At 40.4% G+C, this 288,358-nt stretch overlaps 1 long non-coding RNA gene and 1 other non-coding gene across 4 annotated transcripts; one reads left to right on the plus strand and one right to left on the minus strand.

The window, feature by feature from the left end:
- The first annotated feature begins 26,373 nt into the window (after positions 1–26,373).
- LOC125114701 (uncharacterized) lies at positions 26,374–211,863 on the plus strand. Of its 3 annotated transcripts, XR_007131890.1 has the most exons (9): positions 26,374–30,966; positions 37,568–37,656; positions 38,638–38,697; positions 41,244–41,422; positions 43,283–43,366; positions 46,322–46,461; positions 48,299–48,535; positions 107,162–107,271; positions 110,373–111,594. It is a non-coding gene; the product is annotated as an uncharacterized LOC125114701 (long non-coding RNA). The 3 variants fall into 3 exon arrangements; XR_007131899.1 differs by lacking the exons at positions 46,322–46,461; positions 110,373–111,594 and adding an exon at positions 211,325–211,863 and having other exon boundaries at positions 26,377–30,966; XR_007131886.1 differs by lacking the exon at positions 46,322–46,461 and having other exon boundaries at positions 26,378–30,966.
- LOC125113957 (U6 spliceosomal RNA) lies at positions 206,231–206,338 on the minus strand. Its single transcript, XR_007131648.1, has one exon. It is a non-coding gene; the product is annotated as a U6 spliceosomal RNA (small nuclear RNA).
- Positions 211,864–288,358: the final 76,495 nt, after the last annotated feature.

The following is a 288,358-nucleotide window of genomic DNA, read 5'->3' on the forward strand; positions in this document are numbered from 1 at the left end:
TGGGAAAAAGAAATTCTATTCAGCAAGTATTGCTGGGAAACCTGGACAGCTGCATGCAAAGCAATGAAATTAGAACACACCCTCACACCATGCACAAAAATAAACTCCAAATGGCTGAAAGACTTAAATATAAGACAAGACACCATCAAACTCCTAGAAGAGAACATAGGCAAAACACTCTCTGACATCAACCTCATGAATATTTTCTCAGGTCAGTCTCCCAAAGCAACAGAAATAAGAGCAAAAATAAACCAATGGGACCTAATCAAATTGAAAAGCTTTTGCACAGCAAAGGAAACCAGGAAGAAAACAAAAAGACAACTTACAGAATGGGTGAAAATAGTTTCAAACGATGCAACGGACAAGGGCTTAATCTTTAGAATATATAAGCAACTTATATATTCTTATACAACTCAACAGCAAAAAAGCCAATCAACCAAATACATTTTAAACAAGATTTAAGATGCACTTGCAAGGTCAAGGGTTTTCTTAGGCGAAAGATGTCTGTGATGTTTACTTGGTTTTGCTCAATTTTTTTTTTTAAATATTTTCAGTTCCTGTTTCTTAGCTTTTATTTTGAAGGCTGTAGACTTAAACGGGTGAGTCTTAGGTTAAGTAGTATGTATGTGTGTGTGTTTTTAAATCAAAGTTGTGAAATAAAAGAAGCTTCTATGATTAAAAAGATAGTAAATCTCTGACCACTAGGGTTTTCATGTCAGTTAAGGGGTCTCTGCTCACCCAGAGCTCTGCGGCTATCAAGGCAGAGTGTGTGTGGTTTTATCATGTTGAACCTCATCTTTTTATTTATTTATTTATTTATTATTTATTTAGCCTTTTTTTTTTTTGCCTTTTCTAGGGCCGCACCTGTGGCATATGGAGGTTCCCAGGCTAGGGGTCGAATCAGAGCTGTAGCTACCGGCCTTCACCAGAGCCACAGCAACTTGAGCCTCATCTCTAATTGAGGGGGTTCATATTGGTGACCTATAACCACAGAATAAAGGCTGGAAAATCTTGAGGACTTACTGTATTCCAGGCACTCTGCTAAATTGTTTACCTGGATCATTTCATTTATTTCAGGTTGTCTTTTTTGGTTGTTTTTGTTTGTTTGTTTGTTGCCATATTGGCACCATATGAAAATTCCCAGGCCGGTGACAATGTCAGATCCTTAACCTACTGTATTGCAAAAGAACTCCCTGAATTATTTCACCTATTTCTTACCATGACCTTAGGATATTAATCCTATTATCACTGCTTCTGTTTTAGGCATTCGGAACTGAGGCTGAGAGAGGTTAAGTAACTTTCTAAAGGTCACACAGCTGGTACGTGCTGGAGCTGGGATTTTGATGCCAGTCCCATACTTATAATCACTATGCTTATATCATCTCCCTAAAGAACTTTATCATCACTTTGTGAAATGAGTTTTGCAAGGCCAGCCCTCTGTGAGTCTGCTTCCTCCTGGGCAGACTGCCTCTTCATCTGGGCTGTGAGATGAATGGCTACACCTGGTCATGACTGGCCAACCAGCTAAGCTTATTCCAAGTATAAATAACTAGATAAGAGGGACTGAGGTTAGCTGAGAATAGGAATGTAAGACATGAGCTGGAATGGACAGTACAGATCATAACCATTTTGTTTTATGTAAGAGTAGTTTGCTAGTACACCCGTGTTCATAGCAGCATTATTCATAGTAGCCAAGAGATAGAAGCAACCCAAGTGTCCATGACAGGTGAGTGGATAAACAAAATGTGGTATATACATGCAATGAAATGTTATTCAGCCATAAAAAGGAGGGAAGGAAATTCTGATATGCTGTAACATGGATAAACCTTGAGGACTTAAAGTTACATGAAACAAGCCAGTCACGAAAAGAGGAATACTGCATGACTCCTCTTACCTGCAGTGTCTAAAGAGGTCAGAGTCATAGAAACAAAAAGTAGAATAGTGGTTGCCAAGGGCAGGTGGAGGGGGAAATGGGGAGTTGTTGTTTAATAGGTACAGAGTTGCAGTTTTGCAAGATGAAAAATTTCTGGAATTGGTTGGACAGCAATGTGAATATCCTTTTACTGAATTGTACACTTAAAAATTCTTAAGATGGTAAATTTTATGTTATGTATATTTTATCATAAAAAACAAACATTCCCCAATAATGATCAGTGAACTGAAATTAGATCTTGAAACCAAAATGACATTACTGTCACAGAACTAAAAAAAAGGTTTGCAATGTTTCGTTATGTGAAGAATTGCAGTCATAGATTTTGTTATTTTTCTTGAATGTTAACCTATTACCCTGAGTTTATGGTGCATCTATAGGGGTTAAAGAATATGATAATTGTACCTACAACATAGGAAATATATAATACATTTAAGGTGTTAACATAGTAATTGCACAATAAATCTTATTGCTTTTGCTCTCTTGAAAAATAAAATATTTGGAGAAATGCAAATAAATAATTTGCTAGTTGTTATGAGAAATACATAGTTTTTCAAAATTAATGACACCTGACAGTGAATAACAATCTACCAGACCTCTTTCAGCTCTGAAACTCTGCAAACCTGTGATTATTAATGATTATACCACTGACTGTATGGTGTATTTCAGAGGAACTCTGGCTTTTTCATTACTGTTCACACCGGCAGGATTGGAGCCTCTATGATATTCACATAAATCAGTATCCCATACTGACTTTAGAGCAACTGGAGACAGGGACCCTGAAGGATTTTTCAGGCTAGGTTTTGTCAGTGATTAGCTTTCCATGGAGAAGGCAGCAGAGTGTGGGGGCCTGGGTGTTCCAGTTCTTAGTGGCTTGGGGTGGAGGCATGATGCTCAGCCCAACAACTCTCTGAGCAATTTGCTTTCTTCATCTGTGGAAAGATAGGGTTGGACTTGGTGAACATTGTATCTCTTCTCATCCTGTCTCTGCTCCTGCTGTAGACATATCCTCATATCCAGGGGCTTCGAGGGACTGTCACCCACAAGGTCATCAGTGTGCCTAAGTTCACATGATTAGAAAAGGGTTGGCCTTAGAAATATTTATTTATTTATTTATCTATCTATTTATTTATTTACTTACTTTTTAGGGCTGCTCCCACGGCATATGGAGGTTCCTAGGCTAGGGGTCTAATTGGAGCTATAGCCGCCGGCCTACCCCAGAGCCACAGCAATGTGGGATCTGAGCCGCGTCTGCAACCTACACCACAGCTCATGGCAATGCCAGATCCTTAACCCACTGAGCACAGCCAGGGATCGATTCCTACCACTTCATGTTTCCCAGTTGGATTCGTTTCTGCTGAGCCATGATTGGAACCCTGGCCTTAGAAATTTTTATGTGGATGAAGAGAGCTTGTCAATTATGCTTTAAGACTTGTCTGGATTGGCTAAACGATAATCTGAGGATCAGAACTATCTCTTCGGATAATTTAAAACAAAAATCATGCCATGTCTTCTGTATAGATGAGTCGGCAGAATGAACCTTCCCAGAAAAATAGCCACTTCTCTAAAAATCTAGGTGGAAACGCAGAGTTAGCTGTTCACACCTTGGTAAATTGTAACGTGTAAATGTATAAATGCATCTCCACATTTGTAGATCCTTCCGGAATGTATACCTTAATGGACTTCATTAAGAGCTAACAAATTCAGGCTTCATCGAGTGTAAGATCATTGAAATTTGAGGTATGATTTAAAAGTGACTGAATAATGGATTGGGAGGGAGCTATAAGAAAGTGTCTAGTCAATCAGACCATAAAGGTGGGATGTTTAAGTTTAGTTCTCCAATAGCAAGCTCGCCAGGGGATCTCAGATGCAAGCTGTTGATTCAAGAAATGAATGAGAGAATGGGGAGAGAGTGGCAGGAAGGCAAAGAGTATGTTATCCTGGCTTATGCTGTGGGCAACGGGAACCTGGTGATGCTGTGTTCTGAGAAGCAGGTGAGTGTCTCCAGCATTGTTGTTTGGAAAGCGTATCTCCAGGTTCCCATGTCTCATTGGTTGAAGGTTTCTGAGCCAACTGCAACATAGGCTGAGTGGACTCCCACACTTTCAGAGGAGATCATGAGGCAGGAAAGCAGAAAATTGGCTAGAGAGTCACAACTTTCTGCCAAAAGGTGGCTGAAATCAAAAGTGAGAATGTGATATGGACACCAGCAAATCACCAATCATCTTTTCCACCCTTTGCTCTTGTGGCTTAAGGGGGAAGGCAGTGTGGTGTAGTGATTAAGCCTGTGCATCTGTATCAGAGGGTCTGGGTTTGAATCCTGGATCCACTCTGTTTACCAGGCACATGTTCTGAGCAATATTTAAGCCTTGGTTTCCTTACCTGTGAAATGGGGCTATTGAAATCTTCCTTGAAATATTGTGGGGATGGACTATATTATCCAGATCGAGCAATTACTAGCCAGGTTTGACTTTCCTGGGGCCTCACGATAACAGAATGAGTTAACCAAAAAACTGGTGTAAGCTTTTTAGTTAAAATCCCCAAATGCTCAGACCAATATGTTAGTACTGGAAGGGATTAATGATCTTATGACCTGGAAGTAAGACTTTATCCACTTATCTAGGATGGATTTGATGAGTTCTGTAGAAGACCAAACAAATGACTCTTTTTTTTTTTTTTCTAAATAGATTTTCTTCCTCACCTTCTTTAGGAATCTGCTAGTTTTCACTTTTGATGACAGTTTGGTTTATTCCTTTGAGAAACCATATCCCAAAAAGACATAGGACATGAAGAGTACTGCTGGAGGTCTGGCCATAGGCCCGTTCAGTCTGACCTCCAAAATCATTCTTGCTGTGGAGACATGCCTATAACTTAAGGAGATGCCCCTGGCCTCTTCTGCTAGAGTTTTTGGTTTTGCTTGTTATGCCATAACCATTTTCCTGCTTTGGTGAGGGAGAGTGAATCTGGAGGGGCTGGTTAAGAACAGACAAGGCTAATGTTTCTATGGCCATAGACTTCTTTTCAGTGTGAAAAGCCCAAATTGAATTTTAAGCCAAGTTCAACCATTTTTCCTACACTGGAGTTTTCACAATAGAAATGAGATATGAAGTGTTTCATTAATTAAGGAGCATTTTTCACATTATGCGATTACCTTTGGCTATAGTGGGTGACTGAGGGGCTAGGACCCCAACGGGGGAGGAGAAAAGTTACAGCGCTGCAAAGCCAGGGAAGATGCTGCTCTGCATCTCCTTGGGGAGCTGTTCTGCAGTTTCGTTGATATTCCTTTGTTCTTTGATTTAATATTAGGGGCTCAACAAACAGAATTGCAAAGTAAAAGCCAAAGGACATGGAGAAGACTGAAATTCCTGAGTATATGGAATGAATATTTGGGTATATTTTGTCATTTTTGATCAATGGATATATACATTTTATTTGTTTGTTTGCTTTTTAGGGCTGCATCTGCGGCCTATGGAAATTCCCAGGCTAAGGGTTGAATCGGAGCTGTAGCTGCCAGCCTACACCACAGCCAGAGCAACATGGGATTTGAGCCTCGTCTGTGAACTACACCACAGACAGCAATGCAGGATTCTTAACTCACTGATTGAGGCCAGGGATTGAACCCATGTCCTCATGAACACTATGTCATGTTCTTAACCGGCTGAGCCACAATGGGAACTCCCTGGATATGTATATTTTAGATTATGAAAATAACAGTCGCTTATCACCATGAAATTCCTCTATTGTTGGTAATTGTGACTGAAACTTTAATCCTAACCTCAATACCTTCCCCTTCCACAAAAACAAGTATTTTAATATCACAATTTTTGACAAACCAGGTTTGTCATATCACCTTACGGCAGAACAAACAGCGCTGTTGAAAGCTATGAGAGTCTATTTCCAAACTACTAGGTAAAGCTTCAGTCTGCTCCCTGTTGTTGTTCGTTGTTCACAGTGATCCTGCCTGTGTTTACCACCCATTTATGAACCCTCTCGCCGTCATCGTATGCTAAAATTTAGTGGTGACTGGATCTGTACTCTAGTGTTGCGAGCCATTGTTTTCCATGAAAGGCACGCTCACTGACATGGGTGGGATTTTAGTTTCTGTCCACCATCTCCTTTTAAAGCAACACAGAGAAGAGAAGGCACGAAGTAACTGGGGTAGGGGAAGCTGTGGCCACCATGGTGGGCAATGCTGAGAGGGAAGTTATTTCTGGTGATGGTCTTGAGCTGTAAAGGGGAAGGCAGCATGCAGTGAATGAACCTCAGGGGAGCTCAGCACTGTGGTAGGGGATGGGTAAGAAAGCACAAGAGGTGTGTCTTCTGCGGCCTGTGAATCTGGGTGGGGAAACAAACCCTGCATGTTTGGGGAATGGTTAAGCCCCTATGCAGTGCTCTGTGGAACTGAGTCCACATAAGGGATGAGCCCTAGGATTTGAAAGACAGGAGGCTTGTACTGTAGGCTGCTGGGCTAGAACAGCACCGGGAAGGATGGGTAGAGTACAGACAAGAGGACCAGAGAGCAAATTCCCTGGGAGTTATTCTTAAAGATGGAATATGGTCTGGAATTTTAACCAAATGCATTCATCCTACTGAAGGTGTGCTCCAGGAGGAAGACAAAATCTTGGGCCTGGGGTTGTTTCAAAGAAAAAAACAGAAAACAATCACCCCTCTTGTTCTGCTTTATCTGCTACTGGCATAGTACCAACATGACACACAGAGGATTTTGACTTCTTCAGATGTTTTTGGTTACATTGGCCTTCTACTGATAAGGTGGGAGATTGGAAATACTGCCTTTCTTCTGACAAAAGCATTTTTTCCCATGGCTGGTTCTTCTTGAAATGACACTGATTTCTTGTTTCTCCATGGCTGAAAAACTCCTACTTTCATAGGCTTCTTTGAGAATGATAGCAAGTTTCTTTGAAGGGAAGTTATTTATGGGCTAAGAACTCTATCCTTTTATTTGGATTTTTCTTAGGTAATATTTTTCTTTTGTTACTTATATTTTTAATTGTTTTTCCATTCTACATTTTTGCCCTGCTTGGTGGGATTGATTTTTTACCTTGGATTTTTGACTCCTTCTCTACTTCCATTTTTAGAAAAATTTTCTTAGAATTCCTCCTGTTTGGGCTATAGATTCACTTTTCTACCTTTACCTTGTCAATTCTGAGGTTTCTGGCCCAATGCAAAATGGTACAGTCACTTTGGAAGACAGTTTTGCTGTTCAGAACTAAATATGCTCTTACCATACAACTCAGCAGTTGTGCTCATTGGCATTTATTCCAAAGTTTGAAAACATATGTCCAGGCAAAATTCTGCATATGGTTGTTTAAAGCAGTTTATTCCTAACTGCCTAAACGTAGAAGCAACCAAGATGTCCTTCAGTAGGTGAATGAATAAACTGAGATAATCCAGACAGTAGAATATTATTTCGTGCTAAAAAGCAATGAACTATCAAGCCATGAAAAAACATGGAAGGAACTGACATGCGTATGAGTGAAAGAAGCCAACTTGAAAAAGGCTGTTGTATGATTCCAACTGTATAACGTTCTTGAAAAGGCAAAAATATGGAGACAGTAAAAAGATCAACGGTTGTTGGGGTTGAAGGAAAGGGGAGGGATAAATGGGTGGAGCACAGAGGATTTTTAAGGCACTGAAAATACTCCATATGTTACTATAATTATGGATACATGTTATTACACATTTGTCCAAACTCATAGACTGTACAACACCAGGAGTGAGCCCTAAGGTAAGTTACAGGCTTTGAGTGATAATGATGTGTCAGTGGAAATTTATCAGTTGTAACAAATACACTACTCTGGTGGAGGGTGTTGATAATGGGGGAGGCTATGAATTTATGGGGACAAGGGGTATATGGGAAATCTGTATCTTCCTATCAGTTTTGCTGTGAGCTTACAATTGCTGCTGCTGCTGCAAGGAAAAAAAGTCTTTAAATTAAAAAAAAAAAATCCAAGAATACTACTGACTTGGAGAAGTTGTAAGCTTTGAAAATCATGTTATTATTCATCTCTCTATGCAACACCTTCCTTAGAATTTCTTAACTCAGTTTTTGCGTTCTATAATAGTTCTGGCTAAATGTTTTCTCAGAAAGTTATTTGTCTTATGGAAAAGGATAAAAAGATAAAAAAAAAAACCCTCCATTATAAAAGCAGGGTATTTATTCTGTGCTGCTCAGGAGTAGGAGTACAGGAAGAGAATCATCGAGTGGCCAGTCTATAACTCACACTGTCCCTTCCTCTGTTTATTGTCACAATGCTTGAGAAGGATGTATACAAACATTAGATTTAACATTTGTAGTTAATAAACTAGCTTGTTTTTAGATATATGTAAAACACACAGTATGGTAGGTTTTAGAATATAAATATTAGATATTGTCTAATATCTAATAGACCTGGTAAGACCCAAGAGAGGGTACAGGGTACAAAAGTACATGTGTATCTATCTGCAAATCCATGAGTGTATGTACATATTTCCAGTGGGCTCAGCGGTGGCCCTTGGCTGTGGACCCACAAGGAGAGATGCTGAGGGTGACCATGAGGGGTAGGGGAAAGAAGTGGGAGAGTGGGTCAATCTGCAAGGGGAATGAAGAGCCAAATGGGACAATGACAGACCCTTGGAGCCCCCAGAATGTAGGATGCCCCCCCACCCCGGCCAAAGCACTGGAGAAGAGGCTCTATGACTGAGCTACTCATCAGGTGGCAGGAGAAATGGGCAAGTGACTTAATCTTCCTGTTCTCCATTTCCTTATCTTTGCCATGAATAAGTTTGATTGAATCAGTGAACTTACATATGTTTCTTTTTTAGGAGTGGTGCTTCTTGGTTTTTATTTGTTGGTTTGCAACTTTGAAGTAAAAAATAAAATATCCATAGGAAAAAGATATAAAGAATGAGAAACAAAACATCACCAGCATCCTGGAATTTTCCCATTGTTTCCATCCTGAGTTCTGATTACTACCTTCTCTCACCTCACAGAGGAAATATTCTTCAGACTTTTGTGATCATTTCTTTGCTTTCCTTCCTAAATTTTATTACCTATACGTATATCTCTAAGCCATATAGATTAATATTGCCAGTTTTACAATTTTATGTAAATGGCATCATTGTTTACTAATTTCTATTGCTGTATAGTTTCCCATTGTATGAATTCACCACAAAGTATCAATCAAGTGTACTAAGGATGGACATTTGAGTTGCTTCTGGTTTGGAGCCATTATGGACAGCAGTGCAGTCTGGGGCACATAACTACAAATTTCTCCAGGATGCATATCTAGGAGCAGAGTTGCTGGTCAAAGGGTATGCATGCCTCATATTGGTTTCCAGTGTGGTTGCTGTAGCTTTTTTCCTCCCTAAACAAAACTTGATGTATAAAGCCAGGAAATAAAATAGATGACAGCAGAGCTCTGATTGATGCTGGAGTCAGGGGACACTCCCAGGCATGGCTTTCTCTGTATGGTGCTCTGTTGGTGCTTTATCATGGGTCTAACACACCTTGTTTGCCAACATTCTATTTGCTTCTCTATTTTCTCTTTTGGTTTGAAAGACAGTGGATCCCAGTGATTTTCCATTCCAAGGGCAAGGAGAAATCCTGACCTTCCAACCCCATCCCCCACCCCCCATGGCATCTCTACCCAGTATTATTTTAATTTGGAAACCCAAGATTCTACTTTTAAAGTAGGTTTTTCCTTAGACCCTCTTTAAGAAAATTCCTATTCTACAAAGAGTTAGAAGATTTTTTTAAAATGCACAGGATACTCCTCCTGGGCCTTATCTATCGTAATTATGATCCCGAATTAGCTTGACTTGGGTCTTGGTTGGAAGTAGGAAATTTATATCCAACAGTTATGTAAGAGAATAGCTGAAAGCAATTGGATCAAACTATTCAAGAGGATTAAGCCCAGAGAGGATGAATCAAAATATTGGGTACTGCTAGAGATGCATGGAGGATATTTGTATGGCATTTGATGTACTTGGGATATTGATTGTCTCGTGGTCAGGAAGCCACTGTGGTGGTTTAAGATTTAGAGGTAATTCATGCTGTTAGGTGTTATTATCCCTACCAAAATGGCAAAACATCGAAATGGAGACTTTTCCCAATGCTGTCCTTTGCCAAAAACATACCAGTAAAGAAGGATTGAGGCTGGAACAATCTGGGCAGTCGACAGGCCAATGCATGTAATGCATATCATTAAAAGTAGTTAGCACAAAGAAATGGTTGTTACTGTGCTTCACCCAAGTTGGACTTAGTAACTAATTAAGTATAAGTTCCTTCTCCCCCCGCCCCACCCCATGGCCATATGCAGTTTTCAAATTCTTACAACGAATTCTGTTTTAAAGAAGAAGTTAAATACAGAATGCATTGAGTTTGGTAGAGAAAGTTTAAAGGTCTGCATTTTCCCACCAAAGCTATTTAATATCAGCTGCAGAGTGGGTGTGTGTGTGTGTGGAAAGGTTGTGACCTCCCTTATTTTTACAACCATTGCCATGATTTCATAATACTGGCAGCAGTCACCCCGAGTGAAATAGACTTTATTACAGTAATTATATGCCAGAATGTGGGTATTAAAACAGAAAAACTTTTCTGCTGATAATAAATGTCAAGGGAAAAATGACTTTACCCAACAACTGGCCCTTCATCAGTGTTTTTTTTAATATATTAGTGGCCTCAATGAAGACAGAGATGTGTCCACAGGGTAGAAGTTCAGATTCCATATAGGTTTTTTGCCTTATTTGTAGAAGGGTAAGTCGGGCAGTTGAAAGATAGAGGCATGTTTTAGCAAGTTAGGTTTATTTTTTTCCATGGCATAAAGTCAGACATATCTTCTCTTATGCAGATATTGCCATTGTGTTTGCAGATAGATTAATTATGACCATAACTGAATAAGTCTATTGTTTCTGGATCCCTTCATTGCCTTTCCCTGGTATGTTTTGGTGGTTTTTCGAGACCCGGGGGAAATAATGCGGCATGAGAATTTTATCTTGAACTATGGTAGTTTTCGGATTACTAAAAAGAAAAAGTTCAAATAAAGACCTTAAAAGGTCTAAATAAGTACCAGAAGGTGTAATTTTTTGAAAATAATCATATCTGAACTATAGGTTTGTAGCTGCTAAATTATACTCGGCAAGCATTAATTGTGGGGTTTATCAATACATCTCTGAAATAATAACCATGGTCTAAATGTAGAAAGTCTACTTCAGGAACACATTTAATTCATTATGCCATTGAATTTAGTGAAAGGTGGATTAATCCCAAGAATTTCTAAAATTATAGTACTTTTTATCTTTGATTCCAATGGACTTGGAGGTGGGCAGTCAGACCTTTCTCTAAAATGCCCTATTAGCTGAGATAGAGAAAACAGAATATATGCCGAAAGTCAACAGCAAAGATCAGAGCAAAATATGTGTTCCCAGTCTTCATCATAAAAGAGTCTAAAGGTCATACTTTTCTTGGACTTTTGGCCCATTGCTCAAGCCAGACCATTGCAGGGTGACCTCCACGTTTCTCTGAATATTATTTATTCCTGTGTACAGTTTGTGCTTCACAGATTCCTAGGAGTGATGAAGATGATGTTTATTTGGGGGCCTGCTGCTCTATCTTTCTGCTTGGCTGCAGGGAAGAATCTGGGTTCAGAATCTCCCAGAGTCAGTTGATTGTTGATGGTGACCTGGGGCAGCGTCTCAGAGGAGCCCCATGCCAGCTGGGAAGCATCAATCACTGACTTATAACAACCTTAGGTGCTTGCCACTCCCACTCAGTTTCATTGCTCAAAATCCAGACCAGTCCTCTGAACATGACACTGATTCCTCTTCTGTGTTTTCTCTGTTTTCTGCAGTGGGTTTGTCTTTAACAATGAGCCATTCATGGGCACCAGGGAGCTACCCAAGCCCAGGGAGACGGCTGCATGCCCTACAGGCAGCTGGCCATGCTCCAGTCCAGATATTCTTGGGAATGTGGAATTATTTGAATCAAAGGGAAATAAATCTTTTGCAAATGTTAATACAAATGACTGTGGGAAGGGCTTGGTGCTAAAAGAGAAGCTGAGAATTCTTGGTGCCTACTGAGTTATTTTTTTGGCAGGAAATAATACTAGGTTGTTGCTATGGGAATGATGAAGACAAAGTAATAGTTGTATTTTTAATGGTTGCTCTTACTGTATCATCTTCAACTGCCCTAGGTTAATAAAATTTCTGTTTGAGTCATTTTGACTACTCTTGTGTCATGTTTTGTTGCCTTTTATACAACTAAGTTTGCAAACTTACCTCTCTGAATCCATCCATGGATCCAGCTGTACCATATTTTCTTTGAGCATAAAGAAAGCATTGCTTCTGAAGTTTATACCTTTGATTATATGCTTTGTGTGTCATAGGTTGCAATTGGAAGAGGTGTACCGCGGGGATCTGAAATTCTGTGCGCTTTCCTGATGGGATGGAAACCATGAAGTGTGGGGCAAAGGCCAGCTGACCTGGGCCAAGTTTCCCCTTCGCCACATCTAGCTGTGCCAGTTTGGTGATTAGTAAACATCCCTGAACTAGGTTTCTGCATTTGTAAAATGGGGCTACTTATACCACCACTGAGGTGTTGGGAGCCCTACAGAAAATGTATATAAAGTCTTATTACGGGGATCATGAATACCTGATAGATGTGATGTCAGTTCTTCATTTAATATCCATGGCAGAAATCTTACAACTCAATCCTTTTTCTTAAGCTAAAAGGCATCCTCAGACTCTTTCTCAACATAATGCTCCAGGTAGCTACTATCAATCTGTCAAATTTGGCAGATGAGATTTGTCAAAGCACAATTCTTGGGACTTGATAGACACTCAGGAGGTGGTAGGTCTTAATTATTACTATTCTCCTATCATTACTTTTAATAGGCGGCTGTGGTTATGGCAGCAGGAGACATAGGCAGCCACCTTCTGCTTTGCCCATCATAATTCAGCTTGCATCCAGAACCAGCAGCATTGGATACAGCTGATCACTCACCTAACTTGGGAATACTGGTCTCTGATCTTTACATCGCTCTTGGTTCCTTTCCTCCACCTTCCTTGCTGATTTCTCTTCATTTGCTGAGTGCCTTAAGTCCCTTTTTTTCTTTTTTTACCCACCTTCAGTACAATCCCATTTTATCTCATGGCTTTCAATATCATCCATATGCTAACAACACCAGCATTTGTGTCTCCAGGCTGGATTTCAACTCTGAACACTATTGTATACTGAACTGCATTCTTGAGACACATCTCTAATAGCAAGTGTCTATGATGGGCTGTATCTATTAATTGGATATCTAATAGGCATCTCCAACAAGATAAGGGTTGAACTCCTCGTTCATGACCCCCTCCCATGCAAACCAAACCCACTTCTCCCATAATCTTAATTATTTCAGCAAATGGCAGTTCCTTCCAAGAGTTTCTCAGGAGGAAAAGCTTGAAGTTACACATCCTTCTCTTTTCCTCATACCCCACATCCAATTCACCAAGAAGTCCTGTGGGTTCTACCTCCAAGAATCTTGCGCCTTCTTACCACCTCTCCCTCTACCATCATAGTCTAAGCCACTGTCATCTCTCACCTGAATATCGTCATAGCCAATAATAGGGTATTGTTGTTTTTCAACACATAGACGACATGATTATTTTACATGGAAATCAGACCGTGTTACTCCTCTGTTCCACACCTTCTAATGCTTTCTATCTCACTGTGAGCACAAGCCAAAGCCCCTCCATTGCTCTAAAAGACCCCATACAACTGGCTTCAACCACCTTTCACACATTATCTCTTTCCACTGTCCCCTCACTCACTCTGGTCTAGCCACTCCGGCCTTCTTGCTGTTCCAAGAATATGGCCCTCCTGCTTCAGGCCTTTGTACTTGTTGGCTCCCTGCTTGGGAGGCACTTCCTCCAGATATGCACCAAGTTTGCTTTCTCATTTCTTTCATCTGTGTTTATCAGCAAGGTCATCTTAAATATGAGATATAACAATCACCCTCCCTACTTCTTTGTCTGGCACCTTCTGTCCTACCTCCCCTGCTTCCTTTTTCTTCATGGCACTTATCACCATCTGACAAGTTATGGCTTTCCTTGTTTGTTTATTAGAATATAACATCTAGAAGGGCAGGAACTTTGTTCCCCGCTCTATCTCCAGCACCTAGAAAGTTCTGGGCACATAGTAAGCAATTTTTGCCAAACTATTAAATGAATGAAACAAATGGTTCAAAAGCTTGAGTTTCTCTGAATTATTATTGGCATAGTTCTCTGCAGGACCACACAGAATTTATACAGCTTTCTACATTTGATTAATTTTTAGCAACATTATTATCTCAGTAAATTTACCACTAAGAGCAGAAAATCAATACAGCCACCATAACTATGAGTAAAAATGTCTTTGAGTACTCTTGCTTATTTTGGTAACTAGAAACAGAATACAACATAGGACAATGCTGAATGTTCCTAGTTGATCTCCTTAAGCTGACTGACTTTGAGTCTTTTGTAAAACACAGATATTTAACATAACCTATGTTATCTGGCAGTGTTTGCAATGGGCTGGGCTTAATTGGTGGCTCCTGAATTTCAAGAAGAGAGTGCTAATCTGGTTGGAAAGAAGATGTGGATCTTCAAACCTTATTGGTTATAAGGCCATGTAAAAAACATTAATTGCCCATCTCATAGAATGAAAGAAAAGCGAAGCTTGATGCGGGGTGAAGGACAGAGGAGGAAGGCACCAAAGCTCTCTCTGAGAAGCATAAATATATGGCATTTAGTCTGCTCTATGACTTCAAAGTAGTTATTTCCCTTCTTTGGGGCTCAGTTTCCTCATCAATAAAGTGAGGGACTTAGGATAAATAAGGTTAATTCCAGCCTTTTCTTTGGGTGGTATCATGAAAGGTCTCAGATATAGACCCAGATGTAACTTCCATTTAAACTGGAAATCTCCCTGAGGTCCAGTTTCTTTTTCTGTAAAGTAAAGAAGTTTGGCTCAGTCATACTCTAAGGTTTTTCTCAAGTCTAACATTCTTTGCTTTGATTGTGCATTTAGATTTTTTTTTCTTGCTCTGGTGAAATTAAAGTTTTACTTTTTTCTTTCTTTTTTGGTTCTTTGAGGTCGTGGTCATGCACACAGAAAGTGTGAGGCTGTGTCGTGCATTCATCGATGTAGTGTGCATATTTTGCTGTTGGTGAACACTAACTCTGCCTGCTGGCAGAGTGTGGAGCAGAGATATATCCTTGTGGTTTGTTTTATGCTCTAAACTTGACAGTGAGAGGACCGGAAATGGTCCATGAAGAAAATAGTGATTTAAAAAAAAAATGCTGAAATATGTCTTTAACCTCAATTCTCATCAACTGACATTGGCAATTGCAATATTTCAAAACTATGCATTTCCACTTTACTTACTTCCCATTCCTTTGCCTCATTTTAGGGCATCAAGGCAGATGCTCTTCAGTCAGATAATCTACAAAAAGGGTCTCATCACACCTGTGTCTTAACTTCATGTCTCTGTTTCCACAAGTACAGAGAAATGGAGGAAATAGAAACTGCTACCTCATTTTAGCTCTCTGTTTGAGATTTCCTGATAAAAACCTTCACAAAAGGGATTGAATGTTAATTTTTCTCCATTTTTAAAAGTTTTATTGATGTGTAATTGGTTTATAAGGTTGTGATAATTTCTACTGTACAACAAAGTGATTCAGTTATACATGTACACATATCCATTCTCTTTCAGATTCTTTTCCCACATAGGTTATCACAAAATATTGAGTAGAGTTCCCTGTGCTATATAGTAGGTAATATGTGTGTATTGTGGGGCAGGGGCAGGGCTCTTAAAAGATGGTTATCAAATCTGCAAACCTTTCTAACAAACCTTTATAAATGGAAATTCTTTCTTTGAAAAAATTATTGGAATGGAAAACACAATGGCATAACAGATTAATTATGGGTTCGCATCTGATTTTTGATCATTTTAACATGGTTCTCACTCACAAAGTAGGTTCTTCTAAATTCAGTTTGACAGATGTATATAGAGTATCTGCTGCGGGCCAGCATCCTCTCCCCAGGCCTTTCACAACAATGGCTCTACTTCATTCTCACATCAACTTTTTGAGATAACTATTTATACTTTCCACCTAAGTTTGAAGAAATGAAGGCTTAGAAATGTAGTGCATCTACCCAAAGTCACATAGAGCAAAGTTGGGATTTAAACCCTAATATTCTGCCTTGCAGCTCTTTTGTTTACCCCAGTATGACAGTTGTATGGTACAGTGGTTTATGTGAGGGAAGACATGTGAATTTTAAAAACCCAGTGAATTTCTTCTAATAAGTAATAATTTATTGGAGTTTCCATTGGGGTTCAGGGGTTAGCGAACCCAGTTAATATCCATGAGGACGTGGGTTCCATCCCTGGCCTCACTCAGTCACTTAAGGATCCAGCATTACCATGTAGGTCACAGATACGGCTCAGATCCCGAGTTACTGTGGGTGTGGCATAGGCTGGCAGCTATAGCTATGAATGGACCCCTAGCCTGGGAATCTCCATATGCCATGGGTCACGGGTGCGACCCTATAAAGAAAATAAATAAATAAATAAATAATATTTATTATTGTTATTACTATTTTTTAGAGCCTTGTTCTCAGCATATGGAGATTCCCAGGCTCAGGGTCAAATTAGAGCTACAGCAATGCAGGATCTGAGCCAAATTTGCAAGCTACACCACAGCTCAGGGCAACACCAGATCCTTAATCCACTGAGTGAGGCCAGGGATCAAACCCACAACCCCATAGTTACTAGTCAGATTCATTTCCGCTGTGCTACAATGGGAACTCTCCCCAATCATCATTTTTTAAAAATCATCACCTTGTATACCTTAAGCTTATGCAATATTATGTGCCAATTATATCTCAATAATCCTGGAAACAATTGTTATATTTATTTGACTATACATTGACTCTGCATATGCAGATCCAATTTGGCTTTTATCCAGAGTAAATCATGTGCTGCCACAACTAAAACGGTGAGAAGTCAAAGAAGTGGAAACTTTCTGATGCTTGGAATAGTTTTGTATTTTTCCTTTTTGTGGTGTAGCTTATGGAAATCTAGGATTAATCTGGGTATAAGCATTAATGTAAATGAATTTCCTGGAAAACAGTGTGTGGAGAATTTTAACATCAGTTTCTTCAAGGAACCAAGTGTCCCAGAGGCATTTTACACATGGAGTGAGGCTTTGGTGTTTGATATTGAGAACAAAGGTGCTCCTTTAATTACCTGGTTTTACCTCCCAAGGTGGTCTCACCCCTTCTTGCATTCTCCAAATCCTACCTGTTCTTCCAAACATAGTTGATATCCCACTCTTGTGAGGCCTCTGTCCCCCACTCCCATGAGAGGTGTTATGTCCTTTATTAAATTCACATAGTTCCCACCATTCAGTCCTTGGTTTATTGTTCATGGAGCTTGGATACCTGTTACATTGATGTATGGAACAGGTATCTAGGTATCTTACTGTTCAACTTTGCATAAGCTTATATTTGATTTCCTTCACTAGATTAGATTATATGCTGGTTTGGAGTGACAAAACTAATTCCTTGGATGACTCAAGGCTTTGGATATATCTGATACTCAATCAGTACATGTGTGTTTCTGCTAGATTTGATTAACTTGTCAATGAAAATAGTGGACAAAAGTTAGAAAATCTACCCTGAGGAAATAGATTTACTCTGCCTTCTTAGTAATCGTTTATTTCCTTTAATTTCCTCCCCCGCCCTAAGATATTAGCTGTGAATTAGGTCTCTATTGGTACCAGCGAAGACCACAGTAACATAAGCTCTTTTGTGTGTGTCTGGCTTTAAGATTTTGAGGGAGAAGAAATCTCTTTGGGAAGGAACAAAGAAGAATGTGTTTGGGGAGTCTTAAAGGAAGTGGTCAAGAAAGTCAATATTTCATGGACATATTTATGGTATTTCTATTCATGACGGGGTAGCAGGGCAGTGAGTCTAGTAAGAGATGTACTTATAATCTGTTCTTTGGTAACTGACTTACCTCCATAGTGGTTCTAAAATTATGTCCCCATTTCACTTGAAATTAAATGCCTTAATTGGAATGTGTTCATGGTAGGACTGTTAGGATGCTGGTAATCAAAGAGTAGAGGTGCCCGTGGGATGAAGAGAGACCAACTCCTGATATGAACGGGTGACCAGCCTCACAGGAACCTTGTTTCTGATAATTGTGTTGGGGAAGGGGAGGTCATTTGGGTGTGTAGGACTTGTGCCCTCCTCCCTTAAAGGCCAAGGGCAGTGATAAAGTAATTAGTCATCGCAGAGCTCTGTTGACGTGTCTGCTCAAATCAATACATATTCCCATTTCCACTGACTCATTTAGAGGGAAAAAAGATGACAGCCAAGAAAGAGGGAGGCAGTGAGTGGGACAGGAATTTTGTAATTTATTACAGTGTATCCCCCCACCCAAATTTTATTATGATGATTTTCAAACATAAAGAAAAATTGAAGGAATTACAAATTGAACACCCATATACTCACTTATAATCTATAATTAACATTTTGCTATAACTACTTGATTATCTGTCTCTCCATCTCTCTATCAGTCTGTCTTTGGAGCAGCATTATATGAGTTTTGACAAAGACTTTCACCTGTGTGATCCAAACCCCTATCTAGATATGAACTATAACCTTCATCTCGGAGTTCCCATCGTGGCGCAGTGGTTAACGAATCCGACTAGGAACCATGAGGTTGTGGGTTTGATCCCTGGCCTCGCTCAGTGGGTTAAGGATCCGGTGTTGCCATGAGCTGTGGTGTAGGTCACAGACACAGCTCTGATCCCATGTTGCTGTGGCTGTGGTGTAGGCCGGCAGCTACAGCTCTGATTGGACCCCTAGCCTGGGAACCTCCATATGCCGAGGAAGCAGCCCTAGAAAAGGCAAAAAGACAAACAAACAAACAAAAAACAAAAAGAACCCTTCATCTCAAAAAGTTCCTTCATGTCCCTTCCCAGGTAATCCCTGCTCCCACCTCACTCTTAGAGGCAACCAACTTTCTTTTACTATAGATACATTTTGCCTTTTATAGAACATTGTGTGAGGCTTCTTTCCTTCTAATAATATTTTTGAGATTCATCCGTGATGTTATGTATGTCCATTTATTTTTTTAAGAAAACTAAAATAATCTCTATTCATCTTCAGAGAGGCTCAGGTTAGCAATGTCTTTAGAAAGCAGTAGGAAAAGGGGGAAATAGAGGGTTGTTTTTTTTTTGTTTGTTTGTTTTTTTCTTGTTAAAGGAGAGTTGAAAGGGACCCTAGTGACAGCTACATTGGCCCTTAATTTTCCATGTGAATTGACTGGGGACCAATGACGGCTCAGGGTCACGTAGACAAAGCTGCAACTAGAACCCAGGTCTCCTGACTTGCCATTAGAAATGGTCAGGGAGGCAGCTGAGTGGGGTGGTTGTTTTGAGCTGAAGCCATGTGAGACTCGAGAGTTTCGACAGAGATTTGCTTTAGAGGATGTGAAACTCCACTAACCTCATGTGACAAGAAATCCTTGGAGGCCTTGGTGTAGAGCCAGCAGGGGACGTCTGACGCGGCTTCTGGTTACCAGCTCCAAATCTGAACCCACCGGCTCAGGGTGACTTAGGATGAGCTTTCTGATTTGCAGTAAGATCAGAGGACGAGGGGAAGGTTTTTGACACAGAGGCAAGCTAATGCTAAAGGAACAAAAAAACACCCAAGAGAGGCACCTTCAGCCACATGGCCCTCCCATAGAAAGGGACCTGGAGCTGAAAATAAAACACTAAGGGAGGGAGGGAGGGAGAGATGCCGTGTTACAGACAGAGCCTTTGTCTCCAATTCAGCCCAGGATGACAATGACCTGGCGGTGCCTGCCTGCCAGCTGTTGGCTAGGCTTTGTGAAAGTCCCCAATCTCTGGGCCAATGCTTAGTGGGCAGGTATCCATATCATGAAGCCAACTGGCACTGCTGCCACCTTTGTTGGTAAAATGAGCCCAGTGTCAGGAAACTAAGGCTTCTGATCCACTCTTGCTACCAGCTGGCAGGTGCGAACCCTGCGGGCAGTTGCCTTGGGGAGAAAGGGCTGATGTTGCCATGGTAACTGATCAAAAAAGGACATTTCTTCTTCAAGGTCAGTTTGACCTCTTTTCTGCCTCGGGACCGTTGTGAGGAAGAAGTGATTGCAGCAACTCCCACTTGTGTGTGAATGCGTACCTCGTCTGTTTTGGATGCATTACTTTTCATTGGATTTCATTAGTGTCACTTGCTGGGCAAATCTGAGGGTGGGTGAACCTCTTGGGGGATGTGGTCCTGGCAGAAGATCAGGTCACCAGAGAAGTCCCAGGAGAGACAACCCAGTGCAAACCAAGCAAGACTGAACAAAGAATTCCAAAGGCATTTCTGAAGGGTAGCCCGTCAGGTTGGACGGGTTCTTTGGGCTATTCCGGGATAAGAGATTAGTGCCAACTGTTCACGGCTTGTCACCCTAGATGTCCTTTGGCCAAACTGTCCTGAGCACAGGGGTGAAGGGATCCTTGTCAGCTAGCTGGGTGCCTCATCAGTCTGACACAATGAGTTCACTGTAAAGAAGCAAGCTTTCCTTATCACCGTTGTCCTTCTCTCTGTAACACACTCATGCCTTCACCTTGAGCAAATACGCATTTTCTGGCTTTGATATGAAATCTTAGCTTCTCCTCGATGTTAGTATTTCTGCATCTCACTCTCATAAAAGCCATTCCAACTCAGGTTATTGGGCTGGGTGTCAGGAATTTTCCTATTTCCCATCTCTTGTGTGTGTTTACATAGTAACCTCCACTTTCTGTGCCCGGAGATTTTTGTTAGAAGAAATAATAGCGTTGTAATAATGAGGGGGCTTCCTGAACACCCTGGAAAATTTACTTCTTTCTGCCCACTGGGATGCTATCAAAATAATTCAGATGTGATGGCACCCTGACAGTGGGAAATGTTAATGATTCTTGATAAAACCTGAGCAAATTGCTTGCAAATATAACCATTGATATAAGCCTCAGTGTCCTAATGTGTAAGATGAAAAAAGTAGATTGAATGATCTCTTCAGGACTTTGCCAGCTAGTTTCCAAGGATGTTACATTTCAACACGAAAAAGAAAATCTCTACATAAATTCAACGGTTAACAAACTGACCTTACTCACAAATTTTTGCCCTAGATCCTTATACTCAGCAAATATTTATAATTCATCTACTAAGTCTAGGCACTTAGTAGTAGGATATAGAAACAGATGAAGCATCATTTTCTATGCTGAAAGATCTCATAGTCCAAGGGGGAGGGATAGCAAGAAGAAATTATTCTCAAAATTGGCAGGAGTTGGAAGGCAAAGTTCTGCTTGGGAAAAGTTATCTTTTGGTTTGGAAATGCACCTTAATGGACATATTTAATGTAGTTTATTTTTTATTTTTTGTCTTCTTTTGTCTTTTTCTTGGGCCGCACCCGCAGCATATGGAGGTTCCCAGGCTAGGGATCCAATAGGAGCTGTAGCCGCAGGCCTACACCATAGCCGTAGTAATGCAGGATCCGAGCCACGTCTTCAACCTACACCACAGCTCACAGCAACGCCAGATCCTTAACACACTGAGCACAGCCAGGGATCAAACCTGCAGCCTCAAGGTTCCTAGTCAGATTCCTTAATCACTGAGCCACAATGGGAACTCCAACATATTTAATGCAGAAAAATGAGCTTCTAGCCCTATAACCCCTCTGCCCCCAGCCCCACTTTGTCAGGGCTGGGAAGACTAAGTTGATGTGAGGCACTTGCTTCAGGTGCAAAAATAAGGTGATACCAAAACACTTAGTGATCAAGATAAATACTATTATAATATAATATATAAAAACCAAAATTTTAGGAGTTCCCGTCATGGCTCAGTGGTTCACGAATCCAACTAGGAACTATGAGATTGCAGGTTCAATCCCTGGCTGTGCTCAGTAGGTTAAGGATCTGGCGTTGCTGTGGCTCTGGCATAGGCCGGCATCTATAGCTCCGAATAGAACCCTAGCCTGGGAACCTCCATATGCTGTGGGTGCAGCCCTAGAAAAGACAGAAAGACCAAAAAAAAAAAAAATCAAAAATTTAAAAATCCATGATGAACAAAATATGCAAATTTTAAATAAAGAGAGGATCTGATGCTGCATGTATATAGTCTTGCTTCACTTTCCTCACCCTAATTCTGGTCTTTGTTCTAATAAAACTATTTATAAAATGTTCCGATTTGAATTTTTTTTTTTTTTTTTTTGCTACACCTATGGCATATGGAAGTCCCCAGGCCAGGGACAAAACCCATGCCATAGCAATGACCAATTCAGAGCAATGACAATGCTGGATCCTTTACCTGGTGAACCACCAGGGAACTCCTCCAGTTTGATTTTTTAAAAAACCATTGCATTAAAATATTTAAAGGTTTAGATAAGAGTGTAACAGAGTTTAGGGTTTTGGAGGTTTGTCATCAGAAGGACAAAACATTGAGGGGATGGGATCACTAGAAGATGGTGATGAGTACAATTGAAAAATCCCTCATGGTAGAAAGTGATTGATGAATTTTGATGAAAAAGATGCCTAATAAAGGGTTTGAAGTTATTCCTTACACTGAGATGTAGTCATCTCTGTTCCCTATGCCTCAGTTAAGGCTCTAATATATCCAATAACTCTTGAAATAATGCTGATGTGAGAAAAAGGGAAGGAAGAAGGGTGGTGTCCAACACTGGAGGAAGTGGTCTGATGAGAGGAGGGCAGACGGAGGAACCAGGCAGGATGAAGCAAGGCCCAGCTCAGGGGACGCCTCACTCCCTAAAATTTTTTGAAGAGAAGTTGGAAGGAATCTGGACTTTGCAGTGCATGGGATGCAGTCATGAGCGCTCCACATCCTTTGCCATATTAAGGGGAAGAGAGAAACTCAGATAACAGACCCTGGGGCCACATTTGTAAACCCATAGTCATGTGATTGTACTAGATCTTTGGTTTACCCTTCCAGGTCTTCTCACCCAGGTCCACTCACCTTTCATCTCTCTGCTTTCTTCTGGGATGCTGCTGTCTGTGGATCACATCATATGGCTCTCTTGTCCCCTGGCTTCCAGCTGGATTTGGCCAATGATGAGCACCGGTGGATGTTTGGAAGGAGGAAAGAGAGTGAATTGGCTCCTTTCCTGAGGGTTTGCTGTAGGTCTGCTCCCATCAATATCCCTCTCATTCTTTTTCCAGGCTCTGGGAACCACTCCCTCTTGTTACCTTTTCAGGCTAGAGGTGGTAACAGAGCCCCTCTAATTTTCCCTGGGGATGCACTGTCTTTTGTGGTGTCCTTACACCCTGCTTCTTTGTAAAGAGTATCTGTAATAAACTCTCTTCATTGTAAGGGTACTATTTGTCTTTTGCTGAGGACCCTGACTGATCAGACGTGAGAAGTACTAAAAAGGGTTCTACCGAGTATTATAGGTTAGAGGTGAAAGAAGCAAACAACTGCCCAGTAAGAAGGAAGATGGGTGGGCATTGAGGGCTTCATGGGTGATATTTGCACTAAATCTTATGGAATGAGATATTTCCCTGGGATTAGGGTAAATCTCAGCCTGAAAGAGTCTTGCATCTGCCAGGCAGGTGTCCATGTACACCAATGTTGATGGGCTGCAAGGTCTTTAAAGACAGTGATTATCCAGTGAACTTGAAAAGTACAGGAAAGCTTGAACAATAAAATAGCAATCACCCATACTCCTGCAGTCCCTGTTGATAATCTGGCATGCTTGCTTCCAGATTTTTTGCAGAGTTGAAATCACACTCTGTATATAATTTTGGATCTGGGTCTTCTTTAACATTACATAGTAAGCAATTTTCCCACAACTGAAAGAAGCCACAAATATCTGCTCAGAGGCTGCTCCTTTTAAAGGCAGCAGAATAACCTGAAAAAACTGAATGCTGTTACATCATAGTGATATACTGTGATTTTTAAAAAAAAATAATGCTCCAGAATTCTGCATTTTTATACCTTTAAATTTTTTTCTTGCTAAATTTGTTTGTTTGTTTGTTTTGCCATGGCATATGGAGGTTCCCAGGCTAGGGATCCCATTGGAGCTATAGCCACTGGCCTATTCCAGAGCCACAGCAACGTGGGATCCGAGCCGCATCTGCAACCTACACCACAGCTCATGGCCACGCCGGATCCTCAACCCACTGAGCAAGGCCAGAGATCAAACCCACCACCTCATGGTTCCCAGTCGGATTCGTTAACCACTGAGCCACGATGGGAACTCCTTGCTTGCTAAATTTAAAAAACGCTACTAAATATACCGACTACAGATATATCTGTACTTCAGGATGGCTGAATTACTATAGATTTTAGGTTGGTTGTATTCCTTTTTATACTTTTTTTTTTTCTTTTTATGGCTGTACCTGTGACATATGGAAGTTCCTGGGCTAGGGGTTGAATTGGAGCTGCAGCTGCTGGCCTATGCCACAGCCACAGCAATGCCAGATCTTTAACTTAGCGAGCAAGGCCTGGGATGGAACCCCCGTCCTTATGGATACTAGTTGGGTTCTTAACCCACTGAGCCATGGTGGGAACTCACCATTTTTATACTGTTAAGAAAGATTGAGTTTTCCTTTGGTGAGTGAGGGGGAGAGGAAGTGGTACCTGGAACTCCATTCTGAGGGCAAGCCCAGGACCTTGGCCAGGAAAGGACTCTAAATAGATAAGTATTAGCAGCAGAGATGCCTGAGTTAAATTTTAGGTTGTGTTGTATAATCCTTTTTCAAATTTTCTGAACCTTCAGTGTTAGTCTGATACAATGAGGATTTACACGGACAGTTCTAGGAAAGGGAAGAGGCAAGAACAGTGAATATGTGATGGTCAGAGGGTTGTGAAGGGTGGACGAGAGGGGCAGAGCAGTTTAGGAGGAACCTGGATCAGGGGGTTGGGGAGAGAGGTGACTGCCAGGCCCCCGGGGGAAGCATCCTGTAGCTATTCTTCTGAAATACTGAGTGGGCACTTCTGCAATTCCAAAAATTATATCTGGATCCTAAAGGAAAGAAGGGCCCCAAAGCCTGAAGGATTGAGGTAATATGTCATTACAATAGAAAGTAATAAGGGAAACAAAGGAGGGGATGGATTTTGTGACCATTGTATGGGAAGATGCTGGGGCATTAGAACTGGATGAGGGAAGTAGTATTTTATCAAAACAGTCCCTGCAAAATGATTAAGAAGCCTACATGATAATTTGAACAGGGTTTGAAAAGGGCAAAATGTAAACTCCATCTTGAGAAAAGTAAACTTTCTTATATAAGGCTGAAATGTGGCAAGGCAAGCTATGATCCCTTACAATTTGTATTAGGATCTTATAGGAAAAGGACAAGTATTTCAATGGACTTGACCTCCCAAAGTAGCAGAATCACTTGATTTTTCCCTTGCTTGTTCATCCCCTGATTAGACTAGTTCAAAACCTCAACTTAGCTGTGCATTTCTTTTTCAGTGAAATTTTTGTCCATTAGAAACCTAAAATAAGTGACTTATTTATTCTTACGTTATTACCCAATCCATTTTTCAGCTCACACTCAACTTCTGTTCGACATGGGGCTGGGGAATGGCTTAGAAAAAAACATGGGATTGAGACTTTTTCACATGACTTTTCCAAAAGGGGTTTCTGCATTCAGTCAGGGAGGCTTCCACTCTGAGAACTGACTTAACTGAACATTTAAATATGCTTTGCAAGATCTTGGATAGGGAATTCATGATAGTTCCTGCAAATAATTTATAGAGCGGCTCTATTTTTCCCTGGGAGATGAAAACACAGTGCCTTTTTTGGAAAAAGTTTGGAGAATTCCAGGAAAACACCGGAGTAAGGTTTCGATGTGGCTTTAATGTCATATTGACTGGATAGAATTTGGTTTGGAACTCTGTCTTAGAAAGGAGGACATAGAATTTTGGCAAGAATGCTATTTTAATAAATAGTCTTTAAAGGTCAGAGACCCATTATTAAATGTATAAGATAGGTTAAAGTGTCATTGCTTCTGTTTCATCCATAAAATCTTATGTTTGCATAGTATGAAAAACAGTACTGACCACCCCATCCAAAATCAACTAAAGTAGAAGCATAAAAATACTTCCTTATGCCCAACAATAAGGTATTCTTTTATGTGAAGTGTCTCTGGACTGGAAAGCAGAAATGAGATCTCAGCATTCTGAGGTATGTTTTTCTCGTATTGACATGGTTTTGAACATGACATTGTAAAGCCTCTGTTGAGTTCAGGACTCTTTATCTGAGCTTGTCAGCATTGCCTTCTCTCTCTCTCTCTCTCTTTTTCTTTTTTTAAAATAATTTGAATGCAAAGATAGAGCACACATTTCGATGTTTGGGATTATATAAACGTGGGATTAAATTCTACTACTACTACACAATTTCTACTAACTGAATCAATAACCGTAAAAGACTTCCACATGTTAGCCTGATGGACTAAAACAAAGGGGATAAATTTTAGTAAGAAATGAATATAGATCTCAGGTTAAAAAAAGACCAACTGACTGGAGATGACTGGCTTAATAGAAGTTCATGTGAAAAGTCTCATGAGTTTTATCACCAGGAAGCTCAGTGGGAGTCCAGTGTCACGTGACAAGCATCAGTTCTTGGAGTGTGTTCGTGGAGGTAGAGTCCTCCTATTAAGGGTAGTCCTATATTTTAACCCTGGCCAAACTTATACTGATTTCCTTATCTCTGAAAGTGTCCGAGACAAAACTGAGCAATTGTGTCATATAGGAAACTGTTGGAGGAATTACAGGAACCATGATTTAGCCCAAAGTGGAAAAGCTCAGGAGGAGGCCTGAGTGATTGCTGTGTGGAAATATTTATCTGAAGGGTTGAGGTTTTCCCTGAATTCCAGTGTCTAGCGCTGGAGTAAGACCAGGATCAATATCTGGAGATTTCAGGGAAATCCTCTGGAGGTTGATATAAAGAAAAATTTTCTGATGAATAAAATTTGTTCAAAAGTGAAATGGATTGGCATGGGAGGAGGAGAGTCCCCTGACCCTGAAAAATGAGGCCAGATATCAACTTTCTGACTGAGGAGGTTGTGGGGGAGGTTGAAGTGTGAAGTTGTGCTAGATGGCCCTTCAGATTCCATCCATTGCCAAGTAGGCAAATTTGTCCCTGGGGCTGTCTTGTCTCCCCTTTATCCCAGCTGTAACTCTGGGAAAAACTGGATCACCTGCTTCCCATTACAATATTAATGACTTATAAGGCTTGAGGTCTTGAGAAATTTATACTTCAGTAATTTTCCACCAATAGGCATGTTTCTATTCATGAAGACCACACTGGCTTTAGCCTGCAAACAAAGGACCTGTCACAAGAGTGCGAGATTTTCATGTGCAAGAATTAGCTCCTGCAGGGACATTTGGGAAGCGGTCAACTTGTACCTCTTAAATGAAAACATAGAATCTCGTCTCTATACCCTATGGAAGCAGGAAATTGGGAGTGATGCATCCTCATCTGCCTGTTCTGGACAGTGTGCTGGTCTGTTTCCCCTGGGCAACAGCAGTCATTACCTAATGGATATTGGAGAAATGAGCCCTTACTGTCTCCTGTTCTTTTGCATTGCTGTGGGATTAAAAGATCAATAAGAACAGTAGCTGTGATCTTGGTATTTGATGGGAATCTTTTAGCCACCTTCCTACTCTAAGTCACTTTATCATTGCATTAGAAATGGGTGATAAGGATGGAGCATTTGAATATGGCTGCAAACCTAAACCCTCGGCTCACTCCGCCTCTCTCTTCTCTTTCCCATCCAGCAAGCAGGGTGGAACAGTGAGGGTGTCTGCCCTGCAAGAAGACAGGATACCAAATACTTGCACGGTGAAGAGCCACCATCCTGGGAGATGGGGGAAGGGCCTGGAAAGGAGAGGAGAACTGAGGGATATTTTTCTCTCCCATCCAAGAGCCTCCTAGGGACCCCTTCCTGAACCCGGCATCCTTCCTGCTGGTCTCTTTGCAGAGATATGCAGGGCCCTATGGAGTTCCTGAGGAATCCTGCAGCTGCTGGGGGCTCGTCGGAGATGGGCAGTGTGTCTCCCTGTCCTTGTTAGTCCCATAAATGGCCCATTGAGGGGAGCAGGAGAAGGGAGAGGCATCCAGGGCTGGCCCCGGGGTCCCTCAATGGGGGCACTGTTCAGGCTTGGGTGGAAGCCAGCCCTGACACCATGCTAGTTGTTAAAGCCTCATTCTTCCCAAGGAGGCGGCTGGAAAGGCAGCAGAGCAGCTGAGGCTCCAGAAAAGGTACTTCTCTTGTTCTTCGCAAGGCTGGACTGGCACATGAGAGGAAGCCACTTCCTCTTCAATTATTTTCTGTTGTCCATTGCATTTACATCTCAAGCATTTTCCCTCTTCCTTCTTACTACTCAAGATCCCACATTGATGGGTTTTTCCCTTATTCTCCCCAGTCTCAACGGAAACTTAGAAATGATGTCAAATTTTCCTGTTTTGTACTGGTCCCCTTGGGCAGCCCATCAGGGAAGCACCTTGAGAGTGGCTCCTATTTGGCAGTTGCTCTTGAGCCCCTGAATAGTTCAAAATCTCATTCAAAATGAAGAGTGTGGCTTTGGAAATAGCAAAATACTAGATGTCCACTGCAGGAAACATAATGTTTTTCTTGCCCACCTTCCATACTCCTCTTTCTCATAATACCACCTGGATTTCCCTTTAAGGGCCAAGCCTGCCACACTCAGCCTATGGGTGTTGATGGGATTGACTTGACCACGAGGCTCTTGGTTTCAGGATGGCATAGCACTCTTGGCCAGCATCTTCTATCCTCCTGGCTTTGGGTAGGGGCAGTTAGGACCCAGACTGGGCCACATCAGAGTCAATCTTGAGCAAGAAAGATTTGGGGTAGGTATGGGGGCAGACACTCCCTATTTTCACTGAGGTTGCTGACTATGTAGAGTCTAAGTTGGGAGCTGTGGTGATCACCTTTGTTTCCACATGGGAAGAATTACTGTGAGGATATAGGCCACAGAGGAAAACCGGGCCAAAGTGACAGACCCTTGATGATATAGGATGTAGGTTGGATCCAGCTATGCCTAAAGCCAGCACCCTGGTCTTTCAGTTATACTGGTCAGAATGTTCACTTTTATTCCTTCATCTCACTTGAGTTGAGTTTCTGTTCACTGGTTTCTATTAGCATGATTCATTTAGTTGCCACCAAAAGAGTCCTAAAAATGCTGACCTTTTCTACTTCCTATTCACTGCTCAGGCCACCCTTATTCAGTTATTTGCTACAGTATTTTGCAGTTGCCCCAGACTGTACCAGAGCTAACATGTACTAACATTATCAAAAATTTCAGCCTAGATGGAAACGGGAAGACTCGCTCAGTTCTTCTCTGAATGGAGGTGATAACAGGTACCCCTGGAGTCCCCATGTGCATCTTGAATCTGTAAGAGCCCCAGCTTTACCCATTCATTCAGCAATCATTAACTCTGTGTGTATCACATGCTATGGAACTGCCTCAAACAGCTCACAGTCAAGGAGAGGGACTGGTGGCATGAGGGCAAAGAAGTAGGATAGTCTCCATGATGAGACTCTATATCCACTTCCATGGGGGGCGCTAGGAAGCAAGTGGCCAGATCTTATCTTCGAAGGGGGGAGAAAGACTTCAAGGAAGAGGTGATGGCTTGAGCTGTATCTTCAAAGATGTATTGAGGTTTTTCAGCTTAAAAAAAAAGTATAGGAAAGGCATACAGTCTGACCCGGGAGAGAAATGTCAACTGTAAACTGTTGTCTGACTTAAAAACCCTCCCCCTGCAGGATGGCGAAGGCAGTTTGACCTTCTGTGTTTAGCACATGCCTGACTGCTGTGTTATGCTGGGTAGGACACAGAAATCTGTGGCCACATTCATCCCCTCCTTTCACCCTTTCCAAAATTCAGAAAACATGTGTAAAGTTCTCTGGCTGGCGAGCAATGCCATATAGATGTTAGAGTGACTTGTGGTTGGTAAACTCAACATTCTATGTCCAATCTCCAGGTTTGTGGGTGTGAGTCAGTGGCAAGGATATGGCAGTAGCAGGAACAGCAGCATCTGCCCTATTTTCAGATCAAAGTTAAAACTGTATACCCCTCAAATAAATGGTCCAGTGGTGGTCCCCTGACTTCCTTGTTTTGTAAGCAGGTCCATTCCCTACACTAAATCTCTTTCAGTTAGACATCCCTTGAGTATGTTCTCTTGTCCACACTGAACTCTGACTGAAGCCATTCCCCACTGTGAGGTCTGGAAGGGCCAAGACCTGCTTTTCTCATTCTCCACTGCATCCCTAGTAGTGAGCACAAGGTGTGGCAGTAGTGGGTTCTCAGTAAAGAGTTTTTGAGCATGTGTTTTAAAAGTTGCAATATGGGTGTGGGGGCACATATGTATTTATGAATAGTTAAGCAATTCAGAAGATGCCATAAGGCTGTACACCATTGAGAGCCACCTTTTTAGCAATGATATGTTGTCATAGGCCATTGGTTACCCTGGTCTCCAGTGTTCATGGAAGATTTGATGGAGATGTATTGATGGGAGGGGACTGGATTCAGAAGAATGAGTAGACACTGGATAAGAAAAAAAAAAGAGTGCCGTACTTTAGAACCAGTGCTTAGTGTTAATATCACTGCACACTGATGACTTAACGTGCACACGCTCCTGAAATGAAGACTAAGTTCCCTTTGAAATACATGTGGGCTTAAAAGTGAAGGGAAAAGGTCTTGGCATGATGTTCTTGGGTTTTGCCAAACCCTAATGTTGTGTTTGGAGCCCTTTTCTGCCCCGTAGGCCACAAGAATTCCCCTGTTCCCATCCCATACCCACATCAAGCATGTTTCTGAATCTTCTGGGAAGCCACACACTGAGCAGTCAGATATCTGATCCTACTTCAGAACAAGCAAGGCAAGATCTAAGTTCAACCAGCAGAAATTTCCATTGGGAGCCTTTGCCCAGGATGTTGGCTGACAGCCTCTGGTCCTCCTGAGTTCCAGAATTGGGTGAAAGGTATGGTGGACTAATCTTGCTTCATTATACAGTGATTACAGGGGAAGTGATATGATTGAGGGCTGGTCTACCTGCCAGTCAAGCTGGGCAGTGTCACCAGAAGGTCACAAGGCTTGTGAGCTCTTCTTTACATGGGAACCAACACAACCAAGACGTTTCCCATTTTGTGGATTCGCTCTAACTTTTATATGTCATTATTGCCTTTTAAAAATTGAATCTAAGGAAATTTTGGAGTTGTGTTAAATAAACCAACAAGAGTTTACGATAACTCGCAGCTCTGACATCAGATAGGCTGGAGATAATCAAATTAATCAGAGAAGCAGCCTTATTATATAAATGTAAGAAAGACAGAAAATGTCCATAGAAGCTTTGCAGGTTTGCAAAATTTGTTCTTCTACCACATTCAGGTTAATAAAAGGGATGAATGAGTGAGGCAAAACACATCTTATAAGAAGGTACCTACATTCCTACACATCTTGTAAGAAGGTACCTGTACACTTGAGAAGATGAATAGCTGAGAGCTGGGCTGTTCTTTTGGACCCTCAAGCATCATCTAATTGACATGAGTCCATAGCCTCCTGTGTTTAAATGAAGTCAAGTTTGGGTCCTAAGGGTTTAAAATTAGGAAACTCGGAGTTCCCATCATGGCGCAGTGGTTAACAAATCCGACTAGGAACCATGAGGTTGCGGGTTCGGTCCCTGCCCTTGCTCAGTGGGTTAACGATCCAGCGTTGCCGTGAGCTGTGGTGTAGGTCGCAGACGTGGCTCGGATCCTGCATTGCTGTGGCTCTGGCGTAGGCCGGTGGCTACAGCTCCGATTAGACCCCTAGCCTGGGAACCTCCATATGCCGAGGGAGCTGCCCAAGAAATGGCAAAAAAAAAAAGACAAAAAGATAAAATTAGGAAACTCCTAGTAATAGGGGAGAAATATAGGAATCTGGCTGCCATATTTGATAGACTATATTGCTTTGTTGTTTAACCTAAACCTTCATTCTATCGAGCTATTATTTGCATTTCTAAATCTCTCTGAACTTCAGCTTCCTCAACTGTAAAGTCCTTGCTGTGAGGGTTAAATGAGAAAATGCCTGTATATGTCTTATGCCAGAGCCTGTCATGGAGCAGATCCTTAGTAAGCTGCAACCACACTTATTGTTACCAACACATAGAAGGCCACCAGTTCAAAGAATTGGGGACAGATGAATTGCTGACTCTCGAAAAGTAGAGATCATTAATCTTTTTTTTTTTTTTTTTTTGCTTTTTAGGGTTGCACTTGTGGCATATGGAGGTTCCCAGACTCGGGTTGAATCTGAGCTACAACTGCTGGCCTTCACCACAGCTACAGCAATGCAGGATCCAAGCTGCATCTGCTACCTACACCACAGCTCAAGGCAACACCAGATCCTTAACCCACTGAGCGAGACCCAGGATCAAACCCAAAACCTCATGGTTCCTAGTCAGATTCGTTTCCGCTGAGCCACAATGGGAATTCCTAGAGATCATAAATCTTGAGGTATCTCATGGTCTCTGCCCTTGGCTTGTTGTGTAACTCCTGTTACTTGCCTGTATCTGGGAGTGGGGGTAGATGAGACTTGGCATGACAGCAGGTCATATGATAAGGACTTGGAAGGGGTGTGGTTGACTGGAAGCTCTACAGGATATAGGTCGTTTACTCACCTGAGTGACTCAGTTTGAGGCTGCTTACATTTATAGGATCCATTACAGAGAGGTGGTGGCTAGACTCACACTTGAGCACCAGGCTTTGAAAAGAACAGGGACAAACGAGAGGATGTTATGGTGTGATGAATGTTCTCTGAACCCCTATCCTGAGGTCCAGTGAAGGGGATAGAGAGATAGATTTGGGGAAGTTGGGGAGAGGGTAATTGACTCAAGCTTCCAGGAATATGAGGGTTGTTCCAGGGTAAAAGCCAAGACTACTGGGTGGAAGTTCTGGGGAGGCATTTTCAGCTCTATTGCCAGTTTGGATGAAAGTGGTAGAACTGTCTAGAAATTCGAAATAGAACACTATCTTCCAATGCAAAAGTCCCTAGAAGTGTTCAAGCTGGGCAGGCTGATTCCCAGGGAAGCTAAGGAAAGCTTCCGCTCAGGAGCACATGGAAGGACTTTTAGTACAGTGTTGTGGGTGGAAGTGACAGTGCAGGAAGATTTTCCCGAGGCAAAAGTCCCCAAGAAGGAGTAGACATTAGGCAGACAAGGTTGGGAGTGTGGGTGGGAAGAGGAACAGGGAAGGAAGAGGGTATGGTGGGTGCTGGGAACTGCAAGTATGACTGGGCGTGGTTGTGATGGGGAGAGAATAGTGTGGAGAACAGATCTTCCACGGGCTTTTTATATTATCTTAAGGAGACAGGACTTTATTCTGAGAAAGACTTTAAGTAAGGCAGTGACATGGCCAGATGATGTTGTAAGAAGGATTACACTCACACCATTCAAAGCCTAAATAAAGGAAGAACAGAATCAACATTTACTGAGAACCCACTGTGAAGTGGATGCTTCAGATAAAAGACATTATCTCCCACTCACAACCCCCCTCTGAATGAGTCACCATCTTCATTTTACAGTCAAGGACATTAAGGACCAGAGAGGTTTAGTGACTTTCTCAACATTGCTCAGATATTAAGTGACTAAGCAAATACTTAAAAGCAAATAGGCCTGGTCTCAAAGTCTGTGCTTTGTTTCATTTAAGTAAAAATGAAACAAATCAGAACAAATCCCTTTTTGAAAATCTAACCAAATCTCAAATGCTAGGAGGAATATTACTTGTGTATTTTCTAAGATTGCAGTACACCCAAAGGTGCCTAGCCATGAACCACGCATGCCCTTTTCCTGTGACCTGCTGCTGTCAGACCGTCTCCCTTCTGTCTGGAGATAATTAGACAAGAGCCAAACTGACACTCTTTCCCAGGAATTTGGGATTGGGATTCTGAGGGAGCCAGTTTGTTTAGCGGCTGGTCTCTTGGTTACTAAGGCGCAGCCACGTCTTCCCATGTGGATGGAGAAGCAGAGAAGACAGATTGCAAAGGGAGAAGAATTCAGATGAATAAGCAGAGAGGAGACACAGAGATGATCCTGCTCAGACTTTCAGTTCTTATAGTCCATCTGAATTCCCTGAGCCCCCCTATACCTGCAGAACATATTTCTCCTTAGGTTTAAGCCAGCTAGAATTTCTTTGTGTTTAGAGGGAAGGAGATAGATTCATCAGAGTTCCTAAGGGGGACTGAGGAAGGCAGGCAGTGAGAGAATGTAGACTCCATTCCCCCACTGAAAACGGGGCTGAAGACTGTGGAGAGCCTGCAGTGACCTGACCTAAGTAAGGCCCCAGAGAGCTACTAACCTTGCGAAATGAAATGCCCTGGGTTTCCTGTGAGGACAGAAAAGGGGGTGGAGTCTGAGAACATCCTGCTGCAGAGCTCCACCCAGACACTGCTCAGGAAGCAGCCGGGCACAGGCAAAGAGGAGACTGTGGGATGGAGGCAGGACAGTCATGGGGAGAGGATGGACCTATCTCAGGCCTCCGGAAGGGGGTTTAGGTCAAGGTTAACAAATCCAAGAGAATAAAAAGGCTTGAGCAGGCATCTGGTTTATAACTGAAGTCAGAGGATTAACGAATATAATATTGCAAGGTTATTTCTTTATAGGCTGCACCCACAGCATGTGGAAGTTCCCAGGCTAGGGATTGAACCCGAACCACAGCTGTAACCAGAGCCACAGCAGTGACAACACTGGATCCTTAACCCACTGGGCCATGAGGTAGCTGCAGTTTTATTTTAAAGAAGCAATCCATGAAGGTATTCTTGTAAAATTCCAAGTGAAAAATGAAAGCCCCCCCATTCATCCCCCAAATATAAAAGTGCAGGTGAGAGAGGAGCACACTGCACTGTCCTTCCTCCCAGTGGATGCAATAACAAACCTGGGGCAGGATTTGCTTTTACTTAGCATCTAATAAACATATATTAAGCATTATCTCTTATCTCATAAAACATTTTTGTTTGTTTTTTGAGAGAAAGGTACAGAGATTTCTTATATATCCCCTGGCTACCACCCCCATCTACATAGCCTCCCCCATTATCAACATCCTCTACCAGAGCGGTACATTTGTTAGAATTGATGAACCCCTATCGACACATCATAATTACCCACAGTCCACAGTTTACATTAAGTTCACTTTTTTTTTTTTTGGTCTTTTTTGTCTTTTGTTGTTGTTGCTATTTCTTGGGCCACTCCCGCGGCATATGGAGGTTCCCAGGCTAGGGGTCCAATCGGAGCTGTAGCCACCGGCCTACACCAGAGCCACAGCAACGCGGGATCTGAGCCGCGTCTGCAACCTACACCACAGCTCACGGCAACGCCGGATCGTTAACCCACTGAGCAAGGGCAGGGACCGAACCCGCAACCTCATGGTTCCTAGTCGGATTTGTTAACCACTGCGCCACGACGGGAACTCCAAGTTCACTTCTGCTGTTGTAGATTCTGTACAAATGTATAATGACATGAATCCAGCATTATAGTATCATACAGAGTAGTTTCACTGCCCTAAAAATCCTCTGTGTTCCCCCTATTCATCCCTACCTATACTGATCTTTTTACTGTCTCCATAGTTTTGCCTTTTCCAGAGCATTATATGGTTGGAATCATATCACAGGAAGGATTCTAATCCTCCTCGTCTCTTCCCCACACTGGGTACAGCCAAGAGAGAGGGGCCTGTTGGTGCCAGATCAGCTGGTGCCCCGTGCCCACCCACCTCCCTGCTGATCTGCTCCCAGCTGCACCCAAACTAGTCCACATCTCAAGGAAGCAGGGTGGAGCCTAGTGGCTGCTTATTCCAAAATTCCACGTTATTGCCCTGCAATCAGACTTTTTCAGCTCTTTTTTAGTGAGTCACTGGGACCTTCAAAAGATTAGATTTTTGTCTTCTCAACTATTCTGATATGGAGATTTCCTCTGAATTGGTATGTTTATATATATCAATATAACAGCTCTATATCAAAGGTTTTGTCTGTTTGAGGGATTGTCAGTTGCGACTGGTTAGGTGAATCTTGTGTTTATCTTGGGGAGTTCTTGGGCACCAGAGAAATGTTAGCAAGCAGCACAGCAGGTATAGCCAGAGTTTAGTTTGTCTATTTATTGATTTAAAAATCAATGTTTAATAAACATACTTGGTAAAAAATCAAGACAAACAGAACATTTTTAGATAAAAAATAAAATCCTCTCTTTCTTTGTCTCCAATCCCACTGAATATTTGTTCCACCCCCCACCCCCAATTCACTTACTGAAATCCTAACCCTCAAAGGTGATGGTATTAGAAGGTAAGCCTTTGAAAGGTGCTTAGGTCATGAGGGCAGTGCCCTTGTAAACAAGAGACCTCTAACCCCTTCACCATGTGAAGACATTGCAAGCAGGTGCCAGCTATGAAGCAGGATGGTGACCCTCACCATGCAGAAGGTAACCATGCTGGTGCCTTGATCTTAGACCTCTGGCCTCCAGAACTGTGAGCAATAACTTTTTGTTGCTATAAGCCACCCGAGTCTGCAGTATTTTGTTATAGCAGCCCAAGCAAACTAGGACATCTACCTTTACCAATGTCTTTAATGTCCTCTCAGAATTTTTAAAATCAATGTAATAGCATATACATGCACATTCTTTTTGGGTTTTGAATTGCAAATAACATTTCATTGACAAAGTTTCCATCTTTGTACATGTATCTTTGTGTGCTTTTATATCAATAGAATGTATCTCTTGGTGCAATTTCTGCACCAAAGTTTATGCACATTTTAAAAATTTTGCTAGATGCTGCTAAATTTATTTGCAGAAAACTATATCACGGAGCACAGCGGAAATGAATCCAACTAGAAACCATGAGGTTGTGGGTTCAATCCCTGGCCTCATTCAGTGGGTTGGGGATCTGGTGTTGCCGTGAGCTGTGGTATAGGTTGCAGACGCAGCTCAGATCTGGTGTTGCTATGGCTCTGGCATAGGCTGGCAGCAACATCTCCAATTGGACCTCTAGCCTGGAAACCTCCATGTGCTGCGGGTGCAGCCCTGAAAAAAAAAAAAAAAAAAAAAAAGAGACAAAACTATATTGCTAAGAATTCCCATCAGCAGTATGTGACCCCTGTTTCTCCTTATCCTTACCAACCCTGGGGATGACCAAACCTTTAGTATTTTCCAATCTGGTAGGAAAAAGCAGTAACTTGTTTTGATTTTTATTTTTTTAATATTGAGTGGTCTTTTTTTTTCTTTCTTTCTTTTTTTAACCTTTTGCCTTTTCTAGGGCTGCTTCCCGTGGCATATGGAGATGTGGTGTAGGTTGCAGATGCAGCTGGTCTCCCGCTTTGCTGTGGCTCTGGTGTAGGCCAGTGGCTACAGCTCCGATTAGACCCCTAGCCTGGGAACCTCCATGTGCCATGGGAGCAGCCCTAGAAAAGGCAAGAGTCAAAAAAAAAAAAAAAAAAAGAAACTATACCTTTGTCAGTCAGATATGTTGCTAGGACTTTTCTCCAGTTTTTAATTTGTCTTTTGATTTTGTTTATGATGCACACTTTATTTGCTATATGAAATTTGATTTATTTATTTATTTGTTTGATAGGCACATTCAGCAGTCTTTTCCTCTATGATGGCCTGAGTATAATACCTCATGATGGGAGGAAGAACACCAAGAAGGTCTTCAAGGAGAGGGTGAGATACAGCTCAGCTACAGATTCACTAGGATGGTAACGTTGCACTAGGATTTCTCTGGAATCATAAAAAAGAGCAGTGCAAAGAAACTTCTTTTGGAGTTCCCACTGTGGTTCATCAGGTTAAGAAGCTGACATAATGTCCGTGAGGATGTGGGTTTGATCCCTGGCCTCATTCAGTGTGTTAAGGACCCAGTGTTGCCACAAGCAAGTCACAAACGTAGTTTGGATCCTGTGTTGCTGTAGCTGTGGCCAGCAGCTGCAGCTCCGATTTGACTCCTAACTTGAAACTGCCATATGCCTCAAATGCAGCCCTAAAAAGAAAAGGCAAAAAAGAAAAGAAACTTCTTTTGTCGTACATTGGGGTGGGGTAAGAGGATGTTATAGTAGGGAGGGTGAAGAGTTGAAAGGAAAGAACATCCCCAGATGCAGCCCGGCAAGGCAAGAGGAGAATAGAAGCTAAGTAGGAAGTGAAGGAGGCAGTCTGCTCTCAAGCTTCCAAGTCTGACTTGGGATGTGGGCTGGGTGGGGTGCAGTGAGGAGGTTAACTGCAGGTGTGGGTTGACCACCTTCTAGGTTCTGCCACCTCTGATGACCTAACCCTTCCTCTCTGCTCCCTCTATGTCTATCCTCAATCCTAGCCTGGACAATGAAAAAAAAAAAATGCAATCCGTAGAAGCCACTGTGACCTTGACCAGGGATGAGTCTTGCTCTGAAAACCAGTGACCTCGGGGGCTTTGGGGATGGAAGTTGATGATCCTTGAGAGAGGAAGTTGTTATTTTTATTCCCATTCCATGCTGGTTTTACTGGATGCCACTTCTTCCTGAAATGCCCTGAAAAGGCAGGAAAATTTGATAGATGCTGTGAGAATGAGCCATTTGGAGCCCTGGCAAAATCCTGCATTTGATCCTTGGCCTTTCCTGTTCAGAAGCTGACTTCCCAGTCTGGGCATCACCATTCACTTCTGTTTTTCCCCCCCAGGTATCTGACCTTTGGACATTTTGCATCTCAGGCTCACTTCTACTGGAGGAAAAAGCAAAGGTATATTACAAACCCAAACCAAGCAGGCTTGCCATTTACAAGCCACTCCAGATTTGGTATGGCAACAAACCAATGCTACTGTCTCAATTTAATGTTTGGGATTACATGCAAATTTGGGGTCAAGCTAACAACCAAGAGTAGGGGTGGGAATAAAGGTGGGAGGAGAGAAGAGTGGGGTGGGGCAGGGCAGGGCAGGGCATGGCAGTGGTAGGCGGGAGTGGACAGGAATAGACAGAGGAGGCTGGGAGGTGGCAGCCTTCCCTGCTCAGCTGCAGGAATCACACCTACTGTAGAACAACGAAGGTTCTGTAGAGGAGAGGGGCATCGGTTCCTACCAGTTGGCTTGTATAACATGTGGGGCAGCTAGTTACCCACGTTGGAAAAAAGGGTTAAAAAGTAGGAAGAAGTGAATGAGAGAAAATCTTGCCTTGCTGAAGAGGGCAGGAGGGCTCAGTGTGTCCTGGGGGTTGTTGTGAATGCAGACTTTCTCCAAGCTGATTAAATCAAATTAACTCTTCAGCCTGGGATCTTACAACCTCCTGTTGCTCTCGTCTCTCCAAACCCTTTTTCTACCTCTTCAGAACCTCCTGGAACCCTGAGGAATTTATTAATGAGGTCCAATTACAGAAAATTTCAGGTTTTTAAATCAACTTTGGATGCACAGCTGAAGGGTTCAGCCCACCCGCTGCCCACCCCACCCCTGAGAAAATGTACCTTAAACAAGATTTCAGACGAACTGCACTGTTTCCCTACTGCTTCCCCACATCCAGCTGTCTCCCTTCTACCAACCATCTATAGCATCTCTGCTTTTGCTCCCCCTCATTTCGCCTCTGCCCTCATCTTCCCACCCCCAACTTTCACAAAATGCTGGGGACTTCAGCTGCCCCTTGTTTTAAAAGCTGCAGGACACACAGAGCACAACAGACCAATCGACCCAGCTGGTTTCTGTCCAAGCCCTGCCAGCCCTAATTTGTGGCTTTAGCCTAGGTGTGTTGGAACGACTTTTCCTGGCCATTTCCACCCTCGTCAACTGCTAGCAAACAATCTTTGTTTCCTCTTCAAGGATATTTTTGAAGACAGATTAGAGGCTTGAAAAAACACTTGGAATAACTCTTTAAACAGGTTTTCCAAACACTGGTGGAAGGAAACAAAGGAGATGGGTGGGAGCATCATCCCTGAATAATGTTCTGTTTCTCATCCTGTGTTGCCTGGGGCCCCGCACAGCTTGGGTTCTCCCCAGCCTGTGGAAACTTTGCAAACTTCCGGGGCTTGGTCTCTGCAGAAGCTGCTCCTCACCCTAGGAGAGACGGGCCCTCCACCAGCTGCTGTGGGAATGGCACATCTGGCATTCCGGCAGCCACTTCCTCTCTAGGGAAAAGCTGGGCTCCACCCTGTGTGGTTTCACAAAGTGATGCTGGGGCTCCTGGGAACAGGCAGGAGTGGTTGTGAGCTGTGAACATCCTCCTGAGCTCCTGTGGGGCCTGCAGGCTTCACTCAGCTGATTAAACATTCTTCATCTAGGGCAGACATTTAAAGGGACCATTGCATGGCATGGCTAGATTTTCCACAGCTGAAAATTCTATTTAACAAGGTGGGAAGCTCAATTAAAGAAAAAAAAACAAGAAAGAAAGAAAGAAAGAAAGAAAGAAAGAAAGAAAGAAAGAAAGAAAGAAAGAAAGAAAAGAAAAAGAAAAGGAAAACAACACAACACCTGCAACATCTGGGAAAGCTGTAATATTTGTCTTCAGATGTAGTGGCTTAAACCTTGCCTCTTATGTGAAGTAATCCCTTTCCACTCTAGCTGGTGGGGATCTGTTTAATAAGTCAGTATTCTTTTGATTGCAGGTGACTGGAAAGCAACTTGATCTCTGTAGATTGGTCAGGGGAGGGCATTTGTCAGCTGCTTAAATCAGAGTGATAATAATATAGCTGGGCCTCAGGAATGAAGGGAACCTGGGGTGTGCTGGATCTGGCCTTGTGAGCTGATTGTTCAATTTTCAAGAATTTTATGAGCCTGTTCTTTGTATTCTTGAAAACTGTTCTCTGCCATCTTTGACCTAGGACAGATTTACAAATGACCTGGAATGTATATCATTAGTTATGTCTAGCTGGCATTGTTTTTATTGCCTGTATTGTACTTACCTCTGTTTTACGTTATCCTCTCTTCACCATACTACATTGCTTCTCTAGTTGGTGGGAGAGAGATTTGGGGGATTACCTTGGTGCCTCTGAAATCATACGTATACATGTAATACATACAGAATACCACACCAGTATGTGTATGTGTGTATGTATACACGTATATGTATGTGTATATATGTATGTATATATACAAGACAGACACATATATGTATGTATATATATTCCTATTATTTATATCACATATATTTATAATCTCATTTAATCCTTAGAATTAAATGCTTTCCCTAGAAACCGCATTGTTTTCCTAGGAGAGAGATTTGGGAGTTATCTTGGTTGCCCTCAAATTCTAAGCCAGTGTCTATCTAACATAACAGTTTGATGTGTGCTTATTTGTTCTTCTTCAGAACCTTCAGGCCACAGCCTTTATCATCACTGTTTGCCACTGATGCTAGCAGGCAGGCTTGACCCTCTTTCCCAACCTGGGTCACGAGCAGAGCAGTTCATGAAGTTCTTGTTCAGAATCCTGATTACAGATGATAATCTCTGTGAACCTCCTTGAAGGAGAGCCACTTCTGCTGGGAAGGTATGAGTGCTTCCGTGGATTGGCACAGCTCTCAAGGTGCGGCCAGGCAGGGTGGGGCGGGGGAGGTGACCCTACACAGGTCACATAGCCCAGGACTATCCAAGGGTCATTGAACCATTACTCTGCCTCCACACTGCTTCATTAAAACAAATGCATTCCAATGCTTTATCTAAATCTCCTTCTATACTGTAAATTGTTTTCTCCTTATTCAGTTTTCTAGGCATATGCAAAAAAAACAAAAAACAAAAAACATGTTATACATGTTGAAGTTTCCTAAACTCTTTGTTTATCTTTTGAGCAAAACTTAATAAAAAAATGAAAACCTTTTAAATGTCTCTCATGATGATTTCACAGTATCACTTTTCAGACAAAGGGCTGCTACAATCTTTCTAATATTTTTAAAAAGCTTTGGCCTCAGTGAAATCTTTTGTAGTTTCTTTTTTGCTTATTTCTCCCTTCTCTGAATTTTTTAAATGCTTATGGTCAGTGTTACAAAGTTTATTTGTTTCTGTTTGTTTCCCATGTGGAATGCTTTTCCACCTCCAAGCAAAATATAAGCTGTGGAGGGCAGGGATAATAACTTTAACTTTTCTGTCCCTTAACATCTGCTAAAGTGCCAGAAAAGTTGCTAACATTCCAAATGAATGTATCGATTTGCTGGGTTATTGGCTGACAGATGTAAGAGCTCTTCTTCCTGTCCATGTCTGCAAACATCTGATTTGCTGCTTTTCATCTACTGACAGTGGGACAAATCAAATGAAAAAGCTCATTAGAATTGTGGACAAAGTGAAGGTATCTTAGCTCCAAGTGATGTTCTGAAAGATCTCTTATGACTGAAATTCATGAGGATTAGATATAAATGTTTAGCATGTTTATTTTGAATCTTCACAACCTCCTCCATGTGGACAAAGACTGTTGCCTGGCATTCCGGTAAACAAGGAATGTTGCCCACCATCAAGAAATCAGCCACAGCAGCAAACCCCACCCCTCCCTTTTGTGCCTTGAAGGGAATCCAGGACTGAGAAAAACAGTATACTGGTCCTAGAGAGTTAAGATGCATATCAGAGGAATAATTTCAATGAGCCCGGACTCTTGCCTCTTTCCCATGTGTATGTTAACGTGAGATGTCTGGTTTTTTGTGATTAGCAGTAATCTTTTGATATTTGACTACACTATTTGTGGGTTTATTTTCTCAGCAAAAATTCCTATATATCCTGGATCCCCTTTCTTTGGAACAGTTCTCAGAGCTCTCTGAAAGGCTGTCTTCTGGGCTATGGTCCTTAGTAATGTCCCTGAATAAAACATAATTCTCAACTTTTACATTGTGTGTTTTTTTCATTTGATACCCTGTTTTGAATTTGTTGAGGCTCTCAGTAAGCAATGTCACTATCATGGCCTTCCAAGTAAATTTACTAAATTAAAAAAAAAAAAATGTTTTAGGAGTTCTCGTTGTGACTCAGTGGTAATGGACCTGACTAGTACCCATGAGGACACCGGTTGATCCCTAGCCTCTCTCATTGGGTTAAGGATCCAGCATTGCCATGAGCTGTAGTGTAGGTCACAGATGTGGCTCAGATCTGGTGTAGCTGTATAGGCCAGCAGCTACAGCTCCCATTCAACCTCTAGCCTGGCAACTTCCAAATGCTTCCAGGTGCATCCCTAAAAAGGCAAAAATTAAAAAGAATAAGTAAAATAAGCATTAAAAAAAATCCAAACAAAGCCACAGAGCATGTTAATACATTCAAGTGTTTACAAGACAATTTTATAAGAATTTTTTTCAATAAATAGCTGCAACTAATAACTTAGTATTTGGTATTTAACAAAATTCATAACAGTATTCTCCTTTGTTTATAAATACAGGACATGATGAGATGTGGAAAATCAACCCAAGTGTACTGAAGAAGAAGGGTTACAGTTGTACTTAAATAGATCCTTCAAACTCAGGTATTAGCATTTATGTGAGATGATATTGGATTTATTCTTACAGAAAACCTAAGTTGGCTTGAGTAGCATGGGCATTGGCTATGGACTTCTTCCATAGCAAGATAGCTCCTCTAACATTGACTGAGTGTCTGCTCTGGGCAGTTTTCCCATGCAGATGTACAACCGAGTATTCATCAGATCAAACCTTGCTTCATTTCGGAGGTCCAATGGTCCATTTCCATAAGGGAAAATATGGCTTTATACCCCCAAGTAATTAGTTATTGAGTACCTGCTCTATACCAAGAATTGGGTCTTACTTTACATTCTTGATTATAGAGGAGCAAACTGAAGTTCAGAGAGGTTAAGATCATTTGTTTAAAGTCAAGATTTGAAGTTAGGCCTAACTCCAAAGTTTGAGCCTTCTTTCAATCCTTTTGCCTCCTATGTGGCTGAAACCAGTATTTCCTATCTTGATAGGATCTTTCTCCCTTTCATTGCACTGATGGTGAGGCTCTGATTTGGGAAAGAGTGTCACCCACAGCTACAAGGAATAAAGATCGACAAGCTCAGACCTCAGCAATGGCCAAAATACCCTGTGGATGGAATTTTAGTTCCTGACTTACAGGAACTTTGAGAGAACTGGCACTGGTATTAGCAAGAAGTGCTTTGAGCTTTTCAGATGAAAGGTTCTAGATGAGTATTAAGTGTGGCTATTAGAGACGGGTATGGAATTTTATATGAAGGAGAGTGCTTACTAATTAAAAGATAGTTTCTCGTTTGTAGATTTGTTTTCTAGTTTAATCTCTTATTGGTGCTATAATAAGGGTTAGAAATGTGCCCAAAGATTTATGACCAAGACTCAAAAGCTAAGTTTGCGTGTCCTGGATAGATCTTTGTGCTTAAAATAATGAAAATAATAACGGTAATTATAATAAATCTGGTTTATATCTTGTCTTTATTTGAATGGCTTCAGAGTCTCTATAAACTTAGGCCTTTAGTAACTACATTTGTTCGTTGGCCAATGACTTATATGAACACCTGAGAACACTTTAGTAATTATAGGAACTGATAGGACCACAGAATTAATTAGAAATCCTTTCCATTTGGAATGGAATACCGGTTGGGGAGGAGGAGAGAGAAAAGCTGGATATTTTTTAAGTAGCTTGGATGGCCACACATCTCCCAATACCTTTTATCTTCTTAGCCAATCCTGGATCAGACCTGAAGGTTATCATTATAAAGTCCTCCAGGTTAATGTTTCCCTTTGTCTATTGTTTATTTTTAAATGACCCAAGCAGTGGCTCAGAAAGGAATGCACTTCTCATAAAATGTTTTCCCACATTAACAATTAAATATTACTTGGAGGTTGAGGAAGAGAGAGAAAACAAGAAAAGGGACTTGGAGTTTTAGAGAAACTTTCATAGAAATTTTGTTGGCATTTTTTTTGTGTGTGGCATAAATAGAAAGTCAAGGACATGTTAAGTGCTGTGGCCAAGGTCAGAGAGTAGATGGGAACCACTAAATAGGGAAAGAGATGGACTGACCAGGTCACGATATGCAACAGTACATGCTTTGTTAAAAGCCACATTTTGGAGTTCCCGTTGTGGCGCAGTGGTTAACGAATCTGACTAGGAACCATGAGGTTGCGGGTTCGATCCCTGCCCTTGCTCAGTGGGTTAACGATCCGGCATTGCCATGAGCTGTGGTGTAGGTTGCAGACGTGGCTCAGATCCCGCGTTGCTGTGGATCTGGCGTAGGCCGGTGGCTACAGCTCCGATTCGACCCCTAGCCTGGTAACCTCCATATGCCGCGGGTGCGGCCCAAGAAATAGCAACAACAACAACGACAAAAAATAAATAAATAAAAAATAAAAGCCACATTTTGATATTATTTGTTCTGGGACCCTGGCTTCAAAAACTATCCAGAGATATCATCTCCCAGCCCCGTCTTTCTCCCAGCTGTTTCCACTTCTCTCCTTATAATTCTCACTTTCATTTTTCAAAAAGGCAGGCAGTGGGCACTCCTAATTGCAAGGGAGTTTAGAGAATGTAGTAGGTTGCATGTTCAGGAAGAAGAAATGGGATTATTATTTGACCAGACAGCCTAGCTTGGGCATTTTCTTCAGCTTTGGCTCTGTGGTTCTTTTTCTTTTCCTTAGTTTTTCAGAGATGTCTTTACCAGTCCTTTTCTTCTTATGTCCTCTGAGAGTTCAATCAATTCTCCTTAGTTTACTTTTTTCTTATTTATTTAGTATTTTTTTTTTTTACACTTAGTAAATTGTGGTATACAACCAGCACCTCCATCCACCTCCATAAGTTTTTCCTCTTGCAAGACCAAAACTCTGTGCCCATTAAACCATAACTCCCCATTCCTCCTTCCTCCCAGTTCCGGCAACATCCCTTTCCTTTCAATCTCTACAAACTGATCTTTTTTATCTTAACATTCCACAAGACATCACACTAGACCACTGCATTGATGACATTATGCTAATTGGACCTGATAAACAGGAAATAGCAAGTACTCCCCCAAACCCAATCACCCCAAATAAGCTTTAAGCTGATGCTCCCCTTAGTCTCCAGATGAACCATAAGCTTCTGTCTGCAGTGTCTCAAACCTTCTGCAAGCTGTCTCACTCCAGTTCTCTGTCCTCAGCCATCATGTAGGTTAATACCACTTGCAAAACACTTTTGAACTGGCAGAGCAATTTCTCATATGATTGTATGAATCTCATAAACAATCTGAAAGTTAGGCATCATTCATATCATTTCACCCATGTGGAAACAGATCCAAAGAGAAAAGTGACTTTAGGTCCCATAGAATTTACAGGATGAAGACTTTGGCACAAGTTTATGCAGAATAAAGGCCTAAGTTCAATGCTTATCACTCCAGAGTTTCTTAGAGCTCCCAGTTTTTTTCCACCTAAACCACTGGTTGCAAGGAGTTATTCCTGTTGTCTTCATTTCCCCACTACTCCAGGCTTTTAGCCCTTCTGTTGTTTCTGGCCAAGAACTGAGAGCTCCTTTGTGCCCTCCCCTCACATCTTTAAACTCAAGACTTCACCGAATGGAATGGAGTGCCACTAGAAGAGCATACGCCGTGTGGCTGAAACTGAAATGGTGAAAAAAATTGTTGAATGATGTTATTTATTTACTTTTCACTCTAATGTAGGAAAAGCAATGTGTGTGCAGAATGTGGAACTATAGGCATTACATAATAAACTGAAAGATAGGTAACTGAAAAATTAATTCACCCCTCAGCTAACAGTTTTTGAGTCTCAGCTAGATAAACTTTTATTTAGAGTTGCAATCAAGTTAAAGAATGAATGAGGAAGTTCCCATTGTGGCTCAGTGGTAATGAGCCCAACTGGTGTGGGTGCAATCCCTGGCCTCACTCAGTAAGAATCTGGTGTTGCCATGAGCTGTGGTGTAGGTAGCAGACACAGCTAGGATCCTGCATTGCTGTGGCTGTGGCGTAGGCTGGCAGCTGCAGCTCTAATTTGACCCCTAGCCTGGGAACTTCCATATGCTGCCAGGTGAGGCCCTAAAAAGCAAAAAACAAAAACAAACAAACAAAAAACTGACAGAGAATGCCCTGCTCTCAAGGAACTTTAGAGTAGAGAGAGAGATAAGACTAAGGTCTAGAGAATGATAATAGAACATGGAAAATAAGGAGTTCCTGTCGTGGCACAGCAGAAATGGATCTGACTAGGAACCATGAGGTTGTGTGTTCGATCCCTGGCCTTGCTCAGTGGGTTAAGGCTCCGGTGTTGCCATGAGCTGTGGTGTAGGTCACAGACTCGGCTTCGGTCCTGCATTGCTGTCGTTGGGGCAGAGGCCGGCAGCTGAAGTTCTGATTTGATCCCTAGCATGGGAACCTGCACGTGCTGTGGATGGGGCCCTAAAAAAAATCCAACAAAAAACAAAAACAAAAACATGGAAAATGAGTGTCAGCAGGAAGTACGAAGTTCACAAGTTACTTCAAATGATGACTAACAAAAATATACTTAACTGGAGAGGCTGAAGATCAAGCTAATGAAGGAAGTGAAAATTTGAAATGATCTTTACATATATTAATATAACTATTAACTTGACAGTTTAAGCACTAGTCTACTATTGGCCTGCTGCTAGATACATGGCAAAGAATATAATACATGCAGTCCCTATTCCAAGGAACTCATTATGTAGTAAAAAGGAAAGTCACCCCACCAATTACTATACTGTAAGTATTTAATGACAGTAGGGATGTTTATGAAGAAAAGTAAAAGGTATATGAGAATGTAGAATAGGGAGATACAACAGGGTTTGCACCAGTGGGGTAGGGTTTGAATATGCTGAGAGAGTGGGTAGAGGGAGACATTGAAGTGGAAGGAGGACAGCTTGGAACTACACAATAAGATAGTGTAAGTTGGAGTGGAATGGAAGTTTGGACAAGTATTAATACCAGCCCCCAGGAGAGGCTCCTGGGATGTCAGGATTATGAAGTTGCTCTGTTAGAAAATGAGGAAGCCCATCAAGGTTGAGGTAATCAAGGAGAAGGTTGTGACCCAGACCAGAATGAGGCCATGTGAGAAGGAATGACCTAGCCCCTGCTTTAGTACATCACATTGTCCTGGTCCATGTGAGAGGCAAGGTGAGACAAGATCAGTAGCAGAACAGGTGGACTCATGGTACCTTGCTATGGAAATCCTTTCTGCCATTCACAATGGAAAGTTTCTGTCTGTTTGGCTTACTTTCCAGTGAGAAGGGCTACAGACAGGAACTTTGAAAGTGGGTCAGGAAAAGGAAAGAAATGTACTTTCACATCCCTGAAAATCTGCAGATGAAAGGTGAGTGCTCCCAGGGCAGTGCAAAGAACAGCCAAGAGGAACACTGTTGTTTGTTTTACATCTTGGATAGGACATAAAGGAGACCTTTCTCTGGATTCTGAGAGTTTTTCTTTCTTTATCCTCCTCAGGTGGAGTGGTTTGGCTGGACCCAGCCTGGCTCTGTTCTGCCACAATGGACACAGCAGTTTTGAAGCAAAACTATTTACCAAGTGCAGAGAGTCACGCCTCACCAGAGGGAACCTCACCAAGTCTCCCTGTACAGTTCTTCCTGGATGTCTTCTTTAGCAAGGTTACACCTGGCACACAGACCCTGTCAGCTACTCACTGCATTCCTTACAAACCCAAACCCACCGAGGATCAGAGCGGTAAGATGACTGGCCACTATCCAGAACTAAACAATGGAGACAATTATTATGCAGCCATTAATCTTTTCAATTACATATTAACCCAGCCAGTGTGTAAATGGCACCATACGCTACCATTTTTTTCCTTCTCTTTCTCTGCCTTTTTCTCCCCAGAAAATAAAAAAAGGACCATACTCTACCATTTTCTCAACATCATTCCTGCTTCTACTTTTCCATTTATGGAAACAATCATACCCATATGGAAATTCCTTTAACATGAGTATTGATTTTATCTTTCATTTTTTGGTGATTTCTAATGCATTCAACATTCTAGTGGATGCAGAGGAAAAAAAAACTGATGTTTTTCTCTTTTTCAAAAAACAAATCTATAGTTCCTTCTCCATTTTCAGTGCTCTGTTGAAAGGATCATATTAATATAAAATATCCTGATTAGATAGTACAATGATCAGTAATGCAGGTGTACTACATGTTTTGAACTCTTTCTAATATGCCTGTTTATAAGTAATTATTTCCCATTTATGTTTGTCTAGGTAGTTGTCACCCAAAGACATCCTTGTCCATTTGAAAACCAATAGCAGTTCCCTTTGTAGTTAAAGCTGATTAAAGAAAAAAAAAAGTGAGGGACAGTTCAGGAAGCAATTAAACATAGCATTGTTCAGGACAGAGGGTTAAGGGGGTCAGAATTTTTCTTCATTGCTTCTAGCCTTTCTTTTTCTCCCTTCAGTGCCCTAGACCCCTCCTTTCCCTCCTCCTTTTCCAAAACCAGCTCTAGGAATGACCCATGTCAGTCATTTATCCCTTTAGGTGTATTAATGGGTTCAGAGAATGTTTAGTCTTGCTATATTTACCCCGAAAACCTTATCTTTAATTATGGAATGAAAAGAATTTCAGGTATCAAATCACAACTCAAAGTTCAAGTTTTCAACTTCTGTTCACACAGAGGTCTGAAAACATTTTTTATTGGAAGAATAGCAGGTTTTAGCAGACTCTCTTCCCAGACTCCAGAGATGATTCTCTCTTTTCTCCTCTTTGTGGAGCCACCCTTGGAGGAGAGGGTATGAAGCTGGAGTGGGCAGGACAAGTAGTACAGAGACATTTCTAACATGTTGCTTGGTAAGGTGTTTGAGAATTCTTCCAGTGAACCCTAATAAAGGTCAGTGAATCAGGAATGTGAAAAAGATGAGTCAAAATAGGACATTGACCCCTCTTCTTCCTTGAAATGTAGCAGGAAATTCTCCAGGAGACATCAGTGTTCAGGGCAGCCCCGCTACCTCATTTTGGAGGGAAAACCTGGAATGAGGTTTTGCTTATTTAAATTACCACATTGTTTCCAGAGAGTTGGGAACATTTTCATGTTTCTGGGCATGGATCTGCAAGCTCACTTTCTCAGATTTGGTCATACATATAGGGTAAGACAGTGTGTTTACTAGAGAAGGTCTAGAGTTGATGTTTTGTCTTGGTTTTGTCTTGAGATGTAGGCTAAGACATATTTGGAGCTCAGTTTTGGTAAAACAGAGTTGGCTAGTCAATGATTGAGGTTTCTTCTACCTCCAAAAATCTGATGATCTCTGAGATCTCTGAAGTAAAATTAGTTGGTGCAACTTGATATAATGCTGTTTAAGCCAAAATGCTTAGGATTAGAGCTCTGGTCAAAGGTTAGAAGCCAAGAATGCAAGGGATAGGGGCCATTTTCTATGATTGTTTCTTCTAAAATTGGAGTGATTCCAGGATCATATGAAGAAACAGAAGCTACTGGTGGCAATCAACACTATCTGCATCACCAATAAGATTGTTCAGGAAAATAGTTTTATAAAGGGTGAGAAAGAAGAGACTGTGTCTGAGAGAGTTAAGACAGAGGCTAATTTTTTCTAATAACTGGTGGTTTGAGCTGACACAGCACAGGCTTTTTTTTTTTTTTTTTTTTTTGGTAGAATGATTAAATTGAGACAAAGGAGAGTTTCCTCAAAAACCACGTCACAAGTCAGCACCAATCAGATAATCAAGGAGTGTTTATTTCACAACCGACCAACTGTTAACAAAAGTACTCTTAGCATCCTTGATCTTCAGGTTAAAGGCATCCAATAAGCACTGGATCTCATGAATAAATGGAAGGACAACAGAAAATTTTTTAAAATTTATTTCAATGCAAACTTTTTTTTTTCTTTTATCTTTTTAGGGCTGCACTCTCCACATGTGGAAGTTTCCAGGCTAGGACTGAATTGAAGCTGTAGCTGCTGGCCTACACCACAGCCAAGCAGGATCTAAGCAGCATCTGTGACCTACATCACAGTTCAAGGCAATGCAGGATCCTTAACGCTCTGAGCTGAGGCCGGGGATGGAACCCACAGCCTCATGAATACTAGTACGATTTGCTTCCCTGAGCCAGGAGGGGAACTCCTAAGCAGACTATTTTATTTTATTTTATTTTATTTTTGTTGTTGTTGTTGTTGCTCCCGCGGCATATGGAGGTTCCCAGGCTATCGAATCGGAGCTGTAGCCACCGGCCTACGCCAGAGCCACAGCAACGCGGGATCCGAGCCGCGTCTGCAACCTACACCACAGCTCACGGCAACACCGGATCGTTAACCCACTGAGCAAGGGCAGGGACCGAACCCGCAACCTCATAGTTCCTAGTCGGATTCGTTAACCACTGCGCCAGGACGGGAACTCCAGAATATTTTATTTTAATGGCTCCCTGTAGTTGAAGTTGTGCCAAGACCTGTCAGTGTCCTAAGCAGAAGGATCCCAGCACCTAGATTCAGGCTGATCGAAAGCCAGGCTTTGGGCGGCCACTTTTAAAGTATGCACATATACGTAATCCGCTGGGCCCACAAGCATAAGCCCCTTGGCCACCAGAGCAAGGAATCTGAAGGTACCTCTCCAGGGCTCCAGAGTGTCTAAGCCCCTTTCTGGGAGGCTCCTGTGAGCTGTAGGGAGGTAACAAGAGCGCGCAAAGATGGCGCCCGCCAGTCTCCGCTCTCTGAGAGCCACCCCAGGGCCTCTAATTGTGTGGCAACCGGAACCGGCCCCTCAGGCTGAGGATCCGGGCTGAGCAAATGGGCAAATGGGCTGTTTCAGTTCACAGTCTATGCAGAGCTCTGGGGTGGTAGCCTGCCAAGAACTATCTATCCGCTTGCTGCAGTCCTCCAGGACCCAGGAACGCCAGCCCATCCCCAGGCTACCACAGCGGGGCATCCCCTGCACCGCAGCCGCTGCAAACCTGGGAGTCAGGTGCTGTAAAACCTCCCCTCCCAGAGCGACCTGCGGCCTGGAGTGCGGAGATGGCGCCCACCACTAGAATCTGGAGTGAGGCAGAGGGAAAGTGTATAGATGGCACCCACAGGAAAAAAGAGGACAAAAAGAAAAAGAAAAGCCTTGCGTTACTAAAAAAAAAAAAAAAAAAAAAAAAGATGGCGTCTTTGGACCAAAGTGAGGCATGTGGATGGCGCCCGCAAGGCCAAGACTTGGGCTGAATTCGATCCCTGCTCCTGAAGGCCAATGCTTCAAGATAAGCAAAGGAGCCTGCTTCTCAGCAATCTGGGTGCCTCTCAATCAGCTGCTGAGTCCTGTGGCAGGTGAGTCCACGGCCAGCCGCGTAAAGGTTGTTTCTCAGATTGTTATGGCTCAGTTGGCCCTGGGGACGCGAGCTCCCTTGGTTTACAAAGCTAGATGTTTGGGGGCTTGTCTCTCAGGTGCTTGTCTTAAAAGTTGGGGTGGCTGATATGGGGTTCAAACCCTTCCCTCCTCAGGGGGAAGCTCAGGGTTTCGAGTTCCTCAGGGACTGTGGGTCGCCTCGCTGCCGAGGGTGGGGTTTCTGGTGAGGTTGTGTCACGGACTTTTCTACTGTTCCTGTGTGGGCTTTCTCACATTTATTTGGCGGAGGCACAGAGGTGCTCGGTTTTTAGGTCCCCACTGCCCTTGCCCCAGAGGAGGTAATTCCATATTTAGTGGCAAATCCAGTGTCTATGGGAGGAAATGTCTATGGGAGGATGGTGATCCTCCTAGGTCACTATCTTGAACAGGAACCTGTGTTTCCAATATCTGTTTCATAAATCAGATGGGCATAGACCATAGACATCATGCATTTAACTTGAGAATATTGTAGGAGGAGGATGAGAAATGCATATAGATGATGTTCATGTTTCCTTTGATCTTGTATCCTTCCTCAATGGATTGAATCCTGAATGCCAACCTATTGATTTCCCCTTACGCAATAAAATTTGAGGAATAACCTCTTCAAAACCTGTTTTTTTTTTTTTTTAATTAAAAAAAAAATTTTAAGGGCTGTCGCTCCGGCTATGGAAGTTCCAGATTAGGGGTTGAATCTGAGCTGCAGCTGCCAGCCGATGCCACAGCCACAGCAATGCCAGATCCAAGCTGAGTCTGGAACCTATACTTCACCTCATGGCAACGCTGGATCCTTAACCCATTGAGGGAGGCCGGCAATTGAACCCTCATCCTCATGGGTACCAGTTGGGTTTGTTACCGCTGAGCCACAACAGGAATTCTCCATTTTTTTATTTTTAAATAACTTTATAGGCTGTTTCCCCACTGTCACGAAGGGACCCTTAAGAATTCCTGTACATTGATTCTTCTAGGGCACACTATTAGAAACATAGGAAAAGTTCTCTGGGCAGAGTCAGGCTTGCATCACAAAAAAACGCTTGGCCCAAGTCAGACATATTCCATTTGAAGGCATTTCTATGTGACTAAAGACAGTGCAGAAATGCATTTTTCCCCCCAATTTATTTGCTTTTTTTGTAGGAATTGTGGTATGTTGGCAGGTGAATTAACTTCTGCCAAGACCTAAAATGTCGGTGCTCTAATTGTCACTGACTGCTATACAGTGGGAGAATTTAATATGCTTTAGCTGTGCCTGAATTACAGAAGAGATAAGTGATCATTTCGCCTCTAGCATCCATTTCTTCTGGGAGAAGCTTCTTCCTGCTTTCAAGGAAAGGCTGTATGATCTCTCTGCAGAAATCTCCTTGCTTCCATTCTTGGCTTCCTATGGTCCATTCTCTACACAGAAGGCAGAGCGATATTTAAGGGAGATAAATCCAATTATTTGACTTCCCTGTTTAAAATTCTTCCAGTGCTTCCCACAATACTTAGAGTCTTTATCCTAACCCTCAGAAAGCCCCATGACCCATTCTTTGACATCCCCTAAGTCCTTGTCTTATGCCATTTCCTCATATCTGCTGTGCAGTAGTCCCAGTGGCCTTCCTTTGGCTTCCAGAGTAATTAAAATTGTTCCTGCCTTAGGTCCTTGTATCTTTACTTCCTCTTTCTGTCAGTAGTGTTCTTGCCACTTCCCTTGTGCTTGCTTCCCTTTGGCTCCTTCTTTCAATCAGATTTCACCTTCTCAGAGATACCTCCTCTCATTGCCTAGTTTACCTGGTAACCATCTTATCCTTCTATTTTTATTGTTGTTGTTGTCTTTTTGACTTTTCTTGAGCTGCTCCCTCGGCTTATGGAGGTTCCCAGGCTAGGGGTCGAATTGGAGCTGTAGCCTTATCCTTCTATATTTAATTCTCTGCATAATGCGTTTCACTCTAAGTTACTTTTGTTTTTTTTTACTTATTTCTTGTCAATATCCCCACCCTCCCCAGAATAAAAGTGTCATGGTTATGGAGACTTTGTCTAGTAATAAAAATCTCTCATACTATTGCCCAGAGCAGGGCCTGTCATATAGAAGATGCTCTAAAAGTGTTGAATAATGTTCAGTGCAGGTAACATTGCTGATCATAGAATACCATTATGAGGATTGAATAATATAGTGTCTATCAAGTGCTTAAAATAGAAACTGATATAGAATATATTCAGTAAGTGATAACTATTATTGTTATAATTATATTTTGTAATTTCTTTGGTGATCCCCCCTGCCCAGTCTTCAAATTGTGAAGTTCATTTTCTGATGTAACCCAGCTCTTTCTCCTACTGTTATCTAATTTTCCTCTTTTTGAGGTGCAGAGTTGTACTTATTCTGCGGTATTAGAAAATAGCAAATTTAGCCCTTGGCATTCTCAAGTTAAATAATTCCTTTTTATTAAGTTAAATAATTCTAATTCTGTTCATCTTTTCTTATACTTGGAGAAGTGACTTAAAAAATTCTTGTGTTTTCCCTGTTGGAGCCCTGAGCCAGGGCTACTGAATGGAGCCATCACCACATACTAATTAGAAAATTCCTGTACAGCTCTAATTTGTCCAGACATAAAGGAAGCTGCCCACATAATTTTCCCTTGAAAATCAACTTTGCAATAGTAGTTCCACCTACTCCTAAGGGGCAGGCATTCCTTGAATAGACCTTCTCATTTACACTTTGAAAAATACAAATAAGAAAAATAAGGTGTCTGGTCTTTATTCAACTCTCAGTTCATGAGCTATTTTTAGAGCACTCCCTCCACTACACCTTAGGTTCCCCATCCGTAAGAAGGACATAATAATCAAAATTAGAATATGAAAGTATTTCATATGCAAAGTAAGTATATCATATTCCAAAGGGAAGTTAGAAGTGATCTGGTCTGGATCTTTCAACATATGCAAAAGGTACTTATTTTCTGGTATTTCTTTGTGTTTTATTTAGAGCCTAAGGATGGAAAGCATTATGATTGCCTTATCTGTCTTTTGATTCTTTGTGCAGGATTCTATCTGGGGCTCTTGACTTTGATAGCAAACAGTGGTTATTTCATTAAAAAAGATAAAATAATGTACCAGTATATCCTCACTATGTCAGAGGAGTTGATGGGACTTTTGAAACAACCCAAAAGCTTTATGTTATAGAATTGCAGAATAGGAAGGGAATTTGTCAGCTCACTCTGGGTGTGACCAAACTTACTCATATTTGGCTATTTTCCTAAATTCTTTCTCAAAATGTAATGTACATTTGAAAAAAAAAAAGATGAAATAAGACAAAATGTAAAGTCATTGCAAATGCCAATTTATCTTTTTGTATTTAAACTTTTTCCCCTTCACAGTAAGACAATTTATGCTTTTTCTTTTCACTCCTGGTTGAAGTTTTCAAAGATCAGGAGATTAAGGCCGTCTTAAATCTTAAATACTGTCTGTGTTCGTGACTGAAGCCCGACTAGCCCTGCCATTTTGTTACAGAAATTTAAATTAAATTAGATGCAGCAAAAGAACAATATTAATAATGTAGAATACCAAAATTAGTATGATAAATGATAGATTGAGAAATATCACCAAAGTGGCCAAAGCCTGAATTACAGGAGATTAGAGATGAAATTATGGATGTAAAGAATATCCAGTGGAGTTCCAGGAAAGAAAAGAAAAGAGCAATTCATGGACAAGAGAATAGAAAAAAAGGAGTTCCTGTCATGGGTCAGTGGTTAATGAATCCGACTAGGAACCATGAGGTTGCGGGTTCGATCCTGGGCCTCGCTCAGTGGGTTAAGGATCTGGCATTGCCGTGAGCTGTGCTGTAGGTCAAAGACACAGGTCGGATCTGGTGTTGCTGTGGCTCTGGCATAGGCCAGTGGCTGCAGCTCTGATTAGACCCCTATCTTGGGAATCTCCACATGCCGTGGGTGTGGCCCTAGAAAAGACAGAAAGACAAAAAAAAAAAAAAATATATATATATATATAAAACTAAAAGATTCAAAGACATAACAGAAGAAAAATTTCCTGAAATTAAAGTCTTCAATTTTCAGATTAAAAGGGTTTATGGTGGCTCAGGAAAATTTAATAAATAACAACTCACATTTTAAGATATATTCTGGTGACATTAAGAAACATCAAAAAAGACAAGGAAAAGAATTTCTATAGTGTCCACAAGTAGAAAACAGGTTGCTATCATTTTTGTCTTCTCGCCACCTCCATAAACTTCTACCCACAAGAACAGAAACAGCCATACAGTTCAGACTAATTTCAGATTCTTCAGGAACATTTTCAGATGAAAGACAGTAAAATAACATCTATAGAATGTTAAGGGGGAAAAATGTCACCCAGCCAAGGTGTCATTCTCAGGTGGGGCCAGTACTAAAACATGATCAGGAATTATTCACAAACTCTGGAAAATTTCTTGAAAACATAACCAGTAAGAAAAATAATAATGTAAAAAGAAAGAAACTAAATTTATAAATGAAATCAAAAGAACTGGGGAAAAAAAAAACCAGAACTGATTTAGCTTTGAAAGTGAGGGCAATATTTTAAATTGAAAGTATAGAAAATCTTCTATACTGAAACCTGAAATAAACATCTATAAAATGTGAGTAAGCCGGTGGTAAAGAGGAACTATTAGAGGCCAGAACAGAAGAGTGATTCCACAGGAGGATGTGACCTTGGAGTGGTGTCTGCCTTGTGCACCATCTCCTTATGCTGATCTCTGGTGGATTTTGCCTAGATTTTAATGGGCCAGATGCATTCAAGGGATAGGAGCAAAAACTGGTGCTTAATCATTGTGAGGGTAAATTAAAGTTTTGAATAAATTTGGGACTTCTAAAAGATATCACCTTCATTAGGTACAAGATTAAGGAAGCAAGGAAAGACTATTCAGTTGCAAGTGGGGGGACAATTGGTTGTCCTTATAAAGGATAAAAAATGGAAAATGCTTTCCTCTTCATATCTTAGATGAAATCAGTTCAAAGATGGATTTGATAGAGTCACAGTTTCCTCTGTCCCTGTCTCACCACAGCAAAGCATTGGAATGGTGGACTTTTTATAGATGTGAAGCCGAAGTTCATTTTCAGAGAGGGAGAGAAGACTCACGTGCATGCAGATTAAAAAGAGGGCCTGCAATAGTCTTTATACCCCAGAATGCTGACTGAGTGAAGACCCAGTTTGCTCTTCTAATTGGTTTGGGGCAGGATATCTTATGGGGGAACAGGCTATATAGAGAGGAGGGGTGAGGAATGAGCGACATTCCTTCTCTAGCAGGGAATGAGCAGCCCAGGCTGGTCAAGGTGGGGGAAGAGACATTACAGTGCTACAGGGCCAGAGGCTTTTGGGTTTAATCTCTTTCAAGTGCACTTCAAGCCTGTAACAGATTCATAACTCAAAAATTGAAAGTCAGAATTTAAAAGCTTTCAGTAAAAATAGAGACTATCTATCTCTATGGTTTCAGAATAGGGGAAGATTTCATATACAAGACAAAAGATACTAATGATAAAGGAAAATTTTATTATATAGTACATAATTATGATGTACATATAATTTAACATTACATTACATATTGTTTAGGAAAATGCACATGTGATAAACTATAAACTATAAAGAAAACCAAAGGAATGGTTTAATGCTTATTCAGTATAAGATTATCTTGAGGGCAGTGAGAGGATAGGCCAGAAAGAGAAACACCACAGGGGCATCAAAGGTCAGAGCATAGTGGAGGGGGCATGGGAAGGGTATCATTTTGTTTTACTGCATATATATATATATAGTATATATCTAGTATATAGTACATATATAGTATATATTTTAAATACATATGTGTGGGTTAACTGGGCTCAGCCGGGCAATTCTGGCTTGGGGGGTCTTTCAGGTAGATATTGGCTGGCGCTACCCATTCATCGTTGCTCTCCACTGTGGTCAGTAGCTGCTACTGGCTATTTGTTGGAAGTCCAGCTGGGGTTGTCTGCCAGAATGCTCACACGTGACTTCCTGTGAGGTTTGGGCTTCTCTTAGTGTGGAGGCTGGTTTCAGGAGGAAGCATTCCACCAATGAGTGTTCCCTAAGACCCAGGGGATACTGCTAGGCTCTAATGAACTAGCCTCAAAAGTCATACAGCTTTGTTTCTGCCATATTTATTGTCCATCTCTTCACTAAAGCCAGCTGAGATTCAAAGAGAGAAGTGGAATGCACCAATTGATGGGAGAAGCAGCATGTGTGTGTAGGAAGGGGAGCCATTTTTGGAGAGTATTTGCTACCCCCACCTAGCTAGCTGTTGCCTGCTTATCGAGTTAGGGGACACTGTCAGGGGACAGTGGGGCTCAGGGTTCCGGGAAGGATGCACATCCATACTATTGGTTCTTGGTTTTAAACCACTTGGTGTTCAGTGGCCGTGTAATTTGTGTTTTTGACCATGTTTGTTTGTTTGCTTGTTTGTTTAAATTATAATTTCTTTTCCCTAACCAGCTTACTTTGGGCGGTCTAAAGTGATTTACCTTTTGCAAATGACTGGCTTTGGTATTCCTCCTTAAATTCATTTGGACAGTGGAGGTGGCATATGAAAAATGATAGCCAGCACCTGTCTCCCCTCCCCTGCAACTTAACCTCCTTGCTGTTCTTCAGTTATAGACAATTTCGCCATGTTCCATGCAGGGTGTGTGTAGGTGGTTGAAGGGGCTGTCACTACACTGGGAAAATGCTTTGAATTTGAAAGACAGTTTTGCACTTACTTAGGCTTTTATTTGTGAGCTTGAGCAGTCCCAAGTGTCCTTGTATACAAGCCCTGCCTTTGCTTAACTCCTATTATTATCTTGCCTTGGAAGGTCATGCCAACTGCTTAATTACACAGAGAGTTATGAAACAGCTAGGGCACCAGAACATTATTCAACTGTGGGTTCCTAAAGGAAAATAAACTCTCCTTACACTGAGGTCAGCTGCCAATAAACTAGGCATGTTTGGCTGTTTGTGGCCACATGCATAGCTCCCTTGAATAAAGGGATTCCATGGCTGGGCAAAAATCCTGGATTCACCTTTCCTAGCAGCACCAGCAGTTACAGCATAATAGAACCATTTTAATTCGGAGAGAGATTAAATCTGAGTACTTCGAGTCAGACTTTTCCTTTCATTGAATATAAACAATAAAAATTCTCCATGAAGGCTTTCCTGCTTCACTAAGAAATAGGCTAATACATTTCATGGTATACCCTTAATCAAACATCAGGCTCAACAAAAATGTGCATTCATTAAAGACGTGATTGTTTAGTTAAAGGTTCCCATAGTCCATCTGCCCCTCAGCCATCCACCTACAGGAAGAAAAACTGTGAACTAAGCAAACTCATGTTCAGAGAGGTGAGGGTCTTTGTTTGATTCAACCTGTCAGATTCCTCTTGTGGCCCAACTCTCACCTTGAGAACACACAGACTTGGCCTTTCATGCATTGCCTTTGCTTTATCTGTCTTCAGGCAGGAGAATGTGCTAATTCTAAAAAAAACTTTTTGCAAAATTAGATGCTCAAAGAGAAACAGAACAGAAACAGACCCTTTGAGAAAGAGCTCCTCTCCTGAAGAAGTGTTTTTCACAAACCACTGAGATAGCTACAAACTCTTGCTCTTACAGGAAATAGCTTGCCCTGTTGCATAGGGTGGGGCCCTCTCTTATTTCTCTAAACACTTTCGGAGAAAAAAAATAACCAAAACAGGCTCAAATGCCAAAGACTACTTTAACCCTCAAATCCCAGAACCCAAGGTCAACTGAAGGTCACAAGGCAGTGCTTAAGCCAGAAAGTTGGCAAGCTCTCCAGGCAGTGTCTGTTCCTTCTGAAATCTATAGCTAAAATTGAAACCGTGGAAACACTGCTCACTTGTTCTAAGTCAGAGGTACCTGTGATTTATTAGGTGGTTTGAGGTGCTAGTCAGGGCATTAAGTTAAATATTGAAAAAGGCTCCTGCTCCCACCCCTGCCCCTCCTCTTGAAACAAATTTAGACCATATCAAAGTTTTTATAAAGACATTCCGAATAGCATTGTGCTGTAAATTCTGTCTGATCCAACCTTCAAATATTTATGTAAACTGAAATATGTCTGGAAAGAAATCAAAACAAAACAAATATGTTCCCCAACCCATTCCCCAGCTCCCTCCTCCCTCATTTACATTCAAGTGTAAATCTCTCCAACTGGCTCCCAACTGTTAGGGCTGGTTAATTAGTGATAATTGCAGAGACTATTTCTTTGAATGCATTGAAGGGCTTATGTCTTGCAAGCAATTTAGCCTGGAGTTTTCAGCACATGAGAAATGCATTGGTAGCAGTTTTTGATTTTTCTTTTTTAAAAAAATCATTACAGATAAGAGCAGTTGATTTAGTCTCCCTACAATCTGCTGTATTAATAATGAGTGCTTTTAAAACATTTACAGGTTTGTCACCCTGTTTTGTTCCTTAAGCTGTGAACCTAGCCTTTACTGTCATTAGAGTGAGATGTTTCTCCTGGGATCATTTTGGGTGAAGTGCTTAAACTCAGTTTCAGATGCAGTTTGCTAATGATAATTTGCGTCACTTGCAAGTTGTAGCAACATCAGGATCTCATGGTCTATCTTTTGGCTCCTGATACCATGTAATTAGAGAGAGTGGAAAACAGGAAAGATTTTTAAAGTGACTGTACTCATATTACAGTTCTGAAACCCAGGGTAAGAAAAGAGGAACCATTATTTGTGTTAATGATGGAATATTCTAATACTCTCAAAGGTACTTGGTAACCTTTTGATATGGGAATAAAAAATGGAAGTTAATGGGTTTTAACCCTCACAAAATTGATTTGTTTATGTTATAGTTGTTTGGGGTTTTTATTCACTCATTCAACATTTACTTACACTGTGCTGTGTTTAGAGAGATGAGCATAAGGAAGAGAGAATGAGGCACAGAGCCTGCTTCACGGGGTCACTCACATAACATATCTTATTTGAGGATTGTTGTAATCCTGTGAGGTATACAGGGACATGTTCATTATCTCATTTTTACAGGTGAGGAAATTGAAGCTTGGAGAGGTTAAGTGACTTTTCTGGGGACACACAGCTAGTGAGGGTCAAGATGAGGAATCAAGGCTCTGACTTCAAGCCTAGTCTTTCTTTGCACATTGAGGTCTCAATGGTAGGGAAATGGGAAAAATGCAACTAGGCTTGTGAAAACAAAACAGCAGCCACGGCCACATGTTGCCAGCTTGTTAGGAACTGTACACACCAGAGCTAGATCTTCTGGGCACTGAGAAGTGCAAATAAATAGGGAGAAAACTGGGATGATGGCAGCACCTGAAGCCTTCACCCAGAGCATCTTCCCTTCCTTTGCTACATCCTTATCTCACCTTACACCTCATACCCTGACATAAGCAGGGAAGGTAGCCCCCTCTGCCCTTGCCATGCTCCTTCTAAATTGCATTGTGCAGAGCTTTGAAAACACTGGAATCTGCATGACAGGACACTGCAGATGAAGTGAATGGCCTGTGAGACTCTAGTGGAGGATGATGGCAATTGATTTCCTTGTCTTGAGCAGGAAGCTGGATTGAAGCAAGAGATGTGGGAAGTTTTAGGAGTATTGAGCCAGAGTGGTAGTGCTGATGGTGACCACTCTGTGACCAGGATCGGGGCTGGCTTCATGGACAAAGGACCTGTGCAGACAGCTCTTAGATTTTATTGATGCTCTGTCATTACCACCTTGTAATTCCTAATGCTTTCTTAATAAGGGGCCCAAAATTTTCATTTTGTACTGAGCCCTGCAGGTTATGTAGCCCATCATGACCAGTGTTTTACCTCATTGTTTATGCTGATTCAGTGTTTGGGCATTAGACCAGAATTAGTATTATGGAGTATTAAACCAGTTTGAGTATTAAACTACTATTGAAAATTAATGAGATTTAGACCACTGATACTGTTCAGACTGGATGTTGGATCAACTGGAGAAGGCAAGAATGAAAGAAGAGCAACCTGTTTTTCTTATACATCAGTTGACACAAAGTAACCTTAGCTTGGTGGAATAACAGGAGGGAAAGTATAGTAAAAGTGCTCAATTTCTGGATTTTTAAAACCTAACAAACTGTACCAGAGTCTCTGTAAATGGAGAAGAGAAAAGCACTGAATTGATTAATTCGGCTTATGCTTTTCTTATGGTGTGTTCAATATCTAATAAATAGAAACTTCTTATCCTGAATCCCTTGAATCTCTGAGGTATCAGAGGAGCTGCATAGACTAGAATGCAAGAAATATTTGGCTTAAGAGTTCTACAGAATAGACTTCTAAATCAAGATACATGTAGAGAAAATTTGAAAGATTTATTCAGACACTGGGGACACAAGTGGTAGGGCAGATATTTGTCTTCAATTAATAGACAATAGACATTGTTTCAAGTTTGTAAATTAGGGAAGAGCTGGCTGATGATGATGATGATGAAGAAATAAATAGCAGCAATTGCAGCAGCCTCATAGGTTCTATTTAGTGAGTGTTTATTATGGGTTCAGTACTTGCCAAAGTACTTTTCAAGTATAAACTCACCTAATGCTCACTATTGTTATGAGATAGTACTAGTATTATCATTCTAATTTACAAGTAAGGAAATAGGCGCCTAGAGTCAAAGAACTTTGCTCAAGGATGCAGAGCTGTTATGCTTTGCTGTTGGATTTGAACTGGCTGTTGGTCTCCAGCCTCTTGTCTGAGCTGTTTTGCCTCCCAGTGTTCTCCCGTTGATGCTCCTCCCAATAGATGAAAATATATGTAAAAAAACCATTTTCCGTAGTTGCTGTTGTGGCTCAGCGGTAAAGAACCAGACTAGTATCTATGAAGATGCAGGTTCGATCCCTGGCCTTGCTCATTGGGTTAAGGATCCTGCATTGCTGTGGCCGTGGCATGGACGGTTGCAGCTGCAGCTTCAACTCAACCCCTAGCCTGATATGACCCTAAAAAGAAAAACAAACAAACAAACAAACAAAAGACAAGAAAAAAAACCATTTTCCTATGGTTTCAACTCTTAGAACCAAATCCTTCATTGACACTTCTCCCACCACTAATTCTAACCCAGATGGTGCAGGGAAGGGGTGAAACAATGCAAATCTGGGTAGTTGCTGATGTGGATTCTGATTGTAGTGAGCCCCTTGGGAGAAGGATGCCAGGACTAAATGGGGAGCTGTGAGATGTCATAGTTTTTCTCACTGAGTCTCTTCTCCATGTAAAAGTTGTTGGAGTGGTGGGAGTCACTGCCTTTGTGCACAGTCAGAAGATAGTAGGGGATGACTTGTCTCGGGTGGTCAAGCGGGGACCTGACGAATTCTTTGTGACTTATCAGTGTTCTCCAAGTGGGGACTCATGAAATAGGTGCATCCACATTGGTGAGACCCACCCAGGAGTCAGAGCCCTCCACCTCTAGATTTCTGAGGAGCTGCCGTTTCCCCATCTGTTTTTAGGACTGTGAGCTCTGCTGTATAGGACTTTTTAATGGGCTATATTTCCTTTAAATAGGTGTTCAGTGCATCTCCATTGATTTTTCTGTTGACTGTTGCTCTATCATTCAGTTCAATCAACCTAGCTTCGCACTATTCCCTATAAAGAAACAGGTATTGAATTTCACTCGGATTTTCATTTTAGTCTTATCTTGACCCTTATCCTTATGGTCTTTTAACTTTCAATAGGTAATCAGCATTTAAAATGCATGCTTTTAAGTGGAATGTTTATTCAGTCTCTTCAAGTACTAAAGGAAAGATTGGTAGTCCAAATAGATTTAAAAACAAAGAGGAAGAGTCAAAACAGATTTGAATAAATGTTCATTTGTGACTAATGCCTTTGAGTTTAGGCACTTAGAGAGTGCTTAAGAAGTCACTCTGACTTAAGAGATTTACTGTTTCACACTGGAGGTGTTTTAGGGTGAGACATGCTCTGGCTGGGACCTGCATTCTTGTCCTCCTCACAGATCAGTTCCTTTTGCAGCATAAAGTTAGCAGGTTTGAGAAAACCAAGTGATCTTACCCTTTATCTTATATGGGTTTGGGAAGCAGACTCTGAGCAAAGGATTTCTGTGCAAATGGTTTAGTAATAAAGTGCTTTAAGGAGAAACCAGGAAGGGAGGGGGTGAAGCAGGACAGGTAAGGCAGAAAAGCTAAGGAAGTGTGTGATTTCAGATGAGGATCCATCCTTAACCTGGTCCCAAGAGGAGCGCTGAAGTCTAAATTATACTGCAGTGCTTGTTCTAGCTCCAGGCAAGAGAGCTAGGCTTTCACTCTCCTGCAATAGGCAGTCATTAGCCAGGAGCAACCAGGTGGCAGGAATATAAACTTCCAGGAACTTCCAGCTCTTGGTGCTTCCAGGCCAGGCCAAGTGACACTGACAACTCAAGGTTGGTCTCTGGAGAAGATCTCAAGTGAGATCAGTAGGAGTGAAACATGCAGTGCTGGGTGACAAGCACATAGTTCCAGGTGGAGTAGAAAGAGTCAGAACTGGCTTCCAAGCTGGCTGTACCATTTATTAGTATGATTGGGACAAGTTTCTTAATGTTGACCTCTTCAGCCCACATAAAATGTAGAGAGCACAGAAAAGAAGACAGGCCAGGTTTGGACCTCAAACTCCAGTAACCTAGAACTTTTCTCTTTTGGGGACCAAGTTCCAGTGATCTAAAACTTGTCTTTACTAGGGACTGTCCTGCTGTGGCTCTTAAGCAACACTGTGTAGCTGAGTCACAGAGCCACCTTGGGGAAGTACTCAGGATACCAAATTTCTTTCAGACTTGAACTTCTGAATGTGGCATTCTTTTTCCTTCCAGAAAATGTGCAGTCCTTGCCCAGACCTCACCATCCCTGGATAATACATGGTGGTATTAGGTAATTTTTTTTGGCAGTAGAGTGGTTGGCTTGTGGCTGGTTTAGGCATGACAATGCTGTTGAGTCTCTCTGCTGAGAGTCAAAGGAGGGAACCCCAAGAAGTATCTCCTCTGTTCTCAGCTGGCAGCTGAAGAAGTAATAGCAAGAGAGAGCAGCCCACACAACCTTGTCCTCCCTATTGTAGCCCACTGGCATCTCCTTCTGAGATGGTGGCAGGGGCATAGCCACATAGAACTTGAGTTGAGACAGTGTACTTGCTGCTTCAAGCTGTGTCCCCAAACTTCCAGCTGCATATTTAATTTCTGGTTTGGAGTAGTGGAGCCAGAGAAGTCAGGAAAGCAGGACCTGGGCAAAAAGAATGAGAAGAACCCACCCCATGCTTTCATTCCCGCTCTTCTCTATCCATAGTCTTCTAACACTGGAATTGCAGTATGAAATCCCCAGTAGCTAGTCGCCTGGCAACTTCCTGAGGCCCAAGATGCTCACCTCTTCTTCTTTTCCTTCCCCATACCTCTCCCCTTCTTCTTTCCACTTAAGTAGTTCATAGAACCTCTTCCAGACTTAAGAAACTAATTGCAAATTACCTATCTGATTATAGTTTATACATTTAATTCGAAGCAGGGAATTAAGCTCCCAAACACCACAAAATGAAAGCTTGAGATTCTCCTAACAAAACCTCAACTCTCCATGAATGTGAGCTTACTCATCCATCCGTCTTCTGCTCCCCAGCCCTTGTCTTTCATGCTGAAGTTATTCATTTTCTTCATCTGGATTTGGAAAACTGCTGAGGTCTGATTCATCTTCATTCCAAAGGTATCTATCAAAAGTAGGGACATGGAAGGAGTTCCTGCTGTGGCACAGCAGATTAAGGATTTGGTGTTATCTCTGCTGCAGAGGTGCAGGTTCAAACCCTAGCCCAGCACAGTAGGTTAAGAACCCAGAGTGTGTCACAGCTATGGCTTGTTTGATCCCTGGCACAGAAATTTCCACATGCCATGGATGAGGCAAAAAAAGAAAAAAAAAAAGACAAACATGGAAAGTAACTGCCTGTTGTGGAGAAAACAGGATAAGGGCACATTCATTGAGTTTGGGAGTCTCACAAAAATTGTTAATGGCTTGTTTCTACAAACGAGAACTGACTAAAAATGCACTATTAAATATGAAGCAGAAGGAATAGCTTGGTCTTGTGATTTCATTTTAAATGTATGTAGAAGACTGAGTGATATTGAAATATGTGACTTATTTCCTTCTATGAGTTGAGATAAAATGGTTCTAATTTTCTTGTTGTTTTCTGGCTTTAGGGCCCTGTGAAAGAATGTTTCTTCCCTTTCTTTTGGTGGGAATTGAATATTTGTCGATTTAGCGTATGTTTAAAATATTTTGGCTTTGGAAAACTGCACTGATAGCCTTTTCCCTCTAGTCAAACTTAATCTCATGTTTCTCCAACTCTCATTGCTTGTGGCTCCAATGCAACACTTCTCATGTTCTACTTTATTCTCTGGTGACTTATATTTCTATTTTTCTCCTACACCAGATATACAGTTCTACATGGGGAAGAACTATGTCTTAGACATTTTTGCGTTTACCTGAGTCTTGTCTGGGACATTATATAGTGTAAACATTCAATACATGTTAAATTAAATTGAGTTCTGAAAGATCACACAGAGAAGGGAGGAACTCAGTGATAGGAACAACCATTTTTGTAGCAGATGCTCTAGGGTTCAACTGTGGACAGCCTTACCAATGGACAATCTCCTGCTTCTCTCTGCTGCACCGCTTTAGATTCTCACTAACAACACGCAGCGATTCCCTTTTCTCCACATTCTGGCCAGAACTTGTTAGTTTTTTTGATAACAATCATTCTAACAGTTGTGAGGTACTATCTCATTGTGATTTTGATTGGCATTTCTCTAGTAATTAGTGATGTTGGGCATCTTTTCAGGTGCCTATTGGCCATTCATGTGTCTTCTTTGGAGAAATATCTATTTAGGTCTTCAGCCCATTTTTTGATTGAGGTGTTTGTTTGTTGTGATACTGTACTGCATGGGTTCTTTGTATATTTTGGAAATTAATCCCTTGTTGGTAGCATAATATTTTCTTCCATTCCATAGGTTGTCTTTTCATTCTGTTTATGTTTCCTTTGCTGTGCAAAAGCTTATAAGTTTATGTCCCATTTGTTTATTTGCTTTTGTTTCCATTACTCTAGGAGATGGATCCAAAAAAATATTGCTGTGATTTCTATCAAAAAGTGTTCTGCCTAGGTTTTCCTCTAGGAGTATTATAACATCTGGTCTTAAATTTGGGTCTTTAATCCATTTTTTGAGTTTATTTTGTACTTAGAGAATGTTCTAATTTCTTTAATATGTATCTGTCCAGTTTTCTCTGCATCACTTATTGAAGAGACTGTCTTTTCTCCACTGTATATTCTTTTTTTTTGTCTTTTTTTGTTGTTGTTGTTATTGTTGTTGTTGTTGTTGTTGCTATTTCTTGGGCCGCTCCCGCGGCATATGGAGGTTCCCAGGCTAGGGGTCGAATCAGAGCTGTAGCCACCAGCCTACGCCAGAGCCACAGCAACGCAGGATCCGAGCCGCGTCTGCAACCTACACCACAGCTCACGGCAACACCGGATCGTTGACCCACTGAGCAAGGGCAGGGACCGAACCCTCAACCTCATGGTTCCTAGTCAGATTCGTTAACCACTGCGCCACGACGGGAACTCCTCTCCACTGTATATTCTTGCCTCCTTTGTTGTAGATTAATTTACCATAAGTGTGTGGACTTATTTTTGAGTTTTCTATCATGCTCCGTTGATCTATGTGGTTTTTTGTGCCAATACCATACTGTTTTGAGCACTATAGCTTTGTAGTATAGTCTTAGGTCAGAAGCATGATTCCTTCAGCTCTGTTCTTCTTTCTCAAGACTGTTTTGGCTATTCAGGGTCCTTTGTGTTTCTATAGAAATTTAAAAAATTTAGTTCCAGTTCTGTGAAAATGCCATTGGTAATTTGGTAAGGATTGCATTGAATCTGTAGATTGACTTGGGTAGTATGTCATTTTAACAATATTGATTCTTCCCATTCAAGAACCCAGATATATATTTCCATCTATTTGTGTCATCTTCAATTTCTTTCTTCAGTGTCTTATAGTTTTTGGAATATAGGTCTTTTGCCTCTTTAGGTAGGTTTATCTCTAGGTATTTTATACTTTTTGATTCAGTGGTAAGTGGGATTGTTTCCTTAATTTGTATTTATGATATTTCATTGTTAGTGTATAGAGATGGAACAGATTAATTTTGTATCATACCAACTTTGTTGAATTTATTGATGAGCTCTAGTAGTTTTCAGGTGTCGTCTTTAGGATTTACTATATATAATATCATGTCACCTGCAAACAGTGACAATTTTACTTCTTTCCAAATTTGGATTCCATTTATTTATTTATTTATTTATTTACTTACTTACTTACTGTGGCTAGGTCTTCCAAAACTATGTTGAATGAATATGGCAAGAATGGAAATCTTTACCTTGTTCCTGTTCTTTGAGGAAATGCTTTGAACTTTTCACCATTGAGTATGATGTTAGCTGTGGGTTTGTCACATATGGTCTTTATGATGTTGAGGTGTGTTCCCTCTATGCCTGTTTTTTTGGAAATTTTTTTTATCATAAATGAATGTTGAGTTTTATTAAAGGCTTTTTCTACATCTATTTTGATGATCATGTGGTTTTTATTCTTCAATTTGTGAATAAATGTGTGGTATATTACATTGATTGATTTGCAGAGACTGAAAAAAATCCTTGCATCTCTGGGATAAATCTCAATTGATCATGGCATATGATGCTTTTAATGGAGTTAGTTTGCTAGTGTTTTGCTGAGGATTTTTGCATATCTGTTTATCAGTGATATTGGCCTATAATTTTCTCTTTTTGTGATATCTTTGTCTGGTTTTGGTATCAGGGTGATGGCCCCACAGAATGAATTTGAACTCATTCCTTCCATACTGTTTTCATTACTCTAGCTTTGTAACATGGTTTGAAATCAAGAAGCATGATACCGCTGGCTTTGTTCTTATTTCTCAAGTTTCCTTTGGCTATTTGGGGTAACTACAACTTCTTAACACACTATTTTTCTTCCCTTCCCTCTTGCACATTCCCTCACTATGCTCTACTGGGATCAATAGCCAAATAAATGACTTCTCCCAAATTGTTGCCATAGATAAGTGTTATGGGGAACCCAAATAAAGACTATTAAAAGTTTAAAAGCACTAGAACAATGACTAGGCCATTACTGAGAACAAGGATCAATAAATAGAACCTATCACCTTTGCTCTTCAAATGAATGAGCTGGAGAGATGCATAAGAAATAAAACAGGATTCAGTGGATGAACCTGAACCTCTTTGAACAGGCAGAAGCTTTGAATAGGGGGAGAGTGAAATTCTGCCTCTGGCCAGGATATGGAGTTGATGCTTTACTGAGAGGCTCAGAGTGAAGAAGTAGATGTTCAGCTTAGACCAGTAGGTGAAGGAACTCACTGAGGACTAGAATCAGCCTATGTTCTAGACCAAATGACTAGAAGAAGAATATGAAGTAGAAGAAGGAAGGGCTTCCAAATTCACAGCGACAGAAATCTTCGGTGGAGGAGTGAGGAAGAAGCATTGATCTCTTGGCATGGGAGGATTTAAAGCCTGGATTGGTGGGAGGCAGTTGGTAATCTGGCATGACCCAAGATGGTGGGGCACAAAGGGTAGGAGAGGAGCTAGGACTCCTCAACAGTTAGGAACACCGTCTTAGGCTTGGGTCTCAAGCCTCAGCAATCTAGAACTTGTCTGGTTTCAACTGTTTTATATTCATTTATTAGTAAAACTGTGTGTCTCTGTGTGTGTGACTTAACTGAAACACAGTGAAAAACAGTAGGTGAAACTAGTGTTCTTCTGCATGTCTGTCAACATAAAGTCTTAGCACATTCTTAGTCTTAGTCTTATGAGTTTGGCAGTCTCCCAGAGCCAGGGACCTGTGATAAAAAGAGTGGAGAAGGCCAGCTGGGAGATGGAAGGTATCTGGTATGTACATATGTATCCTTTCATTAATGAGCTTTATTTGGTACAAGATCCATTTCTGCAATCAATTTTAAGGTATTCTGTTAGGTGCTGTAACAGAAGCACTTTTGGTGCAGAGATTGAAAAATAATGGCAAATCCCTCCCCCTTGGTTTGACAGCTTGGTAATTGGTGAGGAGGTTTCTTTGGCAAATGCAGCCAGGTCCCTCATAAGGCAAAAATAAAATAAATTATTTTTGCCTGCGTGGAGGTGGATGTATTGGAAGATCTCACTTCTAACTCACCAGTTCTAGGAACTTGGGCAAGTCTTCAACATTTGCCTCTTTCCTCACATGTAAAATAAGGGAGGTTCTAAGCCATCCTTAATAGCTCTTGGAATTCTGTAATTCCAGATGAGATGGTTGGGTCTGGAGAGGGTGGATTTAGGGCTGGCCAGAAGGAGCCTGCCTATGTGGACGTATTCTGTAGGGCAGAGCTTGGATTTAGCATATTTGATTGTTTTGGTCTCTATAGAGATGAAGATGTGAGAGGCTTTCTGAAAATCCTTTTAATTGAAAGTATTTGGGGTCTGACTTAAGCTCTGTTTATATGCTTCCTTTCCCTTCTCCTGAGTTGTTTCTTTTCCTGTGTCCCCTCAAAACAGCTGCCTTTGTTAAATGTCTTTGGTTTCAAGATAATTTTTCCTTTTTAAACATGTCCTGTGAATGTAGCAGAGGGGAAAAGTAAGCTGGGCTAGAGTGAGGGGCATGAGGGGCCTGTGTGGGCCAAGTGTTTTGTTTGACCCACACCCATGCTTGGGTTTCTGTACTTTGGGAGTTCTGCTCAGGTGCTGTCTTAAATTTTAGTGCTACAATGACAGGGCATGCTTGATCCTTTCACACATGTAACTGGGCTGTTGGCTGTAGGAGGGTGGGCAGACTTTTTATAACGAGTGCTTGGTCTGTTCTCAACTCAGTCACCTATCTAGAGGTGTATGTTTCACAGTTACATGCAGGGAATTTCATTCTGGGCCAGCTTTCTACTGCCCTCAACCAGATTCTTGTACTTTTCCCCAAGTCTTCTCCCCAACTTCACCCTTGGTCAATTTCAGTATTGGCTTAAATGAATAAGTATAATTTTTTAATCCCCTCAACCTCTTTAATGAGCTCTAGGGATGTTGTTGTTCTTGTGTTAGTGGTGTATTGAGAAAGGTAGTATATATGTCTTGTAGGTTTGGAAAATGTAGATGAAAGAATTTAAGCTATTTGCCCAAGGCTCAAAGTGGAACTATAATTGCAACTTCACTCATTATCATCATCTTCAGAAATCAACACCCCACAGGTTGATGTGTATCTTGAGCTTCTGAGCTAGGCCCTACTAGTCTAGACTCTGACACTGAATGCTTTTCCTGCTTAAACTTTATACCTTTAAAGTTGGCTTCCATTTACCTGAGAATTTATGCTTCCATATTTTTCATAAACTCTTTCTGTAGGCTACCAACTATAATTTTACAATCTAGGTGAAATGTAAGCAACAATCAAAGCTCCTAGCAAGAAATCTTGTGGTGGTGGTGAGAGAGGAGGGGGAGAAACCCCTTAGCTTATGGTTGTTGGTCTATGGTAAACAATTTCAGATTTACTATTACTACTGACATATTTGGATGATTATATGTTAATCAATTATGACATTAAGATGTTGGTTTCTGAGCCCCATTTTCTTTGCAGTAGCAGCCAGAGTGGCCCCTTTGGTTCCCTTTGTCTAATCTAACTATGGAGCCGCATAGCAATTTTGTTTTTTCAGTATTTTTTGAGCACCTACTGTGCTCTTGGCACTAGGCCCACACAAACATTTATGATATATCCTTGCCTTTGAAGAAAAGCAAACCTGCTTTTCTCGTGTGCTGATTTTAGGAGATTTAGAAATGGGAGTTGCTGGGGGTTATTGTTCATGTAGCAGGTGGCATTGTTTTTAGGAATCTAGTAGTTCTTTCACCATGACCCATAATTATAATAATGCTCACATTTGCATTATGCTTTGCAAAGATTTTTCGTATTTAATTTCATTTGGTCTTCACAATTCTGTGAGGGAGGCTGCCAGAATATCGTTACCTTCAATTTACAGAGGAAGAAACTGAGGGATGGAGAGGTCAGTGACGTGTCCAAGGTCAATAGCTAGCAAGCGGTGAAACCAAATCTCAAACTCTTACCTTGTGACTCTAATTCAGAAGTCTTGCTGCCATTCTGCCTCCTTCAGAAAAGAACAAGGAATAGCACCGTGAACCCACTGAGGGCAGAGAGCTTGTCTTACTTACCTCAGGTTTCTCCCTGCTCCTAACCTCTAGCACATTGGTACACATGGGGAAATAATGCAGGTTTATTGAGTGAGATTAAAGCCCTTCAGTGAGAGAGATAAGAGATGGCCTCTTTCCCACTTTCATATTACCAGACTGTAAAGATGCTGATGGTAATCTATTCTGCTTTGTTCTTGCCCATAAATATTTGTTTGTATAGAACATTTCATCACCCAGCAGTCTAGGGTATTACTTGGTCAATGGGAACCTGAAAGTAGTACTATCCAATTTCAGAACTATTCACTTACATTGGAGCCTATCTTATCTGTCACAACTTCGAGGACTTCTTAAAGAATCTGGACTTTGCCACTGCTCCAGAGACCAGCCAAGTAAGCAATTTAAATATCCTGCCTGTGAATGTCATAAAGGCAGGGAGCGGGTAGGGGTTGTTAGTGCTATCTTTTCACAAATACCACTACAGAGGTATGCCTGGTACTTGTCTCAAAATTCAGGACACTGGAAAATGTTTCTCTTGTTACCATCTTCTGAAGTCATTCTCAGCAGAGGAAATTTATCTTAGGCTAAGATAGGCAATTATTCCAATCTGAAACCACAGTTGCTCAACTTCAAGAAATCTGGTTAACCTCAAGTAGGTGACACTTGATGGTTTTTCCTTTGTACAAAATGAATTTTAATTTTCTCTAAGGCATGATGTGGAAATCCTTCAGTGAGTGCCCAATGACCTGAGCTATCCAACTTGTATTCAGCGAGTATGAAATCTATTTCAGATGAGTCTCTGTTCCCATTCTGCCCCATCAGCAGGGAAGAAAGGGAACAATTATTTGGTGATAATTACTCTGACGGCAATAATCTCTGGCAGCTGCTAGGGAAGAGACATAATTGCCTCCTACCACCCCACTAACTTTTTGGAACAGACCTCTGAAAGCTTGATAAGACGGGCCGAAGATGTGTGAACATCCTCAAAATAACGTTCTATCCACTTCCATCACCCAGGCTTTAATTAAACACAATTCATACCTCTTTAGAGGCTTGAGATGATGCATGTTAGAGAACTCCATAAAGGGAAGGGCCATAAAACAGCATAGGTTACTACACATTGTTTATTTCCTCTAATCCCAGCCGTTGCCCTAAAAGCCTGCTTTTTCTTATAGCAGAGATGTGGTGGAATTGGAAAAAAATTAAATTTTCTTCTAGAAATTTTGGGAGAGGATTTGAAGGGGAAGATATGTGAGTGCAGATGGAAGATAAAATTTGGATAAATACCCCTGATTTTTTTTTTTAATGCCTTAAAGTCCTTTTTCCCATGTAAATAAAGAGAAACCATCATCAGCCTTTCTAAAAGGGGATTTTCAGTCTTTTCCCAGTTGGAGGCAGTGTGTTAGTGACACAGACTGAGCTGGTCTGCTTTCACATTATAAATATGCCTATTTTTATATGTTGTACATAAGCTTTGGGCTCATTTTTTAAAATCTGATAAAAATGTTCTGGTGTAAACATTCTTCTGCTCAGTCTAAACTACTTCATTGAATAGTCTAATCATAAATTGTCAGAATTTTTCAGAAAGCCAAAGGGTCTTAAAACACATTTGAATTTATATAATAAAGACCAGAGGCCAATTTTTGTTGTTAACCCCCTTTTACTTTTTTCTATCCCTACCTTAAGCCTGAAACTCTGCACATCCTCCTGGTCCTGATTCCTATAGCAGTTGTAAAATACTCCTTCCTCTTCTCTTCTCTTTTTTTTTCATCCCATGATTCCATTTCACAGATGTTGCACAATCTGTTATCATTGCATTTTCTAGCACATCCATGTCATGATATGGCTGGTGGTTGAAAGTTAAGGAACATGGCCATAAAGAACAAGACAAGTTTACTTCACCAGCCTCGTGAGCCCTAGAACACAATTGTAGGCTTTTTGTAGAGCATATTGGCATGTGAGGTGATTGTTCCTGCCTCAAGGGTCCACTACTGAATTGGGGCCATTAATTTATCCAAGTAGGAATGTATCAGAGGGTTTTTGAAAAAAGGTGCTGTTCTCCTGCCCTGATGAGTAATGCCACAAAAAAGCACTGTCCCTTTATAGTTGTTTCTTGGCTGTAACAGAATGAATCTGCCTCTTCTTGATTATCCCTGGAGGGTAAGCTGTGTGATAACCCTTTAAGTTTCTGATGTTCTAAAGTAGCCCTTCTCAAACTGTAATGATCATCTGCATCCCCTGAGGATTTTGTTAAAATGCAGATTCTGATTCAATTTATAGCTCTAAACTGGGGTCTGAGACTGCGTATTCCCAGGCTAGGGGTTGAATCAGAGCTGTAGTTGCCAGCCTACCCCACAGCCACAGAAAGACGTGATTGATAATCTGAGTGGCATTTGCAGCCTATACCATAGCTCACAGCAACGCCAGATCCTTAACCCACTGAGCAAGGCCAGGGATCTAACCTGCATCCCAGTGGATTAGGATACTTGGCAGGTTCATTACCTCGGAACTGCAATAGGAACTCCAAGATTGCATTTTTTTTAAAAAAAATTTATTTTTTTAATTACTCAAATGAATTTATCACATCTGTAGTTGTATAATGATCGTAACAATCCAAGATTGCATTTCTAACAAGCTCCATGGACCACATTTTGAGCAGCTCTATAATATGCAGCTATGGATAGGTCCCCTGTCTGGGATCTATATTAAAGCCTTTGGTGGCCCATCCCATCCCTGGATGTTGGGAGTGGGCAAGCACTTTAAGAAAAAATAACTGTTGCTGAATTTTAAAAATCATTTTGTTGACAATGTAGAATATAGTTATTTGTGGAGCATATTTCAGAAAACAGTCTTATTGTGCTTTTTTTGCTGGTCAGTTCATTTAAGCATATGACTTGCTGTTTAGTAACACCAATCATTTTCACCTTGTTAGTATTGCTCATGTGCATTTTCTTTTCCACAAACAAGTTATCTTTCTGGAAAACACTTGTAGTCTGGGATGGCTAGCAATAATGTTCCTTTGATGCTGACAGGGAGCCCACAAGTAGGTCTAAAACAAATAGCAGGCCTGTATTTTTTTTCAGCCTCAGTCCACATGTCACTTGGAGTCTGATTCTCCATTTGTCATATATATCTCTCTTCCCTGTAAGGAATGAATGATTACAAATAATATTTCTTTATACCCCCTAAAATGATTCCTGGTAAGCATGTATGTGTGGGAGGTGAGCGTGGGGTTCTCTACCTGTTCATCAACCTGGAAGCTCTCTGAACAATGTCCTTTAGGGTTTTTCTGGAGGCTTCATTTCATGGGCCTGATTGATCACCTCATTGGCCATTGGTTTGATTAAATAATTGGCCATTGATTGAACTCTATCACTAGCCCCCTTATCGTAGAAGCAGTGGGAACAGACTCCAGATTGTAAGTCTCTAGAGGAAGGATTCTTCCAGCACTTCCTGTCCCATTTCCTCCCAAGCTCTCTTCCTCTGCTTCCTTCCCCAAGCCCTTCTCAGGTTGGAGAGGCTCTTCAGGGCTGCTGGGAAGGTGGAGAGAATGAAATTTGCTAAATCTCCAAGCAGCTTGTAGAGTTTGTGGTCTGTGGTAAGCACGAGGGTAAAGGCGGGCTGGTTGGGGAGTGAGAGAGGATCCATGCTGTCATTTCTACAGCTTGTGGGATTAGGAAGGTGGTCCTCTCAGGCTGGAGGACTGTGAACAGGGAAGTTTTGAGTTGACATTTGTGAGTGGGCTTAGAGAAATGGTGTGCGAGGGTCTGGTTTGGCTGGAGCTCTTGATACAAGTGAACCGCTGTGCTGGCGCTCCCCACACTTGCCTGATGGAGTCCTCATTACAACAGCTCTGTGAAGCTGGTTCTCATGGCTCCATTTTACAGGGAGGTAAAGCAAAATATTTGCGCCACTGAAGTGGTAAGTAGCAGAGTCAGTATTTGAACCCAGGTTTGTCTCACTCCAAATTCCTTGAAATCCTGCTGTGCACAGCAGGGCATTATGGGAAGTGGTAAGACCTTTTGTGACCTACGGCAGATGAATGAGGTGTCAGGCAGGCTAAGGTCCAGAAGCCAAAACTGGCTGTGTTTACAGTTTACATTAAAAAAATTTTCACCCTATCTTACTTAGCACACCTGCTGGTCGTTGGGAGACTCTAGTTTTTGCAGAAAATTAATGAAGTGCTTTTTAAAAATTCCTTTTGTGCTCTGCAGAACTGGATTTCTGAATGTCATGTGGTGTGCAGCTAGCTACAGTAACACCTCCTAGATGTGCAAGGAGACAGTGTGTGGATGGCACACCCCTCAGTGCCAGGGGCCAGGACCTCCCACAGGATGTTTTAAAGAAGATCATAGAAGGCAGCTCAGCTTCTCTGTGGCCAAACCACAAAATGCCAAAGTTTCCTTCAAGTCCCGAAATCCCAAAGGGTATAGGCCATGCCTGTGAAAGAATGCTGAGCTTTGAGAAATGGTAAAGGGAGAACCACATCCCTTGAGGGTATAGACACATTTATCTACATGAGGGAATTTAAGTGGTAAGTGAATTCCTAAGTGTTCATTACATGGAATTGGCGTTTGCAGGTGTATAAGTTGTGTTTGCCAGTGTGGGTCAAATTTACTGTGCAAAGGAATCACCTGGGGATCTTTTGACATGCAGATTCTGTTTTCCTGTGTCTGGGGTGAGCCTGAGAGCCTCCATCTCCCAGACTTCCAGGTGATGCTGATACTGCTGGTCTGTGGACCCCACTTTGAACAGCAAGTGTTATGCCTCCCTGCATCCTCCTCGTTCCTCTTCTCTGAACTCAAAGTTCACTTACTTTGGGATAATTGTATTCAGAGAGGCAGGATGGACAAGAAAAAGGGAACTTGAATAATCTTCTGAGTTGATATTAAGGAATCTCTATTGCAGTATATTATAGTTGTGAAGAGATGTTGTGAGGACAGCAACAAAAATGTGACAGTGGTTTGCTAGTCAAACTTCAGAAGCGTTGGGTTGAAAAGTTCAATAGATTTCTTAATTTGTCAGGACTGCTCAGAGGCTTTAATTGGCTAATGTGCCTTATGACTTTCATAGGGGAGCCCTTCCTCAAATTCATTTGCCCAAAGAATACTTTCTTTGAGGACCATATTAAGAGCATAATGTTCACCAAGACTGTCTGTTTCAGACATTGCCAAAAGTGACCATGTGAGAGGTGGAACTCTTCCCTGAAATACTGTGGCAATATAAAACTGCTCTTATTCTCGATAGGCTAAGAGTTACTCAAAATAAACTCTGGAAACAAATACAAGTTGAGCTGAGGGAAGCACTGACTAGGTTCCATGCATGTACAATGCCAGACCTGTGACTTTGCAGGGGAACACCTGATATAAATGGATGAGGAAGGAGTTAAGAAAATGGAAATAATTTAGATTAACAGGGATATGGGGCAGGAAGAAGTCAACTAGAAAAATCCTTGTTTGTGGGGAGCAGTTAGTCAGAGGGCTTAATCCATGGGGCTAGCAAGGGTAGGGTATGGAGAAATCCAGAATACAGGAGGTAGGCAAGTTCCAGGCAGTTCTGTTTCTTGCTCTCTCTCTCTCTCTCTCTTTTTTTTTTTCTTTTCTGATATGCCTAGTGATTGAGCACTTCTTTTGGGGGAAAATTTCAGACTTGATGAGGCAGAGGCTTCTCTCACAGAGAAGCTGAATACGGCACACCATGTTTTCTGTTTTCTCTCCTACTTTTCAGGTTCCAGTCACATGGACCTGGGCTCCCCCATTCAGAAATTCTGTCCTAGACTTTGATTCAGAGCAAAAACAGGCACTTGGTGGACCCCATTCTCATGGGACAGCAGAGACAGAATGTTTAGGCTCTAGAGGCAACAGGGACGGTGGTTCTATAGCCACTGTCCAGTGTTGGCTCTCTACATAGTACCGGTCACAGGCTCTGTGCCCTGTGGGAGTGGCAGCAGCATCTCCCTGGACCAGCCTTGTGGCCCAACTTGGGCATTGTTCTTGGTGGAGAGCCTGAGCCTGGTTCTGCACCAGCTTTGGAACTGTGAGCTTCCCATTTCCTTTTCTGCTTAAATAAACAAGAGTTGGTTTCTGTTGCTTATGGCTTGGAATCCTGACAGACATAGAAGATGAATGGAAGCTCTCAGCTCAGCTTCAGACAGACCCAGAGAGCACTTTCCATTTGAATTCTGGGGTAGACTTCGGTGTTTATGAAGGAAAGTCTGTTGTAGCCTAAGATTCTAAGTCAAAAGCACCTTGGGAGCCCTGGTGAGCCAGTTAGGTGACAAGGAGATGAAGAAATGAATATTACTGAGTGAGCACTCACTAGGTGCCAGCCAGATGCTCTTATCTATAGTTTTCTCATTATATCTTGTGAAATGGCTGTTGTTATCCTCACTTTTCAGAAGGGGAAGCTGAGATATGGGGAGTATAATTAACTGTTGAAATAGTAAGTGTTGGAGCTGGCCTTCCAGCCAAGGGCTTTCTGATTCCAGTTATCACTACATCAGGACGTTTGGTCCACACTTCTCTGCAGAGCACCTTCCATGTGTCAGACGTGATGACAATCTTAGGCAATACCTGCCTCGTGGAGATTAAGATCTGCTATAGGAGATACACACTAAAGTAACTACAAACTAGGAAGGAGAGCTAAAATGAGAATATATAACAGGGAAGGCTGACCTTGTTATAAATTGTGGAAGGGAAATGGTTTCCCCAAAGGGGTGCCCTTTGAGGAGGGTTTCAAGGGCTGCATAGGAGGAAACTATGTTGAATGGAGAGAGGCAGAGGGGCTTCCTAGCAGGGAGAACTAAGTACAAGCTGGACACATCTTGTGTTTGGTTAGTACCCTGAGATTTCCTGTAGTGTAGGAAATACACTGCTTTTATGTATTTAGTGGTCATCTGCTCCATTAAAGACAGATAGAGGAGAGCAATGAAAGAAAAAGAGTCAGAACCTCAGGGCTGTGGTAGAAGATGGAAGAGAAACCTTGTTCTTGGGGGAAGTGGTCCTGGAACCACCCGTTCGCACAAGACTTGTCTTGTTCTATCTTGGGAAATAAGTTCCCACTGATCTCTGAATGGAGAATGAGAAACAGGGCTCAACACAGGATGCACCCCCCGACTCACGCCACATCAGTGCCAAGCTTTTTGCTGGCTGCTGTAGGAACTAGACAGTGAGAGAAGAGAGGGTGGCACAGCATACAAGGAGACCTGTCACCCATTTCTGCATGGAATTAGGATAGATAGTCAGGTGAATTGAACTGCTGGGTTCTGTTTCTCTGGACACTGCCCTTTTTCTCGGAGCTTCTCCTTGTCAAAGGACATGTTGTAGAATGATATTGGAAGAATTACTCTTGTTTTACTTAGAGCAAATTTTGGGGGAAATCTAAACATAAGGTCCAGATATTTTTTCAAAATGAAAATTATCAATCTCTGTCTACTAAAATCCCATGTGACAGTTAAGGCTCAGTTTCTCTCCAGAAAGCCCTTTTTAATTATGTCAAACAGAAACTATGTCTCACCTCTTCAGACCTCCCAGTTCTCTACAGGGCCCCATTCTCAGGGCATACGCAGATCATATCTACTTTGTCTGGTAGTTATTTGGGTCTATGTCTTATCTTTCCAGCCCCATTGCAAGTTTGATAAGTAGAGGAACTATGTATCATAAGGCATTGTGATATTCAAAGTGTTTTGTGCACGAGAGTTGCTCTTTGAAAAGATTTGTGAGCAGACTGGAAACTGAAAGTTGATTTTAAGAGAAGCTCTCTCTTATTTTGTCACCAATTCGAGTATTTATTAAAGTACAGATTACATTGTAGAGAGAGCTAAAAATAGAGTTGAAAAAGATAGGGCTTGGTATATATGCCTTAGTCCTGTGTAGAATAATCAGGGAGTGGAGTCCCTTATTTAAGCCTTTCAATAAGCCACTGGAGTAGGAAAGTCCTGGGTGCAAGTCCTGGTCCTGTTATTTACCTGCTGTATGAGCTCAGGCAAGTCACTTGACCTCTCTGAATTTTGATGTCCTCATTTGTAATGTATGGGAAGTGCCATGTCTAATTTGTGGGATTTCAGAGAGAACTAAAGAAATAGCATAGAGGTGCTTTTCCTCCTCTCCTTCCAGGATTACTCCTGTGGTGGGTGCTGACAGGATGGGGGAAAGGACCCTGCTGTCCAGTCTCCATCCTCTTGCTGCAGCCTGAGAGGACATGTGAACCTGTCATGCCCCTTGGACATTATGGTTTCGAGGCTGGGGCTGTATACTTTGCTTCAGAGCAAGTGTGTCTTGGGCTCATCATGTCCATTTGTGAATTCCTGGGCAGGACAAATTGTCCATTTTCCAGTCACTTTCACAGAAGTCATTTGGTGTTATAAATGATCACAAGTCATTTGTCCTCTCAAAGTGGGTCCTTTTTTGTGTAGACTGAAGATACTCATCTCCTAAAAAACGGCTGTACCTACTTGTGAGGAGGAAGTTTCTGTGAACATCCCCTCTCATGAGATGGATTCATTAATAAGGGCAGTAGTCAGACCCACGAGTATCGGGGTACAAACTCGGGGGTCAGCAGCTGTGGCCACACCTTAGGAAACTGCACACTTCACTTGGGACTAGAGTGAAGCAGCTTCACAGTGGTTCTGAAAAGGAGCTTCCAGGGCACTCTCCCCAAAATGGACATCCTGCTCCAAGCCTAGATCCAGGCTTCACACCCTCTCTCTGGGCTCTGGGGATCAGAGAAACCCAGGCGTGCCAGGAAGAGTTCAGCTGATCAAGCTTTGAGAACAGTTTCTGCCCCATATGGAGATTGGGTAAGTTCTTGGTTTCGGAGAAGATACTTTTAGGTGGGTGGGAGAAGAGGGGGAGAGACCAAGATACAACGTCTGGCTTCCATTGGTCAGGGTCAACTTGGGCTGTAGTGTTAAGGGGGTTTCGGCAGCCACTGTTGTTTTCGTTGCTCTGGCAACCAGAGGAGAAACACTTTACGCCTAGTGCAGGTGCACAGTGGTTGAGTGGGCCCATTTCCTCCAAACATTGCTGGCTGGCCTAGAGACAGTGACCTCGGAACTCCTCCAGGATGGATAGCTGAAAGTTTTAGCGTGTGGAGACGGAAATGTGGACACTCTGAATCAGGGGGCTTTGCCTACAGGAGCTGCTAGCAGTGCCTGGGTAGTGTCCTCCCTGTTGGCACAGGCACAGGAAAGCTGGGCCTGGGCTTGGAAGGGTCAGTGGGATCTCCTGCCTTTCCCTGCTTGACTTTCCTGCCTCTGGCAGCTGCAGCCCCAGCAGTTGTATCCTGCATCCCATTGAGGAAGCTTCATGCTGGGTCAGACCCAGGACTTACAGCTCCACCCTGGAACTCTGATGAGAAGCAGGGAGGGGGTCAGGGCTTCCTCACTCTGGTGCCTGCCCTTGCTGAGCTCATGTATCCCCACTGAGCCACTCTGCTATGCACTCCCAGGGGCTGTCCCTCTGTAAGGGACTCAGGGTGACAGCCTCTAGGGTCTGGCAGACACAGGATCTGTGAGATGGAAATAGGCAAATCCACGGCAAAGACTTGTGAGGAGGAAGTTTCTGTGAAAGTACCTAAGGCTGCACCTAATACATAGCAGGTACTCGGTAAATGGGGTCTTTGCTCCTAGCCTAAGTGCCAGAGTTTACAATGCACTTATTATACCTCTCTGAACTTACTGCTGGGACCACTTCTTTACTAGAAGTTTTAAGACAAAGAGCATTCAGCCAGCTCAATCCATCAGCGGATCCGGCAACTCTCACTATTCATATCCAGAAACTCACTCCTTCTGCCACTTCACCGTCACCACCTTGCCCCAGCATCATTACCTCTTGCCTGGATTATTTTAGTTGCCTCTGGACTGGGCTTCCTGCTTTTATCCCTGACCCCTCAATCTCTTTCCATGCAGTAGACAAATGTTCTTTGTAGACTGTTAGTCAGATGGCTCCTCTCTTCTGCTCAGAACTTGCCAGAGTCTGCCAATCTCATGCTGAGCCTACCCCATCAGGGCCCTCTCCTCTGAGACCTTGTTTCCTACTCCTTCCTCCTTATTCCTTCTACTCCAGCTACACTGGCATCCTGCTGCTCCTTGAATATAACAAGCATGCTTCTGCCCCAGGACATTTGCACTTGCTTTCCACTCTGCCTTGTGTGTTCAAGTATCTTTATGGCTCATGCCTCACTTCAGTAGGCTCTCTGCTTAGCGGCTACCATCTCAGTGAGGGCTTCCTTGGCCACCTATCTAAAATGTCATTCCCAATCTCCATCCCTTTCTATCCTTCTGCTTGCTTTTCCTTCATATATCTTATTATAACCTGAAATATGCATTTATGGCTTTTTTTTTGGTCTTATACTATAATGATGTCAACTCCATTTTGTTTCTTCCCTGTTGAATTTCCAATGCCTAGAATAGTGCTTCACATATAGTATGCTCTAAATGGATATAAATTAAATGAAAGAATAAATGAATGAGATAAAGGATAGCATACATATACATATATTTAAATAATATGAATTAAGTGGAAGTTTTCATATGCTTAGTTATTGTTTAAAAATGAAGCATTTTTTTTTTTCTCTAGGGTTATTTTCTTTGGAGAGGATTTTTCCCCCTCATTACCAGCATAAGAGCATCTTCTGCCAGTACAGCCCCACCTCATTTGAGGCACCCACCTTGGCTGTACCCTCAGATGATGAAAACACTCTTGGGGCAGTGGCCTGGGTACAGGGGTTGGTGGGGGTTCTGCACATACTGTTTGTGGGGGACCCGTTTTTTAGATGCAGAAACTCTGTTGTTAAGAACTGTATTTTATTTGTTGATAATGGGTGACTGAGGCAGGGTTGTGGGAGGAAGGGGTGAGACATAGAGACTTTTGGAACAGGCAGGAAGATGGAAGGGAAATAATTGAAATAATTTCCTCCAACAAGCCCCACATGGGAATGAAAATTAATATCTGCCATAAAGAGGTAAATTAGAGGCACCCACTGGGGGAAGGGAAACATCTCCAATTAGGACACACTCACATGGTTTGGCAGCTTCCTGTGAGATGCCAGTTGCCCCAGTAACCCTCTGGGTCCTTCTCCTCTCCCTCATATTTTTCATTAAGACTTGGTTTGATGATAAGAGTAAGATTCACTTAAAGTGATGTGAGAAACTGTGAGACCAGCAGAAAAGTGAAAACCCTGCCAATGGCACGAAAGCTGCGAACTCTAATCTTCTCAAATTAAATAGACTCAGAGTTGCATCTGGAATTGTGTGTGCTTGGCAACCTGAGGTGAAACCCCTCTGAAAAACATCTGACAGAAATTGCCTCTTCACGAAATGTGAAAAGAAGCTCCCACCCAATTATTAAGAGGCTGCCCAAGAGGAAAGGAAAAGTTTGTGCAGCTAACACAACATGCAGTTTGCCAAAATCATCCTGCCCTAATTCTCTGGTCAGCGGAGCCGCTTTTCTGAAGAGCAAGTAACTCGTGATTTGGTTGCTTGATTCTGCTGGCCGCTCCTGCTGCACACCCCCACCTCACCCAGGACCCCCTGCCCAGACTGCAGCCCCTCTTGGCATATTCACTGGTGGGGTATTCTTCAGGGCCTGAAACCTCAGAAATTCCGTTGAGAGCACAATGATCTACACTCAGGCTGTGAATGGCCACGAATGTCATATTGCTTATCTCTCTCTGTGCAACACCCAGCAGCTGCTGGCGTTTAACGAGGAGGCGGCACAGGGCTCTGAGAATCGTCCTGTGTGTGCTTTGTTCCTGCATTTTGCAGCTGATTTAAGAGCAAGAAAGGAACAGAACTGAACTGATGTCTTTACTCCAGAGAGCGTCCACATCCTTCCTAGGACAGGAAGAGCAGGTGACTGGGGACACCGGACATTTGGCAAGCTGGAGGCTTTCCTGCATTGGCATGCTTTGCCGGGGTTTTCATGAAAAGACAATGACCTTTACAGAAAACAATGACCTTTGCAAAGATCTCTAAACCCTGACAACTCAGCAGCAAGCTCAGTTCCACAGCCGTTTCTCTTGCCTTTCCCAACAGACTTGAACAACTAGAAAGAAAGGAAAGACCTTTAAAAAAAAATTGCCCAAGTTTTTGGCAAACCTTAGGCACTCTTTTCCCCACCCTATAATTAAGGCAGAAGTAAACAGTAAGAGAATATCAAATTGCAGCTTGCTTCAGTAATAAGTGCCTAGGTGGAACAGTGCTTGTACAGACCTGTGCCTTGAGACATAAGGGCAGCCTCCCTGGGGAGGACGCCAATGGGTCCCCAGATCTGATATATCAGAATTAAGACCTGAGGATTTGGAGCAGAGGGACAAGAAAAGGTGAGTCATCTGGGGCATTATCTGAAAACAAGAAAAACTTTCTTCCTTCGGAGTTCCCCCACCAACTCTGTGAACTCCTTGTTTTTGGAGGTCATCTCCTGGATGGTACTGCCTCACCTTGAAGAGGCTGGTGGGTCCAGAGAATCCAAAGCACTTCCTGGTAAGCCAAATGTGTGTGAAGACCCTCCATCAGACTGGCTTGGTCTGTATCCTACCTCTGTCACTCACCAGGCTGAGTGACCCCAGATGAGTTGCTCACCTTTTCTAAACTTCAGTTTCCTCAACTCTAAAGACAAAATAGTACTCATCTTATAGGGTGTATGTGAGGTGAAAATAAAGCAGTGTAAAGTGCTTGCCATGTAAGAACCACCTGACCACTGGTGTTGCTGTGTATCAGTTCATTTCTTCTTATTGAAGAAGCAAATTTCTATTGAAATTTGCTTATCCATTCAGCTGTTGACTTGACTTTTGAGTTGCTCCCAGTTTTTGACTGTTAAAAATAAAGCGGTTACTATTTGTGTGCAAGTCTTATGTGAACATAGTTTTCCATTTCTCTTGGGTAAAAATTACTTAGGAGTAGAATAGCTAGGTTATACAGTGGGTGTATGTATGACTTTTTAAGAAAATGTCAAACTACCTTCCAAAGTGCACCATTTTACATTCTCACCAGCAGTGTGTGAGTGTTCCAGTTGCTCTACAACCTTGCCAACACTTGGTATGGTCAGTCTTTCTAATTTTATCCATTCTAATAGGTGTGTAAGTGATTCACATTTACTTTGGGTTACAGTGAAAATATTTAGGTGAACATTCTGTGCCATTCATTCACTGCATTCATACCATTCATTCATTGCATACTGAATAGGCCCCAAAGCTCAGATATTATCTGAAGACAAACTGTGGTGAAATCTAATCCACAGTGCAGTTGGTTGTATCTGACTCAGAGATTAAGTGAATTTCAAGCAGCAGCAGCAGCAGCAGCCACCGCCTGATGATTCAGTGCTGTAGACCCCTTAATTTTCTTCCTGTTTCTCTTACTAAAGCCAAATAATTGCTGTGGTTATTGCTGTGGAAGCCATTAATGATCCTGGTCAAAACACCTTTATCTCTTATTACTAATAACAAATATGGTAAGATTGGCAACCCTATTGAGTTTGCTCCTGTGTTTATAATAATGAGGTTAGTGAAAATGTTTATTCCATTTTAGAATCCAAAAGAGAGGACCCATTGGAGAAATTTAATTCTAATCTTAGTTCCAGGAATAGCTTTGTTTTTCCTGAACATACGGTTTGTTTTCACCTGGTGGGTGCTGGGGATAGTGGCATTACTTTCTTTATACTGGTAGCCAAGATCTCAGAGCCAGATTTATCTTCTGTTACATATAGCAAATTGGTAAGATTTATAGTATACATTTTGCAAACTGACTCTTGCTTGGCTCCATCTTACCTTCCTATTTGATTTTCTATTTGCTTTATATTCCTTACTGGTTGAAGACCAATTTTGTTCAAAAAATATTCATTTATAGTCAGAACTTAAAGGCATAAATTAGGTCCTCTCTTACTTTACTCCAGAGCCACCTGGTTCCCTCCCCCAGGGACAAATGCTGTTATTGATTTGTTGCATGTCTTTCCTGAGATAATCTATGTGAGTATAATCATATTTATGTAGTGTAAGCAGTTTGTTGAATGAGTTGGAGTTGGTAGGGTATAAACAGAAAGTAACTTTATTTCTGCTCATTCCCAACTCTTGAAATTTTTTGTTGTTTCCTTGCTTGCCCATAGATGAATTCTCTGGTAGATCCCTTAGTTTTTTCAGGTATTAACAGATAGCCTCACTTTCATTTAAAAAGTCTAAACTAATATAGAATCTAAACTAATAAATAAAAATCTCTCTTACCAAGAAAAACATCCCCCCTTGTCTAGCTGGGGCCTGGCTGTGTCTCAGATGTGCCCAGGGGTGCAGTCTGCCTCCCCAGTGTCTCTCTCAGCCTGGCTTCTCTGCTGCTCCTCCTCACTCACCTTGTGCCCTCTGGCTCTTCTAGGGTTGATGGGCTGGGTGGGTTGCACCTGCAACTCTCCTTCGAGGAACACCCTTGGGCCACCACAGCCTCTTAACCTATAGGTGTAGAGGTGTGGGTGTGCCTGGGAATATGGGGTTTATGTCTTCCCCCTTTCCTGGAGAGCCAATGATTGAATGGAACAGGATAAGGAAGCTAGCTCCCTTGCTGCAAAACGTACAAACTCTGAGATGTAATTTATATTCTAGAGCTCCCTGTGTGTGAGGTTGGGACTGTGCCAGAAACCTTCACCTTCCCTTGGCTTCTCCTTTCTTCTGTTTCCCTCACCCTCTTATCAGATTCTCTGAGCACTCTTCCTTAACATATCCCTAACTTGCCCAGGAACCCTCATTTCAGGGTCTCTTAGGAACTAACCTAAGACAGCAAATGTCCAAATACTGATGCTCTCATGGGATACTGTGGACATTTCCTCAGAGTTCCCTCATTAAGACCCTTCAATTACAGTTCTCTTTTCTGCCAAGGAGGCCTACAACTCTCCCCTTTGCTCTGATTTCCAGGGTCCACCCCTCCCCTTGCACTTTCCGTTGGGGTCTTTAACTCTGGATTAAAAAGAGCAAAACTCAGTGATAAATTATTACACATCTTCTATTCTTCACCTTAGAAATGTTACTAATTATATATACATGCTTAGGATATATATATATATATATTTTTTTTTTTTTTTGCTTTTTAGGGCTGCACCTGCAGTATAGGGAAGTTCCCAGGCTAGGGGTCAAATTGGAGCTGCAGCTGCTGGCCTACGCCATAGCCACAGCAGTGTGGGTTCCGAGCTGCATCTGTAACCTACACCTCAATGTTAGATCCCCAACCTACTGAGCGAGGGCAGGGATGGAACCCGCGTCCTCATAGATACTAGTCAGATTCATTTCTGCTTTGCCACAGCAGGAACTCCTGGTAGCTTTTTAAGGATACTAAAAGGATTCTTTTTTATCTTTCTAGTCAAACAATTCTGCTGTGATAGTTTTTTTCCTATGGACAAGATATATCTTTCAATTTATAAATTTAAATATTTCCTTTTTGGGGGAAATATACAGCTTTGATACCCAAAGAATCTATTTTATTATTCAAAATGTTGCACTTCTGGGATCGGCTGATGGAGCTGGATTTGAAGAGTTCTGTTTGATCTAACTCTCTAGAGAATTGCAAACCTCCTTGCAAGGGTTCCTTGTTCTGGGGGTCTGTCACCTGAGCAGAAATCATTTTGAATTGTATCTTGAAAGATTTTACTCTTCCATTATTTGGGTTCTCTTCTTCAGGGATATCCATTTTGCTCATGTTTTCTCACTTTGTCTCCTCCATATTTATCATCTTTTTTTCTAATCTAAACTTTTTAAAATAACCTTCTGCTTATTACCATTTTGTTTTACTCACTTTTCTCACCACATCCTCCATTTATTTTACTGTATTCGCATTGGGTACTAATCTCCTTAATGCTACATTCATTGTGAACTTCATATTTGGGATGCTGTAATTTTTTATCTTCCACTTCTAAATTCCGTCCATTCCTGTTTCACCTACTTCTGTCTTTTAATATTTTCCCTCAGTGCTTATATTTCTATTCTGTGTTTTTGGTTTGCAGTGGCAGCCCTGAATTTTTTCTCTTAGCAAAGGAGCACATCTCTATGTCATCTCTGCTCTCTACCAGTTCTCAGGAATCCCTGTAAGAGTTGAACTTTCCAAGGATGTTGGATTCAGGTTCTACTCAGGAAGCAACAAGGGCCAGTAGGCTTGGGAGTTGGGCATATTTTTTTCTAAATCCTGTCTTTGCTATTTACAAGTTGAATTAACTTAGGATATTGGTTACTCTGAGCCTCAGTCACCTCGTTTGTAAAACAGATACGATATTACTTCTTGGTGTTGTTATGAGGATTAGATAAAACAAATAATGCAGAGTATCTAGTTTAGCGTCTGGCTTATATAAGGATAAGGTGCTTAATAAAGGTCCCCTTTATGTTTTTTTTTTTCTAATTAAAGTGATGGATAGGTGCAAGCTATTTTACCACAATAAGAAGGACTTTGTCTTAAGCGCTACTTAACTATCACTCTAAAGCACCCATCACCATGATGATATTAGAAAATATTTATTGAAGGCTTACTATTTTCTAGGAATTTTGCTAAATTTATTACCTATATTACTCATTTAATTGCTCCACATCTCTATGAGGTATGTCATATCATTATGCTCATTTTACAATTGTGGAAATTGAGCCTTGAATAATATCTTGCTAATATCTTGTATTAAGTGGCATATTCACAAAATAGTCCAAACTCTAACTTCAGTGGCCATGTCTTAATTACTATCAAATATTGTTAATACAATGTGATCTTTCCCTGTGCAATAGTAGAAGCAAAAAGACTATGCCTGGTCTTGGGAAGCTCAGAAACACATATATACTCATTGCATAAATAGCTTCATAAAAACACAATTGTGTTCATATGCCTTGTACTCAAAGTAAGGACTTTCATGCTCAGAATGAGATTTGAGATACGAGACTTGGAGGATGCTTTCTTCCCTAGGGAGTAGAACCTTAAAGCAGAATTTCTCATTCTTATCTATTTTTAGGCGGCCTAGTAAAAGTGGGCGAATTCTAAAGCACTTTGATTATTGGATGGATGCGTTTTAAGAAAAAATGCCCCTGGGATTTGTTCTATTTGGGTATGGTAAGACATGCAGGCACAAATGAGTGTCCTAAAGAGGATTTTACACTCACAGATCTGTAGAAACATGAGGCAGAGCACATCAGGCCCTGCAGGACCACATAGGGAAGCAATAGGATTGATTAAGAGACAGAGGGGAGGGCAGAGCCTGGCCCAGAGCCTTTACTAGTTTTGTTTTGTTTTGTTTTGTTTTCCCCTGGGAAGGAATGTATGAGGCAGGGAAGATACATTGAATAATTTGGATAATTTAGGTAGACTCTAGGTTGTATGAGTGGTCCCTAGTTGTCTGGCACCTGGCTCTAGGGTGATTTAGGCTAGGGGGAATATTGGCCTGATGTGTGAAAATTTAACAAAGAAGATGGCTAGGGGCGTGGACTTTGGATTGGTTGGTTTGTTTATTATAGGCTTTTGCTCCCAGGGAAGTCATTTGCTATCTTTAGGAATTAGCTAGCCTTGAAAGGGGGAGGCTCTCCAAGATCAATGCCCCGAATGCCAGAGCATCAAGATTATAGAAAATATGAAAATGTGGTCAATATAGTGGGTATCCATGCTTGCGTGTGTGTGTGTGTGTGTGTGTGTGTGTGTGTGTGTGTGTGTGTATACTATAAAGAAATGAATGGTGTTTAATGCCCTTTTTGGGAGAGGAAGGAACTGATGGGAAATTAAAGGAGAAAACTGGGCAGGTAGTGAGAACTTCATCAGAAGGAACAGTATTAAGTCTTTGCCATTTGTGAAATATTTTTTTCATTTTGAAAATTTGGTATTTTCTGACTGAGTTGTTAAGGAAATTCTTATAAGTACCCAGAGACTTAATGTTGTACTTGAAAGGAACTACAGAAAAGAAATCCATTGTTTTAATTCATTGTTTAGCATGAGCTGACTTTAAATGCTTTAGAAATGAGTTTTATACTTGAACAGTGTTTTCGGTGCATGCAGCATACACAAACAAAGCCAAAGTGAAAAAGTACAGAATTGTAAGACCTGTATCATTGGGTTTCTCCAGACTAAACAAAAAGTTCCAAGTGGTCAGATAAAAAGATTTTTCTTACCATCTCTGTCCCCACCTTCCTGCTAGGGGTCCGAATTTTCAGTACAGTGAAGGAGTGTTGGATCAGGGCCCTTGAAGCGTTTCTATTCATGGTACATCTCTTGGCTTTGGGCAGAGTGCAAGAACTGAACCATATCATGGGACAGGTTTGTTGGAATTCAGACAGTGAGTGTTTCCTCTAGATTACAATTGATTCTTTCCATAAAAAATATTTTTCTAGGCAAGCAGTTTCATAATTTATTAGCTTCAAGGACCTACAAAGTCAAATGGAGATAAACTTTCACTGGGAGAAAATAAATAGCAGTTTTTAAAAAGATGCAGACCACAGACATTTGGGAAACTATCATTTGGCATCATTGTGAGAAACTCATCATCAGTGCAGGATGAATGCCCTGTAAGCCAGGGCCATTCTACCCTCTCTGCCACCTCACAGTCTTATCTCCTAAAAGTTAGCACCAGTGTGAACAGATCATTATAAACACATATTACGTGGTTGCTACGTAGTCTTTTGTGCCTTACTTTGGGCTTGTTGCGCTCTCAAGATCTTTTTTTTTTTTTTTCCTAGCGCCACACCCGTGGCATATGGAGGTTTCCAGGCTAGGGGTCCAATCAGAGCTATAGCTGCTGGCCTACGCCACAGCCACAGCAACTCGGGATCTGAGCTGCATCTGCAACCCACACCACAGCTCATGGCAATGCCGGATCCTTAACCCACTGAGCGAGGCCAGGGACTGAACCCTCAACCTCACTCTTCCTAGTCAAATTTGTTTCTGCTGCACCACAATGGGAACGCCTCAAGATCTTTTTTAACTACGTTCTCTTTAAACAGCCCAAAGAACCTAAGAAGATATCTTCACTTCAGAAGCCTTGACTTCGCTGAAGTTCCCATTGTTTTCTTGTGTAGATGGAGAAATATCGTGCACTCTCAGGGGAAGCAGAGGTCCTTATCTTTGCTCTGGATGCTGGTTCCTAGGAGCTGGTCTGTAGGACCAGCAGTAAATTCTGAAGGACATGCATTCCAGTGTTCAATATTCAGGCTTCTTGCCATGAATATCACAGCAGGCTGTACATAGGATCTTTGTGGGAATATTACCTCTTTGGATGCTTTCCTCCTTCCTGTCTCCTTTTCTGTCTTCTGCTCTCTCCTCTTTCTTCTGCTCTCTCCTCTTTCTTCTGCTCTCTCTCCTGAAGATACCAGTTAAGTACCTACTGGGGGAGTTACCATTGTGGCTCAGTGGGTTATGAACCTGACTAGTATCCATGAAGATGCAGGTTCAATTCCTGGCCTTGCTCAGTGGATTAAGGATCTGGTGTTGCCATGAGCTGTGGTATAGGTTTCAGATTGGGCTCAGATATTGCTTTGCTGTGGCTGTGGTGTAGGCTGGCAGCTGCAGCTCCGATTCAACCCCTTGCCTGGGAACTTCCATATGCTACAGGTGTGGCCCTAAAAATAATAAATAAATAAGTACCACTGGGTGCTAAGGAAGACCCAAAGATAAACAAGACCAAATTCTTGCCATCAAGATGTTCAAAATAAAAAAAGAACTTTATAACACTCAAAATATGGGTATCATCATGCTTGTCCCTGTTTCTTATCTCCTACATTCTGTCAGTCATCTCATCCTGCCAGACAGTAAGAGTTCCCCAGATCTCCATTTTGGTCTTTTCCTCTTCTTACTTTACATGCTCTTCCTTGAGGAGATGATCCAGTCTATTACTTCAGCCTTCTTTATAGGCTGGTATCTCCCAAGTCTGCTTCTCCAGTCTAGACTGGTGCCTAGTCCTCTCCGGGTCCATAGAATCAGCACTCAATTCATGGGAGAGGCATCAGCATGGCCAAGGGAATGCATAAGGATGGTAGAGAGGAAATACCCCTTCAGCTGATTTTATACAGATTTTTGGTTATACAGATGGAAAATTCAGATACCACATACCTTTGTTGGCTTTTAAGTATAATAATTAGTGAGTAAACTTAGGTTTAGAATTAGGACTCTGGAAGGCATTTGTCAGGAATGCTTTCTTCCTTACCTTGGCCTTTACAGGTAAACCTTGGGGCCCTTAAAAAGAGTAGAATTTTTTTTTTTTTCTGGAGTGTTGGTAGGGTTGGTTGGATTTGGCCTTGGCTAGTGGGTGAAAAGTTTTGGTGGGTGAAAAGTTTCCCCTCTGTAGTCCAGAGGGGAAAGCTGATGGCACCTCTGTTCTGTTTTACTCAGGCTAACTTGCCTGGAAAGACAAACAGTGCTTGGCTTCCTCTGTTCTATGGACACAACTTTCTGAGCTGAGAAATATCTGTTGCTTAGATGACATGCTAAGAATCCCTAATGCCAAAGGCACTTGTATGTTCAGCGTTGGTAACTTGAGATCTGACTTGTAGACAAAATGCTTTGACTTTATTTTCTCTCCCAATATTCAGTTTCTGCAAGATAAATACAGATTTTCCTGAATCTTATTTCTTAGTCAGCTGGGCCATCTCAGCTTCATTCTAATCCTTTTTAAGGTAGTATACAATACTTGCTTTTAAAATAATTAATCTCATTGATGCGATAATACGTGGTTATACTTTCTTTATGCTCATCTGAGTTTTCTAACCTCTTCAAATAGTTTACTTTTATTTTATTTTATTTATTTTATTTTATTTGCTTTTTAGGGCTGCATCCATAGAATATGGAAGTTCCCAGGCTAGAGGTTCAATCAGAGCTACAGCTGCCAGGCTATGCCACAGCCACAGCAATGCCAGATCCTAAACCACTGAGTGAGGCCAGGGATGAGACCCACAACCTCCTGGTTCCTAGTCTGCTGCGCCACAATTGGAACTCTACAAATTGTATTTTAAAAAATAAAAAGGGCTTATTCAAAGAGTGATGATACATAGTATAAATGTACATACATATACAACTGAAAGAAGAATGATAATGAGATTAGAGATTGGATTGATTTCTCTCTTTTTTAAAAAATTTCACAAAGAAAGTATTATAAAAATCGACTGTTGTTTCCTATAAAGCATTGCTTGGGAGGCTTGTCACATGTTTCTATAATGCTACCATTCCTTACCACATTTTTTTAAAAAAATCACAATTTTGAATTATGGATATTTTATTTATTTATTTTTAATTACTCAAATGAATTTATCACATCTATAGTTGTATAATGATCATAACAATCCAATTTCACAGGATTTCCATCCCATAACCCAAGCACATCCCCACTCCCCAAATTGTCTCCTCCAGAGACCATAAGTTTTTCACTGTCTGTGAGTCAGCATCTGTTCTGCAAAGAAGTTCAGTCTGTCCTTTTTTCAGATTAATTATGGATATTTTAAAATCATTCTTTTTAAGGATGATTTTGATTTTGGATTGTAAGCTGGGCCAACATCCTTCTTAATTAAAGGTGGTTTTAATTATAAAATAATGAGTTTTATCTGTCTTTGTGTTATATGCTGCTGATGAAGCAGCTCTAGGGATAATTTCAAAGAGGGGTTTGTGTTGGAATAAGGATCTTCTAAGTTACTCTTTCAAAGAAATCAGTGTTTATTTAAAATTGACGTGTTTACTCTCTTTTTAAAAAAGAAACTACAGAGTATTCTGTGTACATTCTTTTAAGGGTTTGTACCATCACTTGATGAAAATGCTTGTGTGTGTGTGTATTTGCTCCTAAAAGTCATGAATACCAAAATGCATAATTATAAAAATGATACGAACACGTGAAGGGTTATAAATATTTGAGGTAAGAGAAGACATCATATTTAGACATAGAGGATGATGTGACAGTGAGCAAGGGACAATAAAGTGGGATTCACCCAAGTTTTATACGTAACACTTCTCTGGAATCGAAGCCTGAAATTCCTAAAAAAAGAACCTTGGTCGCTGGCTCATTTAGAGACCCTAAGGACAGTCTTTGTTGGACACCAATGACATGCTGATTGTGCCTTTAGCAATAGAGACTGGATCAAATTTTGTTTCATAGAATAGGAAACTTGGAAAGTACTTAGAATTTCCCTAAAGACTACAGTACCAGATACTCTCAGCTGACAGATTCTGGGAACACACCAAGCCCCCTGCCCATACCAGGTTCCCATGAACTTGGAATACCTGACGTACTAACTTCCCTCCCTTTTAACTACACACTGTCTCTGACCCCACTCTTGACCAGACAGATGCCTCAGATGCCATCACTTCTTCGGTACGCAGCAGGGAAGAAATGATTCTTATTGAATTATCTCAATACCTTTGAAGGTGGTTAGGCAACTTTTGTCAAGATGAACCCCCTCTTCCAATCCTCTACCACATGTTCTGTCAGATAAGCTCATTTGAAAAAGGACAGGGGATTAAATGGGGACGAGAAGTTCCCATCATCTGCACACCAACTCACCTGCTGAGGGTGAGGTGCCTACCCCTGAATTTCTAGTTAAACCAGAAGTTTGCATATAAGACTGGGAGTTGACTCTCCCCCTGTGTTTTACTCAGGAGCCCAGGCTGCTGTCCAATCATGGGGCAAATGTATTCCAGGGATAAAGTGGTTGTTCTCCCATTTGTGGTTTCACAAATTCAGTTCTGCTCTTTGGATAATATAGTGAATGAATGTTCCATAAGTAACAGATGAATAAGTGAATTACTCAATAATTTTCAACAGGGAAAAATGGGAGAATATACTTATCTAAACAGTATATGGTATAATGTTGAAGTTTTTCTGGAGATCCTCTGGAAATAGAGTGGGAGATTCTGACTAATTAGAAAAAAGCATTTTCAATATTATTTAAAATTTTTTCAGCACGTATTAAGGTGTAATTTCCCTATCATAAAATGCAGGTATCTTAAATGTACAGCTTAAAGATGTTTTACATATTTTTAAACTCATGTGGTCATCACCAAATCAAGATTTAAAACATTTTTGGCACCCCACAAAGTTCCCACCCAACCTCCTAAACCCAGTGTAGCATTTATTCTTATTTTCATCTCCATGGTTTTGCCTATTCGTGAAAGTCAAAGAATTCTAAAATTGTACTCAATTGAGGCTGGCTTCTTTAATGCAACATAATATTTTTGAAAATTTATTCATGTTGTTGTGAGCCAATGAATTTATTTCCTTTTTGCTGTATAGTATTCCACACATGGAATGTAGTTGTATTGTATATAGTACAATTTCTTTTTAAAAAAAATTGAGGTATAGATGATTTACAATATTATATTAGTTTCAGGTGTACAATATAGTGATTCAAATTTCTATAGATTACACTCCATTTAAATTTATTATAAAATAGGAGTTCCCATCGTGGTGCAGTGGTTAATGAATCAGACTAGGAACCATGAGGTTGTGGATTCGATCCCTGCCCTTGTTCAGTGGGTTAAGGATCCGGCGTTGCCATGAGCTGTGGTGTAGGTTGCAGATGCTGCTCGGATCCCGTGTTGCTGTGGCTCTGACGTAGGCCAGCAGCTACAGCTCTGATTAGACCCCTAGCCTGGGAACCTCCATATGCCGCAGGAGCAGCCCAAGAAATGGCAAAAAGACAAAAAATAAATAAATAAATAAATTTATTATAAAATATTGGCTATATTCCCTGTGCTGTGCCTATATATCCCCTGTAGCTTATTTTTTTTATACATAGCAGATTGTACCTTTTAATACTCTATCCCTGTCTTACTTCTCCTGTCTTCTCTTTCTCCACTGGTAACTACTAGTTTATTCTCTATATATTTGCATATGTTTCTTTTTGTTATATTCATTCATTTTTTAAGTTCTACATATAAGTGATAATATACAGTATTTGTTTTTCTATGTCTAACTTGTTTCCCTAAGCATGATAATCTCCAGGTTCATCCACATTGTTGCAAATGGCAAAATTGCATCCTTTTTATGGTCAAGTAGTATATCATTGTATGTATATACCACATCTTATTTGTCCATTTATCTCTTGATTGGCACTTAGGTTGCTTCCATATCTTGGCTATTATAAACAATGCTTCTGTGAACAGTGGGGTGCATGTAATTTTTCAAATCAGCAGTTAAAAATTTTTTTTGTTAAAATATATTTGAATAACAATGTTGTGTCAATTTCTGCTGTACAGCAAAGTGACCCAGTCATACATATATATACATTCTTTTTCTCATATTATCTCCCATCATGTTCTATCACAAATGATTGGATATAGATCCCTGTGCTATACAGTATGACCTCATTGCTTATCCATTTTAAATGTAATAGTTTGCATCTACTAACCCCAAACTCCTAGTCCATCCCACCTCCTCCCCCTCCCTCTTGGCAACCACAGGTCTGTTCTGCATGTCTTTGAGACTGTTTCTGTTCTATAGATAGGTTCATTGTGCCACTCCACATATAAGTGATATCATATGGTATCTTTCTCTTTCTGACCTCCCTTAGTATGAGAATCTCTGGTTCCATTGATGTTTCTGCAAGTGGCATTATTTAGTTATTTTTTATGGCTGAGTAGTATTTCAGTGTGTATATGTACCACATTCTCTTCATCCATTCATCTCTTGATGGCCGTTTAGGTTGTTTCCATGTCTTGGCTATTGTGAATAGTGTTGCTATGAGCATATGGGTGCATGTATCTTTTTGAATTGTAGTTTTGTCCGGGTGTATGCCCAGGACTTGGTTTGCTGGATCATATGGTATTCTATTTTCAGTTTTTTTAGGAACCTTCATACTGTTTTCCGTAGTGGATACACATTTCCACCAACAGTGTACAGGGGTTCCCTTTTTTCTACATCCTTGCAAGCATTTGTTATTTGTGTCCTTCTTGATGATAGCCATTTTGATTTGTGTGAGGTGATATCTCATTGTGGTTTTGATTAGTATTTCTCTGATGATTAGTGATGTTGAGCATCTTTTTACATGCCCATTGGTGCATCTGTATGTCTTCTTTGAAAAAATGTCTAATCAGGTCTTTTGCCCATTGTTTGAATTTTTTTGGATTTTTTTTTTGATATTGAGTTGTATGAACTGTTTATATAGTTTAGTTATTAACCCCTCTTGGCCATATCATTCGCAAACATTTTTCTCCCGTTCAATGGGTTGTTTTTTCTGTTTTGTCAGTAGTTTCCTTTGCTATGCAAAAACTGTCAAGTTTAATTAGGTCCCACTTTTAAATTTTTGTTTTTGTTTCTTTTGCCTTAGGAGAGAGAGCAAAAAAAAAAAAAAAAATTGCTCCAATAAATGTGAAACATTGTTCTACTGTTTTCTTCTAGGCATTTTATGATTCAGATCTTACATTTAGGTCTTTGATCCATTTCATGTTTATTTTATTTTGTTAATTTAATTTAATTTCTTTTTTACTGCCTCATTTGCAGCATATGGAAGTTCCTGGGCCAGGGTTGAATCAGAACTGCAGCTGAGGGCTACACCACAGCCATGGCAACATGGGATCTGAGCTGCATCTGCAATGTACCCCACAGCTTGTGGCAATGCCAGATCCTTAACCCACTGAGTGAGGCCAGGGATAATACTCATACCCTCACAGAGACAACTTTGGGTCCTCTACTTACTGAGCCACAGTGGGAACTCTGAGTTTAATTTTTTTACGTAGCATTAGAGAATGTTCTAATTCTTTTCTTTTACTTGTAGCTTTCTAGTTTTCCCAGCACGACTTAATAAAGAGACTGAGTTTTCTCTATTATATATTCTTACTTCTTTTGTCATAGATTAATTGACCATAATACATGTTTTTATTTCTGGGCTTTCTGCCCTGTTCCATTGATCTATAGGTCTGTTTTTGTGCCAATAACATACTGTTTTGATTACTATAGCTTTATAGTCTGAGGTCAGGGTATCTGATTCTTCCAGCTCTGACCTTCTTTCTCAAGATTGCTTTGGCTATTTGCAGTCTTTTATGTATTCATACACATTTTTTTTTAGAATTAGTTCTTCTTATTCTGTGAAAAATGCCATGGGTATTTTGACAGATATTACATTGAATCTGTAGTCTGCCTTGTGTAGTATGTTCATTTTAATAATGTTAATTCTTCCAGTCCATGAACATCATATATATTTCCATCTGTTTGTGTCATCTTCAATTTTTTATCACTGTCTTATTATATTCTAAGTACAGATCTTTTGCTAAGATTTATTCCGAGGTATTTTATTCTTTTTGACTGTGATGGTAATGGGATTGTTTCCTTAATTTCCCTTCCCAGTAGTTCACATTGGAAATACAACATATTTCTGTGTATTAATTTTCTGTCCTGAAACTTTACCTAATTAGTTGATAAAAAACTCTAGTGGTTTTTTGGTGGTGTCTTGAGGATAATATGTATAGTATCCTGTCATCTGCAAATAGTGGTAATATTACTTAGTCTTTTCCAATTTAGATTCCTTTTTTCTTTTCTTCTCTAATTGCTGTGGCTAGGACTTCCAAAACTATGTTGCATAAAAATGTCAGGAGTGGGCATCCTTGTCTTGTTCCTGATCTTAGAGGAAATGCTTTCAGCTTTTCACTGTTCAGTTTGATATTAGTTGTGATCTTATTATATATAGCATTTATTACACTGAGATAGGTTCCATCTAGGTTAACTTTCTGGACAGTTTTTTTTTGTCATAAATGGATGTTAAATTTTATCAAGTCTTTTTCTGCATCTATTGGGATGATGGTATGTTTTTTATTCTTCACATTATATTACATTTTTTGATTTGTGGATATCAAAAAATCCTTGCATCCCTGGGATAAATATCACTTGACCATAGTGTATAATCCTTTTAATATGTTGTTGAATTTTGTTTGCTAACATTTTGTTGAGGATTTTTGCATCTATGTTCATCAGTGATATTGGCCTATAATAATTTTCTTTCTTTTTTTTTTTGATATCTTTGGTATTGAAATCAAGGTGAGGCTGGCCTTGTAAAATGAATTCTAAAGTACTTCCTCTGCAATTTTTGTCATAGTTTGAGAGGAAAGGGTATTAATTCTTCTCTAAATGTTTAATAGAATTCATCAGGGAAACCATCTGGTCCTAGACTTTTCGTTTGTTTGGAGTTTTTGAATTACTGATTCAGTTTCACTACTGGTAATTGTTCTATTCATATTTTCTGTTTCTTCTTGGTTCAGTCTTGGGAGATTGGGAGTAATCTTTTTTGATCATTTGTGTGTCTATGGTGTTGGTTGTAACATCTCGTTTTTATTTTCTGACTTTATGTATTTATTTTTTAGGCCATGTGCACAGCATGTGGAAGTTCCTGGTCCAGGGATCAAACCTGTTCCACAGCAGCAACCCAAGCTTCTATATTGACAATGCTGGATACTTAACCCACTGTGCCACAAGGGAACTCCTTTCATTTCTGACATTATTGTTTTGAGCCCTCTATTTTTTTTTCTTGAAGAGTCTGGCTAAGCATTTATCAGTGTTGTTACATTTTTTAAAGAAACAGCTCTTAGTTTCACTGATTTTTTTCTATTGTTTTTATAGTCTCTCTTTCATTGATCTCCACTGTATTCTTTATTTCTTTCCCTTTACTAACATTGCCTTTTGTTTGTTCTTCCATTTATAGTTCCTTTAGGTGTGGGGTTAAGTTATTTGAGATTTTCCTTGTTCCTTTAGGTAGGCTTCTATTGTGATGACTTTCCCTCTTAGAACTGCTTTTGCTTCATCCCATAGATTTTGGATCATTGTGTTTTCATTTTCATTTTTCTCTAAGGTTTTAAAAAATTTCTTTAATTTCTTCAGTGATCCATTAGTTGTTTAGTAGCATTTTTTTTTTGCCTCTATGTATTTGTGTTTTTTGCATTTTTTTGTCTTGTTGATTTCTAGTTTCATAACGTTGTGGTAAAAAAAAAAAAAACGCTTGCTTTTATTTCAATTTTCTTAAATTTACTGAGTTTTTTCCTGGCCTGGCATGTGATCTATCCTGGAAAGTATTCCATGTGCATTTGAAAAGAATGTGTATTCTGGTACTTTTGGATGGAATGTTCTGTATGTCTATTAAGTCCATTTGCTCTATTGTGTCATTTAAGGCCAGTGTTAGCTTTATTACTTTTCTGTCTGAATGATCTGTTCATTGATGTATGTGGGGTATTAAAGTCTTCTAGCATTATTGTGTTACTGTCATTTTCTACCTTTATAGCTGTTAATATTTGCTTTATGTATTTAGGTACTCATATGTTGCATGCATATATATTTATAATTGTTCCATCTTCTTGGATTGATCACTTGTAATTATATAACATCCTCTTTTGTCTCTTTTTAGTGTTTGTTTTAAAGTATGTTTTGTCTGATAAAAATATAGCTACCATGGCTTTCTTTTGAATTCCGTTTGCATCCCCCGACTCTCAGTTTGTGTACGATCTAAAGTGAGTCTCATGTAGGCAGTGTATATATGGATCCTGCTTTTGTATCCATTCTGTATTTACATTTAAAGAAATTTTAATAGGTATGTAATTACTGTGTTTTGTTAATTTTGGGGGGTTATTTGTAGTTCCTTTTTATTTTTTTTTAGTTTTTCTCTTTCCTTGTGATTTGATGACTGTCTTTAGTGTTATGTTTGCATTTCTTTCTATTTTTTTGTGTATCTCTTTAAGATTTTTGGTTTGTGGTTACTATGATGATTATATATAGCAAGCTCTTTATGTAGAGATTAAGTTGCTGATCCCTCATTTCAAGAGCATTTTAACAACCCTGCATTTGTACTTTCTTCTCTCCAGTGATTGCTGTTTTTGACATTATATTTTACATCTTTTTGTTTTATGGATCCCTTAAGTACTTATTGCAGCTATAGATGATTTTACTACTTTTGTCTTTTAATCTTCTTACTAGCTTTTATGTGATTGATTTACTACCTTTCCCATATATTTGCCTTTACCAATAAGTTTTTTCCTTTGGCAATTTTCATGTTTCTAGTTGTGGCCTTTTCTTTTTAACTTAGGGAAGCTCCTTCAACATTTTTTTGTAAAGCTGATTTGGTGGTGTTGAACTCTTTCAGGTTATGCATCTGTAACTTTTGATCTCTCCATCAAATCTGAATGAAAGCCTTGCTGGAAAAAATGTTATTGGTTATAATAATAATCCCTCTTATCAGTTTAAATATATTGTCCCAGTCCCTTCTGGCTTGCAGAGTTTCTGACCTGCAGCTAAAAGTCAGCTGATAGCCTTTTGGAGTTGCCTTGAATGTAATGTGTTGCTTTTTTCTTGATGATTTTTAATATTCTCTCTTTACCTTTAATTTTTGCCATTTTAATTACAGTATGCCATGGTGCACTGTTCTTTGGGTTGATCCTGTTTGGAACTCTCTGTGTTTTCTGGATCTGGGTGTCTGTTTCCTTTCCCAGATTAGGGAAGTTTTCAACTATTATGTCTTCAAATATGTTTTCTGCCCCTTTCTCTCTCTTTTCCTTTTGGGATTCCTATAACACTTGTGTTAGTATACTTGAGGTTGTCTGAGAAGTCTCTTAAGCTGACTTCATTTCTTTTTATTATTTTTTTTATTTTCCTGTTCTGTTTCAGTAATTTCCACTACTCCATGTTCCATATTGCCAATCCATTCCTCTCTGTCATTTAACCTGTTGATTCATTTTAGTGTATTTTTCATTTTAGTTATTATATTATTCATCTGTTTTATTCTTCTTTATATTTTCTAATTCTGTTTAAAAATTCTAATTTCTCACTCTGTTCTTCTATTCTTTTACTGAGTTCTTTGATCATCTTTACAAGCATTACTTTGAACTAATTGTCAAGTAGATTGCCTATCTTCACTTAGTTCTTCTTCTGGAGCATTATCTTACTCCTTCATTTGGAATATGTTCCTCTGTTGCTTCATTTTGCCTAATTTTCCATTTGCATTTCTATATATCTGTGGGTTAGTTACTTTTCCAGACCTTGGAGAAGTGGTCTTTTGTAAGAGACATCCTATGCCTTCCAGCAGTGTACTCTCCCTGGTCACCAAAGCTATATGCTGTGGGTCCTTCTGTAGTCTGGACTGACTACTGTGGGTGGTCTGATGGGTATGGTTGGCCCACAGTCTGGTTGGTTGCCAGGCCCTGACTTGTGTGGAGGACACTGGCTGCTGGTTGGCAGGACCAGGTCATGAGTTGGCTGACTCCAGAAACTTGGGGGCTCCCCGGGTTGATGCTTGCTCACTTGTGGGCAGAGCTGGGTCCCAGGGTCTCTGGCTATAGTGTGCTAGGGGTCCTGGAGTTGGTGTGTTGGTCTTCTGGTAGGTGAGGCTGAGGTCTATATATATTTGGAATCATATTGTCAATTTCTCCTTTAAAAGAGCTTGCTGGGATTTCGATTGGCATTGCATTGAATCTAATAAATTAATTGAGGGAGAAATTAATGTCTCCTAATCCATAAATATGGTATATATCTCTCTATTTATTTATTATAAGAGGAAGAATAGTATTTAATATTTAGTATAATTTGTGTACTGAGAAAGAACATCACACAATTTAAAAAAACCGGCTGCTTTACTGAGAAGATGAAGTTCTTTTTAGGGAGAGAACTCTGTGTGTGTGTGTGTGTGTGTGAATCAAAAGACTCAAAACTAAATTACTCTTTGAATCAAGTAACAAAAAATCTCTCTAGTACTTTGAGAGTGGAAGAAAATGGGGTTACTCACAACCTGGGATAAACTGTGAAGATAAAATAATAGCCCTATGATCATTAGGAACTAGAAGGCAGTAAGATGCAGTCTGTGATTTAAATGGACTATGAATGTGGGGCCACTATTTTTTCTCTAAGAGGAAGGTGACCCTGAGTGTTGAGGTGGTGTCTAATTCCTGAAAAAGTTGGTTAAAGAATATCTTAGAGGGTATAGATTTTGGGTTATATTTGTGAAACAAAAAAATCTCTATAGTTTTTGTGACATAAATAACAGAGAGGACCTCTATAGCACCCATCTTTCCTTTATAGTGGGAACTCTCTGTGCACTACTCCATCATCATGTAAATGCAGATAATAATTCAGACAGAATGACCCATTAACTCTAATTGGACACTTTGCAATTTATCTGGGTTTACAAAAGTCCACAAAAACCACACAATATAAATCTCAAAAGTTACTATTTTCTTGGAAAGTAAAAGCTTATACAATGATGTGGTAGGCTATTTCCAGAATGGCCCTCAATGATCCGTACCTCCTTGTGTTCACTTCTTTGTGAATCATTTCGTGTGTAGGCTGAGCATAGTGACTTACTTCTAAGGAATAGAATATGGCACAGTGAAGGGCAGTCACATCCAAGATTGGGTTATGAAAGACTGATTTTCATCTTGCTTATACTGTCCCTCTTGCTTTCTAACCTGCTCACCCTCATGAAGCAAGCTGCCGTATTCTCACAAACAGCAGTGAACTGCAGACCACATCATTGAGAAACTAAGCTCCTCAGTCCAAAAACCCATGAGGAACCTCCCCATTTACTTGTAAGAGGGCTGCAGTCTCAGCTGACAATTTAATTGTACCCTTATGATCCAGAGCCAGAGGACCTAGCTAAGCCACCCCCAGGTTTCTGACCTATAGAAACTAGAATAATTATATAACAACAGATAATTAAGACAAATGGTAATATTAAAGACCAGCATTCTTGAATGTTAACTATGTGTCAGTCACTAAGTATTTTGCATATCACAGTAATCCTATGAAGATGATATTCATGTGCTCATTTTGTAGATGAGGAAACCAAGGCATAGAGTAGTTTACCAAAGTTATAGAGCTAGTAAATAAAATCAGAATTTATTCATTTTTAAAAATTTTTTGCTTTTTTTTTCGGTTCATACCTGTGGCATATGGAAATTCCCAAGCTAGGAGCTATTGCTGCCAGTCCATAACACAGCCACAGCAATGTGGGATCTGAGCCACATCTGCAACCTACACCACAGTGCTGGATCCTTTTTACGCAATGGAGTGAGGCCAGGGTGGAACCCAAGTGCTCATGGATACTAGTCAGATTTCGTTTCCGCTGCACCACAATGGGAACTCCTAAAATCAGAATTTAAATCTCTATAGTCTTACTCTAGAACCTAGATGCTTAAACAGTGTGCTTTATTTATCAGCTAATGTCTTTCTTTCTGAATACATTTTCCACTAAACTGACTGCTTTAAGTGGAACTACACTGCTGTTTGTGAATAAAGTAATTCTGTATCTGGACCCATAGTCACCTTGGAGATAGGCAGCTAAAGCCGGAGAAGGGAACAGCAGCCTTGTGTGAAAAGCATATTCCATGTAGTTGGGTTATTTGATTTGGAAATGAGATTTGTCCTACTAGTAGAAAAGTATGGGAACAAGCAAAAGTTACTAGAGAAATATTGTGGAAGGATGATTATTCAGTATTTTAGCTTTTATGTTAGTGTATCAGATTGTAAGGATTAAAATAAATTAATCTCTCCCAGAGAGAGTATTTTGTTGTCTTAAACATGTCTCATTTGGGACCTACAAAGAAAAAGGAAATCAAACTTAAAATGTTGTGATGTAAAACAATTATTATGAGAATATCTATGCTGCTTTAAAAAAACCTATTTTTGGAAATAGCTTTAATCTCTTTTAATATAAAAGTAATCATTACATACTTGATATAATAAAAACATGAATAAAAAATTGAGAAAATTATAGAGCATGAATATCACCCCTAATCCCACCCAGGGGCAATAACCCGACTGTTAGTTTTTACTGTTTTGCATTATATTTTTGTCTCCTAATTATGGATATCTTTTCATGTCAATGACTAAGTCAACATCATTTTTAAACTGTTCTACTGTATGTATGTTCCATTATTTATTAAAAATAATCCTCTGGATATTTATGTTGCTCCAGTTTTCTATAATAAACAACTCTTTGAGAGATAACTTTGTACAGACATCTTAAGATTTCTTTAGTATAAATTTCTAAATGTGGAAGAGTTGGGTCAAAGAGTTTGTGTATTTTAGATTTTTACAGGTCTTGCCAAATTGCCTTCCAGAAAGGTTGTAACAAAATTAATTCCCACCAACAGTTAATGAGCATGCCCACTTCCTACACCCCTGCCAGCAGTGGATATTAACATTCTTTTAAACCTTTGCCCATCTGATAAGTGGAAAATAGCATCTTGTTTTAGTTTGCACTCCTTTAATTACTAGAGAAATTAGGCATTTTTTCTTATTGTTTCTTCTCTTATGAATCATCTTTATATGCCAAATGTGACCATTTTCTCCACTGTATTGTTATACCTTTTTAATGAAAACTTTCATAAATGCAGGAATTTAGCACTTTCTATTTTCTCTATCCAGCACTTTACCTAAGTTTTTGATCTGACTTTTAATTTTGTGTTAATTCGTTTGTTTGGTTTCTTGCTTTGTTGACATTTATAATTTTTTTTTTGTCTTTTTGCTATTTTTGGGGGCCACTCCCGTGGCATATGGAGGTTCCCAGGCTAGGGGTTGAATTGGAGCTGTAGCCACCGGCCTATGCCAGAGCCACAGCAACGCGGGATCTGAGCCGCGTCTGCAACCTACACCACAGCTCACGGCAACACCGGATCGTTAACCCACTGAGCAGGGGCAGGGATCGAACCCGCAACCTCATGGTTCCTAGTCGGATTCGTTAACCCCTGCGCCACGATGGGAACTCCAACATTTATAATTTTTATGTTGGCTCTATCCATCTTTGTGTTTATAGTTTCTGACTTTGTCATGCCTAGAAAGGCCTTTCCTTCTGGCCAGATTTTACAAAGTCTGGATGACCATTAGGAACCAACATTTTGAGGTAGATTTGGAAAGCAAAATGTAGAGAACAATAAATTATAAAAATACTCTTACAAGCTTCATGTTTTCCCCAAGGACTTCTTCATTTGCCATAACTCTGGTTAATGATATTAAAGAAAAAACTTCAAGAATTGCCATATATGTTGATTAGAATACACATAACTGCATAAAGTTCAATGTTTCTCCTTGGCTACATTCTTTAGTAATAATAATAAAGTAATAAAGTAAATAGGTTATTAATATAATGGTTTATCCTATTATAATTCTAATAACAGAAATGTAGTACAAAATGACTTATTTTCGTGTCAGTACTTCACAAAGTTATTTCACATGCATCATTTTGTTTAATCTTCACAATAACACTGCACCTTAACTATTATTATCTCCCTTTTACATTTCTGAGTATTTAAACGACTTGGCTAATGTCACACAGTCAAATGATGGCAAAGCCAGGACTCAAGTTCATGTATTTTTAAATAAAAATCCAGTGCTCCCACCAGTTATCAAAATAGTAATTAGGATATTTTCCACTACTCAACAAAGTCAATGGAAAGTTGAGATTTTAGTTGCTTTGTTGGAATTTCAGCCATTTTGATCTTACACACACAGCTTCTAAGGTTTTAACTTCAATTTGGTTATCAGAAATGGTGGGTTACCATATGTGGAGCTATGGTTGTTGTGTTCTTCCACAGTGGACTGTATAATGCAGGTAGGTCCTTTATTCAACATACTCATCCAATGGAAACCCTCATTTTTAGTGGTTGACTGTCTATTGTGTTTCTGTAGTGGTAGAATGGGTTGGCAAGCACTTCCTGTTAATAATGTAGAAAGACCTACCTCGGAAAATCAAAGTTGGTATATGATTCTACAGGTGAAGCCTCTTCCTTTATAGACTCAAGAAAGTATTGGAAAACACACAACTTTGGTCTGAACACGTGCCTTCCCATATGCCCAATTCTGTCTGGCTTTTTCCCTGTCCTTGCTGCCTTTCCCACACCCCACCCAATGCCTGCCATCTCAATTCCCCTTCCTCATTCATCCATTCATCTGTTTGTTCATTGTAGATGTCCTGTGTGCCAGGCACCTTGCTTACTGCAGGAGAAAAGAGGTGGACAACATGCCTTGGAATGAGGCAGAGAAGCCAAAATTTAAATGTGTGAGACCAGTGTTGCAGGTAGGTGTTGTATGCTGCTGACTGAATAACCCTAAACCTCCATTTGTCTACCAGAGTGGGGTGCCCAGCTTTGCCCAGTATTTCCTTCCCCTGAAATGCCCAAGAATCTCTATTTATTTGTATCAAAAGGGTTAGATAGTACAGCATGCTCTCGTATCTTTCTAATAAATCTAGAACTTAGTTTCCCTCCAACTGTGGGAAATCTGTGGATGTTGGATTGGGAGCTACATACCTAAGAAACAGACCACTTTCTGTGCTCTGTTGCCAAAAAACCACATGATCCTGAAATAGCACAACACTTAGGCTTTCTCTGTGCCTTGTTCATTGACAGAGCTGCCCTCCCTGCAGTCCTCACCTCAGGAAAGCAGAAACTTCATTCCTTCTACCAATTCACTCTAAGCAGGGACAGAGCTGGTACCTAAACCCAGATGCATATAGCCTTCCTGGATTAGCTCCCTGCTTAATCCCAATGGTCAGTATCAGCCTGGTCCTATTTGGTGGAACCACTTCAGACCTCTCTGTTCTTGAGTGTCTAGTCCCTAAGAAATCCTTTTCTCCCCTGGTTTGCCTCTTCTTATCCCAGAAGTTACGTATTCCCTGAAGAAGGACACTAAGAGCCTCTACTCCCTTCAGAGGAACCTCTTCTCCACTCTAACAAGCAAGAACACCTTTTGAAATTGGCCCATTTTCCCCCAAGTCTGGATTATTTATTCTTATCTGTGGTTACCTGTTTATATTTCACTGAAGAGTGATCTGTATTAACAGAAACACACTCTATTCATCACAGAGGCAGTACTGTTTAAGCAGACTCTTAAAGGATGAGTGTTTCCTTAGGCATACGAGGCAGAGACTGTCACTTGTAGCAGAATAATAAGCACATTCCAGGCATAGAGGCATAACACAGATGAGGATGCATAACTCATTGTGACAGGAGCCTTGGGTGCATGAGGGCATAGCAAGCTGTGGAAGCAGGGAGGTGGGCACAGGCCACTTGTGCATGTCATGGAGGGAGCTATAGCCAGTCTGTGTACTGATGTGATGAAACAGCATCTCTTCATCTCTCAACTGTAGCAGTGGGTCCCTTGCAAAGAAAAGGGATGGAGGATAGGATATTGCATCAAAGAATTCTCCTGGTCTTGCTGTCATAACTGAGCTTTGATCCATTGGAATTGCTGTAGCCATTATGTTTTTTTTTTTTTTCCTACCTCTTACTGGCTGTCTATTCTCCATCTAGAACTTTGTTTCCCAGTCTTATTCTGTGATTGAGTGGGGCCATTAAGAGTCACAAAGTTTAGCCATAAAGATCTTATCGCAGCCATGTTCAAATGGCTTCCCATCCCACTAGAATGAAATGCAAAGTCTTTATCAGAATTTAATGCGATTAAGCACTTGCCTTCCTCTCTGATACTGTATTTTATTATTTTTCCCCCTTGCTTCTTATATTCCATCCATACTGGTGCCCTTGCATGCCAAACATGTTCCCACCTTCTAGCTTTTGCACTTTCTATTCTATTACCATTCTATCCCAGGACCGTTTTTCTCCTAGGTGGCACATATCATTGACTCAAGTGCTATTCCTGAGGCAGACTTTTCTGATCATCCTATACAATAACTCTCTAGCCCTTTAGCTTGCTTCATTTTTTAACACACTGGTTATCACTGCCTGATATTAAATGGTGCATTTACTTACTTGTTTGTTTTTCATCTTTCTCTGTCATTAGAATGTAAGCACCATGAAGAAAGCAACTCTGTCTGTCTTTTGTGTTGCTATATCCTCAGCACCTAGAACAGTGCCTGACACATAGTAGGTTCTCAGTAAATACTTACTGAGTGGATAGATGAATAAATGAAATAATGGATTTAAGACCCTAGACTCCAGCCCCTTGAGGAAAAGAGCAAGGTGCAGGTCAAAGAGATCTTGGCCATAGGAAGAGAAAACCTAGAGAACTTGGACCGAAGGCCCATACCTTATCCACAAAGACAGATATGCTCATTTGCTGGCTCTGGGAACTTCCCAGGCAGTAGTGCAAGGGATCCAGGGAGCAGATCATTTCACAGACCTTTGCTTTCTGCCAAGTAGCCTTGGGTGTACTTCACATAGTCTAGAGATGAAGAATGAGTTTTCACACTGTGGTTTGTCAAAGACATGAGACTTAAGTGGGAAAATTGCCAACTGCCAAGTCCTACTATGTTGAAGCCAAGCTCAATGCAAGAAAATATTGGGAGTAATGGATCTAGATGTCCCAACCCTTTCTTTTTGAAAGGGTGGCTTTTATCTTGACTTTTCATCAAGTTAGGACTTTCTGATCCTGGCTGCTCCTCATTGGCACTGCAAACCTCCTGGGAGTCTGCCTGTTGCTCACTTATAAGAAAGAACCTGGGGCCACTCTTTCAGTTCATTGCACACCAGCTGCCCTCTCTGGACTTGGGTTTCCCTGCAAGCCCTTTGCATAGCCTCAGTCAACTTTCTGTGGTTGGAAGCCCTGTTTACTTCGTACTAGCATTCGCTGTTGACAATAAATAGACCGGGGCCCTCAGGGCCAGTCATGCTCCATTAGCTATGTGATTTGACGCAAGGATGGGTGAGACTGGTTGGAGAGCATGGAGTTGGGTAACAGGAGATAATACACCCCTTTTCCTCCCCTGAGATGCAATTTCAGTTGTTCCCACAGTATGTTTCCATTGTACAGTAGATGCAAGAGCTCCAGCTAGTGTGAGAACTGAGCTTGAATAAGAAAAACACAGTGATGGCATCATTCCTGCAGGGCTCCCATGCTATTTTCTCAGCACTAAGAAAACCCAACAATGTCTAAACAACTGACCTCGTGGTGTGTTCATAGGTTTGCACAATTCCCGAGGGTCATGTTAGCATATTAATTTCAAGGGGGAGATCAAGCTGACTTTGGAAAAAGCAAGACTTGAGTGTATTTAAAACTTGACTTGCATGTACATTCTCCCTGAGCCAGAGGAGAACAGTTGCTAAAGTCTCCCCAGGCACACTTAAGATGTGCAGGGATCACAGTGATGGAAACAGCTAAATAGCTCAACTCTCAGTAGCACATAGCAGCTGAATTTTGTGTTGCTGTTGTTTTGTTTTACAGTTGTTATTCCCTCTGCTGGTGGATATCCCAGGATATGTTTGTTGGAATTACCCCTGGACTCTTCACTGTCTTGCATCAGCCTCTTTTTTTCTTTGGAAAAGTATAAGCAAGAGTTGCTCAGTTGCTTGTCTGTGGAGAAAAATCATTCCTGATCAGCTGGGGTGGAGTTCCCTGGTGACCTTTTTTTTTTTTTTTAATCTGTCCACACAATATTCCCACATCTCCCATCTCATGTTGTAACCTCTCTGGTTACATTAAGCCTGCAGACTTTTCTTAAGTTCTTTCTTATAAAGATAGTATTTAGAAATTGTTTATAAAGTTATTTTTAGTGGGAAGTCATGCAATGAGCTCCAGTTGTCACCTTTCCAAAATTCCAGGAGACTAGAAGGGCAGTCTGCTAAAATTCTACGGACCAAAGCCAGGGTAACTCTTTTCTGGGGTGCTAGCACTACTCTTGGCACTGCCATTGAGCCTGCTGTCCACCATGAGACCACTGAGTAAGGCTCCTCCTCATTGATGAAAATTCCTATTGGTTAATGAACTGAATCAAAGAATAAATGTATGAGGAGGGAAACTTGTCTGATCAATGTTGAATACCCAGAACTTAGCACAGTGGTTGCCTTATATAGCAAGTACTCAATAAATATTGAGTGAATGAGTAGCTCTATATATGGACTGTGTATTTTTTATTACTGATGGATTTGAAATCATCAGTAGCTGTTGCTCTTGCCATATGTGTATATTTGGTTCTTTTAGTTACAAGGATGTGATCTTCTAATGCTGTCTTCAGGGATAAACTACATAGTGGTTAAAGTACAAGCTCTGCTAGTCTGTGGTGTGAGAAATCAGTTGAGGTAGAGTGAGCAGTGACTGAATAGAGACATAATAATGGTAATTTTCTGGAAATGATCTGGGTGTGTTCACTTTGTGAAAATTTATCAAGCATACACTTTCAATTTGAGCACTGATATGTATATGTGTTGTTCTTCATTAAGAAGTTTGTTTTTTGTTTTACAAATAGAGACTTTGGAGCTAATTGTCTAAGTTCGTATCCTGTCTTATCCATTCATTCTGTAGCTGGAGAGCCTGGGACAAGTTACTTAACATTTCTGTGTATTACTTTCTTCATCTGTAAATTAGGAATAATAATATGTCTCTATCACAGGGTTGTTGTGAATTAAACTCAATAAATGTCAATTGGCTGTTGTTTTTCAGAAGGTGAGATATATGGTACAAAGACTTGGAAAATACCATTGGGGATCACTAGAGTATTCCTCTCCCTCCAGTCAGAACCACTTCTCATTTCTCAAGATCTATGTACTTCTTCACGATTTCTTTTCATATATTTGCATTTAGTCACCTTCCAAATATACGGACTCTAGGGAGTTCCCGTCGTAGCTCGGTGGTTAACAAACCCGACTAGTATCCACGAGGACATGGGTTCAATCCCTGGCCTTGCTCAGTGAGTTAATGATCTGGTGTTGCTGTGAGCTGTGGTTTAGGCTGCAGATGCAGCTCAGATCCACCATTGCTGTGGCTGTGGCATAGGCTGACAGTGATACTGGAATCCAGGTTCGTGTTCACAGGAGTGGAAGAATGAACTCCGCGAACCCACAGGCAGCAAGCAAGCAAGCAAAGTCTTTAGTAAAGAAAAGCAAATAGCTCCCAGGGTTGCTGGGAGTGGGGAGAAGAGCCCTCTTTTTCTTTTGTCCTATAGGGGTTTTTATTCCTTAAAGATGGGGGGAGGGTACCAATGTGGGGTCCAGAAAGGTGTGGTTTTCTCCCATTGGCCTTGTTCAGTTACCTATATCAGTCCTTGTCCAACAGGGTCTTAGGGATGGAAGTGTCCTGTAAGTCTTTTAGTTTCTTTGCCCTTTTCTTCCCGTAAACTGAGTCACAGGGGATTAGGGATTAATGTCCTTATGGGCATAGGTACATTCCCTATAGTAAACAAGGCCTGTTGGGATATTACTCCCTGGAGCCCTTAAGTCACAAATGTTAAGAGCCATATCAAAGAATGCATCGAAGCCCATGCTCCTACACTGACTACCTGAGTTAATATTCTTCCTCAACATCTACAGCTCCACTTCAGCCCCTAAATTGGGAACCTCCATGTGCCGAGGGTGGGGTCCTAAAAAGACAAAAAGACCAAAAAAAAAAAAAGAAAAAAGAACCCCCCCCCCCAAAAAAAAACCCCTCAAACCCCAGCAAAAAACAAATAAACGGACTTTAGGGGCTGAATAAGCTTTGCAATCCACTATAATACTTGTTTTCCACTTTTTTTTTTTTTTTTTAAAACCTAGAGCAGATCTATGAACCACAGGATGGTAGAGCCAGAAAAGGTCTTAGAAAATATCTCTGTTGTCCAATGTAGTAGTCACTAGCCATATGTGGCTATGTAAATTTAAGTCTAAATTAATTATCAATAAATAAAATGAAAGTTAAAAGCACAGGTCCTCAGTTGCAGTCACTACACTTTAAGTGCTCTGTAGCCACATGTGGATAGTGGTGACCATACCTGACTGTGCAAATACAGAACATTTCCATCGTAGCAGAATGTTCTGTTAGATAACACTGCAAGACCAATTTTCTCATTATACATATGAAAGTATTGAAGTCTGGAGAGGTAAGATTATACCAAAGTCACACAACTAGTTAAGGACAAAATTAGACAATAGTCTAGATATCTTGATTTCTATGCCATGGTATTTTCTATTTGTGTCACAAAGACACCTGCAGATCCACAGGACTTCCTCTCTGGTGATTAATTTGTGGGAGATACGGCATATCTATCCATTATGGGACAAATTATGGGGACATAATTTTGGTGACTCCACATTACCCACACTCTGATACCATGTCCTTGAGTTTGAAGAAATACTGTGTCTATTTTCCTAATTGGATACTATTTCCATTCTAGAATCTTTTCTTCTAAGAATCAGTGGGGCATACAGTCACTCACATATAAAGTGTGGCAAATTGTAATTAGTTAATAATCACCAATATTTACTGAGCATTTATTATGCACCAGTCATTCCCTCTAAATGCTTCACATTCAATTGAGGAATATGAATGAGAGTTATGTGGTATGCCCAAGGTCATAGGTAGCAATTGTTAGGCTTGAGATGTGAGCCCCAGGCAGTCTTCCCTAGAGCTCCTACCCTCACCCACTGCACTTATGGAGCAGCTGCCCTGTATAGCACATTATCTAAAGCCTTGGTGAAAGCTGAGCATGCTGGCAATGTCCTAGCTGTCCAGAAATCAGTAATCCAATTGATTATTGGGAGTGGAGAAAGAGAATAGCATATCCATGAACATGATTTATGTATACTTTTTAGTATTTATAGCCACAGAAATACTCAGGAATTTGGCTTTTTGCATTTTTAAATTCACTCCCTTTCTTTTCTTCCTTTTTGTGGAAAAAACAAACCCCCCCAAAGCAAATATCCTCAGTAATAAATGCCCTTCAAACAGTTGATGATTGTTCCCAGGCAGTGCACCTTTCCTGGATCTTCTTTTAGGGACTCTGAACGTGCTCTTGAGAACCCGTCTTGTACAGACTGGCCAGGGCTGTAGGTGAATAAGGGAAGGGAGAGGAGAGATCATTAATGCTTTGATTATAGTTTAAGCACCCACGAGGGGTTTCTTAGGAAGGCCCTTGAGTTAGGTATGTTTATGACAAGAAGGATCTTTTTACAGATTCACTAAACACAAATAGAGGATTTTTTTTTTTTAAAGAGTAAATGGATTTAGCAGGTGATTTCACAGTTTGGAGCAACTGTTTTCATTTTCTAAAAAATATCTCTGCCCACACTTGCTAGCGAAGCCACATTGGCACCCAGTTAGCAACAGCAGTGTTTAAACATGCTGTGGCTGGCACCACTGAAACAACAACAGAAAGGGCTTTAGCCTCTCAAATCTTCCTGACTGTGCTGTGCAAGGGTGCTTCCAAGATTTTAAATAGATGAACGAATAACATACCAAGTTGCAATTACCGCTGTGAATTGGTCCAATAATATGATGCTATTATCATCAAGTTACTAGTAGAATATGACTTCGATTATTCACAGTCCATCTGCTTTGAAATTTGTATTTAGATTGTGCTGATGTCTTCTGCATTTGACAAAGCTTCAGTCAAGGTTACTAATAATTCTCAGAAGGTATTCTGGGTCATGGGTGAGTGGAACAGAGCTTATGAAGAAGATGCTTCCTTTGACCTGTGGCTCCAGGGAATATCACAAGATTAAATTGATTGTTTGACATAAGTTGTTCTTTTTTTTTCTTTTTTTTTTTTTAGGCTATAAGGTAAATCTTGATGGCTGTTATAAAGAGACTGAAGATTAGAGTAGAGGCTTTAGAAAATGATCTCCACTTAACCAACTCACCAGCTTACCTGACACTTACCGCTTCCTCTGTATAGGACACTGTCACCTACCTTCTAGCAGCCAGAAGGGTGATCTCTGGTATGCTCAGCACTCTGCTCCCACTGAGATTTAACTAACTGACCAATTACTAGATCCTAATTGCACTAAATAAGAGCGCCAACTGTTCTTTTGTAAATTCATAATCCTTTTTCTTTCTTACTCTGTTTCATTTCGCTATATCAGGGAGAAATCTGTTGGGCCTAGAAAGTGGCACTGACCTAGAAAGGTCCCAAGCACCTAGGAGAAGCGAGAGAGACCCAAACAGTGTGGCAAAAGAAGAATCAGCCTGATTGTCAGGCTGAGCCACTTGTTATAGCCAGGACCATGGTGCTGGGCATCAGCTCTAAGGCACAGACAGAGGGTACAACTAAGAGCATGGGTAGAAAAGTTGGTGGTTGTAAGAATCGAGAGACAATGGAATGGGGTATAAAAATTGGGTCAAGGCATGGGATTTGGAACTAAGCTTATAATTGGAGTGTCTGAGCTGGAATGCCCTTTGCAGAAGATGTTCCACATGGGAAAGGCTGAACTGTGTGAGCTTTCACATTGGCCTCAAGGACTCACATTAGGATGCCATTTAGGGTGTGCTTGTCAGGATGTCTTCAATATGCATGTAGGTTGGGCTGAAGCAGCAGGCTGATGGTTTGGTATTGTGTCCACTGTTTTAGCATTTAGGCCACAGAAAGTGCCATGGTGGGAACAGAGTGTTCAGTCCTACAAATGTTCAGAGGAGAGAGAATCTTCATGAACCTGAAGAACAGGAGTCATTGTTTCCAAGGCAGAAAACAGGGGTCAGGAAAAATGACGATGCAGAGATAAAGGAGTCAAATTTTGGTCTTTCACCTTTGTTAAGGTTTGGATTTCATGATAAACAGGAAGCTGAATACATAACTGAGAAATTACCCCAGGAAGAAAATCTGCCCAAGGGACTTGAAAAGGCTTGAGTTAAAAATTCCATAGATGAGCCTCCAGAGAGATAAGAGAGCTGGGAGTCCCTTTGGATGGAATATCAAGCAGAAACCAGAAGGAATCCAGTCCCTTCCTCTTGAGCCTACCCAGGTGAGATAGGGGCAATTAAAAGATTGGAATCATAAAGTAATTACAGCTTCCATATAATTATATTTTTTGTGGTAGGAGTACTAACTAAAAGTTGGGATGGTGGTATTAGTCCTATGATTTTGTGGTGCTTCATAGTTCTGAAATAGGAGACTCTGCTGGAAAAATCACTATCTCTTATAACTAATATCTAGGAAATGTAAAGAAGAAAGGAGAGGCACCAGTATAAGTCCAATATCCCATTCTGATCAAATTCTGCTCTAGCCACCAGCAAATCATTCTCACATGTACTTCTCTAGCTAAAATTAAACCTTAGTTAATAAATATATCTAATAGAGGTTCGATAATAAAACTATCAAAAATCACTACTTTCTCAAGTAAATAGTAGAGTGTGAATTTCTACTTATATCTGAATTCGACCTTTTAGATTTTAACAGAGTTCTCTGAATATGAGAAAGGTGAAATTTTACTGATGATAATTTCACACTAGGCACCTAGGCTCAAACAGTGATTTTTCCCTACTGATACCTGTAAACAAGGATAATTTAAGTCAATTATTAGCCTTTTCAACAGAAATCAGAAAATATTTATTATTAACACTCTTTGCTTGGGGTGCTAATGAGTTCTAATGATTTTCCTAGGGGTATAAACATATGAAAAACTCACTTATCCTTATGTGTTATAATTAAAAAATTTTGAACACTTGAGTCTACAGATGATTCTGGCTTTCTGTTGTTAGTCTGTTATCTTCCATATTGTTTTGCAAACTGTGTGTTTCTTATTAAGATAATCACCTTATCTCTTACTATCCTACCAAAGGATAAATGTGAGGGCTGTTAGGAATTTACATTTTAACTTTCCAGTCCCTGTTGGAATAGTGAAATTCTTCTAAGGGAGAGAACCGTAAAAGAAAACACCTATCTTCTCAAGAGAATAGAAAGCAAGACTTCGGGCTTACAAGGGTGACTTCTTATAGAACAGAGCAGTTAACTGGAGTGAGGATGTGAGAAACTGGAGAGAAAGATCAAACAGGCGTAGAGGAGGAATGGACATGCTTTCCTTGCCCAGAGGGAGGGTATAATGTGAAAGAGTGACAAATTTGTAGGTGAATAAAGAAGGTACTGAGTGAGATCCTGGGCTGGAAAAATGAAGCACAGAAATAAAGCAGTTGTAGAGGCTGTTGCTGGTGTCTGGGCAGGATGTGAAAATTTTTGGCTCTCTCTGATGTGGACTGATACTCAGGCAAGGATGACTGTTTTTATAGGCACAGTAGAGACTTAATGCTTGCTTATTGGGTCTTCTGGTCATTAAATCTTCTTCCACAATGCTGTGTTCCTGGACTGACAAGGTAGCAATGCTTTGGTGGATAAAGCTCCACCCATGGTTTTGAGAGAGGAGGTTTCAGCTCCTGAGGCTTGATGGCTTTCTGGGAACTGGGGCTTCATCAAGTACGCCACTAATTTCTTCTGAGTCTTTCACATGACCTTTCCAAGGGCATGATTTTCACTAAACATGAGACTGGAGATAATTGGGCTGTTTTAAAGTAATTACTCTGCAGTATCACTAAGGTTTATCTGGCCATTATGTCACTCATACAACATGGCTAGTGAGCAGCTGCTCATAGCTCTAAGAAATGGAAGGGGGACTCTTTTCTTCACTGAGGCCACTCTATGAGCTCAGACCACCCAGACATTCAAGCACACAGAGAATTAAAACATTTAGGGCAGATTTTGACATTGAACCATGTTTAAGCATCACAATCTTACTTGTGTTTATATGGACCAAAGACCTCCTTTTTACTCCATTCCCCCCCACCAACCCCCATTTCCTAAAATGCATCATTAAAGTGACAGAACTTGGCTTAGCTTGAAACCAAGGCTAGACCTTTAGAGTCTTTGATTTTAAATCAAAGTTGAATAAAAGTGTTTTAAACTTCCACTCAATATAAACATGATGTTTTGTCTCTGTTCAAAACAGATCTTCCTCCTTTTCAAATGCATATATGGATTAACTCTCACTACTCCTATCCATAAATTGTAAACAAATGGGCATCTTAGAAGGCCACGCCCCGTTGTACTTGTGTATACAGGTTTAAGGCTTCTTAAGTGTAAGGCTTCTTACATGAGATTTGTCTTATTAGACTCTCAGCTCCTCAAGGGACTAGTCTTTCCCTTGTGTCCACACCAAAAGTTATCTTAATGAGAAAGGAGGGGAAAGTGGGAAAGAAGGCGGCAAATGAGCATGAAGCTCCAGGTTTTTAACAGCTTTTATTGCTTTTCTTCTGCTCCTTGGACAGATAAAGATTGGCTTTCTCAAGATCCCTCCTCTTTCCGTGATTTCCGAGGCTAGGAACAGAGGGAGTCAGACTTTCAAGAGGGGATGCTGCAGGGTGGTTAGAATAGCCTTCTGGTTCCTCCCCATTGACCCCAACTCTGGCTTTATTTATTTTTTAAATCAAGACTCAGAAGTTGCTTTATAGATTTTATAGACTAATTGCCTCAGTAGACATGTTCTCTAAATGGAAAGTATTCAAACAAACTTTTGAACAAGCTCTGATCCTAGCTTCATTTTCCAAGAAAGCATTTAGCAGTGAGAAGAAAAATGACTCAGCAGAAATGTTTGTCTTAGTCTTCTTGTCCTTGTCCCTCATTTGGTGATTTGGGACATGTTCCCACCATTATTAAAAGGAATCTATTGGGATTATATGTGAATATTTGGGTAAAGTAAGTCTTTTTAGAACCTAGAAAGATGCTATAAACATATCATGGAACACCATAAAAGCAGAATATTCTTCATGGCTATAGGATATTAGTTTCCATAAATTAGGCAAAAATATTTCACTAAATAGGTAGATTTTTTTTATCTAGGCAGGGACATAAAGCACTGCCATCTAAAAGTGTCAATTTAAATTTATTTTTTCTTTGTATTCTCACATCTTTTCCCCAGTTACTGGCACCAGCACCCTTAGCACACCTGTGTTATGGTTACCTATGTAGGTCAGTCTTACCTGCATAATATTGAGAGCAGTGATCATGTATACTGTCTCCTATAGTCTCAGTAGCAGGTAGTCCAGTCTAATAATATGCATGGTAGATGCCTGTTAAGGTTAACTGAACTGGAGTAATAACTTCTCTGTTAATTCTGTTGCTTATTAGTTCAGGTGGACAGCTTGGTCTACCCCTGGTGCTGGAGAATGACTTGCTCTTCCAGGATGTTGATAATTGTCATTACTATATATATAGAAGACAGTCAATTCATTTGAATCTATGGATATCACTAGGGGATATCTATAATCTCCTAGTGATGGCTTCAAGTACCTTCTGAAAATCAGGCACAGATATTCCCTTATTCTTACATTTACTTATGCATTCACTAATATAAGTACAGAATCAAGAAGGAGTAGCTGTAACTCACCTTTCTGTACTTTCATCATACATTTGAGATTACTCTTTTTTTTGGTTTTTAAAATTTAAATTATTTTTTACTTTTAGGGCTATCATATTCTAATGGCAGAATATTTAGAAAACATGGAAATGTATAGTGAAAATAAAGATAAAAAGAGTCCTGCTTGTAAATATTGTTTAGTTTGTTGTGTTTCCTTCAGTTCTCTTTATATGCACATGGAATGTTTGGATAATACACACACATACATGTTTTTTGCATCCTGCTGTTTACTTATTTCATCGTAAACATTTTTACATGTCATTAATAATCTTATAATTATCACATTTAATGATGACCACTGAATGCTTGTACTATAATTTGCTGACATTTCCTTGTTAATAGACATTGTGAATTTTTCTAAATTTTTAGCCATCATAAATAATACCGTCATGAAAATTTTTGTGCTGAAAACTTCGTATTTTGCTTAATTTTCTAAGGATAGATTATCAGAAGTAGAATTGCTGAGTCAGGTTACATGAATATTTTTAGGGCTCTTGATACATATTTCCAGATTCCTTTCCAAAATTTTATTGCTGCTAACCAAAATGTACTCTAAAACTACCATGATTATGTATAGGTTTTGAAAAATCATACTGGAATCTCATTATAAAATTGTAGAGTGCAACTTCATATGCAAAACTCTGTCCTGAATCCTTCCAATAAAGACCTGGTTCTAGGAGTTCCCGCTGTGGTGCAAAAGGATCATCAGCACCTCTAGATCACTGGGATTCAGGTTCCATCCCAGACCCGGCACAGTAGGTTAAAGGATCCAGCATTGGCTGTAGCGTGGGCCACAACTGTGGCTCAGATCTTATCCCTGGCCTGGAAACTCCATATGCTACAGGGTGGCCAAAAAAGAAAAACAAACAAGAGAAAATAAAAAGACTTGGTCCTGAAACCCATTAGTTAGCTGTTTAGTTAATTAATCATCTACTTTTCCCCTCATCCAGTGTATTGAATTTGAAAGGGAGGAATTTCCCCTGTTGGTTGATGGTTTTATCAAATAGTTTATAAGAAAAAGGAGTCCTAGTGAAGCTTTTTGGTCCACCGTGCAGTGCTAGGGACATCGCAGGCACATTTGTTTCTTCCCTTCCAATCATTGTAGAGATGTTATTCTCTCCCAAATTAAAAGGCTAGGAAAAAAAAAACCTTTCCTAATAGCATTCCACTTTGAGGTCTTTAGAATAACAATCCATCCACACAAATAGAGGTTTTATTTATTGTTGTTATAATGCAGTGAAGTCTTGGACATGAAAAATGGCCTAGAGTTTTTTTCATCCCCACATTTTTGCTAAGATAGTTAAGTCCATAAAAAATAAAAAATCCACTTCCAAACACTTTCACTAGAGAGTTTATTCAAGTTCCTTTCAGGAAGACTTCAGTGTCCTCAACTGTAAGGTGAAGTTGATGGCTCAGGTGAACATTTAGATTCCTCTCACCGATAATAATACTCTAGGTCTTCAGTTGCTTTTCTGAAGGGGATATTTGTGGAGGTTTCAGATTTGAGATTTATAAATATGGTATTTCAGAGAAGCCAATACAGACCAAGTCTGGAAAACACTTTGTTTACCTAGCATCTTGACCATCAAGAACAATGGCAAGGCCAGAAGGGAGTGGCAATATATATTTAAAGTGATGAAAGGAAAAAACCTGTAACAAACAATATTCTACCCAGTAAGGCTCTCATTCAGATTCTATGGATAAATCAAAAGTTTTATGGACAAGAAAAATCTAAAAGAATTCAGTATCATCAAACCAGCTTTACAACCAATGCTAAAGGAATTTCTGGAGGTTGAAGAGAAAAGGCCATTATCGCAAACAAGAAAATTACTAACAGTAAAGGCAAACATAGAACAAAAAGAAATTATAGACAAATAAGATATCAAAACCAGAAATTGTGAGAAGAGGACAAATGCAGAATATTGAAAATGCATTTGAAATTAAGAGACCAGCAACTTAAAACAACTTTTGTATGTATATAGAATGCCATATCTAAACCTTTTGGGAACCACAAACCAAAAACTACAATAGACACACTCATAAAAAAGAAAAAAGTGCGATGGCATCTGGGCTCTGAGTTAGGGAACAAGTCTTCGGAAAGGTAGAAGAACTAGGCTATCTTCTCTGGAGTTGGGAATGTTGGTTTATCTCCCCAATCTAGTCAGAAGTGGAGGACATCCGTACAGAAGATAAATGACAGTACAAGACATCACATGGTTGGTGGTGGTTTGAATAGGACTACAAAACCTATGACATTTGTTTCTATGCACAGTGAATAGGGGTGGGGGCATACATAGGAGCTCAATCAATGGCATCACCAGGGATTGTTGAATGAAAACCAGTCTTTGATACCTAAAATGCCAGTTGAAGAAAAGAGCACACTCTGGGATATCTAGTGAAAGGACAGTCTTAACATCTGACGGGTCCAAATAATGTGTACGTAGACAATGTCATAAAGCACTTTTTTGAAGACTGAAAGAGAATAGCCTCTGGACAATTAAAGAGAGCACTGCTTTATATGTGAAGCCCTCTATTGTTGATGTGCAATGGAGCAAAATTACTAGGTTCAAAATAGGACAACCAAAACATAACGTATTCTAAAGGGAAATGAAGATGCTAAGTTTCCAGCTCATTCTTTGAGAATCTCTAAAATTGTCCCTGCACCACCTACTTCCCATCCCTCAGTCCCACTCCTCTCTACCCACACTCTTTACTCCTTTGGAGGTACCATTAGAGACAGAGCACTTGCTTAGAAAGACTAAGAGTCTAATCCCAAAAGATAAACTTTTATTTTTAAAACTCTAAGCAAAAAGCCTCACACCATAGTAAGTGCCTAATATTGATGTAATCTGGGGAGGGAAAACACACAGAGAGTCATTTATCATGACTTAAAACACAACAAAATTTCCTATCAAAAATGAACATAAGTATGTACAAAAAAAGTCTGTGTTTAAAGAGTTTTGTCTCAGATCCAAAACAATTTGCCTTCCCTTGAGGTTATGAAAATTCCATTAGCTAAAAGAACCAGCTCCCCTTATTCCAGATGTGGCTCCTTATCTACCACAGAACACCTCTGTGAACATGATTGGAAAGCTAATCTCCACTTTCCTACTCCAGTAGAAATAGAATGAGTGGGCTAGGAGCAGGGCCACCTCAGGATCTTTATGATCACTTCACAAGCTGACTTTTTACTGGATAACTCTGAAGAGATGCCAAAAGGATTTTCTTTGAGTGAATTGCTGTAACTGAATGCCAAGGCATAACATTCATATGTGATGGATTGGTTCAGGGGTTAATGCCAACTTTACTGGGTGTGTCACGGATCTTGCAACATGAATGGATTCATCTGTAGAGTTTGACAGCTGTGGCGCCAGAAGATAAAATTATAAGATCATTTATGAAAGCTGGTCTTGCTGGAAAAACAGGAGAACATGTGACTGGTAGGATCTTTCAAGATCAGGCAGGTACTGACAAATGGCTTCATCTTGGTTGTTCATTCCCCTCCAAAATAGGAGCAGTCAGGCACAATCACAGCAGCAGATCAGGCCAGCTGACTCTGGACATATGCTAGGTTTTCAGGTATCTTCAGGCCTGGCTTATCACAAGGCAGCACATCCATGAGAAACAGTGCCTGTGAAGATGGTGAAGACCTACTCTCCATCTGCTCTTCCAGAGAGGGGAGTATTGGCAGTGAATTAGCTTGAGAAGTATGTTAGTTAATAGGAAATTGGTAAAGTAAGGCTCATCCAAGATTGGCACAGGTTACCAAGGAAGGATATTTGGGGACAATGTAAGAAAGACTTAAATTGGACATAATTTCATAAAGAAAAGATTTAAATATGTGAGGCTTAAGGAAAAAAAAACCTTTTCTTCTGGATAATCTGTGCATCTACTGGTTTTTTTTTTTTTTTTCAGATTTATGAAGCTATTAACTTCACATTTTCACCTGAGCTATTTGGTCTTCTGTTTCCTGCTGTCAGGCTATAAAGACTAGTTACGTATGTGTGGGCATCATATATGCGTTTTTCTAATTAATTTGAGAAGTCCAGAATTAAAAAGATCATTTTCTCTCTAGATTTGATTATATGGAACTAAGAGTCCTCCAATTTGAGAAAACCTGAATTCTTAGGTTTTCCTGATGTGGTTGGTTTACTTAGTGCATACCTAGTAAAACCAAGGCTACGTGATCAGAAATACTTCTTGAAGTGAGCAGCCTTGATCTGACTTTGTGCATAGAGGAAATCATGGCCCCAGGAGGACCAGATTGCACCCACTTGTGGAGCATCTTAGGCCAGCCTGTGCTTGGCTTCTTTGTCCATACTACCCTCACCACCCCAACTTCTGGGCAGCCTCTTGAGTTTCCCCAGCCAGTCTATAGTTTTTTCCCTTACTCAGTCTTTAAAAAGGCAACCTAGGGAAGTCAAAAGAACAGAGGAGGGAGAGCCAGGAACCAGGGCTCAATTTCTAGCCTTGAAACCACTTGGTTGTGTGACCTTTAATTCTTGATGTGGAGTCTTAGTTCATTTGTCTGTGAAACTGAGAGACTTAACTATGTACTCTCTAAGGAGCTTCATGTTTAAGTTTTCTGTGATCCAGTGCTTCTAAAGCATGACATATAGTCTGTGTTCATGGACTACATAGCCTGCCTTTGTTCCTACCCTTATCACTACTGACTTAAGGAATGATGGATTTTCAGAGACAGCAAAAGAGATGGTGAGAGGCCTATGAGGTATGCTCGAGATGACTGAACATTTAGACATGGGATTGATTAAAATTTCCACCATGATCAAAGCTTAGAAGCTGGGAGGGCTGTTCTGCTCCTTTATATCCATGCCTCATGCTGCCATTTGTGACTTCTTTTCCCTTTCTAGTCTGCCCTTAATGCTCATTCTAATGTGATTCTACATGGATAAAAATGTTGAAAGGAGGCCAAGCTCACAGTAGGATTTTATCCAGCCCTTGAACATTTCCCAAGGATGACACATATTTCTGCTTAGGTTTATGGGATAATGCAGAATGTATTGTGCATAGTTCTATTTTCTGGGGCTTACAATCAAGTTGGGGAGATAAGACAAGTATACATGTATTGGTTTCACCTTCATGTTTCCAGTAAAATTACTATGAGTCGGTAAACCAAGTTATTTCAGGTTGATTAAAAAAATCCATAGCAACCTTGGAAAGACCTTGGGACTATGCTTCAGAAGGAATCAATAACGCTGGTGGAGATTATAAAGATGATGTTGATGCTGACTTTACATTCTTTTGCTTTTCTTCTGGAAATAAACAACTTGCTTCATTCATCAAACATTAAGACGTACTATATGCCAGGCTTTTTTTTTTTTTTTTTTTAGGCCTGAGATGTAAAATCTTTAGAGCCAGATACAGATTTAATTTCCAAATCTGATCATTTTCTTGATTTATGTGAATTTAGGCAAGTTATTTCTCTTCCTAAGCCTTAGGTTTCTCCTCTTCACACTGGGGGATAGTAGTGCCTCCCTTGAATGTTATAAATATTAAGTGAGATAAATTGTGTATATACATATTCCTGGTACTTGGAAGGCATTCAGTAAGTGGTAGCTATTGTTAAAAAAATACAGCCCCCCTGGAATTTCTAGATGGCTTAGTAGTGGGTCACTGCTATGGTGTGGGTTCAATCCCTGGCCCTGGAACTTCCACATGCAGTGGCACAGCCAATAAATAAATAAATAAATAAAGTCCTCAGCTCCAGGGATCCTAAGTGGTGTATTGGGAGAGACAAATACAAAAAGTCGTAATCTCATGGGAATTCTGGTCTGTTGTCAGTGAATCCTCACTGATTGTGCTTGGTGCCAGGTGAACACTGGTCCTTGCTTTTCTGCATCTTTCATGTCAGGGTCAACACCATGGTTGTTTACTGCCCATGGACATTTGTGACAGGTTAGCCAGTGTCCATAGCGGGGCATGGTAGCCTTTTCATCATCTTCCTGTATGACTGCCAGTGGGGAAAAGAGGTGGAGAAGGATTTGTTAGCCTCATTGTGGATTTCTTTTCAATGCACTGATTTTAAGTGGGTATTTCAAGACACTTTCTTTCTTCCAGAAATTCACAGGCCCAATTAATGGGCAAGATAAGAGAAAGTGGCACTTTCTTTTCTTAATAAACTCCCTCTGAGCTTTCAGCACCTACTTTTTTTTTCTTTTTTTCCTGCCAGTGCAAACCTCACTCTGCAGGGGAATGCAGTGGTAGCTTCTTATAGAGAGGATGGACCTAATGTGGGTTATCAAGTTTTAGCCCAAGTCCTTTACATGCATCACTTAATCTATTGTACTATTGTAATCCCCACTTTACAGACGAGGAAACTGAAGCCTAGAGAGGAAATAATGTGTGTGTGTATGGTCACATAGTTTAGAAGGTAGGAAGCCAGGATTTAATTCTGGGCCTAACTCAGTATATTTTCACCCCTGTGCTCAGTTGTGGAACTTAGAAAGCTCATATGCACATGCTTAAATCCCTGCCTTCTTACTTATGCCTGAACCCCAGTCCCAGAGATTCTGATTTAATTGGTAACCTGGGGTAGGGGCCTGGTGTTGGCACTTAAACCTTATATGATTGTAAAATGCACCAGGGGTGAGAGCCTTTGGCTTAACTCCAGAGTTACACTACACCACATTTCTACCCAAATAGATTTTCCCCCATTCAAGGCAGGAAGTGCTTCCCAAACCATATTTTAGAAATAGGAAGTTTCTGGGCAAGTTTGAACTTCTGGGAAAATTTTGATCACTTCCTTCACTTCTTTCAGTGGATAAGCATTTTTATGCTCTGGTGACCCATAGAGCTCAGAGGGAACAGTTATTACAAATTCCAAGAGAAGAAAGAAATCTGAAAAGGTCTTAGATCCTCTTTTTTTTGAATCTAGTCCATCAATCAGAAATGCTTCTGACTGCCAGTTATTTCTGGAGGAAATTTTGCCTGACATTCAACCTTTTTTCACCTACTCTGCTTGGTGATTTCCTTTTGGTTCTCCTGAACTTTGGTTGAATTTCTGTGGCCCACATGGTTGCCACAGGGAACAGTGCATGGTCCTTAGAGGATGAGAGCTGCAGGCTGTGTCTGGATGGTCATTTGACTTCCACATGACATCGCTTAGAAACAGATCCAGTCACTGACACAGTCCCACATAGTAACTGCCTCTTTGCTTCCACAGATACTGTAAAACTCAGTTCCAACAAAAACCTCCCATCAGGGTGGTCAGGCCTTGGCTCTCTGCAGTTGGCCCTTAATGAGCACGAAGGCTGTCTATGCTGGTTATTTATGTCCTTTGCCATTTCCAAGAATTTTTTTTTCTACATTAAAAGGGAGGATTTTGAAAAACCAAATGTGTTTAGCCAGAAGGCCATATTTCCCAATCTTTGGAAGATGATTAAATGAAACACATTTTTGGGGATTAGAAGAAGTTCTCAACTGGATTGGCAAGTTACTATGGGCATAAATCTATCTATTAGGAAAACTCTTGGGACTGAAAAAATATGTGTTGTGTTTTATTTTCATTAAAAAAATTAACATAAGGATACATAGACATTATTAACAAGTTTTTATTACTAGAGAATATGATGAGGAAGTATGAGAGATATTTATTTTCACTTTATATTCTCCCATAAGAATAACTAAACCAGTAGCAACAACTAGTATTTTCTTTTTTCTTTTCTTTATTTTCTTCTTTCTTTCTTTCTTTTCTTTCTTTTTGTTTCTCTCTCTCTCTTTCTCTCTTTTTTTCTTCCACACCCACGGTATATGGAGGTTCCCAGGCTAGGGGTTGAATCAGAGCTGCAGCTGTTGGCTTATGCCACAGCTACAGCAATGCCAGATCTGAGCCGCATCTGTGACCTACACCACAGCTCACGGCAATGCCGGATCTTTAACCCGCTGAGCAAGGCCAGGTAGCAAACTTGCAACATCATGGTTACTAGTTGGATTTGTTTCCGTTGTGCCACAACGGGAACTCCTGCGACAACTAATATTTATTGCTTTCTTCATGCTTGATCATACACTATTTCTCACCCCACATTTATCATTTACTATTCAGAATAACCTTACATGGTAAGTTCCTCTGTTCCAATTGGAATACATTCAGCTATATGGGACATAAGACTGGCGTAAACAACAGAGCTTTATTACCTCAGATTAAAAGAAATTCCATGGTAGAATGGCTCCAGGGATGATAAACTCAGAGACCTCAAGAAATGATATTTCTGTCTTTTTGCTCTGACATTGTCAGCATGGCACGTGGTCCTTAAGGACCATGAGTCATCTCATGGCCCTGAGATGACCACTGTATCACATCCACAGGGGGCAACATCCAGTCTCTTTCCCAATATGCCTTTCATTATAAATCTTTCCCAGAAGCCCCACACTTCCCAGGAGAATACACACAATAGCTTACATGCCCATGCTGACACCAACCATCCTTTGCAAGGAGAAAGGGATCACCACAGTTGGCTTCATTGCCTTTAAGCTTTATTGCCTCCCTGGAACATATGGAGAAAGAAGTTAAACATCTGAAAAAAAAAAAAAATCAGGGCTGTGAGAGCAGACTAGAGCCAGAGGAAAAACCTCATCTAGACAGTGCTACCACTAAAAGTACTTATAAGGAATTTGCATTGATATGTATCACAGTTGTCCAGTTACCTTAAGGACCACAGGTGGGGAATTGTCCCCTTACCATTGTCACCAGGATCAGAATTCTGTTACAAATAAGGAAGGGATGGATTAGATTACTGTCTGCTATGTTACTATTATATAAACATATAGATGAAGAAACGGAGGGTAAGAGAGATCTGATGAATTCCTTAGGGACACATGGTTAAAACATAGTAGGGCTGATCTTTGAAATTAGATCATCGGCTTACCCCAAAGCCTATTGATGCTTTTAAGTAAAATTTAAGGACTTTATTGGCTTTATTCATTGATTCATGAATCAGTAGCATCCAACTAGCAGACAGGAAGGAGCTCCAAAATAAAAGACTTTTATAGGCAGGAGGGAGCAGGGACAAGAAAGTTATACAAGGCAAAAGGGAGTTGGTTATTGCAACGTTACTTTCCTTTGGAGAATGGCAGGTGTCTGTCAGCCAGAGTACCTTAGCACTGATTAAGCAACTCCTGATTGACTGGTTCAAGATTCCATTTCTAGAAGAGCTGAAACTGTAATTAAGTCTTGGTTTGGTGATGTGGGGCTTAGCATAAGCAACTCCATTTTGGGACTGTTGTTTCATCTTTACCACCTGTGTGAGAGGCTTTGTATTCTGTCAAGTGCTGCCTCTCTCTCAACATGTATTGCTTTACCAGTAATTAAAATAATTTTTTTTAAAAAAAGAATTATACTTGCTAGGCTCAGTTTTAACTATGGCTCCTCTTGCATAGGAACTTGGGAGAACTGGACTTAGTTTCATTTATTGTTAAAATGTTCAGATAGATAAGAGCTAAGTTCTTTCCTAGCCCTAAATTCTGAATATGTATAGTCTCATGTGAAAAATCATTTGGAGTGGAGGTGTTTTAAAAAAGCTTCAGTTGTACAAATATTATCTATGAAAAGTCTGGTAGAAAGTCCAGAAACAAATGTTACTTTTGTCTATAAAATGCACCTGCCTATTTGCCACCAGTGCAGGCAGCGGTGTGTAACCCTTCACAATTATGGGTTTGGCACCCATTTCCTAGGGTGGTTTTTCTTCTTTTTTCTATCATGGTACTATCTCTTTGAAGGACTCAGCCCGGCAGGCATGACTATGCCAGGAAGCCCATCTGCTAGTGTCTGTGAGTTAATAGCTGCTCCACAATACCCATCAGAAACCTTGATTGTATAAGGAAGGACAATCCAAATAAGCAAATGAGGGTACTGGTATCTAGGAAATCTGCCCTCTAGAGCAAATGTATACTGCCTGCCTCGCTGTGACCTCCAGCTGGAATCAATCTACAAACTGCCTTCCAGGGACTTGGAGTACAGTGAGAATAAAGACAACTAGCTCACCCAGCATTAGTGGGCAGAGTAAAGGCTTAGGCAGTAGGAGAAACAAAGGAAAGGGGTTGAGATCTGTGTATGTGTGTATCTTATTTTTTTCTCATTTCTAGAAAGCAAGGAGGAATGTATAGATCAGTAGAGAGAAAGCTTTCACCATTTTATTTAGACCAAGATGAGAATTTGAAATTGAAATGCTAGATAGGCATCAGCAAGGTATTATTAACATTTTCTAAGGAAATTTTGGTGGTGAAATACCTACAAATTTTACTATCAGATAAATATAATATTGTCCAACCCTTCAAATTCTAAAAATGGTGAAACATGTTAATTGATAGCAAACTGTCTTTAGAACCACCATTTGTCCTAGAGAAAGATAAACATTGCCTCAATGACAAAAATAATCACAAATTAAATAGCTAATGGCAGATAACAAGCAAGATTTGGTGTAAACTTTATTGAATTTGTTTAATTCAGAGATAGTGGGAGTCAGGCATAAATTAAATTATCTGTGTTTGTTTCTTCTGCCAGCTATTATGAAGGAAGAGACCCTGTGCATAGAGAGGAAGTTTTAAAAAGATACAAACAGTGGGAACCCACAGTAAAATCAGTATTGAAAATGCATTTTAAGGAGTTCCCATTGTGGCTCAGTGGTTAACGAATCCGACTAGCATCTATGAAGATGCGGGTTGATCCCTGGCCTGCTCTGTGGGTTGAGGATCCGGCGTTGCCATGAGCTGTGGTGGAGGTCAAAGACACGGCTTAGATCCCCTGTTGCTGTGGCTGTGGTGTAGGCCAGCTGCTACAGCTCTGATTGAACCCCTAGCCTGGGAACCTCCATATGCCGTAGGTGCCGCCCTAAAAAGAAAAAAAAAATGCATTTTAAGGAGATGGTCTTCTCACTCTCTGTTTGACAAAGGAGGGCTTTGGGAGTTGCCTTCATTCTTAGCACCTGGAAAGGTTCTGGTTGCTTTGAATGAGAGTTGCAGGTAGGCCTCCAAATCTGAACCCTGAACAAGGCACAGCTCCCATGAGATTTCACGCACTTGAAGCTGAATCAGTTCATGAATCCCAGGAGACTTAAAGCAAGCATGTGCTTTTGGATCAGATTATCAAGGTAATTGCCTTGATTTCCGTTTTACATCCCCACACAAATTAAAGAAAAAATAGGTGATGGTAGAAATAAGATATGTACCAAATCCAGTTTAAGATGTGTCAGTGTTCTCATGGACCAGGAAAACTCATGGGCTTTGGATTCTGGCCCTCTTTGAAAGTCATGCCCCATGACACATGCAAAGTTCTCCTTCATTCAAACCAGGGTGGTCCTTAAAAGACTGGAGAGTCAGCTGCCCCTCAGAAAGCACTTTTGAATTGCAGAATTCCAGACACTTACACCTCTTAATACAGCACCAAAGACAGCTTGGCCGCCTCTTAGCTTCCAGTGTGCTGGTACAGCTGTGAAGGAGCTAACTTTGGCAGCCATAGATCATGAAGGCTTCATCTCAGCTTCTCTCAGAATAGCTTTTCATCAGGAAACTCTTTACATCTCTCAAAACAAATGCAGGAAGAAGGGAAACAAATATAAATGAGTGATTTAAAGATATTATTTTGAATCATTGAGTTTAGATATATGGCTACACTGTGTGGAATTGATCATTTCTGGTTTATGAACGGCTTGATGTGTTAGAGTAGTAGACATAGAGTCAGAGCAACTTGGATTTCTAGGTCTAGCCTGTCCACAGCTCCCAAGTCGTTTAGTTTAGCTTCTTTGACCTTGGTTTCTGCATCTGTAAAATGAGAAGTTTTGGCCAGATGATCTTTGACTTAATGAGTCTATGAAAAGTGAATATTAGAAGCACATGTTCACCTTCTCCAGTTACCAGCTGTGAGATGTGACTGGAACAAATGGTACTAACTGTCGAAATGTTTTGGGCTGAAGGGGAAGCATTCTAAAGTGGGACAAGGGCACCTCGTGTTGCAACCTGGAGCCAGTCAACTCTTCAAGACTGGGCCAGCCTTTGCTTCTACCTCCTACCCCCACTTGTCTTAGCTGGATCAGGAGAGACTTACCTAAGGATAAAAAAAAATCTGTATCAATATATTTTTTTTTGTCTTTTTGTTGTTGTTATTGTTGTTGTTGTTGTTGCTATTTCTTGGGCCGCTCCCGCGGCATATGGAGGTTCCCAGGCTAGGGGTTGAATCGGAGCTGCAGCCACCGGCCTACGCCAGAGCCACAGCAACGCGGGATCCGAGCCGCGTCTGCAACCTACACCACAGCTCACGGCAACGCCGGATCGTTAACCCACTGAGCAAGGGCAGGGACCGAACCCGCAACCTCATGGTTCCTAGTCGGATTCATTAACCACTGCGCCACGATGGGAACTCCTGTATCAATATATTTTGAAAGCTTTATGAACAGTTATAAATCAGATGCTTGCCCATATTTTTAACTTTATTTCCTGTATCTAATCTGAGATTATTCTCTAGCTCATAGTTTCATGGGTAACCCAGTCTCCTTTAAAACTGTCTTCTTAGGGTAAACACTGGGTTATATCAGAGTTCAAACTCTCTCTCAGGACCATATTTGTCTCCTCAAGGAAACCTCCTTCTACCTTCCCTTCTCCCAAAAGATTTCTGGTAGTGGAAAGCTTACTCTTCTTGAACATGGCAGTTGGCAGAGAGGTCCTTAGTTTGAGCTGTCCTCTGGATCCTTTCTGGCCTCTGATGACAAGTGCTTATACTGCCTGGTCACTGGCAACCTATATTGGTGTCTGCCAGATGTGGCTGATCCCACCGGAGTTTTGGGACCTCATGTTAACATCTGGTACTTTGCCATTAATGCTGTATTTGGATGAGAGTTGCAGGTGGCTTTCAAATTGAAAACCTGAGCAAGGCATAGCTCTCACTAGGTTACAGATACTTGGTGGACTCATTTGTTTGAACTCCGGCCTCGTTTAATCCATCCAGTCTTTCAGTATATGTTCCTCAGCTTGGGCAGTAGGAAATTTTGGATCTCCTACATGCCACACAGGAACCTGGGGAGTCAGTGACACCTTTTGGGTTCTTACTCTTTGCCAAATTCTTCCATGTTACTTTTTTTTTTTTTTTTTTACTCTGGTTCAGCTTTCCCTACCCAATTCCACATTATTTCAGGGCTTCACCCAGACTTCCAATAGTGAGGTTGTGTTCTCCCAGATTTCTAAATAGGAAAATTGGCCCAAGGCCCCTGCTATGATGACTCATTGTGAAAGAATGCAGTAATCGATTAGTGCGACTGACATGAATGGGAAAGTGGAAGTGGTTGCCCTTGTGCTCCCTGCTTGCCATCACAACTTCTGCCTTCACAGCCCAGTAGCTCTTGACTTTGAATCGACATCATTTCCCAAGTGAGGCTGGTAAATATATATAGGACATGACCTACAGCAGTGGTTCTCAAACATTAGCGTGCAAGTTATCACCTGGAAGTCTTATTAAAACAGATTGCTGGACCCTACCCTCTGTTTCTGAGTCTGTAAATCTAGTGTAGAACATAAGACTTCGCATTTCTAACAAGTTCTCAGATGATACTGATGCTGCTAGTTTGGGACCTGTTGACCTAGAATCTTCAGGTTTTAGTGCTGTATTCAGTTTGTGATAAAAGCAATGCAATTTCTGTGTATGATTTTGTGCTTGGAAACCTAAAGATAAGCAATTTTTCAATCTGAGAGGTATTATTGGGGTCTGAATAGAAAATATTTAAAAATTAATGGATGATCCATTGTGTTATTACATTGTATATTTTCTAATAATTTCTATCTTTCCCCTTCATACATTTTTAGATTACTAACTTGATCAACTCTGCAATGAAGGTAGTTATAATTAAGCTAGGATTTGACTAAAAAGGCTTTTTCTAGGTTTACATGTGTCTAAAATACCTAGGTTAGCCCTGAGCTCAGATCTGAGCCCCTTGGGGATCACTGCCTTTAGGAAAAAAGATCAAGAGAGAACAAGAGCCAGCCTACCTGTGGCACAGGCTTAACATATTAGTATTTTTCTCATACTGTTTCCTGTCTCTTATCTCTGGTGTTTCAAGCACAAAATTTTACTGAAACTTTTCTTTAAAAAATTAATAACTTCATTTGCATACCATCAATTAATCTATTTTAAGACAATTCATTATTTTTAATATATTTACAGATTTGCAGAACCATCCTCACCATTACCTAATTTTATAACGTTTTTATCATCCCCTGAACAACCTCATGTCCATGTTCAGTCACTTTTCTTCCACTCTCTGCCCTAGGCAACCTCTAATCTATTCATTTTGTCTCTGTCCATTTGCCTTTACTGGACATATCATGTAAGAGGAATCATACAATATGTCTTCTTTTGTGTCTGACTTTCTTCACTGAGCACACTGCTTTGGAGTTTCATCATGTTGTAGAATGCATCAGTACTTCATCAAATACTAACTTCGGTCAAACCCTTCTTTGATGCATGCACCTCTTTCTCTCCATTTCTGCTGTGACTCTTTTAGTCTCAGTCCTTGTTACTCAAAATGTAGTCCCCTACTGACCAGTTGCATCAGCATCACCTGGCAGATAGTCTGTGCAGACACCCAATCAGGATCTGCATTTTACCAAAAATCCCCAGAGGTTTGAGTGCACATTGCAGTTTAAGAACTCTCCTAGAAAAGCTCTTCACCTCAGTGGGAAGGCATTTGAGAGCAGCTTTCCTCTACCTTCTTGCCTCCAGTCTTCACACAAGAGCACCCAACTTGTCCTGAAATTAGACAGCAAATGCCACTTGCCATGCTCTATGCCTTATGTAACATAAATGGTTTCCTATTAACTGTTTAAGTGTTAAGTCCCTGCCATTCAAATGGATACTCAAAGCTTTCTGAGGCAACCTCCACTTTATATAGAAGCATCGCAATTTCAATGCTCCACCAAAAGCTTTCAGTCTCTGACATGCCAGACCTCTCACTCACTGTCATCACACTATGATCAGTCTCCACTTCAAGAATCTTATCAAGCTATTCTTCCCTCTGTCCACCCAATTCTGCCTACCCCTCTAAGGAGTGAGTCAGGTACCAGCCCTGTTGCCCACCTTACATAGGTCCTTTCCCACTCTTACAGGTTCACATTGAACTTTATCCATTCTAAGCTCTAAGGATAGTTACTAAACATCTAATCCTGATTACTTTGTGAGTGCTCATTGTGCAAACAATGATAGTAATATCAATAATAATGATGATACCAAGGAATGCCATAGAAATTTAGGTTTTTTAGGGACTTTAACTCATCCCATTATGCTTATATAATCAGAATATCTTTTTTCATGTAGAAACTTAAATTCTAGAGTATAAGCATTCTTTCTTGCAGATCATTTGCATTGGTTGTTAGGAGAGCCCTGGCCGTAATACTGGAATTCAGTGAATTCTGTAGGAATAAATACCAGGCTAGAGGCAGGATTTTGCAGTTTTCCCAGAAGGGATAAATAGTTCTAATTTAGAGCTTAGATTTGGAAACCATTAAAGGACATATGATAATAAAAATATAGCTATGATTACTATATTGACAGTTATTAAATACTGTATGATATCTTTTGTATATATCATCTTGTGTATTCTTCAGTAGAACTCTATGAAATAAGCACTGTTATTTAGCAAGTTACTCTTATCAACTGCTATGAATGAGGAAACTGAGACTCAAAGAATTTGGGCAGCTTATCTAAGACATACAGCAAGTAAGTTTCAGACTCTCTTGTGCCATCTCTCCATATTGAAAAGGGCATTCCACCAAGCGAGTACTGGGACATGATGGGGATAACTAGGGTCTTAGAAGTCATAACTATTTTTCCAAGTCAGGAAGTGTTTCCACAGGCAATATTCCTGTTTTCATTGGAACACTGGTGAGATTTAGAGTCACTCGTGAATTTCCTCCTTTGCGTCAGAGAGCATTCAAAGGGAACAACCCAGCGGATACAGATGGACTCCACCAGCTTCCTAGGCCAAGTTCTTCTCGTTCTTTACTTGTTTTGCGTGGCCTAGGTGGGCTGACTGCTCTCTCTGAATGTGATACCTTCACTGTAACTTTTCACGGGGTGACCAGGAGAACAAAGAAGACTCTGACTTTCTTAGATTAGAGCATTAGGAAGAAGATAAACTACCTCATTTGGTCAGCTGCCTGCCCAAATACAGCATAGGTGTTGCTTCTCTGAGTACCAGTAAGTTTTCAATTTCATCAGACTACCCAGACACTGAACAATGTTTATTTCCATGTTCTGCGTTTACACAGTTATTGCTTATCACTTCTCACTTCTTTTTATGATCCCTATGTCATTAGACTAAAAAATATGAAAGCTTCCTATAGCTCACAACTTCAAATCTGATTTCCTTGAAGCTGTCCTCAAAGAAGTAGAATGGGGAAATGTGGGAACTTGGAGCTGGGAGCTATGGCAGGATAATCTAGTTCTGAGGTCTCCCGAGGGCTCCTTAGAAGATGGTGTTCTGTGGAGTGCTTGCCAGCCACCGTAGGATGAGGGCTCATAACAAATCACCAGAAATTTAGCAGCTTAAAACAATTTCCATTTTAGTAGCTCACAGTTCTGTAGGTCAGAAGTCTGGCATGACATGACTGAGTTCTCTGCTCAGAACTGGAATCTGGGTGTTGACTGGGCTGAGTTCTCATCTAGAGGCTCCAGGGAAAAGTCCACTTCCAAGTTCAGTCTTACTGCAGTCATAGGATTGAAGTCCCTGTTTCCTTGCTAGCTGTTAGAAAGGGCTGCTCCTGGCTCCTAGAAACCACATGCCTACTTTGCCAGGTGGTCTTCTCCATACTCAAGCCATAAATGATATATTGAATCCTTCCCGTGCTTCAGATCTCTGTTGTCTTCTTTGGCCATCAGCTAGAACAAACTTACGCTTCTAGGACTTACATGATTAGGTCAGGTCCAGCCAGATAATCTGTCTTCCTATCTTGAGTTCAATTAGAGTCTTCGATACATCTCCAGAGTTCCTTCACATTAGTACTCAGACTAGCATGTGATTTAATAACTAGGGAAAAATATGTGTACACTGGGAAGCTTGAGGGCTATCTTAGAATCCTGCTTACCATAAGAACAATTTAGGTGGAGCTAGACTCCCCATTTTGCTTTAGTCAGAGTTGCTTCATGTTGATGGGTTTTCTATTTTTTGCCTTCTTACAAATTTTTCAATAAATAAATGGTTATTTTATTTAAATAATGATGTTGCTGCACCCTCTCCCCACTCTGTCCTCATGATCTGTACTAACACAGATGAGGAAGGTAAAGCACAGAGAGGTTATGGCATGTCAAGAAGTCCCAGTTGTTTAGTGGTGGAGTTAGAATTGCATGCCAGACATTCTAACTCCTGGACCACTGCTCTTTCCACAGCATCATACCGCCACTTTACCCTGAGAAGGCTACCTTCATCATTTCTCATCATCACCTACCCTAAATTTCACACTAACTTAGTGGGTCCTCTCTATGATACCTGAAAAGTGGCATTATTGTTATTCCCTAGGGTTCTGTTTAATGCAAACCAGCTTGAGTACTTATCTCAGAATTGGGGTACTGCACAGAATAATAACTGACCTTACTAGGAGAGGGAGTTAGTTTCCTGCAAGGAGACGAGTAATCACAGGATGCTTGTATGCTTCTTAGCTCCCGACAGGATTCCTTTTCCTGTTCAGAGGCTTTCCTTGTACACAGCTAGTGCTCCCACACAGTTCAGGAAATGTCAGGAGCTGAGCTGGAGGTACGGTTTTCAGGGCAAGAAATGTAAGAGAACATTGTGTTCTGTGATCTTTCTCTAAAGTCCACCTTGTGCCACACACATGGGCAGGGGTAGTGCCAGCAAGTAGACGTTGACATATCCCACTGGTCTTAACTCCCCAGGCATCAGTTGCTCAATGGCTCCACTGGTTAAAATGTACCATTAAATCTGCTCTATGAAAAAATGGGGTGACCAATGTGCTGGGGCAATGCATACACGAGTCTTCCCTCAAACTCTGTGTTCTCATATTCACAGCCAACGTTGCTGTTTTCTCCTGTCAAAATACATAACCCCCAAAAGTCATGAAACTGGAAAATCAACAGTAATTATTGCTCTATGAAGACTGAGCAAAGGCTATGCCTGTAATAAAAAGGTGTGTCTTGGGAGTTCCCATTGTGGCTTAGCAGTTAACAAATATGACTAGCATCCATGAAGATGCAGGTTCAATCCCTGGCCTTGCTCGGTGGGTTAAGGATCTGGCATTCCCATGAGCTGTGGTGTAGGTCGCAGATGCAGCTCAGATCTGGCATTGCTGTGTCTGTGGCATAGGCCGGCAGCTGTAGCTCCGATTTGACCCCTAGCCTGGGAATCTCCATATGCTGTGGGTGTGGCCCTAAAAAGCAAGCAAACAAACAAACAAACAAATAAAAACTGTGTCTTAAAGTTTTTGGATTTCAACCCCAGTAGAAACTGTGTGGCATTAAATTCAGTATGCTGTCTTCATGTATGTACGTATGTGTATATGTATGTGTATGCACATGTATATGTGTATATATATGTGTGTATATGCATATATATATATATGTATACAGATAAACAAAAGAAAGTTTAATGAGCTAATATCCTTGCTACTGGTATCTTCAATTTGAAACAATTTTAAAAATACTGTTTGAGACCTATTAATGGCTATAGCCTGGTCAGGAAAAGGGGTACTGGATCCTCCTAGAGGCTCAGTGAGTCATTATTGCTAATCCATATTTGCCCTGCCGTGAGCACTATACCTGAGTCTTGAAGAGTGAAATTATTCCTGAGAAGGGAGAGTAGTAGCCAGGACTTGAGTTCCAGAACTCTGGTTTATGTGTGCAATTTGGCTGCCATGTTTTGTCTTGACTGTATGTATCATTCATTCAATTATTGAACAGAATCTAATGAGCTTTACTCTATTCAAGATGGCAGGCATAATGAACTCAGTGATAACTCTCCTTTTTGAGAAACTACTCTGAATTACCATTATCTTAACTAATCCTCTTTATGATCCTTGAAAGATAAGTACTATTATTGTTTCAATTGTACAGATGAGAAAACTAAGGCTTAAGAAGTTTTTTGACCTGCCCAAGACAGTCAGATGATTGGAACCCATCCGAGAGCAGATCTAGGTATCAGAAATAAGTAAACACACAAACAGAAAAAAAAAAATTTGGCTACTGATCCAAGTTTACTAAAAATATTTTGAGAGGACCATCCTATTGAGAACCCTGAAAGTAGAGTCTCTGTTCCTGCCCCCCAGCTTCCTGAAATCCAGGGACTACCTGGGCAGGGTTAATCAATTACTTGTAGAAGGGCTGTGAGGACTGGGTGGGGCGTGGAGGGGAGGTGGTTTCAGGCACCCTCTGCCCTTTCCATCTCCCATGGCCTCACTGTTGCCTCCTGACTTCTGGGTCAGAGTGTGGCATTGGAAGGGAAAGCAGGCCCTTCCATCCTGGAAGGGAAAAAAAAGGATGCAGGGTACATATGGATGGAAGGCAGTAAGTCAAGTAGGCTGGGGTTTCCCTGAAAGTTCCCACCCTCTGATTTTTACCTCCCTCAGCCAAACTAAACCCCATGGTGATATATGTATATATGTATGTATGTATGTATGTATGTATGTAGATAGATAGATAGGTAGATAGATAGATAGATAGATAGATAGATAATAGTCTTTTTAGGGCCTCATCTGTGGCATATGGAAGTTCCCAGGTTAGGAGTCGAGTCAGAGCTGTAGCTGCCAGCCACAACCACAGCAGTGTGAGATCTGAGCCATGTCTGTAGCCCACACCATAGTTCATGGCAATGCTGGATCCTTAACCCACTGAGCGAGGCCAAGGATTGAACCCATGTCCTCATGGGTCCTAGGTGGGTTTGTTACTGCTAAGCCACCACGGAAACTAAGTGATATATTTTAAAAATTGTGTTCCATTAGCATCCAGTGTGTGCTGTTTATCAATTTACAGACCTTTCTCTTTGTTTTCTTCCTTTACAAGGTACCTTATCAGTCTATCTTCAAGTCCCTAGGACTCAGCACGTAGAAGGAGGAGTAGTCTACTCTGAGTCAGAAAGACTGGGTTCTGTCTTGGGACTGTTATTTGAAACTCACTTGACTTTCTTTTTTGAGGCAGTCTTCCCATCTAAAAGGTGAAGATAGTATTAACCACTCTCTGACCACAGGTAGTTTTTTTGGATAATGGTGCAAAAGCAGTTTTGCAAAGTATGTATTAATCTTTGAAGGCAGAAACTATTCTAATGGTCTCCAGCTGCAACACCGAGTGACTTAAAGGTATTAGTCTATATATTAGTGTGTGTGTATAAAAGACACTATGTATGAGTATAGTATATAGTATAGTATACTATATAATATATAATACTGTATAGTATTAACATATCTAATACCTCTGTAAGGGGACAGGTTGCTAAGATAAACTTTCTGTTTTCAAAGAAAGCCAATGCATTGTAGAAACCCTGACTCTGACATAAGTTGACTACTTCAGCCATTGAAGGTATCAAACAGTACCAGGAAAGAAAAGTTTCTGTTGAAGTCACAAACATTCCCTTTTATCAACCTTATTGATGTGGCTAGAAAATAGAAGATGAGGAGGGGAGTGGCATGCATTGAGGTAGGGCAGGAGTTTCACCTTGCAGGGCTTTATGTAGACCATGGAAGGAAACTGGACACTGTCCAGGTGCAGTGGAACACAAAGTGCTTAAAGCAAATAGGTGCTCTTTTCCTGGCAGGAGTGTGAAGGTGGGAGGTAGTTTGAAAAGAATGGAAGACTCTTCCATGTGAGAAGATTGCCAGGTTGACAAAGCTAGTGCAGCAACCTTAGGTTACCAGCTGCTTGATAACACTGACCTCTCACTCTGCTGCCACCATACCCTGGGGGAAATGTAGGGCAGAAGGGTAAGGAGAGACATGGGTGCATGTGCCCAGAGCCTGCAAGCCAGGGCTTCTCTTACTCCCTCCTGACCCTTGGAATCTCTGCAAACCTGCTTCCCACACAAGGGGTGGAGAAAAGAGCTGAGAAGAGGTGAATGTGGAAACCCAAACATAGCTCCAAGTCTCAAGGTAAATGAGAAATCCTCTGTGGTTGTGGATAAATGCCCCCCTCCTCAGCGTCTATGTCCTCATCCCTGGAATCTGGGAATATATTTCCTTATCTGGCAGAAGAGACTTTGGAGGTGTGATTAAGTTAAGGACCTTGAGAGGGGGGGATTATCCTGGATTATCGGAGTGGCCCCTTAGTGTAATCTCAAGGGTCCTTATCAGAGGGAGAAGGTCAAAGGAGGAATTAAGAGATGTTGAGGACTGAAGCAAGAGGTTTGTAGGGAAGTTAGGAAAGGCAAGGGAATGGCTTCTCCCCTAGAACCAGCTCTGTGACACCTTGACTGTAGCCCACTGAAATTGATTTCATACTTGTAGGGAAGTTAGGAAAGGCAAGGGAATGGCTTCTCCCCTTCAGAACCAGCTCTGTGACACCTTGACTGTAGCCCACTGAAATTGATTTCATACTTCTGGTTTCCAAAATTCTAAAGGAATAAATTTGTATTGTTTTAAGACACTAAGTTTTGTGCAGCCACTAGGAAATTAATATATCACCGCTCCTAGGCTTCTCCTCAAACTTCCCAATTGCTTGCCATTAATTTCATTCGTTCTTAGGAAGGCTCCAGTCCTTTGGGAACCAGAGTGTTGGTATTGAAGCCTCCCAGAACTGGTTCTCATCCTAGCTCATCCAGTTGTCGGCTTGGGTAGCCTTGGGTCAGTCATTGACCCTCACTCTCTTTTTCTCTAAAATAGAGAAGATAATAACCCTACCTTTCAGGATGGTTGTCGAGTTTAGAGACTATGTAGGAAGGCATATTACATGGCCCTGACACATGACTAGCCCCACACATGGTACTGGGAAACTCCAAGATCAGGCAGGCAGGTAAACATTCTTTACTGCCAGGACCTGGAACATCTTGGACTTTAGTTAAGATAGGCTGGAGTTCTCCACTGTAGGGCGTGCAGGCAGAAGGCTTGGTGTATTGTCTATGAGCAGAGTGAACTACCCTCATGATACAAGGCTATGCTCATCCCAATCTCCCTACTAGAGAGAATGGCCATCCCATCATGGTCCTTGCTCAGCCAGCATTGAAATGCCAAATCTTTCTTGCATTGCAGCAGGCCACGTGCCATGAGAAGAGGGAGGTAAGGGTGGGAAGACCATTAGTGAGTTCTGTATCCACACCATCTAGACACAGAACACTAAGCCATTGGCTACAGTAGGGCTGTCTACACTGCTGCCCCTGATGATATCCTCTTCTCAGAAAACATGGAGCTATGGGGGGGAGGGGTGATGACTTTGTGGCCCTAGGTTTGGCCCTTGAATCTGAGTGACTTCTGTGGCATTAGAAGCTATGACAGCTGGATGTGTCCAGAAAGAAACTTCCCCCACTGAAAAAGCTGTTCCCTTGAGACAACATTTTGTGAAACAAAACAAAACAAACATTGTCTGAATGTCACCTGAAGAACTGACTTAAAATGAACTTCATGTCCAGGAACATATCACCTGTCAGAAAAACAAGTGCCATATAAGGAATTCCATTAACCAGACATGGCAGGCAGGCACCCGGCACACCTTTTCCGCCATGTGACTCATCACCAGGAGGGAGCTCAATCAGAACAAGGGCAGATTGTTCCATTCTACCTAGCCTAAGGCTTCAGGGAGGGGAATGCTTCTTTTCCACGAGACCCTCCTCATTTCTCCAGGGACAGTCTAACTAGTCCCTCAAAGGCCAATGCCAACTTCTTCTACTTTAAAAAGGTAACTTCCCTATAGGCCTGTGGTTACTTTGGAAAACCTAATGCTACAATCTAGCATCTTGGAGTTGGGGATGTCCTTGGAGTCCATAGACTTACATATCATTACACAGGAGGAACTTGTGCCTCACCAGGTGATTTGCCTAAGTTTGCACAGCTGGGCAATGACAGGTCAGGGGATAGCTCTGAGCTCTGCTGAGTTGTGATGTTGGACCCTTTGGGCATTGATGCTATTAAATGATACTTAATTGATGAGAATTGCCAGCTGTCCTCTAGCAGAGAGCAGACCAAATGAGCTGAATACATTTTCTGAAGTTAGGGAAAGGTTTGAGAGGGGAATATAGCTGCAGGCGTGAAGGGCAGAAGTGGCTTTAGCACAGCCAGAACCTGCATGGCACTGTGCCAGAGCCAGCTTCTCCCCATTCCCCAAGTCTTGCCTTGAGTTTTTTTTTTTGTTTGTTTGTTTTTGTTTTTGTTTTTGTTTTTTGTCTTTTTGGGACCTCATTTGTGACATATGGAGGTTCCCAAGCTAGGGGTCAAATCAGAGCTACAGCTCCTGGCCTACACCACAGCCATGGCAATGCCAGATCCGAGCCGTGTCTGCAACCTACACCACAGCTCATGGCAATGCCAGATCCTTAACCCACTGAGTGAGGCCAGGGATCAAACCTGTGTCCTCGTGGATATTAGTCAGCTTCATTTCCACTGAGCCATGGTGGGAACTCCGCCCTGAGCTTTTTGAGTGGTTAAACTTCTGTTGTCCTTATTCTCAGGCTATTTTTAGTCTAATGGCTAGTAAACCAGTCATATTCTAGAGCTTCAAAGGGAACAGGCATATATTCTACACTTTCCAAAATTGTCAGAGGAGAAAGAACCTTAGATACCATCTAATCCAGCTGATTTACTCTTCACAAATGAGTAAATTGAGGCTCCGAAGAGGTGAAGTGACTTGTGTATGGCAGTGCTGTCCAATAGCACTTTCAGCACTGTTGGGAACATTCCGTCTCTGCACTGTGCAATATGGAAACCATTAGCCTCATGTAGCAATTAGGCACCTAAAATGTGGCCAGTGCTACAGAGGAACTAAATTTTTAATGTTATCTAATTTTAATTAATTTAGATTTAAGTAGCCACACGTGGCCGGTTCCTGCCATGTTGGTCAACATAGGTCTAAGGTCACAGAGCTGGGATGCCACACTAGGTCTCTTTGGTTTTAAGTCCCTTTCTTATTTTTTCACTAGTCCTACATTGAACTATAGATTGAGGTGGACTTTTTCAGTGGAGCAGGAGACTTAGGATGCCAGGTTCCTGGACAGAGCTTCTGGGTAGGCAGTAGTGGTTGGAGGTATCCTGAGATGTCACTAGTGGGGAAGAAGATACATCTTCCAACTATCAGAATGTATGGGCTTCCGTAGGTGGGAGGGGAATAGAGAGGTTCATTCATTCATTCTTCTTTAAAGAAAAACTGAGTGTCCACTGTATGTCAGGTAAGTGCTAGCCACTGGGCACTGTAGTAATTACTTGATACATTCCCCCATTAAGTTTCCTAAAGATGAAGGTAAAAAGTACCATGTGAATTCAGAGGGGAAAGGACCATTTGTTGATAATGAACATCATCCCCAGCTTCCTTTGGCAAACACTCCAAGTTGTGCTGCAGAAATGCTGCCTGTGTAATCTCATTAGGTCAATACTGAGGGAGCCTGTGCTTATTCAGGCTCTGCATCCAGCCTCTCAGGCAAACAGTGTGGTTTCTTCTAGATCCAGACTGATTTCTTTCCATGAATTCAGGCAGGAGGAAGTAGTAAAATAACAGCTCAGAGGATAATCACGTGGGTTGTTTTAGTTTAGTTTAGGATTAGAGTCCAAGCTCTGCAGAGAATAAACCATAGTATTACTCTGGCGTCTGCATAATGTAAACTTGCTTCATCCTTTCATGGGTGACAGTGATTTCTCCATAGACTACCTTGAGGATAGTCATTATTTACAGTCCTTATTAAGGACTCTTCACATGCCTTTGTGTGGGCTTGTGTATGTATGTGTGTGTTCACATCAGAGAGAACTTAAATATAGTCTGAAAGAGACACAGGCATACAAATAACTAAACTTCAAGGAAAAGTGGCATAAAAGGTAGACAGACCATTCAGGATGAGGAAGTAGTCACTGTTGTTGGACAGAATCAGAAAAAAATATTGACAAGGTAGCCTTGGAAATGGCCCTGAAACTAGTCTCTTGGATGAAGGTGGAGGAGGGCATTTCAGGTGACAAAAATGGCGGAAGTAAAGAATCGGAGGTAGGAGAAATCAAAAAACAAGGAATAGGAAGTTATTTGATTCGATTAGAATATGGAAACTGCAGATTGGGTGGTAATAGAGAACCAAGAAGAAAAGCAACCCAGGGCCTGATTGTCTGGCTAAGGAATTTGGACTTGTAGTCAGCAGGGATTCACTGAAGGTGTTTGAGCCCTGACATAATACAAATGAAGCTGAGTCAATGTCAGTCTAGTGATAGAAGGATGAATCTAGTGATAGGGAAAAGCTGACACTGGAAATCAGTGAAGAGGCAGTTTCTGTAGTCCAGGGAAGAGGTGGTATGGGTCTGAACAAGAGCAGTGGCAGAAGCAAATGGATAGTTATCATGCAGCTCTTAATCTGATTGAAGGGGGAGGCTCAAAGTCAAAGACAGCACTGAGATTTCAGGCCTAAATCATCAAATAGATTGAGAAGGCATCAAGAGAAATAAGGAGATCGAGAGAAAAGGCTGGTTTAGGGCAAAAACTGACCATCTTGAGAGAAATGTCCAGCAAACACAATAAAATGGAAGATAGGCATCGACGGTGGATGTCAGGTGCTAGGGAGTAGTGGGATGAAGAGGTAGTATTGGACTTGAAGAGGAGGTTGTTCATGAACTAACAAAGTTCTTGAGAAGAAATGAGGGCCAAGGATGACCCTTTAAAGGAATAGACAGATGAAGGGAAGGAGGTTCAGCACAAGAACAGAAGAACAAAACATCTCAGAGCTAAGGGAAGAGAAGTGATACAGGGTGAGTTAGTCAAAAAGTTTATATACTCAGCTCCTGTTGTTGGAGATTCATTGATAAACAAGACAGCCATGATCCTTATCCTCATGGATTTTAATATCTACCAGGAAAGACAGATTGATCAGATAAGCAAAGAAACTAATCAATAATTACAAATAATACAAGTGATAAAGAAAATAAGCTGGATGCTGTGATAGAGGATATTAAGAGAGGGCAGCATGTGCTTTTAGAGGGTGGTTAGGGAAGACCATTTTCAACAGGTGTCATTTTAGCTGAGATGGGAAGATGAGAAGGATCTGGCCATGGAAAAGGAGTGGGGTGAGTTTCCTGGCAGAGGGAAGAGCATGGCAAAGATGCTGAGATAGGAAAGAGCATGGCAGGGTGGACGTGATGGCAGATAGTCAGGGTGCCTGGAACCTGGAGAATGAAGAGGAAGGGAATATGAGATAAAAACAGAAGAATAGGCAGGGGCCAGATGATGTAGGTCTGGGAATGAAATTTGGACTTTAGGGTAAGAGCAAAGTTCAGCAGCATGAAACTGAAAACAACTTAAAGAGTGAGGATTTAGAGAACATTGCATTCTGCACAGGGATGAACTGATGATACACAAGTGAGCAGAGGAGAGAGAGATAGGTCAGTTTGCAGTGTTGTGGGGGCAGTTTGAAGCATCTGGAGACCCTTTCTTGGAGAAGTTTGATGATAATTGGAGGCAAGGAGACAGGACATTCTCAAGGATGCCAGCCAAAACCATGTTCATCTCAGACACTTAGGTAGTCATACTGAGAGTCCCAAACCAAGGCTTGTTTACATCAGCGTAGCTGGAGTCATAAAGGAGAAGTGGAACACCTGGCCTGCACAAGCTGTTCTTGCAAACCCCCAGGAAGTTATAGTAGAAAGCCAGCATTCCTGTCCAAGATGAGAGCAGAGATCACTAGCAGGGCTGTCCACTTTCTGGCTGAGTGGCTGGCCTTTGCAGCTCTTAGCCAATTGCAAGGCCCTCAGGCTTTGGGGGTGGATTAGGAAAGCCCCAGGCCTGGTTAGCCAGTTAGGGAACAGCCTGTGCGATCTGGACTATCACTTCACACAGTGTGCTTGACTCATGGTGTTGACAATTGCAGTGTAGTTTTAATTATACCAGGCAGTGTTTCATAATACCTCTGTCAACCAATATTTTGTAAAAGGCCGTGAAGTTTTAATAGTTGGATGCTTCAGAAAAGCTCTTAGCTTTTAAACCCTAGCTGAAGGAGGCTAAGTGAGATCTGAGATATAATTATAAGGATTGAAAAGTGACTGGCAATACTATAAATGCTGAATTAAACTTGCCAACATCCAAGGCCTGATCAGGGAGAAGTGCTGAATCAACCCTATGCCTGCTGCCGTGGGTCTTTGAACTTCCTGGGACAAAGGATAGGAACCAGGTCTCTAGTTATGAAGGCCTTCCTTGCCTCTCCTGCAAGACCCAGGTTTGTGTGCCAGGGTCCTGAGTGGAATCCAGGGAGAAATTGGTAGAAAAGGGAGGTGGGTGGCCCAGTACCAGTGTGGCCTGGTCTACCTGGAGTAGTGTTCCTCAAGTCTTCTGTGTGTCACCGTCATTACCATGGAGCTTTTAATAACAATTACATCCCTGGACCAAACACATTAGAACCTTTACTTTGGGGCCCAAGTTTCAGAAATAAAATGAAAAAATCTCTATGGTAGGCTGAGTAATACCCCTCAACCCCCAAAGATGACAACATACTAATCCCTGACCATGCATGTTATTTCTTGTAGCAAAATGGACTTTGCAGAGGTGATTAAATTAGGGATTTTGAGAGAAGGAGATTATCCTGGATTATCTGATATAATCACAAATTACCTTACAAGAGGAAGTATCAGAGGCAGAGAGAAGGCTGGGTGACAGTGAAAACAGAGATTAGAACAACTTTGGAAGTAGAGGAAGGGCCCACAAGCTGAGGAACATAGGCAACCTCTAGAAGCTGGGAACAGATTTTCCCTAGAGCCTCCAGGAGGAACACAGCCCTATGGATAATTTCATTTTAACCATTGAAACTGACTTTGGGCTTCTGCCTTCCAGATCTGTAAGAGAATAAATTCATGTTGTTTTAAACTAGCAAGTTTGTGGTAATTTGTTACAGAAGCCATAGGAAACAAATAAATCTCTATGGGTAATTCTAATGATAAGACAAAGTAAAGAATCAATGATGGAAACCTTGCTGCTCAAAGTATGGTCAAGGACCAGCAGCATCTGCATCCCTAGTGATTTTATGAGAAATGCAGAGTCTTAGGCCCCACTCCAGACTTGCTGGAGCAAAATCTGTGTTTTAGCAAGAGTCCCCGATGGTGTGAATGCACACTTAAACTTGCATGGAGTGAATAAAGAAGGCCTAAATCAATGCTGGATGGGGGCACATTGCAGAAAGAGAAGGCAGTCTCTACCACAAAAGAGCTCCACAGGTCCTGGAGACAAGGGGCCACCACGTTGATCCGAATGGTCACTTTTAGTATTAGACCTCCCTTAGATGCTCATTAAAAATGCATTCTCTCAGGTCCCATATAGACTTATTGAATCAGAAATTCTGTAATGGAGCCCAGAAATTCTCAATTTTTAACCTCTCCTGGTCATTCATTCTGAAAAACCTCTTGTCCAGATTACTAGTTCTTACCCTGCCTTCACATTAAAATCACCTGGGATTTTAACCCAGGTCTGTTAAAGCTTTTGCTGTTCCAGGTCCTGGGGTCTGATATACCAGTTCCCTTTGGGGCAGAATACCACAGTATCTGCCCCTAGGACACTGCTGTCTCCATGCCTCCCCATTCATTTTCTATTAACTATTATTTTATTTTTGATGTGAGTTCTGACAATGACTTTACCCAAATGACTTTTTAAATTTTTTTTCTAATTTTAATTTTTTATTATAGTTGACTTAAAATGTTCTGTCAATTTCTGCTATATAGCAGAGTGACCCAGCCATATACATATATACATATTCTTTTTCTCATGTTATCTTCCATCATGTTCCATCACAAGTGATTGGATATAGTTCCCTGTACTATACAGCAGGACCTCATTGCTTATTATCCAAAAGTGATAGTTTATATCTACTAAACCCAAACTCCTAATCCATCCCACTCCCTCCCCCTCTCCCTTGGCAATCACAAGTCTGTTCTCCATGTCCCAAGTCTGTTCTCCATGTCTGTGAGTTTGTTTCTTTCCTGTAGATAGGTTCATTTGTGCCATGTATTAGATTCCAGATATGTGATATCATATGGTATTTGTCTTTCTCTTTCTGACTTACTTCACTTAGAATGAGACTCTCTAGTTCCATCATATTGCTGCAAATGGCATTATTTTGTTCTTTTTATGGCAGAGTAGTATTCCATTGTATATATGTATGACATCTTTTTAATCCTTTCATCTGTCCATGGGCATTTAGATTGTTTCTTTGTCTTGGTTATTGTGAATAGTGCTGCAGTGAACATAGGGGTGCATGTATCTTTTTCAGTGAAAGTTTTGTTAGATATATACCCAGGAGTGGGATTGCTGGATCATGTGGTAGTTCTATTTTTAGTTTTCTGAGATACCTCTATACTGTTTTCCACAGTGGTTGTACCAATTTACATTCCCTTTTCTTCACACCCTCTCCAGCATTTACTATTTGTATACTTCTTAATGATAGCCATTCTGACTGGTGTAAGGAGGTACCTCATTGTAGTTTTGATTTGCATTTCTCCAATAATTAGTGATGTTGAGCATTTTTTCATGTGCCTGTTGGCCTTCCATATGTCTTCTGTGGAGAAATGTCTATTTAGGTCTCCTGCCCATTTTCTCAACTGGGTTGTTTGTTTTTTGCTATTGGGTTGTATGAGTTGTTTGTATATTTTGGAGATTAAGCCCTTGTTTGTTGCATTTTTTGCAACAATTTTCTCCCATTCCGTAGGTTGTCTTTTTTTTTTTTTGGTTTCCTTTCCTGTGCAAAAGCTTGTCAGTTTGATTAGGTCCCATTGGTTACTTTTGTTTTTATTTCTATTGCCTTGAGAGACTGACCTAAGAAAAAATATTTGTATGGTTGATGTCAGAGAACCCAAATGACTTTAATGTTGGAAATTTGAAACACTGTGAAAAAAATCTTTCAAAACATTGGTCCCAAAGCCAACATATTCTTGTCTAGCATTAGAGTCTCACACTTTTTTCCTAAATATTAGTTGCTTTTCTAATAATATACTTGTGTTTGAACCCTGATTCTGCCATTAGTTGAGTGTCTTTGGGCAAATCATCTAACTTCCCTGGGACTATTTCTTCAGCTGTCAAATAGGGATAATTCTACTTATTTCAAGAGCTGTTGTAAAAATCAGAGAGATAATGTAACTCAGATACATAGTTCCAATCCTGAGTCAGTGACAGATATTATTATTAATGTAGATCATTTTATCTGGGAATGAAACCAAGTCACATAAACTAGAGAAAGGTTCAGATCCTCAAACATCTTTAGAGGCAGTGGAAGTGAGGAGGGGGTCTTCTCCACCCTTGTGATGATTTTCAAGTGGCTGAGTGTACAATTAGAAAATTTATCTGAGAATAAGTTAAAGAGAATACTGTGAATTCTTTCAGAGCTGGGATTGGCTTTTTATGATCTGGTCAAATTTACAACTCTAGAGAGGTAGCTGCTAACTTGTAGATTTTTATCTGATAGAGATACAAGTAATTTCTGTCTATAGAATAAATAACCTAAAAGTTTACAGCTTATGAGCCTATTGGACAATAACCAGTTTTGTATCTGACCCAGCAATCTTATCCCAATGCTGCCTATAAATACATAGCTTCTCAAATGCTCTTTGAACAGTGTTGATTGGCCAGAGTATTTGACATGCATTTATTTTTTATCTGCATGGGAATCATGAGAATCTCTTTTTGAAAATTGTCATTTTGAAAGTGTCTGCTTATATTGCAGTGTGCCCAGAACTTGGCCTTTGAGGGATATCAATTTAAGGGAGGGGGTCTGATCTGGGTTCTATGTAATAGGTCTGTTTTTTACTGATGAAGCTTGCACAGGGAAAAAGGAAAGGAAAATCCAAAGAGATAGGGATATTTGTACATTGATTGTAAGTTGTAATTTTATTTCTCACTCTCCTATTTGACTTCTGGAGAACTTTATTCATTAGGACAGCATGTATATCATAGCTAGATACTTATGTATCTACTTCCTCTATTAGATGGTGTATTCTCTGGGGAAAGTGATTTTGTCTCATGCATTTAGTCATTCCAGAGCCTAGCAAAGAATTCAGCACTTAGAAGCAAATAAATATTGAATTGAAATGAATGGAGCTTTCCATGTCCTTCCTATTCCAAATGTGTTTATGGACCAGGAGCCATCAGCTGGGAACAGTCAGAGTGCAGAATCTCAGGGCCCCCTCCAATCCATCGAATCTGAATCAGCATTTTAATATGATCCCCAGTAACTCTGTGCACTGTTCCGGCCATTGTCACTTTGGAGGCAGTAGCTCTGCTACGATTGATGAATGAGATCAGGCAAGGAAAGTTTAAGTAATTTTCCCCAGTTTACAGTAAGTAGTTTGGTGATGAAACAAAATTGAAAATCATTGTCTGAAGAAAATTGCTTCTGAAATCAAAGCGGGACAGATTTTGCTCTCAGGGTGGAATTCCAACTGAGACAGTAAAATCTATAACTTTTGGTTATCAGAGCCATTAAACTTGGTTTGATAGGAGAGGTGTTGCGTTCTTTGAGAAAAGCTCTACAAGTGAAGATCTTTCTGTCCTTCTTAAGATCTATCTTGGGCCCTCAAGCCTTTGTTCAGGAGGAAGGTCTGACTCAATTTCTGTTGGCTCCAAGCCCAGAGCAACTGGAACCTCAGGTTACCCCTTTGTGGATATAATGGTTAATCATACAATTTAAATCTCCATTTGTCACATCTAGAGCTTAAATTGTCTGGAGTATTTGCCCAGTATCCTTAATGAGTGAGCCAAAGATGAAGGAAGAAAGGCAAACAGAAACTTTGGGAGAGTTTCAGGTACAAAAATCTTTAAAAGGAGAGGTAGTTGCTGCCTGGCTGAAAGACATGATACCTTGTAGATAAGAATCTAGAGTTACAGAATAGGGGTCTTCAAACATATTTGCAAAGAGACTTACCTTCAGTTTCCTACCAGAAAGTAATGATTTTTCTTTCTGTCTGAGACATGCTTCATTTGCTCCTGATAATGCCACAAGCCTTAACTGTAAAAGAATGAGGATTTTATTTACTCTTCTGACAGAGAGATTAAACAATTCAGCAACTTGATAGAATCAGCATAGCAGAGTCTCATAGCTAGAGGCAGCCCTCTGGGTCATTTCATCCAGGGTCTACAATCCAAATGCTTTCAGGAACTGAGCAAGTGAAGCAAATATGAGAAGGCAGTCAGCTGGATGATATTAGGGGTGGTTAAGACTGTGGGAACTGAAGAGTGAATGCTTAGAAAAATCATTCACATTTCTAAAACAATATTAGCCAAACAAAACACATTTGTGGGCCTATGGTGGTCTACTTATTTTTTTTCAGAAACCTGAAATCCAGAAAAGCTTAGTTTTCTGCCCAAGATCACATAATTATAACTTAAGCATTGAAACTAATATTCCAACTGTGACAGCTCCTCATGTTTACCCATGGAGGGACATTCAAATTGTATTTGTATACACAACTATGTGTGTGTCTCTGTGTTAAAACAAACAGGTTCAATTCTAATAACTGGTTATTTGGAAAATATCTAGTTGCTAACAACAAAAAGAAAGCAACAGCTCTAAACCACACAAGCTACCACAGTGAGAGTAAAACAACGTAAACCATCCATCTTTTCTATTCATCTGGAACACATTTTTGCAAGGCTATAAATAATGTATTTACAGATCTTGGATGTTTTTGGAATAGTAATAAAAATATGGATGTTTAAGAAAAAGACTCCTGTAAAAATTAATTGGCCAATTACTTAGAAAAAGACCATATATTCCTCTGGGGATGTGACACTTAGTGACTAGAGCCATTATCTTGGTCAGCTTGCTCTGCACTAGTCAAGGCTGGAATACACCACTGGCCTGAGTCTAGAAGAATGCACGCGGATCAATGCGTCTAGTCTCCTAGACAGTTATATCTAACTCCTAGTAACTCCTGTGCTAGCTTTCTCTAAGACATGCCAGTCATTAGCAAGAATCACCTTCTCTGAGAAGGTAGAGAAAGAAGCAAGCAACCAAGCCAGTCAGACTCCTTTGGAGTTCCCTGCACACAGAACTATATTTATTCAGTGGACACAAGAGTCCTCTGTTTATTAGCTTTATCCTATGTATATGCAATACAATTTTATTACTTTCCTTGTGTTAGGTACTTAATGTGCATTTTTTCATTTAATCTTTACAACAAATCAAATATCAATAAAATTGACATGATCACTTTATAGCTGAGGAAACTAAAGTTTACATAGTTTAAGTTATCTGCTTATGTAGTTGATTTGGAATTTGAACCCAGACGTATCTCCCACCATAGCCTGAGCTTTTAGGCACTGTACTTTCTAGTCTTGGCCAAGCATCCAGAGGCAAATTTGGCTTCCATGGTCTTTATTTTCTTGCCTCTATACTTTTGATCAATTTAGCCCTCATCTTTGGATGAATCAGAAAAATAGTCTTTGGCCAGGACTTTGAGCTCCAAATGCGGAGAGTGTCAACCTTGATTCTAGTTATAGGAAGAGGTTGGCATATTATTTACCAAGAACTCTGTGTTTTGTTTTTTGTTTTGTTTTGTTTTTCAATCGGTTTTAGAAGCTGCACTGGTAAACCAATAGAAATAGGTGTTTTGCAGCAATAGGGTCTGAAAGGCAAATTTTCAAAAAGCAAATCCCATTGTTCTAGTGACTTGGGTTATAAAATCAGAGGCACATTCCCACAGGCTGGAGGGGGAAAGGCCAGTTGTCCATTCACTAAGTTGAAAATATTTTGCAAAAACTGACATGCCTGGCCCAAGGGAAAGGCATAACTCACAAAGTTATGCTGTCCTCTCTTGACCCTGGAATCTCCGTTCCAAGGTGAGTTCCCTGCCTTCTCTCCCCCTTTCTCTTGCCTTTCATCAAACTTATGAAGGTCACTGATTATAATAGCTCTTAGCACTGTTCCCATGAATTCATCTACTCTGACTCCTCTTTGCAAAGTTGATTGCTGGAGCAAGGGCTGCAATATCATGTTTAATGTGGGTATACTCACCCAATGCAGGTGTATTCTATTGGGAAAATTCCAGATTCCAGACTTAATGCCTTGTCTTATAAATTCTGTAATTTCAAATACCTCTATATCAAATTGGCCTAAAATAATTTGTCTTTGGAGTTCCCGTTTTGGCCCAGTGGATTAAGAATCCGACTAGTATCCATGAAGATGCAGGTTCAATCCCTGGCCTTGCTCAGTAGGTTGAAGGATCTGGCATTGCCACAAGCTGTGGTGTAGGTTGCAGATGCGGCTCAGATCTGGCATTACTGTGGCTGTGGTATAGTCTGGCAGCTGCAGCTCTGATTGGACCCCTAGCCTGGGAACTTCCATATGCCATGGGTGTGGCCCTAAAAAGCAAAAATAAATAAATAAAATAATTTGTCTTTGAAGGAAATGGAGAATTTTTATTTGGTCTTTTCTTGAGCCACTCCTGCGGCATATGGAGGTTCCCAGGCTAGGGGTCAAATCGGAGCTACAGCTGCCGGCCTACGCCAGAGCCACAGCAACGCGGGATCCGAGCCGCATCTTCTATCTACACCACAGCTCACGGCAATGCCGGATCCTTAACCCACTGAGCAAGGCCAGGGACTGAACCCTCAACCTCATGGTTCCTAGTCAGATTTGTTAACCACTGCGCCATGACAGGAACTCCAGGAAATGGAGAATTTTTAATGATGGGTTAAAACTTCATTCTATTAAGTGCATTCTGAGCCATGTTCCTGAATGCAAGTTTTCGGGGATTAACACTAAGCATGTTTTGAGATACTAGCAAATTTAGTAATAATCTAAAATAATAAATCCAAAAGATTTGGAGTGTCTTTTACTCAGTCTGTCATATCCCTATAATTCCATATGAACACTTCCATTCTCTCTCTCATATCTTCTCCCAAGACAAGTGTACTTTGAAAAAAAGAAAAGATTACAGTAGAGATTTTGTACTTGCCCATTCTGTTTGGAATGACACTCATTATAATGGAGTGACTATATACAGGGCTGAATCTCTGTTGTGCCAGATGTTTGCAGCATAAAATTGAAAGTGTAGTGGTCAAGAAGACTGTACAATGTAGAAGGCTTGGGGTTCAAAGCCAAGAGACTTGGCTTTGAGTCCTGTCTCTTACTTTGCTCTGGACTTTGGTGTCCATATCTGTAAGGTCAGGGCAATAATGACTGCTTATAGGGTGACTCTATGCATGAGAAACACTGGCACACAGCCATTTCTCAAGTTGCTTGGTGATTACTATATTTTAGAAGAAGTTAAACAAGTAATATAGGTAATTCTCAAATTTGAGACAGAGGCAAAACATAGGAAGAATCATTTATGGGGATATTTGATGCCCCAGTGCACCTTTGTACCCTTCTTCCCTGATCTTTGTTATGCTTTGAGAACAAAGTGGGCTTTTCACCCTACTCATAGGAATTTCACGTGCTGGGTTAGCTCAGGGCCATACATGATGGTGAAATAAAAGGGCTGAAGGGAATTTCTTTTAAATGGAGGTGCATTAGCAAATGCCAAAAGAGGTGTGTTCACACTGTCTAGTACACACCACCGACTCTCACAGCACGACTAAGGATCATCTTAGTACTCAATATACTTATTAAAAGCAGAAGGGAGTTTTTATCCCTTCCCTTCTGGGGAAGCATATTCTGACATCTGAACCCACCCATATGTATTCATTCTGAGGCCACAAGAAGTTGCATATCTGACCAGATACAAGAGAAGTTGCTTCAGATGCCAGAGCAGAAGCGAGGCAGGGCTGCCAAATGTGTCCTTGCCTCATCTCAGAGTTGGCATGACCTTTTATAGGGAGGGCAAGTGGTAGTTACTAAGATGGAGTGGGTGGACTAATAGAATCCAATGCCAAGAGTTTCTAAAACCCAAACAGTTGTCGAATAAGAATGACAGGTACCACAAAATGCAGCTGCCTCACCTCTCTCCCACATCTAGCATTGGTACCATGTCACAGCAGAGCTCCCCGGCAGAGAAACCAAGAGGCTGTCTTTACCGTGGGCGTTCCAGGCAGCAGAATATTATTCTTTTCTCTTTCAGTGACTGGACGCTTCTTTGAATGAACTCTAACAACAAATTGAGCTGACTAGAACAAACTAAAATTAGGATAAACATTGCTACAGCTAAAGGCCACATAGCCATAGCCCACGGAGAAGTTGGAGGGGTGAAGAAAAAAGTTCTTTCTTGCTCTCTATCTTGTGTCTTGACCAATGTTATTCAGGTTATGCATTGACTGACCACACATCCAGTTAACTCTTATTGTGCCCTTTCTGTCTTAAGGTATTGTGACTTGGCTGATAACTTATACCTAAGGTATCAGTCATAAACCATGGAGTTTATCATTCTTTCCTGGTTGGTGAGGAAATGGACAAAAAGGTTAAAATAGGCAGAATTTGGGTTTAGAAGCTAAGACAACTTTTTAGGTGAATTAAACCAAAATTATAGCCAAAGGATTCAATAAAATCAATTCTGTGGTGTTAACATCAGCCTCCAAGAAGCAGTAACTTCTGCTGGTCTGGTCAGTGGTCAAATGGCAACATTGTGATTTCAAGGATCTCCTGGATTTGAAGCAGGACATCAGCCAGTGGCTGAGGATTTAGAGAGCAGGATCTCCCTTGGCGTAAAGAATTATTGACAGGAACCAGGCAGGGGTTAGAGCAAAGAACCAGGGAAAACTCAGGTATACAGAGTTGGCAAGCACCGCTGGAGTTAGCTATGGAGAAGAGCTCGGTTACATGGGCATATGGGTCCAGAGGGCTCACTCCAACAGAAGCCTGCTGTATTCATGCCAGATACTCACTTATATTTCTGCATTTATTTTCACAATGGGCACCAAAAGTGGGTGTGTATCTCTGGAAGTGGTGAAACAGCCAATGCACAGAGAATTTAAATGACCTGGAGTATAACCCTGATCAATCTGGATGTAAATTTTGATCTCTTTTCCTTATTACATGCTGCTTGAAAGATAAGCAGTGGTTCAGGCTGACAAGTTGAAGAAGGACATAGATACTGAGTAATTGAAGAGCATGATGTCTTCTGGCTGGAGCAAGTCAATGGGTATGTTTGTGATGAAAGATGCACGTGGCAGAGTGATGTGAGATTAGCCTGTAAAGGCAGGCAAGGGCAGGACATAAAGGGCCTTGGAAACTATGCCAAAGAGTTTAGACTCTAACCTGTAGACAGTGGGAAGACACAAAAAAGTAACAGCATCCCATCTATATTTAGTTGGATTATTTTGGCGGCAAAATGTGGCTGGATTCTCGAGGAGTGGGAGTGGAGGAGAACAGAAGACTCCTTAAGATGCTAGTCTAGAGGAGAAATCTTTCAGAATCTTAGATTCCCTATTGCCTTCCACATCAAGTAGAAGCTCCTTGGAAAAATCTCACAAGGCCTTTCATGGCAGTCCTTGCTACCTTTCCAGCTACCTCTCCCTCTGTTCCCAGCTCACTCAGTACCCATGATTCCTTGAATATTTGCTGTTTTCTTTGCTTACAGTGGCTTCCTCAAGCTTGGCAAACATAGTCTCAAACTTCAGATTCCAATTCAAATGTTACCCCATGTGGGAAGGCTTCCCATATTGCCTGGAAGGTTTTGGCTCTCCCTACTCACACAACTCTTAAAATATGCCTTTATTAAAATTTCCTTCACCTGGTTTTATAATATTTCCCTTCTTGTCTGTTTCTGATCTTTTTGAGGGCAGTGATAATATCTGGTTCATCTTAGATTTTTGTCATTTAACTTGGTACTTGGCATGTAAAAGATTCTTCGAAACCAGCACCCTCCTCCCAACATTTGTGAAGCTGGAAAAGAGAATACAACCAAGACCTCACTCCCATATCCCACCTCTGTTCTCTCTCAATCTGACACCCAAACTCCACTGAGAACCGCAAGGAATTTTGCACATGTTTATATGGACAGTCCAGCCCCCATGTCCAACCTCCATCCACACCCTGACCTCCCCATAAACATCCACCACTTGGCCACCTCCAAACCAGTATGTGTGTATTGCAGTGATACAATATAGTCTTGGGAGGACAGATCTGGGGGAGAGTCCCTCATAGATAGACTTGGGCCTTTTGGACAGGGAATCTGCAATCCCAGGTATAGAAACAGGGCCTAGAAAGAGGGTATGTGGCAGAATTGGAAATGTCTCTTTGGCCCTATGGATTCCTTGACATGTGGTTGAGGGTGAGAGCAGAGCCCTTTAGAGTTTGGAGCCCAGTTTGTTGAGGTTCCAGGGACATACTGTTCATCATTCTATAAAATATGTGAGATAGTGAAGATCTGAAATAAAACAGTAAGGTGGAAGAAGTAGGGCTAATTTTGCGAATCCACTCTTTAAGAAGAAACCACAAGCCTTAATGACCAGTAGGCTATGTGTGGAGAGAAAAAGGAATGTAGGATCTTCACAGGCTTTATTGTGGGAATAATGATATTGTGCTATTAGCTCAGAAAGTAGTAACATGTATGGAAGGGTGTTTAGTGTTAGATAAAGCAGGACATTCAGGGGAAATGTTCAGTAGTTGGAAATGTGGAATTTAGAGTCTAAGACAGGTGGAGCTTAGAAATACGGATTCTATAGTTACCAGCATGTAGATGGTGGTTGGAACTATATGGGTATGGCCAAATTGTTCAAGGAGAGAGTGTAGATTGAGAAGAGGCTTCAGAAGACTATACTTTCAGGGATCATTTCTATAATTTGATAAGAGGCTTCAGTAGCTGACAAAGGATGTCATGAAGAAGACCAAAAAAGAGTGGCCAGAGAGATACATGGAAATCCAGGGCAGAGGGAATCATGGAGGCGAGGCCAGTAGACACGGGCGATAGTTTCAAAACGATGGGGAAGGTCATGCTGCTAATGGCCAAGTCAAGTGCGGGAAGGCTTGAAGAGTACCCATGGCAGTTTAATAAATAAGAAAGAGGTCATTGGTGACCTTAGTGAATTTAATTTCAGAGGAGGGATGATGGCTGAAGGCACACACTGTTGTATTTAGAGGTGAAGTGGAGGAAATGTCAACTGAGTTCTTTAAGAAGTTGGGATGGGGTAAAAAAACAGCCATAACTTGAAAATAACACAGAATGGTTAGGAATGGTTATTATGGTTTGTGGTTATTATGGTTTGGGGTTTAAACATAAGAGAACTTAGAGTATTTGTATGTGCCAAGGGGAGATAAATGAAAAGGGAAAGTCAAAGATGTTGCAACTAGAGGGGAACTCGGTGAAGAAGGTCTTTGGGCAGGTGTGGTTCTCTAGGAAGTAGACAGGGATTCGCAGGCAGGAGGTTTATTAGTCAGTGCCCTTGGAATCAGTGCTTTGAAAGGAAGGGAAGGAAGGAGGCTGGGGTGGAAGGAGAAGATGGGCTGTGATGCAGCCACATTGAAGGTCTCAGCCAAGCTCATGGGGAGATTTATCTACATATCTCTTTCATACAGGGTTCAGCTAAGAAGCAGAACCAGGAGGAGATACATACTAAGAGATTTATTACAAGGAATTAGTGTATAAGATTATGGGGGTTGAATAGGCAAGACTAAAATCCATAGAGCAGGCCATCAGGAAAGACAGGCTAGAATGCTTAGGCATGGGCTAAAGCTGCTGTCCATAGGCAGAGTTTTTTCTTCAGGGAAGCCTCAGTCTCCCCTTATGGCCTTTCAACTGATTGGCTTAGGACCATCCAGATTACCTCCCTTAAAGTTAACTGATTTTGGACTTGGATCACATCTACAGAATACCTTCCCAGCATCACTGATATTAGTATTTGATTGAATAATGGAGGGTAGATACCAGACTAAGTCAAATTGACATCTTAAAAGACTACCTCACTATCATGGTTTCCCTTAATGTTCCCAAAACGCAGAAGGCAGAAATGTGTAAATATAATTTAATTTTTTTACATACAGACCTAGAGTTCAATGGGACTCACTAATTTTTTTGGTGTTTGTATAAAACTTTCTCTATATTTAAACACTGTGTTTCGAATATGTGACTATGACCACTTATCCATTGACTGGCCAAAATATTCGTATATTTTTATTTTTATGACAGAATCTGGATGAGGGATGATATTCAAAGTATTTATCAACAGGAACCACTATGAGTCCAGTTGATGTCACCTATGAACAATTGCTAAAGCCACAAAAGGGCGTACTGCTGAAATCAGTCCTGCTCCCAACTGCCCAAGAACCAGCTCTGTTTGAATCCTTATTCCCACGTGGTCAGTTCACCCTAAGTGGTGAGTGTATAGTATCAACGAGGCAACTAGCCACTTCACCCATTCAGGGTGCCCTTAAGCTGGGTGGGTGAGTGGTTTCTCTCACATCTGCCAGCTGGTGGGAGAAAACTAAAGCTCTGATTCTTGTACTTTTGGTATCAAGACTTTCCAGCAATTTTAGGAAATGGAAAAAAATTTCATCAAAAATTTTAGATCTTCTTTTCAATATCAGCAAGAAATGTAGACGATCTTTAGTCTTTCACTAGGGGTTTATATTTGGCCTCATTATAGGTAGAGCTATAGGTCAGATATTGCATCTAGACTGGGCTTCTCTTCTCAGTGACAGTGGCACTCCTGAAGCCCAGATGCACAGTGTACATGCTCCTCAGGGAGCAATGTCCATCCACTGCCTCCACTTCCTCAAGAGCTGAGGAAACATTTAGTTGCCCTCATACTTCTCCTAACTTCCTGGTCTCCACCTGTCTTGGCTCCCTGGCTTCCCTCTCTCCACTCTCATCTCCTACCTTGACCACTCAGAAGGAGTGGTCAGGTCCTATCGGAACTGTTGTTCTAGAACTCCAGAACCTCTGAGGGAGGTGAAAGGAGACACAAGTGGCAGGCCGGCCCCCACCAGAAGCTGAATGACTGAGCCTAATGAGAATCCAGCTTGACCTGGAGGTGCGTAAGGAGTGGAGCCATCATGTTCCTTGTTCCCTCTGGGGCAAGTGTAATTAAGTGCCTATCGAACTTCTGTTTCAGACCTCATTTTAAGAGGTTTAAAATTTGTCAAACGTGATCAGCCGCAGGCTGGGATTTAGAGTATAAATAAGGTCACTGTATAATGAAGTTTGTGCTGTTGCTGTTTGATCACATATTTTTGAGGTCCATCCATTGTGCTCATTTTAGATCAGAAAGTAGGCCTCTGGTACCACACAACTAGGGAGACAATGTGGCTCCCGACCCTCAAAAAAATTTAAATGGTAAGCAATCCAGATTATGGACGATTTGGTTACTTTGGGCAGTTTTCCAAGATCAAAAGTAAAACTGCTGAGATGCCAAAGTTTAAATGTCATCCTCCTTATAAGTAACTTCCCATACAGATGATTATTCGGCATGTAGGAGCAAGGTCTTTTCGTACATGCTATTACTGGCATGAACTTATTTTTGGCAGCTTCTTTTTCCCTGTGACACATCTCCTGACTCTTCCTCCATCTAAGAGAAACCCACCCCAGGCCCCAGACCATACAGAAAAGGGATCATGCAAAATTAGCTCTAGTGGATTAGGGATCAGGATTTGGGAAGCAAAGAGTGAAATCCAATCTTGGTAATCTCTGGCTTGTTCTTGGTTTTAAAACAATGCCTTCTTAGAGACTCAAATTCCCCAGAGTAGTTGAAGAGTTGAATTTTTATTCCTACCTTGAATTTTCCTGGAGTCACATATTAATAGGACTTCAAAGGCCCTTTTTTGAAAGGGTAAATTATAACAGATATAGTGTGAAAAGAACCAGCAGAATGGAACAAGTCAAGAATCTGGAGTTTATGTGGTTAGAGAACAAATGTAATAGTTAACGTAGTTTGAATCACCTAATTTTTTGAACATGTGCTCTTGTCTACAAGTATTTTTTTCCCTTGGAGCAATTGTGACTTTTTCTCATTAAAGTACAAACTCAGCTACCTTTTTTCTCCATCTTTCTTCCCACACCTGTCTTTTCCTATTTCTCCGTAGATGAGTCGGTCTCGGGTAGATGAGATATAAGATAAAATGGGACCTGAGAGGGGAATTATTGCCTGTTTCATCTTCCTCTTTGGCTGGGTTTGAAGTTGACATGTACCACCATATTAAGGGCATGAGCACAATAGCACCTTTTCTGAGGCAGCCTCCTCTGGAGGAGTGGCGTGTGGGGACAGAGTCTTTGAAGCAGAAACCCTAGGGGCTGGATGACGTGGCAGAGGGCTCTGTCTGATTGGAATACAGGCCCCTGAGTAAACCACTTCCAGAAAGGGGATGATCTCCTTGTATCTTACATGTTGCAGGAGCCAGGAACAAGTGGGCCAGAAGGCATGGCCCTGCCCTGAACAGCTTTAGTAATTACTTAATTATACCCCTGCCTGCACTGCTCTGCCTCTGAATTGAGGCTGCTTCAAAGGGCCCAGCACGGAGGCATTTGGGGCTGAGCTGGTGGGAACACTGCTGTGGCTGCAGAAAGGGGTAAAGGGGAACCTGGAGACATGAGCCATCCCTGCCTCTGTTCTGTCCACTGGCTGTGAGCCCTGCAGTAGGTTAGGGACCCCCTGTGGGCTTCAGTGTCCTCCCAGGAGAGGAAACACCACCTAGCTCCAATGTGGTTGAAGTGCCCAGCTCACCTCTTCCCGTCATGCTGACCTCTACAGTAGTCCTGGGCCTTGTAGAGCCTAGGGGCACAAGAATATTCCAGGGACCAGAGAGGAGGACATCACTACGGAGAGACAGACCTCGAGTCTTACTCATAATTATATTAAGACTGTCTTCATCAGTGTTCTTTCACGAATAGGAAGTTAAAATCAAGCTGTTAAAAAACCCCATTTATGGAAGCCTGTCAGAACCGAAGTCACCAAGTGAGGGTTGGGAAATACAGTTTTCCTGGGTTGCTGAATTTTTCAAAAACATTTTAGAGCTATTCTCTGGGGATTGTCTCTAGGGCCAACTTACCAGCCATCTAAGGACATTAATCACACCTTATTTTTAGCCCAAAATACCATTACCTGTTCGGGTTATTCACCTTGACAATAAATGGCTTTTGAGAATTTCTGGTAACCTATTTTTGTAAAGAAGTGTTTCCAGTGCAGAGGAAATTCTAAACAAGGTCAGCATCCTCTGAAGGAAATTCCCAAAGAGGAATCCTGAATGTTTTGAGCTATGGTGGCAGCTTCCCAGGGAAGAGAACACATGCATTATGAGGGATTTGAGGGCCAGAGGGACCTGAGTTTGTATCCCAGCTCCTTGCCTTCTAACCCTTGGATGTGTTACTTAACCTGTCTGACCATCAGTCAGAGTAGTAATATCATGCTTGAGGTTCAGGTGAGGACTAAATAAAATCAGTTGCAATCGGCACACATGTGCACAGTAACTTCTTCCTCTTTTGATTGTGATTTCCAATACAACTATATTCATATATGTATGAACATAATAGTAATGGTAGTATGAATTATTGTTGAATAACGACTTTGTACTGGATCCTTTTTAAGTGCTTTATGTATATTAATTTATTTAATCCTGAGAACAGCCTTATATGATAGGTACTATTATTTTTATTTTTTTATTTTTTGCTTTTTTGGGACTGCATCTGCATATAGAAGTTCCCAGGCTAGGGGCTGAATCGGAGCTACAGCTGCTGGCCTACGCCACATACACAGCAACATGGGATCCCAGCCTCTTCTGTGACCTATAGCACAGCTCATGGCAATGTCAGATCTCCGACCCCACTAATCGAGGGCAGGGATTGAACCCACATCCTCATGGATACTAGTTGGGTTCATTTCTGCTGAGCCATGATTGGAACTCCCTGATAGGAAGTTCTGTTATTATACTGGCTCATAGATGTGGAAACTGAAAGCTTAAGTAATGCATCTAAGGTCATAGAGCAGAGTTAGGAATTCCAAACCTGGGAATCTAGGTCCAGAGTCTCTATTCTTGGCATGATGTTATACTGCACTTCCTAGAACATTAGTCATTTATGATCACATTTTATATATTTCTCAAGAGTGTGTGTGTGTGTGTGTTGTGGAAGGGAGGGAATCCAAGCAAGTGAAGTGGGTCCCCAGGCTGCATGAGATCTTCTTTTGCTGCCCCATGCTCTGGCTCTACCCACCAGTCTAAATAAGGAAAAGCTTTTCCTTAAGAACATTGATAGGTACAAACAAAGCCAAGAGCCAAAGCAGAAGGCCACTGATTGTCCATTGCCGACAGCTTGATCTGCAATCTCCTCTAAGTGTCCCTTAGGACTGAAGAACATAAATAGTGTCTGAACTAACCTAGTTTCAGGTACAGGGGTAGCTATTGTTCTTTATAGTTTGTGGTAATTTCATACCACTTGTCTCACATAATCCCATTTTGCTGATGATGATATGGAGGAAGAACCACTTGCCAAAGGTCACCCAGCTAGTAACTGGAGAAAGCTTTGGAGTCAATTTTCTTTCTACCATATTGTGCAAATCTTCCCTTCTTGGAGGAGTGAAGTTGTCACCTAATTCCTTCTATTTTTGTTTTCACTTCCACCCTCTTTCTGGAAGCCAGATTCACTCTTAGAAAGGTGAAGAAGGTGATGCCGTGAGCAGCATGGCAGCAAAGAGAAAAGTGGAGGAGCTGCAAGGCCCTTGGCCAGGTGGCTGCTATGGGTGGAGGCCCTGACTGCTGACCTTGGATGTCCTGTAAGCAGCCAAGAGACCTGTTTTTTCCCACATGGCTTCCATTGTTAATCTTGAGTGGACATTGGCTGACCGCAGGAGCAGAACTCCAAATGCTCTGTGCAGCGATGACCTTAACACAGCACAGGAAAAGCACACAGCTCTCAGCTCTACATGGTGGTTTTCCCCCAGTGCAGCCTAGCACTACCCTTCCCAGTGGAAGGCGGTAAACACATAACGCAGAAAAGTGCTATTGGGTTTCCCAGGACCTTGGGCGTGTTCTCTACCTTGCTGATTGCAGGTCAAGAACCTACATTATTTATAAGTTCATGCTATTGTTTTCTGATTCTTTAGCCTTAAAGGTCTTTCTTCCCAGGAGAGGGAAAGAGAGCTGGCATTTTTGCTTAATCAGGTAGAAGCAGAGCTCGTTTATATAAATTTTGCTCTAGAAAATAATCTGTTGGGAAAGCAGTGTTTTGGAGCTCTAAAGTATATTTTATTTAATGCTGTTGATTATGTTCAACATTTTAGTGTTTTTTATTTAAATAGTAAAATTTATTATATTGTTATAAATTCTCTTATTTTCTAGTAGTCTTATCTGTTTATCTTGTCTACTTAAGTAAACTCTTTTGAGAGTAAGAAAAAGAGGCTTTCTTTCTCTCTTTTTTTTTTCTTTTTTCTTTTTATGGCTGTACCTGCGGCATAAGGAAGTTCCCGGGCTAGGGGTGAAAATCAGAGCTGCAGCTGCTGGCCTATGCCATAGCCACAGCAATGCCAGATCTGAGCCATATCTGCAACCTATGCTGCTGTTTGCAGCAACACCGTATCCTTAGCCCACTGAGCGAGACCAGGGATCAAACCCACATCCTCACAGAGACTATGCTGGGTTCTTGACCTGCTGAGCCACAATGGGAACTCCTCTCTTGTTTTCCAGTAATCCATCACATAACTGTAGTAGGTAATCATTCTTTTTGACCACTCTTACTCTGAAGCTCCTTCTCTCTTGTAGGAAAGAATGAGACAGAGCCTATGTTGCTCTTATTGAAGCTGAAAATTCCAGACACTGGATTTCCTAGTCTCCCTTGCAGTTAGGACATAGGCATATGATCCAGGTACTACCACCAGATGGCCCTTGCAACTCCTAGTTGATGAAGAAGAAAACATGCAGAACCCATGCTGATGGTGAGCATTGGATATAGTGGCAGCTGCTCTAGTTCCTGGAGGTCACAGGATCAGTGGTTCTAGTATCAGCATCCAGGAACCAGTGCTGCCAGTACAAACCATAATGTCCAGGCACAAGGTGGTGGCTATCCTATCTTCACCGGATAAATCCTGCAGCAGAATTTACAACAGTGTTCCTGGCTGCACAATCTTTAGTACTATTCTTTGGACCCCTAGAGATTCTCTGAGTTACCCAGTGTCCTTTCAATAAATTCCTCTTCTTAAATTAGCTAGAGCCTACTTCTTTTACTTGCAACAAAGCATCCCAAGAGATGGAATGTTAAAGCAAACCCGCAATAAATATTTGTTAAATGACTAATTAAGAACTTCTGATATTTCCCCCAATCCTAATGGAATTCAAGACCCTTATATAGAATATGTACATAAATAGGGAGGGAGAAATAGATGCAGACTATTTTGAGAACAAATAATGGGAGAAATTTGTTAGAGCAGAAAGTTCACATTGAAGAGTAATGGGAAATTAGGTTGTAAAACTAGGTTGGGGAGACATTGTAGAGGATCTTAAAAAGCTAAAGAGTTTGGAATTGTCTCCAGGTTTGGGTGTGTGTGCACAAAAGTAAAGAGTTTGGAGTAGTGGCTCTCAGTTACTCCAGAATGCCCATAGGTTCTACATATAAAGAATATTAATAAGGAATAAAGGAGCTGTAGTCTTAGGTGTTTGGGAACTCATAGAGCAGAAGATCTCTCTACTCTTCTTAGAGGATGAATTTCCAAGAAGAAGCATTAAATGAGCAGAACTTCTCAAACTTATTGGATATGAATTTCATTCATCTAAAATACTGATGGGAAAGAGGCCTCACTTGGGGGAATTATCCTGGTTTCCCTTATCAATCAAGTTGCTTATTCAAAAGAAATTTCAGTATATCAGTCAGAAGAACATTTCAGTATATCAATCAGAAGAATATTTAAGCAGAATAAGTAAAATCATAATAATTGCTGCTTCTCGTGGCTGCATTTTGGCTTCATGCTGAGTCCTTCTTTAGCTTTTATGTAACTATACCCAAGTGTTATATGACCTCTCAGTTGACACCCTATCATAGTAACTGTCTCAGGGGTACTCAGTGGCCAGCTAATGGCTTTAGTAAAGGAAGAAGTTTGACAAGGCTCTGAGCATAATTATATGTTTTTTAGACTTTATTTTTTTAGGATAACAATGTTCATAGCAAAATTAAGGGGAGGTACAGGGATTTCTCATATATTCTGTCTCCACACCTGCGAAGTTTTCTCACTTCAAAACGTTCCCCATCAGAGTGTTACATTTGGTATTATTGGTTTTTTAGATACATCCATTAAAATAAAACTTCAGCTTTTCAAAAGACATGTCAAGAAGGGAGGTAAACCACAGGCTGGGAGAAAATATTTGCAAAAGATATTTCTCATAACGTATTATTATTTAAAATATATAATATTGCTTGAAGTTTGGGAGAGTTATGCCTCCTGCTTGGTTTTTGTTTCTCAGGTTTGCTTTGGCGATTCTGGGTCTTTTGTTGTTCCATATAAATTTTTGGATTGTTTGTTCTAGTTCTGTGAAAAATGTCATGGGTAATTTGATAGGGATTGCATTGAATCTGTAGATTGCTTTGGGTAGTATGGCCATTTTTATAAAATTGATTTTTCCAATCCATGAACATGGAATATCTTTCCGTTTCTTTACATCTTCTTTGATTTCTTTGATTATAGTTTTATAGCTCTCAGCATATAAGTCCTTTACTTCCTTGGTCAGGTGTATTCCAAGGTATTTGATTTTTTTGAGGTGCAATTTTAAAAGGTATTGTATTTTTGTATTCCTTTTCTAATATTTCATTGCTGGTATACAGAAATGCAACTGACTTCTGCATGTTAATCTTATATGCTGCTACTTTGCTGAATTTATGAATCAGTTCAAGTAGTTTTGGGGTTGAGTCCTTAGGGTTTTCTATGTGTAGTATCATGTCATCTGTGTACAGTGACAGTTTTATCTCTTCTCTTCCTATATGGATGCCTTTTATTTCTTTTGTTTGTCTAATTGCTGTGGCTAGGACTTCCAAAACTATGTTGAAGAGCAGTGGTGAGAGTGGGCATCCCTGTCTTGTTCCAGATTTGAGTGAGAAGGCTTTCAGTTTTTCCCCATTGAGGATTATATTTGCTGTGGGTTTATCATAAATGGCTTTGATTATATTCAGGAATGTTCCCTTTATACCCACTTTGGTGAGGGTCTTGATCACGAATGGATGTTGGACTTTGTCAAATGCTTTTTCTGCATCTATTGAGATGATCATATGATTTTTGACTTTTCTTTTGTTAATGTGGTGTATGATGTTGATTGATTTGTGTATGTTGAACCATCCTTGTGAACCTGGGATGAACCCTACCTGGTCATGGTGTATTTTTTTTTTTTATCTTTTTGCTATTTCTTGGGCTGCTCCCGTGTCATATGGAGATTTCCCAGGCTAAGGGTCCAATTGGAGCTGTAGCCACTGGCCTACACCAGAGCCACAGCAACGCGGGATCCGAGCCACGTCTGCGACCTACACCACAGCTCATGGCAACGCTGGATCGTTAACCCGCTGAGCAAGGGCAGGGACCGAACCCGCAACCTCATGGTTCCTAGTCGGATTCGTTAACCACTGCGCCACGACTGGAACTCCATGGTGTATTTTTTTGATATGTTGTTGGATTTGGTTGGCTAAGATTTTGTTGAAGACATAAAGAAAAAGAAGGACACTATTTAATGATTAAGGGATCCATCCAAGGAGAGGATGTTACTATCGTCAACATATATACCCCAAATACAGGAGCACCCAGATACATACAACAAATATTAACAGACATAAAGGGGGAAATCGATGGGAATACAGTCATAGTAAGAGACTTTAATACCCCATTCACACCAATGGGCAGATCCTCTAGACAGAAGACCAATAAAGCAACAGAGATCTTGACGAAACAATAGAAGAGTTAGACTTAATTGATATCTTCAGGACACTACATCCAAAAAAATCAGAATACACATTCTTCTCAAATGCACGTGGAACATTCTCAAGAATCAACCACATATTGGGATACAAAGCTAATGTCAACAAATTTAGGAGCATAGAAATTATCTCAAGTATCTTCTCTGACCACAACACCATGAAATTAGAAATCAACCATGGGGAAAGAAATGAGAAAAAACCTACTACATGGAGACTAAACAACATGCTACTAAAAAACCAATGAGTCAATGAGGAAATCAAGAAGGAAATTAAAAAATACTTTGAAACAAATGATAATGAAGACACAACCTCTCAAAATCTATGGGATGCTGCAAAAGCAGTGCTCAGAGAGAAATTTATAGCAAGACAGGCCCTTCTCAAATAAGCAGAAAGATCCCAAATGGACAACTTAACCCTCTACCTAAACGAATTAGAAAAAGAAGAACAAAAAAGACCTAAAGTCAACAGAAGGAAGGAAATTATAAAGATAAAAGAAGAAATCAATAAAATAGAGACTCAAAAAACAATAGAGAAAATTAATAAAACTAAGAGCTGATTCTTTGAAAAGGTAAACAAAATTGACAAACCCCTGGCCAGACTCACTCAAAAGAGGAGAGAAAGAACTCAAATAACCAAAATTATAAATGAAAAAGGAGAAATCACAACGGATACTGCAGAAATACAAAAAACCATAAGAGAATACTATGAACAACCTATATGCCAACAAATTTGACAATCTGGAAGAAATGGACAATTTTCTAGACTCTTACAGCCTGCCAAAACTGAATCAAGAAGAAACAGACCAACTGAACAGATCGATCACTAGAAATGAAATTGAAGATGTCATAAAAACACTCCCTACAAATAAAAGTCCAGGACCAGATGGCTTCACAGGAGAATTCTATCAAACATATAAAGAGGAACTGGTGCCCATCCTCCTTAAACTCTTTCAAAAGGTTGAAGAAGAAGGAATACTCCCAAAGGCATTCTATGATGCCACCATCACCCTAATTCCAAAACCAGACAAACACCAAAAAAGAAAACTATTGGCCAATATCTTTGATGAATATAGATGCAAAAATTCTCAACAAAGGTCATATATCTTGATTCAATACTGGAGCTGGATTAAAGCTGATCCTAGTGATCAGTCTGCTGAAATACACTGACTAGTTGACAAGAAGGGACTCCTCTATGAGTTTTGTTCTCTGAGTTTCAGGAAGTGAATCTACAGTCTGGACTGGAGCTAGGCCAAGGCAAGTGTCAGGCTCTATCTTAAAATAGGAGGTCTCAAAAGCTGTGCCCTTCACACACAACACAGGCCCTTCACACCTGGCTTAGAGTGTAATGCCAGACTTTCAGAGTCATGGAAGAATCTTTCAGGTAAAAACTTGGGAAGGAATAACACACAAAATATTAGAAGATTCCTTAGCATTTCATGTATGTGAGTTTTCATCTCCAATGATTTGGCACCTGCCATTAATTCTCTTTCCCATCAGTAAGTGGTAACCTCATAGGGATGGCATTTCTCTCTACTGTTGCTAGAAATGGCCAAGGTCACATTCCAGGAAAAGATGCTTGCTTTGCAAAGCATACCATTCCTGGGAAGAGATAGAGAGTTAATGTTTGAAGACATTGTCAACTTCATTAACAACTAGCAAACTTACCTATCTTTTACTGTTGCTGTAACTTTGATCCCTTTCCCAGAAAAGTAATAATAAGAAGTGGAATAAACCTGCTCAGACAATTAAAGAACAATGGTTTTATACAATTCAGTCTAGTCTTTTCAAGACTACTGTTTGTATTGGAGGGGCTATATGGGTTTTATATGCCATCTATCAAGTTTCTATTTTTAAAATTCAGTTTGATTTATTCAAATCCTGGACATTCTTTCTGCTTGAAAATGCTGGGAGATGGTGAAAAAGAAAGAATAAGGAATGATATCACTTGTGGGTTTCTTCTAGTTTTGCTGACACTGCTTAAGTCAAGGAATTCCTAAATTTTAGAGCCAGATGGGAAGCTGGGATATGCATCCAACCCACTCCTTCCTTTATCCAATTCAGAAATCCAATGCACAATAGCCATAACATGTAGTTCTACAACTTTGCTTGGGTGTTTCCAATGATAGGACACCTAGTCTTGCTCGTGTCTGGATTAGAACAATTTAATTGTTAAAAAGTTATTTTCTTGTGTTGAACAAACAACATCCCCCTATTGGCCTCAGTTTTGCTTGTGGAAGTATGTGGGATAAAGTCTACCCAAGCAGGGTGAACACTATAGCAGAATAATAATGACCATGGCTTTGGTGCCACATGGCTTGGGTTCAGATCCACATTCCTTCTGCTAGTCACTGAGTAACTATGTCTCAGTGTCCTCACCTGGAAAATGTGAATTCCATCAGCGCCTACTTCATCAGGTGGTTATGAGGAAGAAATGGGTTTATACGTGAAAGAATTTAGAACAGTGTCTGCACTTGGTAGGCACTCAATGAATGTCAGCTATCGACAATGTTATTTTTATTATTTTACCTTATATACCACTTCTTTTTAGAAAATAGTGCTATTTAGAGTATTACTGAGTGTATTCTGAGGCTTTGGAGAATGCCATGATTGATAAGTTATGTCTGTCAAGAGTAGAAAAAGGGGAAATGATGTCACATATGCCAGATATTTGTGATTTGTGATCCAGTTCTATTTTTTCATGACAGTCCTTCAAATATCTAATGAAATAGGCATTTTCCTGTTCCAGCCTCCTCTCCTCCAGACTAAAGCGTTTCTTAGAAATATTGAACTCTTAATTCTGTAAGCTGCCAAAAACCTCAGGACATCCTCGAAATGGGCTTAAAATCAGAGCAAGGGAATACATTTTATCTTTTTATTACCTTTTATTAAATGCTTCTGAATACCCAAGACTATCATAATTATTTGAAATATCTCCAAAAACATTTATTATCCATTTTCCATAACTTATTAATAAAATTAGTTTCCTTCTACCTACTACACATACTCCTGCACTGGTCTTGCTGTTGTCAAGCCACGAGCCATTACAGAAGGAACTTTAAGCTAAGGAGTTAGGGTATATTATGTACTGAATTGTGCCCCCCTAAAATTCATATGTTGAAGCCCTAATCTCCAATGTGACTGTGTTTGGGAAATAAGGCCTTTAGAATGGTAATTAGATTAACTGAGATTGTAAGGGTCGGACCCTAATCTGATAGGACTGTGATTACCAGTGGAATTCAAATCTCCAAGAGAATCTAAGTTTTAAAAATGGGAAAAAGTGAAAGAGTAGCAAAGACAGGTACTTTTTTCCTAAAGACCCTGGACTTACCTTGTTTATTGTTTCCCATAAAGAATCCTGAAATCGTGGGGAATCTTGGTTTGGCAAGAGCCTCAGAAGTTGCCTACTCCACCCATCATTCAGTTGAATGTTCCTAACATTTACTGAGGCCATATCAATAATAGTCACCATCATTATGTATTTATGCCCAATGGCAGTTTCAAAAGGATTTAGGGTCACTGAAATTGTGATAGTAATAGCTCCCAACTAGCAATCTATGATTTAATTCTTTTCTATAACATCTCAGCTCAGTTGCCTTATAGTCCTAACACAAGCACCTCCAGCCTTAAATGTCCATCCATGTGTGGGCTTCTTGGTTCAGAGTCAGAGCCTTAGAGCTGGAAGGGCCCCTCTAAAAGCATCAAGCCCATCAGTACTACTTTGAAAGTGAGGAAATTAAAGTCAAGTATAATGCAGTGGTTGTCTCAGGTGTCACAACTAGTGAAAAACAAAGTTTGTATCCAAACTCTTAGACCTTGACACTTGCCCATAACCCTGCTCTGTGAGGTCAACCCACCCCTGGTCACCCCCTGGGTCCTGTCTCATCTGGTTGTCCCAAATCTTGCCTTTGTAACCATATTGGACAACATGAACCAGCCAGTTTGATCAGAGCCACCCAAGGATAAATGATGGAAAGTGGGTCTAGGTCGACTGGCCGACTCCTCAGTGACCTTTTGTCCAAAATTTAGGTCTTCTGTTTTGAAACACTTTACACCTATGAGTTCTGTTAAGGCACCAAAGCACCTCAAATATGAGAATTATTCAGAGACTGATTGATTGTGTTAACTAATTTATATAAATATTTTCCCAAAGGAACAAAAGTGATTTTCTCCCAAAATAAAAACAAACCTTATGTAGAACTCAACTGGAGTCTCTAGTACTAGATTAATGCCAAATAATGCCTCTGGCTTCAACTTGACTACTTCCTTGATTCTCTGATATTCTCTCTCCATCTCACTCCCACCCCATTGGACATTCCAATTGGTCTTTAGAAGAATCCACTGCAGTGTTGTTATCAGTCCTGCAGTTTCAGTTCTCATTGGTGTCTAGATTAGAGGGTACACTATCTTTCTGTTGCCCAGCAAAAGGAGAGTGTTTTTAAGTAAGTTAATGGGCTTTTTACAGGGGAATTCCAAATGGATTTGCTATCTTGTTGCTACAAAGGAGTATGTGCTAAAGTTTATGAAGTGTAGAAGTTGCTTTCTGGTTGAGTGACCATGATTTTGATAAATATCCATGAATTAGAAAGAATTCTGGGTTCTAAATGGGTATGTAACCCAAACATACCATATTTACATCTTCCCTTCTGACTTTGAGAAATTAATTTGTTTCCTTCTTTATACCATTTTTCAGTGACACTTCACCCAACAAGAGTCTTCCCACTCTCAACCATACTTATGTGGAAGCAAGAGCATGTCCCTTTGTCTAATCTTACGACTAAGAAGATCCATGTAATGATTCAAAGTAGAATAAATCAGAATACATGGTGGGGAGGAAGCACCAGTAAGATGTTTTCAGGGCAGCCCTCAGCCAAATAGGCAAAGATTAGAATTTGTCCTTCCCTTTCTTCCTCTGTCTCCAAGGACACATTCATCCTCTTAATTCAACTGGTGGCTGTCCAAGGGCCTGTGCTGAGAATCTCATTAACCCTCTCTTATTCTCCCTCTAGATCACCATAGTGTGATTAGAGGGACCCTGGAAAAGATTCCATGTCGCAACCTCCTCCCAAGTCTGTACCCTCTTGATATTGGTGATAACTAAAATTACTTCTTTGGGGAGTATTCCTTTCAGTTGGATTACCTCTTGTCAAAACATAAATCCAGGGCATTAAGCCATAAGCAGACTCCCCCCCCCCCCTTTTTGGAGGAGGAAGTAGAAAAAAGCCTAGTGGGATCTTCTTAAAATGTATTTTTAGACCTTGCTTCAGACTTTAGGTATTGATTGCTGGCTCCTTTACCTGACTCACCTTTCAGATATTTTGGGTACATCGATCTCTAATACAGCTGATTCTCAGAGGTAACGAAACTTGTATGTTGTGGCCCCTCACATGCTGGGGCCTCTTCTAAGGCCTTGGTAGGGGCCCTAGCAATGCATTCACATTTTTGTGTTGGTGAAAGATATACAAGTGTAAGATATTTCTGCTTTAATTGGCTGATAGGACTGTATGTTTCCATTCCAATATCTCTCCTCCCTTGTAGTTGTCCTCCTGGGGGGGATTGAGATGGGAGTGAGACTGGGGAATTCTAAATAAATATTCACTTGTAATTGAATCTACATCTAAATAGTGTTCGCTTTAATGCTTAACTGTCTATTTGCATTTTTAAATTATTTTTCTTCTTGATGGTCCCTAAATTCTTCAGGTTTCATGAAAACTAAAGGCAGGTGTCCTTGGATTCTAGGTCCTCTGCAATTAATTCTCACATAACTCTTAATCTTTTTTCTTATTTCCCTTCTATCCTGACACTCAGTAACTTCTAAGTTCCAAACAATACCCAGTTTTCGTTATCCTCCATCATGCCTGACACAAGTCCAACATGAAAAGGGATAGAAAATTGGGAGAATGAAAAAATAGCGAGTTGAGAGGAAGAGGAAGAGAAATGAGAATTGAGATAGAGAATTTAGATAAATTGCTAAGTTTTCTCCTATAGAGAATTTAGATAAATTGCTAAATTTTCTCCTATATCCTAGTATTGGTCCTCATGCCGGGAGGGTCAGAGAAAGAAATTCCTAACTTTTGTTTGTTTTAGTGGCTGAAATAAAACATTACCCTGCTGGTTGGGAAGCTAAGGCAGTATTCCAGCCTGAAATGAAAGTGGGGGGTAAAGTAAAGGGAGGTGACAGGATGGGGAGTTGAAATGAATTTAAAAAAACACATGGTCTTCCGAAAAGGAAATGGAGTTATGAAAAGAGATGGAAAAACCAGTTCTTCCAGAATAATACCTTTTGTTGGGCCCCAACCGGAAGCTCAGCTGAGACATGAGGAAGCTGAAAGGATGTGATGGACGCCCAGGTTACCTGACAAGAGGAAAGACAGCTGAAGGAAAGGAGAATAGTGGGAGGGGAGTCAGGGGGATGACAAGGGGTCATGTTTTTCTTGGCATTGAAATATTTTCAAGTGAGTTATTTTTCAAAAGTTTCCAAGGAGGATCCTCTACCAGTTTCCAACCTCCATTTGGGATTTGAAAACTCCAGGAAACAAAGCCCCTTCCCATGACCTCTTTCTTCCTCTCTAAATAAATCTGAATGCAGAGAGCTGGTTTTGCAGAGGCTGGAGCCTGTTGCTATGCCTGGAAGTGTGGCCTCTCCCTGATGCAGTCTTAGTGGTGGTTCTGCTCCCAGTTAGCTGTTGTTTTGGCAAGTTCAAGGCAGTTTTTTTTTTGTTCTTGGCAAGTTGTTTAAAATGTGGCTTTCAAGTTCTTCCATCTGTAAAAAAAGGAATTTGGGCTAGAATCATTGGTTCTTAAATTTGGTTTTGGGGGTGGGGTGTGGGTGGTGGTCAACCTTTTCAGAATAGGCTGAAAGCTATAGAACTGCTCTCCAGGAACATGCACCAATGCCTGTTCACCTGTCCTTTTCCATGCAACCTCAAATGTTCATGGATCCTGCAGTGAACAGTTCAGTGTAGTTTTCCTTCTTGCGGGAAGATTATACTTCACCCTAGGCACTGAACTCAGGCACTAGCCAATGAAATATGAGCAGAAGTTCTGGGTAGCACTTCTGTGTTGAAGAATTAAGAGCAGTGCTCTTTTTCCTTCTGTACTGAAGCCTGTAATGTTCCTGATGGTGGCTTTTCCATCAGCTCCAAGAATGAGAATGACAGTGGTGTAGGCGTCAAGTCCCCAATCAACCTTGGATTATTGTGTGGCATGAAGAAGAAATAAGCTTTTGTTGCTTTAAGCTCCTGAGATTTTTGGAACTGTTTTCACAGCATAGTTTAACTACCCTAACTGATACCCATTCTAATCAATCCATGGACCCTAGAGCTTTCTGTGGGTCCCATGTTATCAATCCCAAATCTAAATAATATCTTAAGTCTTTCTATTCTGAAAGTCTACAAATCTATGAGACAAACTTAAAAATGCAATTTCAGATTCTTAAATCACCTGAACTCCTATTTGGTTCATAGGGAATGTCCATTAGGTCAAATGGAGTGCCTCACTTTGGAGGCAAGTTATCAAACCCATGACTGTATGGATGATTAGAATGAAAGGCTCACCAGACCCAGCCTTATAGGCAGTGAAGGGTTAACCAAGGTGTTGGGAGGGATCTGCCTGCAGCAAGGAAGCGAGGAATCAGTCCAGCCCTAGGTGTGCTCTGGATACTCCCCTGCTACCTTCTCATATGCAGAAGAAGAAAAGAGAAATCAAGAAACAAAAGCATACTCCTGAAAGCTTCAAGTGACAAAAGAAGTCAAGAGGCAGGATGTCTGCACTTTCTATTTATGGAACACAAAGTTTAAACAGAGCCCTCCATCCAGAATTCATCTGGCTATTAAAATTGCTTTCCGAGTTACTATCTGCAAGGAAGCCAACAGCATTTAAATATTTCTCTGTAGTGAGTTTGTCTTTAGAGATGTTTTACCTGGGTTTATTATCTGCAGGGAAGCCAACAGCGTTTAAATATTTCTTTGTAGTGCATTTGTCTTTAGGGATGTTTTACATGTGTTTAATTCACTGATCAATTTTACCTTGTCAAACAGAGCATGGTCTGTCAAAAACAGGATGAAGCTCATTAGTAAGACACAGGAGATAGTACAATAGAGGGGAGAATAAACAGACTACTCTAAAACGAGGAAATGAGAACCTATTCAGGAAGCAAAGGGGAATAGCAGAAAATGATATGGTAGTCATAACAGACCAAAAGCTAGTGGGACAGCTGTATAGAACTGAGTAAATGATCCTGAAGAGGAAAAAAATAGAAGAGGGGAAAGTTTAGGAGATAAAGGATTTTAGTCTGGAGAAGATAGGAACTTAACAACTAAGTAGAGATTTAACAACTTTTATGTATAAGAAACACGCCAGTATAGTTGTAAATTTAAGAGTATTGAACTGAGTGAAATTCAGGAAACACAGGATTGAGACCTGGGTCTGCTCTGGCTTTCTGCTCTAAGCTTGCTTTCTTGCGTGTAAGATAAATGGTATGGATTAAGATGACTGGTAAGTAAGGTCTCAGCCAGCTCTAGAATCTAGATAGTTTTAGAAAAATATTCTTCAGTGGCTGTCTGTTCTCACAATCCAGAACATTCTAGGACATGAAAAGCTTGACATAAGTATTAGCATAAAGGTGGATAATTAATTACTTGAATAAATCTCCAGAGTTATTATATATGGATTTTAGAAACCTCCAGGAAAGATCCTTGGAGGTCTTTAAAGATCAGGTAGAGTCCATCAGGTAGAAGGCTAAGACACAGCTCAGGAAAACATGTTTGAGGTTTCTTCTAGTCATAAAACAATGTAAAAATATTTGTCTTTTAAAGGAGACTTTCACAATGACCAGCCACTAACAGAAGGGAAACAAAATTCAAATCCAAAATTATTGATATATTGTCCTTGTAACAAAAGGAAGATGGTACTGTTATAAATAAAGAGGTAAACTGAAGAAAGCTCGAATAATCCAAAACTGAATTTATTTGGGAATAGCAGAGGAATTGACATTCAAGAAACACATGACAGACTGTATTTATGAAAAGAGTGCAAAGAGGCGAAAGTCCAGCCAGAGTCCAAGCAGTAAGTTCATTGGCTTGAGGATGGGGAAAGGTTCTTGGCAGATGTTCATTGGTCACGAAATGAGTGTAGGTCTTCTGTAAATCAGGCATTTACCAGAAATCAGCCTCTCAGTTCTTAATTTTTTTTCTTCTGTGTGAGTCTCCATTTCATATTCTCTGGTTCCATTTTAAACTGAAATCCTTTCAGAATACAAAGAGAAATCCAGCCAAAACAAGGCTCTAAGTTTGAGCGGAGCTATGTTTTTACATTGCCGGGTATGGTTGCGTCTTACTCACAAGAAGCCTGTGAACAGTAGGGTCTGTATCTGCAGTCCTCCTACTGTGGAGCTGAGCCTGGGTATTGGAGGCTGGCCAGTGGAGGGGATACTTCAGATGCCTCTAGTGCAGCCAGCATTAGCAGCCACCTGAGAGCAAGGATATTTGATTCCCTCTCCCGGCAGGTAAAATAATTCCTCCTCCTCTCTTTTTCTCCCTTCCTTCCTTCAGTCCTTCCTTCCGTCCTTCCTTCTCCTTCCTCTTCTTCTTCCTCCTCTTCCTCTTCTTCTTTGTCTTTTTAGGGCCACAACACCCACAGCATATGTAAGTTCCCAGGCTAGGGGTTGAATGAGAGCTATTGCCACAGCCACAGCAATGCCTGATCTGAGCTGTATCTGCAACCTATACCACGGCTCAAGGCAACCTGGGATCCTTAATGCACTGAGTGAGGTTAGTGATTGAGCCTGAGTCCTCATGGATGCTAGTCAGGTTTGTTACCGCTGATCCACAATGGAAACTCCTAAAATTCTTCTTTCTTCTTCTGGAAGATGCTGCAGACCCTATCGTACATACTGGATAGAAATATATCTGATCAGGAGTTCCTTTTGTGGCTCAGCAGTTAATGAACCCAACTAGGACCCATGAAAATGTGCGTTTGATCCCTGGCCTCACTCAGTGGATTAAGGATCCAGAATTGCAGTGAACTGTGGTGTAGGTTGCAAACTCTGCTCGGATCTGGCATTGCTGTGGCCGTGGTGTAGGCTGGCAGCTGTAGCTCCAATTTGACCCCTGGCCTAGGAACCTCCATATGCTGTGGGCACAGCCCTAAAAAGTTGGGAAAAAAAAAAAGGAAGAAAGAAATATATCTGATCAGGAGGGGCTTCTAGATATCCTACTCCGCAGGAATTACTTTTTGTAAAAACAGCAGGAGAGGAAAATCCCTTGGAGCTGCCCCATTTTAATGTGAGGAAGCTGCCTGGCATGAACCTCATCAGCCACAGATTAGAGAAAGATGTACAGTCAAGGGTGGAGTTGGGTCTGTGGGAGCTGTCCTTTGAAATGGCAATGTAGCGCTAATGCTAAACTGAGAGAAAAGGAACTCCTGTAAACCCTCAAGGCTGTAGAATGGTAGCTCTAGTCCTATTTTTGGAAGTAGCTCCTTTATATCTGACCCTCAGCCAAATTGGGATACATGGGGTCACCTCTTCATCTACCTTGCTGGTGGCCTTTCCTCTCTGGAGCTGACTCTCACTCTTTCCTGGTTCACTTCCCTTCCTTGGATACATAAACCATTCTTGGTGTTTCCTAATGTTTTTGAAAATGGCGACAATTTTTAATGTAAAGAAAATATCAATGATTGCCATTTGTTGGTTTGGGGCCTGATAAATGAATAATCAGCAGAGCAGATGAACCCATTTCCTAGATGCCATATATTTTTCCCACTTGAACATTTCAGAAGTCAGGATGTGTCTTATAGATCTAATGTGTTAGCATTTTCCCTATTGCCCAAGAAGCCATTGACTTAATGGGGCTACAGCTGAAAGGATATGAGAGAGAGAAAATATAAAAGTGGAGTCCAAGTAATAATAAAAATATTAATATACTACATACAACAGAAAATATAGGCTTAAGATTTCAAATGTCATTTTTTAGATTATACCCTCATATAATTTGTAATTCGAAAGGTAGGCAAAGGATCTAGCAGAAGTCTCTCTTTGGAATCTGTCCCCAGCTTCCCAGTTCTCCTACTTGGAAGTTGTGTTACCATTTTCTTGTATATTCTTCCAGAAATAGTTTATTTATATGTCAACAAAGATATATGTAATTATTTCCTTATTTACTCAAAAGATAGGATACTGTACATAATTCCCTCCCCCCATACCCTGCTTCTCTTTCTATGCAAGAAAATATCTTGGAGAGTATTCTATTGTAGTACATCAAGAAATTCCAGTCCTTGCTTTATAGCTAGGTAATATTCAATTTTATAGGAATACAATGATTAATTTAGCCTGTGTTCTCAACTGAACTGCTAAGTTGTTTCTAATCTTTTACTACTGATGCCAGAAAGATGTTACCGGAATCTGGGTTCTTATTCATGCAGCCAAAGAATGAACTTGAACACACAGCAGCAGGCAAGAAAATAGCTCCCAGGAAGCTGAGAGGGGGGAGAGGAGCTCCCCTCTCTACTGTCTTATAAGGGTTTTTATCCCTTAAAGATGGGAGGTACCAACGTGGTTTCCTCCCTCTGGCCTTTCCCAATTACCTATATCAGTCCTTGTCCAGTAGGAGTGATAGGGGTGGACATGTCCCCTAAGTCTCATGGCTTCTTTGCCCTTCTTTTCCTGTAAACTGGGTCATAGGGTGTTCAGGATTAATGTCCATCTGGGTGTAGATACACTCCCTATATATAGTAAATAAGGCCTGTGGGCATGATGTTACTCCCTGGAATCCTTAAGCCACAAATGTTAATCAATAGCCATATCAAAGAATGCATTGAAGCCTATATTCCTACATGGACTACCTGAGTTTTTATTCTTCCTCACTAACACCCAGAAGCCCCCTTTATTCTTCCAGTTCATATAGTTTTTGCTTTTCTCTTATGAGTGAAAATAGTATTTTTAAAATTATCTTTTTATTTTGAAATAATCTGAAATTGGCTTAACAAAAATTAAGCATCATTTCATGTGTTTAAGAACCATTTACATTTCTTTTTCTCTGAAGTGTATGTTCATATCTTTTTCCCATTTGTAGATTAGGTTGTTGGTATTTTTGTCCTTGATTTGTAGAAGTGATAAGCAAATTTCAATCCACAGTAGAAAAGATGTGAGCATTACTCTGAATTTGTCAACTGTGGTTGACCCCTGAGAATGGATTATTCAGCATTTGGAACTCCAGAAAACCAGTAAAGAGTAAAGCAGCTCAGTAACTGGTATAATCAGTCAAGGGAGTCTTCTACCCTGGACCAGAGTCTGAGTAGCCCATTGCCTCTCTTTTGTTTAACTTGCAGGCGTGGCTGTCCCCACCCCATCCTCAAAAGAAACAGACAAACAAACAAACAAAAACCGTATAGCAAGTGGGTTCCTCTGTCAAGTGGGTAATTTATTCTCAAGTACAAAGCAAATGTTTTGCAGATAACCAGCCGAAAACCCAACCAGGGCAAGGGGAAGACTTGTTAAAGAGGAATGTCGGAGAAGGATCTCAGGAAATATTTGGCAAGAAGCCTCTTGCAGAAAAGAGATCCCCAGTCATGAATGAGCAGCTGACTAGAGTGCTCCCAGAGAACCTCATCCCCAAGCTCAGCTCAGTCCCCACATCAAGGACGGAATCACTCTGCCTGGAGGAACTGGTTCAGAAAGAGCCTCAGGGGGAGGATACACACAGGAGGGGAGTTTCCCTTAAAAACAAAAGCAAATAAGTTTTCTGTTGTTATTATTGTTTTTCCCCTCTTATCTCCCTCTGACTGGACAGTAACCTCACACCACATGCCTTCCAGCAAACACTCATTACCCAATAAATCATGTGACCCCTTCTGTTTACTTAGAGGTGCTTGCCCAACTGGGGCCTCTCATCCAGACCATTTCGGTAACCACTAACCCGCTTCAGAGTGGTTTTCACTGGAAAGGGAACTTCTGAGCACCAGATAAGGCAACTCATTCATTTGCATAGAGGAACCCTGGAGTGACTCATTTGCATGTAGTTTTTCCCTGCGCTGCTGGGAGAAGCCATGAACCCTCAGACAGATTATGAAACTGCCAAAAAATGTCTTTAGAGAATACCAGCCCTATTTTCTACACAATATGGAGTGTCTATAGAAAATCTCCTCTCAAAATTAATACTAGGTTCCTTTTCAAAACTGTAATGCTTCAAATTCTGGAATCATTGAAATGCAAATGTAAATATTTTTGCTGAATGCTTTAGCAAAACCTCTGATAACACTTTTAACTCTGATTTTTTTTAAAAAAAGAAAAAAATGGCTACTTAAAATGAAAAGAAGATGGAGATTGCTTTTGAAGAGATGAAATGCCTGGCCCTGAGTCCAAAGAAGTATATCTCTAAGTGGACCTGGGAACTTCCAAGGTCAGAATCTCCTGGGCTGAGCACTGAGGAAGTTCCCCCAGCCCTACCCCAGGCCTGAAAAATTAGAATTGCAATAAAATTGGGCTTCAGAAAATATGCTAGAGACAAACCACGAAAACAAAAAGTATAGCCACAAGAGAGTTCCCTGGTGGCCTAGTGTTAAGACATTTTCGCAGCTGTGACACAGGTTCAGACCCTGGCCTGGGAACTTCTGCATGCTGTAGGCATGGCCAAAAAATTACTATTTTTTTCTTTTTATGGCCGCACCTATGGCATATGGAAGTTCCCAGGCCAGGGGTTGAATTAGAACTGTAGCTGCCTGCCTGCACCACAGCTACAGCAATGTGGGATCTGAGCCACACCTACACCAAAGCTTGCAGCAATGCCAGATCCTTAACCCACTGATCCAGGCCAGGAATCGAACTCATCTCCTCAGGGTATTAGTCAGGTTCTTAACCCTCTGAGCCATGACAAGAACTTCCCAAAAGATTAATAAATAAATATAAGAGTGAATTTAAAAAAATTATAGCCACGTGGAGTTCCCATCATGGCTCAGTGGTTAACGAATCCAACTAGGAAGCATGAGGATGTGGGTTTGATCCCTGGCCTCGCTCAGTGGGTTAAGGATCTGTGTTGCCTGCCGTGAGCTGTGGTGTAGGTCACAGAGGTGGCTCGGATCCTGTGTTGCTATGGCTGTGGCATAGGCTGGTGGCTACAGCTCTGATTAGACCCCTAGCCTGGGAACCTCCATATACTGTGGGTGCAGCCCTAGAAAAGACGAAAAAGACAAAAAAAAAAAGTTATAGTCACCGAAAAACTCTTCAGGTGAAATGTTACACTTACTGATATGTGACAACTGTGCTTCTAAAAACACCGTTTTGAAGACCTTTTCAGTCTACTCACTGGCTAGTTTTTCAAGGTAAATAGGCATTTTATTCAGCTTTTTAAAAAAAGTCCTTATCCCCTAGGATTGGCCTTGCAGGACAGATGTCTTGTAATATGACTAGGGAGTTCTGGAAACATATCAATATAGCAGATGTGTGTCTGTGCAAATCCTGAAAGCAGCAGGGTGGGTGCAGAAACTGGAGAGGTGAACTGAGTCCTGTAGGCAGGTATTCAACCAAACGGTTGATTCCAATTTATAGATGCCATTTTAAAGCCTGTACAGCCCTCAGGACCCAGTTTCTCACCTCTGACTAAATGAATTGGGAACAGAATCCAGTCATAGATCAGAGCTGCATATGATGAAAACCTTGAGAATCTTGGAAGCAAGGTCACTGCAGCATTACTGCTACTCAAGAACTTCCTATAGTTCCCTGAATAAAATTAGGATTCTATCAGCAGAGAACTGTTCACTGGCTGCAGGACAGGTTATGGGGAGCAGACAAGATCCCTGCCAAGGGGATGGATCATGCATGATGTTTGGTTAGGGAGTTCCTTCCTAATGGCCAAGAATAAATAGCCTGCCCTAGAGAAAAGTTCATCTGATTTTAGAAAATGAAAAAGTAATATTTCTTATCTGAGTGTTTTATTTCATTTTCTGGAAGTAGCATTCTTGCCTTCCTGTTCTAATGGTAGAAGTTTGGTTTATCTCTTAGAACTTGGGACATCTGAGTAACCTGCAGGCTTGCCAGAAAGGTCCTTCCTTTGGAAGTCTCCAGCAGGCCCTCCCTGCTCATTTTTTCCATCTACCCCTCTGCTGCAAGAAGTGTATGTTTGTCTGGGCATGCACACATGCATTGGCATTTTTCACCAAGGAGTTTCTAGAAATATCTAAGTGAGCTTCTGAAATGTCCAAGCTGGATGTTTTTTCTTTTTTTTCCTGAAGTGAATAAAGCCTGAGCAGGAGGCATCTTCAAAGAATCGTGTGTACTCAGCAACTTTAGTGTTAGTTTTTCTTCCAATCTGCCTCACTCGGGGTGCTTATCTCTTAGAAAGGGAGATTATTACCACACAGACTGGGCTGGAAACCGCTTCGCTGACAGGTTTAAGAGTCTTAACAAAATAAACAGCAGAAAAGGCAAAACTGTCTGCAGAATGGCTTCATGTGGGAGGGAGGCTGTGGCAGGGGTGAGTGTTGGCCTTTCCTTCCAACCAACCACTAGTCTCCTTGTATAGAGAGAGCTGCTAAACTGACAAACCCTTCACCATACCTGTTGATCTGGTTTATGATTCATGCCTTAAAAGGACCCTAAAGTTGTGGTGATTACTCTTCCTGTTTTTCATACCCAGAAAGCTATACAAATAATAGAATCATGCCTTTAAAGAGTTTCTTCTCATCTTCCTTAAAGAAACTCAGTTGAAGAATCTTTTCCTTGGATTTGACAGAATCTGAACTATGACCAGTATTTGCAAGCAATTTGAGGGGGCAGGACTGTATCATTTTTTTTTTCTCTCTTCCTTCCTAGCACCTTCTAGCACAATACTAAAAATGAAAGGTGCTCCACAAATGTTTGTCATGTGATTGAAAAAATGGATGGATAAGTTCACATCTCATTTTAACAATCCTCAAGTTTGGGGGATAAAAGTGTTTATGCAGGTAAATTTATTCTTCTTATTTCTAATACTGGTAGTAATATTTTAAGCTGACTCAGAAAGGAGGACATTAGAATGTTTAACACCTAACCCAGGTTCCATTAAGATGGAGGGGAGCTATTTAGGTGGGACTTGTTTATCAACTGAAGATCAGTCAAGCACAACTAACACAGTTGTCAGTAATTAAAGTCTTAATTATTCCACTCTCAAAAGAGTTTGGGAGATTCAGATAGAAAGGGTCATCTCTACCAAAGTGTAAGAATTCAGGATAGTATTTGAGTTGCTTCTAGAATAAAGGGAATAGATGACTGCATATCCTTTTGGAAGAATCAGAGTCTGGCTTGTCCCCCTGACCCATGCCCCCTTTTTTAAAAAAAATTGAAGTATAGTTGATTTACACTGTTGTGTTAATTTCTGCTGTACAGCAAATGATTCAGTTATACATATATTCTTTTTTAAAAATATTCTTTTCGATTATGGTTTATTGTAGGACATTTAATATAGTTCCCTGTGCGATACAGTAGGACCTTGTTGTTTATCCTCTCTGTATATAATTGTTTACATCTGCTAACCACAACCCCCTACTCCATCCCTCTCCTAGCCTCCCCCAACTTGTCAACTACAAGTCTGTTCTCCTTGTCCATGAGTCTGTTTCAGTTTTGTAGATAGGTTCATTTGTGTCATATTTTAGATTCCACATATAAGAGATATTACATGGTATTTGTCTTTCTCTTTCTGACTTCCTTCACTTAGTATGATAATTTCTAATTCCATCCATGTTGCTCCAAATGGTATTATCTCGTTCTTTTTTATGGCCGGGTAATATTCCATAGTATATTTGTATGCATCTTCTGTATCCATCCCTCTGTCAGTGGATATTTAGGTTACTTCCATGTCTTGGGTATTGCGAATAGTGCAGCTATGAGCATAGGGGTGCATGTGTCTTTTTGAATTATACTTTTGTCTGGATATATGCCCGGGAGTGGGATTGCTAGATCGTATGATAACTTTATCCTTAGTTTTCTGAGGAACTTCCTTGCTCTTCTCCATAGTAGTTGTACCAACTTGCATTCCCACTAACAGTATAGGAGAGTTCCCTTTTCTCCAGACCCTCTCCAGTATTTGTTATTTGTAGACTTTTTTATTGATGGCCATTCTGACTGGTGTGAGATGGTACCTCACTGCAGTCTCGCTTTGCATTTCTCTAATAATTAACAATGTTGAGGTGATGCATGGAATTAAATGAGGTGATGCATGGAAATTTCCCTGTACAGTTAAGACTACTATGGATTGTCAGTGAAGGAGCATCTTACTCTGCACCTTCAGGGGTCTTATACAACTTTGAGAACAATTATTATCTTAAGAAATAGTTGAGAATTTTGAGACTGCCTGTTTCTGAAATTGGCAACATTGGATCGAAGACTAGACACTTTGCTTTATTACTCCTGCCTTGAACCTTGTCCTTAGACCTTCTGCCTTCTACCATCTCGTGATATCTGCTGTTGGCCAAACTTCTGCCAGGGAGACCTGACAACCACCAACTCCTTGAACAGTGCTCTCCTGATTTCAGGGGTAGCTTGGAGAAGAAGGTGGCATGGCAGGGGAAAAGTCAGGATATGGAAGTAGAAGGCTGGCCAAGTTCTGCTTCTACAGTGAGCTAGGAATGTGACTCTTTCTTTGCTGTTTGGGACTCAAGTGCCTCATCTATAGAGTAGGGAGGGGGCTGTCTTAGAATAGCTAGTATTGAGGTCACTTTCAACCCCTCCTCAAACCAGAGACCTTTCCCCTACTAGGTCCCCAGCTCCCTGACTCCACTGACTGGGGAGCATCATAAAGCAATACTTTATGGCTCAGCATTACTAAGTTTTATGGAGGATGAAGAGAGAGGAAGAGAAAAGCAAAATGGCACTCCAAGATAAAACAAAATTATAATCAGTCTCTCTTCCCAGGAAAAAGAACGAATCTCTTCTTTGGACTTCCTGCGGCAGCAAAGAAAAGCCTTTAATTCCAGAGCCAAAGCTATTTGTATACTATTTCAGTGTCCTTTCACCGAGAGCGCATCACAAAAACAATGGCAAAGGCACACGAAAGACAAGCTATTGTTTTGTTGTATTTATATCCCTAATGTAGGAAACAGCATGAAAATATTGTTAAGGAAACCCAGTAAGTCTCTGCTCCAGGGTATGTATATAGTTTTGATGCCAAAAGCAGCAGGGCCAGATGTTGGAGGCCATGATCCCCTTGAAAGAACAAAGGAGAAACATGTTGAATTCCAAAAGGGAAGGGAAGAGCTGGAAGTAATCACTCAGGTACCCACAAAGCAAGTTCTTACAGAGGCTCCGTAGCAAACAACCTTCTCTTTGACTGTCAGTGCAGATGCTGTGGGATCTTAGATGACAATTGTCCTCTCTCTGTTCCTCAGTTTCTTCATCTATGAAATGGGGATAATAAAACTGCCTAGCTCACAGGGTTGTAGAAATTAACAGCTTAATCTATGTAAATCACACTTGAATGTGTGCCTGGAATGTGCTAAATACTTGCTATTAGCTAATATTCTTATTATACATAGGCCTATGGAGAAGGGCTTCTTATGATTTGAAAGCAATAATTATAAATTCCCACCATCATTTTAGGGTGACTGTGTGGTAAAGTCAAACTAGTGTTGGTTCTGCTACTAGGCAAACATGGATGGGGATCCTGGCTCCATCATTTACCAGCCTTCATTCTCATCAAGGCTGCAGAAACAGTGGGGTCACAGTGGGTCAAAGTTAAGGTTGCTAAGGAATATGGTCCCACTCCAGGTGTTCTGTGGATACTGTATTATCCTGACCTGTGGGACCCCTTTTAAGTCTCTTTCCTCCATCATCATCAAATCATCATCATCATCACCACCACCACCATTGTGATTAACTAGTTAGAATCAAAGTAGACATTTGTCATTTTCATCCTCAAAACCCCTCTGCATTCAGTCTTCCATTCCCCAAAGAATGACCATTAGAGTTGGAAGGACCTGAATAAACTGATCCTTCAAAGATGTAGGAGGATTTTTTTTTATTGAAGTGAAATTTGTATAATATAAATTAACCATTTTAAAGTGATCAAATCAGTGGCATTTAGGACATTCACATGTTGTGCAACCATCACTTCTGTCTAGTTCCATAACATTTTCATCATCCCCAAAGGAGACCCCATATCCATTAAGCAGTCATTACCCATTCCTCCCTCCTCCTCAGCCCCTGGTAACTATGAATTTACTTTCTATTTCTGTGGATTTACCTATTCTGTGTACTTTGTATAAATGGAATTATAAAACACATGGTCTTTTTTTTGTCTGTCTTCTTTCATTTAGCATAAAAATTCAGAGGTTTATCCATGTTGTAGTATGTACTCCATTCCTTTTTCTTTTTGGCTTAGTTATATTCCATTTTATATATATGCCACATTTTGTTTATCCATTTGTCAGTTGATGGACATTTTGGTTCTTTTCACCCTTTGGCTACTGTGAATAGTGCTGTTCTGAACATTGGTGCAAAAGCACTTGTTTGAATACCTACTTTCAGTCCTTATGTGTGCATACTTAGGAGTAAAATTGCTGGATCATGTGGTAATTCTATGTTTAACTTTTTAAAGAATTACCAAATTGTTTTCCATAGCTGCTGTACTACATTATGTTCAGTAGAGACTTTTATTTTGAAAAATAGCCCTGATGGTTGAAAATTTCTCTCCCTTTTTGTTTGGGGGGGGGTTGTACTTGCAGCATGCAGAAGTTCCAAGGCCAGGGATCAAACCCATACCACAGAAGTGACCCAAGCCACTGCAGTGACAACACCAGATCCTTAACCCACTTAAGCCACACAGAAACTGAAATTTCCTCCTTTTTGACCCATATTGGTCAGTGGATTGGAGGGACAGCAGGGTTAGGGCCTGGATCCCTCTGCCTCTTTAACCCTTAGTTGTAGTAAGGCACTAACTCTGCCCTTTGAAAAGCTCACTCTACTAAACCAGTAGGGAAATGGGAGGGGCGAAGTGGGAGGAGTGTACAGAAGCCTCCTGAATATGACCAAATCCAAACAAGAGGCCATTCTGTAGACCATTCTGTATATATGGTTTTGAATTCTAATTGCTTTCTTGAAAGAGAACCATGGTATCCTTGTGTGTTTATTCATGGTAGTAACTGACCACAATTTTGAGGTCTCGAGTATTTTCTGCCTGAAGTTGTATTAAAAGCAACTTGAAGGGCAGCATGTGTCAGAAATCCCTCTTGGGGAGCAGGGGTAGATTAGGCTTTTTAGGAGCACCTGCCATAGAGGTGAGTGGGCGGGGCAAGGAAGTTATTGTAGTAGCTAGAAGAGTAGGATTTGAGGAAGATTATGGAGGGTCAGGGCCATGAAAACTCCATGTCTGCCATTAGACCTAAGGAGTAAGGACAGAGCAGAAGCAGGAGACAGAGCAAGCCCTCAGGGGTCGGGGGCAGGTCTGCAATCTAATAAGACAGAGACAAAAGATTCTGGATGAGGCATTAACTGTGAATGGGGTTGGGATGCCCAAGCTTGTTCTTCTCAGGGATTTTTTCTATTGAGTATGGAGACAGAGTAATAGACAGAATCAGAACAGCTTTCTCAACAGGTACCTGTGAGAGCTTATTAAATGAGTATTAGAGAATGATTAAAGTTTACCTAGATGTCTTTGCAAAGATACTGTTATCAAGAATAGATTGTAAAATTTGTGACCTGGTGAATGCAGAGCCTCCTTCCTCTGAAAATAGTCGCCATTGTTCATATTCTTTTCTATATTATCCAAAACTATAACAAGAATAACTAGATCTCAAACATATCCTAAATTTACTCCTGAAAGGGGGCTACTTTTCATTTTCCTGAAGCATTGTGGTAAACAATGCCCCGTAGTGGATAGCCGAATATAAAAACCCTAAGTAGTTCATTTTAGGCCGAAGGTAACTACTGCTTTCTGCCCTCCTATCTCTTTCTTTGATGGGAATTCCACCAAAACTTCAAGGTATGGGAAATTTTGTGGGAGGTTGAGGGCATCCTAGGACTTGACTGGGAATCTTTGGGATGACTAAAGGGCAGGTTCTACTAGGTCACAGAAGCCTTACTCAGCAGGGCTAATATATTTAGGTTTCCAAACCCTCACAGGGCACAAAGGGTCTTTCCAGCAACTTCTTTGTTCCTCTAGGTCAAGAACCAGCTTTGTTCCTTAGAATAGAGCAATGTTTTTTGTTTTTGGTTTGTTTGTTTGTTTTTGTTTTCTTTTGGCCACCCCCACAGCATGCAGAAGTTCCTCGGCCAGGGCTTGAACTCACGTCACAGCATTGACCAGAGCCACAGCAGCAGCAACACCAGATCCTTAACCTGCCAAGCCACCAGGAAACTACAGAATAGAGCAGTATTTATAGAGTGTCAACTTAGGGGACTTTGTGCCCTTAGCCATGGAATACCTCATCCAGCTCTCCAAAGCTCTTCTCTGTAGGTGCTAAGCTGGAAGAAATTTCTTCTGGAGCTCAAGCCAGAAGCTCATAGCTCTGGCTGTGTTGTTAATGGCAGTATACTGAGTAAGAGATGTATGGGAGATGGGAACGTGGAGTCCAGGATTAAGAGACATGGGCTCCTTGGAGACCTCTGGAGAAGGGATCAGTGAACTGACCATGGACAGTGTCTCATACCAGGATGTACAAACAGCAGATTTGACTCCCTCCACCCTTCTTTCCTTTGTGGGAGTCATGTACAACTTGGAAAGCAGATCAAGGACATCCTGGCTCCCAGCTGATGGCTCCACCTGCAGCCTAGTGGCCTGGAGGCCACCTGTTCCCCAGCCAGCAGGCAGAGGTCCCCAAGTTCACAGAGCTAACTCCCCTTCCCCTGGGTTTCTGCTCTCTTGCGGAATCCCCTTTCCAGACCTCTTCCTTCATAGGCAGCTCTTTTCAGGCCTCCCTTAAGATTGAAATCCAAGTTTGGCAGGGAGCAAAAAAGTGAAAGCTCACATCTAACAGCAGCAGGGACCAGCTGCTGGGTCAACTTTCCTGAAAACATGGCTTCCTGGGGAGTGCCTGGAGCATCTCAGAATCCGCCATCTGACATCCTGCCAATTTTTCTAATTGTCTTTTTAAAAATGATAACATGAAAATAAGATGTTTTGATTTGAAAGAAAGAGAGAAGAAACTAACTATTAAGGTTCTCTGTGGCCAGAGAAGTTAGAGGGAAAATTTTAGGAACACCCTGAAAGCTTTTTAATTATATTTACTGGGCCACTCTGCCAGGGGAAAGATGATAAGTCTTTTGCGCCTAATGCACAATTCAGAGTCCTGTGTGCTTAATAGGGTGACACAAATGTCTGTGTTTCTTTTTGCTCTGACCAAAAGCCTTAGGGAGGGGCCACCCCAGGGGACGGTCTGGGAGGGGGATGGCCATGCCAGTTTGTTCAGTTCTCCCCCCACCAAACTTGTTCCCAGCCAGGGCCGAGCCAGTGGGGGCCTGAAAGGCTGTGGGCTACAGCCCAGCAGCCGAGGGGTCCTAGGGAAGGGGGGTGCAGGGCACTGAGACGGTTCAGTCCTCCCAACTTGGAGAGATACCGAGCCGAGCTTTCCTAGCGTGGGCTCAGCCTGAATCACTCCCTGTGATGCTTTTGCCAAATGAAACTGTAGGGGGAGGTGGAGGGGAGGTTGTCCAGCGACTCCCTCTCCTCCCCCCGCTGCTCTCTTGCCCTCCCTGGCTGGGGAAGCACTGGGCCGAGGTCAGCTGGCTGCCTTTGTGGCTGCTTCCCAGGAAGGAAGAAGCGTTGTCTGCAGATCAGTTTATCAGCTGGCTTTCCTGTGCCGGAGCGCCGCCGTTTTCCGGGGACGGCTGCCACCCCCGTGATTCCCAGCCAGGGCTGCCGGTGGTGCGTGAGAGCCGGATAAAAAGGCCATTGTGAGGCCGCTCAGAATCCAGGTTCCTTATCAAATTATCCACCAGCGAGAAAGACATTCTGCCCTTGCTGCCTATCATCTCAGCTTTTCTCTTCTCTCTCTGCAATTACAGCCATTTCGGTTTTTGCTGTTATTTTGGTTTGGGGCTCCCCACCCCCAGCCAGTTTTTAAGGGACTATCCGGAAATTATTTTACTTGTACATACTATGTGAAGCCAGGACTCCGGGGCATGTCTTCTAAGAGGGTTTTCACCGGAGTTTTGGTTTACAGCCTTGTATTTAGCGTCCATGGCTTTAGTATATGATGTTTCCACTTGCTCAAGCCGCACACAGGCACATCATTCAACAGCAGCTGCAAGTCCTAGGGAGGCAATTCTGTAGGGCTTTAGATCCAGTGGGGTTTTCTTATTGTTGATTTGGGGTTTTGTGGATCCTGTGTGTGTGTGTGTGTGTGTGTGTGTGTGTGTGTGTGTGTTGGGGGTGGGTATTTTTAGGTGATTTTCAACTGCTTTATGGACTGAGGACTTGAAGGAGAAAGAAACATGAGTGGAAACTGATTACCTGTTGGAGGCTGTGAGGAAGTGGGGTAGTTCTAGGGAAGGCTAACGCTGAGATGTTGATAGCATCTGTTTTCTGTTTTAATCCGCAGCAGCCCACCTGACAACCGAAGGTTTGGTGATCTTTGGTGCTCGACTTGATTTTAAGGGCCTATGACCTGTGTGGTTGCGCTGGGTCCCTTGCTCAGAGGGCACCCATGCTTAGTTTAATATTCTGCCATCATAATCTTGAAAAACTTAATCATTTTTGAAAAGGACTGTGCATTTTCTTTTCACACTGGGATTTGCAAATTATGTAGCGGGTCCTATAAGTAGGAGCTCAAGTTCATTTGAATAAGTGTTTGAATATGTTCCCATTTGAGATAAAATGCTGAAGTGATTCCCTTGGTTTTCAAAATATCTGCTACTGCCATTCTGACGGATTAGAGGATGTTCTACAGACTAACTGGGTCCCCTGGCATAGTGGCAACTGCAGTGAGTGGAGCAAGAAAATGCATCCAGGCAAGACTTGCTTCATTTTCTGCCTGCTCACAGTTCTTATTTTAGGAAGCTTAGTATGTACACTCCTGAAAGACCTATCAATTCCATAATGAGATGCTCATTTGTACCGTTATCACCTCTCTTTCTTTTCATCCACTCTGAAATGACTGGCTTCCACATCTGCTGGTCAGATCAGCATTGGAAAATGGACTCATCCTATCAAAAATCTCCCCCCTTTTTGGAGCCTGTGTTTAACACCTTTAGCACCTAAACAACTCTTGGGAAAATACTCTGAATCTGGAACTTGGCCCTCCTGAGAGACAAGGAGGAAAAGTTGGAAAATTCATAATAAACAAGCAAAATGCTAGTTTTCTAGTAATATTTCTATAAGAAACAGTTGTCCTGGTTTAATAAGAGTAGATCCACTTATTTGTTTATTCCTTCTCATTAATTTATGACTTTACTTTTTATTCACTAAACAGATTCCGTAGGACTGGTCACTAGACAACTGCTCATGATACAATAAAAAGGAAAGAGATTCAGAATAGTGGGGCTGTAAACAAGTAAACACAGTACACTGACATGTTACAGGTGCTGAAACAGAAGTATCTATCAAGATACTCATCATTCATGAGTTTGCTCATCATTCATGAGTATGATATTTTTCTTCATGAACCTTAACTTTATTACTATTGTTAATAGACCAACAGCATAAAGTAACTGACATGTGCTAAGCATTGTACAAGCAATTTCTCAGCTGTCTCAAAATATAACGAGTTAGGTCCGTTTGTAAACCCCTTTGTGTAGAAAAAACTAAGGCTGGGACATGAAGTAAATTGCTCAAGGCCACAGAGTTCGTAAGAGGTAGGGTCAGGATTTGCTACAGCTGTCCTCTTCCAAAGTGTGCCTTCTTGAGGGAGGCCACACTGCCTCCAGTGACACAGCTGCAGTGCCATGTATAATTATGTTTGTACAGAGTATCAGAAGAGTGCCATCTACTGTGGCACGTGATCACCTTCCTTGTCACAAAATACACTGGGACTAGCACTCCAGAAAGAGTGCTGTGTTCTCCCCTTACCAGTAAGATCATACCTTTTGCTTCAACAATTTATGGATGCTAGTGATACAAAGGGCTCTTAGGAGATGAGACTAAATTCCTAAAATGTGGTCCGGATACAGAGTGGTTTGCCATCCCTTTAGAAGGAGAGTTTGTGAGCATTTGAACACTCCCAGGTAACTTAGCTGTTGAGTTCTTCCCCCATGGAATATTGTGTATCTCTGTGTTTATGCCTCAGTGGTTAGTTTTAGACTTTTCCTGTTAGAAGTGCAGGAAGCCAAGCTTTTGAGGTTCATCCCCAGAAATCCCATTTGGCTCATTGGCACTAGCAGTTCCTAAAGACCGCTTAGGTTTGAGATGTTGGAGAATCTTCCTGAGTCTTAAACACAGCATTGCAGTAAGGAGAAGGTGGTAGAGGGTGGCAATTTATAGCCCCAGTGGGGCTGAGGGTGGGTCAAAACTGAAGAAGTGGCCAGGATAAGGTCAGGAGGAGTGTCAGAGTGAATGCTAGAAATAGAATTCAGGTCTAGCACTTTCCCCTCTGCAGGAATCTGCCTCCTTGTAACCTGAAACAGGGTTAGCTTGGGGCAAAGCAAAGCAAAGCAAAATTGACATCTTAAGGGAGATTTTTTTTTTTTCTCTCTTCTGCTGGGATCTAAAGACAAACCCCTTGGCTAGGTGATAAATGTTTTCACTGGGGAGAGGCTAAATTCAGTTCCTCCTACCCAGAGATAGTCCCTTGCTCTGACCTTGACCTGAATGTTTGACAAAGCTGTGAAACAGAAGGCAAGACTAGAAAAGACCAGCAAACAGAGGAAGAAAAGAATCATTCATTGCAAGGTCGTGAAGAGCTCAGGTGTCTGATTACCAGGCTCTCCCTTGTTGATTGGGCCCCAGTTCATGGTTGGACTTTTAAAAAGAGGATTATTATTATATGAATAGAAAACATAAAGGATCATTCCAGTGGAATCTGATAACATTTTTTTTTGTATCCTACATGGCTGGTGAATATTAACTTCTCGTTGTTAATTGGAAAGTATCAGATTTGGGTAGATCAGAAACAAGGTAAGTTGTGTAAATAAAACTCCTACATGTATAAAAACAATTGTTTTGGAAACAACATGACAACTTTCTACTACCTGTCTTGGATTGGCTGGGTCACCAGGGTAACTCTGTAGTGGGTATCTTTGTTCTTTTTTCCATTCTTTGTCAAGCAGTACATAGCTGTGGTTCTCCATGCTGTGGACAAATAAGACACAAGCTCATCTGTCCTCAGAGAGCTTACGATGCCTAAGGAAGATTGGAAAGGAAAAGCACATGAACTTAGACTCAGATGTATTGGAGGCTGCATGAAAGACTGATGGGGCTGGGAGCATAAGAAACTCTCCCTGAGCTTCTTTGCTTTGGGGTAAAGAGTCAGAAAGGGTGAGGTTTGTGCTCAGTACTTGGGGGTCCCTGGGGTTGAGGGAAGGATGAAGATGTCAAGCCAGTGACTGCTCTCTAGGCTCGCTGCATGGGGGGAGGGAGTTAGGGGGGATTGCCTCCTATAGGGAGAGGGCTCTTTAGCTTCCAGGAAATATGGAAGGGAGCCTTGCTCTGCAGCTCTGCCTTGATCATGGTCAGGCTTTGACCCATGTGGAGAGCAGCTCCCACATTAGGAGAGGCCACATCCTGGGATGCACTTCCTAGGTCATAGCCCCCAGGCTGTGGATCTCAGCATTGTCTGTGGGACCAGGTAGCAGGATCAGAGGCAGTTGTGACAGACCTCTTTCCATGGAAATCTGGAGCAAGAGAATAGGGCCCATGTGGGATGCTGTTGACTTTCCACTGGGTGAGACTTAAAAGTGAGCTGAAAATTGTGATAAATTGTGATTATTGTAGTGATGGTGATCCCACTGTATCCATGGCTTATGAGACCCAGTAAAGAATAATTTACAGAAGACTCTAATTTAAGGCAATGTGAGAGACACCAGGGTGGGCTTTGCAGGGACAGGATGATTTAAGGTCCCTTTGAATTCAAAGAATTTATGACTTTATGAACGAAGAACTATGGAAAATCAGAAGGAAAAATCAAGGATTTTATTCAGGGTGTCTAAAAGACATTGATTTGATTATCTGCCTTGCCACACCTCTCTCATTTCTGCAGACTCTTTGGGCTCACCAGATTCTGGTCCAGAGTTATATATTTTACTACAATTAAAACAAGCAGAAGCATAAGTAATACCCCTCAATAATGGTCAGTTACTGAAAATTAGTCTGAAACCAAAGTAACATTATGGTCACAGAACTCTTAAAAAAATGTACATAGTCTTTACATAGATTTTATTAACTTTTTTGAATGTTAACTTATTACTCTGGGGTTATAAAAAGAGTTCTTGATATTAGTAGCACAACAGTATGAACATACTTAATACGTTGAACTATATACTTAAAAATGATTAAGATGATAAGTTTTAATATTATATATATTTTACTATAATTAAAAAGAAATGGGGAAAAAAGAGTCTTTGTAGACTTGGAAGTTTTCTGTTACTATGTGCATTTTAGGAAGCCAAGCATACTTTTTTGTCCCTGCCCTTTGTAACATGATGAAGCACCTTTGCAGTTACCGCATTTTTCATGGAGAGTTAGAAAGGTGCTTTGTTACCCTTCACCGCTATGGTAGAGGTTGGTGGTGCCCACATCCAAGCTCCCCGCTTCTTCCTGAGTTTCCATTCGATGGCAGTTCTCAGTCCTTGTCCACCAGGTGGGCTTGGAGACTAGTTCTCATCAGAATGAGCATGTCTCACTTCAGAGCAGAGCACCTTTTCTATGCACTCTCTTTGCCCCTCTGTTGGCCAAATGGAGAAGATTTCAAAGACTGAGAAGAAGGTAGGGCTATAAGAGGGAATGAGCCTGGATCCCCAAGTAACAATGTGGAACACAGCCTTACTGGAGTCTTACATGGGACTTGGACAGGAATGAGAATAAACTTTTGTTGCATTAAGCCACAGGAATTTTACTCTTGTTAAGCAGTTAGCCTACTCTGACTAATACAACCATAAAAGGTATTACAGACAGGATGTGTACACTGATGTACCTGTAAGCTAAGGAAAGGTCAGGTAGGCAGGGGAAATGGAGATTACCTGTTTAATGATTCTCAGATGTAAGCGTTTCATGTTGCTCATTATTCATGTGACAAATATGTTTAAATAAACATAGACATGCAATTCTTGTTCAACAAACATCTCAAGGGAAATGGGTTTTGTTGAGGCTTGGACCAGAAAGTTAATGCCTCCTTTTGGGCCCAGCATAGCAGTTGCAACAGAAATCAAAGAAAATGATTTCCCAGGGGACGATGAAAATGCATTTCAAGGGGAGAGAGTCATGAGTTCCCAGTATAAGAGTTCCTTTCAGAGTTCCAGGTTAAAACCATAAGATGTTTTTCTAAAGTGATGATTAATGCTGACACCAGACACAGGAAATGAAGGCCCCTGGACTCTTAGGAGTTCCCCAAGCAGAACTCACCTAGTACTGCTTCAGGGCCTGTTGCAGCTTTGGCTCTAAGTTGTTCTCATGGACAGTATGTTTGAGACTGAATTCCTGTCTTTTGACCCCAGCTCTGCAACCAGGATGAGCCATCCACCCTGTCCTTACTTAGAGGGGGGAAGCCCTCATTCTTGGCCCCAATAGTAGACCCACCCACTCTTTGATCAATAGAACTGTTAACCAGATTGTCTTTCCCAGTGTAGAATAACCTCTCAGCTTCATACATGCTTCTTAGAGGTTAGTAGGATACATGTTTATGACCTTTTAGTGAGTTGGTACTCACTTAAAATGAATCTTTATCATGCCCTCAAAGGCTCTGCATGATCTGACCTCTGTCCTTCTCAGTCTAATGTCTTGGACTGCCTCACCCCCTTATTCACCACAGCTACCCTGATTTTTCAGTTCCTTAACAGTGCAAGCTCTTTCTCAGAGCCTTCTAACATACTGTTTCCTGGGCCTGAAAAATACTCTTCTTCTGATCTAGCTATTCCAGATCCTTTTCTTCCCTAGGCCTTAGCCTAGAATCCACCTCCACAGAGAAGTCTTCTCTGACCTGACCACCTAAGAAGGTCATCTTGTCTCTGATTTTCTCTTGTCCCTGCCCTAAACCCTTTCATCCCAGCTCTTACTTTTGACAGCAACAGTCTTGTCCAGGTGACACCTGCCAGCACCTTACTTCAGCTGTTCCTGGCTTATTCTGGTTTCTGCTTGAGGGTTTCTCTGATGCTGCAGTGGGAGCTTCCCATGCACAGCCTGAGAATGGGAGGAGGTTGATGACACAGGACCAGTGGGAACTGGTAGGCCATTGCTTCTCTCTTTAGTGCTTCAGGTGCACAATTTTGAGGTGGATGCTTTATGGTTCCCTAGTACCCCAACAGGATCACCCCCATGGACAACAGCAGTAACCAACTTGAGACAATACCCTTGTTTCAGCTTTTCCTCTTTCTTAATTGTCCTTTTCCCAGTCCTCACTCCTCTTTCCTAGGGGTTTCTTCCCCAAATAAATTACCTACTTACTGTATTTTGGCAATCTTTCCCTGGAGAACTTAGGTGAGGACAGTCCTCTCCCTTATTTAATACCTTAGGATCTTCATTTCTCTCATAGCACTTATCACCGCTTACACTATTTTATTTATTTCTATGGTTATTTTTTTCTAAGCAATTCTAATCTATGCAGTTAGATTATAAACCCCAGAGGGCAGGAACCTCATCATTTTTATCTGTATCTTCAGCTCCCATTGTGAAGTCAGTATATATGAACACGTCTCAAAAAGGTTGTATTTTAGGAATAATAGTTGTATTCTATGCATTGAAAGGCAATAGGATATAGTGATTAAGAGCATATGATCCAGAGTCACACTGTCTTGGCTTAATTCCTGACTCTGCCACTTAAGTAGCTCAGTGGCCTTGAGCCAGTTACCAAACCATGCTGGACATCAATTTCCACACCTGTAAAATGGGGTTAATAATAGTACCTAGGTCATGGAATTGTTATGGTACTTAAATAAGTAGCACTCAAGGCAGTGCCTAACAAAATAACTACCCAATATATTTTATCTCTTTAATCTTCCCCTTTTTATAGTCATTTAATGAAATTCAGAATTGGACAGATATATATCTATTTTAGATCTTACATATTTATCAGTCCCTAACGACATTTTTTTTTGTCTTTTTTTGCCTTTTCTTGAGCTGCTCCTGCGGCACATGGAGGTTCCCAGGCCAGGGGCCCATTCGGAGCTGTAGCCACCAGCTTACGCCAGAGCCACAGCAACGTGGGATCCGAGCCACGTCTGTGACCCACACCACAGCTCATGGCAACGCCTGATCGCCAACCCACTGAGCTAGGCCAGGGATTGAACCCGCAACCTCATGGTTCCCAGTTGGATTCATCAACCACTGCACCACGACGGGAACTCCCTTAACGACATTTTTTAACGTATGCTTGGGTTAAATAATATCAGCCTACTGCCCCATAGCCACGAATCAGAGGATGTAGGGCTGCAGTACTTTAAACGTGTCACATGTCTTTGGTTCCCCTTAAGAGGTGCTTTGAGAACACATTTAGATTACCAAAACTAATTGGATAAAACCAATGCCAATGTACCACGTGTTAACTTCCTCCATTTCTTGTCTTTTCTGGGGTTTACATCAGTGTGATTAACATTTTAAAGTTGTAAACTAGAACCACCACTGAATGGTGCTCGTTACCACCAAGCTCCTAAGTGTTTTTTTGGAATTGTAATCTGTTTAATCAATGATCAAATGTTATATTAAGAAATGCTCCTGGGGTGAGGGTTGGGGATAGACATTATTACTGACTGGAACACATACCATGAACTGTTTATACTCTTGCCCTGTCCCCTCCCAGCTCATCAGGAGCAAGACCCTTCTTTTCCAGGGAGAAGGAACTCATGCTGCATCAGTGTTGGCTTTTTGTGGGTCACTCTGAATTTGTGTCTACCTATGGGCTGGAGAATGTTAGTGCCTTGGTTCTAGCAAGCTGCTTTCCTGTAGAGTCACCCTCACATAGGGAGAACAAAACCCACATAGCACTCTTCTGCTTGGGTTGCAAGCTCCTGTTTCATGTGACTTCTAGAAATACTTCCTAGCTTCATTTAACTCTTGGGAGAGAGAAGACATAGACGTGGTCTCTAGTGCTGATACTTTCAATCTAGGACAAAGACACTGTGTGTCAGCTTGTGGGAGGCAGACATGTGGATGCCTGGATGTTATTCTTGGGCTGTAGAAGGGAGGCAGTGCTGGGTTCTCCTGTCAGAGGAGTGTGCTTGCCTCACTCCTCTCCTGACTTCCCTCTTTAACTTTCTTTTCTGATGGATCCACACCCATATTAAGGCAGACAGGTGGCCAGACCCCATGGGTCAGAGTTAGGTAAGGCAGGTGGCAGGGTGGCATGACTCTGGAAAATAAGAGGGTGGTGGAGAATGAGGGAGTATAAGTCAGTGCCCCATCATGAAGTAAGAATACAGAGGGAGGGAGACTGTTAACTGCTGTGCAGTGTAAAAGACAGGAGAACTGGGTCCTGATTCTGCCACTGACCAGCTCTGTGATCTTCTTCTCTTTGTGCCTTTGTTTCCTGGAGGCTGGACAGGTGCTTTTTTTAACTTGGGTAGTTGCTGATTCTGTGTGAACTGATTTTTGAGCCCTTTGCTTTGTATAGTCTGGTTCTGCTCACATTTCACCCTCACATGTTCACTGACCCTATAAAAGTGAGCAGTGAAGCTCATGTGTGGCTTTTGCAATAAGAATCTTATTTTAGATGCTGTTATATTTCAAGCATATTAAACTAATATTTTGATTACTATTTTTTAGTTGTTGCTTAAGCCTAAAAAATATGCTCTGGAGTTACACTTAGCCCGGGACGTGGCCTGTGGTATGGTAAAAATGTAAGATATCCTGAAATTATATATATACGTATATATATGTGTTTGTGTAATATTGGGTTTAAATAATACACCATTTTTTCAAAGTTTCTCTATGCTGTTCTGTGGGATTTTGTTAGGTTCATTTATCTCCAATACTTTCTTGCTCCATTGCCATACTTGTTTGTATTGCTAATTAAAGCAGAATTTTAAGAACACCTCAAGGTGTTTTTAAATAAAGCCAGTAAACAGCTTTAGCCGACACCTACAGCATGGCACAGTGACACAAGCCAACGTAAACAGAAAGTGGGAGGGTTGCTGACAGCTCTGGGCATGAAGACCTCAGGACTGGTTTGGTGAGGCAGACTTGAAATCAAGCAGTGACTCGTGAAGGAGCCAAAGAGGACTTAATCATGTTGTCTCTTGTACCAGCTCCTTGCACAAGGAAAGGAAATTCTAGAAGAGGCTGCACCCTCTTTTAGTTAAAGCAGGAGAAGAAACATGCACAAACAACCCAACCAGGGCAGGAATGCAGGTACACAGATGCTAACTCAGCACCTCCTTGTAAGGTCTCAGGCAGGGGCTGGGTCCACCTGTCTTCTTTTGTGTTTGGTATCTGGGAGCTGAAATGAAAACTCCAACATTATCCTTTGTATTAGTTAGTATATGGATTGGGCCATTGTAATGACAAGATTCCCAACCACTGTGGCTTAAATAAGAAAAGAATATTTCTTTCTCATATATAAGCTCAGGTATCCTGTCCAGAGTTGGCTAGTACCTTATGCTATTGGGAACCCTGAGTAAAATGCCTTGCTCCATTAAATGTTCTCCCTATGTATCCTATTTAAAAATGAAGCTATTCCACAGCCATACAGTAAGCCTTTAAAATCTGCAAGATTTTGTGGAAAAACAAAGGAAATAGATAGAGATAATCAAGCATGCATTGCAGAGAATGTTGGCAGTATGGTGCAAAGATTATATGGAGCCTTAACATATGGTTTATAATTTTTCTTCTGCCACTTGATAGCCTGTGAGCTTGGGCAAGTTACTTAACTTCTCTGGGCCTAATTTATAAAAATATTATAATAGTGCCTACCTTGTAAATTTTTTATAGCCTCGCATGTATTAATGAGTTAATACATGCAAAGTACTTAGAATAGTGCCTAGAACATGGCCGTAACCCAATGCTGGACACTGTTGATACCCTACCTTTATCCATTGATACTCACCATTTTATAAACTTCAGGTGGGTTCTACTGTAAGTATTTATGACTCTCTTCCTTCAGGCTTCTTCGGCCTCTGAGGGTATGTTCTGCTATATGCAGAGGAGATAGTAAGTGCTGAGAAGTTGAAGGATAGCAAGTAGCCCTCAACCAGAAGGCTGAGCTGTCTTCAAGAGCTTTCTTGTCCCTTGAGTAACACAACTCTGAGGCACATTCTCCCTTACTTCATGGAGGTCCACAGGGTGACTGAGCCCCAGTTGCCTACATTCGCAACCTGCTCATTGAAGGATTCTGTATTGCTTCCTTGCTTTCCATGATTCATTTACCCATTCTCCTGATCTTGATGGCATTACCACCCAAATTAAATACTTACATTCAGGATCTGCCTCTTGGAAATGCCAGCAAAGATGCTCTCCCTTCACTATAAACTTTTGTACAACTGTGATGATCTTAGGATGAACTCTGATCCTGGCAGCCCTGGCTCTTCCCTTTTCATGTACCTCTACCTCCTGGTGTTCCTCTTCTCACTTTAACAATAACATCTGCACCAGGATGAAATGAATGCAGGCTCCATGCCCCTCAAATGCACCCTCTACATTAATGTGTACACAGAGTCCCATGAAAACCAAGCTACAAAGGAAATGCAATATTGTGGTGATGAATATTCAATGTCTTTGAGGCTTACTGCCCTGCCTAACTTCCTGCAGGCTTGTTCTGATTTCTCCTGAGGACCACACATATGGCATATTGCTTAGATTTGTGCCTGGGTTATGACTGCATTAAATCTGCACATGGGGGAGGACCTGGGTACACGGCTCTACATCCTGTTGTGATGGATAAGCATTCTCTTTCCATTTCCTCCCTGGGGCAGGGAGAGGATGGAAGTGTTTTTCATGAAGATAGGAAATATCTTCATAACTACTTTGTAAACTAGATGGAACCTAAAAGAGCAGGTCTGTAGGGGTGAGAAGAAAAGATATGTGGGCTAGATTTTCAATGAAATGACTAAACAATAATCCCCCTGTGACTACAACCCTACTATTTCACAAGATGAAAAAAATAGTTTGGCAGAATAAAATCAGTGTTGCCTTCTTTCAAATGTGCTGTCATTTCACTGTTACAGGTGTGTAAGACCCAGTCCCAAGAATCGCAAAGATAACACAGCTAGTCTTCATTTTGCAGGATTCCAATATGTGTGAATTTCAGTTACAAAATTTTGTTAATTTAGTTAAATAAAACCAGTCTCCTCCAGCAACATGATTCAGATTTCCGTTAACCCTAGTGTGTGAACTGTACTTGCATGAAGTACAAATTTTACTGCTAGGTCATCAGTGCATATATTTAGGAAGCTTGTCACTTCTTAAATATGTGCCTCACTGTCACAATCATGTCACTTCTTTAAAACTAGTCGGTGATTGGTCTGTGTGTCTGTTACTTAGTTTGCACACAAGCAGCAAAGTATATAGTTGGGTTGCCTCCTTGTCTTCCAATGATAACCAATCTGACATTGTACACAAATGGGTAATTAATGGAATGAATTGCCAACCAAAATGGAAGAGAAGAAACAAAAAGTGACAATGGAGGAAGCAAAATTGAAACTGAATGTAAATGGATATTAGGAAATACAGCTGAGTATGGGAATGTTGACATTGGAGCCTGTCTAGAGACTCAAGATAAGGGACCAAAAGAATTTAGGAACTTACTGCCATAAATGTGGAAAATGACAAAGAGATGTCTTAGAGGAAACGATGCCAGCAAAAAACACCCCCCACTAAAAAAAAAGCCTACACACACATTAAGGGGTCTCTTAGATACTTCATGTTATTGCAAGTACAAAGGATGAAATGTTAGAAGCAGATCCAAATTTAGAAAAGAGACTGACAGGAGTTCCCATCGTGTCTCAGTGGAAATGAATCTGACTAGCAACCATGAGGATGTAGGTCTGATCTCTGGCTTCACTCAGTGGGTTAAGATTCCAGCATTGCTGTGAGATGTGGTATAGGTCGAAGACACGGCTCAGATCCCAAGTTGCCGTGGCTGTGGCGTAGGCTGGCGGCTATAGCTCTGATTTGACCCCTAGCCTGGGAACCTCCACATGCCACAGTTGTGGCCCTAAAAAGACAAAAAAAAAAGAAAAGAAAGGGGAACAACAAGAAAGAAAAGAGACTGACCATATACCAAGTAACATCAATACAGAATTTGTGTATAAAGAGTACATGTCTGTAAATGTTTTTGATTGTGATAGAAAACAATACGAAACAATACAAACTTGTCATTTATTCTCTCTGAGCCTCAGTAGTTATTGAATAGCTCAGTATAAGGCTGATATGATATAAGGCTGCATATCAAAATTAAAGTGAGAGAGCAGACAACATGTACAAAACCCCTTCCAAGTTATTAAGGAAAAGTGCTAAACTTTTAACTGCTTTTTTCCTAAGATCTGAAATCAAAAATTTTATTTACTTCAGTTATTAATGAATTTTTGTTTTTACTTTAAACATTACAAGAGTTGAAAACCTTCAATAAAACAAGTACTTCCTTACTCGTTTTAATGTCCATCTCAGTTAAGAAATGAGGGGAGGTGAGGGGAGAGTCATTGTTTTGCATGGTTGATATGGAAAACCTAACACACATCCAGCATTCTTTGGGAAAGGAAGTGGAAAGCTCCTGTATCAGATGTTTTGGAAAGAAAGTAACTGTGCAACAGGCTGGAAGTTCTAGACAGGAGCTTTCCAAAGAACTTTTGTTGATTCTTGTTGAGTATTCATGGAGTTGAAACTCTCTGCCTCTATTTTTCATATTCTGAGTCTAGCACACTGCAGTCGATGGTTTTCTAGCTATTTTCCTGAGAGTTTGGTGATGATGTTTTTGTTGTATTTGGTATTGGCATTGTGTGTACGTGTGTGTGTGTGTGTGTGTGTGTGTGTGTGTGCACGCGTGTGTGTGGTAAGAGCATCGCCAGATCCTAAGTATTTATGGTGCATTATCTTCAGGGGCTGTTAACTCTGGACTCTCTCCAGGATGCCAGGCTTGGAGACAATAGGATTCCTTGTCCTGACAAAAGGACAATGTGTGGCTCATCTTCAAGGTTAATTCAGATCCCTGTGCATTTCACCATTTTATCTGGGTTTTGCCCCCTGGGGCAACCTAGAAGTCCCTGCAAAAATTTGGGAGATATGACCATCTTATTCTTTTTGCACCAAGAGAGACTCTTGAATACCTTCTAGGAAAACAAGTAGAAATATTTGGCTGGGGCAGCTGTAGCTTGACTTTTCTACAAAGTTCAAAGGGTTATTTGGTCTGTGATTCCATCCTCTGACCTGCTTTTGTACAGCCACAATTCTAACTGCAGGACTGCCTGTCACTCAGATCCCTTAAAGGAAGATGCCTTTAGAGCACAGCTAAGCTTGGGGGAACTTTAAAAAGGAGTGACATTTTTCTTCTTAGAGAATATGGCATGGAGCCAGACATCAATAAACATACACCTGACACACTTTGAGTCCTGCCTTACACACTGAATAGTAGTTACCTCCCCAACGCAGGTTGCAACTGTGAGGTAGGGTGCTTCAAACTTGCCTACTGGAAACTGGGTTCAGGGCCTTGCTCAGCTGTAATAACATTACCGTGATGTAAGTACCACCAATGTCTTTCAGCCCAGGAGGAAGTTTGGTTTGGCCGATGTAAACTTAAAATAGGGAAATAAAAACTTGTTTTCTTGTTCTTCTCGATTAGGCTGCAGTTTTTAATTTAGTTGTTGTAATCACCTGTACTTATTTATATGCGCAAAATGCGATCTCATACATTGACCACAGTCTTTGGCAAACTCTGATAAAATCCTGTCTGACCCAGAAGATGATTGTAAGTTGTTTCCATGAATACTTATTTATTTTCTTATTGGACTCTTTCTCTGTGTATATAGCGCTTGGTATTATATGCAGAAATATAGCCAAGTGACAGGCTTCAAAACTCATGTGAAGAAGACAACTTTTAGAGAAACAAGAAAAAACAATATCCGACAATAAAAGAATGGTTGTGTTCAAGAATGGCAAAAGTTTGTCAACTTTTTCTTACAGGGTCAGATAGCCTAATTTTAGGCTTGTGGGCCTATTGACCTCCATCACAACTACTTACTTCTGCTGTTGTGATGCTAAAGAGCACAGACAGTGGTTGTGATCCAATACAGCAAAACCAGGCAGCTCTTTGCAGGGCCGTAGTTTGCTAATTTCCTGTCATAATCCATTTCATGTGTGCATCTGATATGTTGCTTTCACCTGAAAGTAATAGAAAACCCAGCTAAAGATAGCTTAAAAATTATCTTGCCTCACATCAGAAGATTGTCTCATATAAGATGTTTCATTATAGGGAAGTCCCAGGACTGGTTAATTAAAGCAGTTTAATGTTTGTTTCATCTTTTTGTTGTCCCATCTTTGTCTCATTGGCTTGTTCTCAGGCTGACATGTCTCATGATCGCAAAGTGGCTGCCACAGTTCTAATGACACATGTAGGTGCAACCAACATCTAGCAGGAGAAATAAGACTTTGTTTTTCCCAGGTATTTCTTTTTAAGAGCAAGATACTCTTTCCAGGAAAAACTTTCCATTCTGTAGACCATGTCCTATTGACCAGAATTGGGACAGAAATTTTCAAGGAGGGTTTGAACTGTATTATTTGCCTGTAGCTGCTGTGGGATCAAACTTGGTGATATAAAACAATAGAAGTTTATTCTACCACAGTTCTGGAGGCCAGAAGTCCAAAATCAGTATCCCTGGGTCAAAATTAAGATGTCAAAGGGCCATATTCCCACTGGAGTTTCTAGGGTAGAGGACATTCCTTGTCTCCTCTACCTTTTGATGGCTGCTGGCATTCCTTGATTTGTGGCTACATACTTCTAATCTTCACATTTCGCTGTGCAGTATTTCCCTAACCTTCTCCTCTGTGTGTCTGTTTGAAATCTCCCTTTGCTTCTCTCTTTCATTTAAAACATGGAATGCTTCACAAATTTACATGTCATCCTTGTGCAGGAGTCCTGCTAATCTTTTGTGTATTGTTTCAATTTTAGTGTATGTGCTGTTGGAAGCAAGCACTGCCACTCTCTTATAAGGACACTGTGATGGCATTTAGAACCCACCCAGATAATTCAGTATAATTGACTCATCTCAAGATCCTTAATTTAATCACATCTGGAAAGATCCATCTTCCAAATAAGGTAACATTTATAGGTCCAAAGATTAGCATCTTATAATCCTTTGAGGACCATTATTCAACCTGCTGCCATCATGGAGAACTTTGGTTGTCAAAGTAAAAAACTTGGACTTTGTTTGTTTGTTTGTTTGCCTTTTCTAGGGCCACTCCTGCAGCATATGGAGATTCCCAGGTAAGGGGTCTAATCGGAGCTATAGCCACCAGCCTACACCACAGCCACAGCAATGCAGGATCCGAGCCTCGTCTGTGACCTACACCACAGCTCATGGCAATGCCAGATCCTTATTCCACTGAGCGAGGCCAGGGATCAAACCCACAAAGTCATGGTTCCTAGTTGGATTCTCGTTAACCACTGAGCCACAATGGGACTCCAAACTTTGACATTTTTAAAAAAGTAATAGACAGCCATTTAATCAACTACTGGCAAGAGGGAATGTCCATGATTTTTTTATATTAATCAAGATTTACTTGGAGTTCCCATTGTGGCTCATCAGGTTAAGGGCCTGACATTGTCTCTGTAAGGATGTACAGTTGATCCCTGACCTGGCTCAGTGGGTTGAGGTTCCAGCATTGGTGCAAGCTGTGGCATCACAGCTGAGGCTTGGATCCAGTGTTGATGTGGCTGTGACATAGAGCACAGCCACAGCTCTGATTGGACACCTAGCCCAGTGAACTTCCATATGCCGCAGGTACAGCCAGTTAAAAAAAAAATTCACTTAAGTCAAATAAGGTATGTGGTGGCCTAAAGATATTGGAATTCAGCAAGCAGGGAAAACTCCAGAATATGACAGTTAGATAAACAAATGTCAGTATCTTCTATACATACTTGTGAATGTAACTATTGTGTTTGGCAGAACTTACTATGACATGAGAATATAATTTTTTTTTCTTTTTAGGACCGCCCCTGCAGCATATGGAAGTTCTCAGGCTAGAGGTCGAATCAGAGATACAGCTGCTGGCCTACACAATGCAGGATCTGAGCTATGTCTGCACCCTACACCACAGCTCATGGCAACGCCAGATTCCCGACCTCCTGAGTGAGGCCAGGGATCGAATCCGCATCCTCATGGATACTAGTCAGATTCATTTCTGCTGCACCACAATGGGAACTCCCAAGAAAATAATTTTTATAGATTAAGATAGGAAAATACTTTTTATCTGTAGTGTGGTCATGACAGAGAGTGAAGTACTCTTGTGCATAAAAAAAGATGGAGACAATGCACTAAAAAGTTACTAATGGTTTTCTGAAGGGGGTGGAAATTTGGGTTATTGACTTTTTTCTCTTTTTTTGTATTTTCCAAGAATTTTGTGAAAAGTGTATTTATATTGCTTAAATTAAAAATATGTTTTAATATAAACCAATAGCATTATATTGTTAGATGGTAATACTAGAGTGTTTTTTTAAGGTAATGTCAGTTTCTTTTGTGTCATGTCACTTAATTTTTCTATCTCAATTTACTGTAGCATGAAATTATACAGAAGAGCTGCAGATTCCATCCAAAACAAATTCTGCTTTCAGAAAGACCAAGACCCCTTACCTTGTCACTAGAGTTAGCTTTTTGGAACACAGGTCATGAGATCTACCACGCTTCTCATCGAAAACATCTCTTTCTATTGCTTTAGAAAATGTCTCTTCTTTTTTAACTTTGGCACTGAGTTCTCTACTACCTTGTCCAATTTCTTTTTCAGAGTCTCTGACACCAGATACCCACTAAATTCAGTCATGTTCTTCTTGCCATGCCATGCTCTTTCATGCTCTCCCCCAAGCTGATCTCTAACTCAGGGGTTCTCACTCACTCCCAGATGGAGAAGGAGCTCAGCTTCGCCAGGGAGCTTATTAGAAATGCTAATTCTCAGGCCCTATCCCAGACCTACTGAAATCAGAAACTGTGGCTGAGCCTACTGATGCTTGTCTTAACAAACCCTCTAGGTAATGTTGATATATGCTAGAATTTTTAGGGACTCTGGGACAGCTGTCTTTGTCCTACTTTTTTTTTTTTTTTGGTCTTTTTGCCTTTTCTAGAGCCGTTCCCATGGCATACGGAGGTTCCCAGGCTAGGGGTCTAATTGGAGCTGTAGCCACCGGCCTACGCCAGAGCCACAGCTATGCAGGATCCAAGCCGCGTCTGTGACCTACACCACAGCTCATGGCAACACTGGATCCTTAACCCACTGAGCAAGGCCAGGGATCAAACCCGCAACCTCATGGTTCCTAGTTGGATCCATTAACCACTGCACCATGACAGGAACTCCTGTCCTACTTTCTTTATTGTTGCATTCTTCTTACATCTATGGCAATCCACCCTGCTAGAATAATCACTGAATTATGCCTCCTAGAGAATTAATTTTACAAGCCTATATTATGCTAGCAATTGGCCTTTCAAATGAAAAAAACACACCTATATTGCTATGATTTCCCCGCTGTATTAGTTATTTTTCCTTTAGATGAATATTTCTTAGCCTGTTTTTATACATTTTGTAAGTCACAAGAATGAACACCCTTTGTTGATGTCCTCTGGATCACTTAAACTCGAACATTATCAAATGCCTGCTTTGAGCCAGACATGGTCAGCTGTCGTCTGTTGACTAGGCTTGGTAACACTTGGCCCTCCCCGGACAGAAGGATACAAGGGAAGGGGGCAGGAAAGAGAGAGGAGAGAAAGGAGGGAGGGAGATGTCTAAGTGTAGATCAGATACAACTTCTGATGTGGGAAGACAGGTAGGATCAGAGCTCCAATACTTAACCAGGCAGGCAGGCAGGCAGGCCGGCCGGCGGATGGACGGAAGGAAGGAAGGAAGGAAGGCAAAAAGGAAGAAAGGATGGTGGGAAGGAGGGAGGGAGGATAGATAGATGGGTAACATATACTTCAACAGTAAATTATTCTATTTGGTTCCCTCCCTGGAGGATATTTTCAGCAGTTCCTCCCAGGTGCAAAGGGTGAGGCCTCTCTGAGAGTCTGAGAAAAGGGCTTTGTGGATTGTAAAGCAGAATGCAGATGGTGATTAAAGCATCACAGCAAGAACAAGTCTCTTGAGCAGTCCCAGAGGAGAGACTGTTTTTGCCTTCTTTTTGTCATTTGAATTCTCAAAACTGTCTCCAGCTTAGACCAAATCAACCTCAAATGGTCTATGGTTAAAATTTCCACTCTGAAAATCAGAGCAACTGAGGAATGGCAGGAACTGGACCATCTGGAGGTAATTTATAAATAACACTCGTCTTTCAAATTGCCTGTGTCTTCCCAAAGAGCCCTCTGTCCTGTCAATGGGACTGCTGCCAAGGCTCAAAGTGCTAAATTGGGCCAGTAACACTGAAGTTGCTGTCAGGAGCATCTTATCTCTGATTCTTCCAAGAATTTGGGAAATTTTATTGAAACATTTGTTTTTCCTCATGTGAAATGTAGGCTAAAAAGTTATTAGTTATCTTTAGGTTGGGAAATGCTTTCAGGTTTTAATGCATGTGATTCACTCAGCTTTTACTTTATCTCTTGCTAAAATAATTGAATACTAAACAACCCAAAATATTCTGGATACATAGTAACGTTTGGGGGCATTAAACAACTGCTAAGCCCTCTGCTCCTTTTTGAAGGCATCCTGTGGACATGAAAGGGAGCCATTAATACCATCTTTTCCCCTCTCTTTAGTTCAAGTCAGTCGTGGTCAGCACACCCTGTGGCTGTGTTTGTGTGTGCCTCCTAAAGGCCAGTCCAGCTGTGTTAAACTGGACAGTGGTATTTTGTGCGGCCAAAGCAGACAAGACCATGCAGAGTTGACCAGCCTGGGAAATGATTCCTGTTATCATATGTCTGTTGGGTGGTCATGTTGATGTGTTTTCCTTGCTTCTGCTTAGCAGGAGTGATGGGAATCTCATGTCTGTTCACACCCTGGTGTTATGATACATCTCATCAGCCCTCATTACTGCTCAGGGAGAGACAAAGTTTTCAAATGATCAAGTTCAAAGGAGAGCTCTACAAGCTGTGATTTCTGTTTCTCCAGCAGAATTCCACCAGCCTCACTCCCACACCCACAATGCACACACACAGCTCTTCCCTGCTCCTGGATGGGGGTGTCTGAGTTCATACATCTGCCTGCAAACTGGCTCTACAGATTGGAGGTCTTCATTTTGCTTCTGAAGGATCCACCAATGGCAAATGACAAAATTGACCCACTGGTGCAGAAAAGAGTCATATTAAGCTTATTGCATGAGAAACAAGAAATTTGTAAAGCAGAACTTTTCTGGAGTTGAAGTGAAAACTTTTTCATTTGGGAAATATATAGTGTGATACTCAGAGCGATGCTATTTTAAACATAGCAGGCATTGTGTACACGTTGAGACGGAGCACATACCCATTTCAGAGAACATTGTTCAGCCTGGAAGGCATCGGAAAAGGCAGCTCTTCTCTGTTTCTCTCTGGGTCCCACAGGGTTGTTTTTTGTGTGGCCTCCACCCTTTCCTTTTTGTTCCCCTTACATTTTATAGCATTGGTTTTCCAGCAAGGGGAAAGAAAGTTCCTAGAGATGTGTGTCAGAATTTCTAGGAGGAAATGTGATATATACTTTGAAAAGTGTATTTTATATTAGAACAGAATTTCATAATTGGGGAACCAATAAAAAAGTGACTATTCTCATAAAAGAAGGAAAGAAAGCAAAGTTTGACAAGCACTCTTTACTGGAGGGCGTCTGCATCATGAGTCTTCAAGGGGGTACCTGCTGGGGATGGGATCTTACCTTCCTGGGTGGGTTATGTCCAGATCTTGTTGGGTGGTTGGGTGCAACATTTTTGTTTATAAAATAGGAAAAGAAATCTTTTTAAGGTTGAAAACAATTCTGGGGAAAGATAATGACAGGAAAAACCTGTATCTCTCCTATAGGATCAAACTTTAGGTCACTGAACTGAGATAGGAGTGCCCTTGCCAAGGGAGGAGCCACATATTCAAGCCTGCGTCCAGGATCAAGAAGAGAAAGGTAGGTGTTATACATGAAGACAGCCATGGCTTCAGCAACGTAGGGTGTGCCTACATTGTGTGAACAGGGTCACCCTAGGGAAATGGAAAGAGAAAGAGGATAGAGGGCAGTGAGTCCAGCCAGGGGCCTCACAATGCAGTTCCCAGGACCTGCAGACCTGGCAGCCAGGAGGTCTCAGTAGCTTCCCTCAAAAAACAGTTGTGAAGCATGTGGGGAGGAAGAGGGACAGAGGCTGCTTCCTCATCTTCACTGACAGTGCCCTGGGCAGGGCGTGGGGCCAGAGGCTCTACCTGCGCAAGCAGACAGCAGAGTTAATTCCTGAAACTTAGCTTTCTGTAGGTGACTTCATGGTATCACTTCTACAGGGCCTTCTGAACCTCCCCAGCTGCGCTAGTCCCATACACTTTAGGGAGAAGAAAAAGTGAGGTGAATAAGAGTGGTGACACAGGGGACAGTATCAGAATCATAACAAGCAGATCTAATGAGCAAGTTTAACAGGGAAAAGAAGAGAAAGCCCAGTGAGTGCAAAATGCCTCAAAATCCCCATGTCACACAGCTATAGGTGGGACAAAGGAGGACAACCGGTGGAAGAGCTGAAAGATTATAACCTTGCCTTCATGCTAGAGAGGGTTGGCAAGCAGTACCAGGGTAACACACTGCACAACAGAAGGGTGGGCCTGAGAGGGAGCTTTAAGAGCTGAGCACAGCCCCAGCCAACATGCAGCAGGGAAACTGCGACTTCAGTCTCATAACCACACAGAACTGAATTCTTCCAACACCCTGGATGATCTTGGAAGTGAATTTTTTTCCCAGAGCCTGTGGATGAAAATCCATCCAGTCAACACTTTCATGTCAGCCTTCTGAGACCCTAAACTCAGCTAAGCCCACCCAGACTTCTAACCTATAGAACTAGAAATCATAAGTGAATGCTGTTTTAAGCCACTAAATTTGTGGTCACTTGTTATGCAGCAATAGAATAGCAGTAGACAGCCTTGCTTATTCATGTGTATACTGTTTGTAACTGCTTTCATGCTAGACCTGCAGAGTCGAGTGGTAATAATAGAGACCTCAGCGCCTGCAAACCTGAAATATTTACTCTATGGCCCTTGACAGAAGAAGTTTACTAATCTGTGCTTTAACCCAGTATGCTTCACCTCAGATGTATTTAGAGAGAGATTTATGCCTTACCCAAGGCTTGCAAGAAACAGGACTTACATCTGGGAACACTCATTAGACATTGCTTGCATCAAACTGAAAAAAGTTAAAAAACTAGGGGTTGCTAGGTTGTCCTGCAGACCACTATCCATTCTAGTGTTTAAAAGGCTGAGGGAGAGAGGGTGACTGAGGGAGAGGGAGACCAGGAGAGAAAGAGAGAGAGATGATATGTTCAGAGAAAAAAATCAGAGCAATATGTACCATATGCATATTGGAGTTTGTTGTTTAGCACATTAATGATTTTTATAATAGTTAAATTATATGCGATAAACTTGTACTAAGTTAATAATAATTATAAGCATATGATTTGTCAAGGGTTCGTGGTGCCCCACTGCGTGCTCCTTTGTGCAGTGGTCTGGAGAAGAGGTTTGACAATGATTACTTTGTGATCGGAATATGAATTCAATGGTTCTTGACTTTTCCTGCCGTCACGGTTTTCTGGAGTGGGACAGGTCACAGTGATGCAGTTTTTCATTCACTATTGTTGTTTATCCAAAAGAGAAAGTATCAACCATTTTAGAGTTATAATACCCACTAACACATACACACAACAGTTTGGCATGGTATGTATCTAGCTAAGTTAAATTAAAAGTCGTGTACTTCTCAAGAGTGGAAGAAAGAGCTGAAGAGGGTGTATTGGTGTCCTCAGGCTACCATAACCAAGTGCCATAAACCTGGTGGCACAAAGCGACATAATATTTTTCTCCCACAGTTTTGGAGGCCAGGACACTGAAGGTTTTCAGAGTTGGCTCCTCCTGGAGGGTCTGAGGGAGAATCCATTTATGCCTTTGTCTTAGCTACTGGCGGCTGCCAGGAATCCTCAGAGTTCCCTTGGCTGGTAGCTGAATAACCCTTGTCTCTGCCTCCATCTTCACATGGCTTTCCTCTTTCTGTGTCTGCATCTCCAACCTCCCTCTGCCTTTCTCTTTTAAGGACACCTGTCATTGGATTCAAGCCTACCCTAAATCCAGGATGATCTCATCTTGAGATCCTTTATTTATGCCTACAAAGACCCGTTTGCCAAATAAGGTCACAGTCGCAGGTCCTGAGGGTTAAGATTTGGATATATCTTTTTGGAGGCCACAGATCAACTCACTGCAGAAAGTATTCACATGTTCCTATAGTCAATAGCGAAAACTTTTTCTCAATCTCCTAACTAGCCATTGAAGTCAACAAATCTGTCCTATATTGTAGGAAGAATTGTTTGGCTTTTTCTCATGGGGCTTTATGAATACTCAGCTCCTCTCCCCATGATCCTGTGAATCTAGATCAGACAATTCCTAAATAGCAAGACAAGTGAGAGATGCCAGAGCCTTCACCACTATCCTATGTGAGTGGCACCACCTTGTCTTGTCCTTTTCATCCATTTGGACAAAGCCCAAGGTAAGGCAACATTCGTAGATGTATCCAAAGTCAGGGTAGTTATCCTCAAGTGTTAAGTCCAGAATAGAACCTGTGGAGTCTTTCCGTAGGTAGGAAACTGATTGTGCTCTCTAGCAGAAGCATATGGATCTCTCTGGAAACAAGTCCATGCCATTTATTTTCCATTCAGCCTTGGGAAAATCTGAGTTCTCTATCTCATGACAATGCCTGCTACCTTTCCAGGGTGTTGTGTGAATTTGCTGACATCCATAAAGCTCCCTGAAAATGAAGAGGCTTACATAAGTCCCTGGTATTATTCACACAGCAAACGTTTTTTCCCCTGAGAATAAAGTAATAAATGGTACCATTGTGCAGCTGGTGGAACGTGTTCAAAAGTTTCCGTTCACGACTAGTAGATCAAGTTGTGGGTGGCTGTATGGACTTTCTGTGCTCTTGCCAAGCTGCATCCAAAACAGCAGCACAATGACAGTCCTGGAATGAAAAGCTGTACTGTAAGAGGCGGTCGAATCATGGCATCACATCACATAGGACAGTCCTGTGTAGCCAGCGACTTCGTGTGCACCTTTTCCTCACAGCAGAAAGGAACAATGGCAGAAACAGTGGCCGCATGGGTATCTAACATGGCAGCTTTTGAGAAGCAGCTCTCTTCTTCCATCACCTTGACCAACTTCCCAAGCTTAATGATGCTCTCCACTGGGGGCTGAGGGAGGGAGTATAATTATAGCTCTTTTTTCTTTTTCTCTTTATGAATTCTTAGGCCAGGAAAAGCTGGGGTTCTAAATCAGATGGTGTTCAGGTTAAGGACCTATTCTCTTTAAATACAATTCATCTGGGTGGGAGTGTGTGGGAACAGTCTGGACAGAATTCTACTGGCTGGTGTTGGAGATAAGAGAGGATCGCCTTTCCATTATAAGCACTGGAAACACTCCAGGGCATGATTCAGGGAAAATGCCTTCCTTCTTTTTGGGACTTTTGAGCCTCTGGATGCCACATGTGAGATGACAGATATCTTAATTAAATGCAAGGAATATTAGCTACTGAAAATATTGCATTTGTTTTAAAAAGTCGTCATGTTCAATTAGACCTGTCTGGGGACTACACTAACAAACTTACTTGGATAAAAGTTATCCATTTGGTGGTAAATATTCTCACATTAAAAAGCTGAAAATGAATCACAGAATCATGGAATTTTCTTTAGCCACAAGTGGTCTATCTTGATATTAAAAAGTATCTGATAACATTTTAAATCCCATAGACAAGCTTGCATTTTTTTCCTTTTTCTGTTCAGGGGCAACAAAAGTAGAAAAGATGATCTATTTAAGTATTTAACTTTTGAAACTGGTTAAAATAGTTAGTTTTTAATGCAAAGGCTATGGAGACATACCCACAGGGTGCAAGGATTCCCTCTGGCCTCACCCATATTCTGGTCACATTCTGTTTTTCAGAGACCTTTTCATTCATTCATTGTCCATTTATTGAGCACCTACTAGGCAGTGTGCTAAGTGCTCGGTGTATGAAAAGTTGATGGGTGTACAACCACCACCCTCATGGAGCCCCTCACCTAGTGAGGAGCAGAGTGACGGGAATCATAATGGAATCAAGGTGAGAGCTGGAATAACTGCAGGGAATGTCACCATGGCACCTTTCCTCAGGTCTTAACATCCAAGGCCCAGCACCTTCTTTAGACTTGTCTTTCTCCTTGGAATGCCTTCTCTTACACGTGTCACAAGAACCATAACCCGAGATACCATCCCTTGAGTTCACGTGAGCATCAGTTCCATCCTGGAGGATGTGGAGCAATACAGACCCATTAGGCAGAGAGAGGTTCTGGAGAAAGCACACACAGAGCCTGGAGGATGCTGCATCAGTATTTCTGTCTGATTGTTCCCATCTGCAGGTAACTTAACAGTCAACAAAGTTTCTTTATCAGTGTGCAGTCTGGAGACCCAAAGTCTTAGCAGTGCCAATCTATGGTGACCCAGTTCAGAGATTCTGAAGGAGTTCTTTGCCTGAACAAGGCTGAGCATGCCTGCGAGCCTCAGAGATGCAATCATTTGAACACCATTACATACTAGCCTTCCAGTAGGCTTCAAGGAAGCAGACACACATGTCTCTGTTATATTCCCCAAGGCTCAGACCACAGGCTGCCTGCCCCTTTCATGTTACTCTAGTGGCCAGGGTCATCCCATCTGGGGGAAGAAGGAAAGATATGCAGAGAGACAACTCCCAGAGAGGGTAGTGTAGTTCCCACTTCATTCCCAAGGTGTGGCTTTTTCCTTCAGCATTTTCACAGCAGACCTGTTAAGTTATTCATCCTATATCCAGATCCCCCTCTTATTACCAACTTTGTTCAGGATAGCAATATGCTAAGCTACTTACTTGCTTTCCTAGATGGTCTCACTGCTAGCATAAGCTTGTGTTATAACCTGAGCCAATAAGATGTAAGCTCAAGTAAGCTTGGAACTTGTGGAATTTTTATTTATTTATTTATTTATTTTGGCTTTCCCAATGAAACGGGACCTATGTGTTTGGCACCACTCTTCACATCCCCTTCTTTACGCCTTGGACACATATGTGATGTCTGATTATAAAACCATGAGGCAGCAGACATGAAGACAAAACCAAGACTAAGAGAGGTGGAGCAGAAAGATCCATTCATTCATTTATTTGACTAATACAGTCTACCATGTATAAGGCACTTTTATAGTTGCTAGAGATATAAAAATGAGCAAAACACACAAAAGCTCTTGCTTCCTTGACACTTTAATGATGGTAGGAGAGAAAGACATTGTATAATATATAATAGTAAAAGATATAGTATGTCACGCAGGAATAAGTACTACAGAGGAAGGAAAAGCAGGCATTCACCCTGTACGGTACCTTGAATGTTCATGTAATGTTCATGCTGTAAGTGTAGGTGTGATGTGGTCTAACTTACATTTTAGCAAGATCATTCTGGCTGTTGTGTTGAAAATAAATTGAAAAGGGAAAGATAGAAAGAGCCAAGACTTCCAATGGCATCAGAGAACAGCTAAGCCATCACCAGTAACCATCTTCTCCAGAAGTCTTGTTATCTTTGGAAAATAACTCCCTATTTTTTTCAATAACTACTACTAGCCAGTTATTCCATCACTTGTAGCCAAGCTCATTCCTGACTGATGTGGATAGTTACCATCATGTATTGAGTACCTACTCTGTGCAAAGTGTTGTACTAGGGCCTGGGGATATAAATATGAAAATACATGTTCTTACTATCAAGGAGCCTTTCAGGGGCCTTATGATTCAACCATGAGAGACCAATAAGCAGGTGAAACATTGCACTGCAATAGGGCAATTGCATGAATGAGTTTTGTCTGGAGGTTGGGTTGAACGTGGAGAAAAGCCCTAAGCTGAGTGAAGGAGTCAGGGAAGGATTCAAGAAAGCTGAAAAGGTGTTTCTCGGGTGAACAAGTTAGCAGAGGGCATTCCTGTCAGAAGGCACTAACTGCATGTGAAGTACAGAACACGGGATGTTCTGGGACACATAAATAGATCGGTATTCTTGGAAGAGTACAGTTTGACTGGGAGGGTGAGTTGGGAAGATGGCAAAAAGTAATAGGAATTTAGGCAGAATGTGGACAGGAAAGATGATGGAGGGTTTCATATGTGCTACAGATGAATATAATTTATCCTTTAGATGGGGAGGTAGTAGAGTGATCATTCTGGCAACAAGATTGAAGACGGCTTGTAGGGGAGTGAGACTAGAGATAAGGCCAGTGCAAGAGTCCAGGAAATAGGAGGTGACAGCCAAGCCAAGGCAGAGTTGGGATGGAGAGGAAGGGATGCAGAATTGGTGGTTGATATGAAATAAAATACAAGGAGACATTCCAGGATGATCTGGCATATTGCATGTAACTCTGCATGAATAGGCAGATAATATTTCCGGGATAGAGATCATTCCAGGAGACAATGAATAATTTTTAATGGATTACAGTAAAGCATCACTGGCTTTGATAAAATCCCATGGAGATTGTGTCTGGTGAGCTGACCTCAGGGGATTCCATTCAGCCAGCTTTGTGGAAGCCAGAGAGTAGTTCCTTAGACCTAATGCAGGCTATGCTTGCCTTCTTCACTGTGTCTTTGTGTTCAGTCCCCTATGTGGATACCAATTATTCTAGAATGTCTTTTGTATTCATCGGTATTTATTCTGCATGGGTAATATAAATTAACAACTACCATCCTTAGGAATTATCATATGGCAGACATCTTACATACAATTTTAAAATTTCCTAACAGCCCTGCAAAGAAAGTTGTACTAACTTGAGACTCAAGAGGTAAGATGACTACCCTCAGGCCACACAGCTAGTGAGATAGAATGTGCTTTATGCCCTGGGCCACCTCACAAAACCTATGCTATTTTCCCTATGCTGCAGGGTTATTCACCTCATTATAACCTATTCTTCAGTCAAGGCTAAGGGCTCTGTATTTTGACCACAGTGACAGAGCCCAGTAAAAGTGTGGCACTTGCAAACTACTTTCATATACATAAAAGACAAACTTTTTAAAGTAGGTTTTGCCAGATTTCCATAAAGGAAGGATGGTTTGGGTCTTTCAGGGTTCCAAAGCTTTCAAAGGGACTAAAGCTTCAATCCTTTGAACAAAAAAAATTAAGGAGCAAACTACTTCTTCCCATAAACCATATTTTATAACACAAAATAATCCTGGCAATTAATAAAAATTAAATAACTTTTTCAGAGAGAATGGAATCAGGAAGGAATGCTTCAATTGCTTAACCATAGGATGTATAGAGTTTCTTGGGAATAAACATTCTAGAACCTAAATGTTAGCAGGACATGAGGGTGATTATTGGGGATGATGGATGGATAGGATAAGTTTAGATTTTTTTTCTCATTGGGTGTTTTCCCATCATTCAGTGATTAGTCTACTAAGCATCTACTCTGTTTGGAATGCTGCTTTTGGTACTGGAAAGATGAGAGGAGATGGAGATACAAAACAAACAAACAAAAAAACAACTCAAATTCGTGGTCCGTCTTGAGACTTTCAGAAGTGGGAGAAATAGTTATTGATGCCTTCACAGCTTAAAGCTGTATCAGGAGTCTCAAGAATACTACTCAGGACCACAGAGTTTAATGGCTGGGCCTCAAGGATTACCTTCTTCAAACTTTACAGTTAATGAAATTAAGCCCCCAAAGAGTTTGTGATTTGTCTGAGGTCAAAAAGATAGCTGGCATGAGAGCTACCTCTGCCATGAGTCTGCTTGCATTCCTTTTATTTTTATTCAGTAATTTATTTTCAAATATGTAGTACCTTTACTTGAGGGGGGTTAAAGAGAACATTCTATTTAACTCAGGAAAAAGGAACAACAAACCAAAGAGATCTCAGCCTATCATTTGGAAGGGACAGATCATGGAGAATTGTTACATATATGCCAGGATCTGCATTGCAGCATTTTTTGTATAATAGTAAAATATAGGGAGGACCTTGAGTTTCTATCATTTGACAAGTGAATAGATCAGGATTCATCAATACAATGGGATATTATAGAGCCATTAACAAAACAAGATCTATGTTAATTGATGTAGATATATTTTAGGTGAGAAAATCAAGATTGTAGATCAATGTAATTTTATTTATTCCTTCAATGAGTTTTTTACAGTCACAGCTCAATGTGACTTAATGTAAAATAATTTATTTTTGAAGTCTCATTGTGGCTCAGTGGGTTAAGGAACCAGTGTTGTCACTGTTATGGCTCTGGTTACAGCTATGGTACATGTTTGATCCCTGGCCATGAATTTCTGCATGCTGTCAGTGTGGCCAAAAAATAAAATAATTCACTTTTTCTAATGACAGTTATAGAAAATAGTGTCATTTTTGTTGTCCCAAATCATACCTTTTCCAGATTTTAATACATTTCCACAATTTAAATCCCAGTTTTCTAATGTAGAATGAATTACAACAACAACCCTAATTGCCATTTCTCCTCCCCCAAGTATGAGGATATATAATTTAGTTTCCATAAGTAAGATATATCTACAAAAGAGTTTGACTCAGAACTGACTTTTATTTAAAAAGTACATGGAGCCTACCCTGTCAGCAGAAGTGGTCTCTTGGAGCCAAAAGTAGCTTTCTGACTTTTGTTTTTGTTTTTATTTTTTTATTATGACAATAAAACTCCTGAAGTCAGTTTCTTGGAGCTCATCTTGGTGTCTGTTTTATCAGTCTTATCACTGGTTCTATGAATTGCCTATATCCCTAAATAAATCCCTTCCTGATAAAGCTAGCTAAAGTGGATTCTCTTGACTGCAGCTGAGCATTGTTACCAATATACATACTTTCAACCATACTCTATCAAATTCTCTTTTACCATTATTTAATGAAACCTTGAGCAGCTCTAATAGTTATAATTAAAAATTAAATCTAGTTTACTTTAGAATTTTCAAATCTTATAACCAATTCTTCACCCATATAAGGCAGGCAGGCAGGGAGTGAGACATTAGTCACTCTTGCAGATAGCCTCAAATTCTATTACCAATGACTCTCTGAGTGTCTACTTCCCTTGTTTGTTAGTTGGAGAGAAGATCTGGTAGAACCCTTCCTGAATAAGGATGGGTGAAGGGTATGGAGTTGTCAGATGGTGTCCATAAATAGCCTTACAACATGAACACTGCACTCCTGATAACTCTGACCTCTTATTCTCTTTCCTCTCCAACTGTGCTGTGTAGACCAGGAAGAGTGGAGCTATGGTGATGGTTGGGGTAGAAGATCTAGTGCTTCATTCAGCCCCTTGAAAAATCCTGAGAGACATGTCTAGAAATCCTCTTGAAAATACAGGGTACAGGATTCTCAGATCTGGATCTTTTTGACAAGCTGTATGGTGTCAGGAAGAGTCTCACTTAACATCCTAATAGTTTGTGGTTTGAAATTTTTATGGGAAACACAGACTTAAGCCATTTACTCTCCCAGTTGCTTTTGCAGCTAGGATAGAGGCGTATGATCTGGGCTCTGTCAGTCAGACCTACGAGCTCTGGACAATGAAAAAATTATTGGTGATGATAAAAAGTAGAAACAAAGGAGACTATTCTGGTTACAAGTGGCAACCACTGGGGTGTAAGGGCCAATTTCCACAGCCAATAGAGACTTTCAGATAGCCTGTGGTTGTTAGTGGCCTACAGCTCATGCAGTGATGCTCTCACAAGATGAGTGGGAGGTGTGATATTGGCTGTGGGTCTGTTGTCTCCTCCCTCTTCTTACCTTTTGTGTTTCTCTAGTCTTCCTTTCAATTCTGTGAGTTTCCTAATAATCTTTCTGTCATAAGCATTTAACACTACAGTTTCCTCTAAGTATGGCTTTAACTACATTCTACAAGTTTTGAACTATCGTGTTTTGAGTTTCATTCAATTCAAGATAATTTCCAGTTTCCCTGTGACTTCTTTTTTGACTCGTGTTTTAAAACATGTTATTTAATTTCCAAATATTTGTGGATTTTAAATATATTTTTCTGTTATTGATTTCTTCTTTAATCCTATAATGGCCTGAGACCATACCTTGGGTAATTTCAGTGTTTTAACATTTTTTAGGTACTGCTGCTATAGGTGGAGTGTTCTATAAATGTCAGTTGCATCAAGTTGGTTGATAGTGTTGTTTAGCTCATCCACATCCTTACTCATTTTCTTTCTGTTCTATTGATTTTGAAAGAAAAGTACTAAAGACTAATTATGTGGATTTGTCTATTTCTCTTTTCAGTTTTGTCAGTTTTCGCTTCCTGTATTTTGAAGCTTTCTATTGGATGCATACACATTTAGGATTACTATGTCTTCTTTGTGAACCAACCTCTTTCTCCTAATGTAATGGCCATTCATCCCTGGTAATAATTCCTTGTTCTTAAATTTACTTTATCTGATATTAATATAGGCACTTTGGCTTTCTTTTTATTAGTGTTTGATAAGTGTTTTTTTTTCTCTTAGTTTTAATATATCTATGTCTTTAGATTTAAAACAGGTTTCTTGTAGGTAGCTTATAGTTGAATCTTACTTTTTTTCTTTTAATCCAATAGACAATTTCTGTTTTTTAATTGGTGTGTGTAGACCATTCACATCTAGTGTGATTATTGATATGGTTGAATTAAAATCCAGTTGCTTTTGGGTTTATGACTCTGTTCTATCCCTACTTTGAGATTATTTTTATCATAGGAATTTATTTTCTATTTAGAAAGACATTTAGATAGTTTTTATTGTTGCTTTAAAAAATAAAATATTACCCTTAAGACCAGAAATTTCTTTTCTCAGTACCTGTGTTAGACGAAAAACTGGCATGTATGCCCAAAAAGGTATGTGCAAGGGAATTTGTCATAGCATTATTTGTAATAGTGAAATTTTAAAAAAAATTCTAAATTTCCATCCTTTGAAAATAATCAGATAAACTACTATAATCCATTCTATGGAAGATTATGCTTCAATTAAAAAGAATGAGATCATGAAGTTCCCGTTGTGACTCAGTGGTTAACAAATCTGACTAGGAACCATGAGGTTTCAGGTTTGATCCCTGGCCTTGCTCAGTGGGTTAAGGATCCGGCATTGCCATGAGCTGTGGTGCAGGTTGCAGATGTGGCTTGGATCCCGTGTTGCTGTGGCTCTGGCGTAGGCTGGCGGCTGTACCTCCGATTCGACCCCTAGCCTGGGAACCTCCATATGCCACGGGAGCGGCCCAAGAAATGGCAAAAAGACAAAAAAAAAAAAAAAAGAATGAGATCAGTAAATAGGTACTGCTATGAAAAATTTATCCGACATATATTCTTTTTTATAATTAAAATTTTTTTTTACTCCAATATACTTAAGAATACTTAAGTGAGAAAATCTAGTGGTAGTACAGAGTATGGCACAATTTATGCACTAAACAAAAACTCCCACAAAACAAAATGTATGCTTTTTTTTTTCTTTTTTTCCTTTTATGGCCACGCCTCCACATGTGGAAGTTCTCAGGCTATGGGTTGAATCCAGCTGTAGCCACTAGCCTACACCACAGCCACAGCGATGCTGGATCCAAGCCGCATCTGCAACCCACACCATAGCTCATTGCAATGCTGGATCCTTAACCCACAGAATGAGGCCGGGGATTGAACCCACATCTTTGTGGATATTAGTCAGGTTTGTTACTGCTGAGCCACAAAAGAAACTCCCTGTATGCTTTCTTATATGTGACTATATATAGGAATGTGTATGCTCAGAAAAAGTCTAAAAGGATACCTAGTGGATGAATAATAAGGATACACAATATGGGAGTAATGTAGAATTAAGAGAAAGATTTTGACTTATCAGTATGTTTTAATTTTTATCAATGCAAATATATAACTTATGCAATGAAAAATTTATTAGTATGATGAGTGGTAATTAGGATTGTAGCTTGAAAAGAAGGAGAAAAAAGGAAAAGAAGAATGTACACAAGTCAAGAACTTTTTCTAAATCTGATGTTTTATTTCATTAGGAGTAGTAGATTTGGGAGTGGGAAGCAAAAAATGGTCTTCTGCCTTTTGTCCTACAACAGCAACAACAAAAAGCATGGTGAGTGCTCAGGGAGTGTGCACTGTCTGGGGTGTGTCCCAGAGTGTTTAGTTAAAATCATTCATGCTGAGACATTGCTTTTTGCCCATAAAAGGAGGAATTACAACATTAGACCTGGATCATTCTCATTTCCAAACAGCCACACAGTGTCAACACAGGACTGTCAATCTCTTGTTCTCTCCCTCTTTCACAAACATTCCCTGGAACCCCAGCCAACAGTCAAAAACAGATGTTGGCAGGCACTGTTTTGACAATACTGGAAATGCCTGTGATTAGGAGTCAGGAGAGCATAAAAGTGATTAATATGCTCCTAAAAGAATGGGGAGTGTGCCTCCAGAAGAGATTATTGGAAGGTTATCTCTGCTTGTGTACACACTCTCATACCCAAACAAGGGCACATGTTCTCACACAGGTTTCTCCTAGGTAGCCTCTTGCTGAGTGTCTTCTGTAGCATTTTCATCCTGGCAAGGCAGGTGGGGCAGAAGTTTCCTGGAGGATGGGGAGTGGCTCGAGGATGGCAAAAGAAGTGCAGACATCTCCCTTCTACCATAAAATACATAATCTTAAAGCAAGGAAGTAAGATGTTGGTGTCTTTTTTAAACTAGCAAACCAGCATTCTCTGAATTTAATAGCAAGTCATGGGATGTAGCTGTTGTCAATACAATTATTAGGTCTTAATTTATGAGACAGAAAATCTTCTCATTGCACATAAATCAAGGTTGCCCTTCAGTAACTTTAATTACCTGCCCACTACTTTACCAAGAGATTGTCTTTTCCCTGTAAGTATAGTCTCCATTGTGAATAGTCTGAACTCCAAAGGGCTATACCTCAGTGAAGGAATGAATCAGAAAAAAAATCCCACGAACCAACATAGGGAAGCTTGTCTGTCTCTGCCAGAGTTCCATGGAGAAACAAGTTTCCCTGATAGTTTGTACTCACAAGCCCCTACTTCATGAGTTTGAGGTTGACTATTTTTATATCTATATTGGCTTAGAAACTGGAGGAGAAATTATGTTAAAGCTTGGGCCTGGGCCTGTGGTACACCAGGGGTACCTGACAGAAGTAAAAGCAAAGCCAGTCTACACAGAGCCACACATAAAGTTCTGCTGAAGATGAGCTCACAATCTAGGATTAAAAACTGTCAAGGAAACTATCCCCCAAGAGACAGAATTAGGCACAGAACAAACAACAGGATGAGGACCTAAGAACTTCAAATAACAATAATTTGATTAATAACTCAACATGAATAATTTTATGATTAAGGACATAAAAGAAAGAAAAAATACAAAGACACTAAAAAAAGTGAACAGGATGGAAAAGATAGATCCCTACTTCACCCTGTATATAAAATAAATTCTAGATATATTAGGATTTAAGTGTGAAAAAGGCAAACTTAAAAACCTAACCATAGGAAAAGATGGATAAACTTGAACTCTATTAAACCGAAAAACTTCTGTGGGAAAAAAGATAGTACTAACAAAGAAAGAACAGAAAAATAGTCTGAGGAAGATGCTTGCACCCTATATAAAGAGAAATTCTACAGTTTAATAAGAAAAGATAACCAATCCAATGGAAAAGGATATTAACAGCTCACAGAGGAGCCAATGTGCATTATTTATAAACATGTGAAAAGATATTCCAGTTTACAAGTAATGAGGAAATTACAAACAAAACAGTTAGCAAGGATGTGAGGAAACAGATACACTTATGTATGCAGGTGAGGCATATATTGGAGCCACCATTGTAGAGACAAATTTGGCAGCATAAATGGGAGCTGAAGAGGTATACACCATCTCTCCCACCTGTCCACAAGGAGACAGATGTAAGGTGAAAACCAACTGACTTAATCTGAGAAATAGAAAAAAGATGTTTATGTTACTATGTATGGAGAGGACTGTTCTTCAGGACAGCTTTTTAAATACTTGCTATGCCTGCCAACAAGAAGAGAAAAGCAACTAATTAAAATTATGTATTTCATAATAAGTGGGCATGAGAAGAACTTTGGAAGTGAAGACTTTGCCATGTAGTCATTTGGGTTTAACAACTAATGACAACATAATTTAGAGGCACAAAGAGAGAAGCCAAGTAGTTTATGAAGTCAATATGGAAAGGCAAAATAAATCAGCTTCAAAAATGTCTTACTCAGCAATGAAATTTATTCAGAGATGCAGTATTAAAGTCAGATTCTGTAGTGCAGGCTAATCATGTGGTTCTTGAGATTTTAGCTCTGAGATGAAACTCAAATGCTTAAATAAGAGTTGTAACTATCACATTTCCTGATTTTTTTTTTAAATCCTGTTCCTATTGTGTGTTTTGCTTTTTAATAATATATATTTGACTCTTAAGCATCTTATTTTTCTTGAATTGGCCTTGTGCAGAGCTTTGTTCAACACTGCCCTAACTTGTAACTGTGTGGTAATGAGGAACAAAGGCTTAAAGGGAGGGGATTCATCCAACCTAGCAATGTTGGAGGCAGCGAGAGTGTTTTCGGGAGCAGTGGCCTTTTTGTTAAGTCTCAAAAAGGTCTTCTAAGCATCCAGCCATCATGATCCTGCAGGCTGCCATGGGTTTGTATGTTTTTAAATCCAGTCATTATAGGCACATAGAAAATAAAAACTTGCCTTAGTAATTTTGAGGAATGACTAAAGGAAAACTATTTTTCTACTGTCCCTAAACCTGTGCACATGTATAGCTTTGAATGAAGGTCTCTGTGGCTAACTGGAGGTCTTCACCAGGTTTCACTCTGGGAATACCTGGGCCTCAGGGTCAGGGCCTTCTCTGCCCTGAGGAGCCGGGACCTAGTCCTGAGGCTTATTTGATTAGGTAAGAAGGGCAAAAAGATTAAATATGGAAATAATGAGTGGGTGGGAGAGTTTGCCTAGGGCTTATAATTTAATTCCTCTACTTGTAGTGTTTCTTTAGCAGTGCCGGGTCAGGGGAGTTGGAGTTGGGCTGCTTTTTCACTCAGTCTGATAACTGACGAAAGAGGTTGCCCTATTCTAGTCTAAATTAAATGGGGCTGAGGTCCTGAAGTGGCAACCAGGTGACAGCTGCTCTTTCAGACCCTGGTCTTTAGCATCTCTCTAGTTGTCAGAGAGAACAGGGGAAGATAATTAGGAAAAGGAAACCTTATTATTATAATAATGTCAAGATGGAGAGAGGGAGGTAGTAGGAGATATTTGTGGGCCTTTGAAAAGCAAGAGCATGTCAGTTCAAGCTCTTCAGGCAGATAGGAAACAGAGGCATGCTTTCAGGAGCCCCAGCATGCTGTAAGATGCCTTTGAGGCCCGCTTCATCAGGAGCAGCTTCTTTGAACACTGGAGGTACCTGGGTGGGTCTCAGCACATAAAGAGCATTGAGTGGGCATTACCCTCTTAAGCCTTCCCCAGCTAGTGCAGCTTTACAAATGCTTTGTAGCCTTATTGACTCCCACTGCCTGGAAATGCCTCTCCATTGGTAGTGCCTCATGTTCTGAGCCCTGTGAACATACTTGTGATGGATATGGCCTGCGCTTCTCACTGGTATTTTTAAGGGTTTGCCCCCAGATCACAGTATTAGAGCATGTTAGAGCTAGAAGGAAACAGCATTCTTTCATCTAAAAACTTTTCAAAGGAGGAAACAAGGCCCAGAGAGGTGAAGGGACTTGCTGAGCTAGTTACTGGAACAGCCAGCTTCAGAAGTCGCTGTCTAGACTCTGTCTTGTGCTGGGTCCCCAGCTGCCAGTGTCCAGGGATGGAGACTGTCCTGAATCTTGGAGAAATCCTTGTCCTCCTCAGATCATCATCTCCTCTAAGATCCCTATTGCCTTTCAATGCCCCAAGCCATTTCCAACCTGTTAAAAAATACCACTGCTTTAAACCTCATGTAACAAGATAGCTAGCAAATCCCGAGGCCATAACAAAGTCCTGGGCAGAAAAAAGACAAAACAAAACAAGTGCTCATAAACCTGCCTCCAGGTGGTGAATTTACATCTCTGTGCAGTTTAGTTACAAAACACCCTTTGTGACTGAAACATAGATGTAGGTTTTCCCATTTTTTAAGAGCTGGTTTTCCCCTCTTGCCTGATCCCTCCCAGGCATAGTTAAGGCTCTTCAGCTCGTGAACTCTTGCAGTCAGAGTACACCTCTAGGTGTATTGCAGGAAAACACACTCAGACTTCACAAACATTTCCCCTGGGGAAGCTGGGATCCAGGGTCTCTTAGAAAGGCAGCTTAGTATTGGGGTTGGAATGGAGTTTCTTGCTAGAAGTTCTGGTTCTCATCATGTTTCTCTCAATGTTTGTTTATAAAATGTGCAGATTTTATGTGTTTTCAGCTTAAAAAATGCATTAAAGACCTTTTAGGGGCCTGGGGCAGTGTTATTTATGTTCCTTTAAAACGCAGATCTCTCAAAGATAGGGCTTGGCTAATTAGAGCCAGAGACCAGGCTGCAGCAGACCTCCTGTTACACTTCTTGGGATCTCCCACCCCTCTCTCCCTCTGCTGTCCTGAATGAGAAGTGTTAGATTATCTGTTTGCCAGTATGGGAATGAAATCATTGATAGACACTGTTAGACAATCATCACAAGTCAAAAGCAAATACATCTATATCCAGCAATTAAGACACTGTGGTTCACAGACTGACCATTCCCCGAGTCATATTTTTACATATAATTGAATTAGAAACATTTTTTTACAGGTTATACTTACCATGCCACTGCTCTCCAATGCCGGCCCTGGGGTTCTCTTGTACTGGTCTCTTCACTATGCTGTTGCCCAGTGAGATGCACCAGTTCCTATCCACCTGGAATGAGCACCCCATTCTCTTCCTCCCCCAAGCCCTGTCTCAGCTCCACCCCACTTCCCTGGGTCATTTCCTAAGTTGGGTGCTCTCTTAGCTAAATCTGTCCATATGTATAGTCTCAAACCCTCACTCCGATAGACAGCTACTGGCTGCTGTTTTATTCATCCAACTTCTCTTTCCTGCTTCTCCCAATGATGTCACCCTTTCCTTCTTTGGGGGAACTATGCTTTACCCATTCTGTGGGGTTTCCCTGATGTACATTCCAAGAATCCTTATTTCTACTTTCTCACACTGTTTCTGTGGCCTTCTGGATAGAATGAAAATTCCTCAAGAGGGAGGACTAAGTCTACAGGGCTCACCACTCTGTCCCCCTTGCCCATCTTGCTGCCTGGCACCTAGTAGGAGCCCAGGGAGGAATGCTTACAGTAGGAGCAGAGCTTCCTGACTAGCAAAAAAGGAAAATTCATTATTCAAATATTTAAAGACAAAACTTGACTTTTGCACAGACAGGTCAGTGCTGTTCTCATTTATACGCGTGGACATTTTCCTTCTCTGTACTTCACTTTGACTATGATTATGAGGCCTTCAGAGCTGAACCCCTTTGTAGCCTTGTTGCTCTAAGAAGAAGCCAGAAGTTGCAGTATAGACACAGGGTAGAGCTTCTGTGGGAAACAAAGGCAGTGCCAGGAAGTGAAGGCTGCAGACAAGGGGGAGGGTCCAGCTGGAGGAAGTATGGTAGAGGGGACAGTGCAATGCTCTGCAAGCAGTCTTGAGACATTTAAAAGTGTCCAACCAGAATTTTCCAGCCACAGAAAAACTGCCCTTCAGCCTCCCTCTCAGTTACTTATTTTTTGTTTACATTTTTTGCATAATTATGTGCTTCCAGTTTAGAGCTGTAATGCAAAGGGCTTCTCTTCTCCTGTTGTTTCCCTGGGGTGGTTGTTTGGAAGAGCTGTGAATAATAGGACAGGCGCTTTCTCTCCTGACCCTTCTCTGCTTGATTTCCATGCTGGAGTGGCCAATTGAATCTTTATCTGAAAACTTCCACACTCTTGGTGTAGAGTCTCAATTTTCTATAAATCTTTTCTAAGGAGAAACCAAGCCAAAGAAGAATGATCAGAAAAATCTCAGGTCACCTGCCCTCTCAGGGCCCTAGCGACATGATAGGTACTCAGCAAATGTTTAGTAACTTGAAGTGACTCTAACTACAGCTGTTTAACTACCTCTTGTTGTTCAGTTTAAAAGATGCTGGATTTGCTGGGAATCTGTATAAGCAAAACAGACTAGTGTTGGTTCTTTATTAATTTGTTGGTTCTTGAGTGCAAGCAACAGAACATCTACATACAAGTTGCTTAAATAGCGGGGGGTTTATTCTCTCTCCACACAATGAGTCCGGAGGTAGGGTCTATTCTGGGGCCTGATGAAGACACCAAGCAGTCAGATCTTTCCCTTATTCCACTGCTCATTCCTCAGTAGGTCAGCATTGTCTCCTCTCATGATCCCACCATGGCTGCCACAACTCCAAGAACCACCTCCTCAGCAGATGCATGCAAGGCAGAAAGCAAGGGTAATGTGGTTTCTCCTAATTTTTCTCTATCCTTCATCAGGAGGAACTCAGGATACTGGTCCTTACACCTGATTGGTCCAAAGTCGTTCAGCTGGGCCCTCTGTACTAGTCATGGTGTAGGGCAGTGGAATCACCCTCAAAGGCTTCCATAGTCTGAGCTTTCCTTACCCCGGGGGGGCAGTTGCCCTTCCCTAGCTACACTGACTCCAACGCCCAAGCAGAGTGGACAAAGGGGGAATGCTTGTCTGGTAAACAACCAGAAGTATCAGCCCAGACTGGATCTCAATTTCAGGCTTTTAACCCCCAGATATAAGTCCAGTGTCTACTTCCCAGGGCAAATATCCAGTTAATAGAGAAAGAAGAGACGTTAAAAAACCCAGGACTCAATTATTATTTTTAATTCATGCCTTTTCAGAATTTACAGGGAAAGTTGAACTACCTTACCACAGAATGATTTTATTTCAACAGCACTTGTATTAAATGTTTTCATGAGCTTAAAGATCCTACCAAAATAAACTTCTCCTCTTAAAGGAGAAATAATACAAACTTTTCTCTAAGCTATACTTAATCCATTTACATGGGAGTACTTGACATTTTGATTGATACCAGATCTTTAATATTTGAGCCTGTAGTTTTTATAGTACAATTTTGTTATTCCATTCTAAATTCAATAGGAGGGTATGGAAGAAGAAACTCAAACTGATGCCAAATGTAAATTTCCCCAAATATGCTTTAAAATAACAAAACAGCCTGTTTTAAAGATATTTTTAAAAAATGCTCTTTTAAACAGTATTTTGTTGAGATGTAAATGAAACAACATTGGCCATAAGATGATTGATTTTGATGAGTATATAAGAGTAATAATACATGGAGGTTAGTACTCCAATTGGAGTGTATTGGTCTTTTATAATAAAAAGCAAAATTACAAATAAAAGTAAGGATTTTTAAAAATTAGCGGTAACAAAAATTTTAAAATGATTTATGCAGAATTTCCATACTGGTGTATAAATTCTTCAATATATAAAATGAAAGATTTAGAGTTTTAAAGAAGCAGTGGAAGGTAAACACAAATTATAGAGATGTGTAAAGCTTTTCTCATAGTTTCAGTTTATTTTAAAGTTTTTTAAGAGCAAGCATTTTAATTAATTAGGAACTGTAGTAATTCAGAAATTTACAAATTGATTAAAATGTGATCATTTGGAGCACTGGGTTATGCAAAGAAATACCAAAAGGTGGAAGAATATGGAAAATATTCACCACCCTTTCAGTTAGCTTGGGTTGGAGGAAAGCAGAGGAATCCAACTCTCAGGGTCTGGTTTAGAATTTCACCTGAACCCTATGAAGCAATCAAAGAAAACATTCTTTCTGCTAGTATTGTGTGTTGCTAAAAGGTGTAAAAGGATGCAAGCATGTTACAAAAGAACCTGACCTAGACACGAAGATCGGGTGGGCTTTCTCTGAGAAGTGGTAGCTGAAGTGAGATCTAAAGGAAGAGAAAAGGGAGTTCCCGTCGTGGCGCAGTGGTTAACGAATCCGACTAGGAACCATGACGTTGTGGGTTTGATCCCTGCCCTTGCTCAGTGGGTTAACGATCCGGCGTTGTCGTGAGCTGTGGTGTAGGTTGCAGACGCGGCTCGGATCCTGCGTTGCTGTGGCTCTGGCGTAGGCTGGCAGCTACAGCTCCGATTCGACCCCTAGCCTGGGAACCTCCATATGCCGCAGGAGCGGCCCAAAGAAATAGCAAAAAGACAAAAAATAAAAAAATTAAAAAAAAATAAAGGAAGAGAAAAGGAGATAAACAGGTGAAGAGGAGGAGGGCTTTTCAGGCAAAGGGAACACTGCATGCACATTCCTGTGATAGGAGGCTCCAGAGTGCTTCTCCAGGTACTACTTAAGGCCCACGTGGCTACAAGGCCTCGATTGAGGAGAGAGCAGTGGAGACAAGGCTGTATAGGAGAGCAGGGATCTGACCACATGAGCCTTAGAGGCCACGTTGAGAGAAGCAGACAACCAGGAGTGATGGGAAAAGGGACTCTTCTGAGGGTGGGTTCAATAGGCCAAGGCCAAGAAGAGAGAGGGGTGTGTTAGACTGGTGCTTTTCTCATAGTTTTGGAGGTTGAGAAATCCAAGAGCAAGAAGCCATCCAATTGGGTTTCTGGTGAAAGCCCTATTCCTGCTTTGCAGATGGCCTACTTGTTCTGTCCTCATACAGCAGAGGGAAACAAAGAGTGAGCTTGAGCTCTCTGCTGTCTCCTCTTATAAAGACACTAATCCTGTTAGTTTAGGATCCCCTCACCCCCCAATGACCTCATGAACCTTCATTATTTCATTAGATGCCCTATCCTCAAATATAGTCACATTTTGGGTTAGCCTTCAACATAGGAATTCTGATAGTTTGCAGTTCAGTCCATAACAGCCAGTAAGGGAATCTCTATGATGGTACCCGACTATTGGGTTCTCCGTGTAGTTCTAGGCCGAAAACCCAGTTTTGAGTTATTTCCTGTGTGCTGGGCACAAATTGCCCTCTTCCATGCCCCAACCATGAACAAGGCTCTGAGATCACCCTGAGTGAAGGGCACCTTGAATGAGGCTGGAGCACATGGGAGGACATGTGGTGAAATAGTTGGGGTGATGACAGAACCAGGGACAGAAGCTGGAGCCATGTGAGGTGATAATCAGAATCTCTTCTCCAGTGGATCTCAGATGTAACTGTGAGGTACCTGAATGCCAGCAGTTAGTGCAGAATGGGGGCCTGAGTGAGTTAGTTGGATTATCAACAGAAGTGGTGACACAAGAAGCCTGGAGGACCAGAGGACAGTTTGATGACAACCGTTTTTTCTCCTTGATTTGGTGACTAATTTCTTTGCATATTTGCTGGAAAATATAGTTTATAGAAGTTATTTCCTCTTAGCTGTGTAATGCATTTGTTATTTCTTCTCTCTTATGCATAAGCTACCTCTATTAGTCCCTCTACAGGGTAGGAATTCCTGCTGTAAAAGAGTGATGTGAATATTATGGAGCAATTATTCTGAACCAGGGAAGGAGGTTAATTAGCCTTCTGGGAGTGACCTTTCTCAGTTACAGGACTAACAGATGGCCCAGTGTGCATATTAGTTATAAAACATCTCCAGAGAGAACTGATGACTGATACCCCTAGAGGAAAAAAGCATGGAGAATCAGAGAATGTTGGCACTGGATGGAACCTAGGGACCACTTAGGGCAGCCTCCTTCCTTGGCAGCTGAAGACAATAAACCAGAGAGAGGTTTGTGTTTGAGTCACGGTCCCAGCCATTCAGTGGCAGAGCGGAGACATGAGCCCTGGCCTTCAGGGTCCCAGTCTCTGCTCTTTCTACAAACCTTTTCTACCTGTATCAGGTAACTATTCAGGGTCTATGAAATCACCACGTAAATAGACCTTCTTCCAACAGCCTCTTGTCCAGAGGTTTTCATTTCCTCTCCTAAATACCATAATGAGAAAACCCCAAAGTTGAATAACATTGTGAAACCCAGAGAGAGAGAAACTACAAATGGAAGAAAGATAAGGGTCAGTTGAGAAGACTATACACTAACTTGGGCTCTGGATAAAATAGGCACAATTTTAATGTTTCCCTTGGCTCATTTTTCTCATATCTTTTAGTATTATTATATTTTGCTTGGTTACATTTTTTGTAAGTCATTCTGAATCTTTTATGAAACCGTCTGAGCAAATATGAGAAGAAAAACATTTGTGACAAAGAACATGAAGATGTATAGAAGGACAGAGAGGCAAGGCCCTTTCTGTGCAGAAGCTGGATGAAGTCATCATACACATCACCCTTGGGGGAAAAGATAGATGCTAGAGCCCTGGTGTACTTTTCCCATTTTCTTGCCATTTATATGGCACACAGAGTCACTTATCAAATTCCATATTTCCCAGGTCAGTCCAGTTAAATTAGCCATTAGGACTACACTTCACTATACACACATAGTGTTTTTTCTGTATTTATGTGTATGTATACATTCTGTATACTTTTAAAAATATGAAACTAGTTGAAGAATTCAAGACAAGTAGACAAATGGAGTGATGGAGTGGAATAGAGATCTGAGAGAGAGAGACCACAGAGTATATCAGGATGCTTGATCTATGACACTGATGCTAGTCCAAATCAGTAGGGCCAACAAAACACGGACTTTTTGTTGTTGTTGTTGTCTTTTTGCCTTTTCTAGGGCTGCTCCTGCGGCATATGGAGGTTCCCAGGCTAGGGGTTGAATCGGAGCTGTAGCCACCAGCCTACATCAGAGCAACGGCAACGCGGGATCTGAGCTGCGTCTGGGACCCACACCACAGCTCACGGCAACGCTGGTCCTTAACCCACTGAGCAAGGCCAGGGATCGAACCCACAACCTCATGGTTCCTAGTCAGATTCATCAACCACTGAGCCATGATGGGAACTCCAAAACAAAACACAGATTGTTTAGTGATAGCATTAGGAAATTTGGGTCACTATATAAAAACAAAACAAAACAGGATCCATTCTTAATACCAATATAATACAGGATTCTAGCTGGATGAAAGACTTAAATGTGAAGATAAAACCCTATACCTAGTAAAATAATATTTTTATGGCTCAGAATGGGAAAGGGAATTCTAAAAAAACCCCAAACCCTCTACTGTGATGGACAGAGACAGACAGTAGGTTGGGGGAAGGATTTCCACTACCAACCAAATATTTATAATGACTTAACTATCAAAGGGTTTATATGGAGAGTAAACAGGATTCCTGCAAATCAATGAGAAAAAGACAAAAAATTCAATACAGAAATAGGGAAGGTATAAAAAGGCAAGTTACATAAGAGGAAATTCAAATGGCTAATATATATATGAAGACATGATAAAATGAATAGTAATCAGAGACATCAGAAAATGGCTTTATTTTCATCAAATTCATAAAATTAGAACTTGATAATGTCAACCATTGTGGAGAAGTATATGGTAAAGCCAACTGTGGGAGCTCCTTGTGGGAGCTCTAAAGAGCAGTGTAGCAGTATTTAGTTGACTCAGGTATGTAAATCTTGCTTTGGGCAATAATACCATTCCTGAGAAATTCTCTCACAGATCCTTGAGAGTACAGGAATGCATGTGTATCATTGCAGTTTTTTGGGGGGGGAGCAGTGGATAGTTGAACGGCAAATTAAGAGTCTATAATCAGGGAAATTCCTAAGCAAAATGTGACAAAATATGGAATATGATATAGTCAGAAGCAATAAACTAGATACAGAAATAAATCTTAAAATCACAATGATTGATGAAAAGATGAGGAAAATAAATTTTTTTGCACAATATAATTTATGTAATGTAAAAAAATATATATGCAAAAAATACCAGATGGTTATGGAGAAACACATGATTTCAAAGATAAGTATCAAACACATTCAGGGTACAGCCTAAAGTGGGGATTGGGATGTGGTAGTTATTAATGACTACCTGGAATATGTTTAAAAACAAAACAAGATTGGGGCATGGCGTGAGTGATGATGATAATGTCATGAAATGAGGTTGATGATTCAGTCAACTTCAGCATCTGGAGTTGAGCACAGATATGTAAAGTAAAATAATGTAAAATGAAATAAAACAATACAAAATAAATAAAAACAAGGCCAACGAAGGATCTTAAACGTTCCTTTTAATTCTAAGGACTGCAGAAAAAGTAAATATTTGATGACAGGTTTATTTGATGCCCTTCCTCCCCTGCTTTTTCTCTAATTGTTTGCCTCCTTATTAGTAATAATTTGGGGGGGAAAACCCTGTAATTTGGGAGGCAGCAATTTCTAGCTATCTTTCAGTATTACTCTTTCTTCTATAGTAAAAGTGGCCTGTGTTATGGCTGGTCATGTGGCTTTCCAGAATTAAAATGACATTTGAAGACCCCTTTGCAGCTAGATGTGGCCATGGGACTGAGTTCTAGTCAGGGCAGTGTGAGGAGAAACAGTATTTCTCTCACCAGCTATGCCTAAAGCCTTTTAAAATTTTCTCCTCCTACTCCTTAACACCTGGCATTATCTAGCTGTTTGACATTTGCAAGTTCTAGGATATATAAATCCAGGCACAGACTGGCTCTTTAACTTTAATCAACAGTAAACCTTTGTCAACATTGCAAGTACCACAGACATACTTGACAATATCAAAATACCCTAAGTATGTCAAAACCAAAATTCACAGACTCATAAGAATGCATCCATGGGGTGGGTTACCCTTGCAGAGACAGAGCAGGAAGGAAAAAAGCTGAGACAGACTTGTCCTAAGTGACCAATGTTCTTGACTGTGTCCAAAGGCACTGAAGTTGTATTTCCAGTTTGGGCACTAATTCCCACTGGACCCTAAGCAGGTCAGTTCAGTCCAGTCAGCAAAGTGGAGAGGCTAAAAAGTCCTCTTCTCAGGGCAATAAGAAGTAAAGTTTGTGAAGCACTTTGAAAGGAACGCTACTGTTGTAGTTTGCAGAGAGTGAAGCACTCAGAAGCAGAGGCCTTGGGCTTAGCAGGGACAGGAAAGGTCAGCATATCCCAGCCCATGCACTGATCTAATTAATCACTGGGCAACCCTCCCACTGGCCAAATTCAGATGTCTGTCTCTCCATATAATATCTAGAAAGTACAGATGAATATGAAAGAGTCTAAGTTTCTCCTCAGAGGATAAAATGCAGTACCCCTGTGAGTCTCTGTGTTTGTACCTATGTGTGTGTGCATATGTGCACACATGCATGTATGAGCATTGTTACAGAGTTGTAATACATGTCATTGTGCATCTCCCACTTTAAGAAAATCTTCTGGATTTTTTCGTACCCTTGAAACACACAGATAGCAGGTAACACTGTGTTGAGCCACAATAAAAATAATCACTAATAAAACATAGCAATGATTGCAACTCTGTGTATACCCTCTGCCAGAGTCATCTGTCTCTGAGTTTATGTCAGTCCAGTGCTTTCTGGAACATGTGCATTCATGTTCTTCATATTATACTGTTCTATAGCCTTGCCTTATTATTTTATTGTCTTCTCCTGATACATTTAATAGACTACATGAAACTTTCTTTTTTTTCACTTTCATTTTTCTTTTGATTCTGAACTATTAAATTCTGGGCATCCTCCCACTCTATTATCTGTTCTTTGCAGTAATTTCAATTGCTATAGGGTAGATCCAAAAAATACTGTTGCTACTTATGTCAAAGAATATTCTGCCTATGTTTTTCTCCAGGAGTTTTATAGTATCTGGAACAGACTTCCAGGATTTTCTTCTTCATGTGAAAATTATATCTCCCTTTCACCTTTGCATATACAGAGACTTGCCATAGCTATTCTCTAGATAGAAGGAATTTAAGTCATATGCAATCTGTTCATATTCTGTGTCTTACCAGTAAAATAACTTGTCTTTTTTGAGGGATAAAATTGAACCCAGAGACATTCTGGCTTTATTCAAAGCATTCACAAAAGAGAAACATTAATTATAATTTCTCTAGTTCTGCACTATTAAGCAAAGTTTATATACCTGTGAGTCCAAGTCCTATGAGTTTCCAGAGGGACTTGACCAAAGATAAAAGTAGCAATCACACAAAAAACATTAGAACTTACAAATGAATTCAGCAAAGGTAGCGGGATACAAGATTAACATGCAGAAATCTGTTGCATTTCTTTACACTAACAATGAAATGTCAGAAAGAGGTTAACAAAAAATCTGTTTTAAAATTGCATCCCCCCCCCAAAAAAAAATACCTAGGAATAAACCTGACCAGGAGGTGAAACATTGATGAAGGAAAATTAAAGATGATTCAAAGAAATGGAAAGATCCCTGTGCTCTTGTATTGGAAGAATTAATATTGTTAAAATGGCCATACTACCCTAAGGAATCTATAGATTTAATCTCTATCAAATTACCCGTGACATTTTTCACAGAACTAGAGTAAAAAATCTTACAGTAATCCCACTCTTGGACATATATCTGGACAAAACTTTCCTTAAAAAAGACACATGCACCTGCATGTTCATTGCAGCACTATTCACAGTAGCCAAGACATGGAAACAACCCAAATGTCCATTGACAGATGATTGGATTAGGCAGATGTGGTATATATACACAATGAAATACTACTCAGCCATGAAAAAGAACAAAATAATCTCATTTGCAGCAACATGGATGGAACTAGAGACTCTCATACTGAGTGAAGTAAGTCAGAAAGAGAAAGACAAGTACCATATGATATCATTTATATCTGGAATCTAATATAAGGCACAAATGAACCTTTCTACAGAAAAGCAGTATCTTTTTTGATCTACTTCTTAGAGTAATGAAAATAAAAGTAAACAAATGGGACCTAATTGAACTTAAAAGCATTTGCACAGCCAAGAAACCCATAAGCAAAATGAACAGACAACCCACAGAATGGGACAAAATATTTTCAATCTTTTTTTTTTGTCTTTTTGTCCTTTTTTTTAAGGTCACACTTGCGGCACGTGGAGGTTCCCAGGCTAGGGGTCTAATCGGAGCTGTTGCTGCTGATCTACACCACAGCTCATGGCAACGCCAGACCCTTAACCCACTGAGCAAGGCCAGGGATCGAACCTGCAACCTTATGGTTCCTAGTCAGATTCGTTTCTGCTGCACCACAATGGGAACTCCTCAATCCTTTCTTATTTACTAGTTTTTCTACTCAGAACTAAGTTGGGGTCAAAAAAAGGAAAACTAAGTTATTTATGCAAAATAATTTACATTTAAATAAGCCTCTTCATTTCTATGTATTTTATCTCTATGAACTGTTTCTCTAGCATTTATGTGAAGAGATAAGTGGGCCAAATTAAAAATATTTCTAATGAACTTAGAAAATGGAAGTCCAGAGAGGTTAGGTAACTTTTCCACATGATAATACCTAAGCTCTAGGCCCTAAAATTGACTCCTAACATTTTTCTGCCAATACGCATTCCATTGACAGGACATGTTTTCAACCTCTGTGTCTTGAGTTATCTCCTAAGAATGTTTTCATAGATAATTAGGGCAGCTGAAAATCAGTCTATTTAAGATTTATGATGGGAAAATGATGGATAAAGCAAGAATAAGATGTTAACAATTTTTTGACATCTCACTTCATTTTTTTTTATTGAGATGTAAGTGACATATAACTGTATTAGTTTTAGGTGTACAACATAATAATTTGCGATATATGCAGTTGACCCTTGAACAACACAGGTTTGAACTGCTCGGATTCACTTATATTTGTTTTTTGTTTTTTTCAGTAAATATGTAATACATACAGTACTACATGACCCGAGGTTAATTGCTGATGTGGAACCACAGATATGAAGGGCACACAGTAAAGTTAAACTCATATTTTCATCAGCATCCTGAGCCCCTCACTCAGGTTAAGTGTCAGCTGTATATGCTGTGAAATAATTACCACAATAAAGTTTAGTTAATATCCATCACCACACATAGTTATAAATATTTCAAAGAAAATTTCTAGAGATGAAAACTTACAAGATCTACTTTTTTAGTAGTATTCAAACTTACAACACAATGTTATTACTGTAGTCACCATGCTGTACATTACATCTTCAGGACTGACTTAGCACACACTGGGAATTTGTATCTTTTAACCATCTTCATCAATTTTATCTACTTTACCCAGCTCCCACCCACTGCATCTGGCAACCATCAGTCTGTTCTCCATATCTATGGGTTCACCTTTTTTGTTTGTTTGTTTTTGGTTTTTAGGGCCACACCCAAGGCATATGGAGGTTCCCAGGCTAGGGGTCAAATCAGAGATGGAGCCGCTGGTCTGCACCACAGCCACAGCAATGCTGGATCCTTAACCCACTGAGTGCGACAAGGGATTGAACATGCATCCTCATGGATCCTAGTCAGATTCATTTTCACTGCACCACAATGGGAACTCCCAATTCATCTTTAAAAAAAACAACACTGTTGAAGCTCCTATCTTCCCCGCTTTTCTAAGATGAGGACCTTACAGGCTTGTTATCTTTCTGTCTTCCAGAGACCAAAATGCTAGATAGCTATTCCTGTCATTTCTTATATTCTGGTCATTGGGTGGTTTTGTGTTTTTAACTAGCAGCCCATGCAGTTGTCATGGAGGATATGAAGAAATAATTCCCAAGTCCCCTGTGAAAGAGGAGAGTTGAAGAAAGCATATTAATGAAGTACTTGCTTCAGATACCATCTTACTGTTCAAATGAAACCATAATCACTACCACCCCCAACCAATCACTACTAGTGTTCTCCAGTTTCCCCACCTGGCAACTTTGTGTCTTTGTCAAACTTTTCAATTTATGAAGGATGTCACAAAACCTTGATTTTGGCTTCAAGGAGTAATGTCGTGGCTAGATAACATGGCATTGTCTGTTTATGCTCTAAGTCCACCTTGACATTTCTCCTGGGTGAGATTCAGCCAAGTGCCTTGTCTGATGAGAACAGTGCTGGACCCATGAAAATAAGATAGTAGAAACAGCCTTCCACTTCATACCAGTAGGAAAAATAACCTACAAACATGGGATGTTAAGATATTCATTCAAAACTCACTCACTGATTGTCAATTCCATACCTAGCTCTGGCTGAGATTCTAGAGAGATAAGCAGTAATAAAATGCAGTCTCTGCACTTAAGGAGTTCATGGTGAAGAAGGCCTTCTGAAACTATCTGAACCCTAAAACTGCACTTTTAACTTCAGAGTGTTTATGAAGTCCTTTGAAACCTATACAGATTCTAGCCAAATATTAAGGCATTTTAAATACTACAAGGAATGGAAAGCAACCATGAAACACTTTTTTAAAAATTTCTTTATTAATCAAAACCTTATTTTCTGGCCTTTTCCCTTAATCCTATCTAAAAGAGGTTTCAGATGACTGAGATCCTATAAGATCTTACACAATAGAAGAATGGCCAGTTTGAATAATTAAAGCAGTACCAGAAACTAGCATATGGTTTCTGGAACATAGTATACACTCAAAATTTTTTGTTGAATAAAACAAGGAAGAAATTTGATTAATAAACAAGTGGGATGGGATACACAAAGGCAAGCTATGGAGGCAGAGTTTCATTGATTATAAATATACATGGCAGGAGTTCCCATCATGGCTCAGTGGTTAACGAATCCGACTAGGAACCATGAGGTTGCAGGTTCAATCCCTGACCTTGCTCAATGGGTTAAGGATCTGGCGTTGCCATGAGCTGTGGTGTAGGTCACAGACGTGGCTCAGATCTGGCATTGCTATGGCTCTGGCATAGGCCAGAGGCTACATCTCTGATTAGACCCCTAGCCTGGGAACCTCTATATGCCAGCGAGCGGCCCTAAAAAAGGCAAAAAGACAAAAATAAATAAATAAATAGATATACATGGCAGAAGTTTTCCTGCTTTCTTGGGTCTATAACCTCATGAACAAGCTAAGCCTCATTCTGATTGCTCCACATGTGTCAAGCAGAGACTTTGTGGTGCAGAGTGGGAGCTTGTAAACCATCTAGGACTGATACAAGACACCTCTTCCATATGACCTTCTTTTAGGAGAAATACCTCTATCTTTTTCTTCCTTATTTCCTTTATTTTATATTTTATAGTCTTAGCTGCATAATTTAATATGCTTTCCCTTGTGTATGATTATGTAGCTCCTCTAGAGACATGGAGATATTTAATTAGTTTGATAAATAAATCTAGAGGTATATCATCTTATTTTGGCAAAAGAAAAAAGATGAGAAATGAGTCCTAGGAATACCGATGCTAAGAGGAGCCTCAGGAGAGGCTGGATTAACCATGTGATGGCCATACCTGAGGAATTCAGTTCTAGACACAAAGTTTATTCTTTGTGCCTACTCGTTGGAGTCTCTGCTAGAAAATAATTGTAGTTATTTCTGGGCATCCATCTCCTAAATTGTAAAGATACATGAAAAGATTAGATGAATTCAGAAAATACCCACTAAAACAATGAAAAGTCCATAAGGGTTAAGGATTGAATGTTACAAAATATTTTTAGTTGTACACATTTGGATAATCAAGGACAAAAAAAAAAGAAAACTATTTTAAAGATCTGAAAAAGTTAAATGCTATGAAAAGAGGGTTAAGATATATCTTAAGATTTAAAGTGCTCCAAAGCCAGTAGATAATAAAGGATCAAGCAAGTTGACAGTAACAATTGAGGAACATTTCAATCTTGAGTTGCAATCTCCAGCTCCCAGGAATAGGCCCCATAGAAACTCCATAGCTCTCTGGTTTTGAAATGATGCAAACAGTGGCCTAGAGAGACATTCTTGAGACGCAGACAGTAACTGGCCTTTAGGTAAGACATGGCCCCCAAGGTCCAGGCCAGTCTTCTAGTTATGCAATCTACTTTTCTATTAAACTAAATTGGGGATGGGGGTAGGTTAAAGGCAAAATTGGAAGAACTCTTTATGCAGAGAAGCAGCCTGCCCAGACTCTCACATCACTATGCCATGGCCCAATTATTGCTCTTTCTCTAGTACTGTGGGCAAGGATGATCAGTCCCAGAGTCTTACTTTTCTCCTTGGTAAATGGGAACTCTGATTACAGTTCATGTCTCAGTTTTGCTGGATAATTACATCCTGTCAGCATCCTAGGACATGGTGAGTGCTCAGTAAACAGTGGTTATTTAGTATTGATGCAGCTTCTGCCACAACTCCATAAGATATTTGTAATCAACATTCCTTTACTCTGGGCTTGAGGAGGGTCAGCTTTAACAGCAGGAGAGTAAATCAGAGTGGCACAGTTACTGAAGGGCATCAGAAGCTCTAATATCACCAAACATACGGAGATTTCTTAAAGGGGTGCTTAAAGTAATCCAACAGAGAATGCCAATCTTTTCTCTGCTAGGAGCAGCAGCCTATTCAAAAGTGGAAAACAATCCTTAATAATTTTTTTTTTTGTCTTCAGCTCTGGGTTCAAACTGTTAGTGTGGTATTAGGTATCATCACCACTTAAACCTACTGTACCTTCTGAAGCTATTTTTCTGCCGTCTTTTAATGCCTGAACTGAGTTGCCTTATTCAGGTCTCACTTTGTTCTTCCTCTGAGAGACTTGGCTTATGCTTTTCCTCTACCTACAAAGTCCCTCTCTTAGTCACCATTAAGTCAACAGCCAACACATCCTAGTCCATCTCACGTACCGCCTTGTACCCAATGTGTAATCTGATATACCAACCAGCACTGCTTTCCCTGTGCCCTCTCAGCTTTTCATCAGTACCTTTTTCATGGAATCCACTTTCTCCATTGTATTATAATTATTCGACTAAATAGAAAATGCAGCCTCCCTCCTACGTCATAAGCTCTCTGAAGTCAAAGTTCACTTCTGATATATCTTTAACTTAATTCAGTGAGTATTTATTAAATGCCTACTGTGTGCCAGGTACTTGGCTGGTGCTTTGCCTTCTTCATAAAACATGTTCCTTCATGGGATGTGGTTACTAATGGAACGAGCAAGTGAGATCATTTACCAATCTCAGCTTCTTTCCTTTGGCCTTTTTTCTTTTCCAAATGGTTCCTATAAAATATCAGTCCTACCTTAGAACACACACATGCACATGTACCACTCTAATTAGAGAAGCTGTACCATGGTTTACCTGGCTGTGATCCAAAGATGATCAAGACCTCTACAATAGACTCTATATTCTAAGTACATCAAAATTGTATCTTTATGTCCTTTTACAAAGGGATATTATTTGATTGTTGCCTCTCCAACTAAATTGTAAGCTCCTTTTAGGTGGAAACTAACTTATACGTTCTATCTGGTGTCTTGTGTACAGTAGGAACTCCATAATTTTTTTTTATATGCACAGAAAATTCAACTTTGTACTATGCAGTAATTTCATACCGTAAGAAATGTACCATGTTCTAAAAAAAGAAAAATTGGAAACAAGACATTTGGGAAGCTTAATTCAGCTTTGTCATAGAGCTATTGAAGTAATTGGGGTTGGTCCATCAGCTGATTTCGGGTTAATTTTAAGAAAAAAAATTAATTCAGATATTTCAGGACTTCCACAATAATAAAATTTTATATAATTTAAACACGAAGGGTAGTTAACTAGGCCTCACCAGAAGAAAATTGCATTTTCTCCTATATTTAATGTCTTTCCATAAGGTGTCAGTTTTTCATTTTTTTAAAAAAGATGATGCCATGAAGATTCAAAGCAGCTGAAATGAATTATGAGTCCTTTAGGAGAAGGGAAAAGGAAAAAAATCTTTCCCCAGGGATACATTTTTCTAAGTTCCTCTATTTGAAATGCTTCCTGACTTGACAGCTTGCAAGAATTTCACAATCACATGGGTTTGTGATTCTGCAGAAGACCAGTTCTACAGAATAGTGGAAGAACATTTCTTGCAAACTAGGAAATTATTTGATTCTGTTGCTAACTCTATTCAGGACTTGCTCAGTGGTTTACGAGGGCTAGTTCTTCTTGGTCGTCTCCTTCCAATGTGCCTTTACATGGACATGGATAAAATATATTGTAAAAAATTATTGATGCTAATTACAAGATTTGGGGATTCTTTTTTCCCCCCCTTTTTTCCACTTTTTAGGGCCACACCCATGGCATATGGAGGTTCCCGTCTAGGGGTTGAATCAGAGCTGCAGCTGCCAGCCTATGCCACAGCCACAGCAACGCCAGATCCAAGCCACGTCTGTGACCTACATCACAGCTTACCACAATGCTAGATCTCCAACCCACTGAGCAAAGGCCCGGGATCAAACCCACATCCTCCTGGATACTAGTCAGGTTCATAACCCACTGAGCCACAACAGGAATTCCTGGGGAGTCTTAATATTATCAGAGACACATCATAATCCAGGTGTTTGTTAATCAGTAAATTAAACCTGTGATACCAAATCAGACTTCTAAGAGTTGTTGAGTTATAACTTCTAAAAAGATAAAAATATATCTCATACAAATTTTGAGCATGTTTCCAAGATCTATTAAATTTGTTAATGATAGAAGTAGAGAAATGACAAAACTTATCCAAAGGGGAATATGAGAACTGATATGTGGAAAGAAAAATTCTTGAATAAATTTGCTAATTTTGACACCAAACTGGTTAATATCCTACAGGGAAGTGAAGCCATAACCATGGGAATTACCTTTTTTTCTAGACAAAAACCATTTGCCATGTGTCAGTGTCCTGTAACATCTAAGTCTGGGTTAACAACAGAATCTGGGTCCTTGTTATTAAGACAGTGTTACCTTCCCTTAGAAGGTAGGATGACTCTTAGGCAAGCATATTAAAAAGACACACAACTTTGGGTAGCATGGTCATTTTTACGATATTAATTTTTCCAACCGAGGAGCTCGGAGTATCTTTCCATTTCTTTGAATCCTCTTTAATTTCCTTGATTAATGTTTTATAGTTCTCAGCATGTAAATCTTTCACCCCCTTGGTCAGGCTTATTCCTAGGTATTTAATTTTTTGAGGTGGGATTTTAAAAGGTATTACGTTTTTGTATGTCTTTTCTAATATATTTCATTGTTAGTATACAGAAATGTAACCGATTTCTGAATGTTAATCTTATATCCTGTTACTTTGCTGAAGTCACTGATCAGTTTGAGTGGTTTTTTGTTTTTTGGTTTTTTGTTTGTTTGTTTTTTGCTTTTTAGGGCCCCACCTGTGGCATATGGAAGTTCCCAGGCTAGGGGTCCAGTTGGCACTATAGCTGCTAGCCTACACCATAGCCACAGCAATGCAGGATCTGAGCCAAGTCTGTGACCTACACCACAGTTCACAGCAATGCCAAATCCTAAGCCCACTGAGCAAGGCCAGGGATTGAACCTACCTCCTCACGGATGCTAGTCAGATTCGTTAACCCCTGAGCCATGATGGGATTTCCCAGTTGGAGTAGTTTTTGTCTGGAGTCCTTAGGGTTTTCTACATATTATGTCATATCATCTTCATACAATGACAGTTTTACCTCTTCTCTTCTAATTTGGATACCTTTTATTTATTTTGTTTGTCTGATTGCTGTGGCTAGACTTCTAATACTATGTTGAATAAAAGTGTTGAGAGTGGGCATCCTTGTCTCGTTCCAGATTTTAGCAGAAAGGCTTTTAGCTTTTCTCCATTGAATATTATATTGGCTGTGGATTTGTCATAAATGGCTTTTATGTTAAGATATGTTCCCTCTATAACCACTTTGATAAGTGTTTTTAGCATGAATGTTTGTTGTACTTTGTCAAATACTTTTCCTTCATCTATTGAGATGATCATGTGGTTTTTGACGTTTCTTTTGTTAATGCAGTGTATGATGTTGATTGATTTGTATATGTTGAAGCATCCTTGTGAGCCTGGGATGAATCCCACTTGGTTGTGGTGTATGATCTATTTTATATGTTATTGGATTAGGATGGCTTAAATTTCGTTGAGAATTTTTGCATCTGTATTCATTCAAAGATATTGGCCTATAATTTTCTTTTTGGGTAGTACCTTTGGGTGGTTTTGGTATTAGCGTTGATGGTGGCTTCATAGAATGTCTTTGGTAGTGTTCCTTCTTCAACCTTTTAGGAAAGCTTAAGGAGGATGGGTATAAGTTCCTCTTTGTATGTTTGGTAGAATTCATCCATGAAGCCACGTGGTCCTGGACTTTTGTTTGTAGGGAGAGTTTTTATTACATATTCAATTTAATTTCTAGTGATCAATCTATTCAATTGATCTGTTTCCTCTTGATTCAGTTTTGGCAGGCTATAAGTCTCTAGAAAGTTGTCCATTTCTTCTAGGTTGTCAAGTTTGTTGGTGTATAATTGTTCATAGTCTTCTCTCTTTCTCTCTCTCTCTCTTTTTTTTTTTTTGTATTTCTGAAGTATCCATTGAGATTTCTCATTTTTCATTTCTTATTTTGTTTATTTGGTTTTTTTTTCCTCTCCTCTTCTTTTTGAGTCTAGCCAGAGGTTTGTCAGTTTTGTTTACCTTTTCAAAGAAACAGCTCAAAAAATTTATATGAAACCATAAAAGTCCCAGGATTGCCAAAGCAATCCTGAGGAACAAAAACAAAGCAAGAGGCATAACTCTCCTAGACTTAATATTATATTACAAAGCTATAATAATTAAGACAGTGTGTGGTACTGGGAAAAAACAGACATGCAGACCAATGGAACAGAATATGGAACCCAGAAATAAACCCAGACACCCATGGTCAATTAATCTTCAACAAAGGAGGCAAGAATATAAAATAGGAAAAAGACAATCTCTTCAGCTAGTGGTGCTTGGACCTGAAGAGACAATTCTCCAAAGAAGATATACACATAGTCAACAGGCACATGAAAAAATGCCTGACATCACTAATTATTAGAGAAATGCAAATCAAAACTACTATGAGGTACCACCTGACACCTGTCAGAATGGCCATCATTAATAAGTCCACAAATAACAAATGCTGAAGAGGCTATGGAGAAAAGGTTATCCTCCTACACTTTTGGTAGGAATTTAAATTGTTACAACCACTATGGAAAACAGTATGGAGAGTACTCAGAAAACTAAATATAGGAACTACTTTATGACCCAGAAATCCCACTCGTGGGCATATATCCGAACAAAACTTTCCTTGAAAAGAATACATGCATCCCTATGTTCATTGCAGCACTATTCACAACAGCCAAGACATGAAAACAACCTAAATGTCCATCAGCAGATGAATGGATTAAGAAGATGTGGTATATTTACACAATTAAATACTACTCAGCCTGAAAAAGAACAAAATAATGCCATTTATAGCAACATAGATGGAACTAGAGACTCTCATACTAAGTGAAGTAAGTCAGAAAGAGAAAGACAAATACCGTATCACATATCTGGAATCTAATATTTGGCACAAATAAACCTTTCCACAGAAAAGAAATGCATGGACTTGGAGAAAAGACTTGTGGTTGCCAAGGGGGAAGGGGAGAGAGTGGGATGGACTGGGAATCTGGGGTTAATAGATGCAAATTATAGCATGTGGAATGGATAAACAATGACATCCTGCTGTGTAGCACAGGGAACTATATGTAGTCACTTGTGATGGAACATGATGGAGGAAAATGTGAGAAAAAGAATGTGTATATATATATACCTGTGTGTGACTGGGTCACTTTTCTGTACAGTAGAAAATTGACAGATAACTGTCAACCAAGTATAATGGAAAAAAATAAAAGCCATTAAAAAAAAGACACACATGTTGCAACAGAAGAAAGGCTGGGGTAAAAATGTAATTGTAATGTATACATGTAAGGATAACCTGACCCCCTTGCTGTACAGTGGGAAAAAAAAAAAAAAAGACACAGCAGTGAGATCTGACATATAGCACAGGAAACTGTATCTAGTCACTTGTGATGGAACATAGTAGAAGATAATTTAACAAAAAGAATGTATATATATGGGGGGGACTGCGTTACTTTGCTGTACAGCAGAAATTGACAGAACATCATAACTCAACTACAATAGAAGAAATAATATAAAAAGACACACAGTAATCTTTTAAATTTATTTTCAATAATTAGGTTTTTTTTTTTTTAATAAATCTTAGAGAAAGGTGCAGGAAAGCCCAGAATTTCCTGGTGAGAGTCCTGTATTTTTATTTTTATTAAGCTGACTTAGCTGGCATTTTTATTTTCATGGTTGAGACTCAGTATAAAGACAATAAAAATCAGAAAACTTTGTTGAGGATTCCTTTGCTTCACAGAAGCTGCCTAAGTGTAGATATTAGCACAGAATCAACCAACCTAAAATTAAGCAGGACATTCAACCCAGCCAACCTTACAGCCCTGCGCTCTCCCAAATGTCCTGCCAGTGACATCACTCACTATTCCTTGGAGTCCAGAAGTCCCACCTTGCTAGCACACTCCCTCCCCAGCATTTCTTCATCTGTTCTTGCCCCCATCACAGCATAGGCTCTAGTGGCTCCAGCCCCTCTTTCTAGGACCCAGTCAGCCTGCTCTTTCTGAATTACCTGATTTACCCTCACAGCATATTCTGCCCCTGTTTTGCTGTTCCCTCTCATTTTGTGGTTGCATTGTACTGCATCATGGCCAGAATAATAAATCAATACTTCTTGATTTGGTATGTTTCAAATATTTTCTTTGTACAAAGCCCAGTCTCCGTTCTTTCACCTCTTTATTTCTCTATTCACAGGAACTGACCTGATTGTCATAAATATCCCTTGAATCTTAAATTCTTATAACCTGCTAGTCCTTTTATAGTCCATCAGTGAGGCAGAGTACACTGGTCCCTTCAAGCTAGAGATCAGATATGTTCCTCGTCTCAAGGGGCTTAAAATAAATGACAGAGAAAAATACAAAAGCCAGAGAGACACACTGACTCATCTTTGTTTTTTTAAGGCTGCAGTGAACATGCATTCAACGCACAGACAGAGAGAAGATTTAAGCCCCAGGATGTGCTCACAGAGTCGCAAGTAATTGCTAGCCACGGAGGTGGAATTTCTTGGGATGGGCACCGTTTCACACTACCTGGGGATGTCTTTGCTCTCTTTAAAACCACTAAATCTTATTTTCAAGACTTCAACCTCAGTTCCTTAAGAAACGTCCAGTGGGTTTTCCATTCACAAACTCCTGTAGCACTCATTGCATGGAGTATCCAGCTGGTACTGTGCACATGTGATATGCTGTCCAAAGTCTGTGTTGTAAGCATGAATCGTAGCTCCTCATTGCATCTTATACTTTTTATACAATCTTTGCTCCATGTTGGACTCAATAAATTCGTTTATTAATTTAAGGTTAGGACTGTGTTATGATATTAGGAAAAGAAGAATGAGGTTTCAAAAATGAACGGAATAATAAAGAAGCAAAGGCAGAGAAGTAGAATGTGTGGAGGAGGTTAGGAGTGACTGTGTGGGGTGTTGAGGAAGGGATTCACTGAGAAGGAAAAGGAGCCTAATGTAGTGAAGAAGAGTGGAAGGGTAGCTTTAAAGGGATCACATGAGCTTGGGAGAAATAGTAGACTTTATTTGATCTTACAGTGCCTGGTACTGTGTTAATTAGCCCTTAGTGTTTAATGAAGAGCCAAGTAAGTAAGTGAACAAACGAACAAATTAATAAAGTGTTCTTTTAACTAGTCTTCTCTCAAGCTCACTATGATTTCCACCCTGAGATTTAACATTGTGTCTTTTCTCCTCTCCCTCAACCCCTTGTCTGTGGTTTTAATTCATTTCAATCTTACTTTATAGGATGTTACAATCTCTCTTCATATATTTATCTATCAGTAAGCCTCATGACTTAACTGTTACATGGCAAAAAAGACAAATTTCACCATGTAAAATTGCATAAGCATGTGTTTTTAACTAACAGATGGATTGCTTTTCTTTTGAGAATATAACGTGTACAAAGTCCTTAGAAAATACTCTTTGGTTCCCTCAAGCTGTAAAGCTAGCTGCTCACCACTCAGGGATGACCTAAACTGGCCATCTGATTACTTATGTTGCTTTGGAGGGAAGACACGGCCAAAACATTGATTAGTTCTCTTTATCCCAAAGACTAATTGAAATTTTTAAAAATAATGAAGTCAGAAAATGTTCTTGGAGTTTCTGTCATGGCGCAGTGGAAACAAATCTGACTGGGAACCATGAGGTTGCGGGTTCGGTCCCTGGCCTTGCTCAGTGGGTTAAGGATCTGGCGTTGCCGTGAGCTGTGGTGTAGGTTGCAGACGTGGCTTGGACCGAGTTGCTGTGGCTCTGGCATAGGCCGGCGGCTACAGCTCTGATTCGGCCCCTAGCCTGGGAACCTCCCTATGCCACAGGAAGCCGCCCTGGAAAAGGCAAAAAGACCAAAAAAAAAAAAAAAGAAAAAAAGAATGTGATGGATTTTCCCCCCAACTTTACTACAGAATTGATGTCTCTAAACTTCTAGGACAAGGTCTACACTTTCAGGAAAAATTCCAAAATATTTCAAAGCAGAAATTAAACTAAATGAAAATGGGCAAGTGTGAAAATGCACATGCCACTGTCTGAAGATACAATTCAAAATTTGTGATCCATGGCATGGTGAGTTTTTAAAATGGCACAGATGAAGCACATTATTCAGTCAATTAAGGTTGTAAAGAGGCCTGCTCCAGATCCTTTGAGCTCCTGTCTATAAAGTTTACATTTTAATTGGTCAAAGTCAGCCTAGTGCACACTTCCAGGCAGCCTGACTGGTGAATGGTCTTTGATGAAACATTTCTCTAGGCACCTGGAACAATGCAGAGTGCTTAGGAGGCCCTCGATAAAAATTATTGGAAAACTGAATAAATGTGATTCAAACATGGAGAAGTAGTGGAAATAAGATTGCCAGATACTGCAGGTGAATTTGGGCAGACAGTCCCATACCCTTGCTATGCTGTTGCCCTCTGTATAGCTGCATTCATACTCTGCCGTGAATGGTTAGCAGTTTTTACATGTGAGCAAACCTTGTCCTACCCCACCTTGCAGGATCCTTTAAGTCAGGGCCATTTTCAGGCCTCCCCCCATTTCTGGCCACACCCAACCAGTCGGGGAGAAGAGCTGGCACCCCTCTGCATGCCAGGTTAAGTTCTGCCCTCTGCCCAGCTGTTATGCACCCATCTTGAATCTCTCCATGGTCCTGTGATGGGGGCTGAAAGGGGAAAAGAGTCTAGGAAAAGAAAAAAAGGGGTGAGGGAGAGAGTATATTATCAAATGAGAGGAAGCAAATAGGTCAGAATAGGTGGACTAAGGGGAAAAAAGTTATCTGTGCATTAAAATACAGCAAAATGAAAATTTTTAATTTTTCTCAGTAGTTCAGAAAACATATTATTGGGAATCACTGTTCTTCCAGAGGTGAGAGCAGCAACTCACACCAAAAGATTATTTCTTAGTGAGATGAGTTCATGTGAACTTTTAAAACAAATTAAGACCAACATGCGTTAGTAATATATCTTGCAGCCAGAAAACAACAGTCACAACAACAAACCCATTAAAACCCCACCAGCAATATGGTCTGTTTCCATCCACCCATCCTTTTAGCCCCTCGCGTGACAGAGCAACCAGCTGCCCAGAGGAAAGGACTCTGGGGAGTGGGTAACTTCTTTCCTCACCCCTGGGGATAGCATCACATGGTAGGGGGGCAGGAGGTGGGGGTGCTTGCTGCATTTTCAAGCTTTGCCCTGCTTATCTGGTCCAGCTCTTTGGCAAAGAGAAGGACACCAACCGGGACCTCTCAGTCCCTCGACTCAGCACAAAGCCTCCTTAGATTAGTGCCCAAACTAATTTTTATGACATGTCATTCCAGTAAGGGCACTGCTGCATTTCACAGATGGGCTTCTCTCAGATAGGGACTGTTGATTGGCCGAGTTGGGATCTGGCTGGATTAGGGAAATTTAAGCTGACAGCTGGTCTTTTTGCATGAGAGCATAAAGCCCTTGTTGTTGGAGGAAGCAATGGGGGCTGGTCAGACCCCCTGGCCAAATAGAAGGGTTGCTCTTTGCAGTGGCCAACACTTCCCAAGCTAAGATGACTTTTTAAAAATAAGGATTGTATAGATACAGTTATGCTATACATGCCTAAATGATCTCAGGCCCTGCCTAAAAGACCAAAGCAGACACACACACACACACACACAAAAACAGCTCTATGGAACATGGTGTGGGAGCACAGAAACAATCTAAAGAAGCTCACTTCTAGTGGAAACCCTCAAGTCCTAATCACAAGGAACCTGGCTTCCCTGGAGCAATGAGTCACCTCTAAGTCTTTCCTAGAAGATTCATCGCACTGTCAGTGGATATTGAGCAGGGATTTAAAAGCTTTATTTCCCCAAGGGAAGATGTAGAAATATTTGAGAGTGAGAATAAAAATACTAATATAAGCATGTGTGTGTATGTGTGCACATGTGCATGCATTTTCGTGAACATGTGCCAGGCATTGCATTAAGCACTTTAAGTGCATTAACTCATCCAATCCTCACAGCCACACTATGAGATGGGTACTGTTAGTCTCTTTATATGGAGGGAAAACAGGTTGAGAGAGATTAGCTAGCCTGTGGGCTACTCTGAGAGCCCAACCTGCATTAATAACAGTGTTTTCCAAACTACAGGTCACAATCCATTAAAGATTATAAAATCCATTTAGTGAGTGGCAACGAGGCTTCAGAAAACAGAATAGAAAAGAAATCAGTGCATATAGTGAAAGTAAGAATAGCTTCATTATCCTTTCAATTCAGTTATATATGACCTTCATGTTGTCAGTTATAAAACAAAATATAGTAGTAGACTGATATCTAACACCATAGGTCAGTTTTGCCTGTTTTTGGAACTTTGTGTAAATGGATTGGGGGATGTAGCTTGTATTCTTTTGGGTCTTTGTATCTGGCTCCTTTTGCTCAATGCTGTTTTTGAGAGAACCATCAATGTGGCTGTAGTTTGCTCATATGCATTATTGTATGGTATACAGGACACATATTATATATTGTACTACCACAGACAACTTTTTAAACCAGTTTGCTGTGGATGAAATTTGGGTTGTTTCTACTTTTTTGATATGATAGATAGTATTGCTATGACCTTTCTAGTATGTGTCTTTTGGTAGACATACGTACACATTCCCATGGGTATATACCTAGGGGTAGAATTGCTGAGTCCCTGGGTACTTGGAATTTCAACCTTAGTAGGTACCACCAAACAGTTTTTTCAAGGTGGTTGTGCCAATTTAACTTTTTGTTGTAGTGAATTATGGTCAAAGAAGGTTGAAAGATACTGATTTGTGATTTCTATGGAGAAGTGCTTTCTTTGGGGTACAAATACAGAAATGTTTATGTATACATACATCTACCACCTGATCCTCTATTCCTTCCTCTCTGACACTCCATTTATAAACCTGAACAAGGCCAAGGAGGTGGGCCTTGAAGGGAGGAAATGTAGTTTCTGAAACAACTTCAGAGCAGAACAGAAGGAATGTGCCTATTGGATGTGAAATAGCTGGTTGCCCAGTAACAGGTCCTACTCTCTATGACCAGAAGGAACCCCCTCAACAGTCCTGTGACACTCCCTCCGTTAGACAGCTCTTGGCCAGCTGGGGCACGAAGGAGACCACCCTGGTCCCCTGGCTATTGCCTAGCTTTCTGAAGCCCGCCTGGTCTATTAGAACATCTGCTTCCCTGTAGCCCTCTCTTTCCAGAAGCAAGACCTAAGATAGGAGAGACAGCTGTCTGCAGTCTACCTGGAAGACAGAGCAATGAGTTTTTTAATATTTATTAATGAAACAAAAGAGATACTGAACCTGTAACCCCAGTAAGGACTGTCCACAAAGAGGGAGAGTCAAGAGAAAACATCTGTAACTCATACTGCCCAGGGATCTGAGTTGTGGAGACTGCCTCTGGCTTTTTTATGATACCAGTGATGAGCACGTGCAATATCATTCTCTATCCAGAACAGCCTCCCACGGGCACAGGGACAGCCCATGATGTGCTTTCTAAAGGTCCTGCTTTTACTTCCCTCTCCAACAGAAACATCGAGGGTATGCCTGCCTTACCTTGCTAAGTGCCCACACTCAAGAGTTGCTTATAGGGGCAGGTTCTTCTGTGTCCCCGTATTTTGCCTCAAGTTTTCTCAGTGAGCCCACAGAGAGCCTGAGAAGAAGGAGGTGCAGGGCCACTGCGTGTGGTGCAGAGCTTGTGGCCTGAAGGGATATATTTGGGCTGCTTCTGTCAACCTGAGTCTTGCCAGATCTGGCCCTTAATTCTAATATCTACAGAATCTCCCAATGGATGGAATAGATCTGATTCCTCCCCTTCTCCCAGAAACTGTGCACTTATCCCCTTCTCTACTACACCTCTGTACTTAGAAGCTGCCTCCAGCCATGGAGAGGAGTAATCTTTCTGCAGGGCATGGCACATCACTGGTAGTAAAATGAGACTATTTAGAAACTTGACTTAAGATCAATAGACCCACTTAAGATCACATGTGGCTCCAAGCACTTGAAACCTGGCCAGTCCAAACTGAGACGTACTGGAGGTGTAAAAGTGGATTTCAAAGAATTAGTTCAAAAATGTCAGATATCTCAGTGTTCCTACTATGGCGCAGTGGGTTAAGGTTCTAGTATTGCTGCAGCTGAAGCATAGGTTATAGCTGTGGCTCGGATTCAGTTCCTGGCCTGGGAACTTTTAAATGCCATGGATGCAGCCATTAAAAAAAAAAAGAAAGTCAAATATCTCATTGATTTTTGTATTGTTATATGCTTAAATAGTAATATTTGGGATACATGAAAATAAAAATTTTATTAAAATTAATTTCATCTATTTCTGTTTACTTTTTGAATGTGGTTACAGATCATTTCAAATTATATACGTGCATCACATTATTCCTTTTAAATAATGCTACTCTAAAGTCAGACCAACCGGGCTCAAGCTAAGTGCTTAACTTCTTTGCACCTCAGTTCCCTCCTCTGTAAAATAGGAATATTGATTACTTCCTTGCTATTGTTGTTAGGAATAAATGTGTTCATATACATAATATGTGGAAAACAGTGAATGAAATAAATGTTCCCTAAATGTTAGTATTACTCTTCTTCACATCATCCCTGATCCTCTATGAGAGAGAAAAAAACACAACAAAACAAAACAAAACTTGACCTCTTCAATAGTTCTCCTCACATCTCCAGGGAAGCCCAGAGTAGCCAGCTTCAATCAACTCAGATAGTCAGTCATCTGCACTTCTGAGATGCTTACAAGATTAGTGATTGTATGTCTGGGAATGCCTGTCCTTTGGTGTAGGTGCCATACACAGGCAGGGTTCATGCTGCCCTTTATATGAACTAGATCCTGACCCATACTCTTTTGATTAAACCAGATTGTGTCCTATTCTCCCATTCCAGAGAATACTGGGAAGAATTTTCCCTATGGTGCCAACTGGGCCACCGACGAATAACTGCTCTGGAAGTAACGCTCCCACCCCCCATTTCTAGTTAAAATGATTACTACCAGTGTTTTTAATTTATCAGCATACAGAGGTCTTAAGTAATGATTAAATTTGGAAATGGATATACACATTAAGAATGAAATTAGAATCATCTGGAACCTAAGAATATTTAATCTAAATCTTGAGCTTACATATAATAGCCTGTTATGGATTTCTTTTCCCCCCTGAACTGTATTTAAGACCCTTGCTTTGGGCTACAATGGTGCCTGTTGTTCTCAACTCATTGAAAAGCAAGTTCTGATCTTTTCCTTTTAAAGTATTCTGTTTCCAAATGCTTGTCTTACTTAAAAACGAGAGAAAGAGAGAGCATATCCTGGTACAATGAATTGGAGGCTGCATTTTTTTTTTCTGGTTAATAGCACATTATTTACTTTCTAGATGTGTAAATGAATAATGAGTCTCTTGGGGGGAAGACAGTATTGAAGAGCAAAGAAATTCCATGGATGAGATCCATAGAATTTTAAAAAATGGTTATAACTCATGCTTTCAGCTAGTAATAGTAAGGGTTTTATTGAAGGATAAGAACGCTGAATTGAATTACACAACTGGGAAAAAAATACATTTCCATAATTCACTTTGAATTACAGAGGTTTTATTTCTATGTTCTGTTGTTCTGGCTTTGAAAAAAATTAAATTATAAGGAGAATGATTCTGTAAAGAAGGCAAAGTTCTTTTCTACGAGATTTATAAAGCTGGATTGTGGTTTTGGTTTTTTTTTTTTTCTTCTACTCTGGGCATCACAAATTGCTTCTATGATCCTGGTAAAACATCTCCGGAGGCTTATTAGCAACAGACATAGCTAATTCACATGACCAGGGAATGTGGTGCCTTCCCTGGGTTCCGAGCCCTTTAATCCTGGGCAGGACCCACATTTCTATGTGCCCTCTAAGCCAATAAATACTTATTAGAGATCCAGTTACTTTAGATCTGTACCAAAAGGCAAAGCTAGACAAGGAATAGTGAATTGGACACTGTGCTTAAAACTTTAAAAAATTAAAATGTCTATGACAGCTCAAAAAATGGTGTCATTTATGCAGAATTTCAAAGGAGAGATTAAGGAAGACCTAAGGGAAATGAAGACAGATTTGAGGCATGACATAATTGGAGGTAGAGACCTTTTCAGGTCCCATCCAAGTTTATAGCTTTACCATGACTGATGTAGTGCCATTATCTTTATGATTCTTTGGTGCCACATAAATTTAACTTCATCACCCTAGACTCAGATATTTTGCCTCTAAAGAAATGTAATGGTTCATACATGAGTCCTGGGTCATATAATGTTAAAATTATGTGTGAGGTAATATTAAACTGTAAATAGAAACTGTAAAAGCATCATTTCTGCTTGGATTTTTTTTTTTTTTGCTTGTTTATTTGTTTGTTTTGGTGGCTCTATGCATACTATATGGAAGTTCCAGGCGAAGGATTGAGTCCAAGCTGCAGCTTTGACCTACTTTGCAGCTGTGACAATGACGGAAACTTTAACTCTCTGTGCTGGGCTAGTGATCCGACTCGCACCTCTGCAGTAACCCAAGCTGCTGCAGTCAGATTCCTAACCCACTGTGCCACAGCAGGAACTCCTTTTGGATGGTTTTTGAAAATCAGAACATCTTTATTTCAGTAAATTATTAAAGAAATAAATTGTGGTATCTCTATTGACAAAATAGAGAACAATACCATTGTTGGAATTTCTGCCTGATGTAACAAGTAACCCACAGGGACTGAAATAATTTTGGGGTAGTCCCTTGGGTATAGGCCCCCATTCTGTCACCCCCACAATTTCTCACCTCTGTCCTCTCCAGTGTAGGAGGCATGCTTATCAAGTTTAAGCTGGCACAAAACTCGGAGGGATAAGAACTAAGCTAAATAAGAAAATCAAGGTGGTTTTTGTTTTTTGAGGCGGGAGCAGGGTTGCTGGGGGTAGGGGGATTACAAAACTCCCTTGAACAAATATAAATGTGAAAACACTTAGAAAGCCACCCGTACAAGTACCTGTTGAGGGCAATCTGTGAGCCCAATAGTCATGATGCATTTGAATTAATACAAGAATAAAATACTAGTGGGGTAGTAAGACTCTCATGTATTTTTGTACTTATACTACATCTGGAGTGTAATTTTCCTTTTTGGGCACCAGATTTTATAAAACACAAAATGAAGTATGCTCAAAAGGAGATTATTAAAATATTGTATGAGGAACAGAAAGAAGCAGAAACGAAAGGATTTGGGGTTAGCTTGAGAATTGTCTTCAGATATTCCAAAGGGCATTAAGTTACAGAGACTCTGTGTCTTAGGTCCTATCTGGGAGCAAAGTGTTAACAGGAATACAGCAGGTTCCTAAACACATCCTTTGCATTTCCTTTACTAGCGTACTAGCATTCTGGTTGCCAGTAGCCACATCTGTCTCCCAGGATTGTAAGCTTCAGAAAGGCTAGGGTCTTCTCTTTGACATCCCTGCACCTTGCATCTATTCTCATTGAGATGTTTTAAAGCCTGAAGAGGTTTTATCATATTCAACATTTTGATACCTCTATATCTCACATTACTGTAATTTTTGAAAAAATTTAGATAGTTTTTAAAGTAAGTTTGCTTTTGAAATTATGACTTGCTTACAAGCAGACTATTTGGGAATCTTTGAAAAATGAGAAAAATCTACCAAAAAATTGCTTCTGAATGTAATGAGATTTTTTAATGCCTGCAGTTAATTAAGGTGATATGTTGCTGGTTGACTGCTAATTTAATTAACTATTCATTAGTTTTGTGCCTACACAGGATGTTAATATATATGTATGTATATATAATTGCCACATTTATTATAATATAAATATATTAGGTCTAGTATTTTCATAATTCTTTTTAAACTCATAGGTCTCAGGCACAGTGCTCCCAGTAATGAGTGGAAAAAAGAGCACTGTGTCTGTTACATATTAAGCACTCTAAGTATTTCTTGAATCAGTTAAAATACAGTGATTTATCAAATAGGAAATAGAATTTTCTAGTTCATTTCTCTGCTACAAGTTTGAAAAGCAGAGTTAAAATTGGAGGGGAGGGCAGCAGCTGTTCTTGAATTTCTGGTGGATCTCGTTTACCAAGAAAAGAGACATCCTAATTTGGTTGTTAATTGCAGGTATGATTGTCCCTAAAGCTGTGCCAGGGACATTACATGCTAATCGCAGGAAGTGTACTGTGATCAGAGGAGCAAATACACATTTAGTTCAGAAGTTGAGTCACTGCTTTTCTAAAAAGGGAGGATTCTAAATATACTGAAAGGGGGCAGCTAGTTACTGGATTTTGGGAAGGGTGTCTTTTTGCAGGTCTCTTTTAAAAAAGAAGGCAACAGATTAAGCAGTGGATCAAAATATAAGTGAAAGGCTTGCCCACCAAGTTAAAAAGCAAAAAAGGACTGTACTGAAATAAAAATAGCTCCAACCCAGAGATCAAGAGGACTATTTTGTCCAAGGAAAGAATAGAAGTGGTCCGCTTACACTCCGCCAAGCCACTAGCCTCAAGTGCATCTTTGTGTGATAGCTGAGGGCCTGAAAGGCTTCATTATTAAGAAGTTAATGCTTGACAGCGGCCGTCTCCACCACAGCAGAATTGCCCTCCTTCGAAAGACAGCCTCCTATGAGTCTTGGGATAATTACTCAAATCTCCAAATTATCCTTCAGGGAACAGAATGAGGCATGCAGAATCAAAAGCAGATTTGTAGCTGAGATTATGAAAAGGGAGTAGGTTCCTTTCCATTTTAAAAAATGATTATTCCTATCAGAGGAACCACAGAGAGGAAAGGGGGAAACAAAAAGAACCAAATCTGCCCCTAGACCAAGTAGGCAGTATGTGGCTAGCAGCCATACAGCCCAAGGGAGAAACCAAATCAGCTCGTGCAAGTACTCACAAGGCAGTTTGCTCTAAATTTCCAAACAAGTCATCCCAAATCAAATTGCTTGAGAAACCTGGGGGGTCCTGAAATGAAGATACCCAAATCCTGATGCTGAAGAATATTTTTACTAGGCACCATTTTCTAAAATAGCTGAATGTAGCCAATCAGTCCACCTACTATCTTTTGAAAATAACAAAGTAATTTTCCCTCCATATAAATACACCATTTATTTCCTAACCCTACTCCTCATTTTAGGAAGTCAGTTCAGGTTTTTGTTTGTCTTTTTAGGACCACATCCACGGCATATGGACGTTCCCAGGCTAGGGGTCTAATCCAAGCTACAGCTGCCGGCCTACACCACAGCCACTGCAACGCCAGATCCGAGCTGCATCTGTGACCTACACCATAGCTCACAGCAGTGCTGGGTCCTTAACCCACTGAGCGAGGCCAGGGATTGAACCTGCAACCTCATGGTTCATAGTCAGATTCGTTTCTTCTGTGCCACAACGGGAACTTCCAATTCACACTAAAAAGTATTTTTGCTCAGAATCGCCACCACCATCAAAACTTTTCATTCCCTCCCCACCCCTGTTTTTTGTCCCCATCAATCATGGCTGTCAAAGGCTCCCAGAACTTTCTAGGGGAATTATTTCTCAAACAGAGGTAGGTCCCTGATCATGTTCTTAAAGGAGGAGGGAGGACCACAAATTATAAGAAAATTTTAAAATTCTTAAATTGATGTTTTTCTTACGATGATGATTTTAAATGTTACTTTTATCAGTTAGAAGTACAGAACTTCCTTCTGCAGTGGTAGTTCACAACTGTAAGGCAGTTTCATAGAAGGCAGTTTCTGTCGTTTAAGTCACTGTTTCTCAAACAAAAGTCTATGGATTTATTCTTAGGGGTATAGGAGAAATGTTTTATTCTTTTAAAATGACTCTTGTTCAAATTTTGAGAAAGTGAGCTACAAGGACATTAATACCTGTTTCACAACCAGCTGATCTTCAGTCTCACCAACACACATCCACAACTCCTGTAGCAGGTTAATCAGGTTAATTTCAAGGACTTCAGGCATTATGTAAAAATTCTTTTTTTTTTTTACTTTAAATGATTTTTATTTTTTCCATTATAGCTGATTTACAGTGTTCTGTCAGTTTTGTACTGTAAAAATTCTCATTAAAATCGGACCAATAGGTGTCTGCTCAGCCCTGAGTTGAATAAACTATACATAAAGTAGCAGCATGATGCTTGGCATAGAATATTAATACTAATGTCATATTTAGAGGTTTTTTTTGGATCTCTTTATCTCCTAATCTTACCTCCTCTCCTCCAAAACAGAACTAGGTCCTATATGTTTCCAGTAGCTGAGAGAATGTAGGAGATGCAGTGGGAAAGTGAACAAAATTTGCCAGGTGCTTAAAAACAATATTGAATTCCCATCAATTTCTCCAGGCTAGTTGGGGCTAACTACTAAATCACTCATAGGGTTTTTTTTCCTTCTTTAGGAGAAGTGTGGTAAAATACATATAAAATTTTACCACTTAAACTATTTTTAGGTGTACAGTTCAGTGGCATTAGTACATTTGCATTGTTGTACACCTCTCACCAGCATTCATCTCCAGAACTTTGCTCATCTTCCCAAACTAAAACGCCATCTGCATTAAACAGTCATTTCCATTGCCCTCTTCCCCAGCCCAGACAACTAGCCTTCTACTTTCTGTCTATCAATCTGACTACTCTATCACAGTCTTTTTTGAATGATGTTCTGATCCTTAGATTTTCCTGAACCAGGAAATTTTTAATGGCCCTTTCCCATGACCTTCTACAGACATGAGAGTTACATAAAGCCAGGTTCTTGGGCACAGACTATTAACACATCTGAAATGTTTCCCCACCATTTCCTCCTGAATTCTTATGTTGGTCCAACCAGAAGGACTGATCTGTGTGCAAGGCTGTGCTGCCTCTAAACAACCCACAAAGGAAGTGCTCTATATGCCAAAACAAAAATGGAGCTGGTTTTCCTCAAGCTTGGAGCAGCTTTTTACAATTGTTCTGCCCTAGAAGCCCTGGTTATGTCAGGTTGCGATTTGATATGTGTGGATTAGAGATCCCAATTGACTTTTCTTAAAGCCTAGGTTTAAAAGGAATCTTCTTGGCCCATGCAAAGCTGAGAACTGGTAAGAATGGCACTATCATGTTCTTTGTTTTTGGAAATGGACCATTGGATGGAGTGCTGTTTGCTGACTGACAGGCAGAGGGCATCTGAAATAGCAGCAGGGATGGCAGGAGTTCATTTTTACTTATTTTTTGCCAATGGTTATTGAAGGTCATCCTGTTCTATGCAAAAATCTGACTTGATAAGACTGGATGACATAATCCTTCTTCATGGTCAACATAGTAATGTATCCAAACCAAGAAGTGAAAAGTCAGTGAAAAGGGAACACAATTTTTATTCTTAATGGACTTTCATTTCTTTTTATATCATCTGGTTGAATGAACACCTTCCAAAGACCCTCCATTTAAACTCCTCTATCCCTATATAACTTTTCTTCTTTGCTCTTCATTTGCATGGGAGGTGACAACCTGGTTTCATCAGTGGAGGGAAGCAGATTGATTTGGGGAGAAACTGAACAGAAAAGGGAAACCATAAAAGAAGCAGAACTATGCATGTCTCCTTTTTCCTTATACATTTTATAAATAATATGTCAACCCATAGGAGAAAAGGGGAAATCCTAGGTGGATAAAATAACTCATTATAAAGAAAACCTTGTAGACTAAGAAATAAGATCTATTTAGTTATGTAAATCCTTGGATTAACCATCAGACATCCATGAAATATATTTTACTTGATCCCAACTTTGCTTTAAGAGCAGTAGAATTGAGTCTAAGCACCTAGTTCCTGCCCTAAGCTTGACTACTATCTTGCTTTGTAATCTTGATCAACTCAAGGAGCTTCTGTGAGCTTCAGCTCCCCTGTGTATGTAACAGAAAAAATAACATCTGTCATCTGTCTGCCTTGAATTAGTATTATGCTACTTTACATATAAGAATTTATTTCCATTTATTCCTTTCCATTCTGTATGCTATTCTTGCCATATATTTTCCTCATATTTATAAACCCCACAACACATTCTTAATATTTTTGCTTTCAAAAACAAAAATATTTATTTGTCTTTCAAACAAATTAAGAGAAAAAACATAACTTATATTTACCCATATAATCATCATTTCTGGCACTTTTCACTCTTTTCTGTAGATCTGAGTTTTCACCTGATATCATTTCCCTTCACCCTGAAGACCTTTTCTTTAGTATCTCTTCATAGTGCGGGTATACTGTGACAAAGTATCTCCGATTTCATGTCTCTGAAAATATCTTCAATTTCACTCTCACCTTTGAATGATATAGTCACTAGATATAAAATTCTGGGTTGATGGGTTTTGTTTTAATTGTTTTATTCTCTGCAGCACTTGAAAGGTATTATTTCATTGTATTCTGAGTCGCATTGTTTGTAAGGAAATGTTAACTCTCATTATATTGCTATCTCCCTGTAGGCAATGTATTTTTTAAATGTTTTCTATATTTTCTCTTTTTCTTTGCTTTTCAACAATTTGACTGTAATATGCTTAGTTTTCATCATGCTATTAGAGAGTTGTTGAGTTTCTTGAATTCTGTTCTTAAATCTGTGGGTTGGTATTTCTCAAAATTTAAAAAATTTTTAGGAGCTCCCATCCTGGCACAGTGGAAATGAATCCAACTAGGAACCATGATATTTTGGGTTCGATCCCTGGCCTCACTCAGTGGGTTAAGGATCCGGCATTGCAGTGAGCTGTGGTGTAAGTTGCAGATGCGGCTCGGATCTGGTGTTGCTGTGGCTGTGGCGTAGGCCAGTGGCTGCAGCTCCGATTCAACCCCTAGCCTGGAAACCTCCATATGCTGTGGGTGTGGCCCTGAAAACACAAAAGACAAAAAAAAAATTTTTCAGCCATTCTTTTAAAAAAAAAAAAGTTTAATTTTTACACAATTTTAAAAGTTACTTTCCATTTACAGTTATTACAAAATATTGATTATATTCGACATGTTTTACAATGCATCCTTGAGCCTATTTTACACCCAATAGTTTGTCTCTCCCAGTTCCCCACCCTTATATTGCCTCTCCCCCACTCCCCAGTGGTAACCACTAGTTTTTTCTCTATGAGTCTGCTTCTATGTTTATGCACTAGTTTGTTGTATTTTTTAGATTTCACTTGTAAGAGTAATATATAAATACAGTATTTATCTTTCTCTGTCTGACTTATTTCATTTAGCATAATGCCCTCCCACGTCCAAGCATGCTATTGCAATCAGCCATTATTTCTTCAACTATTTTTTCGTGTTCAATTATTTGTCTCCACTTTTACTGGGATTCCAATTACAGTATATTGATTCTCTTGATTTTTATTAATGTATACTTGATTTATAATATCGTGCCAATTCCTGCTGTACAGTGAAGTGACCCATATATATATACACACATACACATACATACATACAGTCTTTTTCTTATCTTCCATCATGGGCTAACCAAAGATATTGGATATAGTTCCCTGTGCTATACAGTAGGACCTCATTGCTTATCCATTCTAAATGTAATAGTTTGCATCTACCAACCCCAAACTCCCTGTCCATCCCACTCCCTCACCCCTCCACCTTGGCAATCACAAGTTTATTCTCTATGTCTGTGAGTCTGTTTCTGTTTTGTAGATAGGTTCATTTGTGCCATATTTGATTCCACATATAGGTGATATCATATGGTATTTGTCTTTCTCTTTATGACTTATTTCACTTAGTATGAGAATCTAGTTGCATCCATGTTGCTGCAAATGGCATTATTTCATTCTTTTTATGGCTGAGTAGTATTCCATTGTGTGTGCATACCACATCTTCTTAATTCAGTCATCTGTTGATGGACATTTAGGTTGTTTCCATGTTTTGGCTCTTGCGAATAGTACTGCAGTGAACATAGGGGAGGGTGTGTCTTTTTGAATTATAATTTTGTTCAGATATGCACCTGGAAGTGGGATTGCTGTATCATATGGTAGTTCTATATTTTGTTTTCTGAGGTACCTCTATGCTGTTTTCCATAGTGGTTTTACCAATTTACGCTCCCACCAACAGTGTAGGAGGGTTCCCTTTTCTCCACACCCTCTTCAGCATTTCTTATTTATAGACTTATTAATGATGGCCATTCTGACAGGTGTGAGGTGGTACCTCACTGTAGTTTTGATTTAAGTTGCTCTAACAATTAGTAAAGTTGAGCATCTTTTCATGTGCCTACAGGCTATATATATGTCTTCTTTGGAGAAATGTCAATTGCAGTCTTCTGCCCATTTTTTGATTGGGTTATTTGTTTTGTTGTTGTTGTTGAGTTGAATGAGTTGTTTGTATATTTTGGATATTAAGCCCTTGTTCGTTGCATTTTTTGCAACTATTTTCTCCTATTCCATAGGTTTCCCTTTTTTATGGTTTCCTTTGATGGGCAAAAGCTTGTAATTTTGATTAGGTCCCATTTGTTTTTATTTCTATTGCCTTTGGAGACTGACCTAATAGAAACTTTGTATGGTTTATGTCAGATAATGTTTTGCCTATGTTCTCTTCTAGGAATTTTATGGTGTCATGTCTTATGTTTAAGTCTAAGCCATTTTGAGTTTATTTTTGAGCATGGTGTGAGGGTATGTTCTAGTTTCATTGATTTACATACAGTTGTCCAGTTTTGCCAGCACCACCTGCTGAAGAGACTATTCTTTTCCCATTTTATTTTCTTGCCTCTTTTATCAGAGATTAATTGACCATAGGTGTCTGGGTTTCTTTCTATGTTCTCTATTCTGTTCCATTGATCCAGTGTCACACTGTCTTGATTACTGTAGCTTTGTAATATTGTCTGAAGTCTGGGAGAGTTATACCTTTGTTTTGTTTTTTTTCCCTTCAGGATTGCTTTCGCAATTCTGGATCATTTGTGGGTCCATATAAATTTTTGGATTATTTATTCTAGTTCTGTGAAAAGTGTCATGGGTAATTTGATAGGGATTGCATTAAATCTGTAGATTGCTTTGGTAGCATGGCCATTTTAACAATAATAATCCTTCCAATCCAGGAGCATGGATATCTTTCCATTTCTTTGAATCCTGTTTAATTTCCTCATTAATGTTTTATACTTCTCAACATTTAAGTCTTTCACCTCCTTGGTCAGGTTTATTCCTCAGTTTGTTTGTTTTGTCTTGTTTTGTTGGTATGGTTTTAAAAGTTACTGTTTTTTATATTTCTTTTCTAATATTTAGTTGTTAATACACAGAAATACAACTGATTTCTGAATGTTAATATTGTACCCTGCTACTTTGCTGAATTTGTTGATCAGATGGAGTAGTTTTTATCTGGAGTCCTAAGGGTTTTATATACATAATATCATGTCATTTGCATAGAGTGACAGTTTTACCTTTTCTCTTCCAATTTGGATACTTTTTATTTCTTTCTGTTTATTTTTAAAATTTATTTATTTATTTGTCTGTCTGATTGCTGTGGATAGGACTTTCAACACTATGCTGAATAAATTGGTGAGAGTGGCCATCCTTGTCTTGTTCCACATCTTAGAAGGAAGGCATTTGGCTTTTCTCTGTTGAGTATTATATTGACTGTAGGTTTCACTGATATTCTGTTCTCCAATTATTTTCCTTTTTCATTTTTACTTCCAATTATTTCTGTTGACCAGTTTCCAAGTTTGTTTTCCCTTTCTTGGGCCATATCCCATGTAGAGTTAATTTTATCCAGTGATCTTGGACCTTCAGAGATTTTAATTTTTTGACTCTAGGGTTCCATTTGGTTCTTTTTTATAGTTTCTATTCCTAAAGAGTTTCCATCTCTTTACCCAACATAATTATCTTTTTCAGTAAATGATTGAATACGTTTATAATAATTGTTTTAACTCATTGTCTGATTATTCCAATTACTGTTATCTGCAAGTCTGTTTCTAATAACTGTTTTTCTTGAATATGTGGGGGGTTTTTTTGCTTCTTTATATGTAATGTAATTTTTCATTGATATCTTTGGATATTGTATTTGAAAGTAAGTGGATACCAACGTATAACTTTGTTTTGTTTATTTCTCAAAGAGGGCAAGAGTGTCCTCTGTGGTTGTATTCAGGAGGAGGAGTTGCTAATTCAGATTTCTTCTTGTATTGGGTTGTGCTTGCTTTAGGTCACATGAACTATATTGAGTTCACCTGTGTTAACCCAACTTCCCTCATCTCATCTGCTGACTCTTTGACTTGTCACTTGTTGAGTTGGATTAGGACTAGCTGAAGTTTCAGATGGTTTTAGTTTGCTTTTGCATTAAACTCTTGCAGGGCTCCAGAATGTGCAATTATACAGTTTTGCTCTGCTTACTAGTCATTCCCACAACTGCTCTTTTTCTCAACAAGCCTCTTGATGAGGGGAGTGGCAAGAGGAGAATTGTTGGTCCAAGTGCTCTGTCCTTGCATTTGGGGGAATGCTGTCCTTCTAGCTAGACCACACTGCCCTATAAACTTCACCAATTTCCTTCCATCCATGAAAAGTCCATCTGTCCCAAGATTCTGCCTGGATCCACAGCAGGTACATGCCCAAGATGTGGCAGTTGTCATAGTGGCCCCCAGTTCACCTCTGAAAACTTATGTCTCTTGGAATTGAGATCATCAAGTCTTCGCTGAATCAGTATCTTTTTTCCCCTGCCCTGTAGAAAAATATAATTTTTATTTTGTCTGGATTATTTTGTTACTACTAAAGGGGTGATAGTTTTCAGCATCCTTCTACATCCTGACCAGAAGTAGAAGTCTCAAAAGAAGTAGATTGTTACTTAAACAGATTGCTCTGGAATGGCGCATCACTCTGTGATTTACTCATTTGAGAAGTCTGTCTACTCTCAGCAGGGAGCTATCTTATCTGTGCACAGATTAGAGTATTACCTCAAGCTTTCTCCTATCTGGTTTCTATCTCTGGCTAAAGCTACCTTTTATATCTTTCCATATTTTCCCTTCATCACACCATTCTCTGATTTTTAAAGCAAGATGATGTGCAATAAGTATTGAGGTTTCTCCAATTATAAAAGCCTATGGGAAATCTGCAATGCTGTGTTTCTGCTCTGTCAGAAACAGATGTTTATTGCTGTGTTGGAAAAACAGGCCGACTGTCTGCCTCTCAGGGATACTATACTCTGGGCCTGAAGTCACTCTGAGGGCATCTCACAAAACCTTTCTAGGCCTCAGTCTCCTAGGTTCTTAATATGGGGGTTTGATTAAATGATCTCTAACCATCTTCCAGGTTTAAACTTCAGATATAGATAGCTCCAGAGTCTCTTAGATGAGCTTCAGATGACTGAGTCAATAAATTTGACCACAGTAATACATGTCATTGTCCTTTAAATCATTCAGTTCTGGTTTGGCTGGACCTGAGGCTAGAACTGGCTTGACCTGGTTTTTGACTGGCCAGGTTGTCCCATCCTTAGATTACCTTTTTTCTTCTCTAGTCCTATGGATACAGAATAGGAAGCAGCCTCAAAATCCTGCCAATAAAAGTTCTTGCCAGACCAGGGTCAAAATCAAGAGATATCAATTTTTCTCTTCTGGTTTGAACCTCTTTGTACCAGAAAGCATCGCCATAAATATTCTAGCATCTCTTGAAGACTTAAAAATGTTTTTGTTTAAATAAGCAAAATAATTTTTAACATCATAGTAGTAAAACTATAGTATCCCTATGGTTTAAGATATGGTATAAAAACTTAGATTAAATTTCTCATAAGAGGCTCTTCGTGGAAAGCCAGGGAATAATAATTGTACCCTTAATAGTTCAAGGAATTTGTCATTGTTGCCAATGGCTGTGCTTTCCCACAGACTTCTCTTACTCCCATGAATCTTCAGTTCTGTTGGGACTTGATGAAGTTCTTAAAAATCAAATAACAGTAACTCTTTCAAGGTTACTTAATGAGCTTCAGATTTTTAAAAGCACATGTACACACCTTATCTCAAAGACTGATGACAGCTTTTTTGTGATAGGATACTGAAACTGGCTATGGATCTGGTCCAAAGTGACATTGCTCATGGAATTCAACCAAGTCAGCAAAATCAACGTTCTGATTTGTGCTGGAGTAAGTGTCAATGACTGAAGCAAGCTTTCAGTTAAAATTTGACTGTGGCTTGATTCCTTGCAGAACATGAGATTTTTAGGAGAGATTTTTTGAGTAAAGTAAAATCTCCCAAGGTCAAATATCTGTGGGAAATGATCCTACATTCTTTTGAAGATCACAGTGGACACTAGCATGTTTATTAATGGCTCTTCAATAAAATTATTTACTTTTTTGTTCAGCCCATTCATTCCCCAAATTATTTGGTTATAATAAATATTTTCCTACTTTGAAAGAATTGGAATCCTCTGAGATTAAGTTAACCTGATAAATCCTGAATAGGAAATCATGTGTGGCTGTGAGGCCATGTAGTATTCTTGTAAGACTATCCCATGTGTGAAGGCACTCTTCATTCAAGCACAGGAGAAGACTTGGAATAGCAGAGTGACTCTGTCAGATGGATATATGTCCAAGACATGCTGTGGTTCTGAAAGCTTGCCCCCATCTCTCTTTGACACAATTAACATTGGTGACATAAGCTTGGGGGTTGCATTTTTCTCATACGTATGAATTAATAGAGCCAAAACAAACAAAATTCCAAATGTAAATGAAAAAGCTTATGAGTCCACTGCTGTTCTGTGCCTACAGTTCTATACTTAATCACTCTGTAAGCAGCCATTCCTACCTGAGCTTCCCAGGGGAATAGGAAACCATTTTGTTAACTCTTGGATTCTATAATTCAGGATATATAATTTATGAGCTGTTCCAGAGGCCAAGAACAGAATTATCCCAGCAGAAGATACAGTTCTTTAAGAGCAATGAAATTCCCATCCTTAAGCAAAAGGAAAAAGCAGATATAAAAAGTCTGAGAATCAATTAACAAATACATTAAATGCACATTTACTGAGGTGATGGCTAAAGTTAGTTGGTTTAAGTTGCCTATTGATGTTTTAATGTTTGGATTAGTTGGGTTCTTTCCCATGTCACTCTCTCACAGTTAACCTTGACTCTGTTGTTGACCTAACCTGAGCTTTGCATACTTTCTACATCGGGAAAAGGTTAGGAATTTGTAAAGCAAAGTAAACAGGCCTCTGAGATTGGTTTCTGAAATAGTTACTTTCCTGTTGGGAATTTCAAATCTAAAACAGAACAAGGAGATCAGGCTTATATATGGCAGGCAGCATGTGAGTCTATAAAACAGTTCATGGGCAAAGCACTGAAAAGGAAAATTTTCAGAAATGGAGCCAGTCTGCAGTATTTAAAGGGCTGGTCTCATTCTAACACACATTTCTGGATATATATCTTAAGATGAATTAAACATATATTAACAGGGTATTGAGTTGCTTAGATAAAAGCAATTTACAGAGAAATGATGAAGAGAAAATGGAGAATGTATTTATAAACAGAGTTCTAAAAAATACAAACGATCTTTTTTCAGTCTCCATTAGGTAATTATTTAATAGAAAATTTAACAATGACATAGCCCAAGAATTATTTTAAAAGTATAGAACTTATTTTAACTAATCAGAAAAAAAATTATTTAGTCCTCTGAATGCAGAATACTTTTTTTTCACAAAGACAAAAACAATTAAAATTTGCCTCTTTGCAAACATAGATTGATATTTGAGTACCTAGTTTAGCCTGAGTACAGAGCAAGCTGCTGACAGATTTGCAGGGTAAAATTCATGGGTCCATTGGGGATTGCCTATTTAAATTACAGGCATCCACTTGCTTTGTTTGTACTAGCTATTCTTAATATGCAGGAAGGACAAAATACTATCAGATGATAAATTACCAGACCTTAAATGAAAATAGGTGAAATACTAAAATATGGCACAAATGAACCTATGTACAAAACAGAAACACACTCATAGACATAGAGAACAGACTTATAGTTGTCAAGTGGGGGGGAGGAGGAGGAGGTGGGATGGACTGGGAGTTTGGGGTTTGTAGATGCAAACTGTTACATTTAGAATGGGTAAACAATGAGGTCCTACTGTATAGCACAGGGAACTATATCCAGTCTTTTGGGATGGACCATGATAGAAGATAATGTGAGAAAAAGAATGTGTATGTGTATAACAGGGTCTCTTTGCTGTACAGCAGAAATTGGTACAACATTATAAATCAATTATACTTTTAAAAAATAGGTGAAGTAAATAGTCTAATTCTTTTAAAAAGCACTTCTTCTACAAAATTCTTTTCATGCTTTAACTGATGTCTTTAATTCTACAATTAGAAATATATCACCTTGGGTTAAGACGTTAACCCTTATTAAAAAATAAACAGAAGAGCTATTGCAATATATTAAACCTTTTCTGTCAATTGAAAAGTAGATTAACATATTATAATAAACTCTTTCAACTACTGAAACTCAAGGAGAATGAATTTGCCAGATCCTTTCCTGAATTCAGGCTTTTAAGTGAAGAGTAGTGTGATCCTTAGAAGAGTGAATGCTGAAGAACAATACAAAGGTGAAAATATCTAAAACCATATTTCCAGATACTTTCCAAATATTAATAGTATTTTTCCAGTAGTGCTCATTGTAAATATTAACCCCCCTCATTTAAAAAGGTGACCCTAAAAAGTCTCTGGGGCTGTGTTTGCCTTTTTAGAATATCAGATTGTCAAGTCTTCTGAAATAGAAGCAGTATCCTCACCTAAGAAACACTTTAGATCCCCTTAGCATCACTTAGTGCCTAAGCTTGTCTGTACTTCCCCACACTGCCATTCATTCAACAAACACCTAAGGATGGTAAGATACTTCTGTAGTCCTCCTGCCTGGAATGGGAAGACAATGGGAGAGATAGCTCATTATCAATGCATTACTGTCTTTAATGGCCTCAATGTCTAATCCTCTCTGATTAAAATGTTTGTCTTATCTGTTTTGCTTTGAAAGTGCATTTTAAAGTTAATTAGACTGTGGCTTAAAGAAAAATGCAAAGGTTTTCCTAGAATCCGTTAACAATGAGCGAACAAATATAATTTTAAGGAATCTATTTTGATATTTAATTGTATACAGACTTATCTGTAAATTCAGCTTCATGATGTGTTCTCCCATGTGCATCGTCTGTGAAAAAGTTTTGGAGAGACCACAAGCATTTTCTTGCATGGACCCAGACCCTTCTGAGAAAAAGCCACAACCTCTGGTTCTTCACGTGCAGTGCCAAGTGAGCAAGGTACCAAGGGGTCCTTTTGCTAAGTTTCTTGGTTTAGAATTCATTTGATAAATATGATTCCCATTTATGGAAAGAATTCACAACCAAGCTGAATTTTTTTTATTTTTTTAAATGTCAAAAATCACAGAACTGAGAAGGAGGAGTAAATTTGAAGCCAGGTTACCTGATGAAAAAAATTAGGATTCAGGTAATTACATAACCAGAACCATCCCTTGGGCCCAAAGCTAAAACAGTTTAACATAGCTTTGGTGGAAACCAACATCAGGAGAACTCAGGGCCCCACACTTTCCCATCCAGACTACTGGTCCATGTCCAGCAAAGAGACTTTTGTCCCTGAACATTGCAGGCTGATGGATTCCAATAAGAGCGAGACTAAGTAAATCTAACTGGCAAATACTAAAGTGCTTCAGTGATTTTTTTGAAAATTGATTTTGTGTTATTATAATACCTTGAGTATCCAGGGATTACCTGACTAAAGGTGATCCCTAGACTTGAAGTATTTTTTAAGTTGTATCATGAGATAGAATTCATTAAATTTTATTTCTAAAATTAGGTTATATACCTAATAACGCAATAGGAATCTTATTCTTTATTTCTTCATGGAGCCAAGATATTTTTTAAATTGTTCTTTAGACTGTAATATAGTGATTTGGAAATAAGTTTTTCCAGCATGAATGATCTCTTAAACCAATGTCTGCATGCCACTTTTTTTCAGTTTCCATCATCAATTAGTAATCTCAACTGTAAATTGGTCCTGTTGTTATTCAGAATGTCTTTAAACTAGAAGTGGACTAAAGTAACATGCAGACTAGGGGGAAACAATGATTTTATCCCTAATTTAGAACTTCCATCATCCTCTGTGTCTTCTTCATAACCTGAATCATTCATTTACCACAAATATATAGACCACTGAACAATTGCTGCCTAGAGATGTATGCCTTTTTAACATATAAAGATGACAGAGTTATTAGTGCATCATCAGGATCTAAAATGTATTTTTTCCCCAGCCTTAGTAGTAAACTCACCTGATGCTGTTTTCAAGCTGGCTGCCTAGGCGCCAATTAGAAGCCATAAAAGAGAGAAACTGAGTGATCCATACAACCACCAAGTTCATGACCCTTGACTCGTCCTGGTCCAGTCAAACAGGTTTTCATGGAAAAAAAAAAAAACAAACAAACAAAAACCCCCAAAACCCCCAAAAAACTTTTTATATAGTATCTTTAACTATGGTTTATAGGTAGGTAAATATTAAATTATAAAACCACTAGCTGCATCACCAAATTTAATCAAAGTACTTGCGGTGAACTTTCTCTCTGATTCAGCAGTACCTAATTTCATTTTGTTTTCCAAATTAAAAAAAAACAAAACAAACAAACAAATAAAACTCTCAACCAAAGGGGGAGGGGGAAATCAACCACTTTTTTTTGTTTTGTTTTGTTTTTTTAATATCTGGATAAACCTAGAATAACTTTTCAGATTTCAAGTATTGTACATAGCTGGCTTGATTTCTGTGTGAGTAGGTGTGTGTATACTTTACAGTCCAAGGACCGGGAACTGGAAATGACAGGAGAGAAAGCATTTGTTTCAAGGGTAGACAACCACTACCCTGTGTTACTCTGCTACTGTTCTGCTTGTCCTGTGTTGAGGTCTGGTTCCTGGCACTCCCCTCAACTATGACAAATTGATTCAGCTTCTTAGCCTTTATGTTTCTTGTATCAAAAATCTGTTTCTCTTGCCCATCTTCCTTCACTCTGGTTTGAATTCCTATGTTTCAGCCTGACAGTACATCAGGAAAAATAAAAAGAGTTTACGCTTTTGAAGCTTTGTTGCCTAACTAGGCTTTGTAGACACTGGGCTAATGACATATTCTTTACACATCACTCATAACACAGAATTGTCTCTCCATGAATGGGCACTTGCAAATATTGGTTTTTCCCTAGCATTAACTAAAAGATGCATAGAGTTTCTATGTGACTTATTTTTTTATTTAGGTAAAATTTATATACATAAAATTTATCACTTTAACCATCTGAAAGTATACAATTCTGTGTGTCTTTTAGTACATTCATAACATTGTGCAACCATCATGACTCTCCTGTTCTAGAACATTTTCATCACTCCATAAGGAAACCTCAAGCGCTTTAAGCTATTAACTTGCCATTCCCTTTTTACCCCAGCCCCTGACAACTACTCATCTGCTTTCTGTCTTTATGGACTTGCCTATTCTAAATATTTTATAGCAATGGAATTTATACAACGTGTGACCTTTGTCTCTGTTTGTTTGTTTTCCATGTGCCATAATATTTTAAAGGTGCAACCATGTTGTAGCACATATGGGTATGTCATTCCCTTTTATGGCTTTATAGTATTGTACTATATAGAAATACCATTTTGTGTTTGTCCACTCTTCAGTTGATGGACATTTGGAATGTTTAGACCTTTTGGCTGTTGTGAATAGTGCTGTTGTGAACATATGTGTACAAGTTTTTTTTTTTTTTTGAATATCTGTTTTCAGTTCTTTTTTTATATATACCCAGGGAAGAATTGCTGTGTCACATGGTATTTCTGTGTTAACTTTGAGGAACCTCCAAACTGTTTTCCACAAGCAGCTGTGCTGTTTTACATCCTTACCAGCAATATGTGAGGGTTCCTGTTTCTCTACATCCTCACCAATACTTTGTTAATTTCTATTTTTTCCATTATAGTCATCCTGGTGGATGGTAAAGTGGTATCTTATTGCGCTTTTGACTTGCATTCCCCTAGTGATTAACAATGTTAAGCATTTTTTTCAGTGCTTATTTGACTATTTGTATGTCTTCTTTGGAACAATTGTAGTCAAATTCTTTGCCCATTGTTTTAATTGGGCTTTTGTCCTTTTGTTGTTGAGTTACAAGAATTCTATTGTGGATACTACACCCTTTTTAGATAGGTGATTTTCAAAAATTTTCTCCCATTCTGGGGTTGTCTTTTCACTTTCTTGATCATGTCCTTTGATTCTTCTATGTGGCTTTTATAGAGCTAGCCCTATGTGAAATTTGAGGTGTTTAATGAGATTTCCAGCTCCTTCATTTCTCTTATGTTGTAGTCTCCAAGGGCCAGGAAAAAAAAAAAAAAAAAAAAAAAAGCTTTCTAATAAGTCCATTCACACTACCAGCTTAAATGATAAGGCATAATGACTTATCTTCCTACCAGAGATACTGGCATCTCAGTAGATAAAAAAGAAGCAAAGGAATTCATGAAATTTCAGGTACAGATGTGCATAGTGGGCTGGGAGCATGGAAGCCCTTTCTGTTGCTCCTGAAATCTATTAATATCTCCACTTGTACTTAATATAAAGTTTCTAGTCCTGAGTCTGATGTTTTACAAAAGCCAACAATGTCTTCTCTGAAACTTTCTAAGTTTTTGTGGCCTTTGTTGAGCAGATATCGTGCTAAGCAAATTAATAATTACATCTCAACATGTTCTGCTCTTAAATAGTCTGTGGTTCCATTGCTTTTGAGAAAAAAAAAAAAATGGACCATTTTGTTGAAATTCACCTGTAGGACTGGAAGATCACCTCTGAGCTCTCATCCATATAGTAGCCCTATCTGTCTTCAGACCACCATGACCTCCACTGAACATAACTACATTTTCTTATTCAGTATTCCTGAGTCAGTTTGTTCTGGAGTTGAAATGAATCCATGGTCTCTAAGCCTTCCGTGCCTGCAGGGGCACCCATTTAGGTCTTCTCTGCCATTCCCTGGACACAGTTCTTTATTTTAGCATCATGGATGCTGCTGACAGCTCTAATGATTATGCTTGAAGACAAAACCTAAATTACCCTAATCAGACTGCCCTGAGGCTGGCAGGTATGCACTGCTGTCACAGTGAGTTGGTGGTCTACAATCTGCCATGAATAGAGCTCTTTTTCAGCTGCTCTGGCAGGGCCACCTGCCGTCTGTGCCCCACTTCCTGCCAGGAAGCTCTATGACCTTCAGCGGCCAAAGCCAAGTGATTAGAAAACTGGTAGCATTTGTGCCAGGAGCTCAATCTCTGTGGGTTTTGTTTGCAGCAATAGAAAGTCAGGAAGCTCCAGAAAAGAACTGCAGAGAAGTGTTCCCCTCATCCAAAGATACAGGGAAAAGATTCTGCCTGTAAGAAGGTAATGAAAAAAGCTTGTGGTGAATTTTTTTTCCCAGACTTGTATGAGTAGTATTTGGCCAATAAGTTTCTCAAAATAAACACTTTTTAACTGCTTACCCATTTAGTAATGAAAGGAGAGACAGAAGCCTTTAATAAGATAAGTGTAAAAGTAAAAATCAGTCTCAGTTAGCAATAAATAATTGGAAACTGAAAAATTTTTAAATACTATTAAATAATAATGGGATCATAGGGATAAATCTGACAGACGTGCAAAAATTGCAGAACATTGCTAAGAGAAGTTAAAGATCAAAATAAATGAAGAGATGTATCATGTTCATGCATCACATGATTCAGCATTGTTGAAATGTCAATTGATCCCCCTTAAATGATCTACAGATTCAATGCAGTTCTAATCAAAATTCCAGTAATAATAGAAATTGACTAAAAGTCTACAATTTATGTGAAAGCACAAAGAACCTAGAATAACAAAAGCAACTTTGAAAAAGAACAAAGTTTGAAGGCTAATGTTAACTGATTTCAAGGTTTACAAAGCTACAGTATGAAAATATTTTAGCAGTGGTATAAAGATAAATCAATAGGATAAAATAGAAAGTCCAGATATATGTGCACTCACACATGGAAACTGACTTTAAACAAGAATACAAAGAAAATTCAGTGGAGAAAAGGCAGGATTTCAAATGAAAACTGTTGGAAAAATTAGTTATCCACATGCAAAAATATGGATCATATTTGCTCAGTATACAAAAGTTAACTCAAATAGATCATAGACCTAAAAGTAAAACTTACAAGTACAAAACTTCTAGATGAAAACACAGGGAAAATATTTGTGACTTTGGATTAGGAAAAGATTTTTGGGATATGACACCAGAGATATGATCAATGAAAGAAAATGTGGATAACTTAAACTTCATAAAATTTAGAACTTGTGTCTTTAAAGGCATGAGATAAACAGAGACAAGTTACAAACAGGGAGAAAATATTGAAAATCACCTAATAAAGGATTTATATTAAAAACATATAAAGAACTTTCAAACTCAATAATAAGAAAATAAAGAACAAAACTTCAAAAAAGAAGACTTGAATAGATGATAAATTCTAAAACATTGAAAAAGAAGACCATTATCATAGTCAATGTCAAGACACACCCACACTCAGCCCATCAGTACCATTATCTAGAACAGCTGCAGCAGGAACAGTAACAAGAAGCAGCTGTGATTTCGGGAGAGTTTCCACCCCATCCAATGTTTCACCCAAAGGTCCTCAACTTTTCCAAAGAAGACACAAAGACAGCAGTAAGCACAGGGAAAATGCTCAACATCATTATTCATTAGGAAACTGCAAATTAAAGCCACAGTGAGATACCACTACACACCTATAAGAAGAGCCAAAATTAATTAGACTAGCCATACCAAATATTGATGAGGATGTAGATGAACTGAAACTTTCATACGTTACTGCTAAGAATATAATTTGGTATAACCACTTTAGGTAATAGTTTGGCAGTTCTTTAAAGCTTGCACACCCATGTCAGAGAGAGAGAGATTTGCACACCACGTTCATAGTCGCATTATTCATACGGGCCAAGAGGTAGAAGCAACCAGATGTCCCTGGACAGATGAACAGATAAACCGAGGGTGGCATATATAAACAATGGAATGTTACTCAGCCTTAAAAAGGAAGGAAATTCTGTCACATGCTACAACACAAAAAGGTAATACTATATGATTTCACTCATATGAGATATCTCAAGTAGTCAAATTCATAGAAACAGAAAATAGAATGGTGGTTACCAGGGGTTGTAGGGAGGGAAAAGGAGGCATCATTACTTGATATAAAGTTTCAGATTTGTCAGATGAAAAAGTCTGGAAAACTGTTTCACAACAATGTGAACATACTTAACACTACTGAACTGTACACCTAAAAATGATTAAGATAGTAAATTTTGTGCTGTGTATTTTTTTACCACAATAAGAAAAAAATGCAAAAAAAAAAGTTGAACATATATTTATTATATAAGGCCAACCCACTCCTTGGTATTTACAGGTGAAAAGAGAGCATATGTCCATACAAAGACATATATACAAACATTCATAGGAGCCCTATTTGTAAGAGCCAGAAACCAGAAATGACCTAAATATCTATGAACAGCTGGATGGATACACAAATTTTGGTGTAAATATAAGGGTTTATTTCTGGACCCTCAATCCTGTTCCATTGAGTTATAAGTCACCCTGATTTGATTACTGTAGCCTTGTAGTAAATTTTGAAATTGAGAAATGTGAGTTCTCCAAATTTTCTCTTCTTTTTCAAGATTGCTACCAGTTCTGGGGTTATATTCAATCTGTGTATGAATATATCACCAAAGAAAGAAACTTCCAACAGTCTCCCAGAAACCTCTCTAAATAAACACATCCTTTCACATCTGATCATTTTTCTAATACAAGCCATTTTCTTTACTTTGTCCCTTAACTCTGATGAATTCCCTTCATGGACTTAAAGAACTTTCTTAAATTGACTTTTAGCTTTCTTGTTTGACATGATTTATCTCAGTTACTTTCATATTTCATTAAAAACCTAGCCTTTCACTTTTAGTCATTTTCAAGTTCCCCTTGGAATCTGCCACAATAGGTCAGAAAAGATGTTTGGACATGGTTCTGAAACCTGGGTCCAGTGTTTTTCTTTCTCTCCTGTGTCGCTTGGATTGGAGACCTTCAAAGACAAGGATACTGTGAAAAGAGGTATAGCAGGTCCAGCTCAGATGGTGCTGTGTTACCCGAGCATCCTGAGGGTCCCATACTTATGTGTGCTGACGCTGGCCTTGCACAGGCTTGCTGTGTCTTCCTAGAGAAGCCTCTTGACAGCTTGAGTCCTTGAAAGTCACTGGCCTGCCAAGGGAAATGGTTAGAGCAGGAGACCTGGACCCATGGAGTAAAACTTGCCCTTCCTTCATCCATAGGGTGCAGTATGGGCAGAGAGCCCAAGACAGGGCAGAGTGCCTGATCAGGAGGCTGGAGCAGCAGGGAGGCAAGCCCAGAGGGGAGGGCTGCCAGGAGCTGCAAGGACAGAAAATTAGCCCTTGTGAAGCAAGTCTCCTCCCCTGACTCTTCTATGTTGGATTCCAACCCAAGCCAGGAAGCAATTGTATAGAAATGGGAGGGCTTGTTGTTGGCTGGAGGTCACCCAAAATAGAAGTTTCAAGAAGGCTAATATACAAGGAGTGATGATGAAGTCCAAAACATTTTAATAGAGGGCCATTATCATCGTCAGTGTCAGGAAAGAACACACCCACACTCAGCCTGGTAGTACCATTGTCTAGAACAGCTGCAGTAGGAACAGTAACAACAGCTCTGACTCTGGGAGAGTTTCCATCCCATCCATTGTTTCACCTCAAGGTCCTCACCCTTCCCAACCCAGAATTGCTCTCATCCTTACTCTTAGCCTTAAGGAGGGGAATTGCAGCCCAGGCCAAGGCTGCTAGCTTTACTCAGGGCAGACTTACTCTGAGCCATCTGAAATATGGGTTGTTTTCTTTCCCTGAAGCTGTTTTCCTGCTGGGTGTCTGTAGTTCCACTACAGCCATATCTGCTGATCCTATGCCAACCTTGGGGGCATGTCTTCTGTATTCTGGACCAGTTGGCCCCAAGCAGAACTCAAGAGCTGTTTTAAGTCAGTGCCTGTCCTGCTGCCCACTACTTTTCCCTTTTTAGGGCCTCAGTTTCCTCAATGAAGAGATTGGCCTAAGTTGGTTGTGAAGTTCTTTGCAGATCATGTGTCCCATGACATTCGGAAGTGTCTGGTTTGGCATCTAGTGCAGTTATTATCTGGCTACTCCAAGAGGCTTGAATCTGAGCTTCTGGCCAGTCCCCACTTTCCCTTCAAAACTTGTGTCATCTTGTGTACTCTTTCTTTCAGGATCTTACTCAAACTGTTCCTGTTACCTCATATCTCTGTTTTCTCCATCCTGTGGTATATATCAGTGGGTTACCCAAACAAGAAGAAAATCAATATAAAAAATGTTGCGTTTTTGAGAATTATGTCTTTGAGCACCATGCACCTACATTATGATCAGAGTGCTTCATTGAGTGAATAGCAATAACTTAAAAATACTTAAAAAAATCCAGATGGATTTACTTGGGTATTTATTATGGACTTTCAGAATACTTACCCCCAAAATCTCAATGGTGGCTTCTTAAACAGGGAAGTTTTAACATGAGCTGAGAATTCAGAAAAGAAGTTGAAGTGAATTTACCGTTAGTGAAATGCAATATTCTACAATACTCGGTGCACTTCTAGTCCAAGAACTAGCACTGCAGACTGAAAATGGAGAGTGGTCTGTAGTCATGCAACTTCCAAGAAATACTAGGTTTAAGAAGTAAGACGCAGGAGGAGATCCCATCATGGCACAGTGGAAACGAATCCAACTAGGAACCATGAGGTTGTGGGTTCAATCCCTGGCCTCACTCAGGGGGTTAAGGATCTAGCGTTGTCATGAGCTGTGGTGTAGGTTGAAGATGTGGCTCAGATCTGGCGTTGCTGTGGCTGTGGCGTAGGCCAGCAGCTATAGCTCCAATTCCACCCCTAGCTTGGGAGCCTCCATATGCCGCAGGTGCAGCCCTAAAAAGACAAAAGACAAAAATAAAAAAAAAATAAAAGGAGCAAAGGTAAGCTGAGAAAGGAATAATGGTGAAGGATGAGGGAGGGAAAGCTTATAATGCTCTATTACCTCTATGTTTCCATGTTAGAAACAACCTGCTGTTCTTTATTTCATTAATCTTGTTAAATATTTCTGAGAGCAGTCCAGAATGTCAGTGTTCTAAGCACTTTGAATATAGCTGCAAAGAAGTAAACAAAAATTCCTCCTCTCATTGATGAAGCATTCTAATTGAGGGAGGGAGAGAAGAAATACAACACATAAATAAAATACATAGTATGGAGGAAATGCAGCAGGAACAAGGTATAGGGAATGTTGAGGACATTGTCATTTTAGGTAGCTTCTTCAGAGTAGGCCGAAATGTGACTGTGACAGATGAGTAAATTGCCGAGAGAGGTGATGGAATGAGTTGTGTGGACATTTGGAATAAGTATCCAGATAGAGGAAACTGCAAGTGCAAAGGCCCTGAGGCAGAAGCATGATTACATTTGAGGATTAACATTCAAGGAGACTAGTGTGGCTAGGTCAGGGCATAGGGAATCAAGGAGGATCCTGGTAGTAGATGTGGACAAAGAAATAAAGAACCAGTTTGTATAGTGTCTTAAAAGCTTTTCAAAGTTCTTGGTTTCTACTGATGAAATAAGGGGCCTCTGAGGGTTTTAAGTGGAGAAATGATGTACTCTGACTTAGCATTTAACAGGATGTCTCTGGCTGCAAGATCAGAGATTGACTGAAGGGAGCAAGAGCAGAAAGATCAATGGTGAGGCTGTTGTAAAACTGCAAGCAAGAGAGAGACTTGGAGCAGGGAAAGGCAATGAATGTGGCCAGATGTGTTTAGATGTGGGGTACATTTATATGGTGTAGCTGACCTGTCTTAGCATTAGCATTGACAGCTAAATTAGACAAGCAGTAATTGAAAGAGAAGAATCAAGGATGCCTTCAAAGTCTGTAATGTGAGCAGCTGAGGTGGTTAAACCTCTGGTAGGAGCAGGTTTGGGGAAGGGAAGGATCAGAAGGTCAGTTTTGGACTTTAAATCCAAAACATCTTTTAAACTTCCAAGTGCAGATTTTCAATAGCAATTAGGTATGTGGGCCAGTTCCTGCAAGGAATGAAAAAACTGTTTGTTGAAAGTCATCTTATGATGAGAGACTATACATGAAAATTAGAAGTTGAGTGTTAAAAAAAGGTATTAATTTCTCAGTGACTCCCTTAATCACTCACACATTCATTCATTCATTCATTTAATATCCATGTTGCCCAGTCTCTTCACGGGGTCACTTTCAAACAAGCACAGGTCAGCAGCCAAAACTAAGCTTAAAAGTGAACCAGTCTGTTGGAGAACAGACTCATGGTTGCCAAGGGGGAAGGGGAGGGAATGGGGTGGACTGGGATCTCGGGTTGATAGATGCAAACTACTGCCTTTGGAATGGATAAGCAATGAGATCCTTCTATACAGCACTGGGAACTATATCTAGTCACTTATGATGGAGCATGGTGGAGGATAATGTGAGAAGAAGAATGTATATACATGTGTGTGTGACTGCATCACATTTGCTGTACAGTAGAAAATTGACAGAACACTGTAAATCAGCTATAATGGGAAAAAATCATATAAAAAATAAAAAAGATAAAAAATGAACCAGTCTGTAGTTTTGACTAGAGAAGCACTCCCAAGAGATCCAAACAGCACCCCCACCCCCAGCAGATTTCCTGTCTTGCTTGTAAGGAGGGGAACACCTGGAAAATGAGCTCTTCTTTCTCACACAGAGACCTCCTGGGGAGCAAAATTCCCCACTTTATTATATGATATGGTGATAAAGAGAGGCATTGAACCAATATTTACAAGTCGCTCAGAATGGCTGTGGAGATATGCAAGGAGTTAGGCTCTAAAACAGAGGTTCTTAACACTGGCTACACATTAACAGCACCTGGGGATATTTTTTAAAGTACCAATGTCCATACCCACCCTAGATAATCATATTTAATTGATCCAAAGTAAGCCCAGTTATTAGTAGTTTTTAGAAACTCCTCTAAGTGGTTCTAATGTGTAGCTAGGGTTAAGAATGAATGGTCTCACCAAAAACCCCAACCTCATCTATCTGTTCAGCTGCTGAAATGCAGTGATTTTAAGTTGACCTTGAAGTAATAGTGAACTAGATGAAGGGGGCACTAGAAAGGTGGAATGAGGAAGTATTCCAAGCAAGAGGTATAGCCATAAAAGGCATGCTAATAAAAATTCTGGCTTTAGAAAGCCAAGAGCAGCCTCTATAACCATTTTAGCCAGTCTTTAGGATGGAACAGTTATGCCCAAAAGGAGAACATTTACTCCCTGATTTTCTACAAAGTCGTATGAGAAATGATCTAAAGAAAATACACCATTAAATAGAGCTGGCACTGCTGTGGGAATTATTGGGTACGTAGATAACAAAAGGAATAGTAGATCTTTTCACTTTCCTGGTGGGTAGACATTTAGTTAGCAGTTTTACACGTTAACTACTCTGTTTGTGACTAGCTTATCCATTCCCTGGGAACACTTAGAAAGAGTACCAATGACTATAATTCTACCTGGGATTTATGGATTTTCAGAGACAAAGCTAAGATCCTCCTGGGAGAGTTTACTAGAACTATCACATAAAATGTGTTCATCCTGAACAGTCATCCCATTTGGCAAGAAAAAAAAAAGAGAGAAAATGTCATGTCAAAAAAAAAAAAAGCAGAATTTGACCCTAGGTTACTAAAAATCTACAGGAAAGAATGGTCTTTATTGCACTTACCCACATCTTCTGAGGAACAAGGACCATATCTTACTCTTCATTTTAACTCTCCCAACCTCAGAGCAATGCTTTGTCTACAATAATCATGTCTGGGGCCCAGTCTCACATCTTCCTTCCCCTAGTTCTTAATGGTATTTTTTTATCTTTAGTTCTTGTCATTATTTTTTAATTGCTATTGGTTTGTGGGAATTAAGTTGGGGATTAACAGATCTTTTTTCTGAGCATAAAGACTTTATGGTCTTTCCAAATGATTTCTTTCTACACAATATATGTCCTTCTTTTGCTGATGACAAAAACGATGTTTACCAGGAAATATTTGTCTTCTCACATGCCTATGGCAATCATCCTGGAAATAGAAGTTAGGATGACCTTAAATCCTTGTACCATATTGTGTCTTTTCTTCAACTGCATATGGTTTGGGGGAACAAGGGAGAGGAAGATGAAAGTTGTTAAAATAACGTGAACTTGGGGTAAACTTTCCAATATAAACATCTTTTGAATTTTTCCTACACTCTGAAATAAATTATTTGAAACAAATTACTCTGTTATAACAAGTTATAGTTTAACCAGGACAAAGAGAAGAGATTTATTTTCAAATCAAAGCAGAAACTTGGGGCCATAAACAAATTAGAAATGTTCAGTGCTCTTCAGAACCCTGCTGATTCCACTTCTTTGAATTCATGTAATCAGTACAATGTATATATTGAATTCATATAATCAATATATTTTAAATAAATTTGCCTTTGTATATACCCATGTGCAAGCATTAACTTCTGATCAGTTGCCTTGAGGTAGGAAGGAGATATCAATGGAGCTGCTTTCACTGGAAAATATTTTCAGAGTAGCTTTGCTTTGGAAGTAGAGAAAGAGAAATAGTCTATTCTTATATTTTGTAAATATTTGGATACCTATTATAGAAAAGATATAGTGCTAGAGATTAAGAATAATAAACAAGACATGATTCCTGCCCTTGAAGAGCTCATATATGAGTGAGATTATAGAGGATGCGTAGGAGCTAGCCAGAAGAAAGAAGGGTATTCCAGATGATGGAAGCATCATTTTCTTTCTTTACCTTTTTTTGTTTGTTTGTTTGAAACGTAATCTTCAATGGCACAGAAATGTGAAGAGCTCTAGAAAGTTCCAGGAATAAAGTTTTTAGAATAATTGGAATATATGACTCCTGCCAGAAAAGATGGTAGTTGAGTCTTGGATGATAAATGGAGAGGTAGCAGAGCATAGTAGCTGACAGCACAGAGGCTGGCCTGGGTCCAAACCCAGCTTCCTTCATTGACTAGCCACTTAATCTCTGTGCACCTTTAAAATGGAGATGGTGATGATATCTCATGGGCCTAAGAAAAGTGCCTGGTATGGTTTACCAAGCTAAGGTGACAGAAGTTTATCCTGAGATGAGGCTTTACCAATGCTAAAATGGTATCAGTGATAAGGAGAAGAAACATCACTTGAGAGAGATGTTTCTCAGGTGTTTCTGAAAGGCTGGTCAGGTGATTGGATTGGCTGAGTGAGGAGAAAACAGGAAGGAAGAGGTCAAGAATGGCAATCATGTTTCCAACTAGAGAAACCCTAGATGATAGGGCCTATGATCAAGATCAGAATATAGGACATGGAGATTTATTTTGGTCATGTTGTGTTTAAGCTTCCCACGTAACAACCAGATAGTGGCCTCTGTTAGGCAATTAGTGAAGAAAGAAAATGTATGGAGTTTGGGAAATAAAATGGATTTGCCCTTTGTCAGTTTAGAAATGCTAACTGAAGTCAAAGAGGAACTTTATTTATTTATTTTTTTTCAAAGAGGAACTTTAAAGTGAGAATATGTAGAGCATGTTTTCTCAGTCTTGGTGCTTAGTACATTTGGGAATGGAGAATTAATTCTTTGTCATGGTGGAGGGTAGGGCGTTCTGTACTTTCTAGGATGTTTAACAGCATCCCTGGCCTCTACACACTTGATGCCAATGGCACTTTTCCCCTTAACTAAGACAACCAAGACTGTCTCCACATACCACCAAAGGCCCCCCAGGAGTTGGTTGGGTGGGTGGTATTAGCTCCCTGTTGGGAACTGAGGGTATAGATTAATGATGATAGAGAAACTTCGGCAGATTATACACATGCTGAGCCTCAGTGTCTCAATACATTAATGCAAATAATTATAGCAATAGCACAGATGATGTTGTGAGACACATTCTGAAACAGTCAAGTGACAAGCAAACGGTCCTTAACACGATTAGCCGAAGTTTAAAAATCTATATGTGAAATAGGTGAAATGGTATTTTTGAGCTCCCTTCTCATTAAGGGACTGGTTTTGATCATCACAAAAGATACTTATCCATCTTCACAAGTGTCAGAAGTCCCTCCTCACATCACAGGGAAACGCTTGATTTCACATGGCCAAGCAGAGGACTGAAAATCTTACCCTGTTTTCACACAAGGACCCACTGGCTGGATGAAGCATTTCAAGTCCCCCAGTATTCTCACTTTCTCTGTTCTTTCTGATGCTCCTCTACCCCCCAGTGGAGAAAACCGATACGAATGTCAAATAACATATTCATGGCTGCTCATGAGTCTTAGTTGTCACAGTTGCTGAACATGAGCTCTAGAGTATCATATATTTTGGTATTACTTCAAAACATTTTTTTAAAAGGCAAACAAAAACAAAGTCAGACTCTAGGTCCTGGTTTTCAACAGCAGTAAATAAATCCTTGTATTCTCTTTTGTGTTAGGCCCTTTTACCACATATATTCAAGCTGCATCTCAAAGGAGGTGCCTAGGCACCACATGGCTTCTGTAAATTAAATGCACTTGCTCTAGAAAGTGGCATAATCTCTATCTAGAAACTATTCCCCCATAGCCTTTTGCCTTGAGGAATAATCCATTAGTGAAACTGAAACAATTGCTCTGCTTATTTTATATCTGTTTCTTCTCTTGGATATATCTGAGAGTGTTGGGTGTTTTTTATTTTGTTTTGTTTCCTCTTTATTTTTCTCCCCTCTCTCCCCAGCCAAACAATCTTGAGAGCAAAGATATAATGCCTAGAACCAAGAGTCACAGTTCACTCAGCCAACAAAATCTGGTTTCCAGCTAAGGGTGAAGGGAACTGGCTGCAAGAGCCTCAACCTGCTGAGCCTACAAAGGCCCCCACCTCCCACACCACCAGCCTTTCAATGGAAAATTCCTGGGCACAAGGGTCAGCCTACAGACAAGAAATCAGCCCGCCATGCTCTCTTGGGCACAAGGACCTTGGCATCTGGCCAACCACTGTCATTAGAAGTGGAGACTTTTATGTTAGTTTTTCTTAAGTTCATGATTCGGGCAGCTCTTTATTATGATGTGATTATTTTTTTTTCTCCAAGGCCAGGCCTCCACCCTCACATCTTTGGTGGAATGTGTTAATAATTTGCTCTAGGGAGATGAAAGCCTCTTTGATACAAGTAGAATAAACACATGGAACACTGCTCAAAGGTCTAATTTCCACAATAGGAGCCCAGTTTAGAGACTTGAGAGTTGAATGGAGAGAACAGTCTCATTTCTGAGTCACTTTTCTCCCACAGTGTCCCTCCTTTACTTCTGCAGCTCTTCCCCTGACTTGTCCAGCTAAGGACCATGCCAGCATCTAACCTAGGACTGTCCAGACAATTGGCAGCCAACAAAGGCTGTCACTGACTATTGCGATAAATCCCTAAACAAGTCCTAAAACAGGCCGAAAAGGCAGTTTCCTTCTGGATGGAGTTACTTTGTGTGCGCTAAGGATCTTTCTAGGTGCTAAATTAAGTCTTGCTTCATGAAACCATAACATATTAAAGTGGGAAGGACATCAATGAATACAACCTCTTTATTTTGTAGATGAGGATGTGGGTGTTCAAGAAGGTTATATAACTTGTCTGAACTCACATAGGTCTTGCAAATCCTAGCACAGTGTGTCCTTAAAACCTGTGCTGTTATATTCTTATGGTCCCTCAAGACTGCTTTCTGAAGCCAAATGAATGTACCAAAAGTTGTCCCAGTGGACAGTGAGGTGCTACTCCTGTCACACCCCTAGCAATTCATAGAAATTCCTCTGTATTCATCAAAATTCATTTGAACATCCTGAAGCCAGCCTGGATAAGACTTAAACATGGCTGTAGATTGTATTTCCTAGTTTCCTTTGTACTTCAGGCTCTTTCAAGATTCATTTTGATATTCATTCGTTGGTAGGCTTGGGTACTTCAGAATATTTGGTTTGAGAGCAAGTTGTGGTCTGGTGGAGAGTCTCAGGGTATCCACAGGCCAAGATCTAGGAAATACTATCAACTAGACTTGACCTTGTTGTGCTGCTTAACCTCTTTGTGCCCTGCCTTCTCAAACAATAAGATGGAGATAAAATCTGCTCTTTCTCAGGAGTGAGGTGAACATAAGCAACAGATATTAAAGAATTTCTTTAAGTAAGTGAATGGAAAAGAGTCCAATATATTTATAGTGATATATTTTTCATCTTATAATTGTATGGGTTTGTAAACAATGGATAAATAGCCATTACAGTGGCTATTTCATTAATAATAGATTCGTACTTTAAACTTCCTTTCATGCAACATGAATTCATATGCTTTTTATGCATTACTATGATGAATTTTCTGTGTAAAAGTTTGTGAAATTCTCTTTTTTTGAAGCACCCAAATATCCACTTTTAGCCATGTGATCCAAGGGTCATTTCATCATTTCTTTTCCAAAACTTAAAACATGACAGTGATCTTCTTTTCATCCAAATTTTGTAGCTTTGATC

Source organism: Phacochoerus africanus, chromosome 1 (genome assembly GCF_016906955.1).
Source record: "Phacochoerus africanus isolate WHEZ1 chromosome 1, ROS_Pafr_v1, whole genome shotgun sequence".
Taxonomy (NCBI): domain Eukaryota; kingdom Metazoa; phylum Chordata; class Mammalia; order Artiodactyla; family Suidae; genus Phacochoerus; species Phacochoerus africanus.